Raw genomic sequence first — 280,099 nt, 5'->3', positions numbered from 1 at the left:
CTCAAGTGGATCACTGCTGAATCTCCAGTAGCCACAACCGTTCCCAGAAGATGGCTGCCACCATCCGCCACATATGTGGAAAGCCAGGCCAGGACCAAGGCCATGATAAGGACCACGACACCAGCCACAACAGTGACTTCATCCCCCACACCTTCAATGATGGTCACTTCAAGGGGCTCCATCTCTTATCTTTAGAGAACAGGGGAGCAACAAGGATAGCAGTTCTGGCCTTGACAGCAGAGGGAAATTCAGATGGCATCTGATTAGGATTTCAGTCCCATGTCTCACTGCAGTTTTTAATTAAGGAGAAAGAGAGACAGTGTTTTTTACCCCTGGTTTTACCTGCTGTTTTCAGTTTTCCTGTTTCTCTGAATGTTAAATAAAATAGGCATCAAAGTCAGAGGGGCACAATTCATAGTTCTCAGCCTAGTCCCATGAGATTTAGCCCCTATCCCAGTCATGACCTCAAGGAGCCTTGGGCAAGTTGCTAAATAAAATAGGCATCAAAGTCAGAGGGGCACAATTCATAGTTCTCAGCCTAGTCCCATGAGATTTAGCCCCTATCCCAGTCATGACCTCAAGGAGCCTTGGGCAAGTTGCTATCTCAGCCTCAGTTCTCCAGTGGTAAAATGGGAATGAAAGGGTGTTGCAAGGATAAACAAGACAATGTACAAAATACTTTACAATCTGTACAAAGATGGATTGATGATATATACTTAGTGAGAAAGAGGATCTAGAAAACAGAGCAGTTAACATTGCATGCTGATGCACACTATCTTTCCAACAAATCATCAGATTTCTAGAGACCTATGTTTCTTTGTATTCCAACAAATCTTTTTTTAATTTACCAGCTTGGTACATGTTATCAGGAGTAAGATATCAAGCAGCCAAAATGTATATGACTTGAGGACATACTTATAGGGACTAGGTTTATTTGTTTCTTACTTACCAAGCGGGATTTAGATCTAAGATTTGTAATAGAAGCCAAAACTTGTAGGCTGGAGCCTTGGTTATCCCACTAGATTGTAACCTAAGACCTTCACATCCTCTTGCCTGACAGCCTCCCTGTCCAATATTAAAAAATAAAACTGCCTCCAGGTTAAGAGAAGTTTCCATTTGCAGAACCAGTTTGTGACGCAAAACTATGTCTTCATGGAAGCGCCTGGGGAAGATTAGTTCACAGAAGTACATTACATTGCTCTGTGCTGGTTGTACTGGTTTTCAATAGATTTTCAGCCCAATTCAAGGCAGTACTTTTGATTTATAACGTCTTATAATGTCAATACGGTGAAGAAAGCAGATTACGTGGGGAAAGAGACAGCTATGACTGAGTATGCTTTCCTCAGTCTCAGCTTTGTTACTGACCTTATAATAGCAACCCAATGTACAGAAACTAAGCAAGTGAAGCAATTCCCACTACTTATCTCCATGCCAGAAAAATATCTTTAATTTCCTCTTGTCCAGTTGACGATAAAAGGGGCGGGAGGTGGGGAGTGGCAGAGATATACTCCCCTCTATCTCATTAGGATTTTTAAGATTGACCCAGATCACCCCCTTATCCAGTGATGGAAAAAATACATGTGACAGGCAAGAATTAGCCTCCTGCCACTGACTTTGATGGCCTGCTGGGGAAGTAAACAAAAAACTGGGGCACATTAAGTTTCCATTGATAAGGGAGGGAGCAAGGAACCAACAACTTGGCATGACATAAGCACTTCATGACATAAGCACTCCATGTAGTCCTCCTATTTGCACGATATATATAGCACAGGTGATTTCCATGTCCTCCTGGCCCCCAAGGAAGTGTATGCTAGCTGAGAGCTTTTCTCCTTTCGCCCAATCAACCTGCCTTTTGCTGGGTTCCTGCTTCTCCTTTCTACGAAGCCTTCAAGGAGCTTGTCCTCAACTCCTGTCTTTTAGCCTTGCTCTGATGTTCCCCATCACCTCTGATCCGGTCCCAAGTTTCAGCAAGATCCGTCTCCCGGGTTTTAACTTTAAATGGGCATTGCCCCTGCCCGATGCCCCCCCCCCGCAAGGTTTCCTTCTCCATTCCGTTCTCCCTCTTAGGCTTCTCCATGAGCTTTGCTTCCCAAAGTTAAAAACAAAACAAACAGCCCACTAGGCGGGGGGGGGGGGCGGTTTGCTTGGGGGAAGGGACGTGGAGCCTCGCCAGCGCAAAGGGAAGCAGCTTCAGGGCCGCGCGAGGTGACAGAAAGGAGGCAGGGCGAGGAGGAAGCGGGGCCAAAAAGCAGCGTGCAAACGAAAAGAAAAGGTGCCGGGGCAGAGGAAACGCTGCCCGAAAGAGGGGCGGAAAGTTCCGACATTTCCGCGGGCAGGAAAGCGAAGGCAAGGGCGGAGAGGCGCCGAGGGGAAGGAGCTCCGGCCGAAAGGGTAGCAGCAGAGCGGGGAGCGCGCTGCGCTCGCAACCGGGAGGCGCCGAAGGACTTCCCGGGGGGGGGGGGAGGGAGAAGCGGAAGGGCCCGCTTCAAAGGGGTCTCGGCACTGGAGCGTCAAGCTGGGGGCCCGCCGAGAACCTGTCACTCACCTGCCGGAGAGCCCTTCCTTTCCCAGAGGAAACGGTTACGTCACTAACGCCCGCTGTCCACGTCACTTCGAGGCGCGAGAGGTTGCCAGGATGGAAGGCCGCGGTTGCCATAGCAGCGGCTGTGTAAGGGAATGGGTGACGTCTATATTACGCGTCCAAGGCGTATTGCGTACATTTATCATTTTATATACAGTACTAGCTATCTCTGGTGTGCCTGGCGTGCTCTGGTCCATGGGTCACGAAGAGTCGGACACGACTAAACGACTAAACAACATCTAGCACACCCTGGTCCCATTCCACATAAAAACTCAAATCGTGAAAGAAAAGTTTCTGTATTAACTCTGAAGTTATGTTTCCTACATTTCTGAAATTACGCCATGAGGTTATACTTTTCTGACAATAGGAAGAAATAAGGGGTATTAATTTAACTTACAGTAATTAATTCTAAATGTGTGTGTATATATATATATATATATATACACACATACATATATATAAGCATATTCAAATTCTCCTTTTGATGGTAGGCCACCCTGTTCACGGGAGTTGGTTGCTGCAACCAAGGCATTTTTAGATGATGGCTGTTGTCTGGGGGGACTTGCATTTCAGTCTGGGTTTTGGCCTCAGTTTGGTACTGAAACATCTTTTGTTGCCCTGATGGAGACAGAGATAGAGAGACAAGGGGAGTTCAGCTCTGTTAACTCTCCTAAAACTTTTGACAGCCTTTGGTATTATCAGTCCTACTATCCTAGTGGTTCCCAATTGGGGATCCGTGGACCTCAAGGGGTGCACATAACACCACACACACACACACACACACACACCGGTTTGTGGCACCATTTGCACAACAAAAACCACCATAGATATATCAAAATTTTCAAAAGTAAGGGGTTCATGGCTTGGCTTTTGAAAAACGGGGTCTGCAATACTTAGCTAATTGGGAACCACCGTCCTGGAATGAATATTAGGGCATAGTGGCAGGGGGCATGCACACTAGACCATGTTGCAACAGTTCCCTTTCTAGGTTGATGGCCACTTCTATTGTTGATGGCAACAATCCTCCAGGAGTTATGCTATGGTGTTCCACATGGCTCCATTTTGCGCCTCTCACTGCTTAACATCTACATTAAGCCACTGAGCGAAGTCATATTGGTATCCAGAGCAAGGTATCCTCCATCTGCTACAGAAGCAATATATCTCCTTTTCATTGTATTCAATAAAATACTTTGCCCAAGGAAGGGCACATGCGTCTTACCGCTGCGTGCCTTCTGGTGAGCTTTTCCAGCAGGGTATTATGTGGCACTGTCTTTTGAAATGTAGCCTTATGAGGCTTTGCCCTCGGGTGGGAAAAATATTGCGCTCAGGAAAGGGAAGTGGGAGTCAACAGACACTCAAGGAATAGTTTCAGAGAAAAAGCTTTATTTCTACCATCCATGAACTGGTAGAAGGAGCAAGTGTGATAACTCACAAAAAAAACATACACGAGTTCACAGTCATGTGCACAGAGTATATATCCCCTTCGAGTTCCCTCCCCCTTTCTCCTCCTTCTTCCAGAGTCCTGCCCATGAGTTCCTCTGAGCATGAACAGAAAGCTGTCTTGGGACTATTGGACTCTTGGCACCCTTCCCAGGAAAGGGGAATGAAAGCGGTCCAGCATGTCCCAAGATGTTGCAACCGAATGAGATAAGATTCGTTTCTCAGGCCTGCTTTGAACAGAGCCTATTCATTAGCTTTTTGAAGCCTTCTTGTACTGATAAAAAGTAACGGTTTGCCCTTGCCACAGCATCTTGTGAGAAAAGCAGAGAAGAGCAGAGAAAAGCTGTTTTGGGTTTTTAGAAGACAAAAGGAATTTTGGATAGTTTTGAGCCTGGGGTGATTTCACAGACAGGATTTGGGTATCCTGTCCCTTCAGAAATGGGCTCTTCTCTTATTTTTATTCTGTTTTTGATTGTATTGTCATTCAGTATTTTTTATTGTTTAAAAGTTTGCTGTGAAAGCTGCCTTTAATTTATTTTAATACAAAATAATTGATTAAAAGAGGCAGGTTATATAAATAGATAGGCGGGTTAATAACAATAATGATGTCTACAACATGGTGTTGTGGGCAGGAGCTGGAACATTGCAGCAAGAGATTTTGTTACACTGCTAGATACAAAGGGGCATCTTTGACTAACATTTTGATAAGATAAAACTGATAAAAGCAGACACAAGCTAAATAAAGGAAATAATCAGTTTAATACTAATCAGTATTAGTGCAGTCAAAGATTATATGGTGAAGGGGCCTAACAGTACATTGTGGAGCAATTTCAGCCATTTTCAGACCTAAACATAAATATAAATGTGTTTAAATATAATTAAAATAATTTAGTTTTAAAGTGTCAGGTGCCCGTGGTCATTCAGGCCCCAGGTTCTAGGGTAATCCTTGACTACTTCAAGATGAGAGAGCAGATGGCTGCTGAATATACCATTCCAAGACAATTTTACATTTCACCACAACCTTATTAATCATGCTTAATGAGCAGCCTCTTAAATTTGGAGAAATGGCCATTTGGAAAAATAAGTATGTCATTCTAAATTTTTGACTTCTATCTTCTTGAGGCCAGTGTGTACATTCCTCATCACTGGAGATAGCCCTCCAGTGGGAGATGCAGGTAGTCTTGCAGAGAAGATGGCAGTTTCAACTGAGCAATGCCCTGATGGCATTGCGGCCCCAGCTGCTTCCGCACAGCACAACGGGCCAGATGTTGCAGAGGGCGGGGCTGATTCACCAGGTGGATGGCTGAATTGTAGAACACCTGGTGCTCCTGTCAAAATGCAAAGAAAAGTAAAATGAGGCATTGAACGCACACACACACACCACACCACCAGGCTGGTCCATGGAGGCGAATTTGGTACTGCCCCACCAACTGCAGTCTGCCCTCAGGCACTTCCCACCAGCCTGCCTTCTTGCTTACAACCAGCCTAGCGAAGTGACCCTAGCAGTCAACTCCCTCCTCCTTAGTTTTGGTGTTGTCACTATAGAAGTCAGCAGCGAGGAAGATAGGTGCAAACCTAGAATTAGTTGGCTCTGCCTGTTATTCGCCTCTGTGTTTGCCTCTCTGCCTTCTGAGTCTTAAGACACATCAGCCTCCACTGACCACCACAAACATAATCCTCTCATTCTTCTCCCTGAGCCTTGGCTGAGGCCAATAGGAACTACAATATCTGGAGGGCCACAGGTTCCCTGTCCCTGTAGTAGCAGAAGCAACCAGGGAGGCATGCCATACAAAATCATATTATCCTATAGGGCATACGAGGTGAGCTCCTGTTGCTCTGTCCCAGCTCCTGTCTACCTAGCAGTTCAAAAGCACGCCAGTGCAAGTAGATAAATAGATTTTGCAGAACAAAACAGCAAGCCTTGTGATTGCATAAGTGTGTGTATATGTGTTTGTTTTTGTGTTGCATTACATTGGATTGGAGGAATTTACCTGCCACACTTCAAGAGGCACAGAATCCACCCAAGAATCACAGAGTGGGATCCGGTCATAGGAATTTAGAACAACTTCCATAGCCTGAGGTGACAAGGCACAAAATTTTAGCATCTGAAGGCAAAATTACCAAGGAGAGAGAGAGAGAGAGAGAGAGAGAGAGAGAGAGAGAGAGAGAGAAAACACACATGTGTGAGCATACTGGAAAGAAAAGAAGAGGTAGATTCCGTTATTTATTTAGAAATATATATATATAAACTGCTTAATGGAAAAACTTGCTTTAAGCAAGGTACATAAAATAATATAATTATCAATCCCGCACAGATAAAATCAGAGCAATCTCCTATGCTACATCCCTTGGAAGTCTTCAGCCAGAACTCCTGTATTATCACAGTGTCTAGAAATAAATTTAATTCAGTATTAAGAAAGAAAAAGAAAAGAAAACATAAAGATTCCAGTTAGGACTTCTGAGTATTTCCAGGGAATTTTCCTTGGCAAAGGAAGGCAGAAGACAGACACATTCTAGCTCTTATAAACTTGAAAGGATGAAATCCAAAAGACCAAGAGGGTGCATATATCAGAGACCAAGATTTCAAGGGCTCAGTAAAATAATTAAGCACAGTATATGTAATCCTGGGTATCTTGTAGTACACATTTTTAAAAGAAATGTTTAGAATACATATGACTGTGGGAAACTGTTTAGGAACATGCTGGCAAAACCTGGTGGAAATCTCAGGAAAAAAGACAAGTGGGGGTTGCAGAGCATGACTTCCAATAACCAGGAGGTGGGACATCAGACTCCTGCACAACCCCTGGTTCCACTCCTACTCCCAGGGACCCCTTCTTCCATCTTCAGGCCCCACTAAGCCTTGATTCTCTCATATCATTCATTTCCTTCTATTTACAGACATGACTTACGGAACTGTAGTCCAGAACATCTGGAGGGCACCAGGTTGGCCAAGGCTGCCACAGACAAATGTTCTCCTCCCCACTGCCTTAGGACCAACCCAAACCATGTTGCTGCCTAACCAAGGACTAAATGACTCCTACCCACTTTGTTTTCCACATACTGAATGGTAGGTTAAATTTACTACTGCGCTGACAATAGGAGAGAGTGTCCTCCATCATACAAGAGGACAACAGGGTAGCTTGAGGGGCGCAGGGCAGACCACACCCTACAAACAACTCTGCCCTCCAGCACCTCTTTGCTACCCCAAAGCTGCCTAATGGTGTGGCCAGCCCTGCTTTCTCCTCCTATTGGGTTGAGTGTACAAAAAGGTTCCCCAATACCAAGGTCAGCCAGCAGCTTATAGAGGTGGCGCCCCTTACCTTGGGATTGATAGAAGCAGCACCATGGTCAAGCAAGGTGGCTATAAGCCTCTCAGGTTGCCCCTCCAGGTAATCTTCCACTGCTTGCAGGGCACAATCCACAGGTGTGTAGCCGGCGCAGTTTCTAACGTTGACCTGTGCCCCGTGCTGCAGCAGAAGCTCCACAATGCGGATGTGGCAGTTGCTGCAGGCGTTGTGTAGGGGCGTATGGTTCTTCCGGCCAGCTATCCGGACGTCGGCCCCACCTTCCAGCAGCCGCTTCACCACCCGGTAGTAGCGGCCAGCCTCCTCAGGCCTGTCTGCACTGGCGCAGGCTGCGTTGAGGGCTGTCTCTCCCTCTCGGTTTCTGTGGGCAACCTTTGCTCCATAGCAGAGGTAGAGCTTCGCGTGGTCGTCCAGGCCGTGTTTTGCAGCCACGTGCAATGGGGAAGCACGGTGGTCTCTTGTATTCTGGTTCACCAGAGCTCCGTACTCCAGGAGCAGCTGGGCACATCTGGAAAGCACAAGGAGTAGCTGTGGGGAATTTGGCAACCATCACACGATCCAACCCATGGGTGGGTGCAGGAATTTTGCACAATATTTATCTGGGGAAGCAGCAGTGACCACAGTCTTCTGCTACTCTGTTGTTTTTTTGTTTTAAAAGAATCAGGACCCATATAGGACATGACCCTGCAGCTGGAAGTGAAGGGGCTAGAGCAGTGTTTCCCAACCTTGTGCCTCCAGCTGTTTTTGAACTACAACTCCCATCACCCCTGACTAGCAAGACCAGTGGCAAGGGATGATGGGAATTGTAGTCCAAAAACAGCTGGAGGCACAAGGTTGGGAAACACTGGGCTAGAGAGACCCTTTTGGCCTAAGTGTGTCCATAACAATGGCTTCTCCCCCCCCCCAGTTAGATATGCTTGCAAACAATATGGCCTACTTAGCATGACCCATTTAGCTGTCCACAAGGTGCTTTTAGAAGCAAAAGTCAAGTTGTCCACTTGCAACAGACCTTGTGGTTGGAAATTTCCTGGTAGTGTCAATAATGTCTGGGAGAGTGACAAGACTCTGGGAATCGAACTCCAAGACCAACAGGAAGACTGAATGCAAGGTATTCTGTTGAAGCACATGATCACGCGTCCTTCACGTGTAACAATGTACCGGGACTGTATAAATATGTGTTGTGCACTCTTCAGAGTTGTGGAGAGTTGGGTATTAACCTAATCTGTGCCTTCTGCCATGGCTTTCCACCCTGGTGTGTTCATTGGCTACATTCACCCTGGCTCAACTGGACACTTTTCATTCACAGAAGAATCCAGCTTTCTCAGGAAGCGCAGCTGGAGAAGGGTGCCAGTGATTGGGGTTCCACTGCCCTGCAAAGATGCTCTCCACCCCCATGACTAGCAGGACCAGAAAACAGTAGGGAACAGAGTAAACAAAAGCAATTATGCGAAACAAGATTAAACTCGGTGGTTCTTGCTTCAGAATCTGAATTGCCCACAGATTGTAATATTTAACAACATGCTTTGCATAACGTATTGAGGTAGTACAATCTACATTTAATTTAGCATGGGAGAAAGGCACTTTTGCAATTGAATTAAGGAGCCCCCTGCCAAGTCCACCAGAAGGCTAATTGTTAGTTTAATAGAGGCTAATCGTTAGTCCTATTTGGCTAATTACTTTGCCGCTATTCTGCTGTCGCCTTATTGCTGCAACACTTCAATCCACAAACCTACACCCCTTCCCAATTTCCCAGACATACGGCAAAGACTCCTGAGTGGTGCAGAGATGCAGAGGGGCCAGTCCGTCCTCCGAAAGAAGGTTGGGGTTTGCGCTGTAGCTCAGGAGCAGGCGGGTGCATTCTGCGCGGTGGTTGGCACAGCTTTCGTGAATGGCGGCTTTCCCTCCAACGACAGCATCAACCTCGGCCCCTTGTAGAAGCAGGTGCTTCACACAGTCCTGGTAACCTCTGGCCGCTGTGATGCACAATGGAGAAGTGTGCTTCTTCTGGGGGGTCAGCACCCACAGCCCTGCAGAAGAAGATTATTGGGCAGGAGGATCAAAAACTGAGAAGCGGCAGGTTAATACTGCCATTTAAATGGATTTGCAATAGGTTCAGGGCAAACAAACAGAAAATCCTTCCCACAGCGCATAATTAGGCTGCCACAAAATCTGACGATAGAACTATCAGCCATGATAGCCAATGAGCAAAACAAATACCTTAATAAATATTTAGAAGCACAGAATTCCACGATTCTCTGGTGATGGGAGCAAACAGCACAGTACGACTTTCTCCATCGTTCTCCGCTGGGGAGCTTTCCCAAAGCAATAGCCTCATGGTAGACCAGCTCTTGAATTTAAGCACTAGCCTGGGTAACCGTTAGTGATCAGAAATTCCATGCAAGCGAGTGAGCATGGAATAATACTGCTGTTTGCCCTGAAACTACTTAAATCTGGGCAATGTGTTGCAGGTTGTGGATTAACGTGGGCCTCTGAGGAAGTCTGAGGAAGTTCAAGGCTATTGCTCTTAAAAGTGTCGCAACTTGTTGACGGCAGAGAGAAAATAGCAAACATTTTCTGCCAAAGTTGCTACTGGTTCCATGTCAAAATACCTATGTTGCAATAAAAGCAATGTGACAGAAGGCTCTGCTTACAAAGAATACCTCTTTTCATAAGGGGATTCCAAACTAACCACTTTTACTGAAGTGGCCACATTTTTGTGATTACAACTAAATTTCTGGCTATTCACTTTTCCTTTTTTTTTTTTAATTACTGGGCATTTAAAGGGCAGTGAAACTGTTTTCAGGACAGTGAGTGCATGCAGATTATTCTTTTCATATGCCTCTATCATGTTCCTTTTTCTAAATTCTCTCCCCACACCCTTCTAAGCTAAAAAGAAATCCTAAAAACAGACCCTGCAATGCTGAATTTTCCCCCAGTGGGACCAAAATTCCTGTGCTCCAACTTGTCGTCCTGCCATAACCCAAGCCTGGAAAAGTCTCCCACCCCCACAGAACTGAGTCAAAATCTAAAAGGCCAGTGACCAATCCAAGTGATCTTCTTTCCACTATGGACAACCCCTTCTTACCCATTTCGGCAGACCACACCAGCTCCTCACTGAGGGTCTCCACAATCAAGTTGGCAGTAGATTCATCCTTAAAAATGCTCCGGACTCTTGGCAGGTCTCCTGTGTACAGGGCATTGTGAACAGCAGGATCCCGGCAATACTGTGGGCGTCGGGCAAGTTTGGGGAGTGCAGAGAGGCTCCCCAAACTAGGCTGGTACCTCCGACTCACAGACTGGCGAGACGCAGCCCTCCGCCGGTCTTCCCATTCCAGCATTTCTCGCTGCAGACGCAGGGAGCGAAGAGTGGAAGAAGTGAATGTGAAAGTTTCCTTCGACATTCTTGCACGCGAGAGAAGGCAGCCAAAGTTTCTCCACGCAGGCCTAATTCATCCACCCCCAACCTGAAAGCTGCTTAGGAAAGGAGCACCTGCTCCCAGCTGCAATTTTAAAAGGTATGGTTACGACGCGGTGTCACCAGTGGGCACATCTGTTTATTGGACGAACACTCAAGCTTTGCTGTATCTATAAATAGAAAGGAATAGTCATCATGACAGCAAAAATACTCTCAGTCTCTCTGCAGTGTCAATTTTCCTTTCTGGATCTCCGTGCAATTAGAAGAAAGCAATTAGAAGAAAGTTGAGAAGAGTACAGTGATAAAGGAACAAAATGAGGATAGCAATCACCAAGTTTTAAGTATTTAAGCCTTCCTCCCTAGCCCCCCAATTTATCTTGTAAGCAAAGTCTGCTGTCTGAAAAATAAATATTAATATGGGAGGGGGGAATTCAGAGCACATACTGGAAAGGGGGATTCTACCATCTGTGGTTGAAACCACTGAGCCTAGGGCTTGCCGATCAGGTTGGCGGTTCGAATCCCCGCAATGGGGTGAGCTCCCATTCCTTGGTCCCTGCTCCTGCCAACCTAGCAGTTCGAAAGCACGTCAAAAGTGCAAGTAGATAAATAGGTACCACTCCAGCGGGAAGGTAAACGGCATTTCCGTGCACTGCTCTGGTTTCGCCAGAAGCAGCTTAGTCATGCTGGCCACATGACCCAGAAAAACTGTCTGCGGACAAATGCCGGCTCCCTCGGCCAGTAAAGCGAGATGATGGCCGCAACCCTAGAGTCATTCGCAACTGGACTTAACTGTCAGGGGTCCTTTACCTTTTTACAGCTGTTTAAAGTGGTATGATACTGCTTTAAATGTGTAATGTAGATGCTGCCAAAGACATGACAAGTCAGCTATCCAAGGATTTGTTTTACAAATTGCCACCTGCCTTCTGCTTATATCATAGGAAAGTAATGTTGCCACTTCACTGAATTTCATTGCCCATCCATTACGGCTCTCATTCCTTGTTGCTTCCTTTAGCTGTGCAATCCAGCTTTTATTGTTTAAAACTCCCACCTCTAACCATTGGTTATGCTAGCTGATGCTGGTTAGAATCTGGAGGGCCACAAGCTCCCTATCCTGATTTTAAGTGTCTGTCTGCTTGCCAATTCAGAGGCAGTCTTTGATAATTTGGTGCCCCCAAACAGATCTTCTGAATTATGGATCTTCTCAATTTTGCGCCCCCTTCGGCTCGGCACCGTGTATGGGAATTGCCCTCACCGCCCTAAATCCAGCACTGGCCTATTTGGAACCTCTACCACCACCTATGAAGATTCTGATGTGTATAATGGGGACAGCTGAGCATATGGCATTTGAATGCTAGAACTCGCCCCATAACACTGGTCTAATGATTTGCAAACCTTATCCCAGTTTGAGTTGGCTGGGTACCAACATGAGCACAAAGAGGACAATGTCCTGTCCCCAGGAGACTTGCCAAGAGTCAGAGATGGTTGCCGCCTGCTTTCTTTCTGGCATTTGGCTAAAGATGTTCCTGTTTACCAAAGCCTTCGATGTAGCAGTTAGAAACCACTTTGCTGTACTGTATTCTTTTTACGTTTATTATTTATGGCACCATTTTAATCTTTTTTACACCACTTTTGATATTCACAATCATTAGCAGTATCTTAAGTCTTTTAAATAAAAATAAATAGGGTGACATTCAGTCAGCTTTTCTTGAAGCTTGTGCGCAAACAGTAGTGTACATTTTTTCTTCTTCCATTGTATCATTTCCCGATCTGTACGTGTTATTTTATGCACAGAGGTTTCCCCCTTTTTATTTGTGATTAACTGAAATATCTGTTTGAAAAAAAGGCTCCAGGAGCTGTATTTTTCCCCTCTAACCAATCCGAGAGTGAGTTGTTCTCTGCATGCCACCGTATTATAGTTCTATAAGCATAGTTAAACACTTAATATTGCAGGGGATGACAGTAGCAATGACACACATTTCTTGTTATACACTTATGAGACCATCTCCGAAAAGTGCATGTGGACAACCAGTTCCAACGCACCAGTTTTTGTCATTTGAATAAATTTATGAAATTTGATCACATACATTGACACAACTGGTCAAACTACCACAGCATTGACTGCAGCACTTTATGGGAAGAAAAAGACATTCTATTTTTGCTGTTTCTGGTTCTTTATTGCCAGCATTCTGTTTTGCTCTAAATTTCCCAAGGAGACAAACAAGAAAAGCTGGGTTTATCCAGCTTCAATATCTCAGACCCACATTATCCATGTAGTATATGGAGGTGATTGTATGTATCCAGGAAGCTCTGTATGAACAGGGGATGCTCCTCACTTCAATATGTAGAGAAGTGCAATCAGGCAATGGGTATACGGCGCCAACTCTGAAAATTGAGAGGTAGCGGGGATGGGAGGCTTGTGGTCCTCCAGTCCAAGAGCTTCCATCCATTAGCCAATCAATGACCATTTGCCAAGCGGGCTGGGGCAGATGGGAAGTGGAGTCCAACAACTGGAGGATCACAGACTCCCCATCCCTGATTGTGTGAAGTAACCAGCACGCGCATATAAATGCCTCAGTACTAGGAATGGCTGCTACGACATCCAGAGTTCAAATTGGCATGAGCTATCTGGCAGAGGTTACTTGCCTTTCTGGAGCCAGATCTCTAAGTTCATATGTATAAAACATATTATGCACACATTCCCTTTAAAACCCACAATCAAAATGTCAATTGCAAAGGAATAAAAGGTAAGAATTAAATAAAAAGATACAACACGCTCAAGACCTTCCTTTCACAAACATCTTTTTCGCAAGGTTCTATCGGCAAAAGTCAACTTCACACATTTTGCTAACCGCTTTCATCCGCATAAGATTATTTACAAGGTTATTTACAAGATTATTCACATGTTGCCCTTGACGTGGTTTGTGACAGAGTACCAAAGCAGGCATCAGGAGAGATAGTGTTTCAAATTGGAAGGGATCTACAGCTGCTTAACGTGCTAAACGACCGTTCTGGCTGGTTTAAACAACCAGGCAAAGTGCCGCGCAGGCAGAAGTAGGTCTGGAATAAGGTGTGATGCTGGGCGTGTACTGCCAGATATCTTGTTGCTTGGAAGGCTGTGCCTTTGAACAAATGGCAGGCTGCAGTAAAATTAGAAGCAGTAGGAGCTTAATGTCCAATGCTGTTCCTGCTGGGGCTCCAGTTTCTGTCCAATTACAGAAGGAGCGTCTTTCCTCCAATTGCAACCAATGTTGATAAAGATGCTGAAGGCAAAAATCTCAAAGATATGTGCAAGGGAGTCAGCCTCACTGGGCAAAAAAGTCTGTGCAGGGCTCAGGACAATAGCCATGGTTCTATGACAGCAGGTCCTCTTATTTGAGCATCAGTGAGCTATCATAGATTGCTTTGGGCATCAAAGTTGGAGAAAAAGTCATCAGGTAGTTCTCCGAGAAGCTGGTCCAGGTCATCTGCATAAGAAGCATGGAAAGTTATTCAGGCTGCAAAACAGGAACTAAATCACCCCAACGCCCCATGCATGGTTCCTATTTGCACATGAGATTCTCCAAAGATCAGGGGCTGCCCCATTCTCTTCAGCCCATGGGAAAGCTGTGCCCTTGGGAATAAAGGGAGAGGAAAGAAAATATTGCAGACTCATTTAGACTCAGTGAGCAAGGCTCTGGTCAGGGCTTAGTCCAATCTATGCTTCAGACACAGAGTGCAAATACAACATTTCACAACCAGTGAGGAATTCATATTCTGATAATCTCTGCACCATCCCCACTTTTTTGGGGTAGGGTGGGGATCAATTATTGTCATTATATATATAAAGCAAACAGTGCCAGGGTGGGTAGAATTATCACGGGTTCAGATGATATGGCCCCATCTATGCAGTGTCTCTGCCAACCTGCATTCTAAGCAAATATAGCCCAGTAGCCCCGTTGTTTTAGCCGAGGCCCAACATGCTTATGTTCCTACTCAGCTGTGAATATCCTAGGAAGCGCCTCTTTCCATGGCCAAACATTTTCTACTTTACACCTGTGATTCATACATTTGACCTGCTTCTATGTTTCAGGTTTCCCAAAGTATTTGGAATTTTCTGGGAAGGAACCGGGGTGAGTGGGCAGGAATGCAGGTAGACAGCAGTAGTCATGAGGAAGAAGAGTTTGGATTTGATATCCCGCTTTATCACTACCCGAAGGAGTCTCAAAGCGGCTAACATTCTCCTTTCCCTTCCTCCCTCACAACGAACACTCTGTGAGGTGAGTGGGGCTGAGAGACTTCAGAGAAGTGTGACTAGCCCAAGGTCACCCAGCAGCTGCATGTGGAGGAGCAGGGACGCGAACCTGGTTCACCAGATTATGAGTCTACCGCTCTTAACCACTACACCACACTGGCACAGGAAGGGCAAAGGAGCAGCACAGAGGCATGCAGCTTCACCCCTTGGCAGCACAAACAGCCCTGGTCGATCTCTCTCTGCTTTTGAAGCTGCTGCCAGATGCTGTTTATCAAAGCTCTCCCCAGACAAGGAGGGCTAGCGTGCCCGTTTTTCAAAAGGTAATTTCAGCCCCCGGCATGCCAAATACCTTATTCTATCCTTGAACAACATATCCACTTTTGCAGCACACTCTGAAATCAGCGGGTGGGATGCAGTGGTCCATGTGTGGCCACTGAATGGTCACACACAGGGCTCTGCATGCCATCTGCTGATCTGAGAGTCATTAAGTGCTTGGGGAGTGGCAGGGAGGTTGGCAACATGTAGTCCTGTAAGCTGCATTTGGCTCAGTAGGACTTTTCTGTAGTCCATTTTGCTGGTTATTTTTCCTGATCATTGGCCACGCTGGCTGGAACTGAAGGGAACCCAACAACAAATGGAGAGCCACAGGTTCCCCATCCCTGATGCAGTCCACACTTCCTATTTTCCTTGTTCTGGAGGTGGCATTGGGAAAAGAGAGACAAAAAGGCATTATTAGTCCATTGCTACTTAAGAGTTCTATTTACCCAAATCAGTTGTTTCAGCCTTTGCGGATGGAAAGTGCAAAACTGATTTGCCTGCTTCAGAGACCCCTGGAATTGATATCAATGATGACCCTTTATCCAATGCCGATATGCGCTGGCGGCGGTCCTCATCCATCTCATGACCTCCTTTGTTCCTGTTGTCTGTTGTAGTCATGGCAATGGGGGCGTTGGTGGGAGGATCCTGCTGGAATTCTGGCGCAGCCTGCACTTGCAAGGTTCCAAGAGGCTGCAGAGAATGTTTGAGTTTAGCATCCTTCATACTTTTATCACCAAGCCACGGTCCCATATCATAACTGGCTCCCGATATCAATTACAGGAAAGGATAAATGGAGCTGCCTTGTTATCAGGACACCAACAAATCTAGTACAGCCCTGTAAGAGTTGGGAGTCTAACATCATCTCAAGGACCACCCTAACCCTGGTCTGCACTGCTCAGTTAAAACAGGTGTAGGGAACCTTTGGACCTTGGGATGTTGCTGAACTGCAATTCTCAACAGCCAATGGACAGGAATGATGGGAGTTGCAGATCACAACGTCTGGAGGGCCAAAGGTTGCCCACACCTGAGTTAAAGCTCTCCGAGGTCTGAAGCAGGTGAGATCTAGCATGGCGTTTGGTACTTGAGATGCTAGTATAGGAAGAGGCTCAGCCAGAGATATTCTCAGTAAAAGATCATGTGCTCTACTAGTGAAGTAGTATGACTTCTCCATGTGATCGCACACGGCCTAATCTTCAGAAGGGAGATGTGATTTGGGAAGAGAATGAGAAGAAGAAGAGTTTGGATTTGATATCCCACCTTTCACTCCCCTTCAGGAGTCTCAAAGCGGCTAACATTCTCCTTTCCCTTCCTCCCCCACAACAAACACTCTGTGAGGTGAGTGGGGCTGAGAGACTTCAAAGAAGTGTGACTGGCCCAAGGTCACCCAGCAGCTGCATGTGGAGGAGCGGAGATGCGAACCCGGTTCCTCAGATTACAAGACTACCGCTCTTAACCACTACACCACACTGGCGTAGAAGTATGCACTGCAGGGGTGCGACTAGCTAACCCTTGGGGTCTCTTCCAGCTCTATGATTCTATGAACAGTGATTACAACTGGAACAGATCAATCATCTACTGATGGGTGTAGTGGAATCCCTTGTCTATCTCACTCACTCAAGCCAATTCCCTTGAGTGGTGTAACTCAGTGGCAGTGCATATACTTTAAATGTAAAAAAAGGGCTTCAGGTCCAATCCCGGGGATCTTCAGGCAGGGCAAGATTTGTCTCTGCAACCCTGGGGAGCCAGTTCCTGTCACTGTAGAGTAGTTAAGTCTGATCTACATTACTAGTGGTCTGACCTGATAGAAGACTGGTTTCTCAGTGTCCTCCAATTTCCTCTCATGGAGCAGGCCCTTAACTGCATAGGAACTAACCAAGGCAGCAATGGCTGCTTCCTCATTCTCCATATCCATCCTGACTTTGCACAGACCTGAGCACGGCGTGTTTGAGAAGAGGGAGCTCTCTTGTTGCTTCCCCCCCCCTTTCACCTTGAACGTTTTGTTAACATTCAAGCATTTCCTCATGCATTTTACCTTAGCGGCTGCTATTCCCATTTTACAGAATTTGCTGACAAAGTTTTAAAAGAGAGAGAGAGAGAGAGAGAGAAAGAGAGAGAGAGAGAGAGAGAAATCGGCACTAGAGCAGTGGAAACACTTCAAAACTCACCTATGTAAACTAAAGAAAATAGGAATTTAGGCAATTTTTCCAAGTTAATTAGGATGCAGAATTTGCTAAGTGTGGGAAGAGGAAAGGACCTATGCAGGGTCAGTCCCACCCCACCCTGCCCCCACATTTTAACAGTTAATACATCGCATATGGCTGCTAATCTTAATGAAATACAGCATCCCAGTAATTAAGAACAAGTGCCTCCATACACTTTTTTTTTAAAGTATCCAGAGTACACACAGCCTCTCCTATATCCTAGCAATTGTGCCAAGGAGAGCCTGCTCCTTACCTGTGTTGGCTCCATCTGCATTCCTCCCTCAATCTCTTGGCATAACTGAGGGGTCTTCTCATTGCTGAATCCCGGAGGATATATCTTCACCAAATTACTGGGTGTCACATTGAGGTAGTGGTTGCGATAGGATGGGGAGAACACACCCACCTGTGAAACCCAAGGTAGGTATCAATACTGCCTATGGTACACGGCACAATTGACTATACTTTAAATAATAATAATAATAATAAAAATACAACAATAGAGGGGCAGATGTTTCATCGCTGGGAAGGGGTAGTTCACAACCAAATAATGAAATATACAACCCAACTTCTAAAAACAAGGAGGGAGATAATACTATTTAATTGGTGTCCTGGACCAGCTCATCTGAATGCAAGAGGTTTGAATAAAAGTGACGCATACAATCTCCAGAAGTAAGATGGACTAAGTGAGTCTCTAGAGCAAAGAATTCTAAGACACCTTTCTAAATATTCTCATGGACCTCATTTAGAGCACCCAGATAATAGTAAAGAAAGCTCTCTGGGAGTAGAAGGAGGAACATTCCACCATCCAATGGACAATCTTTGGTAGATGGTTCCTGACTTGTCAGTTCTGCTTTCAACTGACATTGGTTGCATCTATTTGACACAAAGCTAGAAGGGGTAACTTGTTTTTGTTAACTTGCATTAATCTGGAGGTGATAACTGCACCAGCAGGGGCACAAACAAGCAGAACTATCACTCAAAAATGTCTCTGGATCCCCTGTAGCAGAAGGTCTTAAATACCAGTTATTTGTTATAATTTTTTTGCATGGAAATGAAAGCTCACCCAGCCCTTGATTTCTTGTTTTCTAGTACCTGCTTTAGCAGAAGCACTGAACCAGCCTTAAATTCACTTTGTTTCTCCTCCAGCAACAGGCGATGTATTGTGCCCTGCATTTCTCCTGCATGACAGAAGGCCAAACCAATCAGGTACAGGAGGGAGCACTAAATATACAGTGAAGTCAAAGAGGAAACACATGAGCGTCACACACCAATAGCTCTCACTGCCCTTTATACAGGAACACAGAGATGGGAGGGAGAGCCCAGCGAAGGAAGGGTCCCAAGCACTCAACACCAGCCACATAATTTGCCAGTGACCTGGAGCAAAGAACAATTGGTCCCAGGCAAATGCACATATCAGCTCCACCTAGGCTTAGGACTTCTAAGGACAACTTCAGTGTTGCCTGTTTATTCCTTGTGATGGTCAAATGAAAACATATCCTAGGAAGTCAAGAATGTGGCTGTGTAGGGATTGGCAACTAAAACAAACTATACAGTGGTGCCCCGCAAGACGAACGCCTCGCAAGACGGAAAACCCGCTAGACGAAAGGGTTTTCCATTTTGGAGGCGCTTCGCTAAACGAATTTCTCTTTGGGGTTGCTTCGCAAGACGAAAAAATCTTGCGAGTTCCCACGGTTTTTTCCGCTCCCCCCCTTTCCTAAGCCGCTAAACCGCTTATCAGCTGTTCCGCTGATAAGCCGCTTAACAGCTGATCGCTAAAAGCCACTAGACCGCTAATAGCGCTAATCCGCTAAGCTGTCAATGGGCTTGCTTCGCAAGACGAAAAAACCGCTAGACAAAGAGAATCGCGGAACGGATTCTTTTCGTCTTGCTAGGCACCACTGTACTGGAGAGGCTTGCAGTGAATGTTTATGCATGAGAGTTAAGAAGCAAACCATCCCAAATGGCCTACTTTTTTTTAAATGCCCTGTTAGTATTACCTGGTAGCATAGAGCACCAAGGTTTCAAACTATGCCCACAAAAAATTGGTGCCAAAATGTCAGTCTTGAACCTCCAGGTGCATTTGTGGGACTAGCTCAACTGAGAACTTGCCTCAATATTTGCTGGACTGCTTGTTCCCTGGCAGATGTTGGATTTAAACCGGGTGAGGAACCTTTGTCCCTCCAGATGTTGCTGAACTACATCTCCCATCAGCCCCAGCCGGCATGGCCAATGGTTAGGTATGATGGGAGTGGGAGTTCAGCAACATCTGGAGAGCCAGAGGGCACCACTGGGAGTCAAAGCTGAAAAATGAACAAAAAGACTACTGCCAATATAAATTGTAACTGGAAATGCCAAGGATTAAATTGTGTTTGTATTTTTTTGTTTTGTTTGTGTTTTTGTTCGGTGCAAGTTGCTTTTTACCCAGTCTTCTTTTTTTGTTATTGTCCATGCAAATATGTTTTACATACGTATTTCCAATAGCAAAGGGAAAAAAGCTTAATTAATATTTGAGCAGTCCATTGAAAACTAACTCCCTCCAGCCATTGCCTTTCTTCTTGCTTCACTTCTGGCTTGAGAAGCCAGCCTGTCTAGGAAATTCTCCCTCCCAATACCTATTCACAAATTTTGTTTAGGCACCTAAAACATTTTACTTAAGAATTTGAAACATTTGTCCAATTCTTTGCTGGCTCCAAAGAAGTTTTTTTTTTTTTTTTTTTTGAAAACCCCATGTCACAACTATCCGGTCCCTTTCCCTCAATCTACTGAAAAGACAGCACTCTCCCTCTCCATCCTTCACCATCAACACAAGGGGTCAGCAAAACACACAGATTTGCTCAGGGCTATATACAAGCTCCATTGTTAGGCTAGTGGAAGCCCGTGCAACAATTCCCAGTAGCACAATGTGCCTAAAGGACTGTACCAAATTTAGTCAGAGTCAATTCAAACACCCAGAAATGAGTCAGACGGTGGTCATTAACAAACAAGGTTTGCCCAGACACCACAGGCAAAGCAGAAACGCCCCACCAATAATGCATGCAGAAGAAGTAAGTCACGACACTGAACTCTTTTCATCCTTACCAGTAGGGTCTTTGAACACGGCGCCCGCGTCAACGTTGGTCTGCATTACCGACTTAATCATCACGGCCATGTTAGGAACCTTGTTCTTTGGGAGCTGCTTCAGGGCTGCCTGCATGAAAGAGAATGAGCAAGGGAAACAAACTATTTGTGGGAAGTCAGGGTGGCAAATCTGAATCAGGATTGTATTAACTTTTGAGATTTGAGAAAAGGTGCCTGATTGCCAGAGCAGCGAAGGATATGGAAGAGGCCTTCTAATATAGCTTTCTTCCTGCCCTTTGTTGTACAGTGACACACAGTGAAAGGACAGCTGGCCAAAGAGGCCTCGTAGCTCGCTTCCTGATGGCTCGAGGTTGGTGGAGAGGACGACAGCTGAACATCAAGCAACCGCCCACACCTCACTTATCGCTTGATGCGCGGCAGGAAGAGGCAGGAGGGAGAGGCATGTGGGAGTTGCCTAGCCACCCATGTTTACCTTCTTACCAGACTAGGCCTCATGTAGTGGCGAAGCTACCTGCTCCGGCACTGGCGTACATCCGGGGGCATGGTGCGTGTCGGGGGGTGAGCGGCAAGCAGTGCACGTCCCGGGGCGTGTGCAGCGAGCATCCTGGGGGTAGCCATGATGGCACCCCCCCCCCGATGGCACCCGGGGCGGATTGCCCCACCCCACCCCACCTTCGTTCACCAGTGCATGCAAACCTGGTGCAAGCGGTCCTACCAGAGGTGTGGACAGTTATTCCCTGCTGTGTGGAGCAGATGTTGGCCTTCCCTGAGCTGGATTTAGAGTGAATACTAGTCACCAACACTTTCAAAGTGTTATGGAGGAACTTCTGTATGTTCTTTAGAAAATATGTTTATATGTATACTGTACCCTTGCAGATGGACCACAGTATATATCCCATCCAGATTACTGATAAGGTTATCCATGGCTCCAGTAATACTGCAATACCTCCTTGCTTCTAGGCCCAACCATTTTATCATCTTTGGCACTGGCACTTCACGAAGAGATTCTTCTTCAAGTGAAGTGGAATTTCCCCACCTGCAAAACCAAACTCAGCCTTTACCTTACGAAGCACCATAACGACGCTGTATGTCCTAAGGAAGCAGGAAGGATCTCTCTCGTCCAATCCCAGCTCCGTTTTCATGGCAGCCCAAGGGCCTCTTCCAAATTCGTCTTCTATTGGCTGCTGGGAAGGAGGCATCTCCTAGAGTCACAGACACAATTCCAGTTTAAAACTGACTTTTCACCTTACCTTCGGGTAAAGCACTTAGTCATTTGGAGACAACATTATCCATGGGACCTGTTTTGCTCTACTGGGTGCATGCCATATTGCTTATGCTCCTTCCTTTGCTCACTCGAGAATCTCCTCCTCGCCACCTTACCCTCTCTCACACACATTAAAACATATAAAAGAATAGTTAGAAGAAACATCTCTATTGAAGCAGAACAAGAAAGTGTCTCCACGACTGGACCTATGAAAAATTTGCTGTAGTCGAAGACATACAAGGGCTGGTTTCAGTTACTCAGTACATGCCCAGAGGCATCTTTTAACACTACCTGAACCCTTCCCTGACAGGGCTTGTTAAATGTTTTTCCAGGACTGCTCTGGCTCATGAGGTGAGTTTCTGCAATTCATCATCCTTAAAATTGACCTTATCTGTACAATAAGAATAACCAAGTGATGCTTGGAAGTACTAGACTAAAGATTTCAAGATGAGTTAGTTTTTCTTTTTTGAAATACAAAGAAGGGATGGAAACTTGCAGTTTTCTCCTGTAAAGGTCATTCTGCAAAGCTGCTTCAGAGCTGGGGTTAAAAAAAATTAATAGCCAGTACAGGGCACCAATTTTTACTAGGACTACAGTGTATGGAGGGGTGAGGTTTAACCGTTCCCTTCCTGTGCTTGAGCCTGATAAAAGTTACTCCCCCCCAAGCTTGGCTAGCAACGCCCTGTGGCACCAATGGGAGCAACCATCACCATTAATACAGTAGTTACACAGTAAGGAACTCTTTATTGGCATCAGGACTGCAAAAGGCAGGGGCTAAATCTCCCATTCCCATGAAGTTTGGTTCCAATGAAATTCATATCCCATTAAATGAAAAGACACCAAACAGGGTTTGTAATTGTGCACTTAGCATCACAGCTGGGTTCTCAGAGGCAATGCAGAATTTCCAATCCCCCTCTGCAGCGTGACTTCTTCTATTAATAAAGGGAAGAGTAGAACCAAGAATTACCTCCGTCCTCAGCTTCGCTAGAGCCCCATGAGTTGGTGTTTGTGGAGTTGTAATGAGAATCTCTTCTAAGTTTTTCCCATCAGGCTTTTTTAGGGAACAAGGAAAGGAAGAAAATCTAATGAACACAAATTCTTGCCAGAGTTATGGACTCACCTTAAAGTAAGATATCCAAAGGTAGGTAGATCCCTCCCTCCCACCCAGCTGCATTTAAAAAATGAAAGCTGAGATTCTCAGAGTGCTGAATGTGGTAGTCTGGGCCCAATTCTGTGCTCCCAAGGCAGTTACACAACCCTACCTAAACACCTTAAAGCCTTAAACGACCTCGGCCCAGCGTCGCCACCCCCATCGTTCTACCTGGACACAGGTCCAGCACTGAGGGCCTTCTGGCGGCTCCCTCACTGCGAGAAGTGAGGTTACAGGGAACCAGGCAGAGGGCTTTCTTGGTAGTGGTGCCCGCCCTGTGGAACGCTCTCCCATCAGATGTCAAGGAAATAAACAACTACCTGACTTTTAGGAGATATCTGAAGGCAGCCCTGTTTAGAGAAGTTTTTAATGTTTGATATTTTATCATGTTTTTAATATTCTGTTGAGAGCCGCCCAGAGTGGCTGGGGAAACCCAGCCAGATGGTCTGGGTATTATTTATTTATTTATACATACATACATACTACTTATCGAAAATATTGGCATAGACTAAAATTATTAGCTTGACTTCCTGTCCTCCCTGAGTCAAAGCCATGTCCCAAATCAGGAGAAAATGTACCAGTTTTCTTTCTATATTCAATTTCCCTTCAGCCCCAGTCAGAGGTCACTTTTTAGTGATTTTGGTTGCGGAATATTTCATCAAAAAATAATTAACTGAGGTTTCAATAATAACAATTAATATTTTATCATTTTTCTATATTATTAATTTCATTAGCATTGTTTTTCTAAGCCCCCACAGAGCATTTTATCAGCAAAGCAGAGCAAAAGTTATTTCACCTGCAGGCACCCCAAGAAGCATTCAGTGTATCCATATAAGGAGGCAATTAGTAATCTCCATCACTAGGACAACCATATAGCAGCCATTTTGGAGCAGAGAAAACTTAGGGAGGATGGCAGCTTTTATGCCCCTTTTGTGACATACAAGTGTGGATGGAGTGGAGGAAATAAGATAATAATATTTCACAGCACACATATACCGTATTTTTCTGTGTATAACACATCCCCGTGTATAACACGCCCCCTATTTTGGGGGACTCAAATTTATGAAAATGGGGGAAGATGACCCCCATGTATAAGAAGACCCCTGTTTAAAAACATTACGGTAAAGGTAAAGGGAACCCTAGCCGTTAGGTCCAGTCGCAAATGTCTCTGGGGTTGCGGCGTTCAACTCGCTTTACTGGCCGAGGGAGCCGGCGTACAGCTTCCAGGTCATGTGGCCAGCATGACAAAGCTGCTTCTGGTGAACCAAAGCAGCGCACGGAAACGCTATTTACTGTTGGAGCGGTACCTATTTATCTACTTGTACTTTGATATGCTTTCGAACGGCTAGCTTGGAAGGAACAGGGACCGAGCAACAGGAGCTCACCCCGTAGCGGGGATTCGAACAGCCGACCTTCTGATCGGCAAGCCCTAGGCTCTGTGGTTTAAACACTATTTTAGAGTAAAAAACCTAGTCTTATACATGGAAAAGTACGGGTTCCAAAGCATCCTCACTCCTTTGTACATACAGCAGGGGTGGCTAACCTGTGACTCTCCAGATGCTGCTGAACTGCACCTCCCCTCAGCCCCAGGCAACATGGCCAATGGTTAGAGCCAAAGGTAGCTATAGTTACTATCTAGACAGCCATACACTCCCCATCCCCAGCATAAAGATTGCCCTATTATCATGCTGGTCCTCTTACTTGATGTGGCAGAATGCCAGCAGGTCCTGGGAAGCGCCGCGTCTTAGCCCGCAAAGGAAATTGGGTAAGTGGCTCTGGCATCTTGTTGGCTGCTGTGACCAAACGGACAAGGTGATTGGTGACCACAGGTGACTGGAGGTTTCCGGGAACTTTAGGGTTGGCAGGTGAAGTCTCCATAGAGGTTGCTGGGGGACCATATGCAGAAAGCAGCTGAGCACCAGAATTGGCCGTTCTGGACACAGAGCAGCTCTGATTGGGCATCCATGGTTTGTGCGGCCTTGTTGGGGTACTTGCTGACTGAAAAGAAGAGCAGGGTCTAACCAGAGGCAAGCATGGGCTGTTGGATGCAGCAGTGGGTTTTTGCAGAGATGCCTGGAAAGGCCTGAGCACCTGGCAGCTGGAGTTTGAAAGGGCACATGTGCTGCTACTTAACCCTAGGCGAGACTGAGACAAGGAAGCGTCCACGGCAGGAGGCCTCAAAGGCAACTTTGGAGAAGTCTCTGCCGGCTGGAGATGGCTGATGACCTCTACCATGGGTTGTTTCCAAGTCTTTTCCAACTTTGAGGTCTCTGACCCAAAAGAGTCAGTCAATGCCAACGAATCAACCACTCGTGGTTTCTTCGCTGTTGCTACACTATTATCTCGCATTTGCTCCCAGGACATACAGTTGGACCTGAAGGACCCCGGATACGACTGTGTATCAGACTCTTCCAGATCCATGCACGCAGCCAATACAAGCTCGTTGTCAATTTCCTCATTGCAGGGGGCACCCCCAGTGGGGAGCTTAGCTGGAGGCTGCTTCACAAACCTGAACCTTGTGTCTGAAGTGCCCCTCGATTTACATTCAGTTGCAGTGGGTGCCAGGTCCTTCTGAACTGTGAAGCTGGTCGCCAGAGGAGTCTTCTGGTTGCTTTTGACATTACCTTCTCCAAACCTTAGCCTGGAGCAGTTTTGCACCTGCAAGACTGGGGACATGGTCACCCTTGGCCCCTCAGAGACCGGAATGGTGGTGCTGGGGGCTCTCAACCCAGTTGAGAGGGGTCTAAGACATCTTGAGCTATCTCTAGGTGGATCCAGGGCTTGCTTCTCCACATCATTCACAGCTGACAGAAAATCCTACCAAGAACAGAGAAACAGAATGCTTGTCATGAGGTGCCATCCCTCAGCTTTGTACTACATGAACATTGTGAGCCTGAGAGCCCATGAGGGCTTAAGGGTATCTTTTGTTTGCCATTTGGACAACAGAGTTCTTCCATCCAAAGTCACATGTCCATCTGAAGTTGTCCAAAGTACACTTCGGCCAATAAGTAGAAACCTTTGCCCTCTCCACCACACCGGGATTCACAAATATTCTCTTACCTCATCTTCAAAGTCTGCCTCCACAGCAAATAGCTTCTGTAGACCACAGGCCTGTTGGGTGAAGGGGAGAAATAATAACTTAAAAAAATTATTCTATACTACCTGAACTTATACTACCTGAATTATTCTAGCTACATGCAGTTTTTGTTCCAGCACAAGTCTGAGTGGGGTTTGGGGGTTTGTTGTTGTTTTGGTACACCACTTTAAGTGTCTCTTTCGGCTGAAAAAAGGAGAATCCAAGCATTCTAAACAAATAAATACATAACAGGCTTGCCCCTTTTTTTAACCTGACCATCTTCCACCCACAAGGAAGAGTTTTGAGATATTCAAAAGACTGCCTGATAACTTTAACGTTTTTTATTACTATATCTTGCATTGTGTTAAAAACAATGTTTCCCGGGGTTTGAGGGGAGTGTAATAGCCTCGTCAGTCTGCTGCAGCAAACACAAGAGAGTCCTGTGGCACTTTACAGGCCAACCCCCTTATTATGGGCTACAACGTCATGGGCTACAGTCCTGCTGCATGGGCTGTGGCTATGTGTTTATAAGGCATTTGTCCTCCCTCTGGACTGCCCTCCACCCCAGTCCCTCCTGCCCCTCTATTACCATCGTGGAGACAGAAGAACCAAAACTCCAGGGTTAATACGGTGTGAAGAAACAAGGACGACGCAGGGATGCAGCGAGAGAGGGAAGTCCAGCATCCAGGCCCGCACCTCCGCTCACCGAACTCTGCATTCGAACTGGCCGCCTCAAAGATGACGAGCCGCCCAGCCCCCGCCCTTCTTCATTGCACCTGCGCAATAGCGCGTTCTCTCCCTGCCCACAAAAGGGCAAATGCTTCGTTTCCTTGACTACGCAAGCGCCTAGAGCTTTCGCCCACTCAGCCCCCGCCCGGTCGCCATAATGCGGCGCTCTTCTACTACGTAAGCGGGGGCTGAGTGGGCGAAAGCCCTAGGCGGTTGCGTAGTCAAGGAAACGAAGAGTTTGCCCTTTTGTGGGCAGGGAGACAACGTCAGCGTAGTAGAGCGCCTGTTCTCGTTTTAGGCAAGGAGGGGATCGTCAACGTTTTTTGGCCGCTTGTTAAAATAACCTCGTTTGTCTTTAGCGCGCAGGCGCCAAGCTTCCGCGGCTCGTGTCCGTTCTCTGTCAGAGGGGGAAAGCGTGTTTCTCCCCACACGGACGTAAACAAGACGGTTGGGAAGAGGCCGAGCTCGTTTCTAAAAGTTACCTTTAGTGTTAAGCAGTTTGGACTCTGTGTCGTCAGATTAAGCTTTAACGTGGGCCAAGGTGTATTTTAAATATCAAAATGCAGCTCTAGAGCAAGTGAAGCACTGTGCCTCGGAGCATATCAAAAGTTTTTTTTCTTTCACTGAGTAGCACGTACTTCTTTGGCGATCACTCGTAGCCAGTAAGATTGCCTTCCATGAACACGGTTTTAACAGTGAGTCCGTAAGTGACTGTGGAGGCCAGTTCTGGATCCACACACCCTTCCACAGTGGGAATATAGGTTTCCGGGCGGGAGTTGCTCACGGTGAGGGTTTGCCAAGCGTGCCTTCCTCTTAGCGCGTTTCTCCCCTGCGTTCTGAGTTTGAGCATCTTCAAAGCCCATGACACCTTTGGCAAAGGCTGTTCTCCAATTGAAGCGCTTGCAGGCCAGTGTTGCCCAGTTGTCGGTGTTTATACTACATTTTTTTTTATTTGCCTCAGAGAGTATTTGAACCTCTCTTGTTGACCACCAAAATTACGCTTGCCATTTTAAAGTTCGGAATAGAATAGTTGCTTTGGAAGATGGTAATCAGGCATCCCCTCTTTTCTTCCCAACCCTATACAGTGGTACCTCAGTTTACAAACTTAATCTGTTCCAGAAGTCCGTTCTTAAACCAAGGTGCACTTTTCCTAACAAGGCCTTCCGCCACTGGTGCCCTTCCACCGTTCAGATTCCATTCTTAGACTGAGGTAAAGTTCTCAAACCAATACACTATTTCCAGTTTTGCGGAGTTTGTGAACCAAATCGTTCTTAAACCGGACTGTTCTTAAACCGAGGTACCACTATGCTGTATATAACACCAATGTCTCACAACAAATGTAACTGAAGAACCTGAAGAAAGAGACAATGCATGTGCTTTTGAAAACGAGGGGAAATTATTATTTTTTTAAAGAAGAAAAGGAGTGTGTGGCAGCCCCCAGTATTTAAAGAGCCCCCACCCCTATTACATCATTAGAACCAGAACATAAACCTATGAACCTATAAAAAGAGCAGGGGAAAAAAATCAATGTTTGGTCCAGATCCTAGGTACTGCACCCTCACTAAAGGAGATTGTATGAATGATTCACTAAATGATTGTAGGATGACGTGTGTACCTGAGCTTATGGTCTCAGATTCTCTTTATCTTATATGCTGCTTTATTACAAAAATGATGACTAGACTACTGATCCTAAACTGAAGAGTTAGTTGCCCAACCAGCTCCTCCAGAACCCACTGCTCTCAACTCACTCTCAACTGCCTCACATTCAAACTCCCTTTCAAATCCTCATCCAGTCATCACTTACCACCAGAATTCCACACTCTCCCTTTCCCTCTCCTTCCCTCCTTAACATTCCCATAATAATTCTGATATAATTACCTTAATAACCCTATTACATTCAATATTTTATACAAGCGGGGCTCCCTATAACCATACTGTTAGAAGCATTTGAGCTTCCCATTCCTGGTTCCTAGGAAATGGGGGTGAGCAAACTCTAGGTTCTCCATCCATGTTCTAAAAACCAGAGGTCTTCCCCCAAATGATCCTGGGAATTGCAGTTTGTTAGGGGTTCTGAGGAGTGTAGGTCTGTGAGAGGGAAGTCACAATGGCACAAATCATTTCAGTGGAAGTCATATGCTTTAAAGGCGCATTGGGTGCTCTTGAAAACATAGCATCATAGAATTGTAGAGCTGGAAAGGACCCGAGGGTCATCTAGTCCAACCCCCTGCAATGCAGGAATCTCAACTAGATGATCCATGACCGATGGCCATCCAAGCGCTGCTTAAAAACCTCCAAGGAAGGAGAGTCACTGCTTCAGGCCCTAAGGGCCTCTGGAGCAGGAGAAAGCAAGCTTGCTCTGTCCTCCATGTGACAGCCCTTTCGACTTTAGTTATTGAAGGGGCTTCCTGGTGTGGATCTCATCCCAGTGTTATGAGAGTGTAAGCAACACATTTCCCTCTTTCCTTTCTCCACTCCATGCAGAACTGCAATGGTAACCAGAAGGCTAGAGTTTGGAGCCCAGCCAGGGCTGGCTGTGGGCAGCATCCTTGCATTGCCAGGGGTTGGGCTAGATGACCCTTGGGATCCCTTCCAACCCTGCCATGCTATGATTCTATCAAGCAACTAAAGGAACAAAAAGATGCTTCTGAAACATTTGGAAATCATAGGAACACTCTCCCCACCAGTGGCTTCTATCTTCCTTAGGAAATAGGCAGGCCAGAACAAGGAGGGAAAGGCTCAGAGTTCAGGTAGGTGCAAATGCCAATGGAGTGCCCTATACTATAAGAATGCTTCCTTCCCGTGTCCCCCACCCTCATGTGCCAGACTGCTGCTAGCATGGCTGGGAGCCAGGCGCCTGCTGATTGCTCCGTTTTCTATGCAGGGAGGGAGCCTTTCTCCAACATATACTTTGTTCTGTCCAAATCCCTGGAGAGACGTGACGACCCTCAGGTATTGGGGCAAAGGGAAGGAAGGGGTCCCTGTGAAACACGTTTGGGGATTCTGTGGCTTCCAACAAGTGCTTTTCAGAAGCATTGCTCCCTCCAACAGGGGAGGCTGAGCCATAGCCATAACAGCTAGTTGCCTTTGATAGGCAATTGTCTCACCCTCTTTGAAAGCCATCCCATCCAAGATGCTCTTGTGGTGCATCTGATTCTCCTATGCTTCCTTGCTCCTGCAAGGAGATGACTATTGTGAGATCCTTTGGTTAACATCTATCTGGGCTGGAAAATATTAAAAAATCAGAGGACTGGTGAGCTTCCCTTGAAGCACAACTGATCAAAGGCAGGCAGATCTGTTAGCATCTTGATAAAGATGCTCAAAAGACAAAGGATCCTATAATACCCTGTTAGTGTCTCAGAAAAAACTCCCAAGCTGATGGAGAAGAGAGCAGTTAAGTGGTCAGTGGGGCTCCAGGTTGCGGTTTCTGGATCCCACCACAGCCCTTCCAAGTTGCCAAAGAAATCAATGTCACAACAGTTTTTCCCCTCACACCTCCTCCCCATGATACCTCATGGGGCCTTCTCAGACATATGCTGTGTCTGAACCAGCAGATCCTACCAAACCAAATAATCTAGGATCCAGTCAGAAAAGGAGTGTGCGCAGTCATACCAGTGTTACCGGAAAAATCCGAGGGCTCCCTTGGACAAACAGTAAAGACATCAACCAGAGTAAATTGGAGCAAATCAGCAGCCTGTAGGCTTGGCCTTTATTGACTGTTGCAACAGGGTGCTCCCCTCACTTGCAGGTGAGAGGAAAGACACAGAAAAATGGTGTGCAAGACCTTATAAAAACTTTTGAAATTCCCATCCTCTAGGTCAAGCCCACCCCCAGAAACATCATGCATACATTACAGAAAGGAGGGGTTGAGGGAGGAGTTGTGGTGGTAACCTGAGTGTCCTGTCACCTGGCTGGTTCCCTTCTCCTCCTCCCCATGAGTCATTTTCTGAAGACAAAAGGTAGTCGCAGTTTCCTGCCCCCTGAGGAATCATTGTCTGCTGCTAAAAACACTGATGCTGCCTGTTTGGGATACCAGCACTCTGAAGCAGGGGACTTGTGATAGTGTTTAGGGATAGGAGAAGACATTTCCCCAAATCCCATCTGGCTCAAACCTTACTCCAATGTGCTCAAGAGCATTGGCAGAGGTCATCATACCAGGCAACCAAAGCACCTATATTTCTTACGTCTTTGGCTCAGGGATCTGTCCCCTCCTACTTTCCTCTCTCCCTATATTCCCCTCTCCACTGCCACATTGGAACCATCAATTCAACATTTCATAACTTAAACACTTTCAAAAACTTATTTGCTAGACATTCTGATCCAGTTTCTTTCAATACTCCTTTCCTGAAAGGAAATTTTGAAAATTGAATAGATCCTGGAAGGGCCGTCTTAAGTATATCCGATGACATGGCGCAAAGATCCCCCGCCCCCCTGTTTCCCAGAGTTGCTGACCTTTTTACAGCACTGCCGGCAGCTTTGCGGGGCTGGAGGAGATGGGCAGCTGCTGGAGGGCGGCTCCTCTGGCGGGGAAGAGGCGGAGGCTCTGGGCATGGTGCTGCTTCAGCGAGGGCGGCAAGCTGATGCCGGGAGGCGCCACGTCCAGCCTCCGCCTCTTCCCTGGCGCCCTCCAGAACTTGGCGTCCTGGCACCCTGCGCCGCTTGCCTCTATGGGCAGGACGCCCCTGGATCCTGGATCTCTATGAAAATGGGCAGCTTGATCTTCAATCTAAACCCATGAGTTCCTTCTCCAGACATTGAAATAAATTACTCAGCAATATTTTTTTAATCCCACAATTTGTGTAGATTCTGGAAGTTCAGAGTTTGTTGGAGCTGACAATGCAGTGTTTTTCATCTTTTAATCAGTTGCTCAACTAAAGATACACAGACACTTCAAGGCCAATTGAAAGAGGCCATTAGAAGAGGTGTTACGGAAGATAATAAGTTTGTATACAACTGCACTGTAAGATCAAAATGATAATTTCTGAAGAAAGCAAGACATATATGCCCAGCTTCAATGCACACTACAATCCTGATCTGAACTGGGGAATATCACTCCTTTTATATGCAATGGGAGGTTTTTTTTTTTTAAAAAAAAGACATTTTCATTATTGTTAAAACCAGATAAATTCTGTTTTGCTTAAATAAATTCCATTTTACTTTTGAATTACCTGGTTGACCCATGATCAACCCATCCATGCTCCTCCTTTGCCTATAAGCTCTTAGAAGCCTTCCCATAAATATATGGGTCCTGTTCTGTTCTTCAGTAAGAGGTTTTAATAAGATGTTCCTCTGGTGTCTATTTAAATGCTGGAGTGGAGTAGTGACACTTCAACAATGTATTATTGTGGGAGAGGCGCTATGCAGCCCAGGAAGGCGCTAGAGTGTAGAGCTGTGGATTAAAGAATAACTCTGAATATTTAGCTTGCCATAGCGGTATTCTATGCATACTCTACCGTGTGGTAGGTACCACTAAATAGCCATTTGATATTCTGGCATATTTATTCAATGGAAATGAAGGAATGAAAAATGTCCATGCCTGCTATTGTGACAAATGACCTTAGGGTGGGCTAAATCAAATGAAAAACCAATCCTGGAACTCCATACAGTGGTGAACACTGAAGTTTCACTCAAGTAACATTTTTAATCCATTATATTTAATTCTGAATAATATATCACACAACTGTCCTAATTTGTTTGTTGAGAGAAAGTAAATAAAATGACTAAGGTCATCCATGTTTATTTGTAAGACATGTTCATTTGTCCACCACATCAACAGTATTAACATCTCACTGGAGGAAAGCATGATGGCAGAAATTGCAGGTCTTGGAATATGTTAGAATTTCCTCTTTATTAACTGCTCCTTACTGTTCAAATAGGGCCTCAGCACAATAATGTAGCATTTGGGAGCAAAGATGGAACCCAGCAAGCCAGAACTAGAGGCCAAGATGGAGAAGATCTCCACAGCCACCATGTATTTTCCTTTGGTGCTCAAGTAAACTGGAACAAAGGATATCCAGACACTACAAAACACTAACATGCTGAAGGTTATAAATTTGGTCTCATTAAAGCTGTCTGGCAGTTTCCTAGCTAAAAATGCCACAACAAAGCTGACCATAGCCAGGAAGCCCATGTAACCAAGAACACAGTAAAACATGGTGACGGACCCTTCATTACATTCCAGTATAATTTCTCCCACCGTGGAGTGCATGTCAAGATGGGGGAATGAGGGAGAGGTTATCAGCCATACAGTGCAAATACCTGCTTGGATAAGAGAACAAGAAAACACAATGGTGCCTGCCAGTCTTTTCCCCACCCATTTCCTCATTATGGATCCTGGTTTAGTGGCCATGAAGGCCAGAACCACAGTGATGGTTTTGGCCAGCACACAAGAAACGGTCACTGTGAAAATGACAGCAAAAGCAACTTGTCGGAGAAGGCAGATCACTCTTTCTGGTGGGCTAAGGAAGAGCAAAGGGCAGAGAAAGCAGAGCAGGAGGGAAGTGAGGAGAGCGTAGGTGAGATCCCGATTGTTGGCTCTGACGATTGGCGTGTCCTGGTTTTTAATAAAGATGGCTAGAACCAACACTGTGAGCAGAGAAAGGGAAAGAGCCAAAGAAGCCAAGCTCGTCCCTAGATGCTCTTTTATAGACAGGAAGATTATTGCCTTTGGGATGCATTGTGATTGGCCTTTGTCTGGATATCGATCTTCACTACATCTGTCGCAATTGTCCATGTCTGGAAAAAGAAGAGATGCAGGTTCTGGGTGTGCCGGACCGAAACTGTCTATTACATCCTAACATTAAACTGGAGTACCAAAAGGATTCCTAGACAGAACAAATACACCTTTGGACCAGAAATCAGCATAATTTGCTGGGTTGGCTGCCTATGTTATGCTAACTTCCCAGGGGCCATCATCTGTTGTATAGATTGCTGCGGAGACAATGATGTTTGAAGATTTTAGAACATTTATAGTGGAGTGGCTCCTTCAGACATATATTCAATCTCCCATGCATTAATCATAAAGTGGTAGATACATTTAGGGCAGAGTTCTATCAACTGCTTGATTGCAAGCTTCTCTTATATTACCTCACCCTCTCCCACATCAGACTATCCAGATGTTTAGGTCCCCATCAGAGATCCTCCTCCTTATGTCTCCTCTGAAACAGGTTTGGAAGGTGGCATCAAGGGAAAGGGGCTTTTCAATGGTGTCCCTCGTTTATGGAACGCTCTCCCCAGAGAGATTCACTTGGGGCCAACTTTGACATGACTTTGGTGCTAAGCAAAAACATTTTTGTTTCCCATGGCATTTGAATGTTGATGTCATTGTTCCTGGGATTGAGTTGAAGGTGTAGATTATTTTGTGGTGATGACGTCATGGTTGTGGGAGAAGACACTTGTAGGTTGGGTATGCTTTATGTGCTCACCAGCTTGCATTATTGTTCGTTAACTATGGAATTTGTATGCTTTTATATTTCCTATGTGCTATTTTAAATTGTTCATTCACCTAAGAAATTTTCTTAAAAGGTGATTCATACATTGAATAATTAATAATAATATTAGTAAGTCCTAGCCAAATTCACTGGATGCATTCCTGTGTAAGTTATCTTACGGACCCATCCTCAGTTATCTCCTGCTGCATAACACACCAGAAAATGAGGGCGAAATTTCGATTTCTGAAAAAGTTTAGATAAACTGTAGAAATGCTGCCAAAAGAGACTAACACCATTCAAAGTCAGTGGTAACCTCTGATTGATCATCAATAGGAGTCCCATGCAAATCACATCACTAGGGAGGGGAAAGATGGCTTCTAACTTAGAATCAAAAGGAATATCATAAAAAGATACTAGTTGGGTTTCTGAGTGTTGCTCCAATAAGATATGAAAATTTATACAATTATTACCATTGAAAGCCTCAAGCGTCTGTACATGACCCCAGTTAAACTTGCCAAAATATACCATTCGTCTGATAATAAATGTTGGAAATGTAAAGAAAACGAAGGAACATTCTTTCACCTCTGGTGGACATGCCCTAAGGTGAAGGTCTTCTGGGAAATGATATATAATGAGCTGAAAAAGGTATTTAAGTATACCTTCACTAAGAAACCAGAGGCCTTCCTTCTGGGTATTGTCGGCCAGAAGGTGTTAAAGAAGGACCGAACATTTTTTATGTATGCAACAACGGCAGCAAGGATACTCATCGCAAAAAACTGGAAAACTCAAGATCTACCCACACTGGAAGAGTGGCAGATGCAACTGATGGACTATATGCAACTGGCCGAGATGACTGGCAGAATCCGTGACCTGGGAGAAGAGAAGATGGAGGAAGACTGGGAGAAATTCAAGAAGTATCTACAAAAACATTGTAATTTGGTTGAATGCTAAGAAGGATGCTAGATTATAAAAAACTGGCCACCACTAAATTAGATTTGAAATTTGATGATAAGTGAGACTAAAGAAAATATAAAATTTTTTGGAAGAAGTGCTAGATTATATTTGAATGAGTGGACATGAGACTGTAAACAAGTTGATAATTTGTTTGGAAAAAACTTTTAACGATGTAAATGGGAGCGGGAGACGTGAGGGAGCCCAAAGAAGTGATGAAATTATGTCTGTGATAGAAGTAAGACTGTTTATTATTTGTGCATTTATATTTAAAAACTTTAATAAATATTTTTTTTTTTTAAAAAATGAAAGCCTCAAGCGTCTGAGCTTCAGCTATTATAGAAGGAACAATGGCATCAATGATTGGCTCATTTTTTGCTGAAACCGTCTCCTTACGTATGTTACAATGTGCACTGTCTTTGAAGTATTTCTTGTCTCTTACCCTTTTGGGATGAAATCTTGCCTTGAGGGCATGGAGAACAATCATAGCAGCAGAATTTCTCCCCCTCCTTCTTTTTCTTGCTGGAGCCAGGAGGGCAATTTGGGTTACATGTAGAAAGGGGTGGGACCTGTCCATTTGAATAAACACACAAATAGTTTATCACCGAGAATAAAATAACAGATGTAAACTCAAGGTGTGTTGGCTGGTTGTTTTTTTTTGAGAAACTTGTTTCAGGTTTTTGGGGTGATTGAGGTTTGATTGACTGATTGATTTCAAGCAGTTAAATGGTTGGAATACATTGGCTACATTCCTATCAAATACTGTATGGATATAAAGTAGCTTGTACATGATGAGGTTTTAGACAGGATTAAGAGTTGCTGATGGTCTCCATTGCCAATGGGACAAAATACAGATTTTTAGTAATGCAGCAGCAAAATTGTGTACTTTTCCATAAAAATACTAATTTTACATCATTTGTAGCTTAATGCATACTAATCATTTTATGATATAGAGGCATGTGATGTTGCATGTGTATGCATGCACAGCCAGTTGAACGCAGTGGCTTATAACAGTGTTATGCTTTTTTAATATAAGCATTAAATTTACAGATTTATAGACATAGTGATAATTTTCATATATGGAAACATGGTGTTCTAGGCTTCCATAATTACGGGTTCAGGATTTGAGTTATGCAAGAAGTGCACCAAGACTGCTATCCATTTGCTCTGTTTTATTAGTTGGTGCAATAATATTCAATTTCCCTATACAGCCTGGAAATCACAGTTGTGCCCCACCTGCTTAAAGCTTCTGTGCCACACCATTTTTTCATCATCAATTGAAAATTCCTTGGCTGTGGGAGCCTCCAAATCTATTTTTCCAAACTTGACTCTCAGGAAGCAGTTATTTGGAAAAATGACAAAATTGGTAATATCAAATCCATTCTTCAATTCCAAACTCTCACCAAAAGAAACTGTTTCTCCCACGCTGTTGTTAAATGAGACACTCCTAAGAAAGGGGTGGAGCTGAGTAGAAAGAGGAACAGAAGGACAGGAACAATTGATTAAAACTCGAACATCTCTCAGATCTTTTCCACACACAATTATTTCCAGGGGAGGGAACTTGTTAGATTGAAGCTTTTGTTGGCAGTTGAAAGATGAATGAGAAAATAAACAAGTGCTAGTCTCCAAACCCAAGCATCTCTGGGTAGGGCTGCAAGTGACTTTTTCCTGGAATGCAGGAAAGTCACAGTAAGTATGAACAATACTGAATTTGATGTTCTTAAAGATCTTATTTAGTATAGGGTAGCTTCCTATAACGGCACTGTTCTATATGCCCCTGGGTTGTCATTCCTCTGCTTATATCAATAGAGTTGAGTCTCAAGAAAGATATTACCTGCCAAGGCTGCAGATTTGGAAGCACCCACCTCCCTTTGTCTTCCATAGTTCTGCGTTTGTACCTGGTTCGGAAAATGACATGTAAAGCATGTGCTACAACATAGACTGCATTGTAGATGCTGTAGCTGTGGCCAGTCATGCTCGTCTCAAAGCCAGATGAAGGGAGATATTCAAGCTTCTCCTTTCCAGTGCAGATTTTATTAACCTGCTTCTTTGTCTTAGAGCTTGGAAATGAACATCTGAATGCTCGTTCCCAGAACAACTTGAGAAAAATGTCTTCATTGGTCCCCAGAGGATTTATGAGCTGAAGAAATGTTCTGAATCTTTGAACCTCTTTTGAATGAACCCTGAAGGAGATGGAACCGTGGAAGGCTTCCATACTTAAGGTCATTTGGTAGAAGAATTCTGTAAACTCCAGCTGAGCAGTCATGATCCACACCTTTCCTACTGGTGTATTTGCGCTATTTGTTATTTCACCTATGATGAGCATTGTTCGTAAACAAAGCATGGACTTGGTTTCTCCAAAGACAACAACAGCACTGGCTTTGCTCTCCGCAATAACTTTGTAGATTTGGAGCCACTTGAGACTTAGAGAAAATAAAATTCTCCAGTATGTGTTTTTTGGAGTTCTCTCTGAGAAAGCAAAGCAGATGCCTCTCTGGGAAAGCAGAAGTTGCATGGACTGCAAAAATCTCTCCCCGCTCTCTCCCTCTATAGCGATAAACCCAACCCACGTCCATCCAAAGTGCAGAAGCAACTGAGCAATGCCAGTGTATTGATGGGCTTCGTTTGGAACCATCCGGTAGAAGGGAGTAGACTGGACTTGATCACTGTCTTCTGGAGCAAAGGAGCCATAACTGAGCTAAAAATAAATAAGGAAGCATATTATGTCAATGTAATAGAGGGAATTGCTACATGCATCTGTAGTGAAAGGGCAATTGTGATTGGGATTCACCTCTCCTGCTAGGCCAAAGTGTCCAGGATGGAGCAAGTTGATTTGATGGCATCACTGCAAAATCAGTGCATCTTGAATGCAAAGATATTCCTGAGAGTGTCATCAGCTTCAGCCTTTGTAAGAGTGGAGTGTGGTCCTAGCATAGTGGATTTGTGGCTTGTGAAATATTTCACGTAACCAAGAATGTTTACTGGAGATTTGTTAAGAGTGCAAGAATTGTAGCCCTGTAACAGATCTCCTAACAATTCTCAGCATGCTTAACAAGCTACAGTTCTCAGGATTCTGAGTGTTAAGGTGGAATAATAGTGCTTTAACTGTATAGTGTGGACGTGATCTTTGTCTCTCAGAACCGGAAAACTTTTCTGGGTAGAAAAGGAAAATGCAAATGACTCATGAAGCTACCTGTATCTTACCTGTGGAGTCTTGTAAACACCCAGGATGGCTGCCATATGGAGAGAGGTTTCAAAGTCAAGTCCCCCAATGACACCCAACAGACTTTCCTGAGTGTCACACTTGTAGTTGGGAACAAATTTCTGCTGTGTGAATAGAAGCTCCAGAGTTGCCCGATAGGTCATCCTTTCATTGTAATAACTATCGTAGATGTGAAATCCCAAGGTGATATTTGGCAAGATCTCAGGATTCTCATTGATCTCCTTGACAGCAAATACCAATGCCAGAATATGCTGGTAGTTCTTTGGCACAACCCTGCAATGAGAGTTACTTGATATTGAGTTACCAGGTATGCTAGGCATTGTGTGACATAGAGATGGGTGAATCTGTCTGTTTGGGTTTCTCTCCATTTCTCTCCCCCCCACCCAATCTTAAATTCTGTTTTCAATCGCATATAGGATATATGTTCCTGATTCAAACCAATACTCAATTTTTGGCAGGCAAAGATATAAATATGGGTGGATCTGTCAGTTTTGATTTCTCTCTGTTTCTCATTTTTCCAATCTTAAGTTTACATTCTGATATCAGTTTGTGATTAAAAAAAAAAAAAAGGCCACCAGCATTTTAGTGCAAATTTCTCCTAATATTCATATTTTTGTATGCAGTTCTGCCCATTGTAAACATTTTTGCAAAGTGATGTCTGCAGATATAATGCATTTTTAAATGTTAATTCACCAAAATATGCATTGTTATGTACACTTTACCCTTGTATGCATTACTTGACTGGAGAACTGCACTGCAAAATTTGGAAAAGTTTGAAGTTCATGGAATAGCTGGGTTCAGGTTTACATATTGTTTCATTACTGTTAAAAAGATAGGTTCATCTTTAAAAGAGAGCAGAATGGAATTTCCCCACCACCACCCTTACTTCTCTCACTCATGCACAGATATCCATCTCTCTCTGCTTCAAACTGCATTAAAGAGTATTGGTCTTCATTTCTGTGTAAACAGGGTTAAAAGGTAAAGGGACCCCTGACAATTAAGCCCAGTCACGAACAACTCTGGGGTTGCGGCGCTCATCTCACTTTAAAGGCTGAGGGAGCCGTTGTTTGTCCGCTTCCACAGACAGTTTTTCAGGGTCATGTGGCCAGCATGACTAAGCCGCTTCTGGCGAAACCAGAGCAGCGCACGGTAAACAGGGTTAGGATTTGGATATTAATGAGCATCAAATAAAGTCCTTACAATACATTAAGTAATTGCTGGAAGGTGTGGTATTTCTTGAAGTCTTCCCAGTTAAGAGAAGGAAAGAGATGAGAAGTAAGTCCACCAATGATCAGGTCACCTGGCTGATAATACTTGTGTGGAATATGGAATGGGTCACTGATGGTGCACGTACTGATCATTTTTCCATTACATATCATCCATGGAAGCAACAAGAGCACTAGCATCACAACAAATATCATGCTCATCTTCCTTTTAGGCAGAGAGCTCTGCATTCCATTTACAACATTGGTCTTCGGATCAGTCACAAAGCAGGTTATCTTGAATGGTACTACATGCTACCTAAGCAAGAGATGAATTCCTGAGACCTTGGTTACAAAATCAAGAAAAGATCTGAGATTAGACTTACAGAATCTGGCTTTCCCCTCTTACTTGAAATGCCAGAGACACTGGGGGTTGCATTTGCATTTAGATATCTAGTAGTGGTCTCTGGAAATGCACTGGGGCCACATGAAAAACATATTCAGTCATCTTGAGATTGATAATTATAGGGGAGTTAATGATCGTTTATCCAACCTGAAGCAGCAGGTGTGTTGGAAGAATGGGGGGGGGGTTACTTGTCATATCTTAACCATAATAAGTAGTTGTTGCTTCATTGTGGAACAGCTGAAATGTATGGAGAATATGCTGTAATGGGACAAACAAAATTATAAATCCTGGGCCTTGGGACTGAGTTAGGGTGGAAGCATGTCTGCCTGGTAGGGATAGGTGAATCTCTCCATTATGATATTGCTCCATTTCTCATTTTTTTTTTTCTAATCTTATGTTCAGTTTTCAGGAGCATATAAGATATATGCTCCTAATTCCAATCAATTCTCATTATTGGCCAAAACTTTTAAGGAACGCTTACAATTTGCCACAGGGGATAGAATAATTTCAGGCTATCTTAATGACATCTTCAGTAAAACTTTAGAGAAACATACAACATCCCTCTTAGGTTCCTGTCAAGGAAAGAACACAGATAGCTTTCTGGTAGGAATGTTTCTTTCACACAACCCTGCAATGAGAATTACTTGAACTGCACTGCAAAATTTTGGGAACTCCAGATTTCAACTGATGACTGTTTTGGTTCACAGATTGTTTTGCTGGTGAGAAGTTTCATCTTTAAATGAGAATTGAATCAATTTTCTCCCTATATGTTGTGGCTTTTGGATGGAGTCCGGCACGCTTCCCTGTGCCCCACTGGACTCCCGTGGATAGCTCTCCGTCAGCTTCCTGTAGCAGAGTCGTCGCAGCGGTAGAAAACTGTTGCAGTGTGTGTGTAATAAATCAGACTGCACGCAAGCGTTCTTGCTTATCTCTAACAGTCTTTAATCGTGTAGAAAAACATTATAAATCAGCCCGGCGAGAGAGCGCACATCTTGCTGCCTCGCCGCAAAAGCGAAAGGAAAAAAAACACAGAGAAAACACTCCTCTCTGCGAACATGACCATGCCTCAGAATGTGAGACGTCACTCAGAACTGTTTAACCCTGTAAGTTCTGATTCTCTTCACACCCCCTCTCGTCTCGCATCCTGAGGGAAACTGTGAACACACATCTACAGATCTCTGAGAGTTCAACTCCCTTACCATTGCCTCTCGTCCCTTCCTGGCATCTTTCTCAGGCAACTGTTGAACCTCCTCAAAACTCCCAGGTTCGCACTGTGCGAAACCAACCCACGCCCTGGTGACCTGAAACCTCTCAGGTGGAACTCCCTTCGTGGTGCGGGTGGACCGTCTGAGCACAAACCCAGGTGCTCCTTCTGACCCACTGTGGTCAGCAAGTGTGTCCTCTACATCAGAAGACTCCCCCTCTGACTTAGTGCGTCTTCGGGCCTTCTGTACTTTGCTAACAGGAGACGAAGGCTCACTCTTGGGCTCTCTTTTAACAACCTGTGGAGATGCCCAACCCTGTTCTTGACCCTGTTCAGAGACTTGGTCCTCAGCAACAGGTTCAGTCTCTAGCTCTCCTTCCTCCTCAGAATCAGACAGACATTCTGAGAGAACGTCATGACTTGCATGGATCTTTGACCAACCATTCTGTTCACAGAACTCAGCATGTTTACTGATCAGAAGCTTGGTCTGATCACCTTCTGGATATGCAAACCTCCACCCCTTTGTCGCAGGTTCATATCCACAAAAGATCATTTTCTGGAACCTCGGGGCACCTTTCTTCCGTTGAGCCTTTGGCACAGGCACCCAGGCCTGTGAACCAAACACACGGAAGAAATGCAGCTTCGGCTTCATTCCGTGAAGCAAGAAATACGGGGTGTCACCTACCACTGAATTGTAGGACCTGTTCATCGTGAAACTGGCCGTCCTCCAAGCCTCGCTCCAAAAACTCAGGCAAACCGGAGTCACACAGTAAAACCTCTGTTGTTTGAGCCAGAGCTTCACTTCTGAGCTCTGCCACGCCCCTCTCCTGAGGAGAAGTAGCACCCGTCACCTTGTGACGTATCCCCTTCTGACGAAAAAAACTCTGCAGAGCAGACCCAGTAAACTCTGCACCTCGGTCACTCTTGAACCCCTGCACTTTGGTGGAGAACCGTAGTTCCACTGCCACAACCCAATCTTTGATCAGTTGCGCTGCTTTGCCTTTTGTTCTCAGCGAGAAGCACCAGCCATTTTGGCTAAAATCATCTGTCAGCGTCAGCACATACCTGGCCCCGCCCAGACTCGGCTTTGGCATGGGTCCAAAAAGGTCTGTGTGCACAAGCTCAAAAGGTTTTGTGGTTACCCTCTCCAACCTGGGATAACTGCACCCTTTTACCTTTGCCTTTCTGCATGCCCTACAATCTAGGGATTGGTCACATAGTTTTATCCTGCACCCTACTGTGTACTGGGGCAACCTTTGGATACCTTTCCAAGAGCCATGTGACATTCTTTTGTGCCACAAGCAAGCACATGAATCATGAGTGGGAACGTTTGCACACTTCGCCTGTGCTCCCTCAGCATTCCCCTCACCCTCCAGAGGTGTCTCCAAAACGAAGAGATTGTTCTGACATGCAACACTGACGAGTTGTCTCCCACCCCTGGAAATAGAACAGACATTATTTTCAATGCAAACCGTGTACCCCTGCTTCAAGAGACAAGATACAGATAAAAGACAGTGTTTCATCTCAGGCACAACGTAAACTTCCAGCTCCGCCTGCAAGAAAGAAACATAAACATTTGCCACATTAGACAAAGGCCTCTGTGACCCATCAGCAAAAACAACTGTTTTCCCAGCTGAAACAGCTCTGCAGTTCCACATTTCGACACCAGGTGTCGCTGTTATCAGGTGATGGCTGGCTCCAGAGTCGATTACCCAGCGCAACACTCTGTCCTCACTGGAGTTGGCCTTTAAAGTTGCCATAGAGGCAGTTAGGTGATAAGGACCGTCTTCACTCCCTGAGTTACGTCCTCCCTGCGCTTTCCCACGCTGGCCTCCTTTCCTGGACTGGCTGCCATGGGAAGCGACCTTGGAGACATCCTGCCCAGCCTCTCTGGCTTTCTGGGGGCAGAAACGACACAGATGGTCAGGAGAATTGCAAACAAAGCAGCGACGAGTGGAAAAAGCCTGAACTGTGCCTTCCGCTGGCCTGGCCCCCCCTCTGCAACCGGATGGGGTCTCTGTGCCAGCTCGGCCCTCTCTGACATGGCGTTCCTGTTCGTCACTCAAGCGTCCAGTCACATACTGGAGCGTAAGAGCTGCAGGATCCATCGATTCCAAAGTTAGACAGAAATTGTCATAACTTTTGTCCAAAGAGCTGAGCAAAATATAAACTTTCAGTTCCTCAGAAAAGTTGACTTGCAACAGCCTCAACTGGTTAAAAACAGAGAGCATCTCAGTTACATGCTGTCTGATGCTGTCACCAGGACGCAGCCTCATCTCAAACAAGCGTCTGGTAGTGTGGATCTTTGCCCCAGCCGTGGTCCTGTGTGCACTCTTTCCAGTGCCTGGTAGGCCTCATGAGCAGTCTCCAGCCCCTCTACCAAAGGTAGCTGCGAACCCTCCAAACTGAGCACAATAGCTCCCAGGGCTTTCTGATTTTTTCTCTGCGAAGCATGAGCAGTTGCAATATCTGCTGCCGAAGCATCGGCTGCCGCTTGTTGTGGAGGCCCTAGTACCGCCTCCCACAGACCCTTGGCTACCAGCCAGGCCTTCAGCTTCCTACTCCACTCTTCCCAATTTCTTCCGTTTAATTTTATGAAGAGTACGGAGTATGATTCATGGCTGTCTGCCATCTTCTCCCCCGGGGCTGAGCGTACTCACGTAAACAGCAGCTCCTTCTGGCACCCGGTCCTGAAGAGATGATTCCTCCCAGCGAGCTCCGCTGCCTCAAACGTTAGGCAGGACTCCAGCTGGCTTCAACACACACCAGCACAACTTGGCAACAGTTTCATAGGTTTGGCTGACTTCCCATAACCTGTGGCTTTTGGATGGAGTCCGGCACGCTTCCCTGTGCCCCACTGGACTCCCGTGGATAGCTCTCCGTCAGCTTCCTGTAGCAGAGTCGTCGCAGCGGTAGAAAACTGTTGCAGTGTGTGTGTAATAAATCAGACTGCACGCAAGCGTTCTTGCTTATCTCTAACAGTCTTTAATCGTGTAGAAAAACATTATAAATCAGCCCGGCGAGAGAGCGCACATCTTGCTGCCTCGCCGCAAAAACGAAAGGAAAAAAAACACAGAGAAAACACTCCTCTCTGCGAACATGACCACGCCTCAGAATGTGAGACGTCACTCAGAACTGTTTTTTTTTAAATGATATTTTATTAAGTTTTACAGAAAATTAACAATCAACAAAAATCACAAAAACAACAAACAACAAACATCAAAAATGCAAACAAGACAGGGAATAAAAAAGAAAACATAAAAAAGATTTAACATAAAAATGGAAAAAAAACCTCTTTTTCAATTTAATAACCTTCAAAACCTTCTTTTCTTTACTCCCACCCGCCTTCCTTTCTTGTATTCCACTTTAAAAATTATTTCAGCAAGCTCATGCATTATTCATTTTCATCCTTTATCCCTCCCTTTGTACTCTTATTTATCTTAGTCACTAGAACCCCTTCCTTTCATTTTCAATGCCTTCAGCATTCATAAATTTTACAATGCTTTTGTAAATACGCTTTAAACTTCTTCCAGTCCTCTTCCACCTGCTCTTCTCCTTGATCTCGGATTCTGCTGGTCATTTCTGCCAGTTCCATATAGTCTATTAGTTGCATCTGCCATTCTTCCAAGGTGGGTAGATCTTGCGTCTTCCAGTGCTTTGCAATAAGTATTCTTGCTGCTGCTGTCGCATACATTAAAAATGTTCTGTCCTTCTTTGGCACCAATTGGCCGACCATACCCAGGAGAAAGGCCTCTGGTTTCTTCAAGAAGGTATACTTAAATACCTTTTTCAGTTTGTTATAAATCATTTCCCAGTATGCCTTGATCCTTGGGCACGTCCACCAAAGGTGAAAGAAAGTTCCTTCAGTTTCTTTACATTTCCAACATTTATTATCGGGCAAATGGTAGATTTTTGCAAGCTTGACTGGCGTCATGTACCACCTATATATCATTTTCATAATATTCTCTCTTAAGGCATTACATGCCGTAAATTTCATACCGGTGGTCCACAACTGTTCCCAGTCAGCAAACATAATGTTATGGCCAACATCTTGTGCCTATTTTATCATAGCAGATTTTACCGTTTCATCCTCAGTGTTCCATTTCAACAGCAGATTATACATTCTCGACAATATCTTAGCATTGGGTTCTAACAATTCTGTTTCCAACTTTGATTTTTCCACCTGGAAACCATTTTTCCTATCCAAGTTATAGGCCTCTGTTACTTGAAAATAGTGTAACCAGTCTCGCACCTTATCTTTAAGTTTCTCATAACTCTGCAATTTCAAATTGTCTCCCTCCTGCTCCAAAATTTCCCAATATTTTGGCCAATTAGATTCCATATTAAGTTTTTTCAAGGCCTTTGCCTCCATAGGTGAAAGCCACCTTGGGGTTTTGTTCTCCCAAAAATCCTTATACTTCATCCAGACATTAAACAGTGCTTCCCTGACAATATGATTTTTAAATGCTTTATGTACTTTAACCTTACCGTACCACAGATATGAATGCCACCCAAACGCACTATCGTATCCTTCCAAATCTAGAATGTCCGTGTTTTCAAGAAGTAGCCAATCCTTCAACCAGCAGAAAGCTGCTGCTTCATAGTACAGCTTAAAGTCCGGCAGGGCAAACCCCCCTCTATTCTTTGCATCAGTAAGAATTTTATATTTTATTCTGGGCTTTTTGCCCTGCCAGACAAATCTAGAAATTTCTTTTTTGCCACTTCTTGAAACAGTCCATCTTGTCAATAATTTGTAACATCTGAAAGAAAAACAACATTCTTGGCAATACATTCATTTTAATAGCCGCGATTCTACCCAGTAAGGAAAGTTTCAAATTTGTCCAAATTTCAAGATCTTTTTTCACTTCTGACCAACACTTTTCATAGTTATCTTTAAATAAGTTAACATTCTTAGAAGTCATATTCACCCCTAGGTATTTTACTTTTTTCACCAATGTTAAGCCTGTTTCTTCCTGAAACCTTTCCTTCTCAATCGGTGTTAAATTTTTCTCTAATACCATTGTTTTTGATTTATTCAATTTAAAGCCTGCCACCTGGCCAAATTCTTGTATTATTTCCAAGGCTCTTTTAGTGCTAGGGATTGGCTCCTGTAATGTCAGTACTAGGTCATCTGCATAGGCTTTAAATTTGTAATGTTTAGCTCCGACCTGTATACCCTGAATCGGTTGGTCCCTTCTAATCATGTTCAGCAAAATCTCCAGGACTGAGATAAAAAGCAGAGATCCAGTAAGTATTTTGGGACTTCTCTAAAAATTTCAATTCTCACACTTTCGATCTCGAGTGCTTTCTGATAGTGGAGACTCAATATTTTATCTCTTTCTTCCTTTGACCTTAACGAAATCAAACAGTCTCTCGCTTTATTTTTCCTTTGACCCTTCCCAGTCAAAAAGCACTCACTATCTTGAATTCTTGTTCTGAGTCCAGGCCCCAGAAAGCCTCAAATTCTGATGTAAGAAATTCTATTAGTTCTCCTTCTTCTGTTTCTGGGACCGCCCTTATTCTCAGATTATTCTGTTTCTCTTTCAATTCGATCATAGAGAATTGTGCCCTATAGTCATCCAATTTTTTGTTTATTGGCGGTATCTTTTCCTCTACCGCCAATACCCTCTCTTCCACTTCCTCTGCTGTCTTCTTTGTCTCCTTGGATTCCTGCAGCAATCTATCGATAGCCTGGGTGTTAGAATTCACTTTCTGCCCCACATCGTTCACTTTCTGCCCCAGATCATTAATAGTTGAAGTGTTTAAGTCAATCTTGACTGTCAAGTTTTGTAGGGCTGAGAGAATCTTGTCTAATGTTGTAGGTTCCGATCCTGCTCCTTTTGGTTCTTCTCTTTCTGTGGTTTGTGGGGCAGGGAGTCCTATTACAGATGCTCTTCTATGGAATTGTTGTTGCTGTGCCAGCAATTGCTGCTGTTGTCTGGTTTTAGCTCTTGTTGATTTCTCTTGAGACTTCTCCTGAGACTTATCTTGTTGTTTGTCTTGATCCATTACTTTGCCTCTGAGAGTCAAGGTCATTCACACAGCTCACACAACTCCTAGGCTTGTTTCTTAGCAACACCAAAAATGCCAGCTGCAGTGGAAAATCCCGTTATAACACAAAGTTCCTCTAGGGGAGCAGAGTAGCAAAGTGTTTCTTCAATGATGATTGTTATATAGTAACTTCATAGACTTCCCAATGTTAAACAAATAGAAACAATTACAGTCTCAGATGTTCCCTTAAAAAGTTGCCATTCTCCTGCAGAGATCTACAGTAAAAGTTACAATGTCTCTAAAAACGGTGCATTCACAGTGACCTTTAAGTTATTTAAAGCAGTCCGATGCCCAGGAATGAGTGGTGGATTTTCCCCCCCTTTCCCCACTTATGGGGGGGGGGGTTCATCTGTCAGGCAGTGAGATTTAGCTCTTTAAAGCCAATAAATTCCTCTGGTTCAAAGCTCCTTTATCCCTTGCTTTCGCTCTGTTTACAAGATCGGCAAAGCGGACTTCCTGTTTACACTTTGCCGATTTCAGGTCCGAAATTCAGATCAAAGTCCCCAATCAAAGTACCAAAATCAAGTTCGAGGTCCACTTATACTGGGTCTTATTCTTTGATCTTTTCCAATTTCCCCAGTTCTTACTCACGGGTAGATGTTTCAACTCGATGTTTCACAGGAAAAAAGGACAGCGCTCTCTGGTAACTGCTGTGCAGCTTCACTCCGCAGAAGTAGCAATCGACTCCCAGCACAGCGCCAAACCCCCGCTCCGCTCCGAAGCTCTTTACAGAGCTTCTTTGACAGTTCGGGGGGGGGCGCAAAACGTGCCCGCTGAGTCCCACGGCCCCAGGCTTCTCCCGCCTGCGGGTTTTTTGAGGGTCCTCCGCCTCGCTGCAGCGGTGAACCCGATTTCCGCGGAGCTTCTACCTCCTATTCAGAGGAAATCCACCATTACCGGTGGCGCCGCCTCCAGGAAGTCACTCAGAACTGTTTAACCCTGTAAGTTCTGATTCTCTTCACATATGTTAGTATATGAATCATTAAATGAGCATTCAAATGTTTAGCACATGTGATAAAGGGGAAGCAGACATCTAAAAAAATCTATTCACTGATACAAAAAGATGGGAGTGTTAGTTATGACAATGCAAAAATAAATTCATTGTTTGGGAATTTATCATTACTAAAAACTCAATAGCTTGATGAAACCTTGAGGTGAGGACATATCTAGTGGAAAATGTATAAGTGGGACACATTGGACCAAAATGAATAGAGATATTTTGAAGGAAGAGATTTATCAGACTGTTAACAGGTTGAAATAACAAAACACTTGGACTGGATAGCTTTGTAAGTTCTTTCTACAAAACAAGAAAAGAAAAAGGGATCTGCTGGTTAGTGGATTAAGGAACAATTCTGCAATTCTGAAGTTAGCTTGCTGTAGCAGGGTTTTTCTATGTTTGTCTGCCAGATGTTAGGTACCACTGAATAGTCACACATGATATCCTGGCATTTTTGTGCCTTGCAGATGGATATGGAGAAAATGCCAATGTCTGCTAATGTGACACATGAACTTGGGGTAGGATAAATCAAATGGAGAACCAAAACTCTCCAAATGTCCCTGCCAAAATATATTACTGGAGAACCCGGAGAGATTCACTCAACTAACATTTTTTAATCCATTATCTTTTATTTTGGGTAATGTATCACACAAATGTCCTCTGATTTGTTGATAGAAGTGAAGAAAATAACAATGATGATCCATTTGTAAGTTATGTCCATTTGCTCACCACCTCAATAGAGAAGAATATTATGGCAGAAATTGCAGACTCTACAATACTTTAGAATATTTATTTATTGATTGGATTTACAGTGCATCTTACACAATAATGTAGTATTTGCAAACAAACATGTAACTTGGTAAGCCAGTGGAGAAGATCTCCACAGCCACTTGGTACTCAGGAACAAAGGATAGCCAAACACTTCAGAATATCACCAAAATGGTCATTTTTTAATTTTTTGCTTTGGTGTCCTCACCCACAGGTTATGTTTTCATTCCTTTTCCGGAGTTCTGACCCGTATGTCATCATTTTGCTAATCTTTGAAGTCTAAATCTGCTGGTCACCTTCTTCTTCATCTTTCAAGTTCTGATGCACAGGTTACATTTTCCCTCATTTTGGGGGGGAGTCCATCGTGTTTTTTGCTCAAAATACTGCAATACACCTTTCCTTCTAAAAAGAGTGATAATGTTCAGGATAACAGCTGCCCTGGAACAGGAAACGTGGTATTTAAGGGTAGGAGAGGAAACTCATCCCACCTTTCCCATCTACCTCAAATCTTACCCCAACATGCTAGTGTTGCATGTATCTCCAAATCTTGCTGTATCTCCAGATCTGGAAATTTGTGTACAGCTATTAACCAAATGAAAAACAACACAGCCAGCAAACCTGATGGGATACCTGCCAAAGTCTTCAAAGTGGGCAGAATTGAGCTTACCCAACAACTTCACAAGCTCATCAAAAAAATATGGCAGAGAGAAGAGATCCCAGGAGACTTTAGGGATGCCAAAATTATCAATCTTTTTTAAAAAGCTGATAGAACGGATTGTGGAAATTATTGAGGTATCTCTTTCTTGGCCACAGCCAGCAAAATTATTGTAAGGATCTTAGCAAACCGTCTCCTAACTATATCTGAGGACACACTTCCTGGATCCAAATATGGTTTTTGATGTTCTAGGGGGACAGTGGATATGAATTTCACTGCTTAACAGCTTCAAGAAAAATGCAGAGAGCAAAATCAACTCCAGTATATGGCGTTTATCTACCTGACTAAGGCCTTTGATACTGTAAATTGTACTTCCCTGTGGACTGTCCTTCTGAAAAACAGCTGCCCAGATAAATTTGTGAACATCCTTTGGCTCCTCCATGATAACATGACGGCAACAATCGTGGATAACAATGGCTCTCAAAGTCAACCATTCACAGTGGGATCAGACATTAAACAGGGGTGTGTTATCGCCCCAACTCTATTGATTATCTTCATCTCCAACTGGAGAACATCCTTTACCAAGGGTGTCATGGACTTTGAATAAGCACGAGCTCAGGGCAAAAAGGAGAAACAGCAAGAATAAGGCACATTTGACAAACCTTCACCGTGATCAACTCCTGCCAGGAAACCTATGTCCCCACTGTGGAAGGACTTGTGGATCCAGAATTGGCCTCCAGTCACTTCTGGACTCACTGTTAAGACTGTGTTCATGGTCGGAGGAGGATAAGGAGGAGGAGGAGGAGGAGGAGGGCTCAGTATTGGCACTGTTTACTGGGCTGAAACTGCTTTATGACCATATAGCTGATGGTATCGTGTGAGAAGGAGAGCATTCTCATTTCACAATTTTCATGTCTAGGATAATTTAGATTGCCAGGATCAAGGAAACCACTTTCTTCTCTCCCTATATTTCCCTGTCCACTGCCACATTGCAACCGTTGGTGCAACATCCCATAACTTAAATGTTTTCAAAGACTTAATTGCTGGGATCAGACTTTCTGGTCTTGTTTCTTTCAATACTCCTCCTCTTTCCTGGGAAGGAAGTGGAAGCTGATATTTTTAAAACTGAAGAAATTCTGCATTTCTACCAAAAAGGGCAGTTTGACCTTTAGTAGTAAACCCAAAAGTTCCTTCCATAGCAGCCAATTCCAGGGAGGCACAATAATATAATTGTGGGGGTTGGACACCCACAAAGTCAATGAGAAAATCCGGCAGGTGTCAGCGGCACTGCCTCCAAGAGAGATGTTCAGCTCCGTCATCTGCAGCCAGCCAGCAAGGCATCCTTTTCCGGGATGAGGTGGGGTTGGATCCTGCCTGCAGAGGAGGAAGAGGGACCACCATGCAGACGTGCGATGTCACGCTCACACCTGTATATATGCGTGTGATGTCGCACATCCCCATTGCAGCGGCAGGCACCCTCAATCCTGAGGACAAGATGCCATCCCTGGTTCCTTCTCCATATATTGAGATGGGTTACGCAAGAATATTTTTATCTCACCACTGTTTAAATTCTGGAAGTTCAGAGTTTGCTTAAGCTGACAATGTAGAGTTTTTCATTTTTAATCATAGGCTGACTCAACACACCTCAAGTCCGATTGAAAGAGGCCCATTAGAAGAGGCAATACTCAAGATAATGTTTGTACACCACTGAAATTATAATACCCCTATCATAAATTCTGAAGAACGCATGGCGTATTTGTTCAGTTCCAGCAGAGTTGGGGAGGAATAAAAAAGCTAGAATATATCCAAAGACTACAAAATAACAACACGCTGAAGGTGATAAATTTGGCTTCATTGAAGTTGTAAACATATTTTCCCCTAGCAAAAACTGTAGTAAAAAATCTGAATACGGCCAAGAAGCCCATGTAGCCATAACAATATTCTTGTCTGTGGCCCTTTACCTAAAGGGGGGGGGGGAATGCAAGAGCAGGGATAGGGACTTTCTAGAGAAGGTCAATGAATACTAAATAGTTAGGAGTCACAAAATAATAATTATTTTTCAAAGTTTTTATTTATACTTTTCAAGTTTATACATTTCACTAGTTTTACAATCAATTTAACATTTCAAAGTTTGACTTCCTTTCCCCTCTTTCTGCAGTTCCTAAATTTATGTTTTAATATCTTCTGCATATCCAAATTCATTTAATTTGCCCATTTAATTATCTACTTTAAATATATACTCTTATGAAACTGCAGGTTATTACAATAATCCTGCTGTTTTTATCTGTTTGCAATTTATCTGTAAATATTCAATAATTTCTACTCTTTTATAAAAAGTCTGTTATCTTGATTTCTTATTCTCGCGGTAAATTTCGCCATTTCTGTATATTCCATAGGTAGAGGGCCCCATGCGAAATTGGTAGATAGGAACTTGCTATCTAACTTTAATAACTGTCACTTGAGTCTGCTTCTTTCTCCCTTCCCCTCTTTTTGTGTCATATCTATCAGCTTGTGAACTTTGGGGCAAAGGCTGCCTTGTCTAAGTGGACAGAACCGCTTTAAAAGCAAACCGGCCCACTGACAGTTGGCCCCCAGGCTCGCGCGCCTCCTGCCGGGGTGCTTTGGCGCGCTTGTGATTGGCCCACGGGGCGACGGTACCCGCCTTTTCATGCGCACGGGAGCGGCCTTTGATTGGCTGTAATGACGGAGGGTGGGGTTGGGAGGAGGGAGACGGGAGGTTAGGTTGCGCCAGGCTGCCCGGAAGCAACCCAAGCGCCTAGAAAGGCGAGAGGGGGATTGGTCAGGCGGAGGGTGATACGTAGGAGCTGCAATCTCGCTCCCTAGAGGTAGGAAAAGGTGAGAAAAGCGCGCAGCCTCAACTTCCCTTAATACACAAGACGCAACCTCTAGGTTTTCCTATCCTCGGGCAAAGACGTCTAGGATTGCAGACTAAAAATGCTTTTCATAAAAGCGTTGTGATCTCTTGCGTTGGCTCTTTGCTCTACGGGGGAAGCGATCCTTGCATTCTGCCTGAGCGAATGGAATTCAAGAGCGGAAATGGCCGGCGCCGATGGGATCTCTTCACTTTTTCCTATCTCTAGGTCCTCGATTGCTCGCGCACCTATTCTCGCGAGAAGGTGCTGAGATTCCCCCTGTCAGCTTCGAAGCCGCGACGGCGGTGCCCCGAGCAATGGGAGTGGGGAGGTGAGGAGAGAAACCAATAAAATAAAAATTAGTAACCCGCTCAGCCGACTTCTCCGCCGCGAGCCCTTCCTCTGCGTCTCCGTTCTCGGCGGTGGGCTGTGGGACGAGGGGCATTTGGGCCGCTTTTCCTCCTTTCCCGGTGGGGGGGGGAGGGGGGAGAGAGAGATGGAGACCTGCTGTGGCCCCGCCCCCTTTGCTCTGCATATTCTCCCCCGCCCCCAGTCATTTCAAACTCTGGAATGTCCCTTTCCTTGCGGGGGGGGGGGGGCTCATGACATTCCCTCCCCCATCCCTTTGGGATGGTCCTCAGTTCCTGTCACTCAAACGTTCTTCCCATTTCATTCCAGATTAGCTAACCCGGAATAATGGGTGTATTTGGCAAAAATAACCCCCCCCAAGCCTTTCCTTGCCCTCCGCCGGCCCCCAATTACAGATGCACGTTAGGACTAACACGGTCGGGTGGGTGAAAGCGTGTGAATGTAAGGGCGTCGCCAGTCTGTTTTCAGCTGCCTGTGGGGTGGTATTAAAAGGGTCAGACTAGAACCTTGGGGTGTGTGGGGTGGGAATCCTGGCTTCATTCCCCGCTGTTTGGCTCTGAAGCTGGTTAGGGTGACCTTGAACTAGCCACCCACCTCACTGTGTTCTTGTGAGGGTTGAAGTCAGTGGCGAAAGTGGAAGAGCACCGGAGCCATGAACCCCCAGGGGGATGGATGGGATACAAGTTTTAAAAATAAATAACCCCTTAGGAGATCAGCAGCTGAATGGCTGTGAGATGTATGAAACCTTCTGTCTAGGCCTCTCTCTGTTTCACTTAAGAGCAGTGTTTTCTCGTTCCTATCTTGTACCGTTGTATTTTCTCAACACCTGCTTTTGCTCTCCATTTTCCTATTTGTATCCTTGTCTGGATGTTGTTGGGCACCATCTTGCCTCTAGTGCAACCTAAGTGATATCTGCAACATCCAAATGTGAGCCAACTTGGCTGTTGTTATGTACTGAGTTGAATAGGATCCAAACTGCAGCAGTCTGATTGGTCCTAGAACAATAGGCTCCAAAAGGCAGCAGTCTGATTGGTCCTAGAACAATGCAGCAGTATGATTGGTTAGCAGGAACCACCCAATCATGCTCCAGATAGAAGTGAATCCACAACCTGATTGGCCTACAGTAGAATCCTGGAATTAGCCAATCATGTGCAGCCCATTGTGTAAATAATGTATATAAAGCAGATACTTTGAGGGGACATTCATTCATTCCTCCTCACCACTATGAGCTGAATAAAGAGCATGAAATCACTTTGCGACTCCGAGTATATTTCACTGGCGACGAAGGTGGGATCCCGCTGAGCTGACTGCCACACACAGCACCGCAGCACCGCCACCTGCCGCACCGCTGCCTCGCACCGTGTATCCAGGCTTCAGCTCCGGGACACAAGGAACTCAGAATGGCAACTGACAGCAGCTTCTCGCCATTCAACCCAGCATCTGGAGACTGGGAAGCGTACGCCTCCCGTTTCACCTTCCTCCTAGAAGCCAAAGGGGTCACCGATGAAGAAGACGCCAAGAAGAGGGCAATATTCTTCAGCGTCTGCGGAGAGGAGACATTTGAAATCGCCCGGGCTCTCCTTGCGCCTGAAGACGTCGCTACTGTTCCATACAAAACAATAATGGAACAGCTGAAGGGGCACTTTTCGCCACAGCCCTCAGTGGTGGCTCGTCGAAATGCCTTCTACGCAAAGCGGCAAGCCCCTGGGGAAACCATAACTGGGTTTGTGACCTCTCTCCGCCAAGCTGCCCGGTTCTGCAACTTCTCAGAGCTGGAGAACATGCTTCGTGACCGCCTCGTCGGTGGCCTGAAGGATGAGAAGCTGCAACGACGCCTCTACGCTAAGAAGAACCTAACGTTCCAGGTCGCTCTGGAGGAGGCCCTGGCAACGGAAGCTGCTGAGAGGTCGACGCAAGAGGCACGGCTGAGCCAGCCGTCCCAACCGAGGGTCCACCACGAAGACCTCACCAACGACTCGGGATCCGACAGGGAGGAGGTGCACCGAGTACAGCAGCGCACTCAAGCAGCCCACATACCACAGCTGCCTCGACGAGAAGGAGGGAACTGCGCAAGCTGTGGAGAAAGTCACGAGAGGAGGACCTGCCGTTTCCGCAACGCAGAGTGCAGGCAGTGCAGAAAATTGGGACACATCGCCCGGGTGTGTCGGGCTCGGCCCACCCGAAGCCAGGCATCAGATGACCAATCCAAGAGCCCCAGGTCCCGGGGCCCAACGCACCAAGGCAACTCGACGGAGCTCACAGACTTCCAGGTATACCAGTTGCCCCACCCCAACGTAGAGAAAATTTATGTAGAGGTACTGATAGAGGGGGCCCCATGCCGCATGGAGCTTGACACGGGTTCAACTCTATCCATAATCTCGGCAAGGACCTTAAGGAAACTGTGTCCTACTGGGGGTCCCAAACTCAGGCCGGCCCCATTCACCCTCCGGGACTTCCAGAAACGTAAGGTCCCCACAATGGGGGTGGGGACCTTCAGGGTGCAATACCGAGGGCGGACGCGGCAACTGGACTTGCTTGTGGTCAAGGGCCCCTACATTAGCTTACTGGGGTTGGCATGGTTTGGACCACTGGGACTAGCCATCACCGGGGTGAACCACATGAGCTTACAAGTGGACGTGGACGCCATATGCAAGGAGTTTCCGGGGGTTTTCGATGGGAAATTGGGACAGTATACGGGCCCCCCCATTGCTCTACAGCTTGACCCCGCAGTACGACCAGTCAGGCTCAAGGCCCGCCGGGTCCCATTCGCCCTGAAACCCCGTATAGACGAGGAATTGGACCGACTCGTGGAGCAAGGAGTGCTGGAGCCGGTGCCTAATGCCCCCTGGGAAACCCCAATCGTCACACCCGTCAAGCCTAATGGTTCGGTCCGCATCTGCGCAGACTACAAATGTACCATAAACAAGGCCCTCATGGCCCATGCATACCCAGTGCCAGTGGTCAGCCATGTCCTTGCCACCCTGGCTGGGTCGAAAATTTTTGGCAAGCTGGACTTGGCCCAAGCATATCAACAGCTGCCAGTAGATGAGGCCACAGCAGAGGCACAGACGATTGTGACGCACAGAGGAGCGTTCAGGGTAAAGCGGCTGCAATTCGGGGTCAGCGTGGCACCAGGCATATTCCAGAATCTAATGGACTCTCTCCTTAAAGGGATTCCTGGTGTCACCCCCTTCTTTGATGATGTGTTGATTGCCGGGCCCACACCAGAGGAGTTTGAGGACCGCCTCCGCACTGTTCTGCACCGTTTCCAGATGGCGGGTCTCAAGGTGAAGCGGGAAAAATGTCTACTAGGAGTGCCTCAAGTGGACTTTCTGGGATTTATGGTGGATGCAGAAGGGGTTCACCCGACTGGGGACAAGGTACGGGCCATTTGTGATGCCCCAGCGCCCAAGAACAAGACTGAACTTCAGGCCTTCTTGGGATTATTGAACTTTTACCATTCCTTCCTTCCCCACAAGGCGGCGGTAGCGGAGCCCCTACACAGACTCCTGGACAAGCGGGCCCCTTGGGTGTGGGGCCAGCGCCAGGAGGCCGCATTCCAGGCAGTCAAGGACTTGCTTGTCTCAAACTCGGTCTTGGCACACTTCGACGAGAGGCTGCCGGTGGTGCTAGCATGCGACGCCTCGCCCTATGGCATCGGCGCTGTCCTGGGACACCAACTCCCGGATGGAAGAGAGGTACCGGTAGCATACTTTTCCCAGACACTCAACGAAACCGAGCGGAACTACTCGCAAATCGACAAGGAGGGTCTGGCAATCGTGAAGGGAGTAAAAAAATTCCATGATTTCTTGTACGGGCGGCCCTTCACCGTGGTGACTGACCACAAGCCGTTGCTTGGCTTGTTTGCCCCCGAAAAGCAGACCCCCCAAGTGCTGTCTCCTCGCGTCCTCAGGTGGTCAATTTTCCTTGCCAGCTACCAGTATGCACTGATTCACCGCCCTGGAAAGGCGATGGGCCATGCAGACGCCCTCAGCAGGCTACCACTACCGGAAACAGGCCCCGACCCAGCACCTGCACAAGAGGTTATGAGCCTGGAGCTGCTTCCTGACCGCCCCATTCAGGCACAAGAAGTTGCACACCATTCCAAGAAAGATAGGGTCATCTCCCGGGTCCTGGACTGGGTGTGGAGGGGATGGCCCAGCCGCAGCCCCGGGCCAGAATTCGCCGGCTACACAACCCGCAAACATGAACTGTCAGCCCACAAGGGGTGCCTGTTATGGGGAAGCAGGGTCGTTGTTCCCCAGCCCCTCCGCAAAAGGGTCCTCACAGCCCTACACGAGACACACCCAGGGGTAGTAAGAATGAAGGCCCTTGCCAGGAGTTATGTGTGGTGGCCGGGGATCGACGGAGAGATAGAGGCCTGGGTCAAACACTGCCAGGCCTGCCAGGAATCCCGCCCAGATCCCCCAAGGGCCCCAGTCCAGTCCTGGGAGTCCGCCCGAGCACCATGGTCACGCCTGCATGTGGACTTCGCTGGCCCCTTTCAGGGGAAAACATTCTTCATAGTGGTGGACTCCTACACCAAATGGCTGGAAGTCGCACTGGTACCGTCCACTTCTACGTCCGCAGCCATCCGGGTACTACGCAGGCTGTTTGCAACCCACGGGCTCCCTGACACTCTCGTCTCAGACAACGGGACTGCATTTACATCAGGAGAATTTCAAACCTTCACAGTGCAGAACGCCATCCGCCACATCCGTTCGGCGCCATTCCACCCTGCCACCAATGGCCAAGCAGAACGCATGGTGCGGACCACCAAGGACACCCTTCGCCGCATGACGCAAGGGGATTGGGAGTACCGCCTTGCCACATTCCTTCTAGCACAGCACAGCACCCCCAGCTCAACGACTGGCCGGAGCCCCGCTGAACTACTAATGGGTCGGCGCCTTGCAATCAGATTGGACCGCCTTCACCCCGATAGAGCTCAGGATGAGGTAGTGGTGGGGGAAGGCAGGAACCCCCGGACCTTCGAGGCCCAGGACCCAGTGTACGCAAAGAATTTTGGGGCAGGCCCTGCATGGGTACCTGCCACAGTCACCAGGGTCACGGGCCCCGTGTCGTACGAGGTGCTAACAGATGGGGGGCAATGCTGGCGCCGCCACTGCGACCAGATACGGCGACGATTCCCGGGAGAAAACCAGGAGGAGGAGGACAGGTCAGAGGAGTCCCAAGGGAACAGTGGGGCAGTGAGGCCCATAGAGCAGCAGGGGCAAGCAGGAGAGGCAGAATCAGTAAATACAGAGAGGACCCGCGAGGCCGAAAGGACACCGGAACCAGAACCACGACTGAGCGAGCCGGTTGCGCCAGACCAAACAGCCCCATCCTTGGAACACGAGCCAGAACCTGAACCCCGGACCAGGGAACACCCCAGGCCGCAACGCACACGTAGGCCACCGGCGTACCTTGAGGACTATGAATGCGACCTTCCGGGCAGGACTGGAACTTAGAGGGGAGGGGTGTTATGTACTGAGTTGAATAGGATCCAAACTGCAGCAGTCTGATTGGTCCTAGAACAATAGGCTCCAAAAGGCAGCAGTCTGATTGGTCCTAGAACAATGCAGCAGTATGATTGGTTAGCAGGAACCACCCAATCATGCTCCAGATAGAAGTGAATCCACAACCTGATTGGCCTACAGTAGAATCCTGGAATTAGCCAATCATGTGCAGCCCATTGTGTAAATAATGTATATAAAGCAGATACTTTGAGGGGACATTCATTCATTCCTCCTCACCACTATGAGCTGAATAAAGAGCATGAAATCACTTTGCGACTCCGAGTATATTTCAGCTGTGAGGGAAGAAAATTCAGCCCTAGCATCATAAAATGAAATGCCGTGCAAATGAAAATAATGCCTAAGCCAAAAGGTGGAGGGTTAAGATCTCTGAGAGCTTATACTTTAGCTACCATGTTACATTGGATCTGTTTAGGCCAGTATTCTGATACAGCATTGGCCAAGTAGATCCACTGGAATGCCCCACCCTTCCCAGCAGTGGATGAAGGCAACTCTCATTCCCTGTTGCTTTGTGCCAGTATCTGGTAACTGGAGACTTCAGTTTCAAAAGTCGAAGGGTATAGCCACATATACAATGGGTGGACAATCTAAAACTAACAGCAGGAAGCAAACAACAGAGAATGCTGGATAGAACTTGGAAGAGGTGTACATCCAAAGATGGATGTAAGAGGCTGTGGAAGAATAATTTCCACTAGCAGTTGATTGTCTTCTCCACGAACATGTTCAATGCTCTTTTCTTTTTTAAGTACTAAGTTATCACATCTGGGTATTGAATTCACTGCATTAATCTGCTGTGTGCAGAAGCACGTTCCTTTCCCTGTCCTTGGCCTACTGCCAAATCAGTTTTATTGGGTGACCCTGTTCTAGTATCCTTTCCCCCTCAGCACTCATAATTTTATATTGTTTTGCACAAGTAATTTTCTCTTCGCTTCAGTTTCCCAGTTTGTTTTTTGAGCATTTTGGTTTGATGCTTTGTCTCCCCCCACAACCCCAAACCCTGACAAGAGATTCAGTAATCTCTGACGAGAGCTTCCGTAATCTTCTTCCAAAGGATACATGGCTTGTACAGCCTTATGCCAATTCCTGAAGATGGTTGCTCTGCTTTTAGAGCTGTCCAAACCCTAAGTGTATTTACTTAAATGGTTTCTGGGATATTGCCTTAGTGTTATAAGGATGTTATGTGCTGCCTTGCTATTTCTGCTGTTCTACAATGAGAGATACAGAGGCCCAGAAAATATGAGGGGGCTTTTCTTTTTTCTCCTCGCCCCTCATTATTTCTGATACCCTGAAAAATAATTGAAACAGATGCAAACAGAGAGTAGGTACTCATCAAGTATAACAAAAGGAAGAACCTGCATGACTTGAGAGTCAGCTTGTGTGTATTCCATGCCAGACTGAAAAACTTACTGTGTTCCTGTGCAAGGGATCCTGCTTCTTCAGAATCTTAGATGTCTTGTGGGCTTTAAGTTTTGTCTGCAATGCTGGTGAAATCTCATAAACCAGGTGGGTGGATGAAGATGATTTCCAGTAGTTATATTGTGGGATGGGACTTCGCTTCCCTATATAGCTCCTTGTCTTAACCTCTGCCTAAAAAACAAAAACTAGCAGATTATGCGAATAAATTGTGCTGATTAGAATAATTTCTACAGCTTATAGAATGCAGATGCTTTTGGCAACGAATTATGATAACTTGTTGCAGAATTTTGGGACTTTCTTAGCACACTTAGTCAGCTCTTGGGGCTTCTGAATACCCAACATGCCCCTTCCTCTTAAAATACAAATATAATAGCTTCTATAGCTTACCCTGAGTCTTCAGGATAGTGTGGGTTTTAAAGTTCCTCTCTTTTCTTATAGATGCCCCGCCACTGTTCTGCCACTGGCTGCTGCACCCGTGACACTCCTGAGACACGCAACCGAGGCATTTCCTTCCATCGGTGAGAGTTGATGCTATTCTGGGCCCACCCAATCTCCCTTTCAAAAGGTGCCCATTTTGAATTGAGGGCTGGCTGGTACTAGTCTGCAGGAATATCACGTTGGGGATATTAGTATTTCTTCTTATATTTCTGTCCCACCCTTGGGACAGAGGAGCTCATAGCAGAAAATAAAGTGTGTGTGTGTGTGTAGCCATTGATCCAAAGTTAGAGCTGTCACAAGGCAGAGGAAATGCTAAGAAAACCTACCAGATTCCTGCTGTCACTCCTTTGACTAGTTGAAGATCTTTCCATTACAGTGGTACCTTGGTTCTCAAACTTAATCCATTCCGGAAGTCCGTTCCAAAACCAAAGCGTTCCAAATCCAAGGTGTGCTTTCCCATAGAAAGTAATGCAAAACAGATTAATCTGTTCCAGACTTTTAAAAATAACCCCTAAAACAGCAATTTTACTATCTAACAAGACCATTGATCCATAAAATGAAAGCAATAATCAATGTAAAGGTAAAGGTACCCCTGCCCGTACAGACCAGTCTTGACAGACTCTAGGGTTGTGCGCTCATCTCACTCTAGAGGCCGGGAGCCAGCGCTGTCCGCAGACACTTCCGGGCCACGTGGCCAGCATGACAAGCTGCATCTGGCGAGCCAGCACAGCACACGGAACGCTGTTTACCTTCCCGCTGGTAAGCGGTCCCAATTTATCTACTTGCACCCGGGGGTGCTTTCGAACTGCTAGGTTGGCAGGCACTTGGACCGAGCGACGGGAGCGCACCCTGCCGCGGGGATTCGAACCGCTGACCTTTCGATCGGCAAGTCCTAGGCGCTGAGGCTTTTACCCACAGCGCTACCTGCGTCCCAATAATCAATGTACCGTACTATAAAATAAATAACAGTATTGTAGATGATAAAAATTAAAATTAGGTTTTTTTCTTACCTGCACTGATGATAGTCATTTTTTGGATGGGGGGCTTTTATCCACTTCCGCAGTCACACAGTCAATCAGTAGCTGAACTGGGTTCCACACAGTAAAAAAAACAAATTAACTGAAAAAGCCTAAAAAACAAAAATGCAAAATAAATAGCAAAAACAAAAGCTCCAAACTTTATCTATTCCGAAGGCTGTTTGACTTCTGAAATGTTCGAAAACCAAGGCACAACTTCTGATTGGTGCAGGTGCCCCAGAAACAATAGCCGACAGCCTATTGAGTACCAAGGTGTTTGAGAACCAAGGTACCACTGTATTTCCCTGTTATCATTTCTGGAGTTCACAGTGCCTTTTTATGGTACCTTAAGCAGATTTCGCACAAACAGAAGCTGTAATATGCATACTTCTTTTTTAAAGTAACAATCATGTCATGCCCTCTCTCTCTCACCAAAAAAGGCGTCCAAGATAGGGATTTGTTGGCATGAAATGTGAACGGGAAGGGCAAGTTGCAGGGTGGCTTCACCAAAAACTATGGAATATTTTACTTAGCCACACTTACTTTCCTTTTGCACTGCAGTGATACTGTTGTCTGAACAGCCATATTCTCTGGAAATAGCAATGTATATATCCTTGTAGTGTCTCCTAGCGTTAAAGGCCTAGAATGATGCTATAGTTCTTTTTCCAGCCTGGGAAAGAGCCTTATGTTAGCCAAGTATCTGGAGCCCCAAGGGATCAGTCAGACTCAGTTTGACACTAAGCTACTCACCCAGAGCAATTGTTATTCCATGCAATCAAATCATACTTTTGCTCTATGATGCACATGACAGGGAAGCTCCTGGGATGACATTTTCAGACAAATGTCCTTGTTCCTGGGAAGAAGGCCTCCATTGTTTCGCTGCACCGTGCTGCTCATCCTTTCCTGGCTAACTCTGACTCACCTTCTGTGTGTGCTCCTAGACTTCCAAAGGACAACCCCCGGCGAGCGATGTGGTTGGAGAATTGTCGGAGGAAGGACATGAGCGGCCAGGGTCTTTGGGACCCTGCCTCCAAGTATGTTTACTTTTGCTCCAAGCACTTTGAGAAGAGTTGCTTCGAACTGGTGGGCACCAGGTAGGTCACTGGAATATGAAAGGTCATGAACAGCTAAGCAGAATTAAAACAGGTGGATATGGTCACAATTGGACAATGTCTTAGATTATACATTTGCCATTGGCAAAGGTGCTGCTTGCAGAGGGGGTGGAGAAGGGAGCTAGAAATGACTTAAAGGCCGGCGGGGTGGGGAGGACAATTGTTGAAGGCCAGAAAGCTGTCATGGAAGACCTGCTCTGTGGTTTATTCAGGGTGACCAGCTTTCAATTTAAATACTTTTTTGGGGGGTGAGGGCAGAATCCAATGTGTGCAGATGCTGAAAAGATAAACCTAGACATACCCAAGTCACCAAGACCTGTTAGATCAGTTTGATAAAGTAATGAAGGTGTGTGAGGATCTTAAGTAGTATGTATTGGGAAAAGCCTCTTCCTGAGTCCTTAAGTATCACTGAGAGCAAATAGTAGTGGGCAATAATGGTCCGACTCATTATAAAGCAATTTTATCTCTTCTTAGGAGAATAAGCAAGTGGGAGTGCTGTATTGTGGATGTCACGCTGGATTATCTCCATTGAGATTTGTGGGGAGAAATCCAAATTTAAGCAGCGTGTGTTACTTACAAAGTTCATTCTGCTTATTTGGGACTCGGCACATGCAGTTGCACATGCAGAGATCTAGAGGAAAAACATTGCAATGCAGAAATATAACTGGCTAACCACGGGTGCAGCTAGCACCTCCCAGAACCCAGCAGCTCCCCAAAAAGAGATGCTTTGCTGCAAGGTCTATAGTTCAGATGACCTTCAAGAGAAGGATGCTTGCCTGTCTGTAGCCAGAGATGGCTTTTGAGTGTTGATGCTCCTTTTTGCAGTGGCTACCATCGGCTCAAAGAGGGTGCTGTTCCTACAATATTTGAACTTCACACCAAACTGCGCCAAAAATCAAAGCTAGGCAACTCGAAATTCGCGAAACGTCAGCAGAAGCAGAGGTGAGTACTGCCCTTCTGGCTTCTCTTGCCATGCTCTGTGGAAGGTCTTCCCTCCCTTCCTGTACCATCCTATGAATGTGAATTATGTTCAGTGGGGCTTGCTTCTTCGGAAGTGTGCACACAGGAGTGCTGTCTTACTGCAGGGGTAGGGAAGCTGCTGCCCTCCGGTTGAAGTTGGACCACAGTTATTGCTCCATGCTGGCATGCTTGGGTTATTTCGGGAAGCGTTTGGAACAAGCACATGTCCAATTTTGTCCTCCTCTTCTTGTCACTACACCTGTGATAAAAGTGTGGCAGATCTTCCCCACTCGGTTCCTGTCTGATCAGGGTTCTGTTCCTTGCCTACAGCTGCAGCCCTTGCCTGGAGGAGGAGTCGAGTCCTTTGTGCATGGACATCTCCTGCTTCCCCGCACAAGAGCTGCCAAGCCCTGGAGCTGCTCCCACCAGCGGCGAGCCTCGAAGCCAGCCTGACCTCCCAGGGCCGGCGTCAGAGAGCCTGGCCACCCTGTCAGACATTCCCCTGGAACAGTCACCTGCTGCTACTGGCCAGGAAGAAGCTTCTCCTTCTCCGGCCCTGCCGGAGCCTGTGGGGGATTCATCCCACCCCGTTTCCCTCTCTCTCTACATGTTGCGCCTGCCTCCCCCAGCTGGGGCTTACATCCAGAGCGAGCACAGCTACCAGGTAGGCAGTGCCTTGCTGTGGAAGCGGCGAGCGGAGGCAGCCCTCGATGCTCTGGGGAAGGCGCAGCGGCAGCTCCAGGCCTGCCGGCGCAGAGAACAGCGACTCCGCCTTCGGATCTGCGAGCTTCAGCGCGAGCGGCGGCCGCACAGCGCCGAGGCACATCGACGGCTCAAGGAGCACCTGCAGGTCTTTGAACTGCAGCTCCTCAATGAACTTGAGTAACTTTGGGGCAGGCCAAAACTGACCTTTCCCTGTTTGGTGCACTCTCAGCTACAGGCTGTGTGATGGTCCCTGCGGCTAAGCTGTGCGCCAGAACTCGGGGTCCTCCAGTCTAGCTGGCCGCCTGGCACTTGCCGCCTTCCCTATCACCATTTGCATATAATCTGTACCTGTAAATAAATACTGTTTTGTATGATGGATGCTTCCTACTCGTCTGAAAGACACCTTTTACAGCAGATTTGCAACAGCTGTCAACCTGCGGCCTTCAGCATGGTGTTGCCTGAGGCGTAGGAAGGATCATACAGTTTCTAGCAAGGAGATTGAATTAGGGGGTGTATGGGATAAAGGGTTGCCCTGTTTTCTGATGGATTATAGGTTTACAAGCATCTTAAGATCCTGTGGGCCAAGGCATCCTCATCCTACTGAGGCTCATCCATAAAATATATACGGTGGAGTGATGTGCATCAGCAGGAGAAGATCAAACTCGCCATGCTGGAGATGGCACTATCTTTTGAGGAACAGTTCAGGAAAACCACTCAGATGGTTTTAAGTAAGTAAGCCAAAAGCTTAAGTGAAGTCTGGGCTGCTAGACTTGCTGCGAAGCAAAACCTGTCCGCCTATCAGCTGAGTTAGGCCTGGTGTATGTAAGAAAAGGACAGAAGCGCTAAGACAGGAACAATAAGTACCATTTGTTGGGCGTTTCTCATGTGCACTCATAAACACAACCATCTGTGCTCTTCAAATAGCCTTTTGCAAAAATGTTTTATTCAAAATGCTGGAGGGTCATGGGTGAATATGAGTCTCATTACTGGTAATTGAAACCTGCTCTGGGAGCCTTTTTCAGCTCAAAGAGGGGGGTGAAAACAGTTTAAAAATGCACATCAGTGGCGGCATGCAGAAGGCTGCTTACCTGTAAGGATCTCTTGTTGGACTGGGGCAACTGTCTTCAGCTTGAACCAAAATGATTTCTATAGTTTGCAACGGTTGCAGGTTATTTCACTTTGTGCTGGCACCCGTCAAGGACTCAGCTGCCTAAACAGAACCACTTACATGCCTGTCATGACTATCACAACCCGTAAGGGTGGGTGGAACAAGGATGTGGCTCCTCAGAAATATTCCTGGCCTCTCTCCTGAATGTTCAGCTGTTTTTTTAAATAAAAAACCTAAGTCTCTAGTCCTTTTTCCTGGAAAGCACCCAGACAGACTTTTGTCCAGTTGCTCTCTAAAAATAAAATTGCTGTTGCCTTCTATTGTTTTCTGGCTAATGAATGAAAAGGCACCGGAATAACTGATGAGCTCTAAGCCCTTATTTAATTTTGTTGTACTTTTTATTTGTATTTAACACTATGAAACAAAATAAATATACTGGGCTACTCCAACTGATATTCTGGTTGTCCTGAATAAAATGTCTGGCTACAGAATAGCTGCAATGATCTACCATAAAATGTGGAGAACTCAGCCAGTGGTAGAGAATTACATGCCCATTTCTTCCAGGTTAAGGGGTCCCACAGAGATGCCTTGTCTGAGAACCTCCAAAATCCTGTTGCTGGGTTTATTTTCTAAACCAGGGATGGGGAACCTGTGCCACTCCAGCTATTATCAACATAGCCAGTGGTCAAACACCCTTCCATGCACAGTTCATGAGGCAGAAAGAGTTTCAGACTTTAAACACTTCCTGAAGACCCATCTATTTAACCTGGCATTCCCAGGCTCATCAGATTCACCATGTTCTATTCACTGGGCAACAATTTTTTACTTTTTGAATGTTGTCTAGATTTCTACAACTGATTGAGGTTATTTTTGCACTGCTGAATCAGGAAATGGCATCCGTTTCTCTCCATCAGGTCAGGTTTTTGTGCTTTGTTGATTTGAAAAAAATCAGATCTTGTGACAAAATCCATTACATTTTTGTGGCATTATCAGCTGATTTTTGTCAACACATATCATCCTAAATATGTTTTTAAGAGAGAAAAAATGTTTTTCCAACAACATATATTGATTACCTGATAGAAACATTGATTACTGTAAACTGAATGGTGGGCAGTGATAAAGGTAAGTACACGTAAATTGCATGTTGCTTCAGCATTTTTCAAACTTCAGGGCTTGAACTTCTGTTTCTTGGAACTCCAGGAATGCTCAGCGGCAGGGAGGTCTCTCTTCAGAGTCCAACAGTAGTCAGCCATCATGACTGCGTCCCAGCGACCCTGATACCTGGTCTCCATCTCTTTCATGTCCTGATGGAATCTCTCCCCTGCTCATCACTCATTGAACCCAGGTTCTCAGGAAACCGGTCCATATGTGAAAATAGGTAGTGCATCTTGACGCTCATGTTGCAGCCCAGGTTTCTGAAAGCAGTCAGCATGTTGTTGACAAGTTCTGCGTAGTTTCTGGCTTTATTGTTGCCAATAAAGTTCTTCACTACCAGAACAAATGCCATCCACGCTTCCAGTTCCACTTTGTTCATTGAGTTTCCGAACTCTGGATCTCTGATGAGCTGACGGATCTGAGGACCGTCAAAGATGCCAGATTTCAACTTCTCCATGGTCAATCCTGGAAAAGCCTGGCACAAGTAAGTGAAGCAGTCACCATCCTTGTCCAGAGCCTTGGTGAACTGCTTGATTAAGCCGAGCTTGATGTGCCGCGGTGGGAAGAGTATTCTGTCTCTGTCCACCAGAGGGCCGTTGATGACGTTTCTTTTTCTGCAAGGCACCAATTCCTCCCGCACAGGCCAGTCCTTTGTGTAATGCTGAGCACCAATTTATGGAAGATTTCGAGGTTTGATGACTTCAAACTGATCCCTTTTCGACAAAATCACCCAGAACTATCGGATCTGAATACTTCTTGTCATTAAAATAATCATTTCCAATCAAAACAATTATTCAACGTGGCATTTTAACCCCACCAACTTCTTCTAAAATGCTCCACACAAGCGTACATGTGAACAAAAACGTAAAAAACCCGACATGTGGCTATAGCTCAAAAACTTGACCTGATTGAGCAAAGCCAATGTGATTTTTGGATTCAGCACATCAGATTCGTCCTAAATCAGCTGAAAAAACGCAGACAACAAATTTGTTGTTAACCAGTGATTTAACTGAATGCTTTATTGATAGCTTTTCTGTTTTTACTCATGTATTTCTTTGTGTTTTTGGTTTTAAATGTTGTACATACATTTTTCTTTTTCTTACCTTACTATGCTTTATGTAAACCACTTAGGTATTGTGTATATTAAGTGGCATATAAATCTTATTGATGATGATAGTAGCAGCCACATGTTCCCTATTCCTGCTTTAAACAGTGCTATATAAAGCTGTTACATAGCCTAATTCTACAGTAAAGCACAAGATACAGTTCTAAAGACATGGGATAAAATATGAATAGGAAATATACAGGAATCCTTCCTTTCTGTATTCAGCAATACTATGCACCTTGAGAAAATGAGTACTCTGAAGATGTCCTGGTGCCGAAATGCCATCAAGAGACAATGAATGAAGTGAACCTGCTCCTCATCCCTTCAACCTCAACTGCACCTTAGCAATGAGATGCAGGGATAACCTGACTAATCACCATAGGCAACATGACCAGTCACCAGAGACTGGCTTTGTGACCTCATCTATCCATTGTGACCTCACATTCATAGGCTGTCGCTGTGACTGCCTGGGAAATCCCACCCCCAGTTTACTTATAACTGCAGAAAAGACTTGTATCTGTTAGCTCCCAGCTCTACTGTACTTTGGGTTACCTGCTAAACTTACGTTTTAGCAAACTGGCATGCGCTGTGTCGTGGTCCTATAACAGAAGCGCATGTCTACAACAGGCACCAAAGCTAAACAAGCTACAATCATCAAAGCGAAACACCTAATTCGTATGGATGCCAATGGCAGAATTAAACCCAATCTTAAATACCATGGAAATCAATGGGAATTTAAAGTGGTCAACTTTAGCTGACTCATACCCATTAAGTCTAAAAAGCTGAGCTCACTGTTAGTGTGTAGACTTATGGGCCAAGCTACACATGACAAGATGTCACTTGAAGATATATAAATCTCCTGCTCCCCCCATCTTTTGATAAACTGGCTGCTGGGTGGTCTAGCTGAGCCTGTGGTGCACAAGCCTGTGGTGCACTGGGAAGTGGGATTTAACTTGTTCCACCCCCAATACTATAGCCCTGTTGAAAATCACCTCTGCCGCCCCCCCCTCCCAAAGCTATTGCATTGGGATGGGAGCTTCCCTCTCTTTCCAAAAGGCAGTTGGCATTTTTGTTGAGACCATGGAATGAGAGGAAAAGGCTACCCCATCCACCCCTCCCCACCCCCTTGCGCTGCTATACTGAACAAGAGACTCAATGCCTACAGTGAACAGGAATGGGGCCACACGAGGGCAGCATAAGCACCGGAAAGGAGCCTGTAACTGGAGAGGGACGAGGGTGGGATTTCTTTAATGGAGGAGAACTGGGATTCCCAGCATGCAGCCATTGGAAAGCTTTATCCTTCGAATCCCAAGCTATTGAGAAGAGTGGCGGAAAATGACAGACCAAAGGGGGGATGCACCAAAGAAACAGGTACGGACCCCTAAAGCTTTTGCCAGGATCCCTGCTCTATTCATAAGTTAATTAAATTTCTAACACACTTTACCAGGGCGCTAAGAAAATAATAGCCCCGGCTCCCAGTATTCAGATACCTTCCTGTCTCATTTCTTTGGCAGAGTGGATCACAGTCTTACCAAATTGAACATCAACAAACAGAACATCAAGAAAATGAATGTGCATATGTGTGTGTGGAGGGGGGGGGGATAGATCTCAAAAAATGTATAAGACCCCTGCTCCTATTACTTTTAACAGTAGTTTAATCGGCTGGCATTAACAGCTGACAAACCCCCAGGCCATGAAGAGCTTCCCTTATTGATCTCTGCAGATGGAGCTCCTGTTAAAGTTACTCAAGGATTATTTCCTCTTAAGCCAGCTGGCTAATTAATGTATGCTTGTTTGCCTATAGAGCCAGAGCAGATGGTTTTTTGAGAAAGGTTTCTAACCTTTTTTTAGCTATAAGCTTTGAAGGAAGCAACAGTGTTCAAAGTCTGCGCGGCACAAGCCAGCTATGACGACACTTTCAACTTTGGGAGGGGGCAGAATTGAGTTTTACCTTTCCCAGAACTTTCACTTTCATTTGCTGTGCCATGCCAAAGAGGACGACCGCAGCAAGGAAGGAGCGGTGAGTTTTCCCCCAAACTCTGAACCTTCCCCCAAATTAAATGTTGAGCCTGGGCTGTTGACTTGAAAGGCGCCTTGCTTCTTGTTCTGTAAATACATGTCTCTTTTGTCCTCCTGTCGTCGCTGATCAAACAGGTTTGGCTGGGTTTACAGAATAATAAACAATCCTGAGCCAGGGCTGCGGAATCAGGGTGATATACTGTTTATAATATGCGATATATATACCTGTGTCAGGTGGAAGTGGGATGGGCACCCACAACACAACTTCTGTACTAGAAAATAAATTTGCTGTGCTTACCTGGGAGAAAAAACCCCCCATTGAATTCAATATAATTTACTCCTGAATAAGGACAGACATAGTTGCTGCAAAGTTCTTTTCTTGCTTTTGCTGTAATTATCACAGCTTCCCCTCTTAAGTTTTTGTCAAACAGACTTTGGAACTTGACCTGAATGTACCCAATATGCACGCATAATGGAGTACTCTGTGGTATATTTGATACTCTCAGAGCATGAAAAGGCAGGACATGACTTCTACAGAGCTGTGTGGAGATAGAGCATATTTGTTTTGTAACAAAAGGAAAACTGAGCAAAATGGGGCCAATCTATTTTTATTATATGACTCCTACTTATTTAGCATTCATTTTGGGGTGAGGTTGGGCTCACCTTTCTTTAGAGGGAGGTAATTGATATTTGCAACCACTGGTTCCCCTTGAAATTATGTTTTTCCCCCAGAAACTTGTCCCTCTTACTATATTGTTGGATGAGCATTTTAGGAATGTGGTATTGTTTGTTGTTTCATTCTTTTCAATGGCTTTTGATTTCCCCAGTTTCCATTTTGTCATTAAGTTGCTTATAAATTATTATTATTATTATTATTATTATTATTATTATTATTATTATTATTAAATGGGTTGAGGAGACTCCTTTTATGAAACTGAAATTATTGTGTAAAATTATTGTGCATCCTTCAGCTCACAGCTCATGACACTTTGCAGAAACTGGTCAGCCCCGTCTCTTCAATCCAATCAGAAGAGAATTGACTCCCCTTCCTTCTCCTAGAGACCATTTTTCCTCCTTCCGTAAACCTTTGACTGGGAGGGGCCAAGATGTCCAACAGTGTCTGCTGCAAATTGGTGGACTACTTGGACGAGCTCACAGAGGAGGAATTCAAGAGATTTAAGATGCACCTCGAAGACTACCCACTGGAGCAAGGCTACAAGCCGATCCGGCATTGTAAGACCGAGAAGGCCGACCTCACGGAAATAGCACGGCTCATGGTCAGGGCCTACGAGGAGGCGAAAGCATTGCAGATGACAGTCAACATCCTCGACCGAATAAATAGAAAGGATCTGTCGGCAAAAGTCAAACAAGAGATGCCAGCGTGTAAGTAAACAAAGGAGCCCCACCATTCTAGGCTTCGTAGGTCTCTTGTCCAATTTGCTGTGAATCCTGCGCTTCATCCGTGTATCAAACATGCTTGAGAAATGCCCATAGACTTTGCCCACGGAATCCTGGGAACTGCAGTTCAGCCATCACAGAGCTACGAACTAGGGCTCCCATAATTCTTTGGGCGGAATCCGTGTGCTTTAAATGTATGGTGTGGTTGTGAGCACCAAACGGTCTTCGCTCGTCTGCTGTGTGCCTGGGTGGGCAACAATGGGTGGCCATGTGTCATGGATGCTTTAGGTGAGATTCCTGCATTGTAGGAAGGTTGGACTAGATGACCCTGCGGGTCCCTCCCAACTCTATTTATCTGTAATTCTAAGATGAAAACCCGTCTCAACCCGTCTCTCCAATACAGCAGTGTACGGCCAGCAACAGTCCTTGAAGGGCCTCATACTTGCAGTGGAGCCCTTGTCCTCCACGCCTGGTGAGCTCACCACTGTCCTGTCCCTGATACCCGGAACTCATGCTTTGTTCCCTTGCCTCCCTGGTAGCAGAGATTCTCCCTTCCTTGCCCATGGCGACATCACTGGGACTGCCACTACCTCAGTGCAGCTGACTAGGGTTTAGTGAGTAGCAGTGGCTGCCTGGCCCAACCTCCCGTGTTTCAAAAGGCGGCCACATGCTGTTCCCTGCTCCATATTGTAAGATATTGTAAGTGGTACCTCGGGTTACAGATGCCGCTAACCCAGAAATAGTACCTCGGGTTAAGAACTTTGCTTCAGGATGAGAACAGAAATCGCACGGTGGCAGCAGGAGGCCCCATTAGATAAAGTGGTACCTCAGGTTAAGAACAGTTTCAGGTTAAGAACGGACCTCCAGAACAAATTAAGTTCTTAACCCGAGGTACCACTGTACTAGCCTTGTGAAAAAGTCCAAACACATATGAAAGCTTAGCCAATGGGCAGCTATATACCACCATGTGCTTTTGGGGGGCTGTGGGCCCTGGCAGATCCAAGACTATGCCAGCTGTGACACAGCCTCCAGCACTTTCTTATTGTGATATTTCTACTGCGGCTCTCCAATGACTGCGGCCCTCCAATGATGGGTGCAACTCTGCCCACAGAACAGCCTCAGGCTTTATACTGCACATTTCTATTCCATGAGCCCCATATCAATGATGCAAAGTCTGGAGGAGCCCTAACTATTGCAATACTATGCAGACCCTGATCCTATTTGCAGCAGTTTATTGATGGGACTTCCGCAAACAGACACTGTTCTTGTACATGCGGTATAAGGGGAGCAAAAAGGGGATGGGAAATCTTCTTTCTTTTATTTACTTATTCTTAACAATAGCGTTCTTTTTTTAAAACAACAGTTTTTCTGCAGCCTACGAAAGCAACGGCCTCAACCAGGGAAGAAAAAAGAAAACGGGAAGAAAGGTTGCTGTCCAGTATCACTGACAAGTTTTGTGGGACTCAAAAGAAAGGTTAGTTTACGGGGACAAATAGAAGAAGACGCCTTCTGGAATGGTAATTTTGAAGATAATGTGCAATTTTAAGTTATACTTACCATATTATAATTATCAAGGCCTTTTTCTTCTTCTTAACAGCAGTGATATAGTTAAGAATATGAGTTTGTAATTATCATAATAATTACATCATAAACATATATCTGTAATATTTCAAGGAAGGCTTTCCTGGGTTCAACCTGAAACTATGCCCAAATCTACAAAGTTGTTTTTTTGTTTTTTGTTTTAAAGAACTTATCCTAGGAAGGAAAATAGTACATGTTTTTTTTCTGGTTAGCAAGGTAAAGGTAAAGGGTAAAGGGACCCCTGACCATTAGGTCCAGTCATGACCGACTCTGGGGTTGCGGCGTTCATCTCGCTTTATTGGCTGAAGGAGCCAGCGTACAGCTTCTGGGTTATGTGGCGAGCATGACTAAGCCGCTTCTGGCGAACCAGAGCAGCACACGGAAACGCCGTTTACCTTCCCACCGGAGTGGTACCTATTTATCTACTTGCACTTTGACATGCTTTCGAACTGCTAGGTTGGCAGGAGCAGGACCGAGCAACAGGAGCTCACCCCGTCGCGGGGATTAGAACCGCTGACCTTCTGATCGGCAAGTCCTAGGCTCTGTGGTTTAACCCACAGCGCCACCCGCGTCCCTCTGGTTAGTAAAGGTACCATTAAATAACATTCACTGTTCCTAAAATGTTGTTCTTCACCTTGAGATGTCTGTGCTCTGGAAACTGTTACCACTAAAGCAGGAGAACAGGTATGGGGAACAGTTGGCCCTATGGTATTGCTGAACTACAACTGCCATCAGCCTCAGGAAGCATTGCCAATGAACAGGGATGATGGTAGCTGTAGTTCAGCAACATCTGGAGGGCCAAAGGTTCTCAACCCCTAGAGTAGAAAGTCATTTCTTCAGCTGGTAAGGTTGTTTGCAAACTATTCTCCATCTCTGTTTTTAGTGGAAGTCACACTGGATCCCAAGACAGCTTTCCCTACCCTCATCCTTTCTGAAGATCGGAAAAGTGTGTACCTGGGCAGGCAGGCCCAGGTTCTTCCTGACAACCCTGAGCGCTTCAATTTTTCACCATGTGTCCTTGGAGCAGAAGGCATCACCTCTGGGACTATGGAATGGGTGGTAGAGGTGGGCAAGGCCAAAGCATGGGCCATCGGGGCAGTCCGGGAATCCATAGGGAGAAAATGGTACCAATGCATCAGAGTTACTGAGGGGTTTTGGGCACTGCAGCTGATTGGGGGAGAATACATGGCCTCTACCTCTCCTTCCACTGTCCTTCCACTGTGGAAATCCCCGCGACGGATCAAGATACTCCTGGAGTACGATTTTGAAATCCTCTCCTTTTATGACGCCGACTCCATGGAACTTATCTATACTTTCAACTATCCTTTCTCTGAGAGGATGTTTCCCTTTTTCCAGGTCTGGGATACTGAGATCCCCCTGAAAATCTCATAAGGGCACATTTTTAAGATGACTTAGGCTGCAATCCTGCACTAGGGCTGTGTACACGTTCCTGTTTGCTCCGCAACCTTCCATTCCACCTTCCGTGTGCTTCCATTGCTGGCTTGGGAGCAGTGTACACAACATTACAGTCCATACGTGGTTTCTTAGGAAATAATCAGATTTTGATGCGTTTTCCGCCAAACCTGCCTGGACTCAAATTGAGGAACCAGGACAACCTAGTAATGTGCACACAGCCTTAGACGTGGCAAGAAACAGTGGATCCACCAACCAATTACGAAATTGAGCCAGTAATTTAAGGAGAGATGAGTTGGTGAAATTGGCCCCTCACCTGGTTCCTGGTACCGACCAAAGAGGAATGGTTATGTAAATTATGTGAATATTTGGAACTGGCCAAATGGACGGATATAATAAGACTAAAGCCAATGAATACAGTCAAGAAGGAATGGAAGTGCTTGAATGATTATTTAGAAAGAAAAGGTTCTAATGTAAAAATTTGGCTGTGTCTAGAATGACCTCATGAATGGAAAAGGGGAAACATATATATATCTATATATTAAGATGAAAATAATACTGAAATACAGATAAAATATGAAATGTGAAAGAAAGTGTTGTGAGAGTGATGGAAGTCTTATTACTATTATTATTTTGTAAAATAGTGTTTATTGTATTGAAATATACTTTTCTTTGTTCTTTTACTGTCTTCTTTGCTTCCCCCCTTTTCTTCTTTATTTTTTTCTTTCTCTTTATATTATTCTTTATGTGTGGCTTGGTATTAATGTATTTACTTTGCAATAATTTTTTTTATCAAAAAAAGAAAAGAAATGGCCCCTCACACAAATTTGTTCTTTTAGCGTGTTTACTTGAGATTAAGTCCTATTGAGCTTGGTGGGTCTCCTGAGTTTCTGATGAGAAATGAATATGCTTACATTGTTCATTCCTCCACCCCAAAGAATGGCATGGGTTGCCTTTTAAACCTCTGTATCTGCTGTGAAATAAAAAAAACATTGAGGGGGTTTGCAAGACATTCTACTATGAAACGAGAAGAAATCCAAATGTGTAAAATGTTCTTGTTGCTTTTATATTTCAGGTTTTAAAATAGGGTTATGTGGAACAGAACACTGTGTTTTTATATTTTTCACATGTCTGATTCAATCTGTCTTTTCTTTGGAGGGATATTTAACATTGCATCTATCGAAGAAAAGGACAGTGCTTAGAGGCACAGTCGGCCCACTCAGTAAAGGTGTGTGGTTTTCTGTACATATTCATTTGCAGCCCACTACAACGGTGGTCCCCGGTGAGTGGCAAAGGAGGCAGCCATTTTTAGTTTCTCAAAATTCAAAAAACCACCTCAGAAAGTGGCTTTGTGTGAAAAACAAATGGCAGCTGCTGCGATTCTCTTCCTCTCAAAATAACGTCACCTCAGCCAACAATACAGCAAACAAAGAAACTATATTTTAGTGTCAGGATGCGTGCGTGACATGACTGAGAAGTCCTTGTCAGTGTTGGTGCAGCACCCTTACTTGGGAGTAAGTCCCATTCAACTCGTTGAGATTTGCCTCTGACAATTTGCTGTATTTCTCTCATATATTCCCCACCCCAGTGCATTGTACTTGCAAAAGAGGGTAGCTTATGGGTATATTCGCTCCACCACTCTTTAGCACACACTGGAGATTCCAATGCACCTTTGCACTTCCAATATTGGCTTGTGGTTTCACCACTCTCAAATGCCTACTTCAGCAACACCTCATCTCTCATGGGAGAAAAAGCAGCTGCTTTGCTGCTAACAATATGTGTGAATGGACTGAGTCCATTCACAACAGTTATTTTGGATTTGTTAATATCCAAAATATTCTATAGGTATCAAGCTTCTAGTTCAGCATAAGGCTACCATCTCTATTCCCAGCCTATCTCCCTTTCCCTTTGTGGCTTCTTACTGTAGGGATGCTCCACCACCTCGTTTCGGACTCTCTTCCTCTGATTTTCTTTTTTTTAAAATCTTAAATTCAACCATCTCCTTAAGCCAGCATCTGTTCACCATGATTTTCCATGACTGTCTTCTTGACTCTAATATATATAAATGGCCACATTTGAGAGGGCGGGCAGGGGGAATGAGAAAACCTTTTGGCAACACAGCAGAGGACTTGGTGTAAGCAGTCTAGAATCTTGACTCAATAGGAGAAATGGCTTGTGTCCAGGTAGGTAGATTGTCAAGGTAATAATGGAATGCCTCCTTTGTGACATTCCTTGTTGATGACTTAAAAGTATGGAATCGGGAGGTGTCCAATGAAGGAGTTAGGATAGGTAGCAAGAGCCTGTGAGAGAGATGGCAAAGAGGAGATACAGATAAGATACATTGGGGTGTATTTATTGTTCGCATTCCCCTTTAGCTTATCTAGTCCATAAAATGTTACACGCAAACAGCACCAACCTCAATGTGTTTCCCCTGCAAATTTGGATTAACCTGATAATCCTCTAAATGGGGCAAAATCAAATTCCAAACCACTCCTCTTAGGGTTGCAAGTGAATTGTTTTGAGGTGGGAGGATCATTCATCACTTTTAGAGACTCGTTTTCATGCCCATTACTTCCTCAATGCTTTTGTTTCTTTTTTGGCAGTCTTAAATGTTCATCTTGTATCAAAACAATGTTTCCTCCTAGAATCAGTTTCTATACAAGTCCATTGTGTGGACTAATTAAGTGATTAAGCAAATTACATGTCTCCATCTGCTCTGTCACCTTACTGGATGTATAAAAATTCACAAATGGATCAATGCCTTTCAGAAATGATATTTTTCCCTATTGCTTTAGCCAGGGCTCCTTTGACTTCCTTGTTCCTTAGGCTGTAGATTATAGGGTTGAGCATCGGAGTAACGACTGCATAGAAGAAAGCCAGCATCTTGTCCTGGTTGGGCGAAGTGTTGGATCTGGGGCGCATGTAAGCAAAGATTGCTGTGCCATAGCAGAGGGCGACTACAGTGAGGTGCGAGGTACATGTGGAGAAGGCTCTCTGACGACCTCCTGAAGACTGGATACGTAGGATAGCACGGATTATATAGACGTAGGAAAGTGTGACCACGATACAGGGGATCACCAGCACAATGGACCCTGTCACCAGAAACAGAATCTCATTGATGGAAGTGTCTGAACAAGCAATCTTGATCACAGCCAGAACTTCACAGGCAAAGTGATTGATGATGTTGGAGTTGCAGAAGTGAAGGCGCACAGTGAACACCGTATGCAGGAGAGCATTGAGAAATCCAGCTGTCCAAGATGCTAGCACCAACTGCGTACACACTGTCCTGCTCATGATGACCTTGTAATGCAACGGATGACAGACAGCCACATATCGGTCATAAGCCATGGCTGCCAAGAGGATAAATTCAATGCTTCCGAAGGCGAATGAGAGATAGAGCTGAGCCATGCACCTGTTGTAGGAGATGGTCTTGTAGCTGGTCAGGAAATGGATCAACAACTGAGGCACCACACTTGTTGTGTAGCAGATGTCCAGGAAGGACAGATAGCTCAGGAAGAAGTACATGGGTGTGCTGAGCCGTGGGTCTATGTGGATGGCCACAATGATGAGTGTGTTACCTGTCAGGGTGATGAGGTACATGAAGAGGACCACTGCAAAGAGGTAAAGGTTGGTGTCTTGATCTTTGGAAAATCCCAGAAACACGAACTCCAGGGCAATTGTTTGATTGTATTGCTCCATCACACACACAATGCTTGAGCTAAGAGAATGAAATCAGGATTGAAATGGGAAGTTTTGGAACAGGGATGGTTTTATACCTAAGATACGGAACTTGTCACCCTCCAGATGTTGTGGGACTCCTGTTCCCATCAGCCACAGCCAGCAAGGTCAGTGGTCAGGGATAGTGGGAGTTGTAATCCAATAACATCTAGAACAGGGGTCAGCAACCTTTTCCAGCCATGGGCTGGTCCACCGTCCCTCAGACCATGTGGGGGGATGGACTATATTTTGAAAAAAAAGAACGAATTCCTATGCCCCACAAATAACCCAGAGATGCATTTTAAATAAAAGCACACATTCTACTGTAAAAACACACAGATCCCGGACCATCTGTGGGCCGGATTGAGAAGGCGATTGGGCCACACCTGGCCCATGGGCCTTATGTTGCCTACCCCGATCTAGAGGTTTCGGGTTCCCCACCCCTGCTTAATACCTTGCAACTCACAATGAATACAGGCATGATTTATTAAGTACAGTAGGGACAGTTTGGGGGGTGGGATATCCAGTGAACTAACACCTAGAGTTACAAAAATAGAAATCCAACCAAAGATACTTTCGGATCACAATGCAATTAAGTGTGAAATAAAAGAATTAGAGGAAAATACTTTTTGATGGAGATTAAATGAAAATTTGTTAGAAGATGAAAAAATAAATGAGAAGGCTCAGAGGATGCTAACAGAGTATTTTGTAAATAATTGTAATAAAGAAACCCAAATGAATGTTGTTTGGGGCGCTAGTAAAACTGTTATGCAAGGTTTCTTTATACAACAAAACAGCATCAGAAAAAAGTTTAGAGAGAAAGGGAAAAAAGAGATTTTAAATCAAATTATGGAAAATGAAAAAAAGCTAATAAAAAATCCGAAAGATGGAAAAATTAATCAGAACATTAAGATATTACAAAGCCAATTTGCAATGATAATTAATCAAGAAGTGGAATGGAATATAAAAAGAATGAGACCGGAGAATTTTGAATATGCCAATAAATCAGGTAAATGGTTGGCATGGCAAATTAAAAAAAGAAAAGCTCAAAGCACAATAAATAAAATAATATTGAATGGAAAAGGAGTAGAAAATCCGAAAGAAATCAGAAAAGGATTTGTTAATTTTTATAAACAATTGTATTAAAAAAAGCTGGAAAAGAAGATGCAAAAAAGATAGAGGATTTCTTGAAACAGAAAGGAGTGCAACAAATTCCGACAAAAAAGAAAGAACGGTTAAATGGAATAATAGAGGAAGAAGAAATTAAAGATGCAATAAAGCAACTAAAAAGTGGGAAAGCACCAGGACTGGATGGATTTACAGCAAAATATTATAAAGAATTAAAGCACACCCTACTTGTACCAATGAAAGAAGTGATGAATTAGATAAAGGAGAACTACCAGAAACATGGAAAGAAGCATATATTACATTAATACCAAAACTAGACTCTGATTTATTACAAGTGAAGAATTATAGGCCAATTTCACTGTTAAATAATGATTACAAATTATTTGTAAGTATATTAGCAAATAGGTTGAAAAAAAATGAATGAGATAATACATAAAGATCAAGCAGGTTTTCTTCTGGCTGTCAGATGAAAGATGATATAAGGAATATTGATAATATATCTTGGGAATTTATGATAAAGAACTTGGAATTAATGGACATTGGACAATCGTTTATAAAAGGTATAAAAGTAATATACTCTGATCAAAAAGCAAAACTGATAGTAAATAATATAATAACTAAAAATATTGAAATTACGAAGGGTACAAGACAAGGGTGTCCACTTTCACCACTACTATTCAGATCGATACCGGAAGTCTTCCTAAGGACAATCAGAGAAAATGAGAAAATAAAAGGAATTTCAGTTGGCTGGAAAGAACATAAAGGGAAAGCCTTTGCAGACAACTTGGTACTAACTATAGAAGAACCATTAAACAAAGCCAAAGAGGTTACTGAGAAAATAGAACAATTTGGACAAGTAGCAGGTTTTAAATTAAACAAAAGAAAGACTAAAATGTTAGTTAAAAATATGAAACAAGACTTGGTGGATATGTTGCAGCAGCAGATTGGTATAGAAGCAGTTAAAAAAGTTAAGTATTTAGGAATTTGGTTAACCACAAAGAATATAGATTTATTTCAAAATAATTATACACCGGTGTGGAATGGAATTAAGAGAGACCTGGAAGTATGGGGAAGGATGAAATTGCCATTTTGGGGAAGGATTTCGGCTATAAAATGAATGTGCTACCAAAGGTGTTATTTTTATTTCAATCAATTCCAATAATTAAAGGGGCAGCAATCTTTAAAGAATGACAAAAAGCAATTTCAAGATATGTCTGGCAGGGGAAGAAACCGAGAATACAATATAAATTGTTAACAGATGCTAAAGAAAGAGGGGGCTTTGCCCTGCCAGACTTTAAGTTGTATTATGAAGCAGCTTGCCTCTGTTGGTTAAAGGAATGGATGTTGCTAAAAAATACAGACTTGTTGGATTTGGAAGATTATGACAATAGATTTGGCTGGCACGCATATTTATGGTATAACAAAACAAAAACCCATAAAGGATTTGGTAATCGTATATTGCAAAGATCTTTATATGAAGTATAGGACAAGTATATAAATTTATTAGAACGTAAAACACCGTGGTGGTTATCTCCTTTGGAAGCAATGAGCGTGAAAAAGATAAATATGAGTAAAAATTGGGTTACCTATGAGAAATTGTTGGGGGGGGGGGAGGAATTAATGGAAAATGAAACCTTATGAGGAGGTTAAAGAGTATGTAAATGATTGGTTGCACTATCGCCAAGTCAATGAAATGTATAAACAGGATTTAAAAGAAAATGGATTTGATGATAAGAAATCAAAATTTGAAATAGAAATATTAAACAATGAATGTAAAATAATGTCTAAAATGTATACAATACTGCTGGAATGGCACCTGAAAGACGAGGAAGTGAAATCAGTGATGATACACTGGGCAAAAGATTTTGGATACAACATACAGCTTAAAGAATGGGAGAGGTTGTGGAAAGAAAGAATAAAATTTACAGCTTGTTATGCCTTGAAAGAAAATATGATGAAAATGGTGTATAGATGGTATATTACACCTGTGAAATTAGCCAAGATGTATTAGATAAATAATAAATATTGGAAATGCAAAGAAAAAGAAGGAACATTTTATCATATGTAGTGGGAATGTAAGAAAGTAAAAAACCTCTGGGAAATTATATATAATGAGATGTTAAAGATGTTGAAATATACATTTTTTAAAATACCAGAAGCATTTTTACTTGGCACTATAGGTGAGGATATTAATAGGCAGGATGTAAAATTGTTCTTATATGAAACAACAGCGGCAAGAGTATTGTTGGCTCAGAAATGGAAGCAAGAAGAAATACCGACGAAGGAAGAATGGCAGACAAAATTAAAGGACTACGCAGAATTGGATAAAATGACAGGAAGGATTCGAAACCTGCAGGACCGGAGATTTACAGAAGATTGGAAGAAATATACAAACTATTTGAAGAGCAACTGTAATCAACAAATTACGCTAGTAGGATTAGAAGAAGTTTTGTAAGGAGAAATATATGAAATATTGCAAAGAAGAGAAAGAAGAGAGACATTATTTATGAGATTTAAACATAATAGTGAATGTAAGAAATGTATATTACGAGAAAAGTCTGGAAATTTTTCAGATGTGATTGATGGAAGTCAAAAAAATTGTATAAGATATAAAAGTATGTTTAATAATTGTTGAAAATGATATGTTAAAAAACTAATAAAAATACTTTTAAAAGAGAGAAAGCTGTCAGGGGACTGCCATCAAGACAGGGGAGGGAGGCAGGAACGTACAGGCAGCCTCCCCCTTTGCTGAGCAGCAGCACCTTGTCAGAGACTGGTGAAGGCGAAGCCTCAGGAGAAAGGGATGAAGGGGGGGGGGGGGATAAAGCAAAGGCTCACACAGGCTCAGGTGAGCCACAGCACCGCTCCCCGGCAAACAGAAAGGGAGACTGATGTGCAGCTTCCGTTGCATAGTTTCCGCAACGGAATTAAACGTAAGGAAAAGAGGAGGGTGGGTGGGTTTGCCTCGGCTTTGGTGCTGGAAGGGAAACCAGAATTGACCACTCTCGGAATCTGCTAGTGATTGAGGCAGACATGGATTTTGGACTTCTGCACTGTACATAGTTTTTGCACCCAATAATACCTGTAAAAGGCAGGTAAGAGTCCTGGCTGTTTACAGTGGTACCTCAGGTTACATATGCTTCAGGTTACATACGCTTCAGGTTACAGACTCCACTAACCCAGAAATAGTGCTTCAGGTTAAGAACTTTGCTTCAGGATAAGAACAGAAATTGGGCTCCCGCGGTGTGGCGGCAGCAGGAAGCCCCATTAGCTAAAGTGGTGCTTCAGGTTAAGGACAGTTTCAGGTTAAGTACGGACCTCCTGAACGAATTAAATACTTAACCTGAGGTACCACTGTACTTCGGGAGCAACCATAAGTATTCCTGACAAGAGCAAATAATTATAAACAGGCCATTTGTTAGCACCTAAAGTTGATTGTTAACTACTGATCTTGAAATTTCTAGAAGTAAATTAAAATAAACCAATATCCTCAAGTAGTATAGGCAAAGCTGTGAAATTCTTCACAAGCATTGCAAAAAACTGACTTGGGAGTTATAACTATGCAATGGCAATTCACAAAGTTTCACAAAAATGCAATTGGCTGGATCTAGATTTAGGCATATTTAACTCCCATTGAAATCAAGTTGTTTGCTTTATTTTAAAAGATTTATATACATGTCTTCATCAGAATTACCAGGGCAGTTTTAAAAACTAAGACTGTTATTTTTCTTTATTAAACAGGAATTATATACTGCTTAATTATAAAAAACCCTAAGCAGTTTAAAGAAAATGATGATGATGATTTATAACTCAGATGTTAAAAACAAGGCAACCTAAACATTTTTCAAAATGCAAGTAAAACCAGCAGTTATAAAAAAACCCACCATAATAAAATAAAAAGACTGTGGGCCTTGGCAGGTGCCCAACAAAGCTTACTGCTCTCGGAATTAGCTCTCAAAATTAGGAGCATTTGCACCATGAGAGACTCTTCTATTTGTCCTTTCAAGCTAAAAACGTAAAGAGAAAAAATAAAAAAAACCCCAACAAGACTGATGTTTTCTAAATTGGATCCCATCTGTTCCATGCATCTTACCTCCACTGCTGTGTAATCTTCCTGCAAAAAGTAAGAAAATGTTTAGTCATGGGAAACGTTTAAGAACTTTGGATAAAAGTTACTTAAGTCCAGGTTGTCATGTTCGAGCTATATTGGGCCCTTCCTATTCCCCACTGAGCAATTATCTATGAAGCATCTTGGGTTTTAAAAGTTAGGAACCACAGCAGCCTTAGCCCCTGAAGACATTGTGCTACCTTGTGGGATCTTACTTATTCATTCCTTTATTTGGTTTCTCTTTTAAACTTTTACATTAACTGTTAAATATCCTTTTACATATACAGTTTATGATGCATATGTAAACATTTCATTGGGTTGGATCCAGATTATGTTACTCCTGTGTTATGGAACATTCCCATACATGTCTACGCAGTAGTTAGCCCCACTGAATTCAAGTTAGTCCTAGGAGTTAACTAATCCAGATTAACTAATAACTGAATAATTCAAAATTAATTACACCTGAAAGTACCTTATAATTTCCTGGTGAACTGAACAAGAATTAAATTCCTTTAGCAGTGGAACTTTGGGCAATTTTTAATTCAATGCAATTTAAGTCTTAATTTGTTAAAACTTAAGAAAATTTCATCAGACTTAGCTCTGTGTTTGATTGTGACCATTGTATTTATCATTTAATACGGCCTCGGCCCTGTACACCTGGAGGAGCGTCTCCAGCCCCATCGTTCAGTTCACTGATGTCCAGCTCCAATGGCATTCTGGCGGTTCCTTCACTGTGAAAAATGAGGTTACAAGGAACGAGGGAGGGCCTTTTCGGTAGTGGTGCCTGCCCTGTGGAACACCCTCCCAAATAAACAACTATCTGACTTTTATAAGCCATCTGAAGGCAGCCCTGTATCAGGAAATTTTTAATGTCTGATGCTTTACAATTCTTTATATATGCTGTAAGCTGCCTAGAGTGGCTGGAGAAACCCAGCCAGATGGGTGGGGTATTATTATTATTATTATTATTATTATTATTATTATTATTATTATCATCATCATCATCATCATCATCTCTCTGAAAAGTGATTATTTTTAAGCTTAAAGATCAATTGTTGGGGAAAACAAATAAAACCATTGTTCACATTACACTGTGTGTTGATGCTTTCTTGATATTCTTAAGTATATTTTGTACTTAAGCAGAGCAGCTAGCAAAATTCTGAAGCCTGAAAAAAAACCTGCCAAGGACCATATGAATGAATTGTGAATTGAATTGTGAATTGAACTGGAGCAGGATTAGTTCCTTTTTGGAGGGGGTGAACTTGAACTGGAATGAATTCCTTTTTGGAGGGAAGAATGGGAACAGGAAATAATTCATTTTAAAAATTAGCTTTCCAAGCACTGGTTCAAAGTATGACTCAATCGGGAATCAAGTTTGTCTCCTTCAGCATGTGGGTCTTTTGGGGGGGAGCGGTTGGGGTTGTTTTTTCCTATGTCCATGCAGAGGTGGAGCTAGCTGCGCACCCGGGGCGGGGTAAGTGTCCCAGGAGGGGGGCGGGGCGACAATGTCATCCCCCCTCAGTGATGACACCAGGGGTGGACCACACTCACCACACACCCCTTCCTCCGCCAGTGTATCCGTGTGTGATTTCTGCATTGCTACTTGAGCGCCAAAGGAAAATATATGGTGACTGTGGAGATCTTCTCCACCTTAGTCTCCAATATTGCATTACCGGGCTTCATTTTTCTTCCCAAATGCTATATTATCGTTATGAGACTGGATGTAAACACCAGGCAGCTACTGAGAGGTAAAGAATTGTGCTTCTGAGCACAATTCAAAGTGTTGGTGTGGACCTTTAAAGCCCTAAACGGCCTTGGCCCAGTATACCTGAATGAGCGTCTCCAACCCCATCATTCAGCCCAGACACTGAGGTCCACCTCTGAGGGCCTTCTGGTGGTTCTCTCACTGCAAGAAGCAAAGCTACAGGGAACCAGGCAGAGGGCCTTATCAGTAGTGGCACCCACCCTGTGGAATGCCCTCCCATCAGATGTCAAAGAAATAAACAACTACCTGACCTTTAGAAGACATCTGAAGGCAGCCCTGTTTAGGGAAGTTTTTAATGTGTAACATTTTAATGTATTTTTAATCTTTGTTGGAAGCCGCCCAGAGTGGCTGGGGAAACCCAGCCAGACGGGCGGGATACAAATAATAAATTATTATTATTATTATTATTATTATTATTATTATTCACAAAATGATTGCAAGGTATTGTTTAAAATTTAGTTTTGTTTGTATTGTTACAAGTTAAGGTCATTCACAATGTTGCTTGTCCACTGCAACATTAGCTAAGTCCTCTCTTCCAACAAAAAATAACTTGCTCTTACGCCACCTCCATAGCTTTAATGTCAAGATTGTGTCATGAATTCTGCTCATATTGATCCAGAGCAGAACTCCAACGTATAGTTAGCAGAGTAAAAAGGACTTAGCACTTTGCAGGATTCCCCCAAAATAGACCACAGGCAATTAATATTCCATCCAGCAGAGTTTTACTACTGCTACTGAAGGTAAATGCGCCTAATGGTCACAAATCCATACATTCAGGATTGGCACTGTCCATAAGAAATCTAGTTGCAGCAGACTTAACCTAAACTTACAACAACTTATAATAAGACTAAAACCTTAACACTAAGCATACTATGTACAGAACACCACACCAGAAGCAAAGAGAAAGATAGAAAGTGAAACTCAGGCTCTTTCTGGCCTAGTCAGCATGACCATGAGTGGAAGAGATAATAGAATCAGTTTAAACCTGTTCAGCTTCTGAAGGAAGAATCTTCTCATCAGGAACCTTCTGCTTGTTTCTAGGCAGAATAGAAACTTACGTGTCAGCTAGAAACTTCCAGCTTGCACCAGTTTGTATCACACAGGGAAGCTTCCAGAACCCCTTTGAATCAATTAGAATAGGAAAGATCTTTACACGTCAGATCAATACTTTCTTCATCAAAAGATGCGCACTGACAGATTGAAGATGCTTTTAAGACTTGGCATAAAATGGCTTCTAGAGCACATCTTTCAAATCTGCCGTAGTTAGATCTCTTACGGAAAAATTAACTTGAACAAGCACTTGCTGAAATTGTGCCTTCTGGTACCTACTGCATTACTAAAGCAACATCCAATTGGTTAGCACAGTTGTACATCAAATTAGTTTTCAAAGTATGCCAAAATATGATAATACTTTGTGTTCATTTATGGCTTTAGCATTTTAATCCTCTATTTATTGGTGATGGCATGTATTCATTTTGATACTTGAGTCTGGATTCTAACTTCTGTTGGTTAAAATAATAAACCAACTTATTCCTTTAGTGAAATAATAGTTGTATTTATACCATGTTGAAATGTGTTAAGTATGAAAAGCAGTTGTGATTGTGAGTTTATGTACCACTGGAAACATAATAGCAACCTCAAGCAACTGCTTGAGAAACAAAATGAATTAAAAAATAATAATAAAATAAAAAATGCACAGTGATTGAGGAAGACAATAATTATAGTTTTCTATAACTTGGGGTTGTCTTAAACTAAGTTCTCCTCAGAGTAGACTGATTGAAAATAATGTACCTAGATTAATGATCGGCATTCATTTCAATAGGTCTATTCTGAAAATGATTAATATTGGTCACAACCTATGATACCCAGTGGGCATGATCAGAACCTTAACAAAAATGACATAATGGCCGAGAAGGTCTTTCCCAGAATGCCACTAGAACTTGTGTCATTCTGGGGCACTGGAGATAGTGGTGGGAAGCCACATAACCTATGCCAAGATAAAGCAGAATTTGATTTGATTCAGAATGAATAAAAATGGATGAAAATCCCTACTGTTACACTTTTTAAGAGGATAACTCCAATATTAGGTTTCCAATATAGCTGAAGATATACCCCTTCTCTGCTGCTCTGTGTCCTCCTATTCATTTGTCAGTGTATTTTCTTTAAATAGTTTTTCAGTTTTACAACAAACATACAAGTTTAATTAAAGAAGAAAGAAAGAAAGCAAACCTACAATTTGATTCTATTTCCTCTCTTTGGCTCCTTACATTTTAACTTTACTGCTACATATCCAAATTAATTCCTTATTTATTTGTTTTTCTCCTAAAATTCTATTTCATTTATATCTTAACTTCTCAATTTATGCTAAGCCTGCTAATGATTTAAGTTGTTCACAATAATTTTTCAAATAGTCCACAAATTTTCCCATTCTTTACTGAATTTTCTTCTTCTTCCTGGTTCCTTATGTGAGTTTAGCCATCCCTGCATAGTCCATCAATTTCATCTGCCAATCCTCCTTGGTTGGGACTGTTTATTATTTCCTTCTTTCTGCATAAATCAGGCATTGACAAACTCGGCCCTCCAGATGTTTTTGGCCTACAACTTCCATGATCCCTAACTAGCAGGACCAGTGGTCAAGGATGATGGGAATTGTAGTCCCAAAACATCTGGAGGGCCGAGTATACCTGTGCCTGGCAGAAATCATCTGGGCAGCTGTTGTTGCATACATAAACAGTCCCCACCCCTGGTTTTGGGTACATTTGTCACTGTATTTAACCTGAGGAGCGAAAAAATTTTTTAATTGCTAATGTGCAAGTGCTCCCTAATGATCTGCAGTACAGAGTGGATTATCTCCCTGTGGATAAGATGAGAATCCTGGGAAATGACCAAGTTAGAGAATGTTGTTATCTAAACCTTCAACAAATGAGGGGGTTTTCGTGAGTTGTGAAAACTATTGCAAACATGTCCTGTTCCTGGCTGCAGTTTCTCTCTCCCCCCACCCTAGATGAAGACAATGCATCTTTTTAATTCCACTGATCTATGGGATAGTTGTGGACTTATTTAAAATGTCCAAACTATGGCACACAGTATCCTATTCTCTAATATATGTAGGTAATTTGCATGTCTTTCATTTTTCACAAGTGAGGGAAAATTTGTGAACGGGTGCCAAAAACTCTGGAAGATTAAGTCATTGCTATGGTGAGTTACTGTCTTTCCTTTTCCTTCTAAGGATGTTAAATGAGAATTTAGGACAGAATCAGTTGTGACTTTGTCTCCTGTAATAATATAATACATGTCTTGATAGATCAGGCCAACGGTCCATCTCCTCCGATACTCTTTGTTTCAAACAATGGTCGCCCGTCATGGACCTGCTCCCTGATGCCGCCATGAAACTGATGGCATTTCCCTTGCCTTGTAATTTGTCCTCAGCATCTGGTATACAGAGTCATACCTCCTCTGCATGTTGATGTTTCATTTTTATCTATCCTGGCTTACAGTTGGGGATACTTTAATCCACTGTGTGTGTGTGGGGGGGGGGTTCTAATGTAATTCCGTTTCATTTTATTTTTATATATAGTTTTTATTAGATTTTTCTAATTTACCCTTCAAAATATTCATTTAAACAACCTTAAATCAGTGACTTCCCTTCTTCTCTTTCTGTGGTTCATTTTGCATACCGTACATCCCTGCATATTTTAAAGGAACTAAACCATTCAGTAATCCATTGTTACACCATCAAAACTTGTTTACACTGTAGAATTTATCTTAATACTACCAGCGTTTTTAAATGTACACAATTTTCACCCATATAATCAGGAAACAGTTTCAGTCTTCTTTCAAGGAATATTCCTCTTGTTCTCTTATTTTCTAACTCCCTTTTAAAGTTGTCTAATGGCCATTGTGTCACCTTGTGACAATAAAATTAAACACGTTAATTATGTTTTTCATGGTGGTGGGATGTTAGAGGACTTCCTTTCCTTTGATGTACCGGTAAATATATTGAGTTCAGTCTGAATTCAAGTTGCAATCCTAATTCTATCTGATCTGACAGAAGTAAATCGCTGGAGAAGTGCAGTCAGACTAAGTTGCATTTTCCAGACTTCTGCTCACATTATGATTAATATAAGTTCCATGGATTTCAGTGCTAGTTTCAAAGGTATGTATGGGCTGATGATACTGAGAGCTACCCACAGTGGGCTACATTAAAAACACACAATAAGTCTATGTACTGTGTGTGTGTGTGTGTGTGTGTGTGTGTGTATAATGGGTCTACTATAAGCATGACTAAATCTGGTTGTTTTGTTGAGTGGGTGGTGGTGGGGTTTTTTGATGCTGCCTCTCATTTTGTGTCTCCTACACAATTACTCATTGGATACCTTCTGCCTTCTCAAGCTTTTAATGAAATTTGATGGCTTCCAAGACTCATTCCCCACTCCCTGACTTCTTCAACTTCAACTGACTTCTTCCTTGCAGTTTTTAGTTTGCTTCTAATATTGTGGGGTTTTCCTGATTCTTATTTTCCTCATTATTGCTTAGCAGCCTTGAGGCTTCAGCAATAATACAAGATGTAAGCCTCAATATAAATTAACGCAAAACTATTGGGTCAGGTGAGGCTATTTACTTCCAATCTGTTTTCCTGTTTCAGTTCCAGGTAAGCCCTTAGAGGGAGATAACATGGGCAGAAGAGAGAATGAGACTACCATGACCGAATTCATCCTGCTGGGCCTCTCTAGTAACCCTCAGATGAAGATCGCCCTCTTTGGCCTCTTTCTCCTCATCTACCTCATCACTGTGGTGGGCAACGGACTCCTCCTCCTGCTTGCTGTGGTGGACCCCCGCCTGCACACTCCCATGTACTTCTTCCTTGGCAACTTGTCTTTCCTTGACATCTGCTATACTACCAGCAGCATCCCCCAGATGTTGGCTCATTGCCTGTCAGCCAAGACCACCATTTCCCATTTTGGCTGTTACGCCCAAATGTACATCTCCCTCTTTTTGGGGATGACAGAATGCCTCCTGCTGGCGATGATGTCCTACGACCGCTGGGTGGCTGTTTGCAACCCCCTGCGCTATAATATCATCATGAACAATAAGGTTTGCATTGCTATGGCAACCATTTCATGGGGCAGCTCCTTCCTCCTGATCCTGGTACCTTCTCTCACCTCACAGGCCTCTCTATGTGGGCATAATGTTATCAACCACTTTTCGTGTGAGGTCCAGGCTATGCTCAAGTTGGCCTGCTCAGACACTAGTGGAAACCAGGTGACAATGTTTGCCACCAGTATCCTTACTCTGCTTCTTCCCTTCGGCTTCATCTTGGTCACCTATGCCCGTATTATCACCACCGTATTGAAAATGCAATCCACAGAGAACAGGGCCAAGGCCTTCTCAACCTGTAGTTCACATCTCATGGTGGTCACCATATTCTATGGAACAGCCATGTCAATGTACTTACAGCCTCAGACCAAAACATCCTCAGATCTAGACAAATACATTGCCATATTCTATGGCACCATCACACCCATGTTGAATCCACTGATCTATAGCTTAAGGAACAAGGATGTGAAACAAGCTTTTCGGAAAGTGACAGGGAGGAAGAGAGACCTCTGATACCTACCAGCCCCCTCCCTTTAATATCAGAAATGCTGGCCTTTTCTTTTGATGTATATTTTTGTATAGGTGCACATTTGTACAGGTCCCCGCAAGTGTCTTTTCAACTAATACTTTTGTATCTAGAAAAACCTATAATTTGTCACCTAAAGTCTTGAAAAATAGGAAAGCGAGGTTTAAGGATAGTGAAATAATGAAACACAAACATTTCTGATGTCGAGCACTGACTTTTGAGCTTGGGAATTCAGCTGTTGTGGAATTCTGAATGTTTGACCTGGAGAAATGTAGAAACAGCATGAAGAACCTGAGCAAACAAATTCTAGAAGGGAACCTGTTTTAGTCTGCCACAACAAAAATATCAAAGACTCTTGTGGCACTTTAAAGACTAGCTTATTTCTTCTTAGGTTTCCATATATTCCTTCATTTTCAGATGTCTGATGATATGGGCTAAAGTCCATTAAAGATTATGCCACAGGTCTGCACTTCCCTGGCCCATGTCCACACACTTTCCATTTTTTGTCCCTCCACATTCCCCAGGAAAACCCAGTCTCTACTGCTGAATTGGAATAAACAGCAATTCGGGTTTTCCACAAATTGCCACTTGCTCCAATTCAGTGTCAAAGAGCGGGTTTTCATGGGGAAAGTGGTGGGGCAAAAATAAATACCGTATTTTTTGCTCTATAAGACTCACTTTTTCCCTCCTAAAAATTAAGGGGAAATGTGTATTCGTCTTATGGAGCGAATGCAGGCTTCGCAGGCTATCCCAGAAGCTAGAACAGCAAGAGGTATCGCTGCTTTCACTGTGCAGCGATACCTCTTGTTGTTCTGGCTTCTGAGATAGAGAATATTTTTTTTTCTTGTTTTCCTCCTCCAAAAACAAGGTGCGTCTTATGGTCTGGTGCGTCTTATAGAGCGAAAAATACAGTAAATGCTTGGACATGGACTGGAAAGCCCAAATCTGTGCCTAGAAATGCAGCACAAAGGCAAGTGTTATGGAAACACAATTGTCTCACTTCTGCAGCTCCCTCAGAATCACAGAATTGTAGAAGTCGAAGGGACTCTGAGGATCATCTAGTCCAACCCCCTACAATGCACGAATAGGCAGCGGTCCCATAGGGGGATCAAGCCTGCAAACCTTGGCGTCATCAGCACCACGATCTAACCAACTGAGCTATGCAACTTCCACAAGCAGAAGGTCCAGAATAGAGCTATGGGTGAGCCGGAGGACATGTCCCACCCAACTTGGCATGCAATGCCATTTCCTGATGTTGAAATGAAGATGGCATCCCTGGCTTATGTGCTGCCATGCGTAACCTAAAGATCTGGAACTGGGAAGCAAGCTTTTGAAATCCTGGCATGAAATCAAAACATGCTTTGAAATGTGTGGAACCAGTTGTGCACAGTGAAGTTTATTTGGTTTTCAATATCTTAAATAAAAATGTTGCACGCCTCTGCAAATGTGTCAGTCTCTCCTTTTCCCTCTGAGCTATTTTTGCCATGTGAGCAGAAAAAACCAAAGTGTAAACCAGGTATAGGCATACTTGGCCTGCCAGATGTTTCTGGCCTACAACTTCCATGATCCCTAACTAGCAGCATCAGCTGTCTGGGATGATGGGAACTGTAGTCCCAAAACATCTGGAGGGCCGTGTTTGCCTGTGCTTGGCATAAATCATCTGAGCAGCTGTTGTAGCATACATAAACAATTTTTTCCTGATCTTTGGGTACATTTGTCACTGAGGAGAAAGAAAAAACTATTTAATTGCTAATGTGCAAGTGCCCCCTAATGATCTACAGCACAGAGTGGATTATCTCCCTGTGGATAAGATGACAGTCCTGGAAAATGACCAAGTTAGAGAATGTTGTTATCTAAACCTTCAATGAATAAGGAGTTTTTCGTCAGTTGTGAAAACTACCACAAACATGTCCTGTTCCTGGCTGCAGTTTCTCTCTCCCCTCACCCTAGATGGAGGCAATGCATTTTTTAAATTTCATTGATCTATGGGATAGTTGTGGACTTATTTAAAATGCCCAAACTATGGCACACAGTATCCTATTCTCTAATATTTGTAGATACTTTGCATGTCTTTCATTTTTCACAAGTGAGGGAAAATTTGTGAACGGGTGCCAAAAACTCTGGAAGATTAAGGCATTGCTATGGTGAGTTACTGTCTTTCCTTTTCCTTCTAAGGATGTTAAATGAGAATTTAGGACAGAACCAGTTATGACTTTGTCTCCTGTAATAATATAATACATGTCTTGATAGATCAGGCCAACGGTCCATCTCCTCCGATACTCTTTGTTTCAAACAATGGTCGCCCGTCATGGACCTGCTCCCTGATGCCGCCATGAAACTGATGGCATTTCCCTTGCCTTGTAATTTGTCAAGAGCATCTGGTATACAGAGTCATACCTCCTCTGCATGTTGATGTTTCATTTTTATCTATCCTGGCTTATAGTTGGGGATACTTTGATCAACTGTGGGATTTTTTTTTCTAATTCCCTTTTATTTTATTTATTTTATGTATAGTTTTTATTAGATTTTTCATTTCAAAATATTCATTTAGACAACCTTAAATCATTGACTTCCCTTCTTCTCTTTCTGTGGTTCATTTTGCATAGCATACATCCCTGCATATTTTAAATGAACTATACCATTCAGTAATCCATTGTTACACCATCAAAATTGGTTTACACTGTTGAATTTATCTTAATACTACCAGCATATTTAAATGTACACAATTTTCAACCATAGAATTAGTTTCCAGTCTTCTTTCAAGGAATATTCTTCTTGTTCTCTTATTTTCTAACTCCCTTTAAAGTTGTCTAATGGCCATTGTGTCGCCTTGTGACAATAAAATTATACACATTACTTATGCTTTTCATGGTGGTGGGGTGTTAGAGGACTTCCTTTCCTCTGTTGTAAATATATTGAGTTCAATCTGAATTCAAGGTGTAATCCTAATTCTATCTGATCAGACAGAAACAAATTGCTAGAGAAGTCCTGTCTGACTAAGTTGCATTTTCCAGACTTCTGCTCACATTATGACTTCTGCTCACATAATTATGACTTCTGCTCACATTATTATAAGTTCCATGGATTTCAGTGTTAGTTTCAGAGGTATGTATGCATGGGCTGATGATACTGTGAGCTGCCCTCAGCGGACTACATTAAAAAACAACAACAGTAATTGTATGGGATGTGTGTGTGTGTGTGGTTGTGGTTGGGTATAAAATGGGTCTACTATAAGCATAACTAAATCTGGATTGTTTCGTTGATTGGGTGGTGGTGGGCTTTTTTGATGCTGCCTCTCGCTTTTGTGTCTCTTACGCAATTACTCATTGCATCCCTTCTGCCCTTCTCAAGCTTTTAATGAAATTTGATGGCTTCCAAGACTCATTCCCCACTCCCTGACTTCTTCAACTCCCCCTCTTTGCAGTTTTTAGTTTGCTTCTAATATTGTGGGGGTTGTCCTGATTCTTATTTTCCTCATTATTGCTTAGCAGCATTAAGGCTTCAGCAATAATACAAGATGTAAGCCTCAATATAAATTAATGCAACACTCTTGGGTCAGGAGAGGCTATTTACAGTACTTCCAATCTGTTTTCCTGTTTCAGTTCCAGCTAAGCTCTTAGAGGGAGATAACATGGGCAGAAGAGAGAATGAGACTACCACGACAGAATTCATCCTGCTGGGCCTCTCTAGTAACCCTCAGACGAAGATCGCCCTCTTTGGCCTCTTTCTCCTCATCTACCTCATCACTGTGGTGGGCAACGGTCTCCTCCTCCTGCTTGCTGTGGTGGACCCCCGCCTGCACACCCCCATGTACTTCTTCCTTGGCAACCTGTCTTTCCTTGACATCTGCTATACTACCAGCACCATCCCCCAGATGTTGGCTCATTGCCTGTCAGCCAAGACCACCATTTCCCATTCTGGCTGTTACGCCCAAATGTACATCTCCCTCTTCTTGGGGACCACAGAATGCCTTCTGCTGGCAATGATGTCCTACGACCGCTGGGTGGCGGTTTGCAACCCCCTGCGCTATAATATCATCATGAGCAATAAAGTTTGCACTGCTATGGCAACCATTTCATGGGGCAGCTCCTTCCTCCTGATCCTGGTACCTTCTCTCACCTCACAGGCCTCTCTATGTGGGCATAATGTTATCAACCACTTTCTGTGTGAGGTCCAGGCTATGCTCAAGTTGGCCTGCTCAGATACTAGTGGAAACCAGGTGTCAATGTTTACTACCAGCATCCTTACTCTGCTTCTTCCCTTTGGCTTCATCTTGGTCACCTATGCCCGTATTATCACCACCGTATTGAAAATGCAATCCACAGAGAACAGGGCCAAGGCCTTCTCAACCTGTAGTTCACATCTCATGGTGGTCACCATATTCTATGGAACAGCCATGTCAATGTACTTACAGCCTCAGACCAAAACATCCTCAGATCTAGACAAATACATTGCCATATTCTATGGCACCATCACACCCATGTTGAATCCACTGATCTATAGCTTAAGGAACAAGGACGTGAAACAAGCTTTCTGGAAAGTGACAGGGAGGAAGAGAGACCTCTGATACCTGCCAGCCCCCTCCCTTTAATATCAGAAATGCTGGCCTTTTCTTTTGATGTACAGTGGTACCTTGGGTTAAGTACTTAATTCATTCTGGAGGTGCGTTCTTAACCTGAAACTGTTCTTAACGCGAAGCACCACTTTAGCTAATGGGGCCTCCCGCCGCTGCCGTGGTGCCGGAGCACAATTTCTGTTCTCATCCTGAAGCAAAGTTCTTAACCCGAGGTACTATTTCTGGGTTAGTGGAGTCTGTAACCATTTTTGATGTTGAGTACTGACTTTTGGGCCTGGGAATTCAGCTGTTGTGGAATTCTGAATTTTTGACCTGGAGAAATGTAGTAACAGCATGAAGAACCTGAGCAAACAAATTCCAGAAGGGAACCTGTTTTAGTCTGCTACAACAAAAGCATCAAAGACTCCTGTGGCGCTTTAAAGACTAGCTTATTTCTTCTTAGGTTTCCATATATTCCTTCATTTTCAGATGTCTGATGATATGGGCTAAAGTCCATTAAAGATTATGCCACAGGTCTGCACTTCCCTGGCCCATGTCCATGAACTTTCCATTTTTTGTCCCTCCACAATCCCCAGGAAAACCCAGTCTCTACTGCTGAATTGGAACAAACAGCAATTCGGGTTTTCCATAATTGCCACTTGCTCCAATTCAGTGTCTAAGAGCGGGTTTTCATGGGGAAAGTGGTGGGGCGAAAATAAATAAATGCATGGACATGGACTGGAAAGCCCTTTGCAACTTTGGCGTCAGCAGCACCACGATCTAACCAACTCACCTGTGCAACTTCCACAAGCAGAAACTCTAGAATAGAGCTATATGGTGAGCCGGAGTTCATGTCCCACCCAACTTTGCATGCAATGCCATTTCCTGATGTTGAAATGAAGATGGCATCCCTAGCTTATGTGCTGCCCTGTGTAACCTAAAGATCTGTAACTGGGAAGCAAGATTTTGAAATCCTGGCATGAAATCAAAACATGCTTTGAAATGTGTGGAACCATTTGTGCACAGTCATATTTATTTGGTTTTCAATATCTTAAATAAAAATGTTGCACGTCTCTGCAAATGTGTCAGTCTCTCCTTTTCCCTCTGAGCTATTTTTGCCATGTGAGCAGGGAGTACAATGGTGTAAACCAGGCATAGGCAAACTCAGCCCTCCAGATGTTTTTGACCTTCAACTCCCATGATCCCTAGCTAACAGTGAGGCATCTGATCAAGGCCTGTATTTTCAAAATGAGCTTAAAGATGTTTTTATGCCAGGCAGACCAGCTGGCTTTGGCAGATGTTTTTCCTCCTGGACAAGGGCCCCCTGATTTATAGCAGGAGCCAAAATTCTCAAAGTTGTAAAAAGGGAATTACAGGCTGAGAGCAAAGGTTACTAGGTTACTGACCCTACAGAATACAATCAAGCTGCAAAAACACAATTAAGAGTTAGTAAATAGTAGGATTTATTGTTTAACAGAAAATAATACTAGGTGCCTCCCATTAGAGACATTAGCCACATATTTCTAAGGTTAAAGGGCAAGAGCTAATGGGAAAAGCAGCTGGCCAGGAAAGGGGGGTGTAAACTGAAGACGTTTTACTTTGAAAAGGCCTTTGCTTCTAAAAATCTATATATGTTATGTATGAAATATATTGGCTTAAATGTAATTATGCAAAGGATTTAGAAAGTAAGAAATGTTAGATTCTTATGTTAGATTCTTATTTCATTGATGGTGTGCGAGAATGTGAACCCAAGATCTCTGATCTCTGTTTAAGATAAAAATTTAAAACCATCTGTTTTGGAGGGCAATAGGGCAAGAGGTGATCTGGTAATTAAGGTGCCTTATTGAGGCAAATGTAAGATATATGGCTACTTGTTTGCCATTTATAGATAGAAGGAAATATAGCTCTTTGTCTCCCATAAAAGGTAATAGGAAATGGGTGTATCTTTTATGATTGGTTCTAGCAAACAGCCAATAGGAATTTCAACCAGGCTGATTGGACAGAGGCAGCCAAAGGAGGAGCAAGGGGGCTGGGCTGAGGAAATATAAGTGCTGGCCATCAGGGCTGGAGTGGGCAGAGCTTTGGTAACCATATACCACTGTGTCTCTCATTTATTTGTCTGACAAATAAATTATTATTTTAATTTCTCTATTGCTGCGTTGAATATTTCATTCCAGCTAAGCGTTAACCACAAGCAGGGTGCTACAGCAGGACCAGTGGTCAGGCATGATGGGAACTGTAGTCCCAAAACATCTGGAGGGCCGAGTTTGCCTGTGCTTGGCATAAATCATCTGGGCAGCTGTTGTAGCATACATAAACATTTTTTTCCTGATCTTTGGGTACATTTGTCACTGAGGAGGGAAAAAAAACTAATTAACTGCTAATGTGCAAGTGCTCCCTAATGAACTACAGCACAGAGTGGATTATCTCCCTGTGGATGAGATGGCAATCCTGGAAAATGACCAAGTTAGAGAATGTTGTTATCTAAACCTTCAATGAATCAGGAGTTTTTCGTCAGTTGTGAAAACTACCACAAACATGTCCTGTTCCTGGCTGCAGTTTCTCTCTACCCACACCCTAGATGGAGGCAATGCATTTTTTAAATTTCATTGATCTATGGGATAGTTGTGGACTTATTTAAAATGCCCAAACTATGGCACACAGTATCCTATTCTCTAATATTTGTAGGCATTTTGCATGTCTTTCATTTTTCACAAGTGAGGGAAAATTTGTGAACGGGTGCCAAAAACTCTGGAAGATTAAGGCATTGCTATGGTGAGTTACTGTCTTTCCTTTTCCTTCTAAGGATGTTAAATGAGAATTTAGGACAGAACCAGTTATGACTTTGTCTCCTGTAATAATATAATACATGTCTTGATAGATCAGGCCAACGGTCCATCTCCTCCGATACTCTTTGTTTCAAACAATGGTCGCCCGTCATGGACCTGCTCCCTGATGCCGCCATGAAACTGATGGCATTTCCCTTGCCTTGTAATTTGTCAAGAGCATCTGGTATACAGAGTCATACCTCCTCTGCATGTTGATGTTTCATTTTTATCTATCCTGGCTTATAGTTGGGGATACTTTGATCCACTGTGGGATTTTTTTTTTCTAATTCCCTTTTATTTTATTTATTTTATGTATAGTTTTTATTAGATTTTTCATTTCAAAATATTCATTTAGACAACCTTAAATCATTGACTTCCCTTCTTCTCTTTCTGTGGTTCATTTTGCATAGCATACATCCCTGCATATTTTAAATGAACTATACCATTCAGTAATCCATTGTTACACCATCAAAATTGGTTTACACTGTAGAATTTATCTTAATGGTACCAGCGTTTTTAAATGTACACAATTTTCAACCATAGAATTAGTTTCCAGTCTTCTTTCAAGGAATATTCTTCTTGTTCTCTTATTTTCTAACTCCCTTTAAAGTTGTCTAATGGCCATTGTGTCGCCTTGTGACAATAAAATTATACACATTACTTATGCTTTTCATGGTGGTGGGGTGTTAGAGGACTTCCTTTCCTTTGTTGTAAATATATTGAGTTCAGTCTGAATTCAAGTTGCAATCCTAATTCTATCTGATCTGACAGAAGTAAATCGCTGGAGAAGTCCAGTCTGACTAAGTTGCATTTTCCAGACTTCTGCTCACATTATGATTATTATAAGTTCCAAGGATTTTGGTGCTAGCTTCAGAGGTATGTATGGGCTGATGATACTGAGAGCTACCCACAGTGGGCTACATTAAAAAACACAATAATTGTATGTACTGTGTGTGTGTGTGTGTGTGTGTATTGGGTCTACTATAAGCATGACTAAATCTGGCTTGTTTTGTTGAGTGGTGGTGGAGGAGGAGGAGTTTGGATTTGATATCCCACTTTATCACTACCCGAAGGAGTCTCAATGCGACTAACATTCTCCTTTTCCTTCCTCCCCCACAACAAACACTCTGTGAGGTGAGTAGTGCTGAGAGACTTCAGAGAAGTGTGAGTAGCCCAAGGTCACCCAGCAGCTGCATGTGGAGGAGCAGAGACGTGAACCGGGTCCCCAGATTACGAATCTACCACTCTTAACCACTACACCACACTGGCTCTTGAGTGGGTGGTGGTGGGTTTTTTTGATGCTGCCTCTCACTTTTGTGTCTCCTACGCAATTACTCATTGCATCCCTTCTGCCCTTCTCAAGCTTTTAATGAAATTTGATGGCTTCCAAGACCCATTCCCCTCTTCCCACTCCCTAACTTCTTCAACTCCCCCTCCTTGCAGTTTTTAGTTTGCTTCTAATATTATGGGGGTTTTCCTGATTCTTATTTTCCTCATTATTGCTTAGCAGCCTTGAGGTTTCAGCAATAATACAAGATGTAAGCCTCAATATAAATTAATGCAACACTCTTGGGTCAGGTGAGGCTATTTACTTCCAATTTATTTTCCTGTTTCCGTCCCAGGTAAGCCCTTAGAGGAAATAACATGGGCAGAAGAGAGAATGAGACTACCACGACAGAATTCATCCTGCTGGGTCTCTCTAGTAACCCTCAGATGAAGATCACCCTCTTTGTCCTCTTTCTCCTCATCTACCTCATCACTGTGGTGGGCAACGGCCTCCTCCTCCTGCTTGCTGTGGTGGACCCCCGCCTGCACACCCCCATGTACTTCTTCCTTGGCAACCTGTCTTTCCTTGACATCTGCTATACTACCAGCACCATCCCCCAGATGTTGGCTCATTGCCTGTCAGCCAAGACCACCATTTCCCATTCTGGCTGTTACGCCCAAATGTACATCACCCTCTTCTTGGGGACCACAGAATGCCTTCTGCTGGCAATGATGTCCTACGACCGCTGGGTGGCTGTTTGCAACCCCCTGCGCTATAATATCATCATGAGCAATAAGGTTTGCACTGCTATGGCAACCATTTCATGGGGCAGCTCCTTCCTCCTGATCCTGGTACCTTCTCTCACCTCACAGGCCTCTCTATGTGGGCATAATGTTATCAACCACTTTCTGTGTGAGGTCCAGGTTATGCTCAAGTTGGCCTGCTCAGATACTAGTGGAAACCAGTTGATCATGTTTGCCAGCAGCATCCTTACTCTGCTTCTTCCCTTTGGCTTCATCTTGGTCACCTATGCCCGTATTATCACCACCGTATTGAAAATGCAATCCACAGAGAACAGGACCAAGGCCTTCTCAACCTGTAGTTCACATCTCATGGTGGTCACCATATTCTATGGAACAGCCATGTCAATGTACTTACAGCCTCAAACCAAGACATCCTCAGATCTAGACAAATACGTTGCCATATTCTATGTCACCATCACACCCATGTTGAATCCACTGATCTATAGCTTAAGGAATAAGGATGTGAAACAAGCTTTCTGGAAAGTGACAGGGAGGAAGAGAGACCTCTGATACCTACCAGCCCCCTCCCTTTAATATAAGAAATGCTGGCCTTTTCTTTTTCCTGTTTTATGAAATTTGCCTAGGTGGCCTTTTCGTTTGATGTATATTTTTGTATAGGTGCACATTTGTACTGTTCCCCGCAAGTGTCTGTTCAACTAATACTTTTGTGTCTAGAAAAACCTATAATTTGTCACCTAAATTATTGAAAAATACAGGAGCGAGGTTTATGGATAGTGAAATAACGAAACACAAACATTTCTGATGTCGAGCACTGACTTTTGAGCTTGGGAATTCAGCTGTTGTGGAATTTTGAATGTTTGCCCTGGAGAAATGTAGTAACAGCATGAAGGACCTGAGCAAACAAATTCCAGAAGGGAACCTGTTTTAGTCTGCCACAACAAAAACATCAAAGACTCCTGTGGCACTTTAGATGATTTCTTCTTAGGTTTCCATATATTCCTTCATTTTCAGATGTCTGATGATATGGGCTAAAGTCCATTAAAGATTATGCCACAGGTCTGCACTTCCCTGGCCCATGTCCACTCACTTTCCATTTTTTGTCCCTCCACATTCCCCAGGAAAACCCAGTCTCTACTGCTGAATTGGAACAAACAGCAATTCGGGTTTTCCAAAAATTGCCACTTGCTCCAATTGAGTGGCAAAGAGTGGGTTTTCATGGGGAAAGTGGTGGGGCAAAAATAAATACATGCTTGGACATGGACTGGAAAGCCCAAATCTGTGCCTGGAAATGCAGCACAAAGGCAAGTGTTATGGAAACACAATTGTCTCAATTCAGCAGCTCCCTCAGAATCACAGAATTGTAGAAGTCGTAGGGAATCTGAGGACTATCTAGTCCAACTCCCTACAATGCACAAATAGGCAGCGGTCCCATAGGGGGATCAAACCGGCAACCTTGGCATCATCAGCACCACGATCTAACCAACTGAGCTCTGCAACTTCCACAAGCAGAAGGTCCAGAATAGAGCTATGGGTGAACTGGAGGACATGTCCCACCCAACTTGGCATGCAATGCCATTTCCTGATGTTGAAATGAAGATGGCATCCCTAGCTTATGTACTACCCTGTGTAACCTAAAGATCTGGAACTGGGAAGCAAGCTTTTGAAATCCTGGCATGAATTCTAAACATGTTTTGAAATGTGTGGAACCAGTTGTGCACAGTCATATTTATTTGGTTTTCAATATCTTAAATAAAAATGGTGCATGTCTCTGCAAATGTGTCAGTCTCTCCTTTTCCCTCTGAGCTATTTTTGCCATGTGAGCAGGGAGTACAATGGTGTAAACCAGGCATAGGCAAACTTGGCCCACCAGATGTTTTTGACCTACAACTCCCATGATCTGTAGCTAGCAGAACCAGTGGTCAGGCATGATGGGAATTGTAGTCCCAAAAGAAGTGGAGGGCCAAGTTTCACTGCGCCTGGCATAAATTATCTGAGCAGCTGTTGTTGCATATATAAACAGTTTATTTTCCTGATCTTTGGGTATATTTGTCACTGAGGAGGGGAAAAAAACTAATGAATTGCTAATGTGCAAGTGCTCCCTAATGAACTACAGCACAGAGTGGATTATCTCCCTGTGGATGAGATGACAGTCCTGGAAAATGACCAAGTTAGAGAATGTTGTTATCTAAACCTTCATTGAATCAGGGGTTTTTCGTCAGTTGTGAAAACTATCACAAACATGTCCTGTTCCTGGCTGCAGTTTCTCTCTCCCCTCACCCTAGATGGAGGCAATGCATTTTTTAAATTTCATTGATCTATGGGATAGTTGTGGACTTATTTAAAATGTCCAAACTATGGCACACAATATCGTATTCTCTAATATTTGTAGGTATTTTGCATGTCTTTCATTTTTCACAAGTGAGGGAAAATTTGTGAACGGGTGCCAAAAACTCTGGAAGATTAAGGCATTGCTATGGTGAGTTACTGTCTTTCCTTTTCCTTCTAAGGATGTTAAATGAGAATTTAGGACAGAATCAGTTGTGACTTTGTCTCCTGTAATAATATAATACATGTCTTGATAGATCAGGCCAACGGTCCATCTCCTCCGATACTCTTTGTTTCAAACAATGGTCGCCCGTCATGGACCTGCTCCCTGATGCCGCCATGAAACTGATGGCATTTCCCTTGCCTTGTAATTTGTCAAGAGCATCTGGTATACAGAGTCATACCTCCTCTGCATGTTGATGTTTCATTTTTATCTATCCTGGCTTATAGTTGGGGATACTTTGATCCACAGTGGGGGGGGGGTTCTAATGTAATTCCCTATTTTATTTTATATATATATTGTTTTTATTAGATTTTTCTAATTTACACTTCAAAATATTCAAAATATTCATTTAAACAACCTTAAACCTTAAATCAATGACTTCCCTTCTTCTCTTTCTATGGTTCATTTTGCATACTGTACAACCCTGCATATTTTAAATGAACTAAACCATTCAGTAATCCATTGTTACACAATCAAAACTTATTTACACTGTTGAAGTTATCTTAATGCTACCAGTGTTTTTAAATGTTCACAATTTTCACCCATATAATCAGGAAGCAGTTTCCAGTATTCTTTCAATGAATATTCTTCTTCTTCTCTTATTTTCTAACTCCCTTTAAAGTTGTCTAATGGCCATTGTGCCACCTTGTGACAATAAAATTATACACATTACTTATGTTTTTCATGGTGGTGGGGTGTTACCTAACCTTTGATGTAAATATATTGAGTTCAGTCTGAATTCAAGTTGCAATCCTAATTCTATATGATCTGGTAGAAGTAAATCGCTGGAGAAGTGCAGTCTGACTAAGTTGCATTTTCCAGACTTCTGCTCACATTATGATTAATATAAGTTCTATGGATTTCAGTGCTAGTTTCAGAGGTATGTATGGGCTGATGATACTGAGAGCTACCCACAGTGGGCTACATTAAAAAACACAATAATTGTATGTACTGTGTGTGTGTGTGTGTGTGTGTCTGTGTGTCTCTCTCTGTGTGTCTGTCTGTCTGTCTGTCTGTCTCTGTGTGTGTGTGTGTATAATGGGTCTACTATAAGCATGACTACATCTGGATTGTTTTGTTGAGTCGGAGGTGGTGGGGTTTTTTGATGCTGCCTCTCATTTTGTGTCTCCTTCACAATTACTCATTGCATCCCTTCTGCCCTTCTCAAGTTTGAAATTTAATGGCTTCCAAGACCCATTCCCTTCTTCCCACTCCCTGACTTCTTCAACTCCCCCTCTTTGCAGTTTTTAGTTTGCTTCTAATATTGTGGGGGTTGTCCTGATTCTTATTTTCCTCATTATTGCTTAGCAGCATTGAGGCTTCAGCAATAATACAAGATGTAAGCCTCAATATAAATTAATGCAACACTCTTGGGTCATGTGAGGCTATTTACTTCCAATCTGTTTTCCTGTTTCAGTTCCAGGTAAGCCCTTAGAGGGAGATAACATGGGCAGAAGAGTGAATGAGACTACCACGACAGAATTCATCCTACTGGGTCTCTCAAGTAACCCTCAGATGAAGATCGCCCTCTTTGTCCTCTTTCTCCTCATCTACCTCATCACTGTGGTGGGCAACGGTCTCCTCCTCCTGCTTGCTGTGGTGGACCCCCGCCTGCACACCCCCATGTACTTCTTCCTTGGCAACCTGTCTTTCCTTGACATCTGCTATACTACCAGCACCATCCCCCAGATGTTGGCTCATTGCCTGTCAGCCAAGACCACCATTTCCCATTCTGGCTGTTACGCCCAAATGTACATCTCCCTCTTCTTGGGGATGACAGAATGCTTCCTGCTGGCGATGATGTCCTACGACCGCTGGGTGGCTGTTTGCAACCCCCTGCGCTATAATATCATCATGAGCAATAACGTTTGCATTGCTATGGCAACCATTTCATGGGGCAGCTCCTTCCTCCTGATCCTGGTACCTTCTCTCACCTCACAGGCCTCTCTATGTGGGCATAATGTTATCAACCACATCACGTGTGAGGTCCAGGCTATGCTCAAGTTGGCCTGCTCAGATACTAGTGGAAACCAGGTGTCAATGTTTACTACCAGTATCCTTACTCTGCTTCTTCCCTTTGGCTTCATCTTGGTCACCTATGCCCGTATTATCACCACCGTGTTGAAAATGCAATCCACAGAGAACAGGACCAAGGCATTCTCAACCTGTAGTTCACATCTCATGGTGGTCACCATATTCTATGGAACAGCCATGTCAATGTACTTACAGCCTCAGACCAAAACATCCTCAGATCTAGACAAATACGTTTCCTTATTCTATGGCACTGTCACACCCATGTTGAATCCACTGATCTATAGTTTAAGGAATAAGGATGTGAAACAAGCTTTCCGGAAAGTGACAGGGAGGAAGAGAGACCTCTGATACCTACCCTTTAATATCAGAAATGCTGGCCTTTTCTTTTGATGTATATTTTTGTATAGGTGCACATTTGTACTGGTCCCCGCAAGTTTCTGTTCAACTAATACTTTTGTGTCTAGAAAAACCTATAATTTGTCACCTAAAGTCTTGCAAAATAGGAAAGTGAGGTTTATGGATAGTGACATAATGAAACACAAACATTTCTGATGTCGAGCACTGACTTTTGAGCTTGGGAATTCAGCTGTTGTGGAATTTTGAATGTTTGCCCTGGAGAAATGTAGTAACAGCATGAAGGACCTGAGCAAACAAATTCCAGAAGGGAACCTGTTTTAGTCTGCCACAACAAAAACATCAAAGACTACTGTGGCACTTTAGATGATTTCTTCTTAGGTTTCCATATATTCCTTCATTTTCAGATGTCTGATGATATGGGCTAAAGTCCATTAAAGATTATGCCACAGGTCTGCACTTCCCTGGCCCGTGTCCACTCACTTTCCATTTTTTGTCCCTCCACAATCCCCAGGAAAACCCAGTCTCTACTGCTGAATTGGAACAAACAGCAATTTGGGTTTTCCACACATTGCCATTTGCTCTAATTCAGTGGCAAAGAGTGGGTTTTCATGGGGAAAGTGGTTGGGCAAAAATAAATACATGCTTGGACATGGACTGGAAAGCCCAAATCTGTGCCTGGAAATGCAGCACAAAGGCAAGTGTTATGGAAACACAATTGTCTCAATTCAGCAGCTCCCTCAGAATCACAGAATTGTAGAAGTCGTAGGGACTCTGAGGACCATCTATTCCAACCCCCTACAATGCACGAATAGGCAGCGGTCCCATAGGGGGATCAAACCGGCAATCTTGGCATCATCAGCACCACGATCTAACCAACTGAGCTCTGCAACTTCCACAAGCAGAAGGTCCAGAATAGAGCTATGGGTGAGCCGGAGGACATGTCCTACCCAACTTGGCATGCAATGCCATTTCCTGATGTTGAAATGAAGATGGCATCCTTGGCTTATGTGTTGCCCCGTGTAACCTAAAGATCTGTAACTGGGAAGCAAGATTTTGAAATCCTGGCATGAAATCAAAACATGCTTTGAAATGTGTGGAGCCATTTGTGCACAGTCATGTTTATTTGGTTTTCAATATCTTAAATAAAAATGTTGCATGTCTCTGCAAATGTGTCAGTCTCTCCTTTTCCCTCTGAGCTCTTTTTGCTATGTGAGCAGAGAGAACCAAAGTGTAAACTAGGCATAGGCAAACTCGGCTCTCCAGATGTTTTTGACCTACAACTCCCATGATCCCTAGCTAGCAGCATCAGCTGTCTGGGATGATGGGAACTGTAGTCCCAAAACATCTGGAGGGCCGAGTTTGCCTATGCCTGGTGTAAACTCTTCCTAGGAGAAAAGTCTACCCTCCCAATAACCTTTTCCTTGGGAACTGGAAAGGGAAATACTACCATTTCCCTCTCTTCAGCACACATACACAGATAAAGGGAGAAAGACTTTTGAGTTGAACAAGGGAGTTCTCTGTGTTAAGAATATTTAAAAGGCCCAACAGACTATTATTCTAATGCTTCACTCACTTACTGCACAATTCTGTGTTTTTAAACTCTGCTGCAGGCTCTCTCTTGCTGGAGTGTGTGTTTAGCCCCGCACTTTAGATCTAGAGATCCAGCCAATTCTCCCACATGGAAGGTTTATATCTATTTTTCTCCCGACAAAATGGGAGTCAGATTGTCTGATATGGCCTGCTCAAAGCAGCTTATGCCCAGATGCTGATCAGATTCACATCTGTTTACAGGTGAAACTCAAAAAATTAGAATATTGTGGAAAAGTTCATTTATTTCAGTAATTCAACTTAAAAGGTGAAACTAATATATGAGATAGACTCATGACATGCAAAGCGAGATATGTCAAGCCTTTATTTGTTATAATTGTGATGTTTATGGCATATAGCTGATGAAAACCCCAAATTAACAATCTCAGAAAATTAGAATATTAATTATTAATATTGAGGCAGTAATTGATGCAAAAGTGGCCCAAACCAAGTACTGAGTACATGTGCATGCTTCTACTTCTCAGAGGTCCAATATTGCTCTATTTGCAGTCCTTGTTTTGCTGATTTCATTTAATATTACAAAATGGCAATAAGCCTCCTTTCAAAGGAAACCAAACTCAAGTAAGTGCTATTGCACATGGAGAAATGTAACAGTACAGTCTGTATCCTGTACAGTTTTTAATATTTTGGGGGGAGCTGCCCAGAGTGGCTGGGGCAACCTGGTCAGATGGCCGGCATTATTATTATTATTATTATTATTATTATTATTATTATTATTATTATTATTATTATTCACTGCAAGAGTAGGCTGGACTGGGCTGATCTTGAAGTCTTCTGGGTCCAATCAAGGAACATAATGCTCAAGGGGGACAGAACTTCTTATAGCAAGTAAACAATTCTCTAAGAGTACCAATTCCTTTGAGTTAATCAATCCCAAAGGCATTGAGATATGTTTGCTCCTCAGATCTGCAGCAAATACACTGGGATATTTTTTTAAATGCTTTGTGTATTCAAAGAACTAAGATATACATAGGCTTATTCATGGGGTGTGATTACAAGAAATGGGCGTTTACTGGAGATAATACAAAAGAGACCCTTCTGCACTGGTAAATATATTTATGGTCCTTAATGCAACTTATTTCCCGGCTCCCTGTCCATCTGTTGGTCCACCTAGCTATTCATCTCTTGTTCTCACTATCTGGCTTTGCATCTTCATTTTGTTGTCCCTGCTTAGGATGGAGCTCAGTCTAACCACATCCCAAGGGCACCATGTTGGCTACCTCTGTAATGCAACATACTTTTGTGTTTTGAGGTGAGACTCTAGAATGTTCTGTGGGTTGTTAGGATGATCTAGGGCTGGGAGAAACTCTGCCCAGGAATCCTTGAGTGCTGCTGTCTGTGTGACAATAGTGAGCTCTCTGGCTCACTGGCCAGTCTCAGTAGAAGGCAGATTCATATGTTCCTATGTACCTGTCAGAGTAAATACTTTACTGACATGTGCCATTGACCTTAATCAACTTAAAGCAGCTTCAGGCAAGCCTGAGTCTATAAATGTGAAGGCAATTGAAGCCAGGCAAGTCAATGGGGCAAAGATCACACAGAACTGTTCTAACTAAATTGGTTTGCGGACTCAAAAACCATTGCAACCTTGAATTCAGAGTAGTTGAAAATCACACAGGAAGATTCATCTGGAACAGTGATTGCCAGCATCTCTCTTGCTGTAAATTGCCTTGCTTAACTGGTCTTCCAACAAATTTAGTTTAGCATTGTCTTCTCAGTTTTTGCTGTGATTGTAGCATCCATAAACACCAAGCAGAGGAAATGGATGGGGGAAAGGCTGAGAAATATTTTATATTCCTCTTTGATCCCTTAGGCAACTTTACTGTTGCCCACCAAGAACGATAGCCCGCTTCCAAAACTCTGACATGAGTCCACTGACTAAACAGTCCACTGTGGAATGTATTGACTTCACAGCTTGTTCCTCAGCTTTCCTCCCATCTCTATCTTGGAAAAAAGAAAAGAAAAACCCATGAAAATTGCTAGTACTCAAAAAACAAGTGGGTGGGGAATGGAGCTCATTCCCATCCAGTTTGCAAGCATTTCCCCACCTGAAGCAATGCTTACTCACTATAGGAAATGCTTTTATTTTTTAAATGGCTGTTGATAAGACTGGGCTATCCCAGTTCCTCTCAGAACAACCCTTTGAGGCAGCTTAGGCTGAGAAAGACTGCCTACGGTCACTGTTACTGAACTTCATGGTCAGACAAATATTTGTGTCCAGGTGTCCCAGGTGTCCAGTATGACACATCCTGCATCTACGAGAGTTGTGTTATGTTAATCTGCTCTCAGTTACATTATTACAGAAAGATCTGTATTTACAGGGGCAGAATCTACTTTCTCATAGCATTCTACACCCAAAACAGTCAACATGGCTATCCAGATGTTTCTGGACTAGAACTCCCACCATTCCTGACCGCTGCCCAAGTTGGCTGAGGCAGATGGGTGTTGTAGTCTAGAAACATCAGGAAGGCTCCATGTTGGCTTTCCGAGCCCAGCAGTGTGGGATTCATGCAGCGTTGTCAATAGAGCAGAAGTATGAAGTGAAGCAGAGACTGCAAAGCTAACAGAGGAAGCAAAGGATGAGAAATCTCTGCTGTGATGCACATTGGTGAGGCAACAGGAGGTGAAGTGAGGTTTGGGAAGGAGAAGAGGAAGTCACTAACAAACCGATAGAGATGGCAGAGCAGCTTGCCTCAACTAGGCTTGCCCCACATCTACAGATGTCATGGGACTCCAACTCCCATCAGACCCAGCAAGCATGGCCGATGGTCTTGGAAGATGGGAGCTGTAGTCCAGCAGCATCTTCAGGGCATCTAGTAGACAAAGGCTGGGCTTGAATCACAAGTTGGAAAGAAGAAAAAGAAAGAAAGAAGGAAGGAAAGAAAGAAAGAAAGAAACTGATGCTGAAGGTGCAAGGGAGAGACAGGGAGACAGAAATGAATAATCGGGTATCTTATAGATCAGGAAACAAATAGGGAAGAAAGGACAGATTACATAGAATCAGAATTGTAGAGTTAGAAGGGACCATGTGGGTCATCTAGTCCAACTGCAATACAGGATTTTTTTTTGACCAAGGTGGGGCTCAAACCTAAGACCCAGAGATTAAGAGTCTCATGCTCTACCCCTTGAGCTATCCCAGCTCATACTGTAACTCATGGTGTGCTTGGGAGATCACAGATGAAATAAATACAACCATGTGAATGGGGCTTTGTGTGTGCTGGGAATAAGCATGATTTTCAGTTATGGGTGTGGTCCCTCCTAAATCTCTCCCACAATTCAGGTTCAGGAGGTGAGGCAGATGGGAAACCAAACCGCGACAACATCATTTGTGTTCCTGGGCTTCTCCAGCTTCCCGGAGCCCCAAGCCCTGTTCTTCCTCCTGTTTCTGACCATGTATATCACCACCTTGCTGGGCAATGCTCTTATCCTGGTGACCGCAGGGCTAGATTCTGGCCTCCGTACACCCATGTACTATTTCATCCAGCACCTGTCGTTCCTGGACATTTGCTATTCCTCCGTCACTCTGCCCCACATGCTCAAGAATCTGTTGACGGAGACAAAGACCATCTCCATCCTGGGCTGCCTGGCTCAGCTTTACTTTTTGGTGACTTTTGTAGGGGTTGAGTGCCTCCTCCTGGCCGTGATGGCGTATGACCGATACGCCGCCATCTGCCACCCGCTTACGTACACCATCTTCATGAACAGGAAGCTGTGTACCCGGCTGGTGGCAGCCTCCTGGGCCTGCGGCTTCCTTAATTCAGTCCTGCACACGGCCATGACCGCTCTCCTGCCCTTCTGTGCCTCTCATAACCTGGATCATTTGTTCTGTGACGTCCCTCAGTTACTCAAGCTGTCTTGCGCGGACACATTCCCCAACCAAATCACCTTGCTGGCAGTCACCCTGCTGCTCGGTGTCAGTCCTTTCCTTTGCATAGTGGTTTCCTACGTCCACATTGTGGCGGCCATCTTGAGAATCCGTACTAACCGAGGACGCCGCAAGGCATTCTCCACCTGCACTTCGCACCTCACGGTAGTCACCTTATTCTATGTCACCTGCATGTTCAATTATAACAGGCCCAGTGCCAGCCGTTCTGTGTATTTTGACACCTTGGCAACTGTGCTCTACAATGTCGTGACGCCAATGCTGAACCCTATCATATATTGCCTGAGGAACAAAGAAGTGAAGGACGCCATGAGGCGTTTGCTACACCCCAAGACGCCGTCCTCTTTCTAGCACGAATTATTAACCAAAATTCCTGATTTTGGAGACAACTATACAGTATATTCTTGTTGTCGACACACACACAGGGGCTCCAACTTCGGAACAAGCAACTAGGCGGGCCACTGGCATGATCCAGCAAGGATATTCTTGTGCGGTTATGGTTCAGGGGACTCCTGTCTACCAGCCTTCAGGTTCAGTCATCTCTTCCATCACCAACATTACCTACCCTCCAACATTTCTCCAACAAAAATAGGAGAACGTTGATGAAAATAGGAACGTCTTATCAGGGTCCGTTGGGAACTCAGCCTTCCTTCCTAGCTGAGGACTCTGTAGTCTCCGACTTGCTGTCTTTGTCACTGCTGGACTCCAGGACTCCATGATGCCATATGCCAATGTGTGTATTATAATAATAATTTTATTATCTGTACCCCGCCCATCTGACTGGGTTGCCCGAGCCAATTTGGGTGCCTTCCAACACATATAAAAACATAATAAAACATTACACATTAAAAGGCTTCCTTATATAGGGCTGGGAATCAGTGCTTGGTTTAGGATAAGGGTGGAATGCCATCCTAATTCTCTTCAGGAAGAGGTTTCTTTTCAGGTGGATGTAACACTTCAGACCTAACCTTGCCACACACACACACACACCAAAGCCATCCCACTTCCTCCCAAAGCACCCTTTTGTTCTTTTACATTGAACACTGTCCTTAGTGACAAGTCAGTTGTGAATAGAGCCCAACAAAAAGAAGACTTCAGTAGTGTGTGGTTGGAGGACATTGGTGGAATATTAATTGGCCTTGTTAACTGGCTGCATGCAAGATGGGGCTTACATGTTATCTGCAGTTACTGAACCCTGGCAGCATCCCTGGGTGGCCTCAATGACCAGGCACCTTTTTTGCAGTACCTTCTTGGTTATAGCTCCCTAGTAATGGAACTTCCTCCAAGGAGGCAGCGGTTTCCACATACAGTAGTACCTTGGTTTACAAACTTAATCTGTTCCGGAAGTCCGTTCTTAAACCAAGGTGTGCTTTCCCATAGCACTGGGGGACTCAATTTACAAATGGAACACACTCAACATGTTCTGCTTCCAAGGCAAAGTTCACAAACCAAAACACCTACTTCTGGGTTTGCAGCGTTCTTAATCCAAGTTGTTCATAAACTAAGCTGGTCTTAAACAAGGTACCACTGTAATTAGGTTTTGGGTTGTCACATACCCAACCTTGGAAGTCAAGAACCTGCCTTTCCCCCCTCAAGTCTTTAGATTGCTTGATTAAACGGAAAACAAACACATGGCTAGCCAGTGTGTTGTACTTGGACCAGAGAAACCTGAGTTCCAATCCCCCCCCCCACTACCATTACGCTCACAGAGCTATCCTGAGTGAGTCATTCCATGGGCCATTAACACCTAAAGAGGGCTACATTCTGACGAAGATTCGCCTTTAAAAACTGTGATTTGGAGTGGGGAATTAAAGCAACTCCTCTCCTTCCTCCAGCTAGTTGTGATTCAGTCACCATGGTGCTAAGGGGTCAGAGGAGATGGCTTACTCAGAGCCCTTCCCTAGAGCAGGAGGAAGGGGCAGTGTGCTTCATTGCCTTCCTTACCTGGTCTGTTATTTTTCCACAGGGAAGCTGTTGTTTGTTTGTACATCTGGGGGCAGATGTCTTGCTCTTGTGGGGAGGTAGTATTACGAGTTTTAGGGTGGGGGCGAAGCAGGCTGTATGTGCACTTAACATTCATCTTTATGGCAGCAACATGTTAGTTCAACTTGTGCAAATGGTATGAACTGTAATGATTTTTTTAAAACAGAAAAATAATGCAAAATACAGGGAAAATATGGAATTTTAGGAATGAAGGGAAGGCGATCTGTCTTCATTAACCTGAGCTTTACTCAACGAGTGTAGATGGCGTACACACAAATGAAACCCGTCAGCGTAACCAAGGCAATTATATTTACAAAACAAATGCCAAACACGCCGAAATGCAAAGTCCAGATCTCAGCATTCAGTATTTCCTGCCAGGTAATGTGAGATCGCATTGCGCACCTCCTCGCCTCCCGACTCACTGCTAGTTTCATAGGAATGGCAGTCCTCATTATATGCTGCCAACAGTACGTGCTCAGAGATGTCCACACCTTCGGGAACGGCGTGCCCCTTGGTCTCACAAATATTGTGCAGCACGACACATGCGGTGACCACCGCCAAAACGTTCTCCTCTGCCACTGGCAGCCTCGCAGTGAGGCAACGCCACCTTGCCTTGAGCCTGCCAAAGGCCTGCTGGACCACGCTGTGGCAGTGGTTGAAAGTCCTATTGTAGATGGTCTTCCTCTGGTCCAAGGGGCCTCCGTAGGGCTTCATGAGCCACTTCCGCATAGGATAGGTGCTATGGGCGAGTATTAGAGGTGGGATCTCCACACCCTGAATGTTGATAGTCGGGTTCCCTGGGACAAAGGTACCCTCGTCCATAGCCTGGCACAGCGCAGATTTGCGGAAGATCTGCACGTCGTCGTGTTTCTTCCCGCTCCATCCCACTTCAATGTTAGTAAAACGGCCGGTGTGGTCGGTTGTCCCTTGAAGCAGAATGGAACAGAAGTTCTTTGGCTTGCTGCACTCGTCTCCTGGACCCGTAGCGGCTATTATGGACAGATGTGTCAAGTCCATTGCGCCAACGCAGTGAGGGAATCCCATCTTCCTGAAACCATCCATGATCTGTAAGCGGCAACAAAGAAGTAGTAAATTTAAAAACGGTTGTTTTGTGGTTGTGCCAACAATTTCACCCCCAAAATATCCACATAGCACACCCACCATGTCCAAAAAAAGTCACAGTAATATGGCATAGTAGCAAGCTGTGTAAGTATTTTTTTACTAATTTTGCATTGCAAGTGCAAAACAGAAAAACACTGTTCAGGAAACAGGTACATTCCATATAAACTACAATGCAAATATATGTGAGTTTCTGCCCCATGTTCCCAAATTATTCCATTCCACTGCAGCAATCCATGCAGTTTCAAACAATTCAGTCGTTTTGTATGGGAAATCTCTTCCACATAATATAAAGCATGGCAGGTCACCAATAGGATTTCAGCAAGTGGTATTCTGACACTGCGCAACTGTTATGTTTTTATGCTTATATTAGTTTTATTAATGTATATTGAAGTTTTATCTGTATAACTATATTATCTGTAAGCTGCCTTGAGTCCCAGTCTGAGGAAAAACTGGGGTGGTGGTGATGATGATGATGATAGTAACCTGCCTAGGGCAGGTGGGATGAAAATGTCAAAGAAAGCAACATTTTGCTATACTGACTACTACATAAGTGCCCACAGATACAATGGCAATTGCCCCATATAGTTATAGGTAAAAAGTTAGACAGATGGCAAGAATAATATCAATTAGCATATGTTCTTACACTGTCAATGTTATTCTTGCCATCTGTCCAACTTTTTACCTATAACTATAAACATACGTTTAAAGAAGATTGGAAAACGTTTATTGAATATATGGAAAATAATAGTGTATAGCTGAAAACGCGGGCAGAGTTAAGATAAATTCAACAGTAAGTTTTGATGGATGAAGTAGATAAGTTTTGATGGATGCAGTAATGGAATACCGATTGGTACAGTTTTTGTTAAAGTATGCAGGGATTTAAGATATGTAAAATGAAGCATGGAAAGAGAAAAAGGGAAGTCTTTGATATCTTAAGAATGTAAAATGAGTATTTGAAATTGTAAAACAGAAAAATTATCTATCTATCTATCGCTATTTTTCCATTGCAATGTGCAACTCAACACACTCACACCCCCTCCAGACAATGCAGCAGTGTGGCACAGTGGTGTTAGTTTGAAGCAGTGCGACTGCAGCAACTTTTTTAAAAACACGTTTTAAAAAAACTTCACCTTCCAGTAGTCGCCCAAATAGATTGTCTTCTGGACGAGCAGGTGCTTGATGGCAAAGCACACCTCCAGAACGATCTCTCCCACCGTTGACCTCCCGACTCCAAACTGCGCGGCAACTTCGCGGTAGCACTTCAGGTTAGAGAGCCACCACACGGCGATAGCGACCCGCTTCTCGACGGGGATGGCTTCCCGCATGATAGTTCTCTGCCTCTGGAGCTGGGGTCGGAGGACGTCCGCAATTTCGAAGAGGGTCCCTCGGCTCATCTGGAAGCTCTCGATCCACGTTTCGTCGTCCCGGGTCCCCAGCATGGAACGCTCCCACCAATGCTGCTTGGTTGGGCAGACCCACCATCGCCGCAATTTCGGCCCGCTTTCCAACAAGGTGACGATAGGAACCATATGTCTGCAGCTCCTCCTCCTCTGAATGATGCGCCGAGTCCTCAAGATGTGGTTCTGAATCGCCCGCCCTATCAGCACTCTCCTCCTCTGCCGCCTTCTGATACTCATAAGATAGGCGTTGCATCGGCTGATGGCTGAGTGGAGCACAGCAACCAACACCTCAAGGTGTAACTTCAGCAGCTGGAGCAACACATGAGGTTCCATGCTGTGCAAGGAGTAGAACGGTGTTGGAAGTCACAGGAGCAACGTTGAACGCAGGAGGTTTTTGAGCAGAGGTTGGGTGACCTTCTGTCATAGATGCTTCAGCTGAGATTCCTGCATTGCAGCGGGTTAGAATAGGGTTGGATCTACACAAAGGGAAAACCCCCCCCGCTATAAATAAGACAGAAATTAAATCACTACAGTGGTACCTCGAGTTAAGAACTTAATTCATTCTGGAGGCCTGTTCTTAACCTGAAACTGTTCTTAACCTGAGGTACTACTTTAGCTAATTGGGCCTCCCACTGCCGCCGCAGCACGATTTCTGTTCTCATCCTGAAGCAAAGTTCTTAACCCAAGGTACTATTTCTGGGTTAGCGGAGTCTGTAACCTGAAGCGTATGTAACCAGAGGTCCCACTGTATAACAAACAAACAAAAAAACCCGTGATGGAAAATCACAAAGATTTTTTTTGCTCTCCAGCACCATCTATAGTGTTGCATGTTTATAACGCATTCATAGCACAGTTTTTTTTACTAATATAGCTGAGTCCTAGATGACACAACTCTACAATTCTGTGAGTCTAAAAATTTTACAGCAGAAAACAAACAAATTATGTGGGCAATGCTATATCAAGGTGAAACTTCTCATCCTACTGTGCCCACTGGTGTGGACAGCATATGGTAAAATGTTAGCAAAAACACATTATAAAGGAGCATATTGGTCTGTCTTAATGCTAAGCCACAGTTTGTTTCACAAACCACAAGTTGTCTCATAGATGATCAAACATACCAGTTTGCTTCTCCACAGTTTAGTTTATTTTCCAGCTACTCTTGCCCCATCCCTTTGCTTCCTTAAAAAGTTATTCCTTGTTTACGTTTTTGAATTACAACAAAAGCAAAAACAAAACAAGCATCAAGACATAATTAAAACAAGCCAAGATTTATAGGTCAACAAGCTGTGGCTTCAGATGGTGGTTTGATGGCAATAAAGAAACCATAGTTAAGCCATAGGACATGGTTCACATTTAATGCCACACCATCATGTAATAAACCACAGTTCCACAAATCAAGGTTTAGTGTTGTGTGTGAACCAGACTGATGCCTTCTACACACTGATGACAAGGAGAATGAGGCCTTGTGTAGCACTGTCTCCTCCAGATGTTGTTGGATTCCCATCACCCCTGACCACTGGGCATGCTGGCTGGGAGTGATGAGAACTGTAGCCTAGCAACATCAAGTTAGCTGCATTTGCGGAAGGGGTTTACAGTCTAACGGTTCCTGCGGACAATTCAGCATCCTTCCTGATTTGCTTTACCCTGCAGCTAACTATTTACTGTGCTTTCCTTTGGATTTACTTGTGGGGCACTTACACAACAAAAAGCATTCATCCTGATTTACTCCTGGTGCGTTTACATGCCTTCCCATTCATCATTTGCTCATCCCACACTTCTCAGTGCATTACATTGTCAGTTCCCTAACCGCAGAAGATCCATTTTTATTCATTTTTAAGCGGGGTTTATTGCACCAGGATGACAGCGTACCTAATTTTATGCAGGAATCCGTCTCGCAACACACAGAGAGTCTGGAGGTACCTAAATACAGGCACAGTCAAACAACAGGAAATGGGAGTCAGCGAGCTGGTTTATAAGAAGCAGGAAGAGGAAGGTCATGTGATTATTTCCGCTATGCCTATTTATTGGCTCAGTCACAACATACAGTGGTACCTCAGGTTAGGTACTTAATTCGTTCCGCAGGTCCGTTCTTAACCTGAAACTGTTCTTAACCTAAAGCACCACTTTAGCTAATGGGGCCTCCAGCTGCCGACGGAGCACGATTTCGGTTCTCACCCTGAAGCAAGGTTCTTAACCCGAGACACTATTTCTGGGTTAGCGGAGTCTGTAACCTGAAGCGTATGTAACCCGAGGTACCACTGTATAGGGAACAGGGGATAGAGCGATGATTCCAGAAGGAACAGGAAGCCGGAAGCTTCCCCTTCCTATTTCTCCAGGAGTGTGTCAAGGCAGGCGGTGGGTAGGCTACAATCTCCCTCAGCGCTGTTTAAAGAGCTGCCAGGGGGAAGGTGAGGAACTGATCCTGCCCCCAGAGGGGGACTCCTCAGCCCCTGCTGTCTTGTGATCAAGAAGCAATACCAAGTTCCAGTACTGGGTTTGTGTGCATGGGCGTAGTCGGGGGGTGGGTGGGGGTTAGCTGCTCCCCCCTAAATCAAGTAAATAAATAAAAGTGCTTAACTGACCAATTGCATCGGAAATAGCTTGGTTCCGCCCCCCGCCCAACATAAACCCTGCCCACCCCCCCTAAATAAATCCTGGCTACGCCCATTTTTTTTATTTGTGTATGTGTGTTTGTATGGGGAAATAAGAAAAATACAAAAACACAGGATTTTGGCTCTTTGGACCAGCGCTGCCCCGGCGGACCAGGCGCCCTTTTCTGCTGCTGCGCGGCAACTTTCTTCCCAGTTCAGTGGCAACCGCGGCTTGACCTTCCCACTCTCCTCCATCCTAATAATTTGGAAGGCAGGCGGGAGAAAGAGAGATCGAGATCAGACCCCCCCCCTCCCCACACTCACTGTTAGGCTTGGAGGGAGGGAGGCAGCTGCCTGACCCCCCACGCTCCCCCCCCTCCAAATCGGCACTGCTCTTCCGCCTGCGTCTGCCATCGCTGTTGCTGATCCAACGAGGGAGCATTTGTCTGCACACACAAACGCTTGCAAAAGTTATTTCTTTTTTAATGCATTGGGTAAGGATCGCTTCAAGGATCCGACACGGCCCCTCTCCCCGCTTCTCTCATCCCCCAATATCGGGATACATTTCTCTTTTGGAGAACAGGCGCCCCTTTACCCCGCCCCAGCTCGAAAAACGGGATGGCGACAACCCAAAAAACAACCCCAGACAGACGCATCACAGCGGATCCCGCTCAACGGCCCAGAGTGCCGCGGCGAAGGGCGAGTCTTCCGGAGGACCTTTGAAATTTGGGCTCTTCTCTAAGCAAGGCTCGCCTTCGCCTAATCCCGCCGAAGGATTCGCGGGTTCCAGGAGATCCCCTCTTTTCTTACCTGCGTTCCGAGGGAAGTGCGCAAGCGCGATCCCTCCTCCTTCTCCCGAAAGGCGCCGCTTTGCGATCTGCGTGCTTTGCTCAATGAGGGCGTGGGGTGGGGATTCCTCCCCATGCTCCCTTGCTTAGGGTCGCTGCCGGGGTTCCTTTTTCTTTTTCGGTCACTCTCGTACCCTAATTGGATTGTGATCTTCTGAACCGCTTGCCGAGCTAATCTCATCAAGAGATGTAAACATGATCTAGGCCAGCGATTTGTTATTTTTTTACTTTTGCAATGCAGATTCCTGGCTCTTCTGAACCAAGCCTTCTTCAAATGGGGAAGCAAAGTGAAAATCCACAGAAGGTCTTTAGCAGGGACAGGGCACCCTGGTACACCTAGGCGGGTAGCCTGCTGGTGTTTTCTTCACCTTGTTTCGCTATTTACTTGTCTGTTAGGTTGCTGCAGGTGAGCAGAAAAAAACAGAAATATTTAGGAAAGTTAACTTTCAGTTTATTTCCCCCCATTTTTATTTTAATCGAGATTCCACACAAGTATGTACAAATAGACAGGTTCTGGAGCATCAAACAGCATTTCAGACAAGTTTTCTGTGGAATGTAATAAGATACCAAATCACTAAAACCCTGTTTTTATTACAGTGACTAACAAAGAAGAGATATTAAATTATAAATATAAAATGTTTTTAATGATTGGCTTATATTTTATTTATTATTACAAATAATGTATTTGTTTTGTTAGTTGCTATGATAAATACAGCACCGAGAATCTCTGAAAATCATTTTAAAAGCACACACACGCAGACACAAAGAACAACACCTACCCTGACATGACAGCCAGTTAGTGGCCAAAGAACAAGCTTCCTCAAACTCGGCCCTCCAGATGTTTTGAGACTACAATTCCCATCATCCCTGACCACTGGTCCTGCTAGCTAAGGATCATGGGAGTTGTATGCCAAAAACATCTGGAGGGCTGGGTTTGAGGAAGCCTGGCGAGGAAAAAGGCCTGTTGGAAGAAAAAAAAAGTGTGCCTACTAGTGACAGGAAAGCTGACTAGGGCCAGTCTAGTCTCCCTTGGAAGGTAGTTCCACAATCTAGGAACAGCCACCAAGAAGGCCCTCTCCTATCTTCACCAAAAGTAGCTGTGAGTGAGATGGGACTGAAAGACTTCCTTGGAATATCTCAAAGCCGAGCAGAATCGTATAGAGAGAGATGGTCATTCAGAGAGTCTGAACTCAAGCTGTATAGCTTTGTAGGTCATAACCAAAGCTTTGAATGGTGCCAGTGGGGTTTTTGAAACTAGGCTGTTCTCCCTTATGGTACTCAATTGAGCATCAAGTCCTAGCAGAAAACAGGACTGGCTGAAGGCATGGCAATGAGGGATGAGTTCAAGGCAGCTGGATTAGATGTATGATAAGGACTAGTTGTTTGGGGGGGGGGACAGTTTCCTCTTCCCGCTCAGAAGCTCCAAACAAGGGTCCCTGATTATCAACATCAGGATATATTTTTGGATTACAGCAATCCTAGGCGAAAAGGCCAGGGAAGTGTGGAGTCTTTTCTATGGGTATTCAAGAGAACCAGTCTAGTTATGGAATATTCATCCACAGTGCTTAGTAAGGAGAAATCCTAAGATCTGAAAATTATGAAAATTACGTAGTGTGCACCATACAGGTGCACCATTGCGTTGCTTTTCTCTGAACTCTTCAGTGCATTTACTCACAAATAAACTCTGTGGGAATTACTTCTCCCTGATGAGTGTGTTGTGTGAATTGCAGCCCAGAGGCTCCTGGGGTCTGTGAAAAAGAGTCAGCCTAACGTTTGGTGCCTCCAGAGTTTTTGGATCCAATTTCTTGCAATCAAAAATCCTGGATTTTAGGAGATATTTATATTTATACTCAGTAGGGTAGGTTGATTTCCTGGGGACACAGTTATGTTCTGAAGAACTATAGTCTTAGTAATAATAAACAAGGGATGGCCACAGAGGTCTTGGAAATGAATTATATTTTCCCATTGTGGATGATGGGATTGGTGCACCTAAAGGATTGTCTCACTTCTCTACACGCCGAACCAAAATCACTGCATTCTGCAGGAGAGGTTATCCTGCAGCACTGTCTGATCTTTCTGCACAATATCAGAACTGAGCCTTTGGCATTGGAGCCTCTACTCCTTGGAACTCCCATTAAACACCAGAGAGGCAGCATCACTGTTTTTTTCTCGGCACCTGCCAAAGATGTTCTTCTTTCAACAAGTCTTCTAAATTAAGGTGTTTGTCAATGTTGGTATCTGTATTGGATATAATTGGTATGTTATGTATGTCCTGTTGCTGTTTTAAATTTTCAACTTACCTAATTATCTATCTATATATCCACACACACCATATTTTATATTTACATTATTTTGTGTATGTTTTTATTACATTGTAAATCACTTTGGGATGCCTCATGGGATGCAATTCATGGGTGAGACGTTATTATTATTATTATTATTATTATTATTACTATTATTATTATTATTATTATTACTATTATTATTATTATTATTATTATTATTATTATTATTATTATCTTCTAAAAGCATTGAGGAAATAATTCATCAGGCCTCCAGTCTCTTCAGTCCCAGGTACCATGTGCAATTTCTTGTGATTGGTGGGAGCTGGCCACCTGCGCCCCATCCTATTCTTGTGCACTACGTTTGCCTTCAGTGACTGTGCCCATCACTTTCAGCAGGGAGGGAGCACAGCAGTGCACAGCCTTTATTAACCATCGCTTCTAAAACTAGGACACTGGTGGCACTGCGGTCTAGCCTCTTGGGCTTGTTGATAAGAAGGTCGGTGGTTGAAATCCCTGGGATGGGGTGAGCTCCCGTTGCTCTGTCCCAGCGCCTGCCAACCTAGCAGTTCGAAAGCACGCCAGTGCAAATTGAAGTATGGCGGGAAGGTAAACGGTGTTTCCATGCACTCTGGTTTCCGTCACAGGGCCTGTTGCGCCAGAAGTGGTTTAGTCCTGCTGACAACATGACCCGGAAAGTAAAAGAAATGTTCCTTTTCCCCTCACACCCCCAACCCACTGTTTTTCCCGAATCATATCTGAGAATGGAAGTATGTGTTTTTATGTAATTGACACACAGATCCCCCCCAAAATTCTGGAACTTTTGTTAAAAAGATTGACCTGTACTATACTATTTGTGTGGTCATAATGATCCTTGCAAGCTTCAGGCAGTGAAAGTCTGATGCATACATAAAGTCCATGACCTTCCATTTGCCAGCCTCCAGTCTTCATAGATTTTATTTCCTATTCTAGATTAGCCTACCTATGATGCAGGTCGAAGCTATCAATGGCACTTCAGTGTCTGAGTTTGAGCTTGATGGGTTCCTCAACTTGGGCGACTACGGCATACTCCTCTTTGCCATCTTCTTGGTGACCTACCTGCTCATCCTCAGTGCCAATGCTCTCATCTTCAGCCTCATCTCTGCCACTCCTCGCCTTCACGTCCCCATGTATTTCTTCATTGCTGTGCTGGCCACCTTGGAGGTGTTCTACACCACCGTTACCATGCCCAGGGTGCTGGTGGACCTTCTGAGGAGCAAGAAGTCCATTTCCTTCAGGAGCTGCCATTTCCTTCAGGAGATTGTTCTGACTTCCAGGTTGCCCTTCTGTGGGCCTAGTCATATAGATCATATATTCTGTGACTTCCCTCAGGTGATCAGTCTTGCTTGCACAGACATATCGACCAGCATCATGTTGGATTTTGCCCTCCACACCATTGCCATCCTGGCCCTCATCTTTCTCATCCTCCTCTCATACATGAAGATACTGAAAGTCATTGTTAAGATCAATAGTTTGGAGGGGCGCCAGAAGGCTTTTTCCACCTGTGCCTCCCACCTCAGTGTGGTCCTTACTTTTTTTGGAACTACTGGCTTCATGTATATGCACTTGACATGGATGGGATCGGGACGTTATGACAAGATTGTTGCAGTCATCTACGCCTTTTTTATCCCTCTCTTCAACCCCATCATCTATTCTCTTAGAAACAAAGAAATTAGAGATGTTATCAGAAAGACTGTTGGGTTTCCATGTGCCAGCAACATATGAGGTGGTTTATGAACTTCTTGGGACACCACAAAGTCATTCCACGATCAAAAGTCCTGCTCACCCAGCAATTGATTATGATTTTTGAAAAGAAAAGAAAAAAGATGAACGTCTAACAAAATATATTTCCACAGTTTCACTTGTAAAGAAAAGGGAGATCAATTCAAATAAGAAGAAACAGAATTCAAACTTTCTTATCTCCCTTTGGAATTTTGCATTTAATGTGTATGTAATATCTAGATTTACATATGTGTACATTTGCGATCATCAACATGTAATGTTGCACCTCAGCATGCATGATCCACAATTGTGAAGCTCTTAATACTCCATTGTACCAATTTAAATGTAGCACCGTTCCCACAAAGAAACATGGCATTCTATGACAGTGTATGCATTAGTAACTTAAACTGCAGTCTGGTTGCAGGGGGTTGCGCCTCAAAATGCAGCGTTTCATAAGGGAAGCATTAATACGCTATTAGTCAGAAGACAGTGTGCTGTTAGAACACTACACATAGTTTGTATACAAGCAGAAACAAATTTGACACTAAAGAATTTGTGCTGATGTGAACACCTGGAGGGGAGGGAGTTGTGAAATGGGACTTCACTGTCTCTAAAGTGGTAATTTGTGCACACCCTAAATCTAGAAACTGACCACATGACTGCAGCCTCAAGCCTATATTTTACTTCTTTGTTTGTCCTCACTCCCCACCCCGTGACTTGCTTTGTATGATATCTTGCTTGATGAAGAGTTTTGCATCACTCCAAAGTCTGCAACTCTTTAGTGGCATGTTGCTTGGCCCTAATAAAGGTATTGCCCGATTGAGGACGTTAAAGGAAAAGGTGCTGTTTTGGTTTTAAATCCTATGCACTCAAGAGGATATGCATATATATGCATGCTCACACCCTGGAGTTAGCAGATAAGAAATAAACACTAGATCAGTGGCTCCCAAACCTTTTTGGTCCACAGCCCCCTTGGTTCCATAAACTCATCCCCATGGCCTTCTAATCTATAAGAAGCATTATTCAGAATAGCAGTCTGCACCACCCACTAAGGAAGATAATAACACAATAAAATTCAAAACGGTAACAATTAATTTCAGTGGTAAAGATGAATGTATTGCCAAAGATGTTGTTCTTATTTCAAGCCATACCAATAATTGATAATGTTAAGTGTTTTAAAGAATGGCAGAAAGCATTGTCTCAATTTATCTGGCAGGGGGAAAAACCCAGAATTAAATATGTTACTAACAGATACTAAAGAAAGAGGGGGATTCTCCCTGCCAGACCTGAAGATATATTTTGAAGCTGCAGCTTTCTGCTGGATAAAGGAATGGATTCAATTAGACAATGTTAATATGCTGGATCTAGAGGGATTTGACAATGTATTTGGTTGGCATGCATATCTATGGTACGACAAGATAAAGGCCCACAAAGGTTTTAAAAATCATGTAATTAGAAAATCTCTATATAATGTTTGGATAAGATACAAAGATCTCTTAGAAAGGAAAACACCCAGGTAGCTTTCACCAATGGAAGCTAAGGCCCAGAAAAAACTAAATATGGAGACTAAATGGTTGAAATATGCTGATTTATTGTTGGAAGATAATGAAGGATTTAAACTGAGAATATTTGATCAAATTAAAGATAAACTGAATGGTTGGTTACAATATTACCAGATCAATGAGTTGTATATGTTTGATAAGAAAAATGGTTTTGCAACGGAAAAAACCATATTGGAAACAGAGTTGTTGGATACGGATGTTAAAAATCTATCTAAAATGTATAATTTGCTGTTGGAGTGGCATACAAAGGATGAACAAGTCAAATCTGTTATGATGGATTGGGCAAGAGACATGGGACACAATATAATGTTGGAAGATTGGGAAAGGTTGTGGAAGAAAGGGGTTAAGTTCACGGCATTTACGGTACTAAAAGAAAATATTATGAAAATGATGTATAGGTGGTACTCAACCCCGGTAAAACTAGCAAAGATTTATCATACGTATGATAACTCATGCTGGAAGTGTAAAGAAAATGAAGGCACCTGTCACCATATGTGGTGGACGTGTCCTAAGCACTTCTGGGAAAAGTTTTATAATGAGTTTTTAAAAATGTTGAAATATACATTTGTAAAGAAACCAGAAGCCTTTTTACTTGGAATAATAGGATTGGAATTGCCCAAAAAAGATGATAGGTTATTTTTGTATGCCGCTACAGCGGCAAGACTGCTATTAGCAAAAAATTGGAAATCTCAAGAAAAACCAACGGTAGAAGAATGGCAGATGAAGATGTTGGAGTTTCTGGAGCTGGCTGACCTGACTGGAAGAATTCGTGAACAGAAAAAGGAGGAATACCAAGAAGACTGGATGAAAGTTAAAGACTATAATATTGTAATATAAGATAATTGAGAAGGTTCTTGAAAGTACTAAAGAGGCCTAGGATAACAATAAGAATCCGTATAGTAATATGGATTTAAGTTAATTAGAAAAGAGTTGAATATAGTCACTTGAAGGAACTAATTATCTAGAAAGATGTTTGGGAGAACTGTTACAAGGTGATATAATGAAATTCAGTTAGGGGGGATTTGAGGAAGTCACTTAAAATGGAAATGGAAATGAAAATAAGAAAGAATATGTGGTTTTTTTTCCCTTTTTTTCCTTTCCCAGGCAGAAGCCAAGTAGCTCAACACTATAGTTGTTCCTAGGTTGCCACTAGGGCAGTTAAAGAGACAATTGATCCTTTTCACAGCCTCAGCTTCCTCTCTGCAATGGTGCTGAAGATCTGTGGAGTCAAGGGCATGTAACATTCTTCAGAGTCATCAAGGAAGAAGAGGGGGTCACTGATGACAGCAGGGTCAAATCCTTCCTTTACCAACTGGTTTTTGACCTGCTTGAAAGTGCCCGTGATCTCCAGGGTGTCCTGCATGGGAAAGAGCAGTGCAGTGAGTAGAGAACAACCAATGACACCCCACTCCAAGACATTCCTAGAGCAGGCTAAGGGAGTCAGTGTTTTGAGCAGTGGCAGGACAGTTGTACCAGAACAGGCTCTGAGCTCTGCTAGGGGAGCTGGCATCCTAAGCATCACATTAGAGATAATGAGAGTGGATTTCACTCTGTTCATTTACTGTTGCTGAAGGCCAAACAACATGGATCTATGACTCAGGGCTCATCCAGACTTCCTTTTGGGCTGTCTGTCTTTGAGTGTTGTTGTTGTTTTTATCCTGGCACTTTCCCTGGGAAAGCTTGAAGGAAATGACAATCGGGGCTCCCATGCATAGGAGCCAACTCCTAGGGGCCAACGTCCTTCCCTCTCATACAATACCTGCCCCCCTATTTTATTCAAAGTAGCACCCCTGTTTCCATGGATTAATGTTTGCTCTGATTCAGCGGTAAAATACAGGTTTTCCCGGGGGAGGGTGGAGCCCCCAGAAAAAATAAACAAAAAAACTTATTGGACGCAGAGTTTTAAAGCACAGACCTGTATTTGAAAAGTGTGGCACAAAAGAAAGTCCGGATGAGACTATGACTTCTGACTTGGCCTGCCCTGGGTCAGTGCTTGTCTATAGGCAGGGAACGCATTTTCAGCTTGAGGGTGTCATTCTCTTGGCTGTGTGTGTGTGTGCATATGTATGTGTGCAGAGCTGGCCATGGGTGAGGTCATTCTACACCCTTTCACACTCACACATGCATGCAACACCCCCCCCACCCCCCCACACCCTTTCCCCTCCCCTTGCTGCTCCTCTGATTAGGAAACAGCCGAAAAGTCAGGAAAGGACACTATAGAGGAATCCGTGCCCCACACTCTCTCAAACACACATGCCCATTCATGCACAGGCTCACAAAGACATATTGTACCCAGCCAGCCTCCTCTCCGCATGGTCTTGCCCCCTGGTGCTTCATTGATTGAGAAACAGCTGAGCAAGAAGGTGATGGATGGCTGATGAAGTGTGAGAGGCAGGGAAGGGAAGAATTCCCAGGGTAGGAGGCTGACCTGTGGGGTTTCTCAAGGCCGCAAGCACAGGGAGGAAAGTGACAAGAAGGGATCGTACCTGGATGCGAACGAAGCGAGGTATGGCATAGGCTGGCAGGAAATCCTTGGCGTGCGCATACAGCTTCTGCCCATCAAAGGAGTGCCCCTTCTTAAGGCAGATTGCAGCCATCCCAGTCTTTCCTTCAAGGCCTGGAACAAACCAGAAGGGTGTGTGTGTGTGGAAAGCCATGTCACATGTAAATGAATGCACCTAGAACAGCTGTGGACTGGCTAGCTAAAAACACTCCAATTCACACAGGCTTACCCTGCCATATGAATGATCCAGTTTCTTGTTCTTCTGATCTTTTCCTTTTTCCAAAAAACTTTTGGATTTTCTACATTGACCACTTTGGTTTTTGAGCTACCTGTGGAGGAAAGCAAGGACCTTTCCTTCACAACCAGCACAGAAATGCAGGACTGCCTCCAGATTGTTACATTCCCACACGGTACACTGAAAACACACTTTGGTAGAGCATGAGACTCTTCATCTCAGGATCATGGGTTCGAGCCCCACGTTGGGCAAAAACTTCCTGCGTTGCAGGGGGTCGGACTAGATGACTCTCGTGTTCCCTTCCAACTCTACAATTTGTTGATTCTATGATTCCTCCCCCTCCCAAGAATCCCGGGAACTACAATTCCTGGAACCCCTAACAAATTGCATTTCCCAGGATTCCTTGAGGAAGCCATGGGCTTTAAGTGTGCGTTAAATGTTTTGTTTGTTTCATTTCTATCCCACCTTTCCTCTAAGAAGCTCAAGGCAGTGAACAAGCTTCACCTCCTCCCCATTTTATCCTCACAACAACCCTTTGAGGTAAGTGAGGCTGAGAGTGAGAGACTGGCCCAAGGTCACTTTAGTGAGCTTCGTGACTGAGTGGGGATTTGAACCCTGATCTCCCAGCTCCTAGTCCAGCATTCTATTTTTTTTTTAATATAAATTTTTATTGGATTTTCACATTTTATAACAACACATACAAAAAAAACACAAAAACACACACATGAATATTTTCATATCCTTACTTTCATAACCCTCTTTCCCTGACTTCCCCCCACCCCCCCATACATCCCAATTTCAATATTTAATTCAGCAAGTTCTTATTTCTCTCCTTAACCCTATTCTTATTATGTTTAGACTTAATTCTTTCTGTTAGGCCCAATTTATTGTCCCATTCACTTATATACATTAGATCCTTTATCTAAGATCGATCAAGGTTCTTATACCATAAATTTCCCTTTTTTATATTGAAATATAAATCAAAATTATAAAACCCCAAAATCATAAAATTTTTGAATTCTGTTTTTCCCCCTTCCTCCCTGCCCAGGTATCTGTCCCTTCCCAAATAACTGTCCTCCCATGAAACTCCTAGCCCGGATTCCTCACATCAGAGGCCTTTAAGTCTCTTTCAGTCTCTCTCTGTCTGTTCTGTTGGTAGTCTTTTTTGTTGGTCTTCAGATCTCGAGGGATGTCTGTCACAGTCACTTCATCTTTTCTCGAATCAAACCTAATTGGAAAAGCTTGCTGCCAGGGTTCTGCCAGGGGTCCCCGAATTTCAAAGTCATCCAAGCCAGAAAAGAGGAGGAAGTCCCAGTTATGTTTCTTTACTCTTTTAACTTCCCATGTTCCATAGTGTCCAATGGCTTCCTCCTTTGCTTTTCTCTTCTCATGGTTTGTAATCCAAAAAACTTCTCTGTTCCCTGACTGCAAAAGGTCCTGTTCGAAATTTTTTATCTGTACTTTTTCCCCTCCAGCCTCCTTTTCCACCAGCTCCAAAGATATCTTTTCTGTTTCAGCTGCAGAATCTTTCAGAGTCAGATCCTTAGTTCCATCAGCAAGGTTGCTTGTTTTAGCGATCAAGGTCGTGAGTTGTTTGTCCATAGCCATAGCTTGCTCTTGTAAAGTTCCCACGAGAAAAAAGGCTCTTTCTATTTGTGCTAGTAATTTTCCTTCTGCAGCCATTGTAGTGTCACTGGTTCCCCCTAGGGGGATTGCCATTGTTAGAGTTCTTTGCCAACAGTCTTATACCTTGTTATTTACTTTGTTTCCAACCACTTCTAGTTAAATGTAACACCTTTAAATCAGAGAGATATAAAGTAATGCAGTTCTTATCTTGATCCAGCCGTTTGACAGCTCAATTAACAGCTGTCAAACTCCTGTTCTTTCACGCTAGGTTGATGCAGGACGCTCCCGGGTCCAGGGGGGGGGGGTACACAAAAGTTTTCAAAGTTCACCTCTTCCCTCCAGCGCAACTTAAAAATAAATAAAAGCTTGTTCTCACAAATTAATGGAATCTCTTAATAGTCCCAAAAGACACGAAATTTTTTATTCCGATCTTAGGTTTTCGCTCCTTGCTTTAAATTGTCTGTATGTAGGGGGGTGCGGACTTCCCTTTAGCACATCCCCCCGTTCGTTCCAAATTAAAGGTATAAATTTCTTTTAAAGTCCAAATTTCCTTCTACTCACGGGGTATTTATTTCCAGTCCAAATGTCGGGAAGAAAGTTGACGCTCTCCGGTAATGGCTTGCGGCTTCACTCCACTGAAGTAGCGGTCTACTCCCAGCACCACGCCATTCCTCGTACCCTCTCCGCAGCCTTTAAAAAGGCTCTTCGATTGTCGAGGAGGGCGCTTAAGGTGCCCACTGAGTCACCAAGTCCACAGGTATCAGCACCTGTGGTTTCTAAGGGTCCCCGCGTCGCCGGCGCGGCAAGACCCGTCTTCAGCGGAGCCGATTCCCTCTGGAGCTCGGAGGGAATCCGCCATTAGACTGATCGCGTCAACCCGGAAGTCCCCTAGTCCAGCATTCTAGCCACTACACCACACGGACTCTTTAAACATAGGCTTCTGTAAATGTATGTTGTGGGCGTGACCACTATCTTGCAAGAGTGATTCAGTTGCAGTCTGGGGATATCCGCCTACCAGCCTTTCACAAATCGGTTCACAGAACCCAAATGACCGAAGAGCTACAGCCGTTCGTGAGCGACTGAACCTTGTTGCTGGTGAGCGGATAATCTTGCCATATATTTGGACGCTAAATGTGGCAGCAGAAAGACGGGTTTTGATCCAATGGAATTTCAGACCCACCTGGCACTGGTACCCCATAGACATTGACTTCCTGGATGAATCTCAGTGGTGCCAGGATGTTCTCCACTTCTGTAGTGGCCACGTTTTCCCCTTTCCAGCTGTATGGACAAAACAGATTATTCCCAGATGGGTTTGGTAAAAGTGAACATCTCTCCTTTCATTCATAATCGGGAATTTTGTCATTGGCGCAAGCGAGGAGGCCAGTTTGTGGTTCCTCGGTGTTTTTGAACGCTGCGTCCTTGCCTGCTTATATAAGTTGTGCTGTGTTGGTTTGATATAGCGGTTGTTTGGGGGGCCCTCCAAACACCCTTTTAATTGTATACATACTTTGTGCTCATGACGGTATCAGGGCAGTTATGCATGTTCCCTCTTTCAATACTGTTTGTGCCTTCAAAAGTTTCAGGGCGGACACAGGGCTTTGTTCCCAGCTGTTAAAGCTCCCGTAACTTCCTGCTTCTAATCCAGTAACCTTTAATGCCACAAATGCTTGGCAGAGTGCAGTTTTTGCTGGATCCCTTCCAGATGATGCATTAACGTCAGGGAAGCATCGCAGAACAACTCATAAAGCAAAATGATGTGCGGATGGTCCAGTATAAATCCACCACTAATGCGCTATTATTAAACCAACGGCATTGTGCAGAATATATCCACAAAGAAACACCAGTCTAGAGGGGCCCTTACTGTATTATTGCCTTGTAACGCACCCTGGGATCTTCCTTATTGAAGTGCATCTTCCTTTCCTGCTATTTATTTAGAATAGCCTGGGCGACTAACAACAGTATCAAAACAACCAACCCTAAAATACAATGAACAAGCATCTAAAAAAAACCATGAACGATCAGTAGAAAGAGCAAAAGTATGTAGATCCAGTCATATTCATTGAAGCAGTGACTAACCATTGACAAAGGATGGGCTAGATATTTTGTTATCAGTAATGAGATAAAATTACTTATTAGTATTTGGATACTGGTTTTACAGTAATCATTCAGAGCTCTTCACTTACAAGATCTTGTTGCGATCCTTACGGCGACAATAGGGAGCCTGTGGCCTTCCAGATCTGGCTGGACCTCAACTCCCATCAACCTCAACCAGCATGGCCAGTGGTCAGGAAAGATGGGAACTGTAGCACAGCAATCCCTGCAGGATTACAGGTTTCCCATCCCCATCTTGCATAACAAGATAAGTGAGCCTTATTATACCCAAATCACACCTGGGGACGACGGTGGTGAGATTTGAACTAGATGCTTCGTGCCACTCTGAGCCACTGTCCTATACTAGCTCTTAGGTGTTTGCCAGCATTTGTGAATGCTACCTATGCTAATGAAACACTGCTGCTGTCTGCCTGTTCTACATTTGTCAGAATATCAGCCGCAAAACCTGTGTGGCGGGACTCACCGGAAAGTATCTCCTACCCGGTCCTTGAAATATAGAAAGCCTTCTTGGTCTTCCATCAGAAGGTCGCCGCTATTGAAGTAGCAGTCTCCTTTGGTGAAAACATCCCGGAGAATCTTCTTCTCCGACTTCTGTCGGTCTCCTGCGTAGCCATAGAACGGGGCAAGCCCAGTGATTTTGGCCACAAACAAGCCTGTCTCACCTGGGAAAAGAAAAGGGAATGAAGCTGAATCAGCTAATATTCATCCTCCAACAAAAAACCACGGGCAAGACGACTGGGTGGTTCCGGTGGGAGTCAGCCAATGCTACTGGGGACCAGCCTTCCTATCGTTCTCCTTGCTGCCACTGACATCTGCCACTGCTGGCATCTCTAGCAGCTGTCAGAATGCACAGCAGTAGATTCAAGACAGGCCAGAAACTCATTATGTTACAAAAAATTACTTTCCAAAATGCGAATATTAGGGGAAATCCCACACGATCATGTGTACAATAGAAGAAACAATTTTTTGTGTGGCTTTTAAAAAATAAAATTAAATTTAAAAAATTAAATTAAATTTAAAAAATTAAATTTAATTAAAAAAAATAAATTTAATTTAAAAAAAATTTAAAAAAATAAAAAATAAAATAAAAATTAGCTGATATAGAATCCTATTTTCAGGTAGGATTCAATCACATACCAACAAATTCAGTCTGTGGAATTATATTTGTCTTGTGCAACAAACCTTCTTCACCCAAATATTGAACTTTTTGCACAAAGGAATGGAATAGGGGAAATGGACTAGAAAGTGAAAATTAAAGCTTGCTTTGATGCAATGTTATCTAACGTCCCTGCAAATTAATCAGGATGAATTAAATAACCAATGACATCTAATTTCCCTGCAAACAAAACTGGATGAACGCTCATTAAACAGGAAGCAACCTAAGACTGGAGAAATGAGAAACTGAAGTTGAAACTGACAGATGCATCCATCCCTTCTGGTGCCCCTTCTGGGATGGATGAAGACTCTTCACATTTAACACAAAGCAGGAGTAGCTCACACTTCCGCTTTCGATGATTCTGTTCTATGTGTGAAGAAGGGACTCTGCCATCTTTCTTGCTGGGAGAGATGTGAGCAATTTCCACAGTCTAGAGGCCATGAACAGTACCTTCTTATGAGTTAGGACTCTGACAATACAAAGCCCAGTTCCTCTCTGAATGCCAACTTTACTGGCTTACCTGGGGTCACTGGGATGCAATGTCCGTTCTTGTCTCTCACAGGCTCATCCTTGTCAACATCATATTTGATGATTTCGTACTTTGCCAGTTTCTGAGATGGAACAAGCAGGAAATGGAAACATGATCCCACAATCCTGAAATTCAAGGCTACATATGGACTGGAATATATTTTATGAATGACCCAAGGGAACAGGGAGCTTATCACTACTACTACTACTAATAATAATAATATACTGCTAATTCATTTTTTTTTTAAAAAAAAATTAAAATCAGTTTACAACAATTGTACATAAAACCATAGAAGACAAACCATAGAACTTATCTAGGAAGCACAACAATACCTGAAGCCCTAAAGGTCTCTGCGAGGTAGGTTGGACTGAGAAACAGCAGCTGAGCCAAGCTCATCTTTGCAGCTGAGCAGAGATTTGAGTCTGGCCTCCTTGATCTAAACCAGGTATTGAGAACCTTTGGTCCTCCAGGTGTCACTGAATGAACTGCAGCCATCACCCCTGGCCATTGACCATGATTGCCAGGGCTGATGGGAGTTATACTTCATCAACATCTGGAGAGCCAAAGGTCCCTCAACCCTGGTCTAAATCCAGAACATTGCTGCTCTACCTCACTGGTTAGTGTACTCCTGGTAGCAGCTGAAGCTCAGGGGCAGAGAACCCCTTTTTTGCCCGCATTGCCTCATTTGAGTTTAATGATGTGCTGTTGTTGGGGGGCAAAGCCCAAAGTGGACGGGCGCAAATCCAGATATACACATGCCCAAATGCCTCACCAGACATACTTTCTTGCGGAGTTCTGAGAAAAGGGTTTCCCTTTCTCAGCACACAGTAAGGAAATGCAGCAAGGTGCCACTGGAGCTGCTTCTTTGTCTGTTGGCAGTGTGGCTTGGCAGCCATGCCCCTCTTTGCCACTGATTCGTTGAGTGGCATAATGGATGAGATCAGGCTTGAACCTCAGCAGGAACAGCTGGGCAGTGGGCAACTTGCACTGCGGAGGCTGCACTATGCCAACAAACTATCTTTCCAAGTCTTACATTTTTGCTTGGGGGGGGGGGTGCCGACAAAATTCTTGGTACCTTTCACTGTACTTTCCCCTGCTGTGGGCTTTTATCTTGCTTCACCTTTGTGTTGCATTCTCTCTACTGCTTTCTAGCTGTCTGAGAGGAGAGGTGGTCAGTCCTGACATGCCCTGTGAATGGAGTGCAGCAGGAATAACAAGTTCTGGATTGTGTGCAGCAAGACTTGGGCCACATCCACTCCATATATTTCAAGAGCGGGACGTGGGTGGCACTGTGGCCTAAGCCACTGAGCCTCTTGGGCTTGCGATTGGAAAGTTGGCAGTTTGAATCTGCACGACGGGGTGAGCTCCCATTGCTCTGTTGCAGCTTCTGCCAACCTAGCAGTTTGAAAGCATAGCAGTACGAGTAGATAAATAGGTACCAGTGTGGTGGGAGGGTGAACTGCATTTCCCTGTGCACTGGCACTCATCTGTGTGCCAGTAGTGGTTTAGTCGTGCTGACCACATGACACGGAAAGCTGTCTGCAGCCGAAACAGCGTCTCCCTCAGTCTGGAAAGCGAGGTGAGTGCTGCACCCCATAGTCACCTTTGATTGGACTTAACCATCCAGAGGTTAGATAAGATCTAGATAAGAATGTATATCTAAACAGGGTTTCAGGTAGCTATGGGTTTGCTGAGATATTCTAGTTTAGTTCTCATTACCTTGTAGAGGAAGTGGGACCTTCCCACAGCTCCAACTTTTCCTGTGGTGTTAAAAAACCCGACGTGCCCCTCTGTCGCTCCATAGATCTCATAGATTTGGATGGGTCCAAATCGGTGCAGGAACTCCTCCCAGATGTCCGCACGCATGCCGTTGCCTATTGCCATTCGCACACAGTGGTCTCGGTCGCTGTCTGTCTGCAAAGCAGCATGTCAGAGGGGTCGCTGCTGAACTAAATAAACTTTGCTAATATTTATTATTATTATACATTTCTATGCCACCTTTATCTTCCAAGGATCTCAAGGTGATGGACATGGTTCTCTTCCTCCCCATTTAATCTTCACAACAACCCCGTGGAGTAGGTTAGGCTAAGAGATCGTGACTGGCTCAAGGTCACCCAGTTAACTTCATGGCTGAGTGAGGATTCGAACCCCCGTCTCCCAGGTCACAGTCCAACACTCTAACAATGACGCCACACTGACCAGTGCCGGCTTCCTGTCCTCCTGATAACAAACATGTCAGGTTTGTGAATGGCTTCCTAGGAAGGCTCTTTGGAAACTTCACCTGGTTCAGACTGCAGCTGAGGGGCTGTTATTTAAACAGTATGCCATAAGAATAGCCTTGAATCAGGGCAGTGGCCCACCTGGTACAACACCTAAACGGCCTCGGTCCAGTATATCTGAAGGAGCGTCTCCACCCCCATCGTTCTATCCGGACACTGAAGTCCAGCGCTGAGGGCCTTCTGGCGGTTCCCTCACTGTGAGAAGCCAAGTTACAGGGAACCAGGCAGAGGGCCTTCTCGGTAGTGGCACCTGCCCTGTGGAATTCCCTCCCACCAGATGTCAAAGAGAACAACAACTACCAGACTTTTAGAAGACATCTGAAGGCAGCCCTGTTTAGGGAAGCTTTTAATGTTTGATGCACTACTGTATTTTAATATTTTGTTGGAAGCCACGCAGAGTGGCTGGGGAGGCCCAGCCAGATGGGCGGGGTATAAATAATAAATTATTATTATGATTATTATCTTGATCTGTTAGATACCTGTGGGAAGCCAACAAGCAGCAACAGAGCACAACAGCAGAATTTGCCTACCCAAGTTGGCAGCCTTCACTGGCTCTTGCAGGAAGAAATCTCACAATTTACGTGCTGTGCCACAGATAGAAGGCAACCAATGTCACCAAAGGTTTCCAAACCATGGTTTCCAATTCTGGTTCTCAGGTAGCTGCAAGGGCCCATGGGCCTTCTTTTAAAAACCAAGCAAAAGAAACTGACAGGGCCATAAACTACCCTGGAAATTGATGCAGCTTCTGGAGCATTTGAGGTGTTTGTTTGTTTGTTTGTTTTTTGGAGATGGGATGGCATTCACCAGGGGCATTGCTGCCTAGAAAAGGATGAAGATATTTTTAAGTTAAATAATAATAATAAAATGAGTGCCTGCAACTGTGTACCTGCTTCACCAGCTGTTCCTCGGCAATAAAATGGATTTTAAAAAAACAATGAGAAAAGAAGATGGCTGCTCTCCAGGTGGTCATTTACAAGCTCCCTGGGCTGTGGGGCTCTTGACTTTGACCTCTAGGTGCAGCCCCCATCTATATTTTTGGATTCAGCTGTGAATCCAAATGGACAATCCATCTGAATTCTTGGCAACATTTTTGCCGCAACAACAAAACTGGCCTCTCTTGCCAATGATTACCTTTTTCACATTACACAGGTAGCGCATCATTTCTCCCACATACAGGATCAGGGAAACGCGATATCGTCTGCAGTCCTTCCAGAACTCAGAAACGGAGAACTTAGGTCTCAAGACACACGTAGACCCTTGTGGGAATAAAGAGAGAGAGTGGCTTAGGTGTGGCCTTGTTGTGAGCACTGGTATAGGCAGATGCAGTTCTAAGTGCCATGCATTATATTATTGCAATGTACCGTAAGTCATATGTTGGGCTGCGTCTGGAAAGTGTTTGGAAACTTCAGCTGGAGCAAAATGCAGCAGCTAAGGGATTTGCTCTAAATGTGCAGTGAACCCTCACAGATACAAAAGCCTCCTTGCTTCTTGAGCCAGACAGCAGCTGAAACAGGGCTGGAGGATTTCGTTAAGGAGGCTGGGAACTGTAGCTCTGTCAGGGGTGAACCACAGTTCAAATGGTTCTTTGGCGCAGGGGAGCAGTGCGCTTTAAAATCATGTTATGTACACAGCCTGAATATGTTTGACTTTCACATGTAGGTTTCCTGGTCTGCTTCTTCCCATGGGTAGATGAAAGAATGTTCAGAATTAAAAGGTTTTCTTGTGTGTGTGTTTCTTGTGGCTGATTAGCTGCTCTCCCTGTGCAAAGGTCAGAGGGGGCAGGGTTTCTGTTGAGGCAGGTGATTAGCTGTGGGAGGAGCTTATCAGAGCTTGCAGGGCAGCGGCGCGCGCAGTTTGATCCATCTTTTAGATTTAGGGGAGCTAGTCTCAAACATTTGTTGGGGGAGACCTAGTTTTTTTTTGGGGGGGGGGAGTTATTTGTCCTGTCTTCACGCTTTTTATGATGGAGGACCGCTGTAGTCACCCCCAACAACACGTTCTCAAGATGGAGAGTGAGGGAACAGCTGCAGTCGCCTGCGGTTCCTGCACAATGTTTGCCATCATGCCAAAGGTTGCAGGCAGCTTTACCTGCAGCAATTGCATGTTGATTGCCCTCTTAAAAGACAAAGTCCAGCAACTGGAGGAATGTGTAGCTACGCTCCAAAGAATTAGAGAGCTGGAGCTCTTCTTGGAAGCAACAGAGCACACTGTCTCCACCAAGGAGGAGACAGGGGACTCCCCTGAGAAGGAGGCTAGTTCACCAACACAGGAGCCAGATATATGGAGAAACGTGACTCAAAGAAGTAGGAAGCCCAGGGTTCGCTGGGTATATGAAGACGAGCAGCAAAGTCAGTCCTCAGGGAATGTGCAGGCGACTTGGAACGGACAGATCACGGAAGAACCCCGACCGAACCTAAGAGGAGGCGTGTAGTGGTGATAGGGGATTCCCTACTGAGGGGAACAGAAGCAGTGGTCTGTGGGCCTGACAAGATGTCTCGGGAAGTGTGCTGTCTCCCCGGGGCTAAGATCCAAGATGTAACTGAACGACTGCAAGGAATCATAAAACCCACTGACAAATACCCCTTCCTCTTGGTTCATGTGGGAACCAATGACACTGCAAGCAATAGCCTCCAGAAGATCAAAAGAGACTATGAGGCTCTGGGCAGGAAATTGAAGCAATTAAATGCACAAATTGTCATCTCATCTGTCCTCCCAGTTGAACGACGTGGCCCAGGGAGAGAGAGAAAAATAGTGGAAGTGAACAGCTGGCTTCGCAAATGGTGTAAACATGAACGGTTTGGATTCTTAGATCACGGACTGCAGTTTCTTGAAGATGGACTTCTGGCAAGCGATGGGCTGCACCTCACAATGGTTGGGAGGAATGTTTTTGCCAAAATTCTCAGAAACCTCATCAGGAGGGCTTTAAACTGACTAATGTGGGGGCGGGAGGCAGTGCTCCTGAAGGTAGGAGTCTATCAATTGATGAAGATGATCATCCAAATGTCATAGACCAAATGGAGCAAACAGCACGCAGACCTAGTGGTGGGAGGAAAAAATCCTTAAATAAGAGACACGGGGGAATGATTAATGGACTTCAATGTCTGTACACTAATGCGCAAAGCATGGGAAATAAACAAGATGAGCTTGAGCTCTTGGTACAGCAAACTAAATATGACATAATAGGCATCACTGAAACCTGGTGGGATAAGTCCCATGACTGGAATGTAATAATGGAGGGATACAATCTATTTCAGAGAAACAGACCAGACAAGAAAGGAGGAGGGGTGGCGTTATATGTCAGGGATGTGTATACAGTGGTGCCTCGCAAGACGAAATTAATCCGTTCCGTGAGACTCTTCGTATAGCGGTTTTTTCGTCTTGCGAAGCAAGCCCATTGACAGCTTAGCGGATTAGCGCTATTAGCGGTTTAGCGGCTTTTAGCGATCAGCTGTTAAGCGGCTTATCAGCGGAACAGCTGATAAGCAGCTTAGCGGCATAGGAAAGGGCGAAAAAAAGCGAAAAAACCCCGCGGGAACTCGCAAGATTTTTTCGTCTTGCGAAGTAACCCCATAGAGAAATTCGTTTAGCGAAGCGCCTCCAAAACAGAAAACCCTTTCGTCTAGCGGGTTTTCCGTCTTGCGAGGCGTTCGTCTTGCGGGGCACCACTGTACCTGTGAAGAGATCCAAGATTTAGAACCTCAAAGCCAAAGTGAGAGCATTTGGGTCAAAATTAAGGGAGAGAAGAATAACAGGGACCTCATTGTGGGAGTTTACTATAGATCCCCAAGCCAAACGGAGGACATAGATGATGCCTTCCTGGAACAGATGGCCAAGCATGCAAAAGGAAGGGAGATAGTAGTAATGGGGGACTTCAATTACCCGGTTATTTGCTGGATGTCAAACTCAGCCAAGAGCATAAGGTCAAACAGATTCCTCACTGGCCTTGCAGACAACTTCGTTGTCCAGAAAGTGGGAGAAGCAACAAGAGGAACAGCCATTTTAGGTCCTAACCAATGTTGATGACCTGGTTAGTGGGGTAGAAGTGGAAGGATCATTAGGCGCGAGTGTTCATGCTCTTCTGAAGTTTACTATACAGCGGAAAGGAGCAGCCAAGCATACTAGGACTCAATTTCTTGACTTTAAGAAAGCCGACTTCATAAAACTTAGGGAAGTGCTGGGTGAGATCCCATGGACAGTAATACTAAAAGGAAAGGGAGTTCATGATGGCTGGGAGTTTGTTAAGAGGGAGATAGTAAAAGCACAACTTCACGCAATACCAATGAGACGGAAACATGGAAGGTGCCTAAAGAAGCCAGGGTGGCTATCTAAAGAACTTTTAACTGAGTTAAGATTAAAAAAGGATGTGTACAAAAAATGGAAAAGGGGGGAAACCACCAAAGAGGAATTCAAACAAATAGCCAGCACGTGTAGACACAAAGTCAGAAAAGCTAAAACACAGAATGAACTCAGGCTTGCTAGAGAGATTAAAAGCAACAAAAAAGGCTTTTATGGGTATGTTCGTAGCAAAAGGAAGAACAAACAGTGGGGTCACTCAGAGGAGAAGATGGTGAAATGCAAACAGGGGACACAAAAAGGGCTGAACTCCTCAATGCCTTCTTTGCCTCAGTCTTCTCTGATAAAGAAAACAATGCCCAACCTGAAGAATTTGGAGCAAATGATTCAGCAGAGGAAACACAGCCCAGAATAACTAAGGAGATAGTACAAGAATACTTGGCTAGTTTAGATGTATTCAAGTCTCCAGGGCCAGATGAACTGCATCCAAGAGTATTAAAAGAACTGGCAGATGTGATCTCAGAGCCGCTGGCAGTCATCTTTGAGAATTCCTGGAGAACAGGCGAAGTCCCGGCAGACTGGAGGAGGGCAAATGTTGTCCCTATTTTCAAAAAGGGGAAAAGAGAGGACCCAAATAATTACCGCCCAGTCAGTCTGACATCAATACCAGGGAAGATTCTGGAGCAGATCATTAAGCAAACAGTCTGTGAGCACCTAGAAAGGAATACTGTGATCACCAATAGTCAGCATGGATTTCTGAAAAATAAGTCATGTCAGACTAACCTGATCTCGTTTTTTGACAAAATTACAAGCCTGGTAGATGAAGGGAACACAGTGGATGTAGCCTACCTTGATTTCAGCAAGGCATTTGACAAGGTGCCCCGTGATATTCTTGTAAAGAAGCTGGTAAAATGTGGACTTGACTATGCTACCACTCAGTGGATTTGTAACTGGCTGACTGACCGAACCCAAAGGGTGCTCATCAATGGTTCCTCTTCATCCTGGAGAAGAGTGACTAGTGGGGTGCCACAGGGTTCTGTCTTATTCAACATCTTTATCAACGACTTGGATGATGGACTCAAGGGCATCCTGATCAAATTTGCAGATGACACCAAACTGGGAGGGGTGGCTAACACCCCAGAGGACAGGATCACACTTCAAAACGACCTTGACAGATTAGAGAACTGGGCCAAAACAAACAAGATGAATTTTAACAGGGAGAAATGTAAAGTATTGCACTTGGGCAAAAAAAATGAGCGGCACAAATACAAGATGGGTGACACCTGGCTTGAGAGCAGTACATGTGAAAAGGATCTAGGAGTCTTGATTGACCACAAACTTGACATGAGCCAACAGTGTGACGCGGCAGCTAAAAAAGCCAATGCAATTCTGGGCTGCATCAGTAGGAGTATAGCATCTAGATCAAGGGAAGTAATAGTGCCACTGTATTCTGCTCTGGTCAGACCTCACCTGGAGTACTGTGTCCAGTTCTGGGCACCACAGTTCAAGAAGGACACTGACAAACTGGAACGTGTCCAGAGGAGGGCAACCAAAATGGTCAAAGGCCTGGAAACGATGCCTTATGAGGAACAGCTAAGGGAGCTGGGCATGTTTAGCCTGGAGAAGAGGAGGTTATGGGGTGATATGATAGCCATGTTCAAATATATAAAAGGATGTCACATAGAGGAGGGAGAAAGGTTGTTTTCTGCTGCTCCAGAGAAGCGGACACGGAGCAATGGTTCCAAACTACAAGAAAAAAGATTCCACCTAAACATTAGGAAGAACTTCCTGACAGTAAGAGCTGTTCGACAGTGGAATTTGCTGCCAAGGAGTGTGGTGGAGTCTCCTTTGGAGGTCTTTAAGCAGAGGCTTGACAACCATATGTCAGGAGTGCTCTGATGGTGTTTTCTGCTTGGCAGGGGGTTGGACTCGATGGCCCTTGTGGTCTCTTCCAACTCTATGATTCTATGATTCTATGATTCTATGAAATGGCGGCAGGTGTTTTCAATGTATATAGTGCAAATATATGGTGAGGAAGGATCCTATGTGGAGAGAGGTTGTGTTGTGTAGTGGTTAGAGCATCAGACTAGGACCCGGGAGACCAGGGCTCTGGTCCCCACTCGCCCTGAAGATCACTGGGTGATCTTGGGCCAGTCTCTCAGTCTAACTTGAGAGTACATCTGCACTCATGGATGTGTGTATGTCTATGCACTTATCAACCCATCTCTGCCTATCACCCTCTTGCAGAGGAGGCGTGTGAGTGGGCATTCCATACATACCAGCTTCCAGGCATCCTCCAACCCCAACTAAGAGTGCAACTGTGTGGTACAGCGGGAGCGGGATGTAGACGATATCCTTGGGGCGGGCCCCAAACTGGCATGATACGTTGGATGCTATCAGCATCTTCCTCTGGGAAACGATAGCAGCTTTCGGTAGCCCTTGAGGAAAAAGAGAAGGGCCCATTTAACAACCACAAATGACTCCGTCCAGTGGGAAAGCGTAACATGCTGGGATCCCAATACATTCCTTCCCATGTTGACAGATTCTAGGAGCCACAGGTGAGAGCTGAGTGCAAGATGGGGACCAAAGGTGGGACAAACTACCCCAGAAAGAGCAAACGGATTCCCCATCAAAGGCACTAAGGAAAAGGTAAAGGGACCCCTGACCATTAGGTCCAGTCGTGGCCGACTCTGGGGTTGCGGCGATCATTTCGCTTTATTGGCCGAGGGAGCCGGCATACAGCTTCCGGGTCATGTGGCCAGCATGACTAAGCCGCTTCTGGCGAACCAGAGCAGCGCACGGAAACGCCGTTTACCTTCCCGCCGGAGCAGTATCTATTTATCTACTTGCACTTTGATGTGCTTTCAAACTGCTAGGTTGGCAGGAGCTGAGACCGAGCAAGGGGAGCTCACCCCATAGCGGGGATTCGAACTGCCGACCTTCTGATCAGCAAGTCCTAGGCTGTGTGGTTTAACCCACAGCGCCACCCACGTCCCTTATCAAAGGCACTGCTCCTCCCTTAATGACCCCATACACAAGTAGGGCAGGTAGAAGGAAGATGGGATTTCCAGACATAATTGCCCCCCTCACCCATCACTGTGACCTTTTCCCTCCTCACCTGTAGTCCCAGAGGTGAAAATATACAGGGATGTAGATTGAGCAGTTACATTGGCTCTGAAGGAAATGGGCACAGGCTCGGCAGAGCTGGATTGGATCTGCCCCAGCAAAGCTTCCACGCCCTCGGTTGTGGAGTCTTCGCTCAGGAAGAAAACTTGGACTCCTTCATTCTTTAGAGCAGGAAGGACATCCTCAATGGCATCCTTGAAATCTTCAAGAGAGCATGAAAAGAGGTGAGGTTTTTTTATTGACGCTTACTTCCTAACCTTAGGCACGGATATCTTCAAATACAGGCAACTCCCCATTTACGCATGTTCAATATGCATGCAACCGTATATACACACATTGCGTCAAATTCGGACGTGACCCAAAAGGTCACCAAAAGAGGCGGAATGGGGTGTTTGCAGGCTTTCCCAGTTGTGTTTTCAATGGCGTTCTTCTGCATTTATCCTGATTTTCTTGTTACGTGTTTTAACATTTTCCCATTAACCATTCCCTATTGCATTCCACACTTTCCAATGTTTTTCTCCATCGCTTTCCAAGCTGCAAAAAGCATGAATCTTTTTAAAAGTTGATTTGTTGCACTTTGGGAACAGCGCCCTTTAACCCACTTTAACTGTGCAAACTTAAAAGTTCCAGTATGTTATTGAATCCCTCCCCCCAGATATTGATGGACTGGAGGTGCCCTTTGTCTTCTTGGCTAGGTCTCCTTTCCTAAATGTCAATGACTTCTGTAACCGTTCAGCGGAAAACTGTATTGAAAGGCAGGGGCACGCTAGTTTCTCACAAAAGAAATGAGAATAGTGCCTGTATAGTGCCTGGCCTCATATCTCAGGTTCTACAAATGCTCAAATTTACTTTTTACTGTTAAATGAAAACATGGACTCTTGGGATTAAGGTTCATCCACAGGATAACTGCTTCTCCTTGCCTCTTACCCCTTCCCGACATCCTTGACAGCTTCCATAATCTCTGATCAGTGGCCATGCTGTCTGGGGCAGATGGGATTTGGAGTCCAGAACATCTGTAGGCCAGAGCTCCCCCAGCCCTGAGGTATAGCCATGTACCTAACTGGAGCTGAGAAGCCACTGTGGATCCCTAATCACCTGGGCAGTCAGTGAACTGGCACAAAACAAGGAGCTCTGCAACATCAGCTGAAGATTTATCCACTCTCACCTTTCCTCCACTCTTTCCAGCCCTGGCCTGTGTTTTGAAGCTCTGTGTCCAGGTGCCTCCCCACCACATTTATTTATTTATTTATTTATTTTGCTCTAGAGCTTTTCCTGCTCTTTAGTGCTCAATGGGAGCAAACCTCAACCCACAGAAAACCCTGATTGATGCTTGTTCTGATTCAGCTTTAAAGAACAGGTTTTTGCAGGGAAGACTTGGTGGGGATGGGAGTGTGTGGATCAGCTCCAAGTTAGCAAGCCTTTTTGTTTGTTTGTTTTTTGCACAATTTGCAAAATCAAGCAATGTAACCATGCATTTTGTCTGGGACTGCAACATCAAAAGTGAGAGCAGGGAAGAAAGAGAGGATAAAAGGGCCTTACACACTTTATATATCTTTTGCCTCACTCTTTACAGGCTCTGTGTTTGAGCCACACACACCCCACCCCAGATTTTCCTGCAAAAACCTGCTCCTCTTTAAAGCTGAATTCAGATTTCCCCTGGATTGACGCTGGCTCAGATTGAGCACTGAAGAGCAAGTTTTCACAGAGAAAACCCTGGAGCAAAAAGAAGGGCACTCGGACACGAAGCTTTAAATCACCAACCATGCCTGGAAAGAGCCGAGGAAAGGTAAGTGTGGACAAGCCCTTAGTCACAATCTCTTCCGGATCCAGCCCAAGAAATGTTCCTGCAAGAAGAAGAGCTGTAAATGGTGCTCCCCACTGAAAACTGGCCACAAACCCCTTTCTACACAAACCCCTTTCCCTGTAAGCAGAAATGTGATTTAAACAAATTTAACTATTCACTCCCTTTCATGACACTCAAAAGCAGCTGTCTGGGGCTGCTGCCAGGATTCTTTGAGAGCAGTGGTCAAACTGGCCTAACTGTGCAGTCCAGAGATGCTTCCATTTCCCCCCTGAGGTGCAGCTATTTCCCACTAGCCAACAGTCACCATCACCTGGAGTTGTCAGTAGCACTTTGGCCTTGCAGGAGCTGAGGGCATGCAAGAGAGACTTGGCTCGGATGTTATAGTTGATACACGCCATGACACTGCCAATCTTCTCCAGTCCCATCCAGACCCAGAGATAGGCAGGGACGTTCTTGAGGAAAACAGCCACCGTTTCCCCTTCTTCCAACCCCACGTGGTCCCGGAGCACTCTGGCCAGCTGACTGCTGAGCCTGTCGATATCTCGGTAGGAATAGGTTTCGTCTCCAAAGAGGACCAGGGGCTTCTCTGGGTGCTTCTTTACTTTGGCCAAGAAGAAGTCCAGTAAGGTGATGGGAGGTTTGCGGCTGAAACACCTGTGGCATTTGTATGCTAATCGAATGATGCGAAAGAAGGAGACCACGTCCTGCCAAAAATAGGGGCTGTAAAATTTCCCCAGGTGGTAGAGAAGGATCAAGATCCCTGCCACAACCACGCTCACATCAAGCATGGCTGGGGTCTGGCTTCAGAAGTCCCAAGCTCCTGGAATCTGCAGGCACCCACTGCCTCTTGCAGGCTCTGTCCGAGAGCTGCTGAACGGAAGGCAGAAAAGCAATGAGGAACATTAAATGAGATGGAATTTATACTCTCCCACCAGTTCCCGCAAGCTGATAAGAGGGAACACAGATGGTTAATTTGCATGGACTGAGTTGTCTTTGGCTCACAGCACAGGGTTGGTGGCACACACAGCTCCTCTGACTTATGGTTAGTGATTATATTTCCTCTCGGATGAAGGCAGGGCTTTATTTCAGCCAGAACTCTCCTGATCTCAGTTCCAGCACCTCTCACGTGGGCTCCATTGCCATTCTAAGAGGACGAGGGAGAGTTCCAACACCTCTTTTTCTATAAAAATAGTACTAGATGAGGACATTGGTGCTGTCCACGTGTGCAGTTATGGTAAAACACTCTTCTGTTTGGATACGGCAGAGGCGCCATCTTCTCAAGACAATTGAGCAGGCACAAGACAATGTCCCAATGTCAAGCGCACGTCACGTGACGTCCTGATGATGTTCAAGGAGCCAGGGAGTGAAGCCAAGCACCCTCTGAAGATTGAGGGGCCTGGCCCCCTCCCAAAAATATTGGGGGGGGGGGCGCCAAAACTGCTTTGTCCCCTAGGAGTTGCAGCACCTTGTGTATGGTATCCTTACAAGAGCTCAGAGTTCCAAAATGTGGGTTGATAGAGAGAAAATCAAATGGACTCTCCACAGATATTTATGCGTTTATTTCATTTTTTGTCCCACCCTTGGTACCCGTGAAGGTCAGTAAGTTAGCAAAGATGGCTGCCTCTCGTTTTATACTCCAAATAAGCTTGGGAAGAAGGTTGCACTCACAAGGAGCAGCTGAGGGGCTGGGAACCTCTGGTGTTGTCAGGAACTGGGCAGAGGAGGAATAGTGGAGACCGCCTCCCCAGCCTGACCCTTCCAGAGAAGAAGTTCAGAATTAAAACAGGGGGTTGAGGGAGGTAGCAGCTCAGAGGCAGATGAGGGGGAAAGCTGGGAAATCATGGGGCAGCCAGAACAACACCCAGCTGAAACGTCATCGGAAGGCATTCCAGACCCTCCATCTCTCAGAATCTGGTGAGCTTTAAAAGTAGGATAGCATAGAGCTCAAAGACAGAGGGCATGTAGCAGCACCCGTAGAGAAGACAATGAGAATGACAAATGAGGAAGTGGGAGAGATGGGGGGAGGGCAGAGATTCACTCGGGACAATGCCATTATCCAAGAGGCTGGGCTCTACAGCCTCTCTCTGCTGTAAAGATTGAAATAAAAAAAGAACGGTAAGAAACTTTCCCTTGTCTTTGTACTTTCCTGGGCAACCAGCCAGGAGCCGCTGACAGCATCCTGACATATGTGCAGGCCAAATGCTGCCCTATGTGAACATTGCATATATGTACATCTGGTTATGGCTAGGTCAAGGGCTGTACTGCAGTGGCAGAGCCTTACATACAGAAGGCCTCAGGTTTAATCCCCAGAATCTCCAGATATACGGCTGTGAGAGACACCTGCCCAAAACCCTAGACAGCTCCTGCAGTCAGTGTATGGTAGGCATCTCTGGAAAACCATCACTTTTGGACCACATTCCAAGACCATGCCATGTCTGGAACCCTACTGAAATGAAGCACCGATCCTAGTTCTTTTGTTGTTCCAGATGCGCAATGATCTGGTTGTATCATTAATATTATTTATTAAATCCATTCGAAGTTCACAAGGTGGTTCACAACATAAAAATACAAAAGGAGAACACAAACTAATGAGAAGACAACGTGATGTTTCCTTCATGAGGTTCCAGCCTAGAAGCATGAAGACCACACTGTGCTTTCTGAGGCTGGTTCACTGAATTTAAGTGGCAGCATTTAAATGTGTTGCCATCAATTGCGGCCAATTCCAGACTGCAGCTATTTTGTGGGTGGGATTCCATCCTATACCAGCAAATTGAGGTTGTGCAATTAAAGCAGATTTGATTATCTTGTGCAGCAAGTGTGCTTCAAACAAACAAACACAAATCCCAAACTTTTGGTAAGGGAAGTGACAGGGAAATGCACTGGAAACTGCAGAATAGCAATTGTTTGTTGCGATGTCTGCACAAACTTTGCGAAAATGAATAGGGTGGGATGAATGCTCCACAAACATATTGCCTGGAAGATCTCTGCAAATGACACACAGATATCTCCCTGCAACAAACACAAAAGTGGCAACTGGCGAAGATTGCTTCCTGCACAGGTTAACATTAATCCCTGGACCACATTTGTCCATGTGTGCACAGCTACATGGAAATGTGTGACAACATGCAAAAAACATTCCAGTGGGTAGGTAGCAGAGGACCCCGGTGACAGCCTCATGTATGTAGTTTGCAATATATACATTGCAGAGCAAGTGTGTTGTGTGAACACAGAAGGACAAAGTCTACAGGGGAAAAGAAAAACCAGGCACTCCTTTAAAAAAAAAAAAAAAAAGGTCCTCCAAACTAACTTGTGCAGGATTCTCAAGAATTCATGGAGATGCATGCATGCCCTTCCCAGACCAAAGTGTTCAGTGCTCTAGTTGCTCTTGGGTTTCCTGTGCTACTAAGGATAGCTAAAGAGGCGTTCACAGCTTCAGTTTCTTCTCTGCAATGGCACTGAAGATCTGCTGAGTCATTGGCACGTAACTTTTTTCCAAGTCATCTAGGAAGAAGAGAGGGTCCCTGATGGTGACAGGGTCAAATCCTTCCTTCACCAGTTGACTTTTGAGCTGCTTAAAAATGCCTGTGGTCTCCAGCATGTCCTGTGTGAAAAAGGGCACTGGGGTGAGTACAGAAGTATGAATGGCGCCCCACCTGTAATCATCTCAGGCAGGCAAGCAAGCCCTGATAAGAAGTAATGACTCTCTGACAGTTTTATGTTACGTTTATTTATAAAAAATACATCCAGAGCACGGCTTCTTGCCTGCTCGCATTGACAATAGTTGGTCAGTCTGAATCTCCGCCCCTTTCACAGCAGGAAGGACGTCAAATTCCAGCCCTTCCCCTCTTGCCCATCCGTTGTCCTCTGACCTTATCCATTCTCCTAGAACGGGGACTGAGAGGCTGGCCTTCCCCCTTCTACTTGACACACTCTCAGTCCTCTGCTTATCTGCTGATTGCCTAGCAACACTCTGGCTGCCTCCTAACTCTCCTGCTTCTTGAGAGCTAACAGGTAACAGGGTTTAGTGAGCAGGAAGAGGCGGTGGCAGAGAGAAGTCTGGAATCAGAGGCAGAAACAGAAGCAGGAGAGGAGGGAGGCCAAGGAGCAGAGATGGGACAGGCTGGTGAAGAAGCACAGGTGTCTCCCCCTCCTGCTGCGACCCGTTCCTTTCCTCACTAATATCTCAGAACCAGGAGAGGCATGAAGTGGGAGGAGCAGAGACAGGCATGCAGGCGCAGTCTCATTTTGCTTGCTGGAAGATATCTATCTATCTATCTATCTATCTATCTATCTATCTATCTATCTATCTATCTCTATCTATCTATCTATCTATCTATCTATCTATCTATCTATCTATCTATCTTGCTGGAAGAGGAGGTGACATAGACAGCTATGGGAAGGCAGGGACCTTCATTCTCCACCACTGCCTCATGGAGGCAAGACCAACTGAAGAAGAGTTGGTGTGCGTATTAGGCCTGGCACTCCTGCGCAGATCCTGTTTTTTGTACCCAAGAGTTAACTTCACATACTCCATGTGATTTACTGATGGCTCACTCCTGACAGCTAACAACATTAATAATACAGACTAAAGAGTGATGCAACAGAGCAGCACCTTACCTGGATGCGAATGAAGCGAGGTATAGCATAGTTTGGCAAGCAGTCCTTGGCATGGGCATACACCTCCTTCCCATCAAAGGGCAGCCCATCCTTCAGGCATATGGATGCCATCCCAATCTTTCTTTCATGTCCTGGAACAAACCAAAAAGAGGAATATTTTAAGGGCGTAGCCACACGTTGCACACAAACGAGGATAAAAGGCAACCCCAATGGGGACTTCTTCTAGGGGGGCTTCCAGATGTAGCAGCATCCCCATCACAGCTGTTTTGTCTTAAACTGGAAGCGGAAGCAGAGCTCTGCTTCCAGAAAACTAACACTCTGTGGCCAGGTGTGCAGCCTTCATTTCCTCTGCCCCAAATGTTGGAGGGGGACAGTTTTCACTGGGACCATTCTTTGTGTGAGAAAGGGTGAAATACTACGTCTCCCTGCCCCCACTGCACTTCACACACCTTCACACACACACACAATTATTTTTGTGTGCGGAGGGAGAAAAAGAAAGGATCCAAAGGCAGTGTTAAAGAAGAGGGCTAAAGTAGGGGCCCTGTGGATCTCCATATGTTGTTGGGCTGCTGCTCCTGTCATCCCTGATCACTGGCCATGCTGACTGGGGCTGGTGGGTTGGAGTCCAATAGAATCTGGAGGTTCACCATCTCAGGATTAAAGCAGTAGAATTAATTCCTAGAGAGGAAATAGACAATAGAGAAGGAAATGGTTCTACTGCCATGCCTAGTCCTGACCTGGTAAATGTAGAGTCCTCAGAGGGTGAACTCCAAGGACTTTGAGGAGCACGCAGGGTCTCTTAGAACTAGCACTGAGGATCCCCTTGAGGGTTCTTCTCAGGGAAGGCCTGCTGAAAAACCCTTGGTGGTATCAAAGGAAGAGTGGGAGCCACCACCACCCCAGTCCTCAAGAACACCAGCATTGAAAGATCTGGGTCTGAGGGAACATTTTTGCATACCTGGTGGACTTGCAAAAGGCTAAAAGTGTATTGGGAAATTATCCATGACAAACTGAAAAAGATGTTTAAAAGTACTCTCCCCCCCCCCCAAGAAAAAACCCCCAGAGTCCTTTCTGTTGGGGATAATTCAGACTGAAATTCTCAGGTGTCAAAAAAGGTAATTTATGTAGGCCACTACTGCGGCCTGTGTTTTGTTAGCCCCAAAATGGAAAACGAGCAAAGTCCCAACTAAAGAAGAGTGGCAACTTAAGTTGACAGAATATGCGCAGCTTGCAGATTTAACATACAGAAGAAGCGAACAAGAAGAACATAGAGAAGACTGGAAAACTTTTACTGAATATATGGGAAATAACTGTGTACAGCTGAAAACGCTGGCAGCATTAAGATAAATTCAACAGTGCAAATAAGTTATGATGCATGTAATAATGGAATACTGAATGGTATAGTTTCTGTAAAATATGCAGGAATTTATCATATGTAAAATGAACGATGGAAAGAGAGGAAGGGAAGTCATTGGTATGTCAAGGATGTATAAATGAGTATTTTAAATCGTAAAACAGAAAATGTGTGTGTGTGTGTGTGTGTAAGATCCAGGTCTGTGGCTGAAGCATGTGTGTGACATAAAAATTCGGCACCCCTTCACCTCTCCACTTCTGTTGTTTGTCGTTGTTGTGGTGCCGCTACAGGCACCCTCTTGATTCAGCGCCCAGTGCGGGCGGACCAGTCTCGCTCCCCTAAATGCACCTCTGCTACAGACTCAGAGTCAACACACAGCTCATGAGTAAAGAGTCTCCTGGGCCTTTCAGTTGCTGGAAAAGCCACTTCCGCCCTTCGGAGGAGGTGGGGTTGCGGGCTTCACAGCCCCACCATGCGCGCGGTGGGTGGAGGCCAGCCCCCACACAATTGGGGGGGATTCCTGGCTGCATCACCCCCTGGCCAGCCAGTCAGCTGGTTCAGGGGACGTGGCCTGCACTATAAAGGCAGGACGCGGCAGGGGATCTCCCTCTTTGACGCTCATCCGCTGTTTGGTTTTCCCACCCTCCTACCCTATAAGGTTTTGTTCTTTGACCTTGCTATGGACCTTGGTTGGTTGCCATTGAGGAGCCTGGTAGGAATTTTTCCACTTGGCAAATTGGCACTAGCCACTTGGTTTTCGCCTACCTCGTAGCAATTGTCATAACTTTCCAGGTATTGGCAGTTAGGCATTAGTATATTTCTGTAGATGGAAGAGGGGAGGTAATGCCATCACCTGCCCCGCATATTAAAGGGTAGTCCAATAAAGGATTCCGGGGTGTGTGGCGCTGTCAAGCCTGGGGAGGTGAGAGCCCAAGGCACGCCCCTTATCGGTGACCCCAGGGGAGTTCCTAGTTGATGTGCTCAGTAGGACTCCCTCTACTGTTGGTTAACCCTTCCCAGACTTCAAGCGGATGGGCTGAAGTCAGATATAGGCGGTTAGGACGAATGCCTAAGCCAATACCACTCATCACGTGTAACCAATAAAAAGTTGTGGCCTTTTTTAGCCCATTAACCTTAATAATTGTGTCATTATTTCCACTTGGGGGGGACGGGAACTCACCACGCCACGCAACAGCACAGGACTCTGGCTCCTGATTCTAGTTCCTGCAGCTTGCCTGAACTCCCTGCGCTATTAGCCTTGGATTGTTGCCTGATGTTGCTTCTGGTTGTTGCTTTGGACCTTGGCTGACTCTCCATGCTTGACCTTGGTTTGTTTGCACTGTGCTCCATCTGCAACCCTGTCCCTGCTGGGGAGTGCTGTGCTATTTGATATCCTCTAGGACTGGGCACCCACTGGAGAGTGGCATAAGCCAGGAAATGGCTACAACAATCTATACAAGCCATAACCCGCTAGAACAGCAGCATTACAGGCCATCTACACCTGGGGAAAATTGCACAGCTATTCTATGGAATTTTCTTATTTGTTTTTAAGTCAGATTTTCTTAGATTTGAAAGAAAAATGGAAGCTGGACAGGCAACAAACAAGAGGGTGGGTGTTGCAGGAAGCTGCAATATAAAACTTATCACATTAAAAAAAGTGCTTGTGTCCTGGTGCTTCACTTGTCACAACTAACTGCTCTAGACGTATAACAGTTGCAGACATTTGTCCTGTACCTGGATGTGCAAATGGACGGACCCTCCTTCAGCAGTAAATAATAAAACATGCTAATGTCGCTTTGGGGAAATTGTATTCTGTGAACATTGTTCCTTTACCTACTCCTAGACTATATGGAGAACCCAGTATGGCTCATTCTTTTTCTTAACAAGTGAGTTTTCTCTTTCAGATTGCTTTTCTCCTTCTTCATATGTTTCCACCCTCCCTTAGGCATATCGATTTTGTAGTTGTGAAATTATTACTATCATCTCCTTCTGCTATTTCAGAAGCTAGCTTAGACACCTGCTTTCCGGGCTGCTTTTCTTTTATTGCATTTAGAGGGAGGCTGGAAGTTATGGTTTTACGTATGCTTGGGATTCATGTTCAGTTTTATGATGAATTTTTCATTGTACTTTATGTGGCTGATCTTTACATACACCACTTAGAAATGATCTTTTTTTTAAAGCACAATATACATGCCATGAAATAAATAATTAAATAGGCTTGTAAATAGCCACTGGCCTGGGCTTGCCGGTGGGACAGTAAAAATTGCTTGTTGGCAACCAAGTAGAGATCATGTTGTAAATAGCAAAGAAGTTGGTTCTGGTCTTTCTGGCTTTTAGCTATGTCACAAATAACCACATTCTCCACATCAGAGGGGAAATGATCAGTCCATCTTGCACCCTGGGAGGTGAATGGATTTTTGCTCCCACAAACATTTTCATTGTCCACAGTACAACTCAGAATAGATAAAAGGGTTACATCTGAATATGTCTGCCTGTAGCACAAGGCAGTATGTGGACTAGAGAGAAAGATTAACCTAACTGGTATCTTGATCTCAAATATTTGTGCTAGCATATCTGCCAGTGGTGCAATATCATGGTTTGTGACTTTGCTCTGATCGTTGTGGGAGCTCTTCTTAGTAGTGGAGTAGGAAAGCTGGAAATAGTGCCAACGTATTTCATATCTGGCAACCAATGCACCCCTTTGATTTCAGATAATACAGGGGTAGATGAATCTAAAAAGCCCGGGACACAAATTTTCACGGCCCTCTAGTGGCTATGGTGGCTTATTAACCAGAAGTGAGGTATTTCATGTTAACTCTGGAAGAGTAGACTCGATTCTGACCAGACTAAGCCTTCTGATCTATATTTTGCCCTAGGAGGCTTAGTTTGGTCAGAATCGAGTCTGCGCTTCCAGAGTTAATGCAAAATGCATTACTTTTGGCAAATGAGCCACCATAGCCGCTAGAGGGCTGTGAAAATTTGTGTTGCGGGCTTTGTAGATTTGTCTACCATGTGCTATCTGAAACCCAAGGGGCCCATTGGTTGCCAGATGTGTGTTTTTTCCAGCTTTCCTTCCCACTGTAGCTAGCAAAACACATTTTACACATGTCACCAGAGACATGCCTTCCAGCTTCTCTTGCACTCTTTGCGCCACTGACGGTATTAATGTGGGACTAATAGAAAGGGAGACGGGCCATTAGGAAAAAGAAGAAGTGGTATAATTTGTGGCCAGGCAGGTTTTTTGTTTGTGTTACAAGCTGATGCAATCTTTTTTTTTTTTCTCATATAATTTTTATTATTAAACATAAAACAAGACAAACGACAACAACAACGAAAAATAATATATATATATACAGTAGTTTCACATCATTTTCATCACTACATTTTCTTTCAAACTTCCCTCAGCTGTCCCGTAAATCATCCGTATTCATCACTTTCATTACGCATTCCTCAATCTTGTATTGACATTATTTATCTCTTTTCCTCCTATTCCCTTTGATCAATACTTATTACTTTTTTACAGTGCTTCTTTAAATCCCTTAAGCGTCATCTTTCCTTTACTTAAGCATTCCAGATACTCTACATATTTCTCCCAGTCCCCGATGAATTTTTGGTCTCTTAAGTATCTAATCTTTCCTGTCAATTTATCTAACTCTGCGTATTCTAACAATTTTGTTCTCCAATCCTCTATGGTCGGTATTTCCTGTTGTCTCCATCTCTGGGCCAATACCACTCTTGCGGCTGTGATTGCATATCTAAAAAATTTGCAGTCTTCCTTTTTTATTTCCTTTCCTATTAGTCCTAGTAAAAAGACTTCTGGCTCCTTTCTAAACGTATACTTTAAGATCTTCTTTAACTCATTGTATATTTTCTCCCAGAAGTCTTTCACCTTCCCACAACCCCACCACATGTGATAGAAAGTACCCTCCTTATCCTTACACTTCCAGCATCTATTGCATGTCTTATACATCTTCGCCAATTTCACCGGTGTCATATACCATCTATAAAACATCTTCATCGTGTTCTCTTTTAACGTCATACATGCCGTGAATTTTAAGCCCTCCTTCCATAATTTTTCCCATTCCTCAAATTGTATATTGTGGCCCACATCCTTGGCCCAACTAATCATTACCGACTTAACTTCTTCATCTACCAGATTCCAATCCAATAACAGTTTATACATTTTTGATAATTTTTTCGTATCATTACCTATAACCTCGCTTTGAAATAACGATTCTTTATCCATGAAACCTCGTTCTTTACTGTCTTTCTTAAACACCTCATTCATTTGGAAATAGTGCATCCAGTCATAAACATATTCCTTCACCTGCTCATACGGTTTTATTTTCCACTTTTCCCCTTCTTTATATAACAGTTGGTCATATGTTATCCATTTACTTCCCATATTTAATCTCTTTATACTCTTTGCTTCTAAGGGTGAAAACCAGCGTGGTGTTCTAAGTTCTAATAGATTTTTGTATCTATCCCAGACCTCAATTAAGGGACCTCGGAATATGTGGTTCTCAAAGCCCTTATGGACTCTCTTTTTTTCGTGCCAATAAATAAGCATGCCACCCAAATCTGTTGTTGAATCCCAACGTATTTCATATCTGGCAACCAATGCACCCCTTTGATTTCAGATAATACAGGGGTAGATGAATCTAAAAAGCCCGGGACACAAATTTTCACGGCCCTCTAGTGGCTATGGTGGCTCATTAACCAGAAGTGAGGTATTTCATGTTAACTCTGGAAGAGTAGACTCGATTCTGACCAGACTAAGCCTTCTGATCTATATTTTGCCCTAGGAGGCTTAGTTTGGTCAGAATCGAGTCTGCGCTTCCAGAGTTAATGCAAAATGCATTACTTTTGGCAAATGAGCCACCATAGCCGCTAGAGGGCCGTGAAAATTTGTGTTGCGGGCTTTGTAGATTTGTCCATCATGTGCTATCTGAAACCCAAGGGGCCCATTGGTTGCCAGATGTGTGTTTTTTCCAGCTTTCCTTCCCACTGTAGCTAGCAAAACACATTTTACACATGTCACCAGAGACATGCCTTCCAGCTTCTCTTGCACTCTTTGCGCCACTGACGGTATTAATGTGGGACTAATAGAAAGGGAGACGGGCCATTAGGAAAAAGAAGAAGTGGTATAATTTGTGGCCAGGCAGGTTTTTTGTTTGTGTTACAAGCTGATGCAATCTATCAATGTGAAAGTGTTGCATATTACATTCACTGTCTTGTATCTCTTCAGGGGAGAAGCAGCATATAAAAATAAAGCAGCATTTCAAAATAAACACTGTTGACCTAATGGATCTAACTGTGATTCCTGCATTGCAGAGGTTTGGACTAGATGACCGCTGGGGTCCTTTCCAACTCTGCGATTCTAAATCTCAGTTCAGCACGTTCTGCAGATCCACCATAAGGAGAGAGAACGAAGTGCGGCTATTCCACAATGAATGCCCAGTATGGAAGCATTGTGGGTGAAGGACATTTTTTCAGTGGAGGGGGAGCAGAGGCGAGCTGCCGGCCATACCTTCCGGGGCAGATGGGAGCTGGAGTCCAGTGACATTTGGAGCAGCACAGATTCCCCACCTCTGGTTTAGACACCTTGTGCTCTATAGACCGTGGGACTCACAGGGACTTCAAATCGTGACTGGAAATGGTGCCAGTGTGCAAAGATGGTGGGTACAATGGACTATCCTCAATACCTCTTCCCTTAGCCTGCTGCTGTGAAGCAGATCTTCTGCTGCCCCAGATGCTAACTCTGGCTGCCCAAAGTTGCATTTAGGACTTCAGGACCCACCTGGCACCAGCACTCCGTAAACACTGGCTTCCTGAACCGACTCCAGCGTTGCCAAGGTCATCTCAACCTCTGTGGTGGCCACATTCTCCCCTTTCCAGCTGCAGAGAGAGGGGAACAGTTTTTCACGGAGCCGGTTCCTCCCGATCGGAGGAGCTCTGCCATTGCCGGAGGCGCTAACCCGGAAGTCCGATAGGGAGGAACTTATTCCGTGAAAAACAGGGTCTGACCGCCACGGCAAAGGCAGAGACCCTTAGAAATCACAGGCGGAAGAAGCATGTGAACCTGGGATTCGGCTGGCACCTTTTGCGCCCCCCCTACTCGTGGGGAGACCCGGTATCGGGAATCCGGAGCGACGTGGGGTGAGAGGCGCGGTGCTTTGAATCGACCGCTTCTTTCACGGAGCGAAGCCGCATTGCTGCTGTCGGAGAGTGCTGACTTTTTTCCTGTGGACAATTGGATTTTAAACAACAACCCGTGAGTAGAACGGGAAATTGAGCTTTTAAATAATTTAATTTGGCACCGGACGGGGAAGGTTCAAACAGGAAGTCCACCTTCCCTTTCTGTAAATAGACTGAAGCAAAGTAGTTGCTAACTAAGGTCTTGGAAAGTCTTACGCAAAGGATTAAAACTCCACTGATTGAAACTATTACCCCCCTTGGAAGTAGGGGAAGAGGGGGGGGGAATTTAGATCAAGTGAACCTGCAGGAGAAGGTGAAAAATTAAAAATCGAAGCATCACGTCTCTGAACCTGGGAACGGTTTGCAAAAAGTCCATCGACGGTAAATAGGACAAATTTGACAGCTAGCTCTAAAAGAAAGACATTGTTTCCATTGTCCGCTTCTGCGCTTAAAAAGAAGAAAAGGTAACTGGAAACTGTTACTAATTTACTTCTGGAATTGTACTAGAAAGGATTGACAAATGGAGACTGTCTTCCTCTAGAGGGAGTTTTGGGACATTGTTACAAGAGTGCAGCTGGGAAATTGGTCTTAAGATAAAGACTGTGAGAAACCAGTTCTGACCTTGAACATCTTAAGAATGTCGGCTAAGGAAGAAGTAGCGTCTGTACTGAATAGGACAATTTATCTGTTGGGAAAGCTGCATAAACAGATAGATGTCATGGCTACTAATATTGATATTTTGGGAACAAAAGTGGGCATCAGCATAGAAGTTGACAAGAACCCGGCACAGGAATCTTTCTTAACTGAACAAATTGATGAATCAGAGAAGGAGAAAGTTGTTGTTGCTGAGTATAAAGCATTACAAGGGGGAGCCTTAACCCTACAGAGGCAAATGGAGGATTACAAGTTGAGGCCTTATATGACTGTAATTAGGAGAAGCCAGTTTTTGAAGATGGGAGCCTGGCCTGATCTGGAAAAGGAAAGGTGGAGAGATCCCCTTATGCAGGGATCAAATGACTTTTGGGATATGAATTTGAGCCAGGAGGAGATTGGAGCTTTTGGGGCCTTTGGACTTGGAAGAATTGTGAAACAAGATTTGGAATACTTTATGGGCCCTAGCCTTAACTATGGAAATCTGGCAGACCTGTTAAGAAGGAATATAAGCATTGTTGGGTTGGAGCTCCCCCAAGATCTGCTTTTTAGCACCAAAGATTATCAAGAAGATCGGCAGATGGGACATGAAGAAGAGTTATGAGCCTCGGATATAAGATCTCCAGGTTGATGGACTGTTGGAGGTTGATGGAACTGACGGCAGGGGCCGAGACCGGGGAGGAGAGACGGTGGAAGAAAATTGGGAATTTAAAGTGTATATATGGAGATTTTAAAAAAAATTAATGAGAGATGGAAAAATAGTGGAATGAAATTTTTATGACCCTAGGGGAAATGTCTTAAGAGATTAGGTTCAAATATATTAGTTTTAATGAGAAATAAGATTAAATAAAGTAAAAATGGATGGTTAATTGGTGAAAGAAGAGAATGTAAAATTACAGTATATTAAGATAAATTATTAGGATAAAAACAAAGATGAAGGATTTGCTGAAATATCTAACTGAACTAGAATACAAAGAGGGGAGGTGTGAGTAGGTCAAGGAAATAAGCTAAAGAAAGAAAGTTATGTGAAGGTTTGATTTGTTCTTTTTTTATTGTATGCATTTTTTTCTTTTTTGTCTGTTATCCTTTTTTCTTTTTTTCTTTGATATGACTTGTTTTTATGTATTGTTTTCTTTTCTTTTTTGTTTAACTGGGTGTTTTTTGTTATTTTTTTATTCATGTAACTTTTAAAATCTTAATAAAAATCTATTAAAAAAAAGAGAGAGGGGGGAACAGTTACCACTTGGAGAGAAGAGCATGCCTATTATGTTAAGAGCAACTACCACAGCATTTCTTTCCCGCTCTTGAGTGTTCAAAGTGCTTTGTGTACAATAGGCACTTTGTGTACAATAGGCACTTTGTGTACTCACAGGCACTTCAAACCATGACTGGAAATGGTGCCAGTGTCCAAAGATGGCGGGTACAATGGACTATCCTCAATACCTCTTCCCTTAGCCTGCTGCTGTGGAGCCGATCTCCTGATGCCACAGATGCTAACTCTGGTTGCCCAAAGTTGCATTTAAGAATGGCACTTCAGGACCCACCTGGCACCGGCACTCCGTAAACACTGGCTTCCTGAACCGACTCCAGCGTTGCCAAGGTCGTCTCAACCTCCGTGGTGGCCACATTCTCCCCTTTCCAGCTGCAGAGAGAGGGGAACAGTTACCATTTGGGGAGAAGAGTATGCCTATTATGTTAAGAGCAACTACCACAGCATTTCTTTCCCGCTCTTGAGTGTTCAAAGTGCTTTGTGTACAATATTGTGCCATAATCTTTAAATCTGTGGGGGGTGGCAGGAAGGTGGGGGCAGAGTTGGCACACTCCTGTGTGCTCGCCCCTCAATGTCTGTCCATTTAAGCCCCATAATAAAACAGCGGAATAAACCAAAGCAGGCACACATCCCTGCTTCTTCCTACACCTTCTGCTAGCTCAGAGTCAGCAAGAGCGCAAGCAGCAACAGCGAGAAGGAGGAAGAATAGGACCAGGTAGTGGGGTAGGAGAGCTGGGGTGGGGGTGGGGAATTCACATCCAGCAACCAATGTGCCCCTTTGGTTTCAGATACGACATGGGAAGATGAGTCAAAAATCCAGGACCCAAATTTCCAGACTCTTCTTGTGGCTGCGGCAGCTCATTTACCAGAACTGATGTATTTAATGTTCACTCTGGAAGTTTATACTTGATTTGGACCAAACTAAATCTCCTGGTGTGTATTTTGCTAATGCTAAATACATTACTTCTGGTAATAGTTGCTAGAGGGCCGTGAAAATTTGTGTCCCAGGCATTTTAGATTTGTCTACCCATGTACTATCTGAAACCAAAGGGGTTCATTGGTTGCCAGATGTGAAATATACTGGCATTCTTTTCAGCTCTCCTACCCCACTAAGGAGGCTCCCAGGATCAACAGTGGGGCTTTACATGAGGTGTGGGTCTCAGCAACAATCTGACAGTGTTCATTGCAGATCAGAACCAGAAACTTCCTGGCACATTGCTTGTTTTCCTGCCTCCTTTCAACATCACAATACGAATGATCTCTGTACAGAATAAGGACATTTACAGTACATGTGTTTCTGTCATCTTTCTTCCTGAGGTGTTTGCCAAGGGCTCGTCCACACTTCCACTTGAAAGCACAGGGCTCAGCAGTTTTCCACTTGTGCCATGCTTTCTGGGCTTGGGTTGGAGTGATTTTGCCTTTGCCCTGTCATTTCCCCCTGGAAAACCCACTCTTTAGTGATAAATTGGAATAAACAGCAATCATGGAAAATCCAGTTGCATTTGGTGCTAAAGATCGAGTTTCTGCAAGGGGTAGAAGCAGGCAGAAGCGGAGCAAACAGAGGCAAGGACAAACCCTGAAAATCTAATTGTGGGTCTTTTTGCACCGACAGCCAGATCTCCTGTTGTTTTCCCCTCAACCATTTGCTTTGAGGGCTGCCGGGTATATTGCAAAGCAAAGGGGCAGTGAGACCGCAGCCATGCAGAAATTTCCGTCTATGAATATAAATGAGCAAATGCAAATTTCATGCAGGCTTGTGTCAGGGGCCTGTCCCCGAGACATTTTACTACCCCTGCTTCTAAATATACCTTGCATAAATTTGCACTAATATACCTTGCATAAATTTGCATAATGCCAACAACAGATATACCATATTTTTCCGTGTATAAGACTAGGGGTTTTTAACCAAAAAATTGGGTTTAAAATTGGGGCTCGTCTCATACACGGGTAGTGCTGAGGGGTGTTTTCTTAATTTGGAGTCCCCCCCCCAAAAAGAGGGCATCTTATACATGGGGGTGTCTTATACATGGAAAAATACAGTGTATATCATCTGAAACTGCAACCTCACACTCCACGAGACCAAGTGCAGCAGATCCTACCCCACCTGGAGAGGTGGGACTCACCGGAAAGTGTCTCCTACCCGGTCCTGAAAATATAGAAAGCCATCATGGTCTTGCATCAGGAGGTCACCACTGTTGAAGTAGCAGTCTCCTTTGGTAAAAACATCCCGGAGAATCTTCTTCTCCGACTTCTGTTGGTCTCCTGCGTAGCCAGAGAACGGGGTATGGCTAGTGATCTTGGCCACCAGTAATCCTGTCTCGCCTTGGAAGGGAAGGAAGGAGAACCTTGGTAATTCCGTCCTATTTCCCCATGCCCCATAACAAATCAATAGAGTGGTGAAATTGACTGGACCAGACTACTCTAAACAATTTCACTCATAAAGGACAATGTTTTTAGAGTACAGGAGCTGAATGGAAAAGGTAGCTTTGCATGCCTTCCCCTTGAAGTTTACCCCTCACGGAGCTACCATTCCCAGCATCCCCCAACTAACTACAATACCCAGAGTTCTTTTAGGGAAAGAATGCATTTCGAATGTTCTTTCAGATTTCTTCTAAAAGTCAGATAGTTGTTTATTTCCTTGACATGTGATGAGAGGGCATTCCACAAGGCAGGTGCCACTACCAAGAAGGCTCTCTGCCTGGTTCCCTGTAACCTTACTTCTCGCAGCGAAGGAACCACCAGAAGACCCTTGAAGAAGGACCTCAGTGTCCAGGCTGAGCACTAAGGGTGGAGACACCCCTTCAGGTATACTGGGCTGAAGCCGTTTAGGGCATTAAAAGTCAGCACCAACACTTTGAACTGTGTTCAGAAATGTACTGGGAGCCAATGTAGGCCTTTCAGGACCGGTGTTATATGGCCTCAGCAGCCACTCCCAGTCCCCAGTCTAGCTGCTGCATTCTGGATTAATTGTAGTTTCAGGGTCACTTTCAAAGGTAGCCCCACGTATTTTATATTTAATCATTTGTAATTCACCTTGAGTTCTCTATGGGAAAAAGACATTCCAGAAATTCTATAGACAATCTTAAAAAAAAAAAATCTTCCCGTAAAGCGCCTAAGAGTTTTGTGGACTGGGCAATTCAAATGTAAAATTAGTGCTTGTATGTGATGCTGGACACACACACACACACACACACACACACACACACACACACTGAAGTGAGAAACCAAAATTCTGAAGTGAAGAGTGCTGAGAAATGTTAGGAGACCCCATACAGAGCTACAGTTTTGCACCCTTGCAAAACTACAGTTCCCGCAATTCTTTGGGGGCAAGCCGTGGCATAAGAGTGCTTTAAACCTATGGTGCGGATGTAAATGTACGCTTATTTTATTAGCTGTGGCCACTGGGATGCATTATCCTTTCTCGTCCCTCACCGGCTCATCCTGGTCAACGTTATATTGAATCAGTTCAAATTTTGCCAGTTTCTAAAGTAGAACAGATAGAAAGGGAAGCATGAGAGGATAAGGTGTAAATTCAAGGCAAGCATGTTATAACACCAGGATCATAAAGCATTTTATGGAACCATAGAACTACTCTACAGGGTCATTGCCTCAAAGGGTCATTGAGTCCAACGCCCTGGAACCACAGCTAGGATCATTGACCTCAAGCAAAGATAACCAGGGGCCCCCAGGCCAGAGCCAGTTCCTTGGCACCTGGACTGTGGCTTCTCCTCCTTGTCACCGCTGCTCTCCTCAGCACTGCCCCTAGAAAATGAGGGTTGCACAGATCCGGAAAGAAACACCTCGAGCTCCTTCGACCAGCAACACCAACTTCCCCCAAGGAGTGTGGTAGGAAAGCTTAGTTTGTGTCCTGCGCTTTTTAGACTCGTCTACCCATGAACTTTCTGAAACCAAAAGGCAATATTGGTTGCCAGATGTGAAACACCATACTTTCCCATGTATAAGACGACCTTTTCGTTCTGTAAAATAAGGTCTAAAAACAGGGTGCGTCTTATACACCGATAGTGCATAGGGGGGATGAGCGATTGGTTGCAGCCGCGTGCTGCAGCTTGTCAGTGGCAATCTGGTGGGTGATTGGTGGCTGAGGCAAGGGCTGCTTTGGATTGGCTGCTGCAGTGTTAATTGGGCAGGAGATTGGTTGCTGCGGCAAGGGCTGCTGTGGATCGGCTGCCGCTGCGGCAATTGGGCGTTTGAATGCCGGCTGCTGTTTGCAAGCAGGCAGATACTTGCAGGCTTCAGCGATGAGAGTGATTTTCTGGGTTAGTGATTTACTGCAATCCCCACCCCCTAAAAATCTCCACAACTCTGATCAATCCTCCCCCCAAAAAACCTCAACAACTCTGGACCATCTCCCCCCCATTTTCTTAATTTTGAGTCCCCCAAAATAGTGTCTTATACACAGGGGCATGTTATACACAGAAAAATGTGGTATGTTGGCATTATTTTCTGAAACCAAGAAGCCAAAGGGAGAGTAACTGCTTTTGCTAAACTGGGCAAAGGTGCGCTCAACATCTCTGGCCGGTGTTGGGTAAAGCTGCGTTTTCTGCCTTTCTCTCAAAAACATCCCTCAAGATGCCACCTGGGAAAGCTCTTGGATCTTTCTACAAGCCTACGTCACTTTAGCTATCATGGCTCCCCTCCTCTCCTCTAGGAATTCTAGTTTGGTGAGAGTGCTGGGGATTATTCTTTAAGAGGAACCTAGTCGCATGCCACCACTCACAGAACTACAGTTCCCAGAGTTTCTCTTGGGAGGGGTGATTATTAAACTAAGTCACCTTATGCACATTTATTTGCTTTTCAATTGAGGTATTAAATCACTGTAAGGTTTTCAATTGAAAATAGTTCAAAGTTCAGGACTGAATGGATATATAACACAGTTATATAAAGCTTGTGGGTGTCAGCAGATTTTTCATTTTGTTGACCTGGACTTTGGAACCTCCTCTTTGATTTTAGTTTATCTGAGCGGACACTCCAGCAAAATGTTGCATCATGAAGTTTAGGCATCCAGCCAGCCATGCCCTTTTTCAGGGCATTGCATTCCATTCCTTCTCCCTGCTGGTTTCTCCCTACTCCACTCTCAAAAACAACCTGTCATAATTCTCTGCCCGAAGAGTATGCAGAGCCCTCTCCCCCCCCCCAATTTTTTTCTCTTTTTTTGTACTTCTACAAACCTTGGAGTTCCTGGGAACCTGCTGATACATCTTCCTTTTTTGTGTGAGTACTGCTACTTTGGCTTCAGAAGGAACCACACTTAGAAAATTGAGTTTACTATTACTACAGTCGTACCCTGGAAGTCGAACAGAATCCGTTCCGGAACGGAAACCAAGGCACATCTTCTGATTGGCTGCAGGAAGCTCCAATCAGAAGCTGTGGAAGTCCCGTCAGATATTCGCCTTCCAAAAATAGTTTGCAAACCGGAACAGTCACTTCCGGATTTGTGTCGTTTGGGAGCCAAAATGTTCGAGAATTAAGCTGTTTGAAAACCAAGGTACGACTGTGTAGACAAGTAGGATCCACAACAAAATGTTGCAGCATGGGTTGCTCCCTGTTCAGGATTCCAGTCACTGCTCTCAATTTCCCCAAGATAGTGACACCTTCCCTCTTCTATGTGGGGCTGACATTTTAGCAACATAACCAATGGCACTGGCAGCCTGAACATCAGCAATAGAGGGAATTATGATGGCAGCATTTACAAGACAGGATATAATGTAACAGAGAAAGGAGTTCTCTAACTTTGCAGCTGTCTTGCCTTATCTCCCCCCCCCCCCCCGATCCATCCATATTGAATTGGCTGGCGTTTTCCTGTTGCTAAATTCATATACAGTGGTACCTCTGGTTGCGAACGGGATCCGTTCCGGAGGCCCATTCACAACATTAATAGAACGCAATCCGCAGTGGTGCATCTGTGCACACTCAGGTTGCAATTCGCCACTTCTGTGCATGCGTGTGGTGTCATTTTGTGCATCTGTGCATGCACAAGTGGCGAAACCTGGAAGTAACCCTTTCCAGTACTTCCGAGTCGCTGCAGGACACAACCTGAAAAAACATATCATGAAGCAAACATAACATGAGGTATGACTGTCTTAATTAGGAATATTTTCTGGCACACTTTGAAACGCTTTATTGTGAAATGTGCTTGATCAAAAAAAATTTTTTAATGCACTGAGAAGTCCCAGGTGCCAAAACATGATTTAACAACATCATGATGCAGGGCCAAGTTTGGCTCAATGGTTATTTTCTTCTCTTTCTCTCTCTCTCTCTCTCTCTCTCTCGTAGGACTCCTGTGACTTAAGCCCTGCATCTCAAACAGACATGGCATGGGGTGATGTTTTACCCCATCCCTGTGTCAGACATTCCAAGAACAGCTTCACCTCCAGGGTTCTTGTTTATTGCACAACTCTTCAAAGGACAAAAGCCCTCATCTCGGAATATCTCGTGGGACACACAAGGCTGCATTCCAGCCAGGCAAAGGTCAAAGGTTTCTAGAAGCAGCCCCCACACCCCATTTTAAAAATACCCATATCTCTCCATCCTCCATCCATGAAAAGAGCAGGCATTATCATAGTACAGGACAGGATACTCCAGTCGGGTAAAACCACACGAGGGGGCTGAAGCCCTTGAACCAGAATAACAATAAAGGAAAGGAACGGAAGAAAATCTCTCATCCCCAGCCAAAAGGTGATTAAGACTAAGAAGGCACCAATGGTGCCAGGATCCCAGCAAACAGTAAAGGTAAGATAATGGTAAAGGACTCCTGGATGGTTAAGACCAGTCAAAGGTGACTCTGGGGTTGCGGCACTCATCTCGCTTTCAGGCCGAGGGAGCCGGTGTTTGTCCACAGACAGCTTTCCGGGTCATGTGGCCAGCAGGACTAAACAGCTTCTGATACAATGGAACACCGTGATGGAAACTAGAGCGCATGGAAACGCCGTTTACCTTCCCGCCACAACAGTACCTATTTATCCACTTGCACTGGCGTGCTTTCGAACTGTTAGGTAGGCAGGAGCTGGGACAGAGCAAAGGGAGCTCACTCCATTGTGGGGATTCAAACCACCAACCTTCCAATCGGCAAACCCAAGAGGCTCAGTGGTTAGACAACAGCACCACCTGCATCTAGCAAACAGTATGGACAGTGCTTTCCCCCCTAGAAAATCTTTGCTGATACTCAACATGAAATTGTTACATAGGTGCCACACTTTTCAACAAAAAAACCCAAAGAGCTGCTGGTACTGTGTACCCTTCAGTACCCCCTGAGAAAAGCACTAAGTAGGGTTAACCTCAGAGCCGTCTTTCCCATACGGCTTAGTGGTTCGTTGCGCCAGGGCGCTGGCCTCTCAGGGGCGCCCCAGCGAGTGGGGGAGCTGCGCGGCTTTGTGGCAGTCCCCCTTTCCCTGCATGCCCGCCAGCTGCGCCCCGTCAAACATGGCTGGCGGGCGTGCAGCTTGCCTCCCAAGCCTCCTCGGGAGGAGAGTGATCCTAAGCCTCCGCAGAAACGGCCAGGGGAGGGAGCGAGGGAACCCAGAAGGCGAGGCGGGGGGGGGGGGGGGGGAGAAGGACGAGGGACGTGCCAAAACGTGTTGCCCCCACCTGCTGGGGGAGGAGGTGTTCCTGGAGAAGAAGTGGCCCCTTTCTCACAGTGGGAGGCAGCGAAGGCAGCCAGGGAAGCAAACCAGAATAGACACGATGGGATCTCCCGACTTTAATTCTTTTTTAAAAACTTTGATGCAGCTGCAGGGGAAGCGTAGAATCATAGAAGTCCGACTTCAATCACAGAATTGTAGAGTTGGAAGGTGTCCCAAGGGCTATCTAGTCCAACCCACTGCAATGCTAGGAGATTCTATTAGCAGCGTTTAAGGGGGAATTTCTTTTTTTTTTTTTTGAGCCCATGAGTGTGGATTTAAAACCCGCTCCCCACACGGTCCGTTTCCTTCCTCTTTGCAGTCCCAGGCACCTGTTTCCTGTTTTCTTTTCTGGAGCAGAGATAAGCACATGGTGTCAGCTCCCTAAAAAAAGTTGACAACTCTGGAGAACCTTTCCTAAAAAAAAAAGATCAACAACTTTTGTGGTCCCCCCCCCTTAAAAAGGTCAACAACTCTTGGCAACCTGGGGTGGGGGGCGCCGGGCGGATCTTTGCACCCCAGCACTGCATATGGTTAAGATGGCCCTGGTGAACTTTGTTCCACAGAATCTTGGGGTTTTAAAGAATAGAATATACCGTATTTTTCGCTCCATAAGACACACTTTTTTCCTCCTAAAAAGTAAGGGGAAATATGAGTGCATCTTATGGCGTGAATGGCGCTGCACGGAGAGGTAGAGCTGCGCAGCGTCCCTTCAGCGACGCGCCTGTCATGCGAAGCCGGAGGAGGAACAGAAGGGTCTCCTTCTGTTCCTTCTCCAGCTTCGCTGAAGGGGCGCTGTGCAGTTCTCCCTCTCTGCGCAGCGCCTCTCCTCTTCCCCACCCTGATCTGAAAGGTTGCCAACTCTGATTTGCCGCACTTATGGGGAGAACGCTATAGCTGCTCTCACAGTGCCTTGGAAACATGGGAAGACTCATGACTTTGCTTGCTTGTATTCCGCAACTGCAACCGCACCTGCCCTGAGGAAAGAGGCAAATAAAATGGTTCTTTTTCGCATAGATTGTGTTCCAGCTGTACCTGCGGAGCTACCAAACTATCCTGCTCTGTATCATTGTGCTGTACATTGTGCTGCACAAGTCAGCCATGCGAAATGCACACAGCGTCCCAAGCGTTACATATCTGTCAGCTTTATTTTCATGAAAGACACCTGTGGCTGTCACAAATTACTATTGTTGTGAATTGGCAAGTGGGGTGGGTGGGGCAGGCTATATGCCTGAGTCCCTTCTAGTTCCTGGATCTATCAAGGATTCAACTGCTGGAATAGCCAGGCAAGTTTCCTGGTAATGGCAACCTAAATATGGGTCATTAAGGTAACAAGGGAAGTGGCTCTGTGCCAGAGAGAAAATGGGTGGATTGCTCTCCCTCAACTAATCGTTATTTAGAAAGACAAAAAGCCCAAGTTGAGGTGTGTCTGAAGTAGAAGCAGCTGGGCAGCTGTGAGACAGAGCCATGCTTGATTTCTGCTGGAATCCAAACCTGTAGCCATTGGAGAAGCAAGACCTTTTTGCTGCAAGCCTCTCCATCATAGGCACAGGTTGTGTGTATGTGTAAATAAACTATATATCCTAAAGACTTTTTTGGAGTACAAGAAGATGTGTCCCTCTCTACAGGGGATAACCATCTCAAATTTGACACAGGGGAGTTAAGGGAGGGAAGGGAAGGAGATGGAGGCCGGATAATCAGGAAGAACACACACTTGTTTTCTCTACATTTGCTTAGATTTAGTTTCATTAGGAAAGGGGGAATAAGGCAGGCGTAGCCAAACTGGGGGGCCTCCACAGCTGTCATTACCAATGGCCAGGAACAGGGCCAAGCGATATATCAATATATTGTAAAAAACTGGTTTTAAGTCCATATTGTGATATTGGCTTTGTAATTTTTGACCTGACAATATTTTTTATTTATTTATTGAATTTATATATATATATATATTAAATAAATTTTTATTGAGATTTTTAAAGTTACAAAAAAGAATAAAAGAAACAATCACAGAAGAGAAAAAAAGAGAAAAAACAATGCATCAAAAAAATAAAAAAGGAAAAAAGGAAAAAATCAAAATCAAATCCAACCTTAAACTCACTTGTTTACATTCACTTATTTCCTTGACTTCCTCACACCTCCCATTTTTGTATTCTAATTCAATTTGGGTATTTCAGCAAATCCTTCCAACTTTGTTTTTATCCTAGTAATTTATCTTAACATACTATAATTCCCCTCTTTGTATTCTAATTCATGTAGATATTTCAACAAATCCTTCACCTTTATTTTATCCTTATATCTTATCTTAATATACTGTAATTTTCCATTCTTTCTTTCACCAAATAACCATCCCTTTTACTTTATTTAATCTTGTTTCTCATTAAAACTTATATATCTGTACTTATTCTTAAAGCATTTCCCCTATGGTCAAAGCAAGATTCAATTCCACAATTTCTCCATCTCTCTTTAACAGAAAAACAAAACAAATTATATGGTATACACTTTAAATTTCCCATTTTTCATCCCCCAGATCCCCTCCCCGGTTTCGGCCCCTAGCAATAGTTCCATAAATCTCAGAAACCCATCAACCCGGAGATCTGAAATCCGAGGCTCTTAAGTCTCTTTTGTGTCCCCTCTGCTGCTCTTTTTGATAGTCTTTGATGTTGAAAACCAAATCTCAGGGGAGCTCCAACCCAACGGTAATCATGTTCTTTCCTACCAAACTTCCATAATTAAGGATAGGGCCTGTAAAATATTCCAAATCTTGTTTCACACGTTTTCCAAATCCAAAGGCCCCCGACGCTCCAACCTCCACCTGGTTCAGCTTTATATCCCAAAGGCCATTTGATCTCCGCATAGGATGATCTCTCCATCTTTCATTTTCTAAACCGAGCCAGGCTTCCATCTCCAAAAATTTGCTTCTCTTAGTTGCCATCATGTTAGGCCTGAAGTTGTAATCCACCATTTGCTTCCGTAGGGTTACGGCTCCCCCTTTCATCTCTTTACTCACAACAAGGTTCTCCTTCTCAGATTTTCCAGTCTGTTCAGTTGGAAGAGGTTCCTGTGCCAAGTTCTTGTCAACTTCTTTTCCAGTACCCATCTTTGTTTCCAAAATTACTACGTTCATAGCCATAAAATTTATCTGGGCTTGCAATTTTCCCAAAAGATAAAATGTCCTGTTCAGCTCACATTGAATTTCCTTCCCAGCTGCCATCCTTAACCAGTCCAAGGTCAAAAACTAGTTTCTCATGGTTTTTATCTTCAAAAATAATTTCCCAGCTGCATCCTTACGAAAATGTCCCAAAGCTCCCTCTAGAGGGATTCTGGTTTCTTTTCACTCCTTCTAGCACGGACCCAAAGGTCCCATACGTTAAATTGTAACAGTTCCTTCCTTCCTTTAGACGTAAGATTATAACAAAAAACGGACAGTAGATTGTATCAAAAATGAAGAATAGAAACAAAGTCCTTCTTTTATATCTTGACAGCTAATTTGACAGCTGTCAAACTTATCTATTCACTATCAGCGGGCTCTCACAGACCACTCCCGGGTTTGGGGAAGTGGCACGTCAATTCCCAAATTAACCTTCTCCTGCAGGCTCCCCTGCTTCCACAGAAAATATTAATGGTAATTTCAATCAATGGAATTTAAGTCCTTTACATAAAAATCTTCACAACCTTAGTTAACAGGTTCTTTGCTTCAGTTTATATACAGAAAGGGGAGGCGGACTTCCTGTTTAGACCTTCCCCGATCAATGCCAATTTTTTTTTAAAAAATAAATACTTTAAAAGTCCAATTTCCGTTTACGCATGGGTTGTTGTTTCAAATCCAATTGTCCACAAGAAAAAGTCAGCGCTCTCCGGCAACGGCTATGCGGCTTCACTCCGTAAAAATAGCGGTTGATTCAAAACACAGCACCGCTCACCCCACGTCACTTCAGAACCCCTGAAAAGGGGTTTCCTTGTGGGTAGGGGGGGCGCTCCTGGTGTCAGACGAATCCCACGTTCCCAGGCTTCACCCGACTGGGATTTCTAAAGGGTCTCTGCCTTCGCCGCAGCGGCACAACCCGAATTCCACGGAGCAGGTTCCTCTCAGTCAGAGGAACGCCACCATTGCCGATGGCGCTAACCCGGAAGTCCTATTTATTGAATTTATATACCACCCTACACCTGGGGGTGTCAGGGCAGTTCACAGAATAAAATAAAGTTATAAAACAACAAAATACCTAATAAAAATAAAAACAGCAACCCAATAACACCGCCCCCCAAAAACCCACAAATTGTGTGTGTGTGTGTGTGTGCTATGCAAAAATCACAATGTGGGCAAAACAGTGAAGCCAGCCAATGCCTCTCCTGATTCCTACAGCCCCTATTAAACTCTGTTAACTCAACTCTCCCCCACCTCACGCAGGAGGCAGCGAATCACAAGAGCAGGTGCCAGCAAAAATCACGATGCAGGCAAAACCGTGAAGCAAATGCCTCTACATAGTGCCATCCTTATTTCGGACATTGTGATATATCGGTATATCGCTATTTGTTTAGCTGTCGATATATAACAATGTTGAAAACCAGCTATCGCTCTGCCGTAGTCAGGAATCCAGTCCAATATCTGGAGAATACCACTTTGGTTATTCCTAGACTGAAGTATAGGGCCAAAGTCTACACAGAAAAGGTGGCTATTGAAGAAAGAACTGAAGGCAGCTTTAAGAGACGAGAAGATGAGGTGTGCAATTAGAGAGGAGTGTTTGGGGATGTTTAACTGGGACCTTGGAATTCTATAAGACATTCTTTGTCTAGCTCCTTCCCTTTGATCTTACCGCCTTGGGTGACCCTGTTGCGAGTACGAGATTCCCGACGGCTTCGCTCACAAGGGTCATAGGAATGTGCAAACCCACTCACCACCAGAAGGTGATGATCCAGCAAGTGAGACAAAGAATTACCCAAGAAGTCCTCAACAGCAGAACAGGCAGATGATAACAAGCGGTTATCACGGCTGTGAAGGCGGATGAAGGCTGCAGCAGATAGGATCTACCGGTTCATCGTGACTACTCATGCAATCGGAACAGAGCCCTACTGCGAAGACTGTGCGTTGATCAGCGTGCACTGATTTACACACATAAAACAAATTCATGCACAGGCGTCTTCCCAAAACCCAACCCAACACTGTGGAAGGACGTGTGGGTCCAGAATTGGCCTCCACAGTCACTTACGTACTCACTGTTAAAACTGTGTTTATGGAAGACAATCCTACTCGGCTACAAGTGATCGCCAAAGAAGAAGAAGATAAGACATTATTTATTTAGACATTTGTGATCAACACACCCTGGAAATTCCTGCTTAGCCCTCATTACCTTGTGGAGGAAGTTTGTCTTTCCCATGGCTCCAACCTTCCCGATGTAGTTAATAAATCCAACATTCCCCTCTGTGGCGCCATAGAATTCGTGGATTTGGATAGGTTTGAATCGATGCAGGAACTCCTTCCAGACTTCCACACGCATGCCGTTACCTATTGCCAGTCGCACACAGTGGTCTCGGTCACGGTCCGTCTAGAAAGAAACACACTGAGGTGATCACTGTGGTTATAAGCTGTATGGATAGCCATTTCAATGGCAATGAATAGGAATTGCTCCAAGTGGTTACACTAACGAACTTTCACAAAAAGAACGCCTTGTCGTGCCCTGTAAGTTTCTGACTAGATTGCTGCAGTGTGGGGCTGCCTAGGAGGACGGTTCAGAAACTTCAGCCGGTTCAGAAGATACAATGGAGAGGTGCAACTTGTAGAGAATAGGACAAAGGGCTCAACCACACTTTTGACTGAGCCGTAGTTTGATCATATTGTGTACCGGTTAACTGCCCTGGGTCAGAGAGCTTTTCTCACTGATCCGTGGTGATGCCTTGCGAAAATCCGATCCTATCCAATGAATTTCATTAGATGTGCAGAAAATCTGAAGAGAGATTTTACTTAACTGAGCTTCAATTCACCAGATAAGATTCAATATATATTTTTTTGCAAAGCACGGCTGCAGAACAACAAAAAAATCTCTCCATCCAACCTGGAGAAATTAATTGGTGCACAATATGTTCAAAATATGGGTCAAGCAAAAGTGGATGAGTCCAAACTGTATCTTGCGGGTACTTAAAGAGCTTCCCTATTCCACTCTTATTCAGATTATTTGATTTACATCACACACCCTCGTCACACATGATTTTGGGGAAACACAAGACACAGTAAAACAAAGGTGGAATCTAGACACATATAAAAAATGCTGTGAAAATGTTTTTTTTAAAAAAAGTTTTCAAAAATATATTGAATTTGACATAAGCTCACCATCGCCATCTAGTGTCATAATTGTAAAGTGAACTTAAAATGAGCTTAAATGTTATATTTGCAGATGTATAACAGAGTCCAAAAGCAACATACTTTAAATTACAATCATCCTCTATTATTATTATTATTATTATTATTATTATTATTATTATTATTATTAGATTTATATACCGCCCTATACCTGGAGGTCCATGAAACCTTTTGGTCTCAATAGCCTTGTAATTCAATGCACAAATATCACATCAACTGACACTTTCTGCAGGGTTTTGGCTCACCAAAAACTAAGCATGGCAACTGATTGACACATCCAAACTGAGGAGCATTGAACTCCCTGCTTTCTGCAGCATCAGGTGTACGGCAGGTGGACATGCACCCACCTGCAGTAAGGGATTCAGTACTGAACATGAGAACCCATTTCGCTTCTTGACAACATTCTCCCTCCCCCCAACCTGTCTCTCATTTACCTTTGGTGCATTACAGAGGTAGCGCATCATTTCTCCAACATATTGGATCACAGTGACGCCGTATCGCCTGCAGTCGTCCCAGAAATGGGAAACAGAAAACCTAGACCTCAAGGCAATTGTGCATCCTGTTTGGGGAGGGGGGGGGGGAGAAAGAAAGAAAGTGATTCCGCCTTCATTACTGTTTGGACCTGCAAAAGTTTTATAAGACAATGAAAAGCCTGCAACTCTTTAATGACACATTGCTTGGTCCTAATAAAGGTATTACCCGATTGAGGACTTTAAAGGAAAAAGTGCTGTTTTGTTTTTAAATCCCTTCTTCCTCTTCTTTGGCGATCACTCGTAGCCGAGTAAGATTGTCTTCCATAGACACGGTTTTAACAGTGAGTCCGTAGGTGACTGTGGAGGCCAATTCTGGATCAACATGTCCTTCCACACTGGGGACATTGGTTTCCGGGTGGGAGTTGATCACGGTGTGCCTTCCCCTTAGCACATTTCTCCCTTGCGTCCTGAGCTTGAGTGTCTTCAAAGCCCATGACACCTTTAGTAAAGGCTGGTCTCCAACTGGAGCACTCGCAGGCCAGTGTTTCCCAGTTGTCAGTGTTTATACTACATTGTTTAGATTTGCCTTGAGACAGTCTTTAAACCTCTTTTGTTGACCACCAGCATTACGCTTTCCATTTTTAAGTTTGGTATAGAGTAGTTGCTTTGGAAGACGATCATCAGGCATCCACACAACATGACCAATCCAAGGAAGTTGATGTTGGAGAATCATTGCTTCAACACTTTGCTTCTTCCAGCAGACTGGTATTAGTTTGCCTGTCTTCCCAAGTGATGTGTAAAAATTTTCGGAAACACCATTGATTGAATCTTTCGAGGAGTTGGATATGGCGTTTATAAGTGGTCCATGTTTCACAAGCATATATTAAGGTTGGCAGAACAATAGCTTTGTAAACAAACATTTTGGTTTCCCTGTGAATGTCCCACTCCTCAAACACTCTGCACTTCAATCAGGAGGAAAACCACACTCGCAGAGCTCAGGCGATGCTGGATTTCGGTATCAATGTTGGCCCTTGTAGAAAGATAACTGCCAAGGTAGGAGAAGCGATCAACATTTTACAATGTTACACCATGTTTTTGGGATGTTGAGTGATAGGTCAAGCTTTTTGTAAGCTTCTGCAAAGATATTTAGGATGGTTTGGAGGTCATCATCTGAGCTTGCGCACATTACGTTGTTATCAGCATACTGAAGCTCTATGACGGAAGTTATGGTAACCTTACTCTTTGCTTTCAGCCTGCTCAGATTGAAGAGCTTTGCATCTGTTTGATATATGATTTCCACTCTGGTGGGGAATTTCCCTTCGACAAAGTGTAGGATCATGGCAAGGAAAATAATGAATAGAGTTGTGGCAATAACACAACCCTGTTTAACACCTGCTCCCACTGTGAATGGTTCACTTTGAGAGCCATTGTTACCTGAGATTGTTGCTGTCATATTATCATGGAGGAGCCGAATGATGTTTACAAATTTATCTGGGCAGCCAATTTTCAGAAGGACAGTAAACAGGGCATTATGATTTACAGTGTCGAAAGCCTTAGTCAGGTCAATAAATGCCATATACAGGGCATTTGCTCTTTGCATTTTTCTTGAAGCTGTCAAGCGGTGAAAATCATGACCACTGTCCCCCTAGAAGACCGAAAACCATTTTGGGATTCAGGAAGGGTCAGCTCGGATGTTGTTACGAAACGGTTTGCCAGGATCCTTGCAAGAATTTTGCCGGCTGCAGCTAATAGAGAGATGCCTAGATAGTTTCCACAATCAGTTCTGTCACCTTTTTTTAAGATATTGATAATTTTGGCATCCCTAAAGTCTGCTGGGACTTCTTCTCTTTCCCAAACTTTTTCGATGAGCTTGTGAAATTGTTGTACAAGTTCAATTCTGCCCACTTTGAAGATTTCCGCAGGTATCCCATCAGGTCCACTGGTTTTGTTGTTTTTCATTTGGTTAATAGCTGTACACAACTCTCCAGATTTGGAGATAATGCAAGCTTATCTTGAACTTGTTTTTGTGGAATTTGTGAGAGGACCGCAGCAGCTCCGGGGGAGTTGCGGCTAAGGAGATGTTGGTAATGTTCTTTCGCGCAGTGCAATAGCTTCTTTATCTTTTAGAAGTGTGATACCATCTGCTGAGCGTACGGGGCATATGCCATGATTTATTGGCCCATAGTTTTTAAATCCCAGTGCACTCAAGAGCATATACATATATATGCATGCTCACACCCTGGAGTTAGCAGATAAGAAATAAACATTACATTGGTGGCTCCCAAACCTTTTTGGTCCACAGCCCCCTTGGTTCCATAAACTCATCCCCAGTGCCTTCTAATCTATAAAAAAGCATTATTCAGAATAGCAGTCTGCACCACTCACTAAGGAAGATAATAACACAATAAAATTCAAAAGGGTAACAATTAATTTCACATTTGTTCAAAAACAATTAAAATATTTAGTTCAACCGATTAAACCAATTTGATGGACTCAATCCAGTTATACCAGCTTTTCAAAGTCTGATAGTCATTTACACTACCAATGTCGCCCAACTTGTCTCTTAGCACCCACTGTGTAATCCCATCACCACAACCCGGGGTGGTTAACTGCCCACTTTGAGAACCATGGCACAGAGCTTTCCAAACTGTGTGTCGTGACACACACCCTTCTCAAACACACATGCCCCTTTATTCACAGGCTCACAAAGACATGTAATAATGTACATGTGGAATGTAATAAGATGCGAAATCATTAAAACCCTGTATTTATTACATTGACTAACAAAGGAGAGATATTAAATAATAAATATAAAATGTTTTTAATGATTGGCTTATATTTATTTATTTACTATTAAAAATAAGAATTTAATTTCTCTGTTTTGTGAGTTGGTATTATAGATACAGCACAGAGAATCTCTGAAAATCATTTGAAGAAACACACACACACAGAGAGAGAGAGAGAGAGAGAGAGAGAGAGAGAGAGAGAGAGAACAACACCAATGCTGCCCCGACAGCCATTTAGTGGCCAAAAAAAAAGGCCTGTCAGAACAAAAAAGGTTGCTTGCTGGTGACAGGAAAGCTGACTAGGGCCAGTCTAGTCTCCCTTGGAAAGTAGTTCCACAATCTAGGAGCAGCCACCAAGAAGGCCCCCTCTTATCTTCACCAAACGTGCCTGTGAGTGAGATGGGACTGAGAGAAAGACTTCCTTGGAATATCTCAAAGCCGAGCAGAATCATATAGGGAGAGTTGGTCTTTCAGATAGCCTGAACACAAGCTGTATAGGGCTTTGTAGATCATAACCAAAACTTTGAATGGTGCCTGGAAACGGACTGGTAGCCAGTGGGGATTTGTGAAACAAGATCTTTCTGTTCTCCCTTATGGTACTCAATTGAGCATCAAGTCCTAGCAGGAAACAGGACTGGTTGAAGGCATGGCAATGAGGGATGAGTTCAAGGCAGCTGGATTAGCTGTATGATAAGGACTAGTTGGCCCTGGGGGGGGGGGACAGTTTCCTCTTCCCGCTCAGAAGCTCCAAACAAGGGTCCCTGATTATCAACATCAGGATATATTTTTGGATTACAGCAATCCTAGGCGAAAAGGCCCGGGAAGTGTGGAGTCTTTTCTATGGGTATTCAAGAGAACCAGTCTAGTTATGGAATATTCATCCACAGTGCTTAGTAAGGAGAAATCCTAAGATCTGAAAATAATGAAAATTATGTAGTGTGTGTGTGTGTGTGTGTTTGTTAAAGGAGGATCGCTTTTAACACCCAGACTTAAGTGGATGCTGATCTATCAGAAGGGGTGGGGTGGGAAACATTAGCTTACATTGCTCTTTTGGGATATTTGTTTTGATTATTCATTTGTTTCCTGCTTTCTTTGCTTTTTAAAAAACATCCTTCAAGTAAGGTGCATGACAACTACCCAAAGTAACTATATTTAAAGCTCCCTCATTAATTACAAGAGCAAACCTTTTCGGATGAGAGACATTCCTTCCCTTTCAAGTGATTTGCAGCCCACTCCTAACTGCATTTTTGTGTTGGCATCTCGGGAGACAAGTGAATAGTGTGCCTTCTGGGATAAAGTCAAACCATTGGGGAGTTACAGCGCCAGCTGTGGCTGTAGAGACCAATATGGGAGAGGCTACAGGTGCACCATGGCATTTCTTTGCTCTGAACTCTTCAGCGCATTTACTCACAAATAAACTCTGTGGGAATTACTACTCCCTGATGAGTGTGTTGTGTGAATTGCAGCCCAGAGGCTCCTGGGGTCTGTGAAAAAGTCAGCCTAATGTTTGGTGCCTCCAGAGTTTTTGGATCCAATTTCTTGCAGTCAAAAATCCTCCAGGTATAGTTGCATTTTAGGAGATATTTATATTTATTTATTTATTTATTTATATTTATACTCAGTAGGGTATGTTGATTTCCTGGGGAAACGGTTTTGTTCTCAAGAGCTATAGTCTGTGGAATAATAAACAAGTGATGTCCACAGGGGTCTTGGATATGAATTATATTTTCCCATTGTGGATGAGGGGATTGGTACACCTAAAAGATTGTCTCACTTCTCTACACGCCGAACCAAAATCACTGCATTCTGCAGGAGAGGTTATCCTGCAGCACTGTCTGATCTTTCTGCACAATATCAGAACTGAGCCTTTGGCATTGGAGCCTCTACTCCTTGGAACTCCCATTAAACACCAGAGAGGCAGCATCACTGTTTTTTTCTCGGCACCTGCCAAAGATGTTCTTCTTTCAACAAGTCTTCTAAATTAAGGTGTTTGTCAATGTTGGTATCTGTATTGGATATAATTGGTATGTTATGTATGTCCTGTTGCTGTTTTAAATTTTCAACTTACCTAATTATCTATCTATATATCCACACACACCATATTTTATATTTACATTATTTTGTGTATGTTTTTATTACATTGTAAATCACTTTGGGATGCCTCATGGGATGCAATTCATGGGTGAGACGTTATTATTATTATTATTACTATTATTATTATTATTATTATTATTATTATTATTATTATTATTATTACTATTATTATTATTATTATTATTATTATCTTCTAAAAGCATTGAGGAAATAATTCATCAGGCCTCCAGTCTCTGCTTCTTAATCTTGAATGTTTGAGAACTGGCAGTGGTTTGTTAGAGGTGGAAAGAAAGACAAGCTGTATACACTCAGAGGCACTGTCATCACTCCCCAGACGCTATAGAGTCCTGGCATTGAAAGCAGAGTAAACACTCAGCTCCCTTTGAAGAAAAGAGATGAACCCATTTCAGTCCCAGGTACCATGTGCAATTTCTTGTGATTGGTGGGAGCTGGCCACCTGCGCCCCATCCTATTCTTGTGCACTACGTTTGCCTTCAGTGACTGTGCCCATCACTTTCAGCAGGGAGGGAGCACAGCAGTGCACAGCCTTTATTAACCATCGCTTCTAATACTAGGACATGGGTTGCGCTGTGGTCTAAACCACTGAACCTCTTGGTTTAGTCCTGCTGGCCACATGACCCGGAAAGCACCAAGTAAAAGAAATGTTCCTTTTCCCCTCCCACCCCCCAACCCACTGTTTTTTCCAATCATATCTGAGAATGGAAGTATGTGGTTTTATGTAATTGACACACAGATTCCCTAAAAAATTCTGGAGCTTTTGTTAAAAAGATTGAACTGTACTATACTATTTGTGTGGTCATAATAATCCTTGCAAACTTCAAGGAATGGTATCTTTCAAGTTACAGGGAAATGCTGTGAAAGTCTGAGGCAGACATGAACTCCATGACCTTCTATTCGCCAGCCTCTCATCTTCATAGATTTTATTTCCTATTCTAGATTAGCCTACCTATGATGCAGGTTGAAGCTATCAATGGCACTTCAGTGTCTGAGTTTGAGCTTGATGGGTTCCTCAACTTGGGCGACTACGGCATACTCCTCTTTGCCATCTTCTTGGTGACCTACCTCCTCATCCTCAGTGCAAATGTTCTTATCTTAAGCCTCATCTCTGCCACTCCTCGTCTTCATGTCCCCATGTATTTCTTCATTGCTGTGTTGGCCACCTTGGAGGTGTTCTATACTACCATTACCATGCCCAGGGTGCTGGTAGACCTTCTGAGGAGCAAGAAGTCCATTTCCTTCAGGAGCTGCCTTCTGCAAATCTATTTCTTCCACAGTGTGGGTATCTCAGAGGCCTGCTTGCTTGCAGTGATGGCTTACGACCGGTACTTAGCCATCTGTGCCCCGTTAAACTATATGGCCAAGATGACGCCCCAACTTTGCATTCAGCTTGTGCTGGGGTGCTGTGCGTGTGGTTTTGCATGTCCTTTGCCGGAGATTGTTCTGACTTCCAAGTTGCCCTTCTGTGGGCCTAGTCATATAGATCATATATTCTGTGACTTCCCCCAGGTGATCAGTCTTGCTTGCACAGACATATCGACCAGCATCATGTTGGATTTTGCCCTCCACACCATCGCCATCCTGGCCCTCATCTTCCTCATCCTCCTCTCATACATGAAGATACTGAAAGTCATTGTTAAGATCAATAGCTTGGAGGGGCGCCAGAAGGCTTTTTCCACCTGTGCCTCCCACCTCATTGTGGTCCTTACTTTTTTTGGAACTACTGGCTTCATGTATATGCACTTGACATGGATGGGATCGGGACGTTATGACAAGATTGTTGCAGTCATCTACGCCTTTTTTATCCCTCTCTTCAACCCCATCATCTATTCTCTGAGAAACAAAGAAATCAGAGATGTGATCAGAAAGACTGTTGGGTTTCCATGTGCCAGCAACATATGAGGTGGTTTCTGAACTTCTTGGGACATCAGGAAGTCATTCCACGATCAAAAGTCCTGCTCACCCAGCGATTGTTGCTGTAATTACGGTTTTTGAAAAGAAAAGAAAAAAGATGGACGTCTAACAAAATTTATTTCCACAGTTTCACTTTTAAAGAAAAGGGAAATCGATTCAAATAAGAAGAAACAGAATTCAAACTTTCTTATCTCCCTTTGGAGTTTTGCATTTAATGTGTATGTAATATCTAGATTTACATATGCATACATTTGCGATCATCAGCATGTGATGTTGCACTTCAGCATGCATGATCCATGATTGTGAAGCTCTTAATACTTCATTGTACCAATTTAAATGTAGCACCGTACCTACAAAGAAAAATGGCATTCCATGACAGTGTATGCATTAGTAACTTAAACTGCAGTCTGGTTGGGGGGGGGTGCCTCAGTGCAGCATTTCTTAAGGGAAGCATCAATATGCTATTAGTCAGAAGACAGTGTGCTGTTAGTACACTACACATAGTGTGTATACAAGGAGTTGTGAAATGGGACTTCACTGTGCTCTAAAGTGGTAATTTGTGCACACCCTAAATCTAGAAACTTACCTAGTGACTGCAACCTCAAGCCTATATTTTACTTCTTTGTTTGTCCTCACTCCCCACCCCGTGACTTGCTGTGTATGATATCTTGCTTGATGAAGAGTTTTGCATCACTCCAAAGTCTGCAACTCTTTAGTGGCATGTTGCTTGGCCCTAATAAAGGTATTGCCCGATTGAGGACGTTAAAGGAAAAGGTGCTGTTTTGGTTTTAAATCCTATGCACTCAAGAGGATATGCATATATATGCATGCTCACACCTTGGAGTTAGCAGATAAGAAATAAACACTAGATCAGTGGCTCCCAAACCTTTTTGGGCCACAGCCCCCTTGGTTCCATAAACTTATCCCCATGGCCTTCTAATCTATAAGAAGCATTATTCAGAATAGCAGTCTGCACCACCCACTAAGGAAGATAATAACACAATAAAATTCAAAACGGTAACAATTAATTTCAGTGGTAAAGATGAATGTATTGCCAAAGATGTTGTTCTTATTTCAAGCCATACCAATTATTGATAATGTTAACTGTTTTAAAGAATAGCAGAAAGCATTGTCTCAATTTATCTGGCAGGGGGAAAAACCCAGAATTAAATATAAGTTACTAACAGATACTAAAGAAAGAGGGGGATTCTCCCTGCCAGACCTGAAGATATATTTTGAAGCTGCAGCTTTCTGCTGGATAAAGGAATGGATTCAATTAGACAATGTTGATGTGCTGGATCTGGAGGGATTTGACAATGTATTTGGTTGGCATGCATATCTACAGTACAACAAGATAAAGGCCCACAAAGTTTTTAAAAATCATGTAATTAAAAAATCTCTGTATAATGTTTGGATAAGATATACATTTCTCTTAGAAAGGAAATGTGGCTTTCACCAATGGAAGCTAAGGCGCAGAAAAAACTAAATATGAAGACTAAATGGTTGGAATATGCTGATTTATTGTTGGAAGATAATGAAGGATTTAAATTGAGACCATTTGATCAAATTAAAGATAAACTGGATGGTTGGTTACAATATTACCAGATCAATGAGTTGTATATGTTTGATAAGAAAAATGGTTTTGCAACGGAAAAAAACAAATTGGAAATGGTGTTGTTAGATACGGATGTTAAAAATCTATCTAAAATGTATAATTTGCTGTTGGAGTGGCATACAAAGGATGAACAAGTCAAATCTGTTATGATGGATTGGGCAAGTGACGTGGGACACAATATAATGTTGGAAGATTGGGAAAGGTTGTGGAAGGTATGGTACTAAAACAAAATATTATGAAAATGATTTATAGGTGGTACTTAACCCTGGTAAAACTAGCAAAGATTTATCATACGTATGATAACTCATGCTGGAAGTGTTAAGAAAAGGAAGGCACCTTTTACCATATGTGGTGGACATGTCCTAAGGTTAAGGACTTCTGGGAAAAGATTTATAATGAGTTTAAAGAAATGTTGAAATATACATTTGTAAAGAAACCAGAAGCCTTTTTACTTGGAATAATAGGATTGGAATTGCCCCCAAAAGATGCTATGTTATTTTTGTATGCCACTACAGTGGCAAGACTGCTATTAGCAGAAAATTGGAAATCTCAAGGAAAACCAATGGTAGAAGAACGGCAGATGAAGATGTTGGAGTTTCTGGAGCTGGCTGACCTGACTGGAAGAATTCGTGAACGGAAAGAGGAGGAATACCAAGAAGACTGGATGAAAGTTAAAGACTATAATATTGTAATATAAGATAATTGAGAAGGTTCTTGAAAGTACTAAACAGGCCTAGGATAATGTCAGGGAACTGCCATCAGTGCCGGAGGGAGAGAGCAAGCTCCAGAGGGATTCCAGAGAGCGTCCCGGGATGGGGAGAGGCAGCCCAGCTTCTGGGGAAGAGAATCAACGTAGCACCAGTGGAGAAGGGGGGCAGATGGGGGAATCGGAGAGGCGGTCCCATGACTCCTTGCCGGGGACCAGCGGGGAGAGTAAGGGTCCTCCGCTGCCTACGCCCTCCTTACGCAGAAGGCTTCCGCGCAGGGAGAGTAGGAGGAGACTAGGCGTCAAAGAGCTTCTTTGCTGGTAGAAGTTTAAGAAACTCCCACTGACGGATTCTGCCAGCGATTGAGACAGCCACGGGTGAGTGGCTGTCCGGAGAGAAAAGGTTCACTCAGGCAACCCAGCCAGGTGTTGCCACCGGCTTATGCACGAGCAGACCCTAGAACCATTACAGCAATCCGTCAGTCCCTGATGTTGCTTGTGCGCAGCCCCAGAGAGGCAGCACGATGAGCCAAACAGGGCCGGCCGGAGAGACAGAGCAAGAAGCCATGGTGCGAGGTCTGGTCGAGAGGAACTGAGACCTGGAGGCGCATGTAGCTACCCTGTCTGCGCGGCTGGAGGAGAGACCGGCTCAGGATGCACAGGTCAGAGCCACCCCGATAGGGAACAAGGTCCCGGGGCTGATACACAAGTTTGGTGGAAAGCCCCAAGACTACAATGCTTTCTGAACGGAAATTCAGTACGCTTTGGAATTGCAGAAAAATGACTCTGCGGATGACGGGGAGAGGGTGGCTTACATTGTGGGACATCTGCAGGATGGGGCGTGTGAATGGATCAGGCCCCTAATGGCGACGCAGAATGATGCATTGAAGGATATTAAGAAATTATACCAGGGAATGGACGCGATGTTCTCCAGCGAGGTTGAGCAAAGCGTGACACGGCGGGAGCTGATGGGGTGCAAGCAGGGGGGCCTGTCCGTCAGAAACTACTGGTCGCGTTTTGCGATGTTAGTCCACAAGCTCGGGTGGGATCTGGACTCTGAACCAATGCAAATGTTGTTTGAAGTGGGTTTGTCCCCCGAAGTGAAAGACGAGTTGTCCCGAGTGCCCCACCCGCGGTCGATGGATGAACTCACAAAGACTGTGCTTGCGATTGGTGTACGCCAGGAAGCACGGGCTCAGGAGAAGCGGGAGATAAGGGCGGAACGTTTCCATGACAACCGCATTCTGGAGATGCCAAGGGAGCCTTCCCAGGCGGCGGAGCCGATGGAAATTGATGGAGCGCACGCGCACGAAGTTTCAAACGCTGGTGAAGGTCGAGGGGAAAGGGAGGGGAAGGAGTGGAAAACTACCAAGAAGTGTTTCCTCTGTCAGCGACCGGGACATTTTGCAAAGGTCTGCCCTCAACGAAAAGCCTGGCAAGGCATGATGGGGGCTGCAGGCCACGACGAGAAGGGGGAGGAAGGGCCGGTGCAGGGAAACGACAACGCCTGGCTGCAAACCAGCAGGGGCAGCAGCCAGGCCAGCGACCAATAGAAGTGCCCCAGCCTGACCCCCCCAAGGTAGCTATAGCCATAGAGGTGGTGCTAGAACTCCCAAATGTCAAAGTGGAGGGACTGCTAGATTCTGGCAACTCTTGTAATTTCTTCAGCAGAGACTTCGCTCTGGAGCACCAACTCCACCTGTTACCACTAAATTTTCCCTTGCAGGTGACCACCATCGATGGCAGGGAACTCCTGGGAGGGGAAGTGACACACCAGACACCGCCAATGCGAATGAGGGTCTCCAGGTACACAGAAACCATTGCCTTTCACGTGGCCACGCTGGCAGGACCCCCAATAATACTGGGAATGAGCTGGCTGGCAATACATGACCCAGTGGTGTCATGGCATCAGCGGTCGGTCACCTTTGGGTCAGCTTACTGCTTAGAACATTGTCTGGGAGGGAAGGAACCCAGAATGACTGTGGCCAGGTTGGCTGGGTTGGCCCTGGAGCAAAAAGGGGAGGTGCCACCACAATATGCTGAATTGAAGGAGGTCTTCAGTGAGAGGGAGGCAGACAGACTGCCCCCCCACAGGCCCTTTGACTGCCAAATCAACCTGCTTCCAGGGGCTCAGTTACCGGTGGGTAAGCTGTATGCCATGTCCGACCGGGAGATGCAGGAGTTGCGGCAGTTTATTGACAAGAACCTGAAGAGAGGTTTCATAAGGGAATCAAAGGCGGCGGGGGGCAGTCCGGTGTTCTTTGTGGACAAAAAAGAGACTAATCAGCCCAGATTAGTCGTGGATTACCAGGCCCTAAACCTGGTGTCAGAACCCGTGACATTCCCAATGCCCAGGATTGATGATATTTTGACACGTGTGAGGCAGGGGAAGATTTTTACCAAGCTAGACCTCAGGGGAGCATACAATCTGATTAGGATAAGGGAGGGGGACGAATGGAAAACGACCATGTTCACCCCCCCCGGGGGCTTTTGAGTACTTAGACATGCCATTTGGATTACAATCGGGGTCCGCCTGCTTTCAAGCACTCATGCACCACGTGTTGGGGCCTGTGCTGGTCCCGGGGGTAAAGTACCGTGGGCGTAAGCAGAGTCCACACGAAGAGGGGTGAGGTCCGAGGCGGAGAGCCGGGCGGGGAACAGGAACGCTGGAACAGGAGGCCGAGCAGGGAACAGGAACACCGGATGGTCAGGAACAGGAGGCCGAGCAGGGATCAGGAACACAGGAAGGTCCGAAGCCAACAACGACGTTGCTCCCGCAACCTGGGACCGGGCTGACTGGGCTTTTATCCTCTTCTAAGGCCAGGGGCGGTCCCAGCCCCCAGGAGCCCCGCCTCCTCTGGCCTTAAGGCGAGCACTCCTCCTGGGAGCAACCAGTTCCCTTCGCCTCTCTGCCCTAAGTCTCTGCAGATCAGGAGAGGCCGAAGGGTTACTGGGCCCTGGAGGAGGCTCACCTGTAGCCACTGAGTCCTCAAGCCCCTCTGGGGCCAGAAGGGTTTCACTTGGGGCCAGCTCCTGGTGCTCTGCCACAGGTGCAGGCTCTTCAGCATCTAGGCCTTGCCCCAGTTCAGCCGGCCCTGGAGGCGGGGACTCCTGTGCAGGCTGGGATTCCTCTGGTTCATCCTCTGAATCGGAATCCCAGGCCATCACAGGGCCCCTGCTGTACAAGACTTGCGTAGCCTTTTTGGATGACGTCTTAATCTATTCGGACAATGAAAAGCAACACATCAGAGACGTCAGGGAGGTGCTACAGAGACTGAAGAAGCATCAGTTGTGGGTCAAGCTGGAGAAGTGCCAATTCCACGCCAGGGAGGTCGAGTTCCTGGGGTACAGGTTGTCAGACAAAGGACTAGCTATGGACCCGGGCAAAGTGAAGGCAGTGCTGGAATGGAAAGCCCCCCAAAACAGAAAGGATGTGCAGAGGTTCCTAGGCTTCAGCAACTTCTACAGGAAGTTTATAAAGAACTTTGCTCACTTGACAGCGCCCATAACGGATTGTCTTAGTAGCAAAAAGAAGTTCACGGGGACAGAGGGTGCGTAGCAATCCTTTGAAAGACTGAAGAAGGCGTTCGCCTCAGAAGAGCAGCTCCTGCACGGGATCCGGAGAAGCCCATGAGACTGGAGACGGACGCGTCCGACCACGCCATTAGAGTGGTCTTTTTGCAGCCCGGGGCCAAGCAGAACTGGAGGCCGTGTGCCTTTTTCTCAAGGAAGCTGAGCAAGTCGGAGCAAAACTACACAGTGTATGACCGAGAACTGCTTGCGATCTATGCGGCATTTCGGCAATGGAGACATCTATTGATAGGGGCGCGGCACAAGATCCAGGTCCGAACTAACCACAAGAACTTGGAATACTGGCGGACCGCGCGAGTTTGAGGAAAAGGAAGGGCTACTGTACCATAAGGGGGCGCTGTATGTACCGGGGGAGACTTTGAGGGGGAAGGTACTTAGACAACTCCACGACAACCCAACAGCTGGGCACTTTGGACAGCACAAGACCATGCTACTTGTCACCAGACAGTTCTGGTGGCCAAAGGTGAGGGAAAATGTACGAGAATATGTACGAGGGTGCGATTGATGCCAGAGGGCTAAGGGGGAAAGGGCTGCCCCCGTGGGGTTACTGGAACCCTTACCGACACCGGGAAAGCCCTGGGAGGTGGTGTCCATTGATTTTATGACAGATCTGCCCAAGTCAAGGGGAAAGACAGCGGTTATGGTAGTAGTCGATCTACTGACTAAAATGTGCCATTTCGTAGCTTGCTCACATGCAGCAACGGCAGAGGAGACAGCCAGGCTGTTTGTGGATCACATTTTTAGACTGCATGGGGCTCCTTTGAGGGTAATCTCAGATCACGGGAAACAATTTACTTCCCGGTTCTGGAGGAAGCTCATGAGCTTGCTACAGGTCAAGGTGAGCTTCTTGACGGCGAGGCACCCAGAAACCAACGGACAAGCCGAAAGACCGAACAATATACTCCAGCAATACCTACGCTGTTATGTCAGCGAGAGACAGAACGATTGGGTAGAGAAATTAGCTTTGGCTGAATTTGCGTACAATAACGCTGAACACGTGTCCACGGGAATGAGCCCTTTCATGGCCAATTACGGGTGTCACCCCAGGGCCTTCCCGGGGCGGGGGGAGGAAGGATGGAGTGTACCTGCGGCTGAGCAATTTGTGGAGGAAATGGAGGCCTTACACCAGCAGGATGGAGAGGCAGCCCAGCTTCTGGGGAAGAGAATCAGCGTAGCACCAGTGGAGAAGGGGGGCAGATGGGGGAATCGGAGAGGTGGTCCCATGACTCCTTGCCAGGGACCAGCGGGGAGAGTAAGGGTCCTCCGCTGCCTACGCCCTTCTTGCGCAGAAGGCTTCCGTGCAGGGAGAGTAGGAGGAGACTAGGAGTCAAAGAGCTTCTTTGTTGGAAGAAGTTTAAGAAACGCCCACTGACGGATTCTGCCAGCGATTGAGACAGCCACGGGTGAGTGGCTGTCCGAACAGAAAAGGTTCACTCAGGCAACCCAGCCAGGTGTTGGCTTACGCATGAGCAACCCCTAGAACCATTACAGATAACAATAAGAATGTGGCATATCAATATGGTTTTAAGATAATAAGAAAAGAGTTGAATATAGTCAATTGAAGGAACTAATTATCTAGAAAGATGTTTGGGAGAACTGTTACAAGGTGATATAATGAAATTCAGTTGGGGGGGATTTGAGGAAGTCACTTAACAATGGAAATTAAAAAAAAGAAAGAATATGTGTCGTTCCCCCCTCTTTTTAGTATTGTAATGTGTTTTGTGTGTTTCATATGTTATATTTGTCATAAATGTGGAAAATAATAAAATTTTGGGGAAATTTCCCCCCCACATTTGTTCAAAATCCAATAGTCATTTACACCTTCACTGCCACCCCCACCTGTCTCTTAGCACCCAACGTGTAATCCCTTCACCACAACCCGGGGTGGCTCACTGCCCACTTTGAGAACCATGGCACAGAGCTTTCCAAACCATGTGTCGTGACACATTTGTGTGTCGGCTGCAGTGTGTAGGTATGTCACGTGAATGCTCCCCTTGCTAACCTCTGGTTTGCTAGTAGAACTAAATTACTGTGTCATGAAATGATGCATGTCTAAAAAGTGTGTGACCAACATGAAAAGTTTGGAAAGCTCTGCCATGGCAATAGATTATCCCCCCTTTTCCAGGCAGAAGCCAAGTAGCTCAACACTATAGTTGTTCCTAGGTTGCCACTAGGGCAGTTAAAGAGACAATTGCTCCTTTTCACAGCTTCAGCTTCCTCTCTGCAATGGTGCTGAAGATCTGTGGAGTCAAGGGCATGTAACATTCTTCAGAGTCATCGAGGAAGAAGAGGGGGTCACTGATGACAGCAGGGTCAAATCCTTCCTTTACCAACTGGCTTTTGACATGCTTGAAAGTGCCCGTGATCTCCAGGGTGTCCTGCATGGGAAAGAGCAGTGCAGTGAGTAGAGAACAACCAATGCCACCCCGCTCCAAGACATTCCTGGAGCAGGCCAAGGGAGTCAGTGTTTTGAGCAGTGGCAGGACAGATGTACCAGAACAGGCTCTGAGCTCTGCTAGGCAAGCTGGCATCCTAAGCATCTCATTAGAGATAATGAGAGTGGATTTCACTCTGTTCATTTACTGTTGCTGAAGGCCAAACAACATGGATCTATGACTCGGGGCTCATCCAGACTTCCTTTTGGGCTGTCTGTCTTTGAGTGTTGTTGTTGTTGTTTTTATCCTGGCACTTTCCCTGGGAAAGCTTGAAGGAAACGACAATCGGGGCTTCCATGCATAGGAGCCAACTCCTAGGGGCCAACGTTCTTCCTTCTCATACAATACCTGCCCCCCATATTTTATTCAAATTAGCACCCCTGTTTCCATGGATTAATGTTTGCTCTGATTCAGCGGTAAAATACAGGTTTTCCCGGGGGAGGGTGGAGCCCCCAGAAAAAATAAACAAAAAAACAAAAAAACTTATTGGACGCAGAGTTTTAAAGCACAGACCTGTATTTGAAAAGAGTGGCACAAAAGAAAGTCTATGATGAGACTATGACTTCTGACTTGGCCTGCCCTGGGTCAGTGCTTGTCTATAGGCAGGGAACACATTTTCAGCTTGAGGGTGTCATTCTCTTGGCTGTGTGTGTGTGTGCATATGTATGTGTGCACAGCTGGCCATGGGTGAGGTCATTCTACACCCTTTCACACTCACACATGCATGCAACACACACACACACACACACACACTTACACACTTTCCCCTCCCCTTGCTGCTCCTCTGATTAGGAAACAGCCGAAAAGTCAGGAAAGGACACTATAGAGGAATCCGTGCCCCACACTCTCTCAAACACACATGCCCATTCATGCACAGGCTCACAAAGACATATTGTACCCAGCCAGCCTCCTCTCCGCATGGTCTTGCCCCCTGGTGCTTCATTGATTGAGAAACAGCTGAGCAAGAAGGTGATGGATGGCTGATGAAGTGTGAGAGGCAGGGAAGGGAAGAATTCCCAGGGTAGGAGGCTGACCTATGGGGTTTCTCAAGGCCACAAGCACAGGGAGGAAAGTGGCAAGAAGGGATCGTACCTGGATGCGAACAAAGCGAGGTATGGCATAGGCTGGCAGGAAATCCTTGGCGTGCGCATACAGCTTCTGCCCATCAAAGGAGTGCCCCTTCTTAAGGCAGATTGCAGCCATCCCAGTCTTTCCTTCATGGCCTGGAACAAACCAGAAGGGACCGGTTTGGGTGTGTGTGTGTGGAAAGCCATGTCACATGTAAATGAATGCACCTAGAACAGCTGTGGACTGGCTAGCTAAAAACACTCCAATTCACACAGGCTTACCCTGCCATATGAATGATCCAGTTTCTTGTTCTTCTGATCTTTTCCTTTTTCCAAAAATTTTTTGGATTTTCTACATTGACCACTTTGGTTTTTGAGCTAGCTGTGGAGGAAAGCAAGGACCTTTCCTTCACAACCAGCACAGAAATGCAGGGCCGCCTCCAGATTGTCACATTCCCACACGGTACACTGAAAACACACTTCGGTAGAGTATGAGACTCTTCATCTCAGGATCATGGGTTTGAGCCCCACGTTGGGCAAAAGCTTCCTGCGTTGCAGGGGGTCGGACTAGATGACTCTCGTGTTCCCTTCCAACTCTACAATTTGTTGATTCTATGATTCCTCCCCCTCCCAAGAATCCCGGGAACTACAATTCCTGGAACCCCTAACAAATTGCATTTCCCAGGATTCCTTGAGGAAGCCATGGGCTTTAAGTGTGCGTTAAATGTTTTGTTTGTTTCATTTCTATCCCACCTTTCCTCTAAGAAGCTCAAGGCAGTGAACAAGCTTCACCTCCTCCCCATTTTATCCTCACAACAACCCTTAGAGGTAAGTGAGGCTGAGAGTGAGAGACTGGCCCAAGGTCACTTTAGTGAGCTTCGTGACTGAGTGGGGATTTGAATCCTGGTCTCCCAGCTCCTAGTCCAGCATTCTAGCCACTACACCACACGGACTCTTTAAACATAGGCTTCTGTAAATGTATGTTGTGGGCGTGACCACTATCTTGCAAGAGTGATTCAGTTGCAGTCTGGGGATATCCGCCTACCAGCCTTTCACAAATCGGTTCACAGAACCCAAATGACCGAAGAGCTACAGCCGTTCGTGAGAGACTGAACCTTGTTGCTGGTGAGCGGATAATCTTGCCATATATTTGGACGCTAAATGTGGCAGCAGTTAGACTGGTTTTTATCCAATGGAATTTCAGACCCACCTGGCACTGGTACCCCATAGACATTGACTTCCTGGATGAATCTCAGTGGTGCCAGGGTGTTCTCCACTTCTGTAGTGGCCACGTTTTCCCCTTTCCAGCTGCATGGACAAAACAGATTATTCCCAGATGGGTTTGGTAAAAGTGAACATCCCTCATTTCGTTCATAATCGGGAATTTTGTCATTGGCGCAAGCGAGGAGGCCAGTTTGTGGTTCCTCGGTGTTTTTGAACGCTGCGTCCTTGCCTGCTTATATAAGTTGTGCTGTGTTGGTTTGATATAGTGGTTGTTTCGGGGGCCCTCCAAACACCTTTTTAATTGTATACATACTTTGTGCTCATGATGGTATCAGGGCAGTTATACATGCTCCCTCTTTCAATACTGTTTGTGCCTTCAAAAGTTTCAGGGCGGACACAGGGCTTTGTTCCCAGCTGTTAAAGCTCCCGTAACTTCCTGCTTCTAATCCAGTAACCTTTAATGCCACAAATGCTTGGCAGAGTGCAGTTTTTGCTGGATCCCTTCCAGATGATGCATTAACGTCAGGGAAGCATCGCAGAACAACTCATAAAGCAAAATGATGTGCGGATGGTCCAGTATAAATCCACCACTAATGCGCTATTATTAAACCAACGGCATTGTGCAGAATATATCCACAAAGAAACACCAGTCTAGAGGGGCCCTTACTGTATTATTGCCTTGTAACGCACCCTGGGATCTTCCTTATTGAAGTGCATCTTCCTTTCCTGCTATTTATTTAGAATAGCCTGGGCGACTAACAACAGTATCAAAACAACCAACCTTAAAATACAATGAACAAGCATCTAAAAAAAACAATGAACGATCAGTAGAAAGAGCAAAAGTATGTAGATCCAGTCATATTCATTGAAGCAGTGACTAACCATTGACAAAGGATGGACTAGATATTTTGTTATCAGTAATGAGATAAAATTACTTATTAGTATTTGGATACTGGTTTCAATCATTCAGGGCTCTTCACCTACAAGATCTTGTTGCGATCCTTACGGCGACAATAGGGAGCCTGTGGCCTTCCAGATCTGGCTGGACCTCAACTCCCATCAACCTCAACCAGCGTGGCCAGTGGTCAGGAAAGATGGGAACTGTAGCACAGCAATCCCTGCAGGATTACAGGTTTCCCATCCCCATCTTGCATAACAAGATAAGTGAGCCTTATTATACCCAAATCACACCTGGGGACGACGGTGGTGAGATTTGAACTAGATGCTTCATGACACTCTGAGCTACTGCCCTACACTAGCTCTTAGGTGTTTGCCAGCATTTGTGAATGCTACCTATGCTAATGAAACACTGGTGCTGACTGCCTGTTCTACATTTGTCAGAATATCAGCCGCAGAACCTGTGTGGCGGGACTCACCGGAAAGTATCTCCTACCCGGTCCTTGAAATATACAAAGCCTTCATGGTCTTCCATCAGAAGGTCGCCGCTATTGAAGTAGCAGTCTCCTTTGGTGAAAACATCCCGGAGAATCTTCTTCTCCGACTTCTGTCGGTCTCCTGCGTAACCATAAAATGGGGCAATCCCAGTGATTTTGGCCACATACAAGCCTGTCTCACCTGGGAAAAGAAAAGGGAATGAAGCTGAATCAACTAATATTCATCCTCCAACAAAGAACCACGGGCAAGACGACTGGGTGCTTCCGGTGGGAGTCAGCCAATGCTACTGGGGACCAGCCTTCCTACCGTATTCCTTGCTGCCACTGCTGGCATCTCTAGCAGCTGTCAGAATGCACAGCAAGGGAGCACATGTGAGTGACTCTGCTTTAGGACACTGTTTCCTCAGGTATTCATCCCTAAATCGGGTGAAGCACATCGCCACACCTGATTGCTGCAGAATATACTGATTTGGCAGGATGCTGGCCTCAGTTGGGCCACCCTGTGAAATCCCTGAGCAGTAGATTCAAGACAGGCCAGAAACACATTATGTTACAAAAAATTACTTTCAAAAATGCGAATATTAGGGGAAATCCCACACGATCATGTGTACAATAGAAGAAACAATTTTTTGTGTGGCTATTAAAAAATTAAATTAAATTAAAAAATTAAATTAAATTAAAAAAATAAATTAAATTAAAAAAATAAAAAATAAATAAATAAAAAATAGCTGATATAGAATCCTATTTTCAGGTAGGATTCAATCACATACCAACAAATTCAGTCTTCTTCACCCAAATATTGAACTTTTTGCACAAAGGAATGGAATGGGGGAAATGGACTAGAAAGTGAAGATTAAAGCTTGCTTTGATGCAATGTCATCTAACGTCCCTGCAAATAAATTAGGATGAATTAAATAACCAATGACATCTAATTTCCCTGCAAACAAAACTGGATGGATGCTAATTAAACAGGAAGCAACCTAAGACTGGAGAAATGAGAAACTGAAGTTGAAACTGAGAGATGCATCCATCCCTTCTGGTGCCCCTGAAGGGATGGATGAAGACTCTTCACATTTAACACAAAGCAGGAGTAGCTCACACTTCCTCTTTCGAAGATTCTTCTTCTGTTCTATGTGTGAAGAAGGGACTCTGCCATCTTTCTTGCTGGGAGAGATGTGAGTCTAGAGGCCATGTACAGTACCTTCTTATGAGTTAGGACTCTGACAATACAAAGCCCAGTTCCTCTCTGAATGCCAACTTTACTGGCTTACCTGGGGTCACTGGGATGCAATGTCCGTTCTTGTCTCTCACAGGCTCATCCTTGTCAACGTCATATTTGATGATTTCGTACTTTGCCAGTTTCTGAGGTGGAACAAGCAGGAAATGGAAACATGATCCCACAAGGCTGAAATTCAAGTCTGCACATGGACTGGAATATATTTTATGAATGACCCAAGGGAACAGGGAGCTTATCACTACTACTACTACTAATAATAATAATATACTGCTAATTCTTTTTTTTTTTAAATCAGTTTACAACAATTGTACATAAAACCATAGAAGACAAACCATAGAATTTATCTAGGAAGCACAACAATACCTGAAGCCCTAAAGGTCTCTGCGAGGTAGGTTGGACTGAGAAACAGCAGCTGAGCCAAGCTCATCTTTGCAGCTGAGCAGAGATTTGAGTCTGGCCTCCTTGATCTAAACCAGGTATTGAGAACCTTTGGTCCTCCAGGTGTCACTGAATGAACTGCAGCCATCACCCCTGGCCATTGACCATGCTTGCCAGGGCTGATGGGAGTTATACTTCATCAACATCTGGAGAGCCAAAGGTCCCTCAACCCTGGTCTAAATCCAGAACATTGCTGCTCTACCTTACTGGTTAGTGTACTCCTGGTAGCAGCTGAAGCTCAGGGGCAGAGAACCTCTTTTTTTTTTTTATAAGATATTTATTAAGGTTATTACAAAAAAACACATGAATACATCCATCATAAAAAGAAAAAACAGACAAAGCAAAAATGGACAGAAAATAAACAAAAAATACACAATAAAACAGAAAAAAAACATAGTAGAAAAACATGAAAAAGAAAAGATCCAATTTTTAGCTTTATACTTGTTTAACCCTGGTTCTTGACTTCCTCACACCTCCCTTTTTTGCGTTCCCATTTACCCAATCAAATTCAGCAAATCCTTACCCTCTTTCAATTCTCATTGTTAATTATATAGCTTAGCATATTATATCTCCAATCTTTCTTCCCTTTTTAATTCATTTTTACATATTCCTTATAACTTTATCACTAATGCCATATTATTTTTAAGTCCGACATCATCTTAGCATTCATAAATTTTACAATAGTTTTGTAGATAATCTTTAAATTTCTTCCAATCCTCTTCCACCGACTCTTCTCCCAGGTCTCGGATTCTGCCGGTCATTTCTGCCATCTCCATATAGTCGATTACTTGCATCTGCCATTCTTCCATGGTGGGTAGTTCTTGTGTTTTCCAATACTTTGCGATAAGTATTCTTGCTGCTGCAGTAGCGTACATAAAGAAAGTTCTATCCTTCTTTAACACCAATTGGCCGACTATGCCCAGGAGAAAGGCCTCTGGTTTCTTCAAGAAAGTGTACTTAAACACCTTTTTCATTTCATTATATATCATTTCCCAGAAAGCCTTAATCCTTGGGCACGTCCCCCAAAGGTGAAAGAATGTACCTTCAGTCTCCTTACATTTCCAGCATTTGTTATCGGGCAAATGGTAGATTTTTGCAAGCTTGACTGGGGTCATGTACCACCTATAGATCATTTTCATAATATTTTCTCTTAAGGCATTACATGCCGTAAATTTCATACCGGTGGTCCACAACTGTTCCCAGTCAGCAAACATAATGTTATGACCAATATCTTGTGCCCATTTAATCATTGCTGATTTAACTGTTTCATCCTGTGTATTCCATTTTAACAGCAAGTTATACATTCTTGATAGTATCTTAGTTTTAGGTTCTAATAGTTCTGTTTCTAGTTTTGATCTTTCCACCTGGAAGCCAATTTTTTTGTCCAAATTGTAAACCTCTCTTATTTGGTAATAGTGAAGCCAATCTCGCACTTTATCTTTTAATTTCTCAAAACTCTGCAGTTTCAATTTATCTCCTTCTTGTTCTAATATCTCCCAATATTTCGGCCATTTGGCCTCCATATTGAGTCTTTTCAAAGCCTTTGCTTCCATGGGTGACAACCACCTTGGGGTCTTGTTTTCCAGTAAGTCTTTATATCTTATCCAGACATTAAACAATGCTTTCCTGACAATATGGTTTTTAAATGCTTTATGTGCTTTAACCTTGTCGTACCACAAATATCCATGCCACCCAAAAACATTGTTAAAACCTTCTAAATCCAAAATGTCTGTGTTCTCAAGAAGCAGCCAGTCTTTCAGCCAGCAGAATGCTGCTGATTCATAGTATAATTTAAAGTCTGGCAGGGCAAACCCACCTCTTTCCTTTACATCAGTTAGTATTTTAAATTTTATTCTGGGCTTTTTGCCCTGCCAGACAAATCTAGAGATATCTCTCTGCCACTTCTTGAAACAGTCCATCTTGTCCACAATTTGCAATGCTTGAAACAAAAATAACATTTTTGGCAATACATTCATCTTTATAACTGCAATTCGACCCAACAAGGAAAGCTTCAGATTTGACCATATTTCTAGATCTTTTTTAACTTCTGACCAACATTTCTCATAATTATCTTTAAATAAATTCAAATTCTTAGCAGTCATAAAACCCCCCAGATATTTTACTTTCTTAACCAATATTAAACCTGTCTCTTCCTGAAACCTCTCTTTCTCAATCAGTGTTAGATTTTTCTCAAGCACCTTAGTTTTTGACTTGTTCAGCTTGAATCCTGCCACATGACCAAATTCTTGAATCAGTTCTAATACCCTTTTCGTACTAGATTCTGGCTCCTGTAACGTCAAAACCAGGTCATCTGCAAAAGCTTTCAGTTTATATTGTTTAACTCCGACCTGGATACCTTTAATCAAATGGTCCCTTCTAATCATGTTCAGCAAAACCTCCAGGACCAAAATAAAAAGTAATGGAGAGATGGGGCAACCCTGTCGTGTTCCTTTTTCTATCTTAAATTCTTCTGTCACCACGTTATTAACTATCAATTTAGCCTTTTGTTCTGAATAAATTGCACTTATACCATTTTCAAACCCTTGACCCACCCCCATTCCCTGAAGATTTTTCTTCATAAAATTCCAAGAAATATTGTCAAAGGCCTTCTCCGCATCTATGAAAATTAAAACTGCTTTTGTGTTAATATTCACTTGTAATTTCTCCAAAATGTTAATTATGTTTCTTGTGTTGTCAGACAAGTGTCTACCTGGGAGAAAGCCAACTTGGTCCTTATGTATCTCTTCAACTAATACCTTTTTTAATCTATTAGCCAAAATGTCAGCAAAAATTTTGTAATCCACATTTAACAGGGATATGGGGCGGTAGTTCTTAAGTTGTGTCTTTTCAGACTCAGTTTTCGGTATAAGTGTAATAAAAGCTTCTTTCCACAACTCAGGTGCCTTCTTCCCCTCCAAAATTTCATTACAGACCTGCTTTAGTGGTTGAATTAACCAGTCTTTCAAAGATTTATAATATTTTGCAGTTAACCCATCCGGCCCTGGAGATTTCCCCAACTGCATATTCTGAATGGCACCTTCAATCTCCTGTTCTGTAATCTGGTAGTTCAGCATTATCTTATTTTCTTGAGAAATTTTTTGTAATCCATTTGATCTTAAAAATTGATCTATATCAGTCTCTTTCTGTGGCCCTTGTGTTTAAAGTATCTCTGGAAGCACCTTCTAATCTCCACTGGATTCTGAATGTCCTTTCTCTTCTATCTCAAGATTTGTAATAGTATTTAACTTCTGTCTTTTTTTCAACTGCCAAGCTAGCAGTTTTCCACATTTATTTGCCGACTCAAATGTCTTTTGTCTCATCTGTTTAATTTTCCATTCTACTTCCTGATTTATCAATTTCATGTATTGTACTTGGTATAACTTAATTTCTCTCAGAATCTCTTGTGACTTTGGTTTCGATCTTAGTTTCTTCTCTCCTTTTATTTTCTCTAAAATTTTATCTTTTATCTCATTTTGAGTTCTCTTTTTTATTGCATTCTGTTGAATTAGAAACCCTCTCATAACCGCTGTACTTGCATTCCCAGATTACTCTTTTTTCAACCATAGTTTTCAGATTTACTTCAAAATAGTCTCTCAAAGTCTTTTGGGCCTTCTTAATAACCTCTTGGTCTCTTAGAAAGGTGTCATTCATCTTCCATCTAAAGGAACCGATTGGTGTTAGTTTCATTTCCATCTTTACCGCATTATGGTCGGAGCAAGTTTTTGGGCAGATTTCCACCTTTCTTGTCTTAGGTGCCAGTCCTCTAGTTATCCATATTTGATCAATTCTAGTCCATGTCATTTTGGCTTCAGAGAAGAATGTACCTTCTCTTCCAAGGGGATTCTTAGTTCTCCAGATGTCCATATTGTCAGTCAGTTCAAAAAAAAGTTTTTGGTAGTCTGCCATCTTTTGTTACAGACTGTCTCTGTGCCTTGTCCATGTTCGTAGATACCACTCCATTCATATCTCCCATCATAATAATGTTATAATCCAGGTAGTTCAACAATGTCTCATGCAACTTCTTATACAACTCCGATTTCCCCTCATTTGGTGCATAAATTCCTAAAATCAAGAATTTTTCTCCTTGTGATTGAATTTCAATTGCCAAGATTCTTCCTTGTTCATCTTTAAAAACAAATTTTGGTGATAGGCTTTCTTTTGCATAGATAACCACTCCTCTCTTTTTAACCTTATCCGATGAAATAAACTCTTGGCCCAATCTTTTATTGATCAATACTTTCCTGTGTAGCCTAATCACGTGTGTTTCCTGTAAACAAATTATGTCCAATTGTTCCTTTTTTAATAAATGAAAGACTTTCCTCCTTTTTTCTGGGGAATTTAGACCATGAATATTCCAAGTTAGTAGTTGCAGAGACATGGTGTGATAATTCTATTTTCCTCCAACTGCTCCCAAAAGTTCTTCTTCCTTTGACGGTGGTATCACTTTCCTTGGTTTGTCAGATCCCAAATGTGTTAATGCTGAGCCTAATGCTCCAGATCTTAAGGCTCTTAGTTCTTCCTCAACCCCTATTTGAAGGTCTCCTTGGTGGTCACTCAAGAATTTTTCCTTGTCTTCAACTGATCTTATTTTAACTTTTTTCCCTTTAAAGGTAAAGGACAGCCCCTGGGGGAATTCCCATCTAAAGACAATTTTGTTGCTTCTCAATAGGGCCACTAAATCTCCGTAGTTTGCTCTAAGTTCCAATAAATGTTTTGGGATATCCTTATAAATTTCCACTCTTGAGTCTTTGATCTCCAAAGTCTTCTGGAAGTGCACACTCAATATCTTATCTCTCTCTTTCCTTCATTCTGAGGGAGATCAAACAGTCTCTCGACCTGTTTTTCCTCCTCCCTTACCAAGTCTAAACGCACTTACTATCTTAAAGTCTTTATCCTCTTCCAAAGCCCAAAATTCTTCAAATTCCTGTGTAAGATACTCACTTAGATTCTCTTTTTCAAGTTCTGGTACTGCCCTGATCCTGAGATTATTCTGTTTATCTTTCAATTCAATCATAGACAGAAATGCTTAATGTTCCCCAATCTGTTTACGCATCGGTTTTATTTCTTCCTCGACAGCCACTACTTTCTCCTTTGCCTCCTCAGCTATTTTTCAATTTGATGCAGATTCTTCCAATAATTTTCCAATAGATTGTGCATTGGAATTCACTTGCTGGCTCAAATTATTAATGCTAACAGTGTTTTGATCAATTTTAGTTGATTGTTCAGTCACTTGCTTACTTAGGCGTTCCAATTTTTCATAAATTTTGTTTAACACCGAGGTAAAATCCTCTCCTGAAGCCATTCCTTTAGGCCTAGTTTGGTCAAAATCTTCCTCCTGTGTCACAGGAAGACCAGGAACAGATGATCTGCGTAGCTGAGAAATTATGCTAGGCTGTTGTGTTTTAGTCTTAGATGACCTTGTTGTCTTGCCAGTCATCCCACTTCTGTCTATGAATCAAGGTCAGTCCCACGGTCAATTCTTCCCGTGGAAAATCCCCAGAGTCAAGAATGGAAAATTCCCCCAGTAAATGCACAGTCTCAATGTTCCTCTAGGGGGACACTGTATCCGTCATTAAAGTTACAATTAACAAGTCTTTTTCCAACTTTCCAAAGTGTCCCTTAAAAAACTAGCAACAGTTTCAAATCATAAAGAAAACCTTCAAAAAAGCATGACTTTTTGCAGAGTTGAGCTTACCAAAGTTACAATGTCTATAGATAGTGCGAGTTTCAATGTAACAGTTCTAAACAGCCTGGCAGCCTGGCAGCCATTACCGGGAGTTCAATGGCTTTCTTTTCTTTTTTTCCACTACACGGATGAAAGGAAAACAGTCAAATTATCCTCTTCCCCCCTCTCTTTGCCGGGGGGGGGGAGTTCTTCTCTTTGATGCTCAGAGTTAGATATTTACAGTTCCACTCTCCAAAGCATTAGTTTTAAGAGTCTTTGCTTTTGAAATCTAAACAAAGCCGGGAGGTGGACTTCCTGGTTGCACCTTCCTGATTCAGTGTCAAATTCAAAACTTTTTTCCTTTGGTCTCAAATTCATAAACTTCACCTACTCACGGGTAGTTGTTTAGCAGCCGAATGGTCACAGGAAAAAGGTCAGCGCTCTCCGACAACAGCTTTGCGGCTTCACCCCACGGAAAGAGCAATAGACTCACAGCACCGCGCCAAACTCCCGTTACGCTCCGGAACCCCTTGCGTGGTCCCTTCGCAGGTTCGGGGGGCGCAACCGGTGCCCGCTGAGTCCCACGGTCACAGGCTTCTTCTGTCTGTGATTTTTTCACGAGGGTCTCCGCTTCGCCGTAGCGGACGACCCGTTTCCGCGGAGCTTCGCCCTCCAGAATCAGAAAGAGACAGCCATTGTCGTTGGCGCCGCCTCCGGAAGTCCAGAGAACCTCTTTTTTGCCCGCATTGCCTCATTCGAGTTTAATGATATGCTGTTGTTGGGGGGCAAAGCCCAAAGTGGACGGGCGCAAATCCAGATATACACATGCCCAAATGCCTCACCAGACATGCTTCCTTACGGAGCTTTGAGAAAAGGGTTTCCCTTTCTCAGCACACAGTAAGGAAATGCAGCAAGGTGCCACTGGAGCTGCTTCTTTGTCTGTTGGCAGTGTGGCTTGGCAGCCATGCCCCTCTTTGCCACTGATTTGTTGAGTGGCATAATGGACGAGATCAGGCTTGAACCTCAGCAGGAATAGCTGGGCAGTGGGCAACCTGCGGAGGCTGCACTATGCCAACAAACTATCTTTCCAAGTCTTACATTTTTGCTTGGGGGGGGGGTGCCGACAAAATTCTTGGTACCTTTCCCTGTACTTTCCCCTGCTGTGGGCTTTTATCTTGCTTCACCTTTGTGTTGCATTCTCTCTACTGCTTTCTAGCTGTCTGAGAGGAGAGGTGGTCAGTCCTGACATGCCCTGTGAATGGAGTGCAGCAGGAATAACAAGTTCTGGATTGTGTGCAGCAAGACTTGGGCCACATCCACTCCATATATTTCAAGAGCGGGACGTGGGTGGCACTGTGGCCTAAGCCACTGAGCCTCTTGGGCTTGCGATTGGAAAGTTGGCAGTTTGAATCTGCACGACGGGGTGAGCTCCCATTGCTCTGTTGCAGCTTCTGCCAACCTAGCAGTTTGAAAGCATAGCAGTACGAGTAGATAAATAGGTACCACTGTGGTGGGAGGGTAAACTGCATTTCCCTGTGCACTGGCACTCATCTGTGTGCCAGTAGTGGTTTAGTCGTGCTGACCACATGACACGGAAAGCTGTCTGCAGCCGAAACAGGGTCTCCCTCAGTCTGGAAAGCGAGGTGAGTGCTGCACCCCATAGTCACCTTTGATTGGACTTAACCATCCAGAGGTTAGATAAGATCTAGATAAGAATGTATATCTAAACAGGGTTTCAGGTAGCTATGGGTTTGCTGAGGTATTCTAGTTTAGTTCTCATTACCTTGTAGAGGAAGTGGGACCTTCCCACAGCTCCAACTTTTCCTGTGGTGTTAAAAAACCCGGCGTTCCCCTCTGTTGCTCCATAGATCTCATAGATTTGGATGGGTCCAAATCGGTGCAGGAACTCCTCCCAGATGTCCGCACGCATGCCGTTGCCTATTGCCATTCGCACACAGTGGTCTCGGTCGCTGTCTGTCTGCAAAGCAGCATGTCAGAGGGGTCGCTGCTGAACTAAATAAACTTTGCTAATATTTATTATTATTATACATTTCTATGCCACCTTTATCTTCCAAGGATCTCAAGGTGATGGACATGGTTCTCTTCCTCCCCATTTAATCTTCACAACAACCCCGTGGAGTAGGTTAGGCTAAGAGATCGTGACTGGCTCAAGGTCACCCAGTTAACTTCATGGCTGAGTGAGGATTCAAACCCCCGTCTCCCAGGTCACAGTCCAACACTCTAACAATGACGCCACACTGACCAGTGCCGGCTTCCTGTCCTCCTGATAACAAACATGTCAGGTTTGTGAATGGCTTCCTAGGAAGGCTCTTTGGAAACTTCACCTGGTTCAGACTGCAGCTGAGGGGCTGTTATTTAAACAGTATGCCATAAGAATAGCCTTGAATCAGGGCAGTGGCCCACCTGGTACAACACCTAAACGGCCTCAGTCCAGTATATCTGAAGGAGCGTCTCCACCCCCATCATTCTATCCGGACACTGAGGTCCAGCGCCGAGGGCCTTCTGGCAGTTCCCTCACTGTGAGAAGCCAAGTTACAGGGAAGCAGGCAGAGGGCCTTCTCGGTAGTGGCACCTGCCCTGTGGAATGCCCTCCCACCAGATGTCAAAGAGAACGACAACTACCAGACTTTTAGAAGACATCTGAAGGCAGCCCTTTTATTGTTTGGTGCATTACTGTATTTTAATATTTTGTTGGAAGCCACCCAGAGTGGCTGGGGAGGCCCAGCCAGATAGGTGGGGTATAAATAATAAATTATTATTATTATGATTATTATCTTGATCTGTTAGATACCTGTGGGAAGCCAACAAGCAGCAACAGAGCACAACAGCAGAATTTGCCTACCCAAGTTGGCAGCCTTCACTGGCTCTTGCAGGAAGAAATCTCACAATTTACGTGCTGTGCCACAGATAGAAGGCAACCAATGTCACCAGAGGTTTCCAAATCATGGTTTCCAATTCTGGTTCTCAGGTAGCTGCCAGGGCCCATGGGCCTTCTTTTAAAAATCAAGCAAAAGAAACTGACAGGGCCATAAACTACCCTGGAAATTGATGCAGCTTCTGGAACATTTGAGGGTTTTGTTTGTTTGTTTGTTTGTTTGTTTGTTTGTTTTGGAGATGGGATGGCATTCACTAGGGGCATTGCTGCCTAGAAAAGGATGAAGATATTTTTAAGTTAAATAATAATAATAAAATGAGTGCCTGCAACTGTGTACCTGCTTCACCAGCTGTTTCTCGGCAATAAAATGGATTTTAAAAAAACAATGAGAAAAGAAGATGGCTGCTCTCCAGGTGGTCATTTGCAAGCTCCCTGGGCTGTGGGGCTCTTGACTTTGACCTCTAGGTGCAGCCCCCATCTATATTTTTGGATTCAGCTGTGAATCCAAATGGACAATCCATCTGAATTCTTGGCAACATTTTTGCCGCAACAACAAAACTGGCCTCTCTTGCCAACGATTACCTTTTTCACATTACACAGGTAGCGCATCATTTCTCCCACATACAGGATCAGGGAAACGCGATATCGTCTGCAGTCCTTCCAGAACTCAGAAACGGAGAACTTAGGTCTCAAGACACATGTAGACCCTTGTGGGAATAAAGAGAGAGAGTGGCTTAGGTGTGGCCTTGTTGTGAGCATTGGTATAGGCAGATGCAGTTCTAAGTGCCATGCATTATATTATTGCAATGTACCGCAAGTCATATGTTGGGCTGCAGTTCTAAGTGCCATGCATTATATTATTGCGATGTACCGTAAGTCATATGTTGGGCTGCGTCTGGAAAGTGTTTGGAAACTTTCAGCTGGGGCAAAATGCAGCAGCTAAGTGATTTGCTCTAAACGTGCAGAGAACCCTCACAGATACAAAAGCCTCCTTGCTTCTTGAGCCAGACAGCAGCTGAAACAGGGCTGGAGGATTTCGTTAAGGAGGTTGGGAACTGTACCTCTGTCAGGGGTGAACTACAGTTCCCATGATTCTTTGGCGCAGGGGAGCAGTGCGCTTTAAAATCATGTTATGTACACAGCCTGAATATGTTTGACTTTCACATGTAGGTTTCCTGGTCTGCTTCTTCCCATGGGTAGATGAAAGAATGTTCAGAATTAAATGGCGGCAGATGTTTTCAATGTATATAGTGCAAATATGTGGTGAGGAAGGATCCTATCTGGAGAGAGGTTGTGTTGTGTAGTGGTTAGAGCATCAGACTAGGACCCGGGAGACCAGGGCTCTGGTCCCCACTCGCCCTGAAGATCACTGGGTGATCTTGGGCCAGTCTCTCAGTCTAACTTGAGAGTACATCTGCACTCATGGATGTGTGTATGTCTATGCACTTATCAACCCATCTCTGCCTATCACCCTCTTGCAGAGGAGGCGTGTGAGTGGGCATTCCATACATACCAGCTTCCAGGCATCCTCCAACCCCAACTAAGAGTGCAACTGAGTGGTACAGCGGCAGCGGGATGTAGACGATGTCCTTGGGGCGGGCCCCAAAGTGGCCTGATAGGTTGGATGCTATCAGCATCTTCCTCTGGGTAAGGATAGCAGCTTTTGGTAGCCCTTGAGGAAAAAGAGAAGGGCTCATTTAACAACCACAAATGACTCCGTCCAGTGGGAAAGCGTAACATGCTGGGATCCCAATAGATTCCTTCCCATGTTGGCAGATTCTAGGAGCCACAGGAGAGAGCTGAGTGCAAGATGGGGACCAAAGGTGGGACAAACTACCCCAAAGGAGCACAACAGATTCCCCATCAAAGGCACTAGCCCTCCCTTAATGACCCCATACACAAGTAGGGCAGGTAGAAGGAAGATGGGATTTCCAGACATAATTGCCCCCCTCACCCACCACTGTAACCTTTTCCCTCCTCACCTGTAGTCCCAGAGGTGAAAATATACAGGGATGTAGATTCAGCAGTTACGTTGGCTCTGAAGGAAATGGGCACAGGCTCGGCTGAGCTGGATTGGATCTGCCCCAGCAAAGCTTCCACGCCCTCGGTTGTGGAGTCTTCGCTCAGGAAGAAAACTTGGACTCCTTCATTCTTTAGAGCAGGAAGGACATCCTCAATGGCATCCTTGAAATCTTCAAGAGAGCATGAAAAGAGGTGAGAATTTTTTATTGACGCTTACTTCCTAACCTTAGGCACGGATATCTTCAAATACAGGCAACTCCCCATTTACGCATGTTCAATATGCATGCAACCGTATATACACACATTGCGTCAAATCCGGATGTGACCCAAAAGGTCAGCAAAAGAGGCGGAATGGGGTGTTTGCAGGCTTTCCCAGTTGTGTTTTCAATGGCGTTCTTCTGCATTTATCCTGATTTTCTTGTTCCCATTAACCATTCCCTAATTCATTCCACACTTTCCAATGTTTTTCTCCATCGCTTTCCAAGCTGCAAAAAGCATGAATCTTTTAAAAAGTTGATTTGTTGCACTTTGCGAGCAGCGCCCTTTAACCCACTTTAACTGTGCAAACTTAAAAGTTCCAGTATGTTCTTGAATCCCTCCCCCCAGATATTGATGGACTGGAGGTGCCCTTTGTCTTCTTGGCTAGGTCTCCTTTCCTAAATGTCAATGACTTCTGTAACTGTTGAGCGGAAAACTGTATTGAAAGGCAGGGGCACGCTAGTTTCTCACAAAAGAAATGAGAATAGTGCCTGTATAGTGCCTGGCCTCATATCTCAGGTTCTACAAATGCTCAAAACTTACTTTTTACTGTAAAATGAAAGCATGGACTCTTGGGACTAAGGTTCATCCACAGGATAACTGCTTCTCCTTGCCTCTTACCCCTTCCTCACATCCTTGACAGCTTCCATAATCTCTTATCAGTGGCCATGCCACCAGTATATCCATGTACTGGTACCTAATTGGAGTTGAGAAGCCACTGTGGATCTCTAGTCACCTGGGCAGTCAGTGAACTGGCACAAAATAGGGAGCTCTGCAAACATCAGCTGAAGATTTATCCACTCTCACCTTTCCTCCACTCTTTCCAGCCATGGCTGTGCTTTGAAGCTCTGTGTCCAGGTGCCTCCCCATCCCATTTATTTATTTATTTTGCTCCAGAGCTTTTCCTGTGAAAACCTGCTCTTTAGTGCTCAAGGGGAGCAAACGTCAACCCACAGAAAACCCTGATTGATGCTTGTTCTGATTCAGCTTTAAAGAACTTGCTGTGGGTGGGAGTGTGTGGATCAGCCTCAAGTTAAGTCTTTTTTCTTTTTTTTTTGCAGAGTTTGCAAAATCGAGCAATGTAACCATGCATTTTGTCTGGGACTGCAACATCAAAAGTGAGAGCGGGGAAGAAAGAGAGGATAAAAGGGCCTTATACACTTTATATACCTTTTGCCTCACTCTTTACAGGCTCTGTGTTTGAGCCGTCCCCGTCCCCCCCGAAGATTTTCCTGCAAAAACCTGCTCCTCTTTAAAGCTGAATTCAGATTTCCCCTGGATTGACGTTGGCTCAGATTGAGCACTGAAGAGCAAGTTTTCACAGAGAAAACCCTGGAGCCAAAAGAAGGGCACCCAGACATGAAGCTTTAAATCACCAACCATGCCTGGAAAGAACCGAGGAAAGGTAAGTGTGGACAAGCCCTTAGTCGCAATCTCTTCCGGATCCAGCCCAAGAAATGTTCCTGCAAGAAGAAGAGCTGCAAATGGTGCTCCCCACTGAAAACTGGCCAAGTTTTCAGGGCGCCTGAGGCAGCATATTCTACACAAACCCCTTTCCCTGGAAGCAGAAATACGATTTAAATAAATTTAACTATTCACTCCCTTTCATGACACTCAAAAGCAGCTGTCTGGGGCTGCTGCCAGGATTCCTTGCCCAGAGGAGAGCAGTGGTCAAACTGGCCTAACTGTGCAGTCCAGAGATGCTTTCATTTCCCCCCTGAGGTGCAGCTATTTCCAACTAGCCAACAGTCACCATCACCTGGAGTTGTCAGTAGCACTTTGGCCTTGCAGGAGCTGAGGGCATGCAAGAGAGACTTGGCTCGGATGTTATAGTTGATACACGCCATGACACTGCCAATCTTCTCCAGTCCCATCCAGACCCAGAGATAGGCAGGGACGTTCTTGAGGAAAACAGCCACCGTTTCCCCTTCTTCCAGCCCCACGTGGTCCCGGAGCACTCTGGCCAGCTGACTGCTGAGCCTGTCGATATCTCGGTAGGAATAGGTTTCGTCTCCAAAGAGGACCAGGGGCTTCTCTGGGTGCTTCTTTACTTTGGCCAAGAAGAAGTCCAGTAAGGTGATGGGAGGTTTGTGGCTGAGACACCTGTGGCATTTGTATCCTGTATGAAGGAAGCGAAAGAAAGAGACCACATCCTGCCAAAAATAGGGGCTGTAAAATTTCCCCAGGTGGTAGAGAAGGATCAAGATCCCTGACACAACCGTGTTCACGTCGAGCATGGCTGGGGTCTGGCTTCAGAAGTCCCAAGCTCCTGGAATCTGCAGGCACCCACTGCCTCTTGCAGGCTCTGTCCGAGAGCTGCTGAACAGAAGGCAGAAAAGCAACGAGGAACATTAAATGAGATGGAATTTGGACTCTCCCCTCCCACCAGTTCCCACAAGCCGATAGGAGGGAACACTTGACTGTCAGTCTGCAGACAGTTAATTTGCATGGACTGAGTTGTCTTTGGCTCACAGCACAGGGCACACACAGCTCCTCTGACTTACGGTTAGTGATTATATTTCCTCTCGGATGAAGGCAGGGCTTTATTTCAGCCGGAACTCACCGGAACTCAGTTCCAGCACCTCTCAGGGGCTCCATTGCCATTCTAAGAGGACGAGGGAGAGTTCCGACACCTCTTTTTCTATAAAAATAGTACTAGATGAGGACATTGGTGCTGTCCACGTGTGCAGTTATGGTAAAACACTCTTCTGTTTGGATACGGCAGAGGCGCCATCTTCTCAAGACAATTGAGCAGGCACAAGACAATGTCCCAATGTCAAGCGCACGTCATGTGATGTCCTGATGATGTTCAAGGAGCCAGGGAGTGAAGCCAAGCACCCTCTGAAGATTGAGGGGCCTGGCCCCCTCCCAAAAATATTGGGGGGGGGCGCCAAAACTGCTTCATCCCCTAGGAGTTGCAGCGCCACGTGTATGGTATCCTTACAAGAGCTCAGAGTTCCAAAATGTGGGTTGATGGAGAGAAAATCAAATGGAGTCTCCACAGACATTTATGCGTTTATTTCATTTTTTGTCCCACCCTTGGTACCCGTGAAGGTCAGTAAGTTAGCAAAGATGGCTGCCTCTCGTTTTACACTCCAATAAGCTTGGGAAGAAGGTTGCACTCACAAGGAGCAGCTGAGGGGCTGGGAACCTCTGGTGTTGTCAGGAACTGGGCAGAGGAGGAATAGTGGAGACCGCCTCCCCAGCCTGACCCTTCCAGAGAAGAAGTTCAGAATTAAAACAGGGGGTTGAGGGAGGTAGCAGCTCAGAGGCAGATGAGGGGGAAAGCTCGGAAATCATGGGACAGTCAGAACAACACCCAGCTGAAATGTTGTCCTCAGAAGGCATTCCAGACCCTCCATCTCTCAGAATCCGGTGAGCTTTAAAAGTAGGATAGCATAGAGCTCAAAGACAGGGGGCATGTAGCAGCACCCGTAGAGAAGACAATGAGAATGACAAATGAGGAAGTGGGAGAGATGGGGGGAGGGCAGAGATTCACTCGGGACAATGCCATTATCCAAGAGGCTGGGCTCTATAGCCTCTCTCTGCTGTAAAGATTGAAATAAAAAAAGAACGGTAAGAAACTTTCCCTTGTCTTTGTACTTTCCTGGGCAACCAGCCAGGAGCCGCTGACAGCATCCTGACATATGTGCAGGCCAAATGCTGCCCTATGTGAACATTGCATATATGTACATCTGGTTATGGCTAGGTCAAGGGCTGTACTGCAGTGGCAGAGCCTTACATACAGAAGGCCTCAGGTTTAATCCCCAGAATCTCCAGATATACGGCTGTGAGAGACACCTGCCCAAAACCCTGGACAGCTCCTGCAGTCAGTGTATGGTAGGCATCTCTGGAAAACCATCACTTTTGGACCACATTCCAAGGCCATGCCATGTCTGGAACCCTACTGAAATGAAGCACCGATCCTAGTTCTTTTGTTGTTCCAGATGCGCAATGATCTGGTCGTATCATTAATATTATTTATTAAATCCATTCGAAGTTCACAAGGTGGTTCACAACATAAAAATACAAAAGGAGAACACAAACTAATGAGAAGACAACGTGATGTTTCCTTCATGAGGTTCCAGCCTAGAAGCATGAAGACCACACTGTGCTTTCTGAGGCTGGTTCACTGAATTTAAGTGGCAGCATTTAAATGTGTTGCCATCAATTGCGGCCGATTCCAGACTGCAGCTATTTTGTGGGTGGGATTCCATCCTATACCAGCAAATTGAGGTTGTGCAATTAAAGCAGATTTGATTATCTTGTGCAGCAAGTGTGCTTCAAACAAACAAACACAAATCCCAAACTTTTGGTAAGGGAAGTGATAGGGAAATGCACTGGAAAGTGCAGAATAGCAATTGTTTGTTGCGATGTCTGCACAAACTTTGCGAAAATGAATAGGGTGGGATGAATGCTCCACAAACATATTGCCTGGAAGATCTCTGCAAATGACACACAGATATCTCCCTGCAACAAACACAAAAGTGGCAACTGGCGAAGATTGCTTCCTGCACAGGTTAACATTAATCCCTGGACCACATTTGTCCATGTGTGCACAGCTACATGGAAATGTGTGATAACACGCAAAAAACATTCCAGTGAGTAGGGAGCAGAGGACCCCGGTGACAGCCTCATGTATGTAGTTTGCAATATATACATTGCAGAGCAAGTGTGTTGTGTGAACACAGAAGGACAAAGTCTACAGGGGAAAAGAAAAAAAAAACCAGGCACTCCTTTAAAAAAAAAAAAAGGGGGTCCTCCAAACTAACTTGTGCAGGATTCTCAAGAATTCATGGAGATGCATGCATGCCCTTCCCAGACCAAAGTGTTCAGTGCTCTAGTTGCTCTTGGGTTTCCTGTGCTACTAAGGATAGCTAAAGAGGCGTTCACAGCTTCAGTTTCTTCTCTGCAATGGCACTGAAGATCTGCTGAGTCATTGGCACGTAACTTTTTTCCAAGTCATCTAGGAAGAAGAGGGGGTCCCTGATGGTGACAGGGTCAAATCCTTCCTTCACCAGTTGACTTTTGAGCTGCTTAAAGGTGCCTGTGGTCTCCAGCATGTCCTGTGTGAAAAAGGGCACTGGGGTGAGTACAGAAGCATGAATGACGCCCCACCTGTAATAATCATGGGCAGGCAAGCAAGCCCTGATAAGAAGTAACAACTCTCTGACAGTTTTATGTTACGTTTATTTATAAAAAACACATCCAGAGCACGGCTTCTCGCCTGCTCGCATTGACGATAGTTGGTCAGTCTGAATCTCCGCCCCTTTCACAGCAGGAAGGACGTCAAATTCCAGCCCTTCCCCTCTTGCCCATCCATTGTCCTCTGACCTTATCCATTCTCCCAGAATGGGGACTGAGAGGCTAGCCTTCCCCCTTCCACTTGACACACTCTCAGTCCTCTGCTTATCTGCTGATTGCCTAGCAACACTCTGGCTGCCTCCTAACTCTCCTGCTTCTTGAGAGCTAACAGGTAACAGGGTTTAGTGAGCAGGAAGAGGCAGCGGCAGAGAGAAGTCCGGAATCAGAGGCAGAAGCAGAAGCAGAAGCAGAAGCAGAAGCAGGAGAGGAGGGAGACCAAGAAGCAGAGATGGGACAGACTAGTGAAGAAGCACAGGTGTCTCCCCCTCCTGCTGCGACCCGTTCCTTTCCTCACTAGTATCTCAGAACCAGGAGAGGCATGAAGTGGGAGGAGCAGAGACAGGCATGCAGGCACAGTCTCATATTGCTTGCTGGAAGAGGAGGTGACATAGACAACTGTGGGAAGGCAGGGACCTTCATTCTTCGCCACTGCCTCATGGAGGCAAGACCTACTGAAGAAGAGTTGGTGTGCTTATTAGGCCTGGCACTCCTGCACAGATCCTGTTTTTTGTACCCAAGAGTTAACTTCACATACTCCATGTGATTTACTGATGGCTCACTCCTGACAGCTAACAACATTAATAATACAGACTAAAGAGTGATGCAACAGAGCAGCACCTTACCCGGATGCGAATGAAGCGAGGTATAGCATAGTTTGGCAAGCAGTCCTTGGCATGGGCATACACCTCCTTCCCATCAAAGGGCAGCCCATCCTTCAGGCATATGGATGCCATCCCAATCTTTCCTTCGTGTCCTGGAACAAACCAAAAAGAGGACTGTTTTAAGGGTGGAGCCACACGTTGCACACAAACGGGGATAAAAGAAAACCCCAATGGGGGCTTCTTCTAGGGGGGCTTCCAGATGTGACAGCATCCACATCACAGCTGTTCTGTCTTAAATTAGAAGCGGAAGCAGAGCTCTGCTTCCAGAAAACTAACACTCTGTGGCCAAGTGTGCAGCCTTCATTTCCTCTGCCCCAAATGTTGGAGGGGGGCAGTTTTCACTGGGACCATTCTTTGTGTGAGAAAGGGTGAAATACTACGTCTCCCTGCCCCCACTGCACTTCACACACCTTCACACACCTTCACAATTATTTTTGTGTGTGGAGGGAGAAAAAGAAAGGATCCAAAGGCAGTGTTAAAAAAGAGGGCTAAAGTAGGGGCCCCGTGGATCTCCATATGTTGTTGGGCTGCTGCTCCTGTCATCCCTGATCACTGGCCATGCTGACTGGGGCTGATGGGTTGGAGTCCAATAGAATCTGGAGGGCTGCAGGTTCACCATCTCAGGATTAAAGCAGTAGAATTAATTCCTAGAGAGGAAATAGACAATAGAGAAGGAAATGGTTCTACTGCCATGCCTAGCCCTGACCTGGTAAATGTAGAGTCCTCAGAGGGTGAACTCCAAGGACTTTGAGGAGCACGCAGGGTCTCTTAGAACTAGCACTGAGGATCCCCTTGAGGGGTCTTCTCAGGGAAGGCCTGCTGAAAAGCCCTTGGTGGTATCAAAGGAAGAGTGGGAGCCACCACCACCCCAGTCCTCAAGAACACCAGCATTGAAAGATCTGGGTCTGAGGGACCATTTTTGGTGGACTTGTAAAAGAGTAATAGTGTATTGGGAAATGATCCATAACAAACTGAAAAATATGTTTAAAAGTACTCCCCCCCAAAAAAAACCACAACAACTCCAGAGTCCTTTCTGTTGGGGATAATTCAGACTGAAATTCCCAGGGGTCAAAAAAGGTTATTTATGTAGGCCACTACTGCGGCCTGTGTTTTGTTAGCCCCAAAATGGAAAACGAGCAAAGTCCCAACTAAAGAAGAGTGGCAACTTAAGTTGACAGAATATGTGCAGCTTGCAGACATACAGAAGAGAACAAGAAGAACATACAATTAGAGAAGACTGGAAAACTTTTACTGAATATATGGGAAATAACTGTGTACAGCTGAAAACACTGGCAGCATTAAGATAAATTCAACAGTGCAAATAAGTTATGATGCATGTAATAATGGAATACTGAATGGTATAGTTTCTGTAAAATATGCAGGAATTTATGATATGTAAAATGAACCATGGAAAGAGAGGAAGGGAAGTCATTGGTATGTCAAGGATGTATACATGAGTATTTTAAATCGTAAAACAGAAAATTTGTGTGTGTGTGTGTGTGTGTGTAAGATCCAGGTCTGTGGCTGAAGAGCAATGACGTAGCATGTGTGTGACATAAAAATTCGGCACCCCTTCACCTCTCTGCTTCTGTTGTTTGTCGTTGTTGTGGTGCTGCTACAGGCACCCTCTTGATTCAGCGCCCAGTGTGGGCGGACCAGTCTCGCTCCCCTAAATGCACCTCTGCTACAGACTCAGAGTCAACACACAGCTCATGAGTAAAGAGTCTCCTGGGCCTTTCAGTTGCTGGAAAAGCCACTTCCGCCCTTCGGAGGAGGTGAGGTTGTGGGCTTCACAGCCCCACCAAGCACGCGGTGGATGGAGGCCTGCCCCCGTGCGATTGGGGGGATTGCCAGCTGCGTCACCCCCTGGTAGGCCAATCGGCTGGTTCAGGGGGCGTGGCCTACCCTATAAAGGCAGGGTGCGGCCGGGGATCTCCCTCTTTGCTACTCATCCGCTGTTTAGTTTTCCCACCCTCCTACCCTATAAGGTTTTGTTCTTTGACCTTGCTATGGACCTTGGTTGGTCGCCATTGAGGGGCCTTGTAGGAATTTTTCCACTTGGCAAATTGGCACCAGCCACTTGGTTTTCGCCTACCTCATAGCAATTGTCATAACTTTCCAGGTATTGGCGGTTAGGCATTGGTATATTTCTGTAGATGGAAGAGGGGAGGTAATGCCATCACCTGCCCTGCATATTGAAGGGTAGTCCGGTAAAGGATTCTGGGGTGTGTGGCCCTGTCCGAAGCCTGGAGAGGTGAGGGCCCAAGGCACGCCCCCTATCAGCGACCCCAGGGGAGTTCCCAGTTTATGTGCATCAGCAGGACTCCTTCTACTGGTGGTTAACCCTTCCCGGACTTCAAGCGGATGGGCTGAAGTTGGATATAGTCGGTTAGGACCAATGCCTAAGCCAATACCACTCATCACGTGTAACCAATAAAGCTGTGGCCTTTTTTAGCCCATTAACCTTAATAATTGTGTCATGTGTCATTACTTCCACTTGGGAGGGGGGGAACTTGCCACGCAACAGCACAGGTCTCTGGCTCCTGATTCTAGTTCCTGCAGCTTGCCTGAACTCCCTGCGCTATTAACCTTGGATTGTTGCCTGATGTTGCTTCTGATTTATACCTTGGACCTTGGCTGACTCTCCATGCTTGACCTTGGTTTGTTTGCACTGTGCTCCATCTGCAACCCTGTCCCTGCGACAAGGCAGCACGAGTTGTCCATGCATAAGGGTTGTCTCCTGTGGGGAGATAGGGTGATCATCCCAGCACCACTGAGAAACAGGGTTCTTGAGACGCTTCACATGGGACACCCGGGAATGGTCAGGATGAAGTCGCTAGCCCGATGTTATGTGTGGTGGCCTGAAATGGACCAGAACATAGAACAATGGGTACGAACATGCAAGGCATGCCAAGAGGTGCGGCCAGAAGTGGCCAGAGCACCAGTTCCCTGGTGGGAGGAGTCCAGATCTCCCTGGAGCCGGCTGCACTTAGATTTTGCTGGGCCATTCCAGGGGAAGGTCTTTTTGGTTATCGTCGATGCATATTCCAAATGGTTAGAAGTGGCGATGGTCCCTAGCATGGCATCAGCTGCCGTAATCAAGGTGTTGAGGCAGCTGTTTGCAACCCACGGGTTACCTGAGACCATTGTATCAGATAATGGGGCAGCTTTTGTATCCCAAGAATTCAGGGCATTCTTGGCTGATAACTTCATAAGAGGGGTCACATCCGTGCCCTTTGACCCATCCTCCAATGGGCAGACGGAGCGCATGGTAAGAACAGCCAAAGAATCCATTGCGCGCTTAATGGAGGGTAACTGGTCAGCTCGCATCGCGCGAATGTTATTTTTGCAGCATGCGACGCCGTGTACTGCAATGGGCAAGTCGCCAGCTGAGCTGCTCTTGGGTAAAAGACTGGTAACGGTGCTGGATTATGTCCACCCGGATAAAATGCCAAACCGTAATGCAAGAGCAACCCCCCAGGCTGAGACTCACACAACAAGGTATCTCGCCCCTGAAGATCTGGTCTGGGTGAGGAACTATTCATGAGGTTCGCGGTGGGTGGCTGGTGTGGTCACCCGGGCTAGTGGACCTGTGTCCTATTATGTGACCTTGGAAAATGGGCAAGTTTGGAAGAGACATATAGATCAGCTGAGGCGCCGGGCGCTCAGCAGAGAGGAGTCTGATAATTCATCCCTGGCTAACGACGCAGAGCTACAAGGCCAGGGTGAAAATGGCCCAGAGGTGCAGTCACCAGGGGCCTCAGCAAATGAACCAGGGTCTGCTGGTCCTCAGGATGACGAGGTACAGGTAGGGGACCCTGAGATGTCTGGGACTCCATCTGTTCCTGATGAAACCCCTATAGCAGCCCCCCTACCACAGGTGACACCCAATCCAGAACCGGCAACACCTGTTGTCAGGAGATCAAGTAGAAGTTGTAGGACCCCACAGTACCTGAGAGATTACGTCTGCTGTGCTCACTAGGGGGGGAGGGGTGTTGTGTATTGAGTCAAAGGATTTTATATCTGTATTATTATTGTTTGTATTGCATTAGGGTAAAGTAACTGCCTTTTGGTTCCAGAGGGTACAGCTACTATTGGTTCATTTAAGCTGCTGTATTTGGATCCTCTGTCTTATTGGTTTCCTCCAAAAGGCAGGACTGTGATTGCCTGATATTGTTCCCTCCAAAATGTATCCTTTCTAGCTTGTTCCCTGTCCCTATAAATGTAGCTCTCCCCTCCTCAAGTCTCAGTCTTGTTTGCTTTAATAAAGAAGTGTTACTAGAGAACTGTCTCCAGCATATTATGTCAAGAGAGCTGAAATCACAAACCCCACGTCACAACAGTATTCTGTGAACATTGTTCCTTTACCTACTCCTAGACTATACGGAGAACCCAGTATGGCTCATTCTTTTTCTTGACAAGTGAATTTTCTCTTTCAGATTGCTTTTCTCCTTCTTCATATGTTTCCACCCTCCCTTAGGCATATAGATTTTGTAGTTGTGAAATTATTACTATCATCTCCTTCTGCTATTTCAGAAGCTAGCTTAGACACCTGCTTTCCGGGCTGCTTTTCTTTTATTGTATTTAGAGGGAGGCTGGAAGTTATGGTTTTACGTATGCTTGGGATTCATGTTCAGTTTTATGATGAATTATTCATTGTACTTTATGTGGCTGATCTTTACATACACCACTTAGAAATGATTATGTTTTAAAAGCACAATATACATGCCATGAAATAAATAATTAAATAGGCTTGTAAATAGCCACTGGCCTGGGCTTGCCGGTGGGACGTTAAAAATTGCTTGTTGGCAACCAAGTAGAGATCATGTTGTAAATAGCAAAGAAGTTGGTTCTGGTCTTTCTGGCTTTTAGCTATGTCACAAATAACCACATTCTCCACATCAGAGGGGAAATGATCAGTCCATCTTGCACCCTGGGAGGTGAATGGATTTTTGCTGCCGCATACATTTTCATTGTCCACAGTACAACTCAGAATAGATAAAAGGGTTACATCTGAATATGTCTGCCTGCAGCACAAGGCAGTATGTGGACTAGAGAGAAAGATTAACCTAACTGGCATCTTGATCTCAAATATTTGTGCTAGCATATCTGCCAGTGGTGCAAAATCATGGTTTGTGACTTTGCTCTGATCGTTGTGGGAGCTCTTCTTAGTAGTGGAGTAGGAAAGCTGGAAATAGTGCCAACGTATTTCATATCTGGCAACCAATGCACCCCTTTGGTTTCATATAGTACGGGGTAAAGGTAAAGGTAAAGGGACCCCTGACCATTAGGTCCAGTCGTGACCGACTCAGGGGTTGAAGCACTCATCTTGCTTTATTGGCCGAGGGAGCCGGTGTACAGCTTCCAGGTCATGTGGCCAGCATGACTAAGCCGCTTCTGGCGAACCAGATCAGCGCACCGAAACACCGTTTACCTTCCCGCCGGAGCGGTGCCTAATGCCCACGACACAAATTTTCACAGCCCTCTAGTGGCTATGGTGGCTCATTTACCAGAAGTGAGGTATTTTGTGTTAACTCTGGAAGAGTAGACTCAATTCTGACCAGACTAAGCCTTCTGATCTATATTATGTTCTAGGGGGCTTAGTTTGGTCAGAATCGAGATTGCGCTTCCAGAGTTAACACAAAATACCTAAGGAGAGTGAACAAAGTGTGGCTATTCCACAATGAATGCCCAGTGTGGAAGCATTGTGGGTGAAGGACATTTTTTCAGTGGAGGGGGAGCAGAGGCGAGCTGCCGGCCATACCTTCCGGGGCAGATGGGAGCTGGAGTCCAGTGACATTTGGGGCAGCATAGGTTCCCCACCTCTGGTTTAGACACCTTGTGCTCTATAGACCGTGGGACTCACAGGCACTTCAAACCATGACTGGAAATGGTGCCAGTGTCCAAAGATGGCGGGTACAATTGACTATCCTCAATACCTCTTCCCTTAGCCTGCTGCTGTGGAGCTGATCTCCTGATGCCACAGATGCTAACTCTGGCTGCCCAAAGTTGCATTTAAGAATGGCACTTCAGGACCCACCTGGCACCGGCACTCCGTAAACACTGGCTTCCTGAACCGACTCCAGCGTTGCCAAGGTCGTCTCAACCTCCGTGGTGGCCACATTCTCCCCTTTCCAGCTGCAAAGAGAGGGGAACAGTTACCATTTGGGGAGAAGAGCATGCCTATTATGTTAAGAGCAACTACCACAGCATTTCTTTCCCGCTCTTGAGTGTTCAAAGTGCTTTGTGGAGGGTGGCAGGAAGGTGGGGGCAGAGTTGGCACACTCCTGTGTGCTCACCCCTAAATGTCTGTCCATTTAAGCCCCATAATAAAACAGTGGAATAAACCAAAGCAGGCACACATCCCTGCTTCTTCCTACACCTTCTGCTAGCTCAGAGTCAGCAAGAGAGCAAGCAGCAACAGCGAGAAGGAGGAAGAATAGGACCGGGTAGGAGAGCTGGGGTGGGGGTGGGGAATTCACATCCAGCAACCAATGTGCCCCTTTGGTTTCAGATATGACATGGGAAGATGAGTCAAAAATCCAGGACCCAAATTTCCACAGCCCTCTCGTAGGTGCGGAGGCTCATTTACCAGAACTGATGTATTTAATGTTCACTCTGGAAGTTTATACTTGATTTGGACCAAACCAAATCTCCTGGTGTGTATTTTGCTAATGCTAAATACATTACTTCTGGTAACCAAGCCTCCATAGTTGCTAGAGGGCTGTGAAAATTTGTGTCCCAGGCATTTTAGATTTGTCTACCCATGTACTATCTGAAACCAAAGGGGTTCATTGGTTGCCAGATGTGAAATATACTGGCATTCTTTTCAGCTCTCCTACCCCACTAAGGAGGCTCCCAGGATCAACAGTGGGGCTTTCACATGAGGTGTGGGTCTCAGCAACAATCTGACAGTGTTCATTGCAGATCAGAACCAGAAACTTCCTGGCAAATTGCTTGTTTTCCTGCCTCCTTTCAACATCACAATACGAATGATCTCTGTACAGAATAAGGACATTTACAGTACATGTGTTTCTGTCATCTTTCTTCCTGAGGTGTTTGCTAAGGGCTCGTCCACACTTCCACTTGAAAGCACAGGGCTCAGCAGTTTTCCACTTGTGTCATGCTTTCTGGGCATGGATTTGAGTGATTTTGCCTTTGCCCTGTCATTTCCCCCTGGAAAACCCACTCTTTAGTGATAAATCGGAACAAACAGCAATCGTGGAAAATCCAGTTGCATTTGGTGCTAAATATCGAGTTTCCATAAGGAGTGGAAGGGGGCAGAAGTGGGGCAAACGGAGGCACGGATAAACCCTGAAAATCAAATTGTGGGTCTTTTTGCACCAACAGCCAGATCTCCTGTTGTTTCCCCCTCAACCATTTGCTTTGAGAGCTGCTGGGTATATTGCAAAGCAAAGGGGCAGTGAGACCGCAGCCAAGCAGAAATTTCCGTCTATGAATATAAATGAGCAAATGCAAATCTCATGCAGGCTTGTGTCAGGGGCCTGTCCCCGAGACATTTTAGTACTCCCCCTGCTTCTAAATATACCTTGCATAGATTTGCACTGTGTTATATGCTATACCTGCCATAATGCCAACAGATATACCGTATTTTTCCATGTATAAGACTAGGTTTTTTTAACCAAAAAATTGGGTTTAAAATTGGGGCTCGTCTCATACACGGGTAATGCTGAGGGGTGTTTTCTTAATTTGGAGTCCCCCCCCCAAAAAAGAGGGCATCTTATACATGGGGTGTCTTATACATGGAAAAATACGGTGTATATCATCTGAAACTGCAACCTCACACTCCACGAGACCAAGTGCAGCAGATCCTACCCCACCTGGAGAGGTGGGACTCACCGGAAAGTGTCTCCTACCCGGTCCTGAAAATATAGAAAGCCATCATGGTCTTGCATCAGGAGGTCACCACTGTTGAAGTAGCAGTCTCCTTTGGTAAAAACATCCCGGAGAATCTTCTTCTCCGACTTCTGTTGGTCTCCTGCGTAGCCAGAGAACGGGGTATGGCTAGTGATCTTGGCCACCAGTAATCCTGTCTCGCCTTGGAAGGGAAGGAAGGAGAACCTTGGTAATTCCGTCCTAATTCCCCATGCCCCATAACAAATCAATAGAGTGGTAAAATTGACTGGACCAGACTACTCTAAACAATTTCACTCATAAAGGACAATGTTTTTAGAGTACAGGAGCTGAATGGAAAAGGTAGCTTTGCATGCCTTCCCCTTGAAGTTTACCCCTCACGGAGCTACCATTCCCAGCATCCCCCAACTAACTACAATACCCAGAGTTCTTTTAGGGAAAGAATGCGTTTCGAATGTTCTATAAAAGTATAGTGCGTACACAAAAGTGCTTTTACCCCTTTGGAACATTACTGGTCTTAAAATAAACTGGATAGTTCCTTAAAAAGAACAAAACTCTTTAAATCTTCATTTGTTTCTGAGTTGGTTCAGAATATTATTATTAATTTATATATAATTTATTTATACCCCACCCACCTAGCTGGTTTTCCCCAGCCACTCTGGGCGGCTCCCAGCAGAATATTAAAAACACGATAAAACATCAAACATTGATTCACATGTTTCAGATTTCTTTTAAAAGTCAGATAGTTGTTTATTTCCTTGACATCTGATGGGAGGGCATTCCACAGGGCAGGTGCCACTACCAAGAAGGCTCTCTTCCTGGTTCCCTGTAACCTTACTTCTCGCAGCGAGGGAACCACCAGAAGACCCTTGAAGAAGGACCTCAGTGTCCAGGTTGAGCGCTAAGGGTGGAGACACTCCTTCAGGTATACTGGGCTGAAGCCGTTTAGGGCATTAAAAGTCAGCACCAACACTTTGAACTGTGTTCGGAAACATACTGGGAGCCAATGTAGGCCTTTCAGGACCGGTGTTATATGGCCTCAGCAGCCACTCCCTGTCCCCAGTCTAGCTGCTGCATTCTGGATTAATTGTAGTTTCCGGATCACTTTCAAAAGTATCCCCACGTATTTTATATTTAATCATTTATAATTCACCTTGAGTTCTCTTGGGAAAAAGACATTCCAGAAATTCTATAGACAATCTTAAAAAAAAAAAAAATCTCCCCGTAATGCGCCTAAGAGTTTTGTGGACTGGGCAATTCATATGTAAAATTAGTGCTTGTATGTGATGCTGGACCCAAACACACACACACACACACACACACACACACACACACACGCATGCTGAAGTGAGAAACCAAAATTCTGAAGTGAAGAGTGCTGAGAGATGTTAGGAGACCCCATACAGAGCTACAGTTCTCAGCACCCTTGCAAAACCACAGTTCCCGCGATTCTTTGGGGGCAAGCCGTGGCATAAGAGTGCTTTAAACCTATGGTGTGGATGTAAATGTACGCTTGTTTTATTACCTGTGGCCACTGGGATGCAATATCCTTTCTCGTCCCTCACCGGCTCATCCTGGTCAACGTTATATTGAATCAGTTCGAATTTTGCCAGTTTCTGAAGGGTAGAAAGGAACAGATAGAAAGGAAAGCATGAGATGATAAGGCGTAAATTCAAGGCAAGCATGTTATAACACCAGGATCATAAAGCATTTTATGGAACCATAGAACTACAGGAAGGGACCCAAAGGGTCATTGAGTCCAACGCCCTGGAACCACAGCTAGGATCATTGACCTCAAGCAAAGATAACCAGTGGTCCCCAGGCCAGAGCCAGTTCCTTGGCACCTGGACTGTGGCTTCTCCTCCTTGGCACTGCTGCTCTCCTCAGCACTGCCCCTGGAAAGCGAGGGTTGCACAGATCTGGACAGAGCCACCTCAAGCTCCTTCGACCAGCAACACCAACTTCCCTCAAAGAGTGTGGTAGGAGAGCTTAGTTTGTGTCCTGCGCTTTTTAGAATTGTCTACCCATGAAATTTCTGAAACTAAAAGGCCATATTGGTTGCCAGATGTGAAACACCATACTTTCCCATGTATAAGACTTTTCGTTCTGTAAAATAAGGTGTAAAAACGGGGTGCGTCTTATACACCGATAGTGCATAGGGGGGGATGAGTGATTGGTTGCAGCCGTGTGCTGCAGCTTGTCAGTGGCAATTTGGTGGGTGATTGGTGGCTGCGGCAAGGGCTGCTTAGGATTGGCTGGTGCTGCCTTAATTGGGCAGGAGATTGGTTGCTGTGGCAAGGGCTGCTTTGGATTGGCTGCCGCTGTGGCAATTGGGCGTTTGAATGCTGGCTGCTGTTTGCGAGCGGGCAGACATTTGCAGGCTTCTGTGATGCGAGCGATTTTCTGGGTTAGTGATTTACTGCAATCCCCACCCCCAAAAAAGCTCCACAACTCTGGTCAATCCTCCCCCATTTTCTTAATTTTGAGTCCCCCAAAATAGGGTCTTATACACAGCAGCACGTCATACACAGAAAAATATGGTTTGTTGGCATTATTTTCTGAAACCAAGAGGCCAGAGGGAGAGTAACTGCTTCTGCTAAACTGGGCAAAGGTGCGCTCAACATCTCTGGCCGGTGTTGGGTAAAGCTGTGTTTTCTGCCTTTCTCTCAAAAACATCCCTCAAGATGCCACCTGGGAAAGCTCTTGGAACTTTCTACAAGCCTACGTCACTTTAGCTATCATGACTCCCCTCCCCTAGGAATTCTGGGAATTGTAGTTTGGTGAGAATGCTGGGGATTATTCGTTAAGAGGAACCTAGTCGCATGCCACCACTCACAGGACTACAGTTCCCAGAGTTCCTCTTGGGAGGGGTGATTATTAAACTAAGTCACCTTATGCACATTTATTTGCTTTTCAATTGAGGTAATAAATCACTGTAAGGTTTTCAATTGAAAATAGTTCAAAGTTTAGGACTGAATGGATTAACTTTACACAGTTGTGTAAAGCTTGTGGGTGTCAGCAGATTTTTCATTTTGTTGACCTGGACTTTGGAACCTGCTCTTTGATTTTAGTTTATCTAAGCAGGTGCTCCAGCAAAATGTTGCAACATGAAGTTTAGGACTCCAGCCAGCCATGCCCTTTTTCAGGGCATTCCATTCCATTCCCTCTCCCTGCTGGTTTACGATTCTCCCCACTCCACTCTCAAAAACAACCTGTCATAATTCTCTGCCCGAAGTGTATGCAGAGCCCTCATTGGACTCTTTCCCCCCAAAAAATGTTTCTCTTTTTTTTGTACTTCTACAAACCTTGGAGTTCCTGGGTACCTGCTGATACATCTTCCTTGTTTGTGTGAGTACTGCTACTTTGGCTTCAGAAGGAACCACACTTAGAAAATTGAGTTTACTATTACTACAGCCGTACCTTGGAAGTTGAACAGAATCCCTTCCGGAATGGAAACCAAGGCGCGACTTCTGATTGGCTGCAGGAAGCTCCAATCAGAAGCTGTGGAAGCCCCATTGGATATTCGCCTTCCAGAAATAGTTCGCAAACCAGAACAGTCACTTCTGGGTTTGCGTCGTTTGGGAGCCAAAATGTTCGAGAACTAAGCTGTTTGAAAACCAAGGTACGACTGTGTAGACAAGTAGGATCCACAACAAAATGTTGCAGCACGGGTTGCTCCCTGTTCAGGATTCCAGTCACTGCGCTCCATTTCCTCAAGATAGTGACCCCCTCTTCTATGTGGGGGGTGACATTTTAGCAACATAACCAATGGCACTGGCAGCCTGAACATCAGCAATAGAGGGAATTATGATGGCAACATTTACAATACATGATATAATGTAATAGAGAAAAGAGTTCACTAACTTTGCAGCTGTCTTGCATGATCTCCCCCCACCCTCAATCCATCCATATTGAATTGGCTGGCATTTTCCTGTTGCTAAATTCATATACAGTGGTACCTCTGGTTGCGAACAGGTTCCGTTCCGGAGGCCCATTCGCAACATTAATAGAACGCAATCCGCAGCGGCGTGTCTGCACACATGCAGGTTGCAATTCACCACTTCTGTGCATGCACGTGACATCGTTTTGCGCGTCTGCACATGCACGAGTGGCGAAACCTGGAAGTAACCCTTTCTGGTACTCCCGAGTTGCTGCAAGACGCAACCTGAAAAAACATGTCATGAAGCAAACATAACATGAAGTATGACTGTATTAATTGGAAATATTTTCTGGCACACTTTGAAACGCTTTATTGTGAAATGTGCTTGATCAAAATAAAAAAAATGCACTTAGAAGTCTCAGGTGCCAAAACATGATTTAGCAACATCATGATGCAGGGCCAAGTTTGGCATAATGGTTATTTCCCCCCCCCCCTCTCTCTCATAGGACTCCTGTTACTTAAGCCCTGCATCTCAAACAGACATGGCAAGGGGTGAAATTTTTCCCATCCCTGTATCAGACGTGCCAGGAACAGCTTCACATCCAGGGTTTACTACACAACTCTTCAAAGGACAAAAGCCCTAATCTCGGAATATCTCGTGGGACCTTTGCACACGAGGCTGCATTCCAGCTAGGCAAAGATCAAAGGTTTCTAGAAGCAGCCCCACCCCCCATTTAAAAAATACCCATATCTCTCCATCCTCCATCCATGAAAAGAGCAGGCATTATCATAGTACAATACAGGACACTCCAGTCAGGTAAAACCACATGAGGGGGCTGAAGCCCTTGAACCAGAATAACAATAAAGGAAAGGAACAGAAGAAAGTCTCTCATCCCTAGCCAAAAGGTGATTAAGACTAAGAAGGCACCAAAGGTGCCAGGATCCCTGCAAACAATAAAGGTAAGAAAATGGTGAAGGACCCCTGGACAGTTAAGACCAGTCAAAGGAAAGGGGGAATAAGGCAGGTGTGGCCAAATTGGGGGGCCTCCACAGCTGTCATTACCAATGGTCGGGAATAGGGCCAGGTGATATATCAATATATTGTCCAAAGCTGGTTTGAAGTCCATATTGTGATATTGGCTTTGTAATTTTTGACCTGACAATATATTATTATTATTTATTGAATGTATATACCACCCTACACCCGGGGGTGTCAGGGCGGTTCACAGAATAAAATCAAGTTATAAAACAACAAAATACCTAATAAAAATAAAAATAACACCTCCCCCCCAAAAAAACACAAATTGTGTGTGTGTGCGTGCTATGCAAAAATCACAATGTGGGCAAAACAGTGAAGCCAGCCAATGCCTCTCCTGATTCCTACAGCCCCTATTAAACTCTGTTAACTCAACTCTCCCTCACCTCATGCAGGAGGCAGCGAATCACAAGACCAGGTGCCAGCAAAAATCATGATGAAGGCAAAACTGTGAAGCAAATGCCTCTACATAGTTCCATCCTTATTTCGGACATTGTGATATATCGGTATATCGCTATTTGTTTAGCTGTCGATATATAACAATGTTGAAAACCAGCTATCGCTCAGCCGTAGTCAGGAATCCAGTCCAATATCTGGAGAATACCACTTTGGTTATTCCTAGACTGAAGTATAGTGGCAAAGTCTACACAGAAAAGGTGGCTATTGAAGAGAGAACTGAAGGCAGCTTTAAGAGACCAGAAGATGAGGTGTGCAATTAGAGTGGAGTGTTTGGGGATGTTTAACTGGGACCTTGGAATTCTATAAGACATTCTTCGTCTAGCTCCTTCCCTTTGATCTTACCGCCTTGGGTGACCCTGTTGCGAGTACGAGATTCCCGACGGCTTCACTCACAAGGGTCATAGGAATGTGCAAACCCACTCACCACCACAAGGTGATGATCCAGCGAGTGAGACAAAGAATTACCCAAGAAGTCCTCAACAGCAGAACAGGCAGGTGGTATGTTACAACGGGTGTGAAGGCGGATGAAAGCTGCAGCAGATAGGATCTACCTATCGGCATGACTACTCATGCCATCGGAACAGAGCCCTATTGCAAAGACTGTGCGTTGATCAGCGTGCACTGATCTACACACATAAAACAAATTCATGCACAGGCGTCTTCCAAAAATCCAACCCAACACTGTGGAAGGACGTGTGGGTCCAGAATTGGCCTCCACAGTCACTTATGGACTCACTGTTAAAACTGTGTTTATGGAAGACAATCCTACTCTGCTACAAGCGATCGCCAAAGAAGAAGATAAGACATTATTTATTTAGACATTTGTGATCAACACACCCTGGAAATTCCTGCTTAGCCCTCATTACCTTGTGGAGGAAGTTTGTCTTTCCCAGGGCTCCAACCTTCCCGATGTAGTTAATAAATCCAACATTCCCCTCTGTGGCGCCATAAAATTCGTGGATTTGGATAGGTTTGAATCGATGCAGGAACTCCTTCCAGACTTCCACACGCATGCCGTTACCTATTGCCAGTCGCACACAGTGGTCTCGGTCACGGTCCGTCTACAAAGAAACACACTGAGGTGATCACTGTGGTTATAAGCTGTATGGATAGCCATTTCACTGGCGATGAATAGGAATTGCTTCAAGTGGTTACACTAACGAACTTTCACAAAAAGAACGCCTTGTCATGCCCTGTAAGTTTCTGACTAGATTGCTGCAGTGTGGGGCTGCCTAGGAGGACGGTTCAGAAACTTCAGCCGGTTCAGAAGATACAATGGAGAGGTGCAACTTGTAGAGAATAGGACAAAGGGCTCAACCACACTTTTGACTGAGCCGTAGTTTGATCATATTGTGTCAGAGAGCTTTTTGCACTGATCCGTGGTGGTGCCTTGCGAAAATCCGATCCTACCCACTGAATTTCATTAGATGTGCAGAAAATCTGAAGAGAGGTTTTGCTTAACCGAGCTTCAATTCACCAGATAAGATTCTATTATTATTATTATTATTTGCAAAGCACGGCTGCAGAACAACTAAAAAATCTCTCCATCCAACCTGGAGAAATTAATTAGTGCACAATATGATCAAAATATGGGTCAAGCAAAAGTGGATGAGTCCAAGCTGTATCTTGCAGGTACTTAAAGAGCTTCTCTATTCCACTCCAGTCTATCCTATCTTATTCAGATTATTTGATTTACATCACACACCCTCATCACACATGATTTCGGGGCAATTCACAACAATTTGAAACACAAGGCACAGTAAAACAAAGGTGGAAACTAGACACATATTAAAAAAACACTGCAAAAATGCTTTTTTAAAATTTTTCAAAAATATCTTGAATTTGCCATAAGCTCACCATTGCCATCTAGCATCATATTTGTATAGTGCACTCAAAATGCACTTAAAAGTTAGATTTGGAGCTGTATAGCAGAGTCCAAAATAAACATACTTTAAATTACAATCATCCTCCATTATTATTATTATTATTAATTGAATTTATATACTGCCCTATACCCAGAGGTCCATGAAACCTTTTGGTCTCAATAGCTTTGTAATTCAATGCAGAAATATCATAGATGCGGAGAAGGCCTTTGATAATATCTCTTGGAAATTTATGAAGGGAAATTTAAAAGAAATGGGAGTGGGACGGGGTTTTGAGAATGGGATTGATGCAATATACTCAGAACAAAAGGCTAAATTGATAGTTAACAATGTGGTTACAGAAGAGTTCAAAATTGAAAAAGGAACACGACAAGGCTGCCCGATTTCCCCTTTGTTATTTATTTCGGTTCTGGAGGTGCTCTTGAACATGATTAGAGGGGACCGGTTGGTGGAAGGGATTCAGGTCGGAGCGAAACAATATAAACTTAAAGCTTTTGCAGATGACCTAGTTTTGACCCTGCAGGAGCCAGAATCTAGTACAAAAAGAGTATTACAACTGATTCAAGACTTTGGTCGGGTGGCGGGATTTAAATTAAACAAACAGAAAACTAAGGTGTTGGAAAAAAAATTGACAGATACAGAGTCAGAACGGTTTCAGAGAGAGACAGAACTAACTGTGGTTAAAAAAGTAAAGTACCTAGGGGTAAACATAACAGCAAAAAATCTGAGTCTGTTTAAGGATAATTATGAAAAATGCTGGTCTGAAATCAAAAGAGACTTGGACAGTTGGACAAAATTAAAACTTTCTTTGTTAGGCCGAATTGCTGCTATTAAGATGAATGTATTGCCAAAAATGCTGTTTTTGTTTCAAACACTACAGATTGTGGACAAAACGGAGTGCTTCCAGAAGTGGCAGAGAGATATTTCTAAATTTGTCTGGCAGGGCAAAAAGCCCAGAATCAAGTTTAAGATATTAACTGACGCGAAAGAAAGAGGGGGCTTTGCCCTGCCAGACCTAAAGTTGTACTATGAAGCCGCAGCTTTCTGCTGGCTAAAAGACTGGCTACTTCTCGAAGACACTGACGTACTGGACCTGGAAGGTTTTAACAATGCTTTTGGTTGGCATGCATACTTATGGTATGACAAGGTTAAGATCAATAAGGCCTTTAAGAACCATATTGTCAGGAAAGCAGTGTTTAATGTCTGGACAAAATACAAAGACTTATTGGAAAACAAAACTCCAAGGTGGCTTTCACCTCTGGAAGCTAAGGCCCGAAAAAGACCCAATATGGAGGCCAAATGGCCAAAATATTGGGAAATATTAGAAAAAGATGGAGACAATTGGAAATTGCAGAGCTTGGAGAAAATGAAGGATAAAGTGCGAGACTGGTTACACTATGCTCAGATTAAAGAAGTTTTTAAAAATGACAAAAAGTTAGGGTTCCAGGTGGAGAAATCGAAGTTGGAAACAGAACTGTTAGAACCTAAGACTAAGGTACTTTCAAGAATGTATAACTTGCTGTTAAAATGGAACACACAAGATGAAATGGTTAAATCAGCTATGATAAAGTGGGCACAGGATATTGGGCATAACATTATGTTTGAGGACTGGGAAAGGTTGTGGACCACTGGGCTGAACTTCACTGCATGTAATGCTTTGAAGGAAAATGTAATGAAAATGATATATAGATGGTACATGACCCCAGTTAAACTTGCCAAGATATACCATTTGTCTGATAATAAATGTTGGAAATGTAAAGAAAATGAAGGAACATTCTTTCACCTCTGGTGGACTTGCCCTAGGGTGAAGGCCTTCTGGGAAATGATATATAATGAGCTGAAAAAGGTATTTAAGTATACCTTCACTAAGAAACCAGAGGCCTTTCTTCTGGGTATTGTCGGCCAGAAGGTGGTAAAGAAGGACCTAACATTTTTTATGTATGCAACAACGGCAGCAAGGATACTCATTGCTAAGAAATGGAAAACTCAAGATCTACCCACACTGGAAGAGTGGCAGATGCAACTGATGGACTACATGGAACTGGCCGAGATGACTGGCAGAATCCGAGACCTGGGAGAGGAGAGGGTTGAAGAAGACTGGAAGAAATTTAAGATTTATTTTAAAAAATATTGCAATTTGGCTGAATGTTAAGAAAGGATGCTAGATCATAAATAATTGTGCACCACTAAATTAGATGGAATTAAGATGATAAGTAAGTTGAGGAAAAATTATAAACCTATTGGAGAATTAACAGACTATAGTTAAATGAATGTGACACAAGATTGTAAACAAGATGATAAATTGCGGGCAAGAATTGACAATGATGCAAGTGGGAGCGGGAGATGTGAGGGAGTCCAAAGAAGTTAAGAAAATATGTTATGATATATGTTACACTGTTTTTTTTATTTCTGCATATATGTTTAAAAATCTTAATAAAAATATATATATATAAAAAGAAAGAAATATCACATCAACTGACACTTAATGCAGGGTTTTGGCTCACCAAAAACTAAGCATGGCAACTGACTGACACATCCAAACCGAGAAGCATTGAACTCCCTGCTTTCTGCAGCATCAGGTGTACACCACCTGCTGTAAGGGATTCAGTACAGTGGTGCCTCGCAAGACGAAATTAATTCGTTCTGCGAGTTTCTTCGTCTTGCGGATTTTTCGTCTTGCGAAGCACGGATGCACCCTGGTATTAACAGTTTTAAGAAAAAGGAAACAAACTCGCAAGACGTTTCGTCTTGCGAAGCAAGCCCATAGGGAAAATCGTCTTGTGAAGCAACTCAAAAAACGAAAAACTCTTTCGTCTTGCGAGTATTTCGTCTTCCGAGGCATTCGTCCTGCGAGGTACCACTGTACCGAGCAGGAGAACCCATTTTGCTTCTTGGCAACATTCTCCCTCCCCCCAACCTGTCTCTCATTTACCTTTGGTGCATTACAGAGGTAGCGCATCATTTCTCCAACATATTGGATCACAGTGACGCCGTATCGCCTGCAGTCGTCCCAGAAATGGGTAACAGAAAACTTAGACCTCAAGGCAATTGTGCATCCTGTTTGGGGGGGGGGAGAAAGAAAGAAAGTGATTCCACCTTCATTACTGTTTGGACCTGCAAAAGTTTTATAAGACAGTTGTGCTGCTTTGGTTCCAGTATATGCACTTCTATTGTAACTTCCTGCTGAAGTCCTTCAACTTTTCATACCACAAATATTTGGGGCAGAGGAGAGGTTGTCCCAGTTTGCTGCCCTAGACAGCAATAATATGGCAGCATTGGGGAAATGTCACAAAGCAACCAAAACAGCAGAATAAATCCACTAGTGCACTAATATCGCGTAGAGAACACGATGCGGAATGCACCTGCAATAAAACAGTGCCCTGCATTCACATTCCCCTATTTCAGCACTCCGCTCGGACATTTCTGACAATGTGGTTCATAAGCTAACAGTACAAGATTCAGTGCTGACGCCAAAACTTTGTTTCGTTTCGCAATATATTTGTTTCAAGAAAATAAGAGTGGTGGGAGAGGAGCGCAGGCTTTGCAGCCAATAGTGTATCTCTGCACCCAGCACACACGTCATGGCTAAATTAGATTCTCACATTTCAGATTTCCATTCGTCCGGAATTTCCCAGACATAGCCGGAATACTGCAGTCTGGGCAAAAATCTCAAAAATGTCCAGGAAAATCCATACGTATGGCAACCCATGCCTGCAGTGTCGTTTTGGGTGATTTTCCTAAAAATTCATTTCATTATTTTTCCTCCTAAAAAAGTTGAACAACTTTTGTGTCCAGAACTTCAATTTTTGAAACATGGCAACCCTAGCAACCTGTATTTGTGCTGCGTTGTCTATTTCTACAAGCACAGGAACTGGATCAGGCCTGTGACCCATCTAGTCCAGCATCTAGTCCAGCATCACAGTGGCCAACCAAATGTCTCAAGGATGAACCTACAAAAGGAGCTGCGCACAACAGGACTCTCCCTTCATACAGGAGGACAATCCTGAAGCCATTTTGACTCTCCCAAATTAACCTCAAATATTTATCTGCAAGGAGGAAGGAAATGGGAAAAGCTTTCTAACTGTCTTTGGACTGTAGGAGCTTACACGTCTTTGTAAATACAGTCTGGCAAGTATCTGTTAAGCTGAGCACACTGTCAATAGGAGTAAGAGATTCAGGAACTATGTATTTACCATCTCAAAGGAATGGCCAGGCTACCCAGAAAAGGCAATCAGATAAGGCATTATCAGGTATCCTGACAGACAGGAGAGAAGCAACACATTCTAATTTCTGCTGGGGACCACCTCTTTCTGTGATGAATGTATGATGTTTTGGGGGGTGGTCTTGAGCTACAGGGTAGGCAGTTTCAAATGTCTGTATAAGAGCTTGCACACCAATGCTCTGGGTTCCTCTCCTCCCTCCCTGCGTGGGGGAGTGGGGGACCCTGTTGCAACAGTTTATTAAAGATCAGGCTTCCTAGCTGCTTTGCTTCTCAATATTCTCTGGTTGGCTTCTGTTATTTTCTCCTACCGATAGAGAACCTACTTAAAGACTCTATATGGGCTCTTCAATACCCCATAAGGAAAAAAGGAGCAGTTTTTCTTATAACAGTAGCCACCCAAGTTGGCTCTTGTGAGAGCGAATTCCAAAGTTTAACTATGCACTGAGCGATTAAGCGCTTTCTTTTATCTGCCCTGAATCTTCCAACATTCAGCTTCGTTGCTTGTCTATGAGTTCTAGCATTATGAGAGAGGAATAAGAAAATTTCTCTATCCCCTTTCTGCATGCCAAGCAGAAAGGTCCATCTCTCCTGCAGCAGCCCACTACATTTCTATGCTGAATGGGAAAGAGGGGTGCCCATCTGTTACTTGCCTGCATAGAAATTCTCACCAATTAGTATCAGGCAAGAGCCTATATGTGCAATGATGGATTTTGCAGAATCATAGGTCTCTAGAGTTGGAAGGGATCCTGAGGATCATATGATCCATATTCATAGACTGAGGATCTGAGTGCAGATTCTGACCTTTCCCCCCCCCCCGCCCCACTAAAAAACCTTATGCACCCATTCATCCCAGCTCACTGAAAAACATTCTGTACATACCAACCTCCAGGCACCCTCCTGTCCCAAGAAGAAGGGCAGCTGAGTGGTACATCGGCAGCGGGAGGTAGATGATATCCTTAGGAGTGACCCCGCACATGCGAAACATATGGGACACTTTGAGCAGCTTCGACTGGGTGATGATAGCCGCTTTCGGCATCCCTTGAGGCAGGCAGAAATTAAAAAGAAGGAAGATGATCCGAAATGACTCCATCAAGCGAGAAACAACAATTTGCAGGGGTCATATTTCTTTCTGTCCCTGTCCCCCCAATATAACGCTATCCACATTCTCAACCACAAAATAGCAAAGGGCAAACACAGAAAAGGAATTCTTTTTCTACCAGCTTTTATGTCCGCCTATAGCCTATTTTGTTGTCTTGTCTTGTCTTGACTATCAATAGGCCCACCCTTTGACAGAGTCTATTTTATTCCATGTACAGTGCCGGATTTAGGGTGGTGCAGGCGCTTCCCACACAGAGGGTGCCAAGCCGGGTGGGGGGGAGGGGCACACAAAATTGAGAGGATCCATAATTGAGAAGATCCATTTGGGGGTGTCAATTCTGGGCTCGCACAGGACACCATATTATGAAAGATTATCAAAGTCCACTGCTGCCGGACTTTGGACCTGATGTGCACTGGCGGAAGAGGAGGGCGGGGGGAGCGCACCACGCCCGGCAGTGCGATCCCGGTGGTGTGCCATCGTGGCTGGATCCCCCCCCCACTGGGCGCCACGCCCCCACAGGCGGCACACCACACCCCCAGGATGCGCACCATGCCCCTGAGATGTGTGCCAGCCATGCCCCCGCCTGCTCTCTGCTCCCCGGTGCTGGAGCATGAAGCTCCGCCACTGCTGATGTGACCTGATGAGATCTTGTGCTGTCTCAATCCTGAGTCAACATAAATTTGGTCCAGGACCTGAGACTGGTCGGAGTGGTTCCACGGGAATAAAGCACAACATCCCTGATTGTGTACACTGTCTATTGCAATTCCGCCTTTAAGTTATAGCAGAAGTGTCGTGACTGGGGGAGTGCCAGGAGCCCTTCTTCTGCAAATGCCCCTACTCACAGTCTTCCCCGCTGTTGTGAAATGGATTGCATATGCTAAGTCTTTCTAAATTTCCATTGGCACAGATAAATGAGCTATGGGGATTTTATGCAGCTCTGTGTGCTCTTTTGCCCTCTTTATAGATGTTGTGCCATTGACCAGCCTACTGGTGACGGTCTCACAGCCAAAACGGCCTGACACTTGCATGGCAATGGAGGCTGTGTGGACTGAATCAGAGATACCATATTGGCCCAAATATAAGCCACACCCAAATATAAGCCACACCCAAATATAAGCCACACCTTTAAAATTCAAGGGGGGGAGGGGGAAAAGACAATACCCAAATACAAGCCACTCCCTTAAAATTCTGCAGGCAGTCACACCCGTTCTGTTTTACTGTATGTCTGTTTAAGCAGTGATACCGTAAAAGCCCATTATTGTAAGGTCGCAAGTTTAAGCTGCGCTTGAACTTTTCACGGTCAGAATTTGGAAAAATAAGTGCAGCTTATATTTGGGCCAATACGGTATATCTAAAGTTGTTTTACACATGCCTGGCAGTGGCTCTCTGAGGTCTCAGGCAGGGATCTACACTGAGATCCACTTTGGGCTGGATCAAAGTGATGTGCATCCCCTTGATGGTTGAGCTATGGCCCCTCCTGAATGGGCAAACCCCATCCGTCCTCAAAAGTGCCCAGGAGGAGGGCAGATGGGAAACAAGATATTTCCAGGCACGCAAGCCAAGTTTCCCCTCCCCTTGCTCCCTCACCCACCTCTTTGACGTTCTCCTCCTCACCTGTGGTCCCAGAGGTGTAAATATACAGGGATGATGACTGAGGGGTCACTTTGGCTCTGAAGGAAATGGGCACAGGCTCAGCTGAGCTGGATTGGATCTGCCCCAGCAAAGCTTCCACACCCTCGGTTGGGGAGTCTTCGCTCAGGAAGAAAACCCGGACTCCTTCTTTCTTTAGAGTAGGAAGGACATCCTCAATGGCGGCCTTGAAATCTTCAAGAGAGCATGAAAAGAGGTGAGATTGGCCCTTGATTCTGGAAATCCTGCTAGACAGTAAGGCAGCCTGCCCAGATTCTGCAGTAAAGAATGGTTTTGTTTGCTTATGAATAACCAGAATTGCAGTTGTATACCAGACAGTAGCATTTGGGACAGGAGTGTGCATTATTTTTGGAACCCATTTGGTTTAATTTTCTTTTGTTGCTATGAGTGATGAAAGGATAATTCAGTATTTTTCAGCAACAAAAAGTACCCATTTGTTCTTGCTCAGATTTAAATGCTTTCATGGGATGGGCTGATTTTTATTCTCCAGTAGCAGCCTTAGAGGAGATGATGGTGATGCTGCTGCTAATTATTATTTGCAGAATGAACTGGACCACCTTTCGCGATGTTTTGGACTATGACTCCCATCGTTCTTGGCCGTTCTGGCTGGGTTTAATGGAAGTCCAAGGCTGGGTACACATTACTGCTTACTCCAGCTCCAACACACAATCCCACCACTGGTGTTTGAAGCCCAGAGCACATGACATTGGCTACAATCCATTGGTTTCCTGTAGCTTCTTGAGAAATACCCGTTTGAGGCAGTTTCCCTCAAACTAACTTCCATCCAATTTGAAATTGGAAGGTGTGGCTAAGCTGAGGTGTGTACATCCAGGCAGCTATTGAGCATGTGCAGATGCACTGGAGTTCAGCACAGGGAAACAATTCAGGTAATGAGCCTCAGATGATAACACCCTCACCCGCTTCTCTGGTGTGTGAACAGCAACATACAAAAGCTACATGAAAATGCACCAGTAGTGGCAGTGGAATGATTTTCCTGCATTTCAAACCACTAATGTGTACATAGCCCAAGGATTCTAGAGGGCACCAGGTTGGGGAAAGGCTGTCTTGGACACTATGTTGCCAGAGGGAACTCAAATTTTTAAACTGGTGGTCCCAGCTGGAATTGTCTTGTAGGGGTCAGCTTTTAATTCTTTTATTACAGGGATGCCCTGGAACAATGCAACCATTTTGAGAGAGACAGAGCAGCAGCTGTCAGGAGCAGCCACCGAAATACCTCTGCCAGTGGAACCGCAGCAACAAAAATCTGCTTTGTCAGGGAAGGATTCAGTGAACACAAATGCAATAATGAAACCAGTGCACAGCTAACAAATTGATTTCCCTGTTCCTAGGCACTAAAAGTGTGTTTCTTTTTAAAAAGTGGAATTCATTGGGATGAGAGGCAGAGTATTTTCGGTTGTGTACACATTATATCTTTAAAGCACATTCAAAGCACCCCCCAAAGAATTCTGGGAACTGTAGTTCACCTTTCACAGAGTTACAATTTCCATCAACCCTTAACCAACTACAGTGCCCTGAATTCTTTGAAGGGAGAGATGTGTGTCAAATGTGCTTTAAAGGTATAGTGTTTATGCAGCCTGAATCCACCTAAATTTCCAGGTATCTGCTAGAATCCCCCTGACAATATTGACAGTCTGGAGGCACCCTTAAAAAATCATGTTTGTTTGTGTGTGTGTTTTTTTAAAAGGATGCTGTACAAATATATAATTTGCTAACACCTGAGGGAGCGGCAAGGCAAACGTAATATCAGATAGGGAGGAGCGAGGCAAAGTGGAAGAGTAATTCAACTTTCACCTTCAAAAGGCTGTACATGTGTCATTTGAGAAGTGAAAGCAAGGGGAAAACAGTGCTTAGGGCACAGCAGAAAAACCTGCACCCACTCCTGTTGAAAATATGTATTATTTATTTCTTAAATTTGCATCCTGCCTTTCCATCAAACAGATGTGCAAGGCTGTGCCTGTTTTCAGGTCCGCCTATGATTGTGTAACCTTTGGTGTAGTTTTTGGCACGTACAAATTCAGAATATTTGAGGTTACCGCATGGTCACCGGTCAAACTGGTTTTGCAGATGTTCCTAGGAAAATGGGGAACTACCCCACAGAACTGTGGCTGCAACTGCTAATATAAATGTCTGCCTTTTATTGGATAATGCCTAGGATACTCAAAACAGATTCTCCACCATCGCTCCCCCTCCCAGCTGTTTTCAAAACAGAAAGATTAAGTGCATGAAAAGATGGGAGGAAGGGGTGCTTATTCATATATCTCTGCACAACTGTGAATTTTGCCCATAAAAAGAAAAAGACCGATGAATGAAATAGCCTAGACCAGCTTATACTGTATTATGGTATAGTTAATTTCCATCTCAGGGGAGCAGCTGCATTTACGAACTAGGGCTCTTTTGCACAAATCCAAAGATGTGAGTTCATAAGAATATAAGAAGAGTCCTTGTTCTAGCTCCTGCTGAGAGCACAATGACAGAGACTCCTTCCTGAGAGGAAGGAAGGGCTCTTTATTGACGAAAAGAAGACTAACAAGCTCAGCAACAGGGAATGAGTCAGAGCGGTTGCTATGCTCAGGCTAGATGAAAAGAAAAGCGAGGCTAGCCAGGCTGGTAGCAAAATCCAAGAGTCCAAGATCAGGGCTTGGAGTTCAGAAAAGCTGTCCCAACAGATTGGGATGCTACCTGCCAAACCTTTAAAGACAAGGCCAAGCAAACATAGCTGTGAGAGTCTCATGCCTGGCGAGACTGATTCAGGGAGGATGCATCAGCTCCCAGTGGTGGAAGCACTTCCAGGGCCTGAGCAAACAGGCTGAACCCTCCCATTCGGATCCTGGTTCCTCCACCCCAGCAGTGGGCTGGCACCTTCCATGGATTCCATTGCTGTGTTCTGCTCCCTGGGAGGGAAGAGAGAAGATGGGGTCCTGCATCTGCAGCTAGGGCAGCCACCTCCAAGAGACAGAAGTACAGTGGTATCTTGGTTTAAGAACAGCTTGGTTTATGAACAACTTGGGCTAAGAATGCTGCAAACCTGAAAGAAGGTGTTTTGGTTTGTGAACTTTGCCTTGGATTAAGAACATGTTCCGCTTCCTGTTGAGTGTGTTCCACTTGTAAATTGAGTCCCCCACTGCTATGGGAAAGCACACCTTGGTTTAAGAATGCTTTGGTTTAAGAATGGACTTCCGGAATGGATTAAGTTCGTAAACCAAGGTACCACTGTACCATCCTCTGTTCCCAGGTCTCGGCCTCACCTAGGGTTGCCATATTCCCAAAAGTGAAAATCTGGACAAAGCTGTTGCGCTTTTTTGTTTGTTTGATGTCTCCTCCCAAAAATTAACTTTTGGGGGGAAATCCAGACGTATGGCAGCCGTAACCCCACCTCCATGTCTCCCTCCTTTTCCCCTTCCTGGACTGTCTCAGCCTTCCTGTCTAGTGACAGTAATGGAGAGCCAATTGACGTTCCCAATCCGAGGTCTCTCTGTTGGGCACACCTCCAGGAAGGTCATAAATGTAGAAGCACGCTTAAGCGTTTCTGGTACAGATCTTGCTGGAAGCGAAATAGGGAGGAGGATTCTGATTAGATCAGGATGTGTGCGAGAGCAGCTCTGTGAATATGCTTGCAAATAAAGTTTAATTGAACTGATAACCAAATCCCTGTGCTTGCTGGACTGTTGGCTGCTAACGATCATTATATTCTGAGCCTGTTAATGCCTCAGAACTCATGGCATTTTATTTTTATTTTATTTGCTGCTTTCATATCCCACCTTTACTCCAAAGAGTTCCAGGTGATGTATGGGTTTCTTCCCCCTTCCTCATTTAATCCCCCCAAGCAACCCTGTAGGGTAGGTCAGGCTGAGAGGCTCAAGGTCGCTCAGTGAGCTTCATGGTGGAGTGGGGACTTGAACTCTGGTTTCCCAGGCCCTAGTCCGGCACTCTAACCACTACACCACGCTGGCTGTCCTATTGGGTCAGGCCACTAGCCAATTTGGCCCAGTGTCCTGCTGTCTCGGTGGCCAGCTGAAGCTCAAGAAGCAGGACCTGAACACAACGGCAGTCTCCTCACTTGTGATTCCTAGCAGAGGCCGACTGCCTCCGACAGTAAGAAGGAGAACATAGGCATCATGACTAGGAGTCCCTGAAAACAGAGGGAACCAGCTACCCCTTCCCGCCCCCATGCACTCTCCCTGCCTCCCCTGACCTTGTTATCAAGCTATTGATGTTGAGTCAGGATTAGTGTGCTGGTCTAAAGAGGGAGAGTCTCTTCCTCTCTGCTTCAGAGAAACAATTGTTTGTACACAAGAGTGTTTACTTTGCCTCTGGTGCCATGGATTAAAATCTCACCTGGTCCAGATTCATTGACCTGGGGAGAGTCAGACACTCTTGACATCCAGGCATCATGTGTAAGATACCGTTTTATTCGGGGGGGGGGGGAGTGTGATACCCTATCATTTGGACTTTCTTCTTGTTACATATTAGACAGGCAGGTCTTTGTTGTCTTATCCACGCCAAATGAAGACCTTCCTCTTTCTAGAAGCCTTCCAAATTATCCCAGCCTGCATCCGTATTGGATCGATTTAAATTGTGGGTTCCCTCTCCCCCCTGAAATGGTTCTTTAACGTTTGTACTGTTTTTTAGATATGGATTGTTTCGTAATTTCTTTATTTTTTAACCTTCATTTTTTATTTGTTGCATAATGGCATATTTTATTATAACCCGCTTTGGCCCTTTGTGGGGAAAGGCAGGTGAGAAATCAAATCAATCCATAATAACACTGACACAGCTTCCCTAGTTGTTGTTGCAGAGGGGCAATTCAGGTGGGAATGGCAAAGCACCCTCAATTTTGCCTGGCCAGTTACACTGATGTCATCACAGAAACCACTGGAGTCGATAATGTAATATTACTCCCGCTGGATATCCATTCGTTCTCTCTTCCCTCCTTTCCTTTCCCTCAAACATCAGCAGCTATTGCTGTTGTTTTCTTCTTGGAACACTGCTTCACTAAACTAACCCGTTTTTGGGAGGTCACACTGAAGGCAGTCCAACAAGGAAAACACATACCCTGCATGGTGAAGCCAGAGATGCTTTGCTTTCTTTTAGGGCTAAAGCAACTGAAATAATGACTACTTACTCAAGGAATGCTTTCTCCAGCTCTTTTCCCTTTGCACTCTGCCTAATTTCTCTCATACACCCATGCTCAAAGAAAGATTGTTACTTCTACTAGCTGAGAAAAATTGATTTCTTTTCAACTTAAGAGATTTATTATCCCATACCCTCCAACATTTTTCCGATGAAAATAGGGACATCCTATTCCATATCCTCCAACATTCCTCCAATGAAAATAGGAATGTCATAAGAGAAAGCAGGATATTCCAGGATCAAATCAGAAACCAGGATGGCTTCTGTAAATCCAGGACTGTCCCTGGAAAATAGGGACACTTGGACGTTCTGCTATCCATGTGCCAAAATGCCAAACAACAGTGCTTCAAGGAGGAAGAAAATGGCTTTTAAAGCAAAGCTTTTCCTTTAATAATAATAAAAAAGGTAATGGAAGCCATGCCACAGTCAGGGAAAGGTAAAACTATTAGCCAATAGCAACTGAAAGTTTGCATCAAGAGCAATGCCTCACTTGAACAGGCAAAGATCCTGCATTCTCCAAACTACAGCAAAGTAACTAAATCCCAAAACCTTGATCGGGGGAGGGGAAGGTGTCCAGAGCTGGCCACTGGCTAATAAGACAGTGGATTCATCAACAAAGGGTGTGATCTCAAAGTAAGCCATACTCAGAGTAGATCCACTTAAACGAATGGCCACTTAAACAAATATGCCATTTTCCCAATCAAGCTTTGCATTTGTGTTAGGTACAACCCAGAATCCCCCTTCTCTTTTCCCTTGGAGAAGCTGAACTCTGAGGGATGCCTGCATTTAGAACTCTGCTGGGCATTAACTCTGCTGATCAGACTTGCTAAAGCACCTGAGTGGAGATCAGTAGTCAAAGTTCAAGCGCTTGTCCACAATGTGGATTTGCGCCAGCCTGTCTCCTCATTAATGTCAGGGCATCTGATTGACATCACTGTCTCAGATCTCCCCTCCTTTAAATGTAGTTGTTGTTTTCTTCCCTTGGAAAGTCTGAAACTGCTCAGGTACAGAGGAGCGCAGACAACACAGAGATTGTGCTATTTTGTCAGGGATGGAAAAAGACATATCAAACCTCTTTTAAAACGGGGGGGGGGAACAGTTCAAGAGAATTCCCCAATATTCTTTCCATTGTGACTATATGGCCTGACAAGTGCAGCACAAACAGGCTTTCAGTTGCCCCCTTGGGTGTAAATACACAAGGGGTACCTTTACCTTTACCTTCACCTTTTTAACTCACCTGGAGTTGTCAGTAGCACTTTGGCCTTGCAGGAGCTGAGGGCATGCAAGAGAGACTTGGCTCGGATGTTATAGTTGATACACGCCATGACACTGCCAATCTTCTCCAGTCCCATCCAGACCCAGAGATAGGCAGGGACGTTCTTGAGGAAAACAGCCACCGTTTCCCCTTCGTCCAGCCCCACGTGGTCCCGGAGCACTCTGGCCAGCTGACTGCTGCGCCTGTCGATATCTCGGTAGGAATAGGTTTCGTCTCCAAAGAGGACCAGGGGCTTCTCTGGGTGCTTCTGGACTTTGGCCAAGAAGAAGTCCAGTAAGGTGATGGGAGGTTTGCGGCTGAGACACCTGTGGCATTTGTATCCTGTTCGAAGGACGCTGAAGAAGAAAACCAAGTCCAGCCAAAGGTAGGGGAAGAAGACATTCCCCAGGAGGAGCAGAAGGATCAGGAGCCCTATCGCAATTGTGTAGAAGTCCAGCATGGCTGGGATCTCACCTCAAAAGACCCAGGGTCCTGCAAGCCGCAGGCACACACTAGCTCCTACAGCCTCCGTCTGAGCCGTGCTGAATGGAAGGCAAAAGCGTATTGAGCAACAAGTGAATGAGACGAGGTTTCCAACCCTCCCCTCCCATCTGTCCCTGCAGGCTGATTCGAGAAAGCTCTTGGCTCTCAGACGGAAAACTTTAACTTGCACAAGATAGCTCTCGAGAGCCCCCACCCTTTGCCGCCTCCCTCCCCTATCTGCAACACTGGCATTCGCTTGCAGCTGGAGGCAGGTCCCAAGCACAGTTCTGAGTCTTCCTCGCGAGTTGACCCCAGTCCACTCTAAGAGAGGCAAAGTTCACATTTCAAAAGCGCTGGAGGAAATTGGCAATTGCCTGAGCTGCTTGCTTTTTTTTTTTTTTTTTTTTTAATGAAAAGGCCTTGCAGAATAGATTATTTCCGCTGTCCCAAAAAGCAGCCTTGCTGAGGAGAAAAGGAACAGGAACAGAAGGAAGCTCTTTGGAAGCTTGGCAGCTCCATGCCTAGAGGAGTTCAGATCCACCAGGGCACGAGCAAGTTGTGTGTCCATCTCTCTGCATTTCTGTGCAGATGAACAAACCTGATGTTACAATTCGAGGTGCAACAGAGCCATTGCACTTCTCATTTCTGCCGTTTTGCTGAGATGTTCAAAAATCTTCACAGGGCTAAACAGAGCCTGTGGGTTCTTCCACATGCTCCTGTTTTTGAGAATTCATCATCACAGTCCTCTCCAACCTCTGCCACCAGAAGCAGTCCCTGCAGCAGCAACTCCTAGGGACCGAGGGGTCTTTGGACCCCCACCCTAATAAAATATTTGAGCCCCTCCCAAGTTGATGGACATTGCCATTCAAATGGTATGTGTGCACCATGGCACCATGTGTGACCATGTGAGTGATTATGTGGGTAGGGTTTGCCTCCCCCCCCAAAAAATATTTATTCAAGTTGGCACCCCTGGCTGAGGCAGGGAGAGACCAGGGGCAGTGCAACCGCCAAACCAAGAAGGCCCACTCCTACCGCCACCAGCAGTGGCAGCGCCACCAGCCATGTGCCTCCTGGGCTCTGTCCACCCTCCGTGTGGGCTCAGTGCGCCCCCCACAGCTGCCCAGTCCTCCGGGAGGGGGAACAACACTTGCCCCGCCCTGGAAGCCAACAACCCACGCTACACCACTGCCTTGGGCAAGAAACAACCACAAAACTTTTAAGAGGGGAAAAACCTATAAAGGGGCTGAACTTTCACCCCGAAGTAAATCAATGTGGTCATCAGAGGTAGGGGGAGAGAAATAGGTGGAAGAGAGGAAATGGGAAGCACATGAGCGATTTCCTGGAGAAGCAGCAGTCTGCATTACAACACACTGATGCATGTCCCACTTACACAGATTTTTATCCTCAGGAGATGCTGTATATCTGACTGGTCCACTGATTCTACACTCTGACTACTGTTATAAAGGGAGCTGCAACAAAAAAGAATTGAGATTTGCTGTAGGCTTGTTTTCTGGAAGGGGTGGGGTTTCTTGTTTGTTTGCAATTTAACCTTCAGCATATTCAAAAGTGGGCCCCTAAATCTCAGTGTGAACCTTGTCCCCCTCTTCAAAATATTTACACACACAAAGTGAATACAGTGGTACCTCAGGTTAAGATCTTAATTCGTTCTGGAGGTCTGTTCTTAACCTGAAACTGTTCTTAACCTGAGGTACCACTTTTGCTAATGGGGCCTCCCATTGCCACCACGCCGCTGGCACACGATTTCTGTTCTCATCCTGAAGCAAAGTTCTTAACCCGAGGTACTATTTCTGCATTAGTCTATAACCTGAAGCGTCTGTAACCCGAGGTACCACTGTACCAAAATGGCACCCTTGATACCAAACTGTTGGTCACCTGGACCTGCAGTCCAATCTTTGCTGCTCTCTCATAAACTGCATGAATGACCTTACAGAGGTCTCCATCTGAAAGACATCCCTGTTTTGAAAGGCATGACAGATGCTTGCTGCTAGGGGAGCTTCCAGGTGACCTACTTACTGCTTACCTGCATTCATCCCGATTTGTTTGTGGGGAGGTTAGCTGAAGTTGCTTCCAAATAAGTGTGATCACTTATTGACCAGTGTATCTGTGACCACTTTCCTTATCACAAAAGTCCTATCTCTGAGGGAAGTTTGGTTTGTTGAGCAAGCACTTCCAATGAACTGCAGTTGTGTAACCTGAATTTCCTGATATGCAGCGGTTTTTTTCCTGGAGGCGACACAGGGGGATGCATACCCCTAAAATTTTTGTGAATCTAAGTTTGGCCTCATTGAGGGGCAGTATTTCAATATGAGTAGGAAAATCTGGGATGAGGTGGCCAAACAAACCATGATTAAAGATGGGTGCTGCTGGGCTGACACAAAACACCAAGCCATATTTAAAACAAACCAGAGTTTGCAATCCAGTAACAAACTAGGGCTTCAGATCATGGTTTATTGACATTAATTGTTGGCCTGTGGGTGGGCCTCACACATAACACTAAGGGTGCATTCAAACATGGGGAATATTTCACTAGTTTCCTTGTTTATAATGCTAGTGCTTCTGTCCTGTTCTCTAACATTCTTTTCACATAGCTGTACCTGCTGCATTATGGAACTGTGGCTTTCTGATGAATATGCCAGCATATCGTTTCATTCACACACATGACACAACAATGAATATAATTGGACAAATGTCGCTACTCCCCTACCTTTTCCATGCATCCGGCCTTCTATTCCTCCATGACTTACCCATGAGAATGGCAGGAAAGAACTGCATTTAGGTGTGTGTGCTTTATATAGTGTGTACACAACCCAAACCTGGCAAGGATCCCCACAATAAAAGCACTTGTCAGAATGATTTCCCCCAAGCAAAAACGGTTATTGTGGCCCCAAACCACCCTTAGAATTGGGATGATCAGCCAGGAGACTGAAGGAACCTTGCTTCAAGGCTGATTGGCTTGATTCAGTAGTAAATATATAAAACTTGTCTTCTCTTGTCCATTTTTTTAAATTGCATGGGGATGTTTATCCTAAAGCTATAGAGCAAAGAACATGCTTTAGGGTTTAACCACTTTTAAGCATTTTGGGGCATGCAGGGGGAACACTGGCCAAAAGCCAGGAGGATAACAGAAGCCCAAGGAAAAGATACAGCATGTTTGGGAGAACTAGCCAAGCCTGCAACGCTCATCTTTACCACCCACAAACGCAACCCCATTAAGATCTTAATGTTCCATTTCACTCTGAGATTTTGCTTGAGGTTTTCTTCATGCCTCTGGATTCTTAGCCTGTTGCGCTGTAGAAACGAAGAGCCTCCACTCAGGAATGTAGGTCAGGCGTGCTATACAAGACAAACAGTCTTGTGTGTTTGATTCCCCTGGCGGTCCATACTGAATGGGATGGGGCCGGGCACAAAGGCAGTTCTATCATTTACCTTGGGAAGACAAGAATGATTTGCGCGCTGGCTCCGGGCAGCTTGGGAACAGAGCCCAGTCATATCAGGGGAAGGGTGCTCAGATTCAGTTTTGAGGCCAGAGGCAATCCAAGATTACAAGTTACAAGGATTAAATTATTGTTTCAGTAGAAGCAGCCAGTAAAAATAAAGGCATTCACTTGGTGGCAGAAGTGAAGGCTCCAGGAGGGATTAAGCTAGCTGATTTATTTGCCTTCCCTCCCACTCATGGTGCATGCTGCTGTCTGCATCGTCGCAGAGAGTATGAAAGCATCACACACACACACACACACACACTTTTTCTGTTTTACACTTTAGAATATTCATTTAAACAACCTTAAAATGACTTCCCTTCTTCTCTTTCCATGGTTCATTTTGCATATTATAAACCCCTGCATATTTTACATAAGCTAAACCATTCAGTATTCCATTATTACACCCATCAAAACTTGTTTAGACTTGTTTACAACCCCCCCCATATATTTAATTAACATCTTCCAATATTCTTTTGAGGTATGTTCTTCTTGTTCTCTTATTCTATATGTTAGGTCCGCAAGCTGCGCATATTCTATCAGTTTAAGCTGCCATTCTTCTTTAGTTGGGACCTTGCTCGTTTTCCAAAGGCATCCCTTATTATAGGAGCCTCCATCTTACCCCAAAACATGCTTGGATATTTTTTTGCAGCGCTTGTTCCAAAGAATAGCAAGGCTGGGTTGTTGTCAGGATTCCACAACCAGCAGAGGGCCCACCACGCCAACTCATTTTATATAAAGAATCCAAGAAAGGTGATGGTTATTTAATTGATAGAGTGCCATCAGAGTACCAGAGGACAGGATTCTTTCCTCCTCCAGATTGGGAGGCTACCTGAGGGTGTAGTGCCGGAGTCCCCACTCCCCACCAAAAAATGCTGGAGCCAGCACTGTTCGGGTTTTCTTCTTTCTCACACCAGCATCTGCAGAGTGTGTAAGCCAGGCGTCTTCTTTCTATGAGTTTGGCAGCAATGAGGGCGGAAGTAGGCTAGAAAAGGAACTAGTGCCAATGCCCAATTAGTGCCTCAGACAGCTTTTGTTTGCTGGAGGCCTGAGAATGAACAGGGCATGGAAGCAGCTATTGCAGGAGAGCAGCGGGGGTAGGAATGGGCAAGGGTCATAGCAGAAAAACATAGGTTCAAAGCAGGACATAGCCTGCAATTATCACACCACTGCGGCTGCCCTTATTACGTCACACATCAAAGGGTGGAGAGATTTAGTACTGGGTAAAATAGGACAAAATGCAACCAGGAGATGTCAAAGGCGAAGTCAAAAGGCCACTTAAAATTGTGTCACATGTTGCACCGACTTCTCTCGTTTCCTGTAAAAAGGAAGAGGTCTTATTCAGTTCAATAACCACCTATCTCTGTACCAGATGACTTTAAAATTCCAGAAAGCAAGCAAGGTCTCTCACTTCTGTCCCCTGTATGATGAAAGCAAGTAGCATTAATAGTAATCTAATTCATAACTTATTTGTAATGTGTGATTTATACTGTATGGTTTATACTCATTGAAATTAATGGAGATGACAAATTAGGTCCATCAATTTTAAGGGACCTACTCTAAGTAGAACTTAGTTGAAGCCAGCCCACTGTTCTTTTTCTTCCTCTTCCCCATTATAATTATAAATGCCCTGAAAATGAGCTGAATTTTAGGGCAACAATGATTGGACCAGTACAGCTACAAACAAACAAACAAACAAACCAGGATGTCCTGCTCTTTGTAATGTAAATTTTACATAGTGTAAAATTGTTAAAAGGTGGTGGGTAGTTTTTTAGACGTAACTGCATGCAAGTTAAATAAGCTGAAAGCTTCTACCTGCCGTTGAGTGCTGGGTTGGGGCTGGCTGGGAGGTCTAAGTCGTCCATTTAAGTATCCTGGCTTTGCTGCAACCTAGGTTGTGTTTTGTACTTAGTGTATTTGGCTGGAAAATAATCCAAACCACTCGACTACATTACAAGGTTGTTGTAAATGTGTCTTAGCCTCAACCTGATTAGGAACTTGCAATATTGACACTGGGCTAGATTGCCATCAATCTCCTAGGAGCTCCTTTCTCCTAACTTCAGTTTCCCCAGCATATAACATGGGGGTGCTTGGAATTTGCATCTGGTGGGTTAATTTCTAAAATTGTTAGAAAACGCCACCAAATGCATGCATTCCACACATTTAAGTGTCCAGGGTTAAAAAGAGCAGAAGCGTTTCTCTTGACTACTACCTTGCTACAGTAGCACCCAATCGGAGCTAATGAATGTAAAAATCTTGCTTGGAAGGGATACGCTAACGCTGCTCCGGAAGACATAGTCTTCGAGGAGAACCCGGAAATTGTCTAAAAAACAATGATGCCCCTCTATATTTCTCCCCCTTATTTGCTACGGATTTGACCGGCGAACACATAGACTTTTAAAAAGGAGAAGAGTGATACTTCCCCTGCTTGACAGCAGGACTTCCGGAATACTTTTTGACTCCCTTTTTACTCTTTGCTAGCGGGCTGGAAACGGCATCGATCTGCCCGCAAGTAAAATAAGTCAGAATCCGAGACTCCACACTGTTTCCAGCTCACTGCGTGGGGAGGGAATGTGGCAGACAGTGACTTTACAACAACCCTGCAGTGTAGTCTCGTTATCACGAGATTGTGTGTATGATATGTGCGCCTATAGCAACATCACCCTGCACCCCCCCCCAGGTCGGCCACGGTGAGAAGGGGCCGCCGGCTTGACCCAGCCGGGCTCTCCTTCTGTTCTTAGTGGTCAGCGGTGGCCTGAGCTGCCGGCCCTCCAACCTGGCCAGGGATCCCCGCGCCGCCTTCGCTGGACCGCAGGCCCACTGCGCGCTATCCCGAGTTTCAGGGGATTGCCAACGGGTAGGGCACGGAAGTGCGGAAAGTACGGGCAGAGAGATCGCCGCGCCGCTTTCCGTTCTCTTCCTTTCTGCGTCTACGCTGGGCTTCCGCCAGGCGGAGCACCGCCGCTCCCCTTGCGCACCCCCGAATGAGCGCAGCCAAGCCTAGGTACTCAAAACCGTAGGATTGCAGAACGTAACACTAATGTCTCGCAACAAATGAAACTTGGATCTGTAGAAAACGCAACCTGAAAAATGAGACGTTGCACATGCTTTTGTAAACCAATAAATCTTTAATGAAAATATATTTAAAATCAAATCGTAGGATTGCAGAGTTGGAAGGGACCCCCGACGGCCATCTAGCCCAACCCCCTGCAATGCAAGAACATGCAGGTGGATTGAACCCCACCGTTATCAGCCATTGAGTTCAATCGGCTTTCTTGCAGAAGCGCTGTGCTTTTCCCCGCAGCCACAGAGCGCGTGTGCCTCTAGTTTTTCTCTCTCTATGGGCGGCGCGGAAGCGGTGGGAGGAAAGGGACGTGCGCGGAAGGAGGCCGCGGGGAGGGAAGCCGGGAAGCAGCGGAGGCGGCACGGCCAGTCCTGGCGGGAGACCGAGACGCAGGTGAGAGGGGCCCCGCCTCCAACCCGGGCGCGAGCCACGCCCACCTGGCCTTTGCCCCGCCCCTCCCTCCCTCCGCTCCCAAGTATCCTGTGCCTCGTTCGGCGCCCAGGTAGCGGACGGGAGCCTGGACTCCTGGGTCTGATCCGAATAGGAGAGCCCGGATTTTGGGGCAGGTGGAAAGGCAGGACTCAGGGCGCACGAGGAAGGCGAGGGCGCCTCTGAGCATGGACAGAGCGCATTTCGCCACCTATTAACCTTTGCACACCTGGAGGGAGGCGGGGCTTCTGCATGTGCTGCGTTCTGGCCGGATTTGAAGCCCAGCAGCTCCCGATTTCTTTCCTCGGGTGGGTGGGGAGAATTCATTGCTGCTGGTGGAGCTATCCGGGTGTCAAAGCTCCTGGGCTCAGAGGTGTTTTGTTGCCCTGGGAAATGATTCCCGGTGAAAGGAGGGTGGAGGCGCCCAGCTGCAGCTGCCAGAGAAAAGCATTCTCTTCCTGTCGAGTCAGGACCTTTTAACTGGGTCCCAGACCCCCTGGATCCATTCCCCTGCCTATCATTGGGAGCTCCTGGTGGTCGGATGCACAACACTTAGTTGTATCTCTCTTTCTGTGTAGGATCAAGTGGTTTATCTCCCTGTTTCTCAAAAGAGAAAAAAAATAGTAGAGGTGCAGTCATTTTAATTTATTTTTTTTCCCATGGATTCTCCTCCATTAGAGAAATTTGGAAGGCAATCTGGCTGTCTTGTTATGTCAGCCACTCTCCCACTCTGCAGCACCTGAAACCAGCTGTACCTTCTATTACAATTTCTGCTCTGCCTTTTTGGTGAAACGCTGCTTTAAAACCCCGGCGCATCTCACTTTTGTAAAATAGCTCTGCGCATGAATCTGTAACATTCTTGTTACCTGCTATTTCAAAACAAACTGCATTGCGTATTGACACTGACTTACTTGATCAAACTATCAAATCCACCACTTGTTTGGATGGCTTGCTCCACTGGTCCCAGGTGTGTTGCTGGTTGGGGTGCATTTCCCTGAGCTCCTTAGAGGGCAGCCTGGGTTATACGCACTCCGTGTCCTAGTGTGTGCTGTTGCTATTTTGCCCCAGGCTTTCCCCATTCTCTGTGGCAGACCTCAAGTTGTGGGATTCTTTTCCCACAGAGGTGCGCCTGGCTTGTTCAATGTACAGCTGTCACCAAATACCAAAGTCCTTTGACGCCTCAAATAGGTGTTTTCAGGGCCCACCCTTCTGAATTAAATACGTTTACACTGTTTGTTTTTTTAATAATTTTTTAATTTGGTTTTACAAGTTCATTCACACAAATAATGTTATTACAAATATTAGAATTTTGCACAAGATTCTTCTGAATCCCAAAACTTCCCTCCTCCCCTCCACAGGTTCTTAAATAACTTTTTAACTGCATATAACAATTCCATCTAATTTGCCATCCTCCATTATATCCAAAGTCTATGTATCATTGCAGGAGTTATTTAAAGCCTGCTAAAGTTCAAGTGTTTACTGTGGTCTTTCTGATTTTCCCGGTTAATCTTGCCATCTCAGCGTCATTCAATAATTTCTTCTGTCAGTCCGCCCTAGTAGGTATCTTGTCGTCTTTCCATCTCTGGGCAAGCACCATTCTTGCAGCTGTCGTAGCGTACATAAATGGTCTTTTCAGTTTTTTGGGTATCTCTGCACCTACAATTCCTAATAGAAAGGCTTCTGGTTTTTTAACAAAGGTTATTTTAAACATTTTTTTCAATTCATTGTATATCATTTCCCAGAATTCCTTTATCACTTTGCAGTTCCACCATATAGGATAAAAGGTGCCTTCCTTTTCCTTACACTCCCAACAAACATTTGAACTATACATTTTTGCTAATTTATTTTGGGTTAAATACCAGCAAGCGTGTACACTGGGGTTTTTTTAATTCTGGGGGAGGGCAGGTAATAACAACAATTCATAATAATGTTGTGTTTCTGTTTCAGGCTTTGTACGAGAAGAGTCTGCTGTTTGACTGTCCCGCGTGGGATGCACGCAGCTCCTCGGAAGGATCTCCATCTCCGGCTACCCCGGTGAGGGATGCGGGACAGCATGGCTGAAGCCGTCCATTACATCCACCTCCAGAACTTCAGCAAGTCCCTCCTGGAGACGCTGAACGGGCAGCGCCTGGGCGGGCATTTCTGCGACGTGACAGTGCACATCCAGGAGGCCACGCTGCGTGCTCACCGCTGTGTCTTGGCCGCCGGCAGCCCCTTCTTCCATGACAAGCTGCTGCTGGGCTACTCGGAGATTGAGGTCCCGCCTGTGGTCCCCAGCCAGGTGGTCCGCCAGCTGGTGGAGTTCATGTACAGCGGCTCCCTGGTGGTGGCCCAGTCAGAAGCGCTGCAGATCCTCACGGCTGCCTCCATCCTGCAGATCAAGACGGTCATTGACGAATGCACTCAGATCATCTCTCAAAGCCGCAGCCCCAAGCCTCCCACTGCCCCGCCAACAGTGCCCCTCTCCCTTCCCAGGGTCCTCCCGGCAAAGCCCCAAGAACAGCCGCCCAAGGAGGCCCTTGGCAGCATCTCGCGGACCGGGGACCTCGACGCTTCCCACCTGGAGCCCCCCAAACTGCTCTGCGCTTCGGAGGTGCGCTACAAGCTGCGTGACCTCCTCTCCTCCTCCCAGCACAGGGAGGCGAGGGGGGCAGCCTGCGAGGGGGGCATAAGCGATGGGGAAGCGGGGGGCCCGTACATCCACCCCGCCGAGGCCACACCCAGCTGCCACAGCCGCAAGCAGCGCCAGCCGGTGAGGCTTCAGCTGTCCGAGACGATGCCTGTCATCATCAAGGACGAGGAGGAGGGTGTTGGTGGGGAAGGCCGGGAGGGGGTGGTGGTGGAAGAAAGGGAGGCCAAGCTTAGCTGCTTCCCTGAGTGTGGCGGGAGCGGAAGTTTCCCTGCCGGCTTCAGCGACGAGGCGGAAGCAAAGGATTCTGGGAGTGCCGGCGGGGCCGGCAGGAAGGAGAGCCTCCACTTGGATTACGCCACTGCCGAGGGCCAGGACTTCTTTGGGAACCAGGATGTATTTTCGGAGTCCTTCATCCCATCCTGGCAGGGGGAGGAAAGCGGCGAAGAGGCGGCAGCTTCCGCCGCGCGGGACAGGGAGAAGTTCCACTCAGACTGCAGCTTGGAGGCTTCCAACCTGAGGAGCTTGGCGGGAGAGTTCAAACAGGACTTGGGCGGGCCCTCTGGCGCCGCCGCAGCCTTCCCGCCCCGCAGCAATAGCGGCAGCGGGGGCTTGACTTTTGTCTCCTCTCTGGGCATCCAACGGGAGCTCAAGGCGGAGGTCAGCAGCGCCAGCACGGCCACCAGCACCACCAGCATCTTCCAGTTCCACATGCCCCAGCCGGCTGCGGTGGCTCAGGGCTTTTACAGTATCCAGACGCAGCCGCCGCCGCAGCAGCAGCAAGACGCCGGTGCCAGCAACATGGTGCAGCTCAGCCCCGGTGCCATGGTCACAGGTCCCCTGCATGGCGCTGGAGAGCAGCAGAGCCAACAGCCTGGCCCCTCGCGCTGCTCAGAGCCCTCCTACCAGTGTAGCCACTGCCAGAAAACCTTCAGTTCCCGCAAAAACTACACCAAGCACATGTTCATCCATTCTGGTAATGGGCACCATGAGGTGGGGCTTCCTGGGAGGGTGTTGCTGGGGGTACGGTGGGGGCGAGGAACCCTTTTTCATCTAGAGGGGAGTATTCCCTTCCAGGAGAAACCTTCAACGGGTTGGTTGGTTGGTTGGGCCAGAGACCACTGTGAGTGGAGCCATGAATGCAAATTGCACTTTGTACAGTAGGTTAGCTTGTACACACACCTGGCCCTCTCTGTTCTCCACCTAGGGCAAGCCAGAGGCAGTAGGATTCAAAGACACATGCCAAGCCCAAGGTTGCAGAAATACAATATTCAGGGGAACAGCCTTAAGGAGGGAGGCAGCCTCTTCCTGCCCAAAAGCTCAGAGAGGACTGAGTAGGCTCAGTGACCACGGAACACTAACTGTTGGGAGTCTGGGATAAGTAGAAAATGGGAAGGTGCGTCACTGGAATCCTGAACAGCAGCCATCCATTCTGCAACATTTTGTTGCAGGCCTGGCTTGCAATATCTATGTACCCAAGAGAGATAAATACAGACCTACACTTAGATGCCAGGTATAAATTCAAAGTGAGGCCAGCTTACAATGTTTGGGCAATTTGATTCAATAATAATAATAATAATAATAATAATAATAATAATAATAATAATTTATTTCTTGTATCCTGCCCATCTGACCTGATTGTCCCAGCCACTCTGGGAGGATTCCAACATAATACATAAGATACACAACAGAACATCACATATTAAAATCTTCCAGATACAGGCACGGCTGGATTTAGGTTTGATGAGGCCCTAAGCTACTGAAGTTAAAGGGGCCCTTTATATGTCCAGCTGTCCTTTGTTAACAACAAATTGTCACTGTTTTTTGTGTTGAATATTTGCTATATGGTAAGTTATGGACCTAGTAGTTATCTAAAGCCATTTGCCCCTGTTGCTGTATGTAGATATTATTCGTTATTTTATCATATTTTGGAAATGTACATCCAGGTGTTTTTTCTTTTAAATTTTTTTGGGGGCCCCAAGAGAGTGGGGCCCTAAGCTATAGCTTGTTTAGCTTATATGTAAATCCAGCACTGGGCTGCCTTCAGATGTCTTCTAAGTCAGATAGTTGTTCATTTCCTTGACATTTGACCGGAGGGCATTCCACAGGGCATGCCACCGTCGAGAAGGCCATCTGCCTGGTTCCCTGTAACTTCACTTCTTGCAATGAGGGAACTGCCAAAGGCCCTCGATGCTGGACCTCGGGGTCCTGGCTGAACGATGGGGGTGGAGACACTCCTTCAGGTATATCAGGACCAAAGCCGTTTAGGGCATCATCCCCTAAGGAGGGATGTCCCCCTTGGTCCAGCGCCACGGGACAGTTTCTGGGTTCCAGCATTGGGGGTTCTGTGTCCTCTCGGCTGACCCGCTGTGCTTTTCCCTCCCCGCGACAGGCGAGAAGCCCCACCAGTGCAGCATCTGCTGGCGCTCCTTCTCCCTGCGGGACTACCTGCTTAAGCACATGGTGACGCACACGGGGGTCCGGGCCTTCCAGTGCTCCATCTGCTGCAAGCGCTTCACCCAGAAGAGCTCGCTCAACGTCCACATGCGCACACACCGCCCAGAGCGCTTCCAGTGCTGCATCTGCAACAAGTACTTCTCCCACCGCACGCTGCTGGAGCGCCACATGACCACCCACACCGCCTGGAAGGGCGGGCAGACCGACGCCCCTGGAGCCATTGGGGTGGCCGCGGCTGCCGCCGACTGGAAAGAGAAGCCGAGCATCGCCACTGCCGCCTCCTCTGCCGCCGAGGGGACTATTGCTGTCACCGCCGCGGCGTGGAAAGCGGGGGAACCGTCCGCTGAGACGGCCATTGCTGTGTGGAAAGCGGGGGATCCGGTCCCTGGGGAAGGCAGTATGGGGGCCTGGAAAGGGGAAGCGTCTGGCGAAGGACCGGCTGCGGCCTGGAAAGGGGACCCGGCTTCAGAGGCAGCCATGCAGCCTCACACAGCCTAAGGCTTTTTCTCCCCAGGCTCCGTTTATGAATTTTTCTTTTGTCCAGCAGTTGTTGTTGACTGTGGCTCCAGCATCTTGAGAACTAAAAAGGCTGTCCAACATAGGATGTAGCTTTCTCCTACTGACAGGGGCAGCCATGTGCACGAGCCAGGCTGTGAATTTTCAAGGGGAGAGTCTCAGCGTCGTCGTTGCATCATTAGGCCGCAGCGTCGACTGCCTGTAAAGGTTGCTGGTGGCAGGAACATGGCTGAATTTGCACTGGTGCTGTCCATGCCATTCCTGGCCTGTAGCTCAGTGGCAGAGCCCATCCTTAGCATGAAAGGAAGGGCAGAGCTCCAATTGCTGGCAACTCCAGCCACAAAGAGCAGAACTGGGAAAGACCTTTGCCAATGAGTAGACCAGGGATGGGAAAACCTGTGGTCCTCCAGGTGTTGGAACTCGCAGCGACTAACAGTCCCAGCCAGGACGTCCTTTGGTCAGGGATGATGGGAGGTGGGAGAATAGATTTTGCTATTATGGGCAGATTAGTTGCAATTAGGGATGATGGAAGTTGGGAGTCCCGCAACACCTTTGGAGTGCCACAGGTTCCCTGTCCCTGGGGTATATTGTACTGGGCTCATTGGGCCGGTGATGTGATTTAGTGCAAGGCTGCTTAAGAAGAGGAGGAGGAGTTTGGATTTGATATCCTGCTTTATCACTACCCTAAGGAGTCTCAAAGCAGTTAACATTCTCCTTTCCCTTCCTCCCCCACAACAAACACTCTGTGAGGTGAGTGAGGCTGAGAGACTTCAGAGAAGTGTGACTAGCCCAAGGTCACCCAGCAGCTGCATGTGGAGGAGCAGGGAAGCGAACCTGGTTCACCAGATTATGAGTTCACTGCTCTTAACCACTACACCACGCTGGCTTAACAGCTCAATATTTAGCCCCAATAGCTAAATGCCTGTGGTCAAAGGCAGGATGCCAGGGAATGCCAGCAAAAGAAGCCTTGCTTGTGAGCATCCCAGAGGCATTTGGCTGGTGGCAGCAGAAAGGTAGATGCTAGATGGATCACTGGCCTGATCCAACTTGGCTGTTCTTATAAAAAGATCAGCCACAATAAATGAGAAACACAATTTTTATTTTTATTTTTGTTTGGTTATGCCATGCTTATAGCTTATACTCTTACTGTCTTGCATTTCCAAAGCAGTTGGGTTCTGGGGCTGTTTTATTTGTAATGGATCAACTTATCCAAGCTGTTTCTCTCCTTTATAGGAAATAAAGCAGTGTGTGTGTGTGTGTCTGTGTATATTTCTCAAGGTGGTGGAACTTTGGATGAGATGGTTGAAGAGGGAGCCTAGCTCAGTGGCTGCAGATGATTCCTGGTTCAGCCCCTGGCATCTCTGTGGAGGCAGGAGGCGGGGAATCAGATAATAAGTGATGGGAAAGTCCTATCTCTGTCTGAGACCCTGGATAGCCAGAGTAGACCACATTGGGCACGGTGGACAAAGAGTCTGAGCTGGGGTCAGGCAGTTTCCTGTGTCCATAGAATCACAGCCTCATTCTCAGTGGAGGCTGGTTCATTCGGGCAAACAGGGCACTGCCCCACCAGCCTCAGCCAGCTCCCATGTGCCTGCCTTCTTACTTACAGCTAGTGGTACAGGCTATTGCCTTCATCCTCCTGAGGCCACATTCACACTATAGGTTTAAAGCACTATGATAACACCATGGCTCCCCCCTCTAAGAATCCAGGAAACTGCAGTTTGTTACAGGTTGCTGAGAGTTGTCATTGGCCTCTCAACTTGCGTCAACTGCAGCCTTCGTAGTCCATGATCTAGGGTGATAGCAGCTACAGTCCAAGGAAAAAAATATATATTTGGAAGGCCACAGGTTTCCCACCTCTGGATTTAAGTGTTTTCCTGGTAGCCACAGGTGACAAGGGATTGCATTGCAGGTGAGTGGGTGGGCTGGAAGGTAGAGAAGACCTCCCTCCTCTGCACTTAGTATAGAAATCAAGCAGGATTCCAGAAAAAGGACTGCCACCGCCCTGCCCTGCATCGAAATGTAGTGGGATGCTAGAAGAGCTCTCTGCCACTCCTCTGGACAACTCTCTGCAATGTAGTTATTTCTCTTTTCTGGACTGGTAACTTTTGTGGGCTTATTTACAAGGTTGGAGTAGTTCTTGCCCGATCCTTAGTCTGGTCCTCCAGTTATTTGCTTAGCCTATGCAAATTAAACCCCAGTTATCTAAAAGCTGTTCCAGAGTGAATGTATACTACTACTATTATTTCCCTGGAGGACATACAGTATCTACTGGAGGGAAGCTGCTGTCTGCTATTCCTTTGGACACCAGGATGGGTCTGTTTGTATGAGGTAGGTTTCTCCTTCCTTGCCTTTACAAAATTTGCCACCACTGAGAATAGTGGCTTGCTTAACATTGCCTAGTGAGCTCAGGGCAGAACCATGATTGGTACCAGTGCTTGCCATACATTGCAGCGCCTTGTATCTAAAAGATCAGGCTATTCAACAGCTGAAGCTAACAGAGCTAGCACCTGTTCCTTGAAAACGTCCATAGAAATTTAGTAGATGGTCTTGGTATAAGCCAGATGGGCAGGGTATTATTATTATTATGTGATTCATACCTGCTTTATAAAAGCACAAAAAATGGGCCATATCTCCCTTGGTGGGAATGAGATCTGCCTATCTCAGCACCATGTTTCCTCTGTCTATTGTAAGTATGGTTGCCCAGTGTTAAATGTTCGGAAGAAGTCAGAAGCCCAAGGTAGTACAGTGGTACCTCGGGTTAAGAACTTAATTCATTCTGGAGGTCTGTTCTTAACCTGAAGCACCACTTTAGCTAATGGGGCCTCCTGCTGCAGTTGCATGATTTCTGTTCTCATCCTGAAGCAAGGTTCTTAACCCGAGGTACTATTTCTGGCTTAGTGGAGTCTGTAACCTGAAGCGTATGTAACCTGAAGCGTATGTAACCTGAGGTACCACTGTATAAGTTCCTCTTCTACGTTTATTTAACACTTGTCAGTGACAACAGCTCACTCATAGGAAAACAAGAACTGAACTGACTGGACAACACAATAATATACCAAGCAAGAACTGACCATTGACAGTTGACAGTTGAAAGTGCATGCGCTTACTTGCCATTAGAATGTTCGTCTACCAATGCTTATACGATTGGTTAGAACAAGCCTTGTAACATAAAATGTGTTAAACTCATTACATAACACTCCTCCCCTGAACATCATAACAAAAGGAACAAACAGTCATCAAGGTGTGCTGCCCTTTTCTGCTCCTGCTGGGACCGCCGTGGTTCCTGTGCCCGGGTGGGTGACCCAGGAGGTTCCTCCAGTACCCACAGTCTGAGTGGGGCGGTCAGGGAGGCCGGCTCCGAAGGGGTCACTGCCAATGGAGCTACTGAGGATTCCGGCCGGAAGTCACACTTCTGAAGTGCCAAGAAGGCTTGTAACTCTGCCTTGCTCTTTGGGTCTGGGGTGTCCCAAATGGCATACACTTTGTCCTCTGCTGGATGGAGGCTGTCCGCATCAACCCGGAACCCCAGGAAATCCACACTGCTCACTCACAACAGGCACTTTTTCTGTTTTACCTTAAGTCCTGCCGCCTGGAAGCGTTTGAGCACTATCTGTAATCTGGCAGCAATCAGCACATTGTTGAAAAATGGTGTGACTCGGGGGGTGCCCTTAAGGAAACAGTCCATTAGGCTCTGAAATAACCCTGGGCCACACTAACTCCAAACTGTAGGCGTTTGACCCTGAAAGACCCCCTATGAGTCACGGTTGTCTGGGCATCTGCGCTGGCCTTGTCAACAGTTAGCTGCTGATAAGCTTGTGCTAAATCCAGCTTTCCAAAGATCTTGGCTCCAGCCAGGCTGGCTAACACGTGGTTCACCACCGGAACCGGGTACGTGTGGTTCTGTAAGGCCCTGTTCAGGGCGCATTTGTAATTGCCACAGATACGGACTGAGCCATCCGGCTTAACCAGTGTGACAATCGGGGTTTCCCAGGTTCCCGAAGCTACTGGATCTAAGACCCCTTGGGCAACTAAGTGATCAAGCTCCTCATCAATCTTGGGTTTAAGCACAAACAGGACTCTACGGGCCTTGACCCAAATGGGTTGCACTGTGGGGTTGAGCCGTAGGGAAATTGGGGGTCTGTTGTACAGGCCCAGGGTTGCATCGAAGACTGATGGAAACTCCTGGCAGATCGATTCGAAACCTGCCCCTGGGGAAATCTGAGTAAGCCCTGAAATACCTAAGCCTAACGGTGTGAACCATACTAGGCCTAGAAGGCTAGTGAATGGGCCTTCAGTTATGATGAGGTTCAAATTCTTGGTGTACTGGACCTTGAAGGTGCCCATCCCCTTTAGCTGGATTCTTTTTCTCTGGAAGTCCTGTTGGACGGGGGCTGGGAGGAGAGGAGGACCACCATTAGGGCAAAGCTCTTTCAGAGTCTTAGCAGATATTATGGAGTAGGATGAGCTGGTATCCAACTCCATAGTGCACGGGGTTCCCTCTATCTTGAGTTGTACCCTAAGCTTATTGGGCCCTGGGGACAGAAGTTGAAGTACCCTGGCTGGAGAGATGGACTCCTCCTTTATGTAGGCCTCATGGACATGTTGCTTGGGTCATGCTCCGGAGGTCTTGGAGCGGCAGACTCGACCAATGTGCCCAGTCTTCCCACATCGGCTACATGTGGTATCCCAAAAACTGCATGTCCGACACTCATGGTTTTCTCTGCAGCTGGTGCATCAGATGATCGCTGGTTCGATGATGCGCTCATAGCTTGGGAGTAGTGGTATCGGTCAGATCGGTCCGAAGCTTGGTGGACATCCTCATTGTGGGACTCTACCGAAGACAACTGGTCTCACTGGATGCGGTGAGTTCTCCTTTCAGTATGTGGGCTGTGGGCCGCCTCATCGGCGTTATCCTTCTCAAAGGCCGTGGCCATATTCATAGCTTCCATCATCGTGATGTTGTCTTTTGCCAGCAGCTTGCAGCAGAGACAGCTGTCTCACATGCCACTGATGAACCTTTCAAGAAGTCGTTCCTCAATGTCAGCGAATTGGCAATACATCGCAATCACCTGGACCGCTGTGATGTATTCACTCGCTGACTCTTGCGCTTGTTGCTCTCTGTGCGCAAAGTCACAGCGGTGGTGGTTCTTAGTTGGCTGAGGTGCGAGGTGTCTTGTCATAGCCTGTGTCAGCTCATTGAAAGTGCATGCCTCTTTGTCCCTGGAAGCCATCAGACCTTCCAGTAGAGTGATGGTGGAACTTCCCAGCACCATCAGTACCACATCCACCTTGTCTGCCTCCCTAATGAAGCCTTGTAGTCGGACGTAGCTCCTTATTCGGTGGAGCCACTGCAGCCATTCTGCAGGATGGCTCATATTGAAGTCCGGTGGTGGCCGACTATGACTGGTGGCCTTCCTCGGACCTGGAGCAGTTGCTTGTGTGATTGTGGGTAGTTGTGAAGATGCGGCAGGTGCAGTCTCGTTTCCGGGACTATTTGCCAAGTCCAGCGTGGCGGTGAGGTCGCGCTTACTGCGAGGCGGCAGGTGGTGGTGCTGCGGTGTGGTCTTGGGCCTCTGGCAGCCGGCAGGAGCTCATGTATCCCATCCTCATTGCCAGTGTTAAATGTTCAGAAGAAGTCAGAAGCCCAATGCAGTATAAGTTCCTCAACTACGTTTATTTAACATTTGTCAGTGACAACAGCTCACTCATAGGAAAACAAGAAGCGAACTGACTGGACAATACAATAATATACCGAGCAAGAACTGACTGCTGACAGTTGACAGTTGAAAGTGCATGCGCTTACTTGCCATTAGAACATTCGTCTACCAATGGTTAGAACAAGCCTTGTAACATAAAATGTGTTAAACCCAATACATAATACCCAGTAATAATGGTTGCAACCTGTTTTGTCTTGGGGAGTCTTAATATTCACCCACCCAGTAATTTGAAATAGAAAGTTGTACATATTAAGCCAGTCATAAATTGCTTGCTTTGTCCCAAGAGCATAGATTGCTCACTTGCTGTTCTAGCTTTGCTGTTTCCAGCCTTCATTTCTTGCACCAAGGAAATCGGTTACACAAGCCCTGTGTCCACGGGAGCAAACTACCAGGCCTCCAGCATCTGCTTAGTCCTCAACAATGCACAATGCCTTTTGATTTGAAAGCAGAACAGAGCGCAAGTCGGAGGAGATATTTTGGCAGTGAGCCCAAAGCCTTGATGTGTCAGCTGCCTCCACACTCTGGGGATGCACCTGTCGAAGTATAACTTCTCAAAAAAGTACAAACTTTTAATAGCTCCCAACTTGGGCTAATTAATCAGCTGCCTCCCAGGTAGGAGGGAGTGATGTAGAAAGCTCTCCCTTGGGGTTTATTTACATGCTTAGGCTGAGAAATGGCTGGAGACACCTCTTTAATCAATCCCTAAGCAAGCTACTACAATTAAAGCTCATTATCTACAGTTCTGCCCCCAGGCCTGTTCCCCTTTGGAGAGATGTGGTTACTACTGAGATAGCAGAGAAGAAAAGGCCTCTGGGGTCTGTTAGCCGGCGAAATTATGTCATCCAGCCTGCCCCAAGGGATGGTTGGTGGCAAGACACAGGATATGCCTGAACACGGATACATTATGAAAAGCAAAGAGATCTGCAAAAGTATTGTGGAAGAAGGAATGGACAACAAATTGGAGGATAAACAAAAGGCTTCCACTTGTGTTCCAGGAAGTTTCCCACTGGTATTTGATCTTCTTATACTATAGATAGCATATTTTATATTGCTCTATGAATGGGTGAGAAAGGCACTCACATGCATTCTTGAAATCTTTAAAATGCTTTAGATAAGCCAGTCTTATTATTACCCAAGCATCAGAGGTGGGGCAGATAGTGCTTTGTCATAAAGCCACTGAGTGAATTTGTGGGTGGCTTGAGAGGACCCAGGAACACCCCGATTCATAACTCAGAAACTATGAGACACCTGCTCACAACTGCCATCATGGCACTGACGCTCTGTTCCCAATTGGTGGTCTACGGACCCCAGGAGGTCTGCAGCGCCAATCATAAATCCTACAAAAACCTGCCTTAAAGGCTTATTTTGTGTATGAATAGGGTAGGCCTGGGGCATGGATTCGAGAACTAAGGAATTTACCATCTCCAAAGACTAGCCCAGACTGACCAGGTAATGCAATCAGTGACCATTATCAGCTGTCTGGTCAGGCAGGACATGCTTGTCTGTTGTAGACCGCCTCTTTGTATGATGCTTTGGGGTGGTCTTTGGCTAAGGGGTGGGGCAATTTCTAAAGTCTTTAAATCTCTGGCACACCTCCTTGCAAGGGTAGAGGGGGACTCTGTTGCAACAGAATAATAAAGACCATCCATGCTTTCACTAGATCCTGCCTCCACTCAATTTTCTCTGACAGAAAACGGACTTGGGGTGTGGGCGGGACACTGAATTCCTTGATGGAGAGTTGGGCTGTAAAAGCCAACCCCAATTTTTTACTATAACAATGTGCAACCTCTGGATAGCGAGTGGATTAACTAACTTAATCCATTGCTCCAGAGAAGCGGACACGGAGCAATGGTTCCAAACTAGAAGAAAGAAGATTCCACCTAAACATTAGGAAGAACTTCCTGACAGTAAGAGCTGTTTGACAGTGGAATTTGCTGCCAAGGAGTGTGGTGGAGTCTCCTTCTTTGGAGGTCTTTAAGCAGAGGCTTGACAACCATATGTCAGGAGTGCTCTAGTTACAGATAGGTAGCCGTGTTGGTCTGCCATGGTCAAAACAAAATAAAAAAATTCCTTCCAGTAGCACCTTAAAGACCAACTGAGTTAGTTCTGAGAACTAACTCAGTTGGTCTTTAAGGTGCTACTGGAAGGAATTTTTTTATTTTGTTTTGATCAGGAGTGCTCTGATGGTGTTTCCTGCTTGGCAGGGGGTTGGACTTGATGGTCCTTGTGGTCTCTTCCAACTCTATGATTCTATGATTCAACTTGCCATTCTTCCAGAAGAAGAATGCTGTGCAATATAAAAATGTAGCACACACTTAGATCTACAAAAATATGTGGGGGTTCTTTTGTGGCTTTGCATTTCCTGGCGTCACCACGACAAGAAGTTCATTCAGCCCTGGTTGCAATAGGTCCGGAAGCATGGGCTGTAGTGAGATGGTGACCAACAAGCTATGGCTCCCCCTGGTGGGGGATGAAAGGAACTTTTACAAAGCCGCCTTGATGGTAATTCTAGACTGGAGCAGAGCTGGCAAAACCCTTTTAGGCCTGTGACTCCTTTTGCAAACCAGATAAACTATTATGGGCATCACACAAGCCCAGCCACCAAGCCTAATCTCAGCAGGGGTAGGGGACCCTGGGGAAAACCTCTGCAGGCACATATGCATGCTGGTGACCCCTACACTGAAGGCAAGAATTTCCCTTAAATGACTTCTGTCCATCCCTGATTAAAAGAATAAAGGTAAAGGGACCCCTGACTTTTAGGTCCAGTTGCAGAAGACTCTGAGGTTGCGGCGCTCATCTCGCTTTACTGGCCAAGGGAACCGGCGTTCAGCTTCCAAGTCACGTGGCCAGCATGACTAACCCGCTTCTGGCGAACCAGAGCAGCACACGGAAACGCCGTTTACCTTCCCGCTGGAGCGGTACCTATTTATCTACTTGCGCTGTGACATGCTTTCGAACAGCTAGGTTGGCAGGAGCAGGGACTGAGCAGCAGAATCTCACCCCGTCGTGGGGATTTGAACCGCCGACCTTCTGATCGACTACCCCTAGGCTCTGTGGTTTAGACCACAGCGCCACCCACGTTCAGATTGAAATAATAGGTTGTACCTAAACTGGTAATGAACTGAGCATAGCCCATAGTCTTAAGAGGAAAAGAAATACAACACAAGTACTGGAGAGCACCATCACACATTGGACGAGCTATGGGTAAATAGAGCTGTCCCTTGCCAGGTGAGGATTGGATTTACTGGGATCCAGTATCAGGAATTACTGGCTACTGGGACAAAATACCTCCTGGGATGTGTGCAAATCTGGTACCCACCTACAAGAAACGTCTGACCTCTGTAATTGCCAACAGGGGTTTTGCCACCAAGTACTAAGTCATCTTTTGCAAAGGGATCAAATACAGTGGTGCCTCGCAAGACGAAATTAATCCGTTCCGCGAGTCTCTTCGTCTAGCGGTTTTTTCGTCTTGCAAAGCAAGCCCATTGACGGCTTAGCGGCTTAGCGCTATTAGCGGCTTAGCGGCGTTTAGCGGCTTAGCGGCTTCTAGCGGCTTAGCAGCTTAGCGGATCAGCTGATAAGCGGCTTAGCGGCTTAGAAAAAGGGGGGGAGGAAAAAAAACCCACAGGAACTCGCAAGACATTTTCGTCTTGCGAAGCAAGCCCATAGGGAAATTCGTTTTGCGAAGCGCCTCCAAAACGGAAAACCCTTTCGTCTAGTGGGTTTTCCGTCTTCTGAGGCGTTCATCTTGCGGGGCACCACTGTACTTATTTCACTCATTATAATGGACATCAATCTCTGACTTTTGTCTTCTGGGTTTCTGGGGGTTTTCCTGTTGTTATTCTGTCTCTCACAGCTACAATAAACCTACCATTAAAATTATGGACTGGTCATTTCTTCGTCAGAGGGCAAATGGGCAAATTTAGCAGGGGATCAAATACTTTCCCCCTCCCCTCACTGTATGGTCCTCACATGTGTCTCCCAGAAGGTTGCCTAACCCTGTCCTAAACGGTGCGACAAAACTTACCTTACATCATAGTAGAACCGCCTCCTAACTTCTGGAACTTTTTTTGGCAATGACTGGCAGTGACAGAATACAAAGTTGCCCCTTAACACATCAGGACCACATGGGCAGCAATGGAAAATGTAGAAGGATGCCAGGAAGAGGGCAAGATAAAGGCCATGCCAAATGGCTGTGGTTTGATAAAGGTGGCATGTAGATCAGCTCAAAGGCTGGCCTTTATATGCCACACCATTCACCTGTTCAGTGGCCCCGTGGCCTCTGTTGAGTTACCTGAGCCACATCTCCACTGTAGGGCCTTTGCAGAGCCACTGCTTCCTTCAGCCTTTGGCCGGAATCCTCTCCCACTAAAGCCAAGAGTTGCAAGTGACACCACTCCCCTCTTTGACATCACACAATGAGGCTATTGTGATGTGGTGGCTTTGCCTGAGACACAGAGAGGGAGGGAGGAGAGCTGTGATTGTGAGGCAACCCTTAGCTTCCTCACTCAAAGCTCACGTTTGAAAATTCCCCCCTCTGCCTACATCCCAGGCCAAGCCTCCTCTTCCAATTATCTTTCTTCCCAAATATTATTTCAGCGAATACCCCAGATTTCACGATGTGACTCCAAAAGCTATTTTCCATCTTGCCTATTGCCTGTAACTTGTGGGTAGGCAAACCAAGGCCTTGGGGCCAGATCCGGCACAATTGCCTTCAATAATAATAATAATAATGATGGTGATAATAATAATAATTTTATACCCTGCCCATCTGGCTGAGTTTCCCCAGCCACTCTGGGCGGCTTCCAATCAAGTGTTAAAAACAATACAGTATTAAATATTAAAAACTTCCCTAAACAGGGCTGCCTTCAGATGTCTTTTAAAGATAAGATAGCTGCTTATTTCCTTCACATCTGAAGGGAGGGCGTTCCACAGGGCGGGCGCCACTACTGAGAAGGCCCTCTGTCTGGTTCCCTGTAACCTCACTTCTTGCAATGAGGGAACTGCCAGAAGGCCCTCGGCGCTGGATCTCAGGCTGAATGATCGGGGACCTTTAGACGGTCCGGGAATCAGCGTGTTTTTACATGAGTAGAATGTATGCTTTTATTTAAAATGCATCTCTGGGTTTTCTGTGGGGCAAAGGAATTCATTCATCCCCCTCCAATTTAGTCTGGCCCCCCACAAGGTCTGAAGGACAGTGGACAGGTTTGCTGACCCCTGCTGTAACTTGTGCCTCTTCTATCACAGAGTGGAACTCCCCAGTTGCGTGTGTATGTGTGGAGCAAGGCTGCCACACGATGAAGTACTGGCCCACAGACTTGGGTGGCTTTCAAAGTGGGTTAGAAAAATTCATGTTGGGAATTACCAATGGGAAGCTGGCTTATGTGATAACAGGATGCTGCACTAGCTGAGCCATTGGCCTGATCCAACAGGTCTCTTCTTAGGTTGGTGGAAATGAGGACTCCTGAGATTGAATTGGACTGGGAATGCCTGATTTCATGTTCTTCCTTGGGGGCTTCCCAAAGGCATCTTCTTGATCATTGTGAGTACTCAAAATGTGCTTATAAATCTCTGAAAGTCACAAACTGCTTCATAGAATTTTTCTTAAAGTTATGACCACTGCTCCATAGATATTGTTGTACAACTCCATTCACCATATAGATGGGTTTATGAAGCATTTCTGTATCCTTCTGCTGTGCTGAAGAAGAATTCTACGAAACAGTGGATATATGCGGAATCACTGTTCACTACGTCTGTTTGTGGACCACTTTGGCAGCGTTGGATGTCATAAAACAAAGCTTTGCGGCTTGTTTTCATCAGATAAGAATCTGACCCATTGCTTCTTTCAGAGACTTGCATAGTCTACAAAGACTTTCAGAGACTTATAAGACTTATGTTTATTTCATTCTGTTTTCAAGAAAATCCATCAAGAGTGCACATTTTGTGACTTTCAGAGATTTATAAGATTTTTGTTTATTTGGTTTTTCATATTGTTCAGTGTTCTGTATAGATTATATAAAGAGTTTATATTGATATTGCATTGTTGTACTTGGTCATCGTGTTGCTTTGGATATTACTGATAATTGTTTGCAACACAGTGGTTTAATTGTTTGATCATTGTGAGAACAGGATGGTGGAATAGATGGGACTCTGGTTTGGCCTGATCGTGCTGGGCTCTTTTTATGTTCCTAAAACCCTGATGGTGAGAGTAATATAGACTTTAACACTTCATTTCAAATTCCCTTCCTGCTCCCCATCGTTTTCTCCCCAGCTTCTTTTCACAAGCAAGGTAAAGAGGCCTTCATTATATACAACCACATGGGATGTGCAGTAAGGCCGGCAGCAGAGCTTTCCAAACTTTTCATGTTGGTGACACACTTTTTAGACATGCATAATTTCGTGATACACTAATTCAGTTTTGCATTGTTTCACGACACAGTAATTTAGTTTTACTAGCAAACTGGAGGTTAAACTAACCCCTTTCCAGCCCTGGGAGGAACATGGGGAGCATTTGTGCGACACACCTACACATTGCAGCCGACACACTGATGTGTTTCAACACACAGTTTGGAAATCTCTGGCCTACAGGGAGCAGCTATCAGTGAAGGAAGGTGAGGACAGGTGACCCCACCTAGGCCCGAAGTCACCCCCCACTCAATAATCACACCAGGCCTCAAAACTGTCCAAAATTCCTTTTGTCTTCTAAAAATCCACAGCTACAGCTTTTCTGTGGATTCTCACAAGAAAAACCGTTACTTTTATCAGCACAAGAAGGCTTCAAAAAGCTAATGAATAGACTGTCAGAGCAGGCCTGAGAACTGAATCTTATCTCATTCGGTTGCAACATCTTGGACATGCTGAACCACCAGGGCTCCTCGACCCCTTGGCTCTCACTCCCCTTTCCTGGGAAGGGTGCCAAGAGTCCAAGAGTCCCAAGACAGCTTTCTGTTCATGCTCAGGGGAACTCAAGGCAGGACTCCTGAGGGAGGAGAAAGGGGAGGGAACTAGAAGGGGAATATATACTCTGTGCACATGACTGTGAACTCGTGCATGCTTTTTGTGAGTTATTACACTTGCTCCTTCTACCAGTTCATGGATGGTAGAAATAAAGCTTTTTCTCCAAAACTATTCCTTGAGTGTCTGTTGACTCCCATCTCCCTTTCCCGGGCGCAATATTTTTCCCACCCGAGGGCAAGGCCTCATAAGGCTACATCAGGTTGTCAAAAACAATTTTCCATCCCAAAGTAGCAGCCTTGTACAATCCAAGCAGTGTTCCCTTGTACCTTCTATGACATCACAGAGGGTGACACCACACCTCTCTGCTTTGCTGTGGTGTCCCTTCTAAAACATTCCTATCTCACCATTCCTGAAAGTTAACTACAAATGTATGAGCATAAAGTACCGTACCATGTATAAGACTAGGGTTTTTTTAATTAAAAAATTATGTTCAAAATTGTGGGTCATCTTATACAGGGATACAATCTCCCCCCTTTTTGCTGCCCTGGGGGAAAATTTGTAAAAAAGTTTTTGCTCCCCTCCCAGGTCTTAATACAGGCTGACTGTAGCGCAACTGAATTATCAAGAGTCAACTGGGATGCTTTTATTCTTATTTTTAATATCCATCACTTCTTTACGTTCCCCTTTTTACACCTGTGTCCTGGGTGGTTAGATGAGCTCAGATGGCTCCCAGTTTTGTCCCATAGGACAGTGGTGTCCAAATTTTTTTCAAAGGGGGCCAGATTTGATGAAGTGAAGGGCTGTGAGGGCCAACCCAAGGGCCGGCCAAAGTCATTGACCTTTTTAGGATTCAAGTTGTTAACCTTTTTTCAGGATTTTACCCCGAAGTTATTGGGCTTTTTTTAGGATTGAAGATGTTGAACTTTTTTAAGGGTTGAAGTTGTTGAGGAAATAAACTGTCACGGGGGCCGAATTTAACTGACAGACAGGCTGGATTAGGCCCCCGAAACAGACTTTGGACATGCCTGTCTTAGGAGAAGGATCAACCCAGGTAATGATCTGCTAATCGTTCTCCAAACGTACAGATGGCAGCTCCACCCACCCAAGGCAGTTAACCATATTTCTGGATATCTAAGCACCATGTTCAGTTGTTGTTATGTACTGAGTGAATAGGATCCAAAATGCAGCAGTCTGATTGGTCCTAGAACAATAGGATTCAGAATGCAGCAGTCTGATTGGTCCTAGAACAATGCAGCAGTATGATTGCTCTGCAGGAGCCACCCAATCTGGCTCCAGATGGAAGTGAATCCACAACCTGATTGGCCTACAGGAGAATTCCGGAATTAGCCAATCACGTGCAGCCCATTGTGTAAATAATGTATATAAGCAGATACTTTGAGGGGACATTCATTCCTCCTCACCACTATGAGCTGAATAAAGAGCATGAAATCACGTTGCGACTCTAGTATATTTCAGTTGTCTAGCTTGCCTGTAGATGTGGAACAACCCTGCTCACAGCAACTGCTGCAGCATTTGCTACAAGGGGTCTGTGTTTCTTTTTTTCTGCTGCAGATTTCCTGGAGTGCAACAACTGCCTGCAGCGCCTCCTCCCAGCATAGTGTCACAGTGTGCAACGTCGCAGCACCGAGAATTATTTTTTGGTTATGGGTTGTTGTGTTGTCCTGCACAACCCCAGATGCTCTCCAGATGAAGCTCAGAGGTGGGGAACTTGCAGCCCTTCAGATGTTCATGGACTGCAACTCCCATCAGCCACTGCTGCATGGCCAATGGTAGGGGCCGGATTTAGGTTTGATGAGGCCCTAAGCTACTGAAGGTAATGGGGCCCTTTATATGACCAGCTGTCCTTTGTCAACAGCAAATTGTCACTGTTTTTTGTGTTGAATATATGCTATATGGTAATTTATGGACCTAATAGATATCTAAAGCCATTTGCGCATGCAGAATGTAGGCACCCTATATATAGAAATGAGCAAACCAGTGATATTTTAGGGAGCGGGCTCGCAGGCGGGACCCATTACTTACATCATGGGAGCCTACACAACACAAAACACTGTTGCTGTATGTAGGTTTTATTTTATTTTGTTTGTTTTTTATCTTATATTTTGGAAATGTACATCCAGTTTTTTTTCCCTTTAGATTTTGTTGGGCCCCCCAAGAGCGTGGGGCCCTAGGCTATAGCTTGTTTAGCTTATACGTAAATCTGGCACTGCCGATGGTTGCCAAGGAGTTGGGAGTCCAGCATGGGCTTAGCCAGGGGGGCAGATGCTTAACTAAAAGTAGAAACAATCAGAACATTCAAAGTTGAAATGCTCGCTGAGGTCACTTGGATGATGTTGTGGCGTATTCTAGTAATGCAACTGTAATGCAACTGGCAACCCAACCAAGTGATAAGCGTGGCTCCTGTGAACTCGGCAAAGAGCAGTTAAAAGATTCCAGGTTAAAAGAGCTAAACGTAGCAGACCTAGTAAAAGAGGTGCAAATCTTTCCCCCTGCCACAAAAAAGGCTCTGCTCACCTCCCTTGCTCAGCTATGCACCACTTGTGCCATACAGCAGTCATTCAGTATCTTGCAGAGAGTAAAGATAATGGCCAACAATGACAGGGGAGCGACTCAATGTGCTATGCTTACAGAGTGTGCAGAGAAAAACTGATTTGGAAAAAAGGAGAAATTTGAGAAGTGCTGAAAAGTGCTTTTAATGCGGCAACCCAGTCAGATGCGCAGCATATATTATTATTATTATTATTATTATTATTATTATTATTATTATTATTATTATGGCTTTCAGCAAATCCAAGCAAACTTGTTTTAGTTTGGATTTTTTAAAAAAATAAGATGAAAAAAGGCATGTTCTTTGTAATTTTGCAACTTGAAAGGTACTCCCTGATGTTATTCTTTTCTTTAACGTCGTCTTTTTCAAATGACCAAAGATTCTGACGGATTTTTCTGAGCACATGGGGTCAAAAGAAAGTAATTTAAAACCATGGCTGTTAAGACACTTCATTCCGAATCTGCTAGACAGAGCAAGACAGAAGACGATGACAGATGGGTGTCCTGCCCCCCGCCCCCCCAATAACATAAACCCTGGCTATACCCATGGAGTCCAGCAACCGTTGCAAGGCCACAAGTTTCCCATTCCTCTTCTAGATTCTCCGAAGCCTAGAAAGATCTGAGCTCCCATTGCAGCCCATGCAGCAAAGCAGGAAGCTGTGCTTGAGGTCATCTCCAGGCCACTGCTGGGATCCAGAGCTAAAGGCAAACAAGGAATATCCTTTAATGCTGCCACAGTGTTCCAGCACCATATGTTCTAGTTGTGGTGTGCACGATGGTGGCGTCGGAGGAGCGCAGCGCCCTGGCTGCAAGGGAAAGGCTCCTCCTCTGTGCATGAGACAGGTGCATGGAGACGCTGGTGGCGGGCAAGGTGGGAGCTGCGGCTGAAGCGTTTGTGGCACTGTGAGCAGGCGTAGGGGCGCTCGCCCGTGTGGGTGCGCTGGTGCTCCAGGAGCCGGGCGCTCTCGCAGAAACGCTTGCCGCACTGGGCGCAAGCGTAGGGCTTCTGGCCGGTGTGGAGGCGTCGGTGCTGCGCCAGGTTGGAGCTCCAGGAGAAGCACTTCCCGCAGCAGTCGCAGGCGTAGGGGCGCTCCCCAGTGTGCATGCGCCGGTGCTGCCGCAGGTTCGACAGCTGCGTGAAGGCCTTGGGGCAGTCCGCGCACCGGTATGGCTTCTCCCCCGAGTGCGTGCCCAGGTGGCGCATAAGGTGCGAGCTTTGGCCGAAGCCTTTCCCGCACTCAGTACACATGTAGGGTTTCTGGCCCTCGCTGGAGGAGATGGGGGCAGGTATTGTGGGAAGTGCTAGGACAAAGTCTCCCACAGCCAGTCTCCCGCGACTTAGTTCCAGCCCAGGCCTCTGGGGCTCCATCCCTCCAGGAATGTCTTCTCTCGACAATGTGCTTTTGGCGGCACAGGTTTCCTGCTCACGTCCCCTCCTGGCATCTGCTGGGACAACATCAGTGGATCTCAACTTCAAGAAAAAGTAACAAGACGTAAAATTAGATGCAGAGAAACATGGGAAGACTGGTTCACTTAAGTACATGAGAGCCCTGCTGGTTCAGGCCCAAGGCCCATCTAGTCCACCATCCTGTTTTCATAGGGGCCAACCAGATGTGTGTAGGGAGCCCACATGCAGGAAATGAGAGCAGCAGCACTCTCCACTCTTGCAGTGCCCCGCGAGTAGAATTCAGTGCCACACTGCCTCTTATCTCCCATTTTATTTTACTTTTTTCCCCTGAAATTGCTCCTCGGTGCACAATGACAGCAATACAGTCATACCTCGGGTTACAGACACTTTGAGTTGTGTGATTTCGGGTTGTGCACCACGCCGAACCCGGAAGTACTGGAACGGGTTACTTCTGGGGTTCAGCACTTGCGCATGCGCAGAAGCGCCAAATCGCAACCTGCACGTGTGCAGATGCGCCACTGCAGGTTGCAAGCGCTGCAGGTTGTGAACGTGTTTCCTGCACGGATCACATTCGCAACCTGAGCATCCACTGTAATCTAATGCATTAATAAAAGCAAAATAAAAGCCATAAGAGCGCGCGCACACACACACCCCTACCTTCAATAAAAACTAAAAGACAACTGCTAAACACCAAACACAGCTCCTTCAAAATGGCAGGGCAAGCAAGGAAGTCTTAACCTGATGTCCAAAAGACTGTAATATGCAAGTCGAGCCTCTAGGATGTTCCAAAACCAGGGAACTGTTTTAAAAAATGCCCCCTCCTTTGCACAAGCATAAAACACTTCAAGTGATGATTTATGTTGTGGGGTGGGGGTGGCCAGGACAGCCACTGGTCATCATCTTCTGGCTCTGTCTAGCAGATTCCGAACGAGATGTTTCAACAACCGTTGTTTCAAATCACTTTCTTTTGACCCCAAGTGCTTAGAAAGATCTCAAAATCTTTCTACAATTTCTGCTTTTAGTTCAGTATTTTTATTTATTGAATTGATGGGGGGGCTGCTCCCCCCTGGCTATGTCCATGCCCCCTACCCCTGCCACATCCTCCCTGAGAGTGCCCAAGCAGCCCCTCGCCCCCAGCAGAAGGGGACGTCTTCCCTTTCCCCGTGTGCCATCAATCCCTTCCTTGGCACTCGCAGCGGGCACCGCTCTCCCCCAGCTTCGCACAGTCCCTTCTGACCTCGCTGCTCAAAGCTGGGCTTGAGCTGGCGCCTCCTTGTTGCAGCAGCAGGGGGAGGAGGCAGGGGGCAGCCCAACCTCCATCTTGCTTGGGGGGGCGGGGGCGGGGGGAAGGGGGGCATTGGGGATGACGGCGGCCAGGGAAGCGGAGAAAGGAATTGGACCATCCGCAGCCCAGGGCTCAACAGAGGCAGCCGCTCTGGTCACAGGCAGGGATGGCGCCTGCATTGCTCCATGGTTTTAACCCCTGGTTTTCTCCCTAAGTAAGTCTAGGCATGCTATTGGATTTTTTTTTTTGAGGGGGGGGGGAAGGATTTTGAAAGAGCTGCTGCGCTTTAAGCAGCTCAACGACAGCCAGACATTCAACAGGTGTTGTGTGCCTTTCCTGCCCTCCCCCTTTCCCTCCTGCCCCCAATCAGAGAATTGTAGACTTGGAAGGAACCCCAAGGATCATCTAGTCCAACCCCCGGCAATGCAGGAATTTCAGCTAAAGCATCCATGACAGATGGCCATCCAACCTCTGCTTAAAAGCCTACAAGGAAGGAAAGTCTACTACCACCACCAGAGGGAGACTGTTCCGCTGTTGAACAGCTTACTGTCAGAAAGTTTTTCTGTATTTTTAGTCAAAATCTCCTTCCGTGTAACTTGAAGTCGTTGGTTCGAGTCCTACCCTTCAGAGGAGGAGAAAATGAGCTTATTCACTCTTCCATGTGACAGCCCTTGAGATATTTAAAGATGGATGTCTTATCTCCTCTTTTCCAGGCTAAACATACCCATTCATCATAAGGCTTGGTTTGCATATTGGTTTCCCATATTAATGAAGTATGAGAGCTGTGTTGAATATATGTCAGGCAGGCAGGAACCCTACTAGGGCATAAAAACAAAGGCACTATTTATTTAGTAAATAAATAGCCACTATTTATTTAGTAAATAAACACAGCATCCGTGTACATTTAAAGCACACCACCCTCAAAGAATCACAGAATGGTAAGGTTGGAAGGGACAGCAAACGTCATTTAGTCCAACCCCCTGCAATGCAGGAATCTTTTTGCCCAACATGGTACTCGAACCCACAACCCTGAGATCAAGTCTCATGCTCTACAGACTGAGCTATCCTGGAAGCTGTACCGTAGGTTTTTATTATTATTATTTAAGGGCGATGGGAATTGTAGCTTCTGTAGAGGGGGTAAACCATGGTTTTCATTACTTTTTTCCTCTGGGCAGGATGTGTTTTTAATGGGCTTCTGTTGGAGGGTATGAGAACCTCTGTTGGAGGGTATGAGAACAGAATTATATCACAAACCATTCATCTGTCAGAGGAATGCAAATATATTTGCAAGGATTCCATTTTTAAAAGACAAGCTTTTTTAAAAAAAAAGAACATCTCTTTCCTTTCTTCTAATTTAGATTGGTTAGTTCATGGGTAGGCAAATTAAGTCCCGGGGGCCAGATCCGGCCCAATCACCTTCTAAATCTGGCCTGTGGACAGTCCGGGAATCAGCGTTTTTACATGAGTAGTATGTGTGCTTTTATTTAAAATGCATCTCTGAGTTATTTGTGGGGCATAGGAATTTGTTATTCCCCCTCCAAAAAAATCTAGTCCAGTCCCCCACAAGGTCTGAGGGACAGTGGACCGACGGGCCCCCTCCTGAAAATGTTTGTTGGCCCCTGAAAATAGTCTCTTCCCCACCCCAAGTGGTGGAGCTTCAGATTCTACCTGTGTGACTCATCCTGGGTTACCCACCCAAAACTCTCCCTGCCTGGGATAGGTTTCTCCAGGATCAACATTACCCTTGCTGCTTAAGCAAACCTGGACCTCCAGCTGCTTTTCCTACACGGAGTGTTTAATGGAGAGAGAAGGGGCAACTAACTTGCAGTCCAATGCTATATATGCCCACTGAGCAGTAGGCCCAAGTTCAATAAGACTTCTTCTTAGCCGAATATAGAATTGCAGCCTTAGGAAAGTAGTTTATTTAAGGAAGTTACTAATTATAAGTGGGTAAAATATCTGAGCTTAAAATAACTGTTCTTATTCAGTTTGTGCATTTCTAAATGCTAACAAGTCATAGGCCCTAAACAACACACAGGCATTTATTATATGGCTATAGAGTGAAAGAAATTGCTGGTCGTTATGAGGAAATCACAGGTTTTCCATTAATCTCCTGGGAGCCTTCTTCCTGGTAAGTGAGGAAGATTGGCTTCTCCCACTTCCACAGTCCTGGATTCAAATTTTCAGCCCACATTATTCTCCAACCTGCCGCTGCTTATAAACTGCAACTATTTTCCCTGCAACTTGTATCATGCAAACTGCAGTTCTGAAACCACCTCTGGTATTGCGTTCTACTAGAGCCAAGATAGCACCTAGCCTTAGCTTTGCTGATGGCTTTCTTAATGGTCATCACCCTTCCCTTTGCCCTCTTATAATGGCCCATCCCTTCAGTTTCTGGAACACCGAAAAACTGGTTTGGCCTGTATTTTGACGCTGCTAAATTCTGCTGTCTGGCACCCAGGAATTACAATGAAAGGAAATCTCACTGTCACACATAAACCTGCCCGTCTCCATTAGCAGAAGCAGGAAGTGGCTGTTAACTTTTGAAACAAAGGAGCTAATGAGAAGTACCAATCTTTTGAGTGGCGTGAATTACAAGATATTCCCTGTGGAAAGATGAGAGTATGAAGAATAACTGTACAAAGCCCTAGCCCCTTTTCTTTTTTTTAAAAAAGAGAGCCTCTTTTTAAAAACTCTTTTTTAAAAAAGAGTTTGCCTTCCGTTTATCTTGAACATGTTTATTACAGTCAGTGGGCTCCTCCACATTTCCTATAAAGCCTGGGCCTGAGTGGTTTTCTGCTTTCCCCATGCTTTCTAGGAATGAGTCCAAGTGCTTTTGTCCTCGCCCCACCACGTTCCCCTGGAAAACCAGTGGTTTAGTGCTAAATCGGAACCAATGGCAATATGCAGAAAACCCAACTGCTGCTTGTTCCGATTCAGAGCTAAACTGCGGGTTTTCCCTGGGGGCGGAGGAAGTGTGGCTGCACCCTGTGTTAAGTAAAACAAGACCTTCACCAGCTGATGGGTTAAAAATAACCACACAAAACACTCCTGCAAAATTCTCCGAACTTTTAATATGCCTTGAATGAAGCCATGGAGATTACAGGGTGAGATGTTAGTGAGAGATTTGTGGGTGAAGAAATATAAACGACTGTTGATAATAAGAGGAAGCTACAGATGGAAAGGAAGAGCACCTAAAACGGCTAAAATTCCTGTTAATTGAAGTGTTTTGACTATCTAACAACATCCAGATAATTAGAAATGAAACAAAAACGGGTGTTCTCCTTAGTGCTGTCGCTCTGCTTGCCCCAATCCAGGGACAGAGGCACCAACATGCTGACCCCCACAGAATGAAGGGAGATCATCTGGGCTTTCCAGATCTAGGCCAGATATTGTGTACGAACTGAAGAGGAGCTCTGCTAGATCCACCCAAAGTCCCATCATAGTTCAGCATCCTGATCTCAGTGCCCAGCCAGATACCTATGAGAAACCGAGTGCAACAGCCTTGCGATTTTCTGCAAGTGGTGTTCAGAGGTCCAACAGCATCCCTTTAAAATCTAAGGAGAGTTGGATCAAACCAAAGACCGATCTAGTCAGGAGTCTTCTTTCAAGCAGTGCTGGCCAGATGCTTCAGGAAAGACCACAAGCACAATGGCAAGAGCATCTCCCCACTGTCATCTCCCAGAGACTGGTACTCATGAGGCATGCATGCTGCTTTGGAACATGGATGTTCAAGGCATCCACTGATAGGCTGTTCCTCCATGTATTTGTCCAATCCCCCTTGAGAGCCCGTGGCAACTGGCATCATGCAACAATGAATTCTGTATGTTAAATGTGAAAGTTATTATTTAAGTCCCGTGTTTCTTCTGCTTTGCATCTTCTACCAATCAGTTTCACCAGATGACCTCAGGTCCTAATGCTGCCAAAAGAGAAATAAAAACCTATCTGCCCACTTTATTTACACCATGCATAATCTTGTAAATATCTACCGGGCCCGCTTTCTTAGTCTGCTGTAGCATCTTTCCTGTTCTGAAATCTCCCCCATATGAGAGCAGCAACTTGCAAATTATCTCAGAGCCCTCAAACTTCCTATTTCCTTCAGGACGTTCTTGGTGAATCACTGAGATCTCCTGGGGTTACTGGGCAAATTTCCTTCTCTCTTCCCTCCTCCTTCAATACTTCATCCTGTAAATAGTCTACTTTCCTGGCTCACCACCAAATTGTGATCCAGAGTTTCTTCGCTGTTCCTGCTGAATCTCCCACATGGAGGTGATACAGTGGTACCTCGGGTTAAGTACTTAATTTGTTCCGGAGGTCCGTTCTTAACTTGAAACTGTTCTTAACCTGAAGCACCACTTTAGCTAATGGGGCCTCCCACTGCTGCTGCGCTGCCGCTGCATGATTTCTGTTCTCATCCTGAAGCAAAGTTCTTAACCTGAAGTACTATTTCTGGGTTAGCGGAGTCTGTAACCTGAAGCGTATGTAACCCGAGGTACTACTGTACTTCCTTTTCTGTCTATCTCTGTTCCTTCCAAATTGATGCTGCTCCTGTGGCTGCTCCCCCAACCTTTGACCCTAGATGTTGCTGAACTCCATCTCCCATCAGTCCTAGCAACAATGACCAATAGCCAGGGATGATGGGAATTGTAGTATGGAGGGCTGAACGTTCCCTGCACCTACTTTATATAGAATGCCAAGGAGGAACAGCACATCCCACACAGCTGTGAGGCTCCGTGGAGACAAGGTTCAGTTGCAGCCAGCCTTCACCAGCCATCTTTCTGACAGAGCTACATGTGCGATTCCATTCTGTGTATCTGCTAAGGACCCCCTCTGTCTACCCCACTGTTCTCTCCCACTTTCTGCTGGAGTAAAAATAGCATTGCTGTTGCTGAATTGGCTGCAGAAGTTGAAAGAGACTCTGGCAAAGGGACCAAAGGAGTGATGGGATGGGAGGTGATGGTTCTGGCAGTGGTGCAGTCTGGTCATTTTAGCCTTTGGGCTTAATGGTCTCTTGGGAACTCCTCTCTTTAGATATTATAAGGGTAACCAAATGTTCTTCAGATGTTCCTGGACTCCAACTCCCATCAGCCTCAGCCAGCACAGTCAATGGCCAGGGATGATGGGAGTTGCTGTCCAACATCTGGAGGCCACCACATGGGCTGTCCCATGTGTATTACTTCACTGACTCAAAACTGTGGGAGGAACATTAGAAGTGCCATGCTAGGTCAGACCAAAGGCCTTAATCCCCCACTGTGTTTTCACATAGGAAGCCCATAAGCAAGAAATGAGCACAGCAGCACTCTCCTCATTTGAGATTCCCAAAAGCTGGTATGCAGAGGCAGACTGCAATCCTGGAGGTAGCACACAGCCATCATGGTCAAGAAACCACTGTCTGCCCTCTCCTCCATTAATTTGTTTAATCCCCTTTTAAACCACCAAGTGGGCAGCCATCTATACTTCTTCTAGCAAGCCAGCTCTTCTGCTCTATCTGCTGAGTAAAGCTAAGGACTCCTGCCCCGCTAACACCACTGGGTTTAGGACTTTTAAAAGGACAGAGCAGGGCTCTGTACACACCGTATATTTAAAGCACCTGACCTATCCCCCCAAAATTGTGGGAACTGTAGTTTAAGGGTCCTGGAAATTGTAGTTCTGTGAGGGCTAAAGTACAGTTTCCAGGATTCTTCGGCAGAAGCCCTGTGCTTCAAACATATTATGTGTACACAGCCTGGATCTCTACGTTGCAACCAGGCAGCCTTGCTGTGCTGGGATATTCTGTTCTTATTCTCATTACTGTCTTTTTAAAACACACAAACACACACAGGAAATGTGTGCTCTGGTTCTAGCTCTGGACCGCAGGGAAGACACACCTTTCATCAACATCCCATTTGTGACTGATTATGCTCTATGCCACTCCCCAGCCAAAGCCCCCTAAGAAAGCTCACAATTGTACAACATATAAAACCACCACCAATCACTGTATATAAACCATTGAAAACAACAAGCTAGAAAGGAGCAACTAAGCAAAAGAAAACGTTTACAAAAATGGCAGAGCGTTGCTGTGGAGAAGAGAAGTCTACCCAACTCCCTTAACCTCCTCCTTTCCTTTTAAATTGTTACTGGAACATTTTCACACTTGAGGACCGCTCAGGGGGAGAAAACCGATCTAAGTTGGCATTGGCGATGTCACGGGAAATATCCGGTTAGTGTCTGTGACAGTTGACACAAATTGCATTTCAGACAGCCCTCCAAACAGCTAGCTTGGGAAAGAAAGCCACGTTCCCCGTATGTAACACTGTGTTGTGGTTTGAAAGAAATATCACTCAAAGCGGAAGTGCTTTTTGGAAGGAACATGTTGGGATCTCATGAATGGCCCTAACTTGACTGTGGCGGGAGGGTGGCACCCCTGAAGTACATTAACAGTGCCCCCCAGCCCCCCACAAGTCTCCAACGAAGCTCATAAAATGCGGGGTGCCAGCCAACTCTCCCCTCCTTCTATCTGTCTGCAGCCACAGTCTCTTCACTGAGCAAAGCGTCGGGCAAGAAAGGCTGGTGGTTTGCGACCCAAAGCTTGGTTCCCTCTTCAAGGCGGGCACTTGTAAGGTCTCGCGAGGACCATGTGGGTTTTCTGGTGTGTGCTGAGGCCGGACCTTTGCCGGAAACTCTTCCCACATTCCGTGCAGTGGTAGGGTTTCTCCCCTGTGTGGATTCTCTGGTGGATGGTGAGGTGGGAGCTGACGCTGAAGGTCTTGCCGCACTCGTCGCATTTGTAAGGCCGCTCCCCGGTGTGGATCCGCTGGTGAAGGATGAGGGTGGAGCTCTGGCTGAACCTTTTCCCGCACGCTTGGCATTCGTACGGCTTCTCCCCCGTGTGGACCCTCTGGTGCTTGGTCAGGTGAGAGCTGACAGAGAAGCACTTCCCGCAATCCACGCATTTGTAAGGCTTCTCTCCGGTGTGGATGCGGCGGTGGAGAACAAGGGTGGAGCTCTGGCTGAACCTCTTCCCGCATTCGTTGCACTCGTAAGGCTTCTCGCCCGTGTGGATCCTCCGGTGGATGGTGAGGTGGGAGCTCACGCCAAAGCTTTTCCCGCAATCGGAGCACGGGTAGAACTTATCGGCAGGATGGGGGGCTCTCGGGGGCTGGGCGACACTGTGCCGAGTTTGGGCAAGGCTCTCCCCACACTGGACACACAGGCTTGGGCCGGGCCCCATATAGACCCGGGGCGGGAGACTGGGGTTGCCTTTCTGCAATGGAGGAGGAAGAGGCGGCTTGGCCCATCCTTTCCCCGGATCCTCGCTTTGCTGCCCAGCCTGGTTCTGGCCTGGGTAAAGGGAGCCTTCAGGGCGTCCTGGAACCTGCTTCTGTGTCAGCGCAGCCTCTGTACCTCCAGGCTGGGGATTTGGGTTCATGGTTCCTCCATCTATCAAAGGAAAGAGAGTGAAGCAAGCATGGGAATATTTCCACCCCCTTTTTGCTTTGTTTGAACATTTTATATCTGAATGGTTACCTTACCTTGTTGGTTTGATCATTTGCTGTTTTAAGTGGTTTTACCAACCTGAGATATTTGGACAGATGGATGGGGGGCAAGGGGCGGGTCAGGAGTCAAAATAACTAAATAAAACCCATTTGCTGGTGCCGCGGTTTAAAAGCATCGTTCCATACAATAGGTGAACTAGACCAACCCAGACCCAAGAGGTAGTGCTGGCTGACACTAATATTAGCTTCTAATTCCTGACATTCCATAGCTAACCAGCAGAATTCTATGGGAATTCCACCAGAATTATTGGGTTTGGCCTCCACAACTATCAAACGCTCCAAATATTTCTGTGATGTAGGACTGCTGACTATACAGGGACAGGAAATTTTCTCATAACTTTCTATCTTCTCTCCATCTACCACAAGATGGAGTAATCCTAATCTTCCGAGGCTTTTCTGTGAGCTTACTAAAGAAGTGTCCTGACATATTTTCATTGGAGAGAGTTTTGCTGGCTTAGCAACACGCAGCCTTCTAGATTCCAAAGAAACTCTCCTGGCCTGGTCAAGAGTTCCCTGTAATTCAAAAGGCTGCATATTCTTAAACCAGCAGAAGTCAATTTCAATGTCGCCATACGTTTTTGGACTTCTGGGATCTCAGGTTTGCAATAGCCATCTTTACTACTTAAAGCTGATTTTATTTGAATTTTTTTTAATATAAAAAAGAAGTAAAAAAGAAATAAATAAAAAGAAAAGTCCTTACCTAGTGAGAGTAGAGTCCCATAATTGTCCTGCACAATGTCCCTGTAGACAGGTCTCTGGCATGGGTCCAGAAGGGCCCACTGAATCTCAGCAAAATACATCAGTCACTTCTGCAGAAGGCTGTGGCCTCTGAAAAAATAAGTTTCCCCTGCTCAGAATCCATCACCAACCCTGCGGCTTTGGGCCTGTAACGTGGCCTTTGCTGGACAGCATTAGCCCCCCTGATCTCAAAGCTACAGGATTCCTGCGGCCCTCCTCTCTCTCTCTCTCTCTCTCCCCTGCAATATCAATCCTGCTGCGCCTCCCGTCTCCCTGGTAAGGCTGGTGCACTTTTAACAACTTTGGGCGACGTGCAGAAATTCAACAGGTGAAGAAGACTTTCCTGGGCCGATTTCTGCACGGCGTGCACGGTTCTTAAAGAGGCACACGAGTCCTGCCAGGAAGGCGACGGCGGCGGGTGGAGGAGGACGAGGAGGAGGAGGCAAGCTTTCCTACTTCCTCTACCAACCCAGCCCAAGGTCTACGTCATTCTCACGTCTTGAAAGCTCTCTTCTTGTTTATATACGCGTAGGGAAGATCCGGGTGTGTGCCCCCCCACACCTTGTTTGGGGGGGGGAGCAGTTCGTTCGGAGAGCAGAGGCGCTGATGGAACGGCGGTGCGTTGGCTCCCCGCTGTTTGTGATAGGCTCCCCCTCCCCTCCCCGCCCCTCCTTTTTAATGAGGAAGTTGCCTGGCTACGTTGCTGGACTTTTGGCTGGCTGCCCAAACCCCAGTCGGCGGGAGTTACCTGGAAGTCTCTGGCTTCAGGATCGGGTCCCTGAGAAGCTGCAGAGTTCGCGATCTCTCCTTTAAATGATAATATTAAAAAGGGTGGGGGGGGGAGAGAGAAAAGAAAGAAGTGGGGGCGGGGGAGAGAAAAGCAACCGAGGCTGATAAAGGTCCCTCTCTCCCTTGAGGATGCGGCTGGAGAACGAGGAGATTTCTTAAAACTGGAGGCTCCCGCAGCCCCGTCGGGGTGGCGCCGGGTCTGGGGCTGCTGCTGCCGCTGCTACGCAAGCAGGAGGAGGAGAAGCAGCAACAACAAGGCTCTCCGGCGCTGACCTGGGAAGTTCAGCCCCCAAAATCGTCAGCGGGAGCAGCAGCAGCAGCGAGAGAGAAAATGAGAACAGTCGCCTCTTTCTCTGCCTCTCCTTTTTTTGACAATGGCCAGAGCCCTCTAGCGGCATCGCTTCTGTTTTGCAACGCGGAGCAGCCGCCCCAAAGAAGAGGCCGGCGCGGAGCCCCCCTTGCCAAGCGCCGCGGCGGGGGCCTAGGACCGAAGCGGAGCCCGGCCGACGCCGAGGCGGTTTTCCAAGGGCTGAGCGGGATGCAGTGGGAGGGAGGGCCGATTCCAGCGGGACCTTCCAGGTTCACAGAGGGGACATGTCACCGAGTACAAAATACCTGTGCCTGGACAACGACGAGCGAGCTTCCTGGCCCTCCGGATGCACGTGCCTCTGGGGAGCAGGATGCTGCACTAGTTGGACGGGCCTCTAGTCTAACTGGCAGTGCATACATTTAATAAATAAAATAAGTAATAAATAATCCAGGCTAAAACATCATTAGGCCAGAGGGGCATTGTGCACCCAAGACTGGCATGGCATCAGAAGAAGAGAATCCCACTAGCATCTTCTTCAGGGCAGTACCCCCCTAATAATAATAAAAATAAGGTATTCCATATTTAACTTCACTCCTATACAGTGGTACCTCTGGTTAAGAACTTAATTTGTTCAGGAGGTCCGTTCTTAACCTGAAACTGTTCTTAACCTGAGGCACCACTTTAGCTAATGGGGCCTCACGCTGCTGCCACACAATTTCTGTTCTCATCCCGAGGTAAAGTTCTTAACCCAAGGTACTATTTCTGGGTTAGCGGAGTCTGCAACCTGAAGCGTCTGTAACTTGAGGTACCACTGTATATCCCTGCCCTGCAGCTGTGCTATCCAGGCAGGCAGGTGCATTTAATGCTTTTTAAAATTTTTATTTATTAAATTTATGTACCACCCTTTATCCAAAGATCGCAGAGTGATTCGCAGCATTTTTTTAAAAAAATGAGAACACAAAATATATAGCATAGCAACAAACCAGAACCTCAGTCTAGTTTAAAAGGCAAGGTATTTTTAATTAGCCAAAGGCCTGTGAAAAGAGGAATGTTTTTGCCTAGTGCCTCATGCCCTCCATGGAGGAGGCATACAAAGAAGGGCCTCAGAGGATGATCTCAGGGTCTGGGTAGATTCATACGAAGAGAGGCAGTCCTCGGGGTATTGCGATCCTGGGCTGTTTAAGGCTTTATAGGTCAAAACCAACACTTTGAATCTGCCTGGAAATTGACTGGCAGTCAGTACAGTTGTGCCAGGATTGGCATCATATGTTCAAAGCATCTTGTCCCAGAGAGCAACCTGGCCTCTAAATTCTGCACCGGCTAAAGTTTCTGAACTGTCTTCAGAGGCAGCCCTGTGTATAAGGCATTGCAGTAATCTTAACACTGAGGTCCAGGACATCCACTGCCACACCTGCAGATGTAAAGGAGCAGAACATATTGAAGGCTCCATGGAGCCCAAGAGCACATGCCAAGCATCACCATCTGGAAATGATCATCCAAATAGGACCTGAACCACCGAAAAGTAGTGCCTCCCACCCCTAACTTGGACATCTGCTCCAGAAGGATACGATGCTTGATATCAGAAGCTAATGAGAGGTTGAGGAGAATTAAAAGGGACACATTTCCCCTGTCTCTCTCCCAACAGAGGTCATCAATACAGGGTGACCAAGGCACTTTCTGTGTCCAAATCAAGCCTAAATTCTGATTGAAATGGATCTAGAAAATCAGTTTCTTCAAAGAGTGGGTAGATCTGGTCTTGCACTTAATTTCAAAGTGTTGGTTTTGTCCTAGAAATGTGGCTCAGGACCCGTGTCTGCAGAACGCTCTCACCAAGGAACTTTGCCTGGCACCATTATTATATATTTTCACGTGCCAGGCCAAAGCCTTCCTTTTTAATCAGGCCTCTGGCTTTTAACTAGGTGGGATGTTTTAATGGATACCCCCCTCACTTTAATGTATGCATGTATGTATTGTTTTTTGTAAGTCATTTTGAGC

At 45.0% G+C, this 280,099-nt stretch overlaps 20 protein-coding genes and 6 long non-coding RNA genes across 43 annotated transcripts in view; 12 read left to right on the top strand and 14 right to left on the bottom strand.

Moving 5' to 3' along the window:
• TMUB2 (transmembrane and ubiquitin like domain containing 2) overlaps positions 1-2,662 on the bottom strand; it is a 6,261-nt gene extending 3,599 nt beyond the window's left edge. Inside the window, exons 1-2 of one of the 2 annotated variants that reach the window (XM_081836214.1) lie at positions 2,546-2,662; positions 1-287 (exon numbers count right to left, since the gene is read on the bottom strand). The exon at positions 1-287 is cut by the window's left edge and continues 366 nt beyond it. In XM_081836214.1, the coding sequence (XP_081692340.1) occupies positions 1-182 (182 nt within the window). In that variant the 5' untranslated portion in view covers positions 183-287; positions 2,546-2,662. Of the gene's footprint in view, positions 288-1,845; positions 2,107-2,545 lie in introns of those variants that run through there. The other variant, XM_081836215.1, reaches the window with a different exon arrangement.
• A 2,099-nt stretch (positions 2,663-4,761) lies between these two features.
• On the bottom strand, positions 4,762-10,858 carry ASB16 (ankyrin repeat and SOCS box containing 16). Of its 3 annotated transcripts, none has more exons than XM_081836761.1 (5): positions 10,412-10,858; positions 9,086-9,353; positions 7,342-7,834; positions 6,013-6,096; positions 4,762-5,349 (listed from the first exon to the last, which is right to left on the bottom strand). In XM_081836761.1, exons 1-5 carry the CDS (start codon positions 10,725-10,727, stop codon positions 5,164-5,166), a joined length of 1,347 nt encoding a protein of 448 aa, XP_081692887.1. In that variant the 5' UTR covers positions 10,728-10,858; the 3' UTR covers positions 4,762-5,163. The 3 variants fall into 3 exon arrangements, with proteins under 3 accessions (XP_081692887.1, XP_081692886.1, XP_081692888.1); XM_081836760.1 differs by having other exon boundaries at positions 6,013-6,126; positions 10,412-10,856; XM_081836762.1 differs by lacking the exon at positions 6,013-6,096 and having other exon boundaries at positions 10,412-10,856.
• On the top strand, positions 6,152-21,538 carry LOC309327574. Its single transcript, XR_014150575.1, has 3 exons — positions 6,152-7,088; positions 18,638-18,697; positions 20,856-21,538. It is a non-coding gene; the product is annotated as an uncharacterized lncRNA (long non-coding RNA).
• Positions 13,963-26,922, bottom strand: HROB (homologous recombination factor with OB-fold). Of its 3 annotated transcripts, none has more exons than XM_081836727.1 (10): positions 26,766-26,922; positions 26,044-26,094; positions 24,685-25,800; positions 22,801-22,884; positions 21,631-21,771; positions 20,570-20,678; positions 18,584-18,669; positions 17,745-17,894; positions 15,737-15,980; positions 13,963-14,205 (listed from the first exon to the last, which is right to left on the bottom strand). In XM_081836727.1, the coding sequence occupies exons 1-10, from the start codon at positions 26,775-26,777 to the stop codon at positions 14,132-14,134; spliced, it is 2,067 nt and encodes a 688-aa protein (XP_081692853.1). In that variant the 5' UTR covers positions 26,778-26,922; the 3' UTR covers positions 13,963-14,131. The 3 variants fall into 3 exon arrangements, with proteins under 3 accessions (XP_081692853.1, XP_081692855.1, XP_081692854.1); XM_081836729.1 differs by having other exon boundaries at positions 15,737-15,956; XM_081836728.1 differs by having other exon boundaries at positions 26,649-26,901.
• Positions 26,923-31,475: 4,553 nt separating this feature from the next.
• LOC309327443 (vomeronasal type-2 receptor 26-like) lies at positions 31,476-40,763 on the bottom strand. Its single transcript, XM_081836720.1, has 5 exons — positions 38,371-40,763; positions 37,001-37,864; positions 36,403-36,630; positions 35,609-35,735; positions 31,476-33,520 (listed from the first exon to the last, which is right to left on the bottom strand). Exons 1-5 carry the CDS (start codon positions 38,755-38,757, stop codon positions 32,619-32,621), a joined length of 2,508 nt encoding a protein of 835 aa, XP_081692846.1. The 5' UTR covers positions 38,758-40,763; the 3' UTR covers positions 31,476-32,618.
• Positions 40,764-49,370: 8,607 nt separating this feature from the next.
• LOC309327579 lies at positions 49,371-51,674 on the bottom strand. Its single transcript, XR_014150580.1, has 2 exons — positions 51,231-51,674; positions 49,371-49,958 (listed from the first exon to the last, which is right to left on the bottom strand). It is a non-coding gene; the product is annotated as an uncharacterized lncRNA (long non-coding RNA).
• A 728-nt stretch (positions 51,675-52,402) lies between these two features.
• THAP7 (THAP domain containing 7) lies at positions 52,403-64,469 on the top strand. 3 transcript variants are annotated; one of them, XM_081836845.1, is made up of 5 exons: positions 52,403-52,528; positions 60,303-60,382; positions 62,260-62,412; positions 63,256-63,372; positions 63,721-64,469. In XM_081836845.1, exons 2-5 carry the CDS (start codon positions 60,303-60,305, stop codon positions 64,274-64,276), a joined length of 906 nt encoding a protein of 301 aa, XP_081692971.1. In that variant the 5' UTR covers positions 52,403-52,528; the 3' UTR covers positions 64,277-64,469. The 3 variants fall into 3 exon arrangements, with proteins under 3 accessions (XP_081692971.1, XP_081692969.1, XP_081692970.1); XM_081836843.1 differs by lacking the exon at positions 52,403-52,528 and adding an exon at positions 52,626-52,876; XM_081836844.1 differs by lacking the exon at positions 52,403-52,528 and adding an exon at positions 59,840-59,951.
• Positions 59,810-68,280, bottom strand: LOC309327568. Of its 3 annotated transcripts, XR_014150565.1 has the most exons (6): positions 67,702-68,280; positions 64,300-64,443; positions 62,241-62,420; positions 61,862-61,988; positions 60,252-60,465; positions 59,810-60,035 (listed from the first exon to the last, which is right to left on the bottom strand). It is a non-coding gene; the product is annotated as an uncharacterized lncRNA (long non-coding RNA). The 3 variants fall into 3 exon arrangements; XR_014150566.1 differs by lacking the exon at positions 60,252-60,465; XR_014150567.1 differs by lacking the exons at positions 60,252-60,465; positions 61,862-61,988.
• A 168-nt stretch (positions 68,281-68,448) lies between these two features.
• On the top strand, positions 68,449-74,415 carry LOC309327548 (butyrophilin subfamily 1 member A1-like). Of its 4 annotated transcripts, none has more exons than XM_081836848.1 (5): positions 68,449-68,834; positions 69,330-69,483; positions 70,454-70,865; positions 72,244-72,354; positions 73,345-74,415. In XM_081836848.1, exons 3-5 carry the CDS (start codon positions 70,589-70,591, stop codon positions 73,851-73,853), a joined length of 897 nt encoding a protein of 298 aa, XP_081692974.1. In that variant the 5' UTR covers positions 68,449-68,834; positions 69,330-69,483; positions 70,454-70,588; the 3' UTR covers positions 73,854-74,415. The 4 variants fall into 4 exon arrangements, with proteins under 4 accessions (XP_081692974.1, XP_081692975.1, XP_081692973.1 ...); XM_081836849.1 differs by having other exon boundaries at positions 69,268-69,483; positions 70,542-70,865; XM_081836847.1 differs by having other exon boundaries at positions 69,268-69,483.
• A 1,770-nt stretch (positions 74,416-76,185) lies between these two features.
• Positions 76,186-77,902, bottom strand: LOC309327505 (olfactory receptor-like protein OLF3). Its single transcript, XM_081836806.1, has one exon. The coding sequence runs from the start codon at positions 77,571-77,573 to the stop codon at positions 76,629-76,631; it is 945 nt and encodes a 314-aa protein (XP_081692932.1). The 5' UTR covers positions 77,574-77,902; the 3' UTR covers positions 76,186-76,628.
• Positions 77,903-89,242: 11,340 nt separating this feature from the next.
• On the top strand, positions 89,243-90,522 carry LOC309327523 (olfactory receptor 13H1-like). Its single transcript, XM_081836823.1, has one exon. It carries the CDS (start codon positions 89,267-89,269, stop codon positions 90,200-90,202), a length of 936 nt encoding a protein of 311 aa, XP_081692949.1. The 5' UTR covers positions 89,243-89,266; the 3' UTR covers positions 90,203-90,522.
• Positions 90,523-92,305: 1,783 nt separating this feature from the next.
• Positions 92,306-94,814, top strand: LOC309327518 (olfactory receptor 13H1-like). Its single transcript, XM_081836819.1, has 2 exons — positions 92,306-92,359; positions 93,818-94,814. Exon 2 carries the CDS (start codon positions 93,847-93,849, stop codon positions 94,780-94,782), a length of 936 nt encoding a protein of 311 aa, XP_081692945.1. The 5' UTR covers positions 92,306-92,359; positions 93,818-93,846; the 3' UTR covers positions 94,783-94,814.
• Positions 94,815-99,242: 4,428 nt separating this feature from the next.
• Positions 99,243-100,920, top strand: LOC309327519 (olfactory receptor 13H1-like; the record flags this gene model as incomplete). The annotated part of the gene is made up of 1 exon (XM_081836820.1): positions 99,243-100,920. One exon carries the CDS (start codon positions 99,243-99,245, stop codon positions 100,176-100,178), a length of 936 nt encoding a protein of 311 aa, XP_081692946.1. The 3' UTR covers positions 100,179-100,920.
• A 2,703-nt stretch (positions 100,921-103,623) lies between these two features.
• LOC309327047 (uncharacterized protein) lies at positions 103,624-110,410 on the top strand (the record flags this gene model as incomplete). Its single annotated transcript, XM_081836083.1, has 2 exons — positions 103,624-104,532; positions 109,457-110,410. 2 exons carry the CDS (start codon positions 103,624-103,626, stop codon positions 110,408-110,410), a joined length of 1,863 nt encoding a protein of 620 aa, XP_081692209.1.
• Positions 110,411-112,334: 1,924 nt separating this feature from the next.
• Positions 112,335-118,035, bottom strand: LOC309327464 (uncharacterized protein). Its single transcript, XM_081836763.1, has 3 exons — positions 117,966-118,035; positions 114,295-115,040; positions 112,335-113,107 (listed from the first exon to the last, which is right to left on the bottom strand). Exons 2-3 carry the CDS (start codon positions 114,895-114,897, stop codon positions 112,397-112,399), a joined length of 1,314 nt encoding a protein of 437 aa, XP_081692889.1. The 5' UTR covers positions 114,898-115,040; positions 117,966-118,035; the 3' UTR covers positions 112,335-112,396.
• LOC309327572 lies at positions 116,535-117,959 on the top strand. Its single transcript, XR_014150573.1, has 3 exons — positions 116,535-116,596; positions 116,817-117,095; positions 117,135-117,959. It is a non-coding gene; the product is annotated as an uncharacterized lncRNA (long non-coding RNA).
• Positions 118,036-121,206: 3,171 nt separating the features above from the next.
• LOC309327557 (olfactory receptor 6N2-like) lies at positions 121,207-124,631 on the top strand. Its single transcript, XM_081836857.1, has one exon. It carries the CDS (start codon positions 121,270-121,272, stop codon positions 122,047-122,049), a length of 780 nt encoding a protein of 259 aa, XP_081692983.1. The 5' UTR covers positions 121,207-121,269; the 3' UTR covers positions 122,050-124,631.
• Positions 124,632-124,707: 76 nt separating this feature from the next.
• LOC309327450 (long-chain fatty acid transport protein 2-like) lies at positions 124,708-144,163 on the bottom strand. The gene is made up of 10 exons (XM_081836738.1): positions 143,582-144,163; positions 141,460-141,669; positions 140,621-140,779; positions 135,180-135,304; positions 133,489-133,683; positions 131,761-131,851; positions 130,548-130,746; positions 129,153-129,250; positions 126,095-126,225; positions 124,708-124,965 (listed from the first exon to the last, which is right to left on the bottom strand). The coding sequence occupies exons 1-10, from the start codon at positions 144,057-144,059 to the stop codon at positions 124,789-124,791; spliced, it is 1,863 nt and encodes a 620-aa protein (XP_081692864.1). The 5' UTR covers positions 144,060-144,163; the 3' UTR covers positions 124,708-124,788.
• Positions 144,164-145,773: 1,610 nt separating this feature from the next.
• On the bottom strand, positions 145,774-205,539 carry LOC309327451 (long-chain fatty acid transport protein 2-like). 2 transcript variants are annotated; one of them, XM_081836740.1, is made up of 10 exons: positions 204,943-205,539; positions 202,886-203,095; positions 202,417-202,575; positions 201,486-201,610; positions 199,791-199,985; positions 191,939-192,029; positions 159,485-159,683; positions 157,636-157,733; positions 147,889-148,019; positions 145,774-146,872 (listed from the first exon to the last, which is right to left on the bottom strand). In XM_081836740.1, exons 1-10 carry the CDS (start codon positions 205,418-205,420, stop codon positions 146,696-146,698), a joined length of 1,863 nt encoding a protein of 620 aa, XP_081692866.1. In that variant the 5' UTR covers positions 205,421-205,539; the 3' UTR covers positions 145,774-146,695. The 2 variants fall into 2 exon arrangements, with proteins under 2 accessions (XP_081692866.1, XP_081692865.1); XM_081836739.1 differs by lacking the exons at positions 145,774-146,872; positions 147,889-148,019; positions 157,636-157,733; positions 159,485-159,683 and adding exons at positions 186,246-186,925; positions 188,075-188,205; positions 189,260-189,357; positions 190,650-190,848 and having other exon boundaries at positions 204,943-205,522.
• On the bottom strand, positions 160,730-171,935 carry LOC309327567 (long-chain fatty acid transport protein 2-like). The gene is made up of 3 exons (XM_081836868.1): positions 171,785-171,935; positions 170,344-170,538; positions 160,730-160,844 (listed from the first exon to the last, which is right to left on the bottom strand). The coding sequence occupies exons 1-3, from the start codon at positions 171,812-171,814 to the stop codon at positions 160,773-160,775; spliced, it is 297 nt and encodes a 98-aa protein (XP_081692994.1). The 5' UTR covers positions 171,815-171,935; the 3' UTR covers positions 160,730-160,772.
• LOC309327468 (olfactory receptor 6N2-like) lies at positions 175,564-181,608 on the top strand. Of its 2 annotated transcripts, none has more exons than XM_081836770.1 (2): positions 175,564-175,971; positions 177,661-181,607. In XM_081836770.1, the coding sequence occupies exon 2, from the start codon at positions 177,673-177,675 to the stop codon at positions 178,621-178,623; it is 951 nt and encodes a 316-aa protein (XP_081692896.1). In that variant the 5' UTR covers positions 175,564-175,971; positions 177,661-177,672; the 3' UTR covers positions 178,624-181,607. The 2 variants fall into 2 exon arrangements, with proteins under 2 accessions (XP_081692896.1, XP_081692895.1); XM_081836769.1 differs by lacking the exon at positions 175,564-175,971 and adding an exon at positions 176,004-176,169 and having other exon boundaries at positions 177,661-181,608.
• Positions 205,540-207,113: 1,574 nt separating the features above from the next.
• Positions 207,114-238,305, bottom strand: LOC309327452 (long-chain fatty acid transport protein 2-like). 2 transcript variants are annotated; one of them, XM_081836741.1, is made up of 10 exons: positions 237,702-238,301; positions 231,278-231,487; positions 229,444-229,602; positions 227,275-227,399; positions 223,326-223,520; positions 218,610-218,700; positions 217,070-217,268; positions 215,250-215,347; positions 209,171-209,301; positions 207,114-208,249 (listed from the first exon to the last, which is right to left on the bottom strand). In XM_081836741.1, exons 1-10 carry the CDS (start codon positions 238,177-238,179, stop codon positions 208,073-208,075), a joined length of 1,863 nt encoding a protein of 620 aa, XP_081692867.1. In that variant the 5' UTR covers positions 238,180-238,301; the 3' UTR covers positions 207,114-208,072. The 2 variants fall into 2 exon arrangements, with proteins under 2 accessions (XP_081692867.1, XP_081692868.1); XM_081836742.1 differs by lacking the exon at positions 231,278-231,487 and having other exon boundaries at positions 237,702-238,305.
• Positions 238,306-244,797: 6,492 nt separating this feature from the next.
• On the top strand, positions 244,798-252,054 carry ZBTB45 (zinc finger and BTB domain containing 45). 2 transcript variants are annotated; one of them, XM_081836724.1, is made up of 3 exons: positions 244,798-245,156; positions 247,140-248,797; positions 250,214-252,054. In XM_081836724.1, the coding sequence occupies exons 2-3, from the start codon at positions 247,234-247,236 to the stop codon at positions 250,774-250,776; spliced, it is 2,127 nt and encodes a 708-aa protein (XP_081692850.1). In that variant the 5' UTR covers positions 244,798-245,156; positions 247,140-247,233; the 3' UTR covers positions 250,777-252,054. The 2 variants fall into 2 exon arrangements, with proteins under 2 accessions (XP_081692850.1, XP_081692851.1); XM_081836725.1 differs by lacking the exon at positions 244,798-245,156 and adding an exon at positions 245,272-245,500.
• Positions 252,055-255,531: 3,477 nt separating this feature from the next.
• On the top strand, positions 255,532-265,374 carry LOC309327575. The gene is made up of 2 exons (XR_014150576.1): positions 255,532-257,523; positions 265,044-265,374. It is a non-coding gene; the product is annotated as an uncharacterized lncRNA (long non-coding RNA).
• A 1,025-nt stretch (positions 265,375-266,399) lies between these two features.
• On the bottom strand, positions 266,400-268,788 carry LOC309327573. Its single transcript, XR_014150574.1, has 2 exons — positions 268,685-268,788; positions 266,400-267,510 (listed from the first exon to the last, which is right to left on the bottom strand). It is a non-coding gene; the product is annotated as an uncharacterized lncRNA (long non-coding RNA).
• A 2,998-nt stretch (positions 268,789-271,786) lies between these two features.
• On the bottom strand, positions 271,787-278,216 carry LOC309327509 (uncharacterized protein). 2 transcript variants are annotated; one of them, XM_081836809.1, is made up of 3 exons: positions 277,754-278,216; positions 276,968-277,095; positions 271,787-276,151 (listed from the first exon to the last, which is right to left on the bottom strand). In XM_081836809.1, the coding sequence occupies exons 2-3, from the start codon at positions 277,065-277,067 to the stop codon at positions 275,313-275,315; spliced, it is 939 nt and encodes a 312-aa protein (XP_081692935.1). In that variant the 5' UTR covers positions 277,068-277,095; positions 277,754-278,216; the 3' UTR covers positions 271,787-275,312. The 2 variants fall into 2 exon arrangements, with proteins under 2 accessions (XP_081692935.1, XP_081692936.1); XM_081836810.1 differs by lacking the exon at positions 277,754-278,216 and adding an exon at positions 277,502-277,646.
• Positions 278,217-280,099: the final 1,883 nt, after the last annotated feature.

The sequence above is a fragment of the Podarcis erhardii genome (assembly GCF_964252035.2).
Source record: "Podarcis erhardii genome assembly, chromosome: 13".
Taxonomy (NCBI): domain Eukaryota; kingdom Metazoa; phylum Chordata; class Lepidosauria; order Squamata; family Lacertidae; genus Podarcis; species Podarcis erhardii.
Note: the sequence above shows the minus strand (reverse complement) of the source record. Positions and strands in the feature narration are given on the sequence as shown.

Coding starts and splice junctions, on each gene's coding strand:
- ZBTB45 (XM_081836724.1), top strand. CDS start 247,234: ATGCGGGACAGCATGGCTGAAGCCGTCCATTACATCCACCTCCAGAAC. Junction 248,798..250,213: donor GCACATGTTCATCCATTCTG/GTAATGGGCACC, acceptor TCCCCGCGACAG/GCGAGAAGCCCCACCAGTGC.
- LOC309327567 (XM_081836868.1), bottom strand. CDS start 171,814: ATGATGCGCTACCTCTGTAATGCACCAAAG. Junction 170,539..171,784: donor ACCTCTGTAATGCACCAAAG/GTAAATGAGAGA, acceptor GTTTCTTTCTAG/ACGGACCGTGACCGAGACCA. Junction 160,845..170,343: donor AGACAAACTTCCTCCACAAG/GTAATGAGGGCT, acceptor GTTCTACTTTAG/AAACTGGCAAAATTTGAACT.
- HROB (XM_081836727.1), bottom strand. Junction 20,679..21,630: donor TCGTTATGGTGCTTCGTAAG/GTAAAGGCTGAG, acceptor TCTTTCATGCAG/GCAGCCCTGAAGCAGCTCCC. Junction 17,895..18,583: donor CAGTGCTTCTGCTAAAGCAG/GTACTAGAAAAC, acceptor TGGGTTTCACAG/GTGGGTGTGTTCTCCCCATC.
- LOC309327468 (XM_081836769.1), top strand. CDS start 176,113: ATGTTTGGTGCCTCCAGAGTTTTTGGATCCAATTTCTTGCAGTCAAAA. Junction 176,170..177,660: donor TGCAGTCAAAAATCCTCCAG/GTATAGTTGCAT, acceptor TTCCTATTCTAG/ATTAGCCTACCTATGATGCA.
- LOC309327518 (XM_081836819.1), top strand. CDS start 93,847: ATGGGCAGAAGAGAGAATGAGACTACCACGACAGAATTCATCCTGCTG.
- LOC309327523 (XM_081836823.1), top strand. CDS start 89,267: ATGGGCAGAAGAGAGAATGAGACTACCATGACCGAATTCATCCTGCTG.
- ASB16 (XM_081836760.1), bottom strand. CDS start 10,727: ATGTCGAAGGAAACTTTCACATTCACTTCTTCCACTCTTCGCTCCCTG. Junction 7,835..9,085: donor ACCACTCAGGAGTCTTTGCC/GTATGTCTGGGA, acceptor TGTGCTTTCCAG/ATGTGCCCAGCTGCTCCTGG. Junction 5,350..6,012: donor TGCCTCTTGAAGTGTGGCAG/GTAAATTCCTCC, acceptor GCATTTTGACAG/GAGCACCAGGTGTTCTACAA.
- LOC309327450 (XM_081836738.1), bottom strand. CDS start 144,059: ATGCTTGATGTGAGCGTGGTTGTGGCAGGGATCTTGATCCTTCTCTAC. Junction 141,670..143,581: donor AGTGCTACTGACAACTCCAG/GTGATGGTGACT, acceptor GCTCTCTTGAAG/ATTTCAAGGATGCCATTGAG. Junction 135,305..140,620: donor TGGAGGATGCCTGGAAGCTG/GTATGTATGGAA, acceptor TATTCCCACAAG/GGTCTACGTGTGTCTTGAGA.
- LOC309327464 (XM_081836763.1), bottom strand. CDS start 114,897: ATGGAACCTCATGTGTTGCTCCAGCTGCTGAAGTTACACCTTGAGGTG. Junction 113,108..114,294: donor ATTTGGGCGACTACTGGAAG/GTGAAGTTTTTT, acceptor TGCCGCTTACAG/ATCATGGATGGTTTCAGGAA.
- LOC309327509 (XM_081836809.1), bottom strand. CDS start 277,067: ATGTATTTTGCTGAGATTCAGTGGGCCCTTCTGGACCCATGCCAGAGA. Junction 276,152..276,967: donor TGGGACTCTACTCTCACTAG/GTAAGGACTTTT, acceptor TTCCTTTGATAG/ATGGAGGAACCATGAACCCA.
- LOC309327451 (XM_081836740.1), bottom strand. CDS start 205,420: ATGCTCGACGTGAACACGGTTGTGTCAGGGATCTTGATCCTTCTCTAC. Junction 159,684..191,938: donor TTGCATCCCAGTGACCCCAG/GTAAGCCAGTAA, acceptor TTCCCTTCCAAG/GCGAGACAGGATTACTGGTG. Junction 157,734..159,484: donor CGGGTAGGAGACACTTTCCG/GTGAGTCCCACC, acceptor CTCTCTCTGCAG/CTGGAAAGGGGAGAATGTGG.
- LOC309327548 (XM_081836850.1), top strand. CDS start 70,589: ATGTCCAACAGTGTCTGCTGCAAATTGGTGGACTACTTGGACGAGCTC. Junction 70,866..72,243: donor CAAACAAGAGATGCCAGCGT/GTAAGTAAACAA, acceptor TTAAAACAACAG/TTTTTCTGCAGCCTACGAAA. Junction 72,355..73,344: donor TTGTGGGACTCAAAAGAAAG/GTTAGTTTACGG, acceptor CTCTGTTTTTAG/TGGAAGTCACACTGGATCCC.
- LOC309327557 (XM_081836857.1), top strand. CDS start 121,270: ATGATGCAGGTCGAAGCTATCAATGGCACTTCAGTGTCTGAGTTTGAG.
- THAP7 (XM_081836845.1), top strand. CDS start 60,303: ATGCCCCGCCACTGTTCTGCCACTGGCTGCTGCACCCGTGACACTCCT. Junction 60,383..62,259: donor CGAGGCATTTCCTTCCATCG/GTGAGAGTTGAT, acceptor GTGTGCTCCTAG/ACTTCCAAAGGACAACCCCC. Junction 63,373..63,720: donor AAACGTCAGCAGAAGCAGAG/GTGAGTACTGCC, acceptor CCTTGCCTACAG/CTGCAGCCCTTGCCTGGAGG.
- LOC309327443 (XM_081836720.1), bottom strand. CDS start 38,757: ATGGAGAGAAACCCAAACAGACAGATTCACCCATCTCTATGTCACACA. Junction 35,736..36,402: donor GGCACAGAAGCTTTAAGCAG/GTGGGGCACAAC, acceptor TCAAATGGACAG/GTCCCACCCCTTTCTACATG. Junction 33,521..35,608: donor CAAGATTTCATCCCAAAAGG/GTAAGAGACAAG, acceptor TTCTTTTTCCAG/ACATGGACAATTGCGACAGA.
- LOC309327452 (XM_081836741.1), bottom strand. CDS start 238,179: ATGCTGGACTTCTACACAATTGCGATAGGGCTCCTGATCCTTCTGCTC. Junction 229,603..231,277: donor TTACACCTCTGGGACCACAG/GTGAGGAGGAGA, acceptor GCCTGCCTCAAG/GGATGCCGAAAGCGGCTATC. Junction 208,250..209,170: donor CTCGCTTCATTCGCATCCGG/GTAAGGTGCTGC, acceptor TTTTTCACACAG/GACATGCTGGAGACCACAGG.
- LOC309327505 (XM_081836806.1), bottom strand. CDS start 77,573: ATGGAGCAATACAATCAAACAATTGCCCTGGAGTTCGTGTTTCTGGGA.